This window comes from Lethenteron reissneri, chromosome 67, assembly GCF_015708825.2.
Source record: "Lethenteron reissneri isolate LAM-NWPU_2019-01 chromosome 67, ASM1570882v1, whole genome shotgun sequence".
Classification (NCBI taxonomy): Eukaryota; Metazoa; Chordata; class Hyperoartia; order Petromyzontiformes; family Petromyzontidae; genus Lethenteron; species Lethenteron reissneri.
Genome location: NC_083845.1, coordinates 6,697,416 through 6,963,074, shown reverse-complemented (window position 1 = coordinate 6,963,074; position 265,659 = coordinate 6,697,416). Strand labels below are relative to the sequence as shown.

Here is a 265,659-nt window from a genome sequence, read left to right as displayed (position 1 = left end):
GCCTGGTTGGCATGTTAGTCTACGGATCTCTGTGTGAGTCTATGGGTCTCAGCCACATTGCCTGGTTGGCATGTTAGTCTACGGATCTCTGTGTAAGTCTATGGGTCTCAGGCACATTGCCTGGTTGGCATGTTAGTCTACGGATCTCTGTGTGAGTCTATGGGTCTCAGCCACTTTGCCTGGTTGGAATTAAGAACCGGGCAGCATCTTCCTTTAAACGTCTGCGTGGAGATTGAAACTAATCATCTGTCCGCCGCTCCTCCTCCTTACACCCCCCCCCCCCCCGCGATTACCAAACTCCTTCACGGTACCACTGGGTCTGCAACGTGGGCCAACACCGTGGCTCTTAACCTCGGCTAAACCCTCACACAGTTCCCACCCCCACCCCCGTGCGCGCCAACGGTTTCGGCAGCGACGGTGGCCGTGTCAGTCGTGTGCCCTTGCACTCCCGCCCCACCCCCCCCCCCCCCCCCCCCGTGGCCTCCTCTTGCTTCCACGACGACCGCGGCAGAAACGGAACGCCGCCTGCTCTCGCCGTCCCGCTCGCTGTACCGCCCAGAGGGTGCTCGGCGGGGAAGCGGCGGCGGTGGTGGTGGGAATCGTGGGGGATTTGCGAGCGGGCGACGTTTGCCCGGTTGGGCCCTGCTGTGGCGTTAGGAGCGAACCGGCGTCCCCCACCGGTTGCTAGCCGTGGCCGGGAGTTGAACTCGCGTCTGCGCTGTTCTTGGTAGCTCGGCGCGCGAAACCGCTACGCCGCACTGCTCCACCCCCGCAGGAAGCGGTGCTCGTTTTGCCGTCCTCACACGGAGTGGGCGAATGAATGGAGAGGCCGATTCGAACTCTGACCACGAATTTTGGAGCTCGTGGTCTTCCCACGCGGCGGACGTGCTCGTGAACCGGGGCCGCCGCCCGTCCGAACGCCAACAGCCGCTTTTCCCCTGGCGCATCCGAGCCGAGCCGGCGCAGAGCCCCGGATGGTTTCCCACCGGCCATTTGCCGAGCTGACCCGGTAGCGAAGCGTTCGTACGCCGGCCTCGTAGGGCAATTCGAATCTGGCCCGGGGCCCAGGCCTGACTGAAAAAAAAGGAATTTTAAAAAGTTGTCTCTGTTCTAATTCTAGATTTGAAGCTTTCGTGACTGCAAGGATTCCTACTCTTAGTTCTTTCGGTAAAGTCACGTAGGTAAAAAATGTAATTCAAATTAATAAATAAAATAATAAATCACGACGTTTCGGAGGCAACACAAGTCTCCGTCATCAGGTGGGACCGTCACAGCCAGATTTGCTGCATCAAGTGAGGCAGCGATTCAAGATGCAAGCTCTTAAATACAAGTTGTCTCTGTGTCCCCTGCAGTTCCCCCGCCACTCCGCTGTCGGGGGTGACCAGCCCGGCGGCCGGCGCCGTCACCATCGAGGGAGCGCTCAAGAGGAAGACCCTGCTCAAGGATGGGCGCAAGCCGGCGGTAAGACCGCTCCCCGCCCTCCTTCGTCAGCCCAGCGTGGCCCTGCTTGCTGCGTGCGATGGACGGCTGTGGACCGCGTGTGGAGTCTATGGACAGTGTTGAGTCTATGGGCAGTGTTGAGTCTATGGGCAGTGTTGAGTCTATGGGTAGTGTTGAGTCTATGGGCAGTGTTGAGTCTATGGGTAGAGTTGAGTCTATGGGCAGTGTTGAGTCTATGGGCAGTGTTGAGTCTATGGGCAGTGTTGAGTCTATGGGTAGTGTTGAGTCTATGGGCAGTGTTGAGTCTATGGGCAGTGTTGAGTCTATGGGCAGTGTTGAGTCTATGGGCAGTGTTGAGTCTATGGGCAGTGTTGAGTCTATGGGCAGTGTTGAGTCTATGGGCAGTGTTGAGTCTATGGGCAGTGTTGAGTCTATGGGCAGTGTTGAGTCTATGGGCAGTGTTGAGTCTATGGGCAGTGTTGAGTCTATGGGCAGTGTTGAGTCTATGGGCAGTGTTGAGTCTATGGGCAGTGTTGAGTCTATGGGCAGTGTTGAGTCTATGGGCAGTGTTGAGTCTATGGGCAGTGTTGAGTCTATGGGCAGTGTTGAGTCTATGGGCAGTGTTGAGTCTATGGGCAGTGTTGAGTCTATGGGCAGTGTTAGCTATGGGCAGTGTTGAGTCTATGGCAGTGTTGAGGTCTATGGGCAGTGTGAGTCTATGGGCAGTGTTGAGTCTATGGGCAGTGTTGAGTCTATGGGCAGTGTTGAGTCTATGGGCAGTGTTGAGTCCTATGGGCAGTGTTGAGTCTATGGGCAGTGTTGAGTCTATGGGTAGTGTTGAGTCTATGGGCAGTGTTGAGTCTATGGGCAGTGTTGAGTCTATGGGCAGTGTTGAGTCTATGGGTAGTGTTGAGTCTATGGGTAGTGTTGAGTCTATGGGCAGTGTTGAGTCTATGGGCGGTGTTGAGTCTATGGGTAGTGTTGAGTCTATGGGCAGTGTTGAGTTTATGGGTAGTGTTGAGTCTATGGGTAGTGTTGAGTCTAAGGGCAGTGTTGAGTCGATGGGTAGTGTTGAGTCTATGGGCAGTGTTGAGTCTATGGGCGGTGTTGAGTCTATGGGCGGTGTTGAGTCTATGGGCAGTGTTGAGTTTATGGGTAGTGTTGAGTCTATGGGTAGTGTTGAGTCTATGGGCAGTGTTGAGTCGATGGGTAGTGTTGAGTCTATGGGCAGTGTTGAGTCGATGGGTAGTGTTGAGTCTATGGGCAGTGTTGAGTCTATGGGCAGTGTTGAGTCTATGGGCAGTGTTGAGTCTATGGTAGTGTTGAGTCTATGGGCAGTGTTGAGTCTATGGCAGTGTTGAGTCTATGGGTAGTGTTGAGTCTATGGGCAGTGTTGAGTCTATGGGCAGTGTTGAGTCTATGGGCAGTGTTGAGTCTATGGGCACTGTTGAGTCTATGAGCAGTGTTGAGTCTATGGGCAGTGTTGAGTCTATGGGCAGTGTTGAGTCCATGGGTAGTGTTGAGTCTATGGGTAGTGTTGAGTCTATGGGCAGTGTTGAGTCTATGGGCAGTGTTGGGTCTATGGGCAGTGTTGAGTCTATGGGCAGTGTTGAGTCTATGGGCAGTGTTGAGTCTATGGGCAGTGTTGAGTCTATGGGCAGTGTTGAGTCTATGGGCAGTGTTGAGTCTATGTGCAGTGTGTATGTGCGTATGTTGAACTTCATTCACATCGTACGTAGCCGCCGGGCGTGGCGCTGCCCACCCGCTCCCTTCGTGCGCAGTGCCGGCCTTCGTAGGCGCCGCCACTTGCCCCAACAGTGTGTTGAAGGCTATGCCGGGTGGGGGGGGATCTTTGTCTGTGTGTAGCTGTCATCATGGACGCGGTTCTGGGTGGCCCTCAGCGGCTCGCTGCTCATCTACTACCCCTCCAAGGCTCTCAAGGCCACCGAGAGGAAGCACGTACGTTACCCCCCCCCACCACCCACCTCACCACCACCCTCACCTACCTACTCCCCCTAGCTGTGACCCCGTACTCAAACCCAACACCTCGGCAGCATCCGGCTCAATGTGTGTTCAACATACACACAACCCATAGACTCAACACTACCCATAGACTCAACACTACCCATAGACTCAACACTACCCATAGACTCAACACAACCCATAGACTCAACACTACCCATAGACTCAACACCGCCCATAGACTCAACACTACCCATAGACTCAACACCGCCCATAGACTCAACACTACCCATAGACTCAACACCGCCCATAGACTCAACACTACCCATAGACTCAACACCGCCCATAGACTCAACACTGCCCATAGACTCAACACTGCCCATAGATTCAACACTACCCATAGACTCAACACTGCCCATAGACTCAACACTGCCCATAGACTCAACACTGCCCATAGACTCAACACTGCCCATAGACTCAACACTGCCCATAGACTCAACACTGCCCATAGACTCAACACTACCCATAGACTCAACACTGCCCATAGACTCAACACTGCCCATAGACTCAACACTGCCCATAGACTCAACACTGCCCATAGACTCAACACTGCCCATAGACTCAACACTGCCCATAGACTCAACACTGCTCATAGCCTCAACACTGCCCATAGACTCAACACTGCCCATAGACTCACTGCCCATAGACTCAACACTGCTCATAGACTCAACACTGCCCATAGACTCAACACTGCCCATAGACTCAACACTACCCATAGACCCAACACTACCCATAGACCCAACACCAGTGGCGATTATCTGAACCAGTCCTGGGCCTCTCCTAGGTTGACTCAAACTTAAATGAGTTCCTGGTGCGGTGTGTAAACATCGCCACTGGGGAGACGAAGGCGGCCGGGCGCGGTGCTGGCCACCCACCGTCACGTGTGCCGTGCCGGCCTTCATAGGTACTACTCGCTAACAGCACTTGCCCCAGCAGTCTGTTAAGGCTACACAGGGGAACTTTGTCTTCGTATAAACGCGGGAGCGGCAGGGTTGCGGGTCGCGCCCTACGCTACGAACCCAGGCGACCCGAGCAACCGGCATCGAAATATTTGTACCGGGACGTGGGCTTCCCCGAGGTCGACTCAGCCTTAAGCGCGTTACCTGTCACGGCGAGTACCTTCGTAGGCGCCGCTTGCTCCCAACGGAGTCTGTTGTTCGAGGCTGTCGGACGGGATCTTTGTCCTCGTTATTTATGAATGTGTCGTAACCCTCCACCACCCAACACAGCCAATCAGTAAAAAAGTGTCACGTTGACAAAAGACAAAATAGTTCACTGCTTTAGCCCACCGGTGTGTTGAAGCGTGAAACCACAACATTTACAATTTGAGTACGACGTTTCGCTGGTAATTGCATCCAGCATCATCGGGCAAATTCGTTGGCCATGTTTGTTGTAGTACAGAGTTAGACTGATGGCCTTAATCTAAGTTGTCTTGTGGTTGTTGTTGTTGTTTGACTTGCATCCCACTGGGATTTTTGCACACAGCGTTGGTGTACGGTGCTTTTTCGGCAATGTTTTGCTGTCTATTCGTGGATTTTCTGTTTGCGCATAGTCACTTGGCCACTTTAAGATGTTTTCTGGTTCATGTTTTTGTTTGTTGCGGTTGCACCCGATTCAAGAGCCGAATGGCTCACAGGGCTACACAAAATAAATGAACTTGAACTTGATCTAGGCCTTAAATAGAGCAGCAGCAGCAGCAGGGTGACGTCATCATTAACTAATTAACTCATCAGGTGTCTTCGTGCCACCCGTGCAGTTTAAGTCGGTGCCGTGCAAGGTGGTCTCCGTGCTGGGCTGGATGTCGGTTTTGCCCGACCTTCCCGAGCACCCGGACGTCTTCCAACTCACCGACTCGGAGCGAGGTGAGCGGCAGCGGCCGCAGCAACGCTCGCATCGCATCCCCCCCGGGACGGCCAGAGCCGAAGATCGAACTCGGGCGCGCGGGGTGTGTGTCTCTGGCTCACAAGACGACGGGAAGCCCAGACCACGGGCGCTCGAACCCGGGTTCTCGGCGTCGCTGGCTCGCAAGCAAGGCACCCATCCACAGGGGTCGAACCCAGACTCGCAGTGATTCGTGGCTATTATGAGCCGTCAAAGATGGCCAGGCCCAGGGTTTGAAGCTTGGTTCTCAGGTGTGCCGGCCGAGTGTCTCCAAGGACCAAAACGCTCGGATGTGGAACATCGGCATCGCTCTCAATAGCCGTTAGGGTCTTCAAAGTGGCACCGAGTCCCAAGGCTTGAACCTAGCCGTACCACCTTAGGGGGGTGTGTTCCCTCATGATCCCAACATGGCGATTATATGTGAGCCCATTTTTATTTTTTGTCGAGACACTTAAAGACTCGGGGGCACGAATGACCCCCCGGGACCTCGGGTGATGTTCTCATTCACTCTGACGAACGTCCATTGCACTATGAGACATCTCCTTTACCAGTGGCAAAATATAGTAATAGGTTTTTACCCTTTAAACTGGTACAAAACTGACACCTTTATACAATTTTTCGATTTAAAGCTTTCGTGACTGCAGGAATTCATCTTCTTGGTTCTTTCGGTAAAGTCACGTAGAAGGGAAGTAATAAAAACCTTTATACAAGGCATCATGTTTGCAATAACCACAACACAAGCAGTCAAAATGCAAACAGAGTTGTTTCTTTTTGTTTGCATTTTGACTACTTGTGTTGTGGTTATTGCAAACATGATGCCTTGTATAAAGGTGTCAGTTTTGTACCAGTTTAAAGGGTAAAAACCTACTACTAAACATCCATTGATGAACTCCGTGGGAGGAGAGGCACTTAATCTGCGGTGGTCTGACCCCAGATGCTTTCTCGATGTTCTTGGCACGGCCATTGCGAGCTCTTTCCCTCGAGATAGCCGAGGTCGTAGGGTCAAAGCCCCCGGGGCTTTGACCCTACGACCTCGTCGCAGCCGTCGGGATGTGTTCCGTGGGTAGACGGTGGGCCAAAACTCGGCACAGAAGGAACCGTTGAATGCCAGAGCAGCGGGCGGTTTTGACGATGCACGGCAAGCCAAGCCGCTGCGGTGATCAGCACGCCCGGGGAATCGCGATCCGGAGATCCCCCCCCCCACTCCCCCCCACACACACATCCACCCACTTTTCATCCAACCCACCCCTATCTACCCACCTACTATCCATCCACCCCTACCCACCCACCCATCCACCATAATCAACCACCCACCCCTACCGTCCCCACCCTAACCATCTACCCACCCATTCCTACCCAACTCCATCCACCCACCTCTACCCACCCACCCACCCACACCTACCCATCCACCCTAACCCCTACCCATCGACCCCTAGCCATCCAAGCACTCACCCCTAACAAACCCCACCCACCCTCACCCACCCCCACCCACCCATCCACCTACTCACCTCTTACCCATCCACCTGCCCACCCCTAACCAACTCCACCTACCCACTCCTCCAACCCACCCCTATCCACCCACCCACCCATCCACCCATTCACCATAATCCCTACCTACCCACCCACCCCTACCCACCCCCACCCACCCCTACCCATCCACCCACCCACCCCTACCCATCCACCAACCCAACCCCACCCACCCCCAACCAACCATCCACCTACTCACCTCTTACACCCACCCACCCCTAACCAACTCCACCTACCCACCCACCCACCCCTACCCATCCACCAACCCAACCCCACCCACCCACACCTACCCATCCACCCTAACCCCTACCCATCGACCCCTACCTATCCACCCACTCACCCCTAACCAACCCCACCCACCCCTACCCACTCCTCCTACCCACTCCTACCTACCCACCAACCCCCCCATGGGTGTGCACCGCGGTGAAGTCGATGGGCAGGGTCACCGCGTGCGGCGAGGTGAAACGTGTGGGTAGTGCCACCCGTTGTTCAAGAGGGAGGTGTGCTGGCCAGCGTGGGAGAGAAGGCCGGCTAGCCCTGGGGAGAGGTGCTCTCTCATTCCCTCTAGTTAGAGGTGCCACCGTGCCCCCCTCACCGCCGTGCCCCCCATGGCCCCCCCTCACCGCTCTGTCTCTTCCCGCTGTGGCGTCATCGTCGTCGTCGTCGTCGCTGTCATCCCCTGCAGGCAACTCGTACAAGTTCCAGGCGGGGACGAGGCTCAACGCTCACCTCTGGCACAGGCACCTGGACAGCTCCTGCAAGAGCAACCGTCCGCAGGTGAACTCCACCGCCCGGTTCAACACCCGGTCCACCGCTCGGTCCACCGCTCAGTCCACCACTCATTTCACTGCCCGGTCGACCACTCGTTTCACCGCTCGGTCCACCGCTCATTTCACCGCTCGGTCCACCGCTCAGTCCACCGCCCAGTCCACCACTCGTTTCACCGCTCGGTCCTCCGCTCATTTCACCGCCCAGTCCACCGCTCGGTCCACCGCCCAGTCCACCGCGCTGCTGCAGTGGCGGCCGTCCTGGTTAATCCGGCAGCGGGGGGAGCGTTGACGGTAAACGCCGGGCGTAGAAAGGCCGCAGCGTGCGTCGGCGTCACGGCCACCGATTTGACCGAGATGCGACGGGTCGCACCGAAACCTACTCGTTTGGGAAAAGCCTTGCGGCAACGTCGCCCCCACCCCCCACCCCCCTCCTCTACGCGCGTTCGTATTGAGCTGCACAGTGGCAGCCGCCCACCGGTGCGCGTGGGGCGGTAACCCCTGGGCTAGAGACGCGGTGAGACGCGGTGAGATGCGGTGAGATGCGGTGAGATGCGGTGAGATGCGGTGAGATGCGGTGAGATGCGGTGAGATGCGGTGAGACAACTGGATTCGTCGCGTCCGCTGCGTGCAAATCTTTGCCTTGTCCCGATCGTCGTCGCTCGTTGCTTTCACCCAGCCGATCGGAGGAACGTGAAAATCGTCGAGGCCTCTCGGCGTGCCGCTTGTTCGGGCGGTGGCGGGTGGGGCGTGGCTCGTGGTGGGGGGGGGGGGGGGGGTCCTACCTTCGGGAGAGGCAGGGTCTATGGGTAGTGTTGAGTCTATGGGCAGTGTTGAGTCTATGGGTAGTGTTGAGTCTATGGGCAGTGTTGAGTCTATGGGCAGTGTTGAGTCTATGGGTAGTGTTGAGTCTATGGGTAGTGTTGAGTCTATGGGCAGTGTTGAGTCTATGGGCAGTGTTGAGTCTATGGGTAGTGTTGAGTCTATGGGCAGTGTTGAGTCTATGGGCAGTGTTGAGTCTATGGGCAGTGTTGAGTCTATGGGTAGTGTTGAGTCTATGGGTAGTGTTGAGTCTATGGGCAGTGTTGAGTCTATGGGCAGTGTTGAGTCTATGGGCTAGTGTTGAGTCTATGGGCAGTGGTGAGTCTATGGGCTAGTGTTGAGTCTATGGGTAGTGTTGAGTCTATGGGCAGTGTTGAGTCTATGGGCAGTGTTGAGTCTATGGGCAGTGTTGAGTCTATGGGCAGTGTTGAGTCTATGGGCAGTGTTGAGTCTATGGGCAGTGTTGAGTCTATGGGCAGTGTTGAGTCTATGGGCAGTGTTGAGTCTATGGGCAGTGTTGAGTCTATGGGTAGTGTTGAGTCTATGGGCAGTGTTGAGTCTATGGGCAGTGTTGAGTCTATGGGTAGTGTTGAGTCTATGGGTAGTGTTGAGTCTATGGGTAGTGTTGAGTCTATGGGCAGTGTTGAGTCTATGGGCAGTGTTGAGTCTATGGGCAGTGTTGAGTCTATGGGCAGTGTTGAGTCTATGGGCAGTGTTGAGTCTATGGGCAGTGTTGAGTCTATGGGCAGTGTTGAGTCTATGGGCAGTGTTGAGTCTATGGGCAGTGTTGAGTCTATGGCAGTGTTGAGTCTATGGGCAGTGTTGAGTCTATGGGCAGTGTTGAGTATATGGGCAGTGTTGAGTCTATGGGCAGTGTTGAGTATATGGGCAGTGTTGAGTCTATGGGCAGTGTTGAGTATATGGGCAGTGTTGAGTCTATGGGCAGTGTTGAGTATAAGGGCAGTGTTGAGTCTATGGGCAGTGTTGAGTCTATGGGCAATATGTGTGCATGTTGAACTTCTTTTGCATTGTACGTAGCCAACCAGGCTAATCAGAGGTGCCGGACTGATTATGGGCCAATGATGCCGTGCAGGGCAATTAACAGAGGTTCATAAGGAACGTTCAATGCTCTGTCAGCTCACAGACCTTTACATCAGCCTTTGCATGCAAAGGCACACACGCACACGCACGCACACGCCTGTGTGTACAGTATTGCACATGTTCATTGGTGTGGACTCGCGTATGTATGCCGTGTTCATACGTTTCACCATTCACTTGTGCCGGGTGACGGTTAGACAACTGGCGTCACCGACCGTTGGTTCCCGGCTGAGTGACGGCTGAGTGACCGAGTGTTTTTTTTTTCTGCGACGCTTTGCAGGTGCCGGCAAACCTCATGTCGTTCGAGTGAAGCCGACTGCAACGATCCGGTTGGGGGAACGGCAGCGCGATGGAGAATGCCATTTACCTGGGGATAGCACGTGATCAACAACACATGGGTATCACGTGATCAACAACACATGGGTATCACGTGGTCAACAACACATGGGTATCACGTGGTCAACAACACATGGGTAACACGTGATCAACAACACATGGGTATCACGTGATCAACAACACATGGGTATCACGTGGTCAACAACACATGGGTATCACGTGGTCAACAACACATGGGTAACACGTGATCAACAACACATGGGTATCACGTGATCAACAACACATGGGTATCACGTGGTCAACAACACATGGGTAACACGTGGTCAACAACACATGGGTAACACGTGGTCAACAACACATGGGTATCACGTGGTCAACAACACATGGGTAACACGTGATCAACAACACATGGGTATCACGTGGTCAACAACACATGGGTATCACGTGGTCAACAACACATGGGTATCACGTGGGCAACAACACATGGGTAACACGTGATCAACAACACATGGATAGCACGTGGTCAACAACACATGGGTAACACTTGGGAGGCAACACATGGAAGACACGTGGAAGACGACACATGGAAGACAGCAACACATGGTACACAACACATGGATAACATATGGAAAACATGATTAACACGTGGAAGACGACACGTGGATGATAACGCACGGAAGCATGAAACCCAAGCCCCCGAGACGTCCTGGTCAATGGGGGGGGGAGACCTAGAAAAAAAAACACCGACAAAAGATTTCAACTGCAAACGTGCAACTCGGACGCGTGGCGACGACCCACCGTGTCCTTCCGGAATCGAGCGGGCGACATTTTGCGTGCGAAGCCGTCGGGGGGGCGACGGACCGGCACTCCGTCTCCCCCGTCGTCGGATGGTCGGGGAAAAGCCTCACGGATCCCTCTCTGGACACCGCAAAGCGATTCGCCACCGCCGAGTCAAATCGGCCGGGTCACGCGGAACGACGGGGCGTGGCGCGGAGTGGCGTGGGTAAACCTGCACCTCTTCGGAGATCGTCTGGGAACTGCGCGGAAGAGGTGGGGGAAGAGAATCAGAATCGCGTTATTTGTCCTGGGAGAAATCTGGTGAGCTGTGAAGATTTTTTTTGTTTCTTTTTTTTTGCCTCTCACAGATGTCCAGTAGTAGACCACGCACACGCGCGACGGGCTCTCCCAGAGCGAACCTTCGGCCAGCGTCGGAGCCGGCAATTGCAGGGCCGCGCCTTTACCTCCCGTGCAAATTGTCGGAAAATCTTAAGAAGTTGTTACCGTGTTCTCCGGATCGTGAGATGCTGCACGTTTCCCTCCCCCCCACGCCAGAGGTCACAAATGGGTTTTGATTCCTTACCCGTACCCGGCCGCACCAGGGTCGCAAATGGGTACCCGTACCCGTACCCGGCGGGGTATGGGTAGCCGTTCCCTACCTGTACCCTTACCCGTAATGAGTGACAAACGGCTACTCACCAGTGACTCACGGCCTACCCGTAGCCGGCCGCACCAGGGTCGCAAACGGCTACCCGGCTACCCGTACCCGGCTGGGTACGGGTAGCCGGGTATCGGATCGGGTACGGGTATCGGGTACCTGATTGCGACCTCTGCCCCACCCCCCACCCCCCACCACCACCACCCGATATTTTAAAGTAAAAGTTGGGCGTGCGACTTAACAACTCGGCAATTGCGTGCGTGCGCGCAAGAGCGTGGAGTGGGGGGGAGCGGTGGCGCAGCGGTTAGCGCGCTGCGCTCCGAATCCCGGCAAGCCCGAGTTCCAATTCCCGCTTGCGGCCAACGCCCAACACCGGTTTACGATCATCTAAGCCGGTCCTGGGCCTCTCCTAGATTGATTCGGCCTCAAACGAGTCGACTCCCCCCCCGCCCGCCCACCCCGGCGTGTCAACACGGTGCCATTGTCGCATCGCGAGCGGGTTTCCCTTCTTCGTTGCGAAGCGTCTCTTGCGAGATAGCTGACTCGGGAGACGCGGCACCCCACTTCCCTGTCGATTGTTGTTGTCGTTATCAATTTGTTAGTTTTTTCGGTAAAGTCACGTAGGTCAAAAATTAAATTTAAATTAATAAAAATAAAATAATAAAAAATCACGACGTTTCTTCGGAGGCAACACAAGTCTCCGTCATCAGGTGGGACCGTCACAGCCAGATTTGCTGACCATCTGCCATCATCCTTTATATCAATCGATGCAGCAAATCTGGCTGTGACGGTCCCACCTGATGACGGAGACTTGTGTTGCCTCCGAAGAAACGTCGTGATTTTTATTATTTTATTCTTATTAATTTAAATTTCATTTTTTTTTACCCACGTCACTTTACCGAGTACGAATCCTTGCAGTCACGAAAGCTTCAAATCTAGAATCGTTATCATTTCTCGTCTGACGCCACCACCGCGCCGGTCAGCAAGCACGGCGGATAGAGCGGGGTGGTGGGGGGGGAGCGGCCGGTCGGATGGCGCAGAATCTCTCCGTCACGTACGCGGAGGGGGGCTTGTGACCGTAGTCGGGGGTCATGGCCACAGGCCGCTCGCTCGCCCCCTCGCTCGCCCCCTTGCTCGCCCCCTCGCTCGCCCCCTCGCTCGCCCCCTCGCTCGCCCCCTCGCTCGCCCCACTCTCATCCCTCGCTCGCCCCCTCGCTCGCACGTGCGGTGAGCTTCAAGTGCGGGTGGCGGTCAACCCACCGAGCCCGTTCCCACCCTCCACACCGCCCGCCACCGTCTTCCGGGAGGCGTTGGAAGAGTTGACGAGGAGGAGGAGGAGGACGCCCTCCAGAGCGACGTTCTCACGGGAGAGGCCCTTCCTCTAGCGGCCGGTCAGGGGGGCGGGGGGGGGCGGCGATTGCAGCTGCTGCTCGTGCGGCCCCCCCCCCTTACCCCCTTAACTTTCCTTGTTTCTTTTTTTACCTTTTTGCCGATTTTCGTTCCGCTTTATTTAGCCCATGTTGGGTTTATGTTTTTTGAAATTGTTTGATCCGTCAGTGTTAACCTTGAGGCCTGTTTGTGGTTTGTCGTTGAATTCGCCGACTTAGCCCGTTTTGCGTTTTGGTAACCCATTCTGTTTTTCGCGTTAACTTTTATTCATCGCTCTGTTCTCCGCATTGTAATTTTTTTTTTTCTTCTAAATTAGCGTTCGTTAAAGTTTAATTTATTTCTTCGATTTGTTTATTGGGATGAAACCACTTTCCCTCACGGGGAAACTAGCTACGTTTTTTGCTGCCTAACCTATGGGGGGGAAAAAACGCATGGACCTATACACACACACACGTGCACACGCACACACGCACACACACGCACACACACACATACATACACAAAGATCCCCCGTATAGCCTTAACAGGCTGTAGGGGCAAGTGCTGTTAGCGAGCACCTACGAAGGCCGGAACGGTACACGAGGGGGTGGGTGGCCAGCACCACGCCCAACCGCCTTTGTCTCCCCAGTGGCGATGTTTACACACCACACCAGGTACTCATTTGAGGCCGAGTCGACCTAGAGGAGGCCCAGGACCGGTTCAGATGATCGTAACCGGTGTTGGCCGTGAGCGGGAATCGAACCTTGGTCACCTCACACACACGTACACACGTATACACACACATACACACACATACACGTACACACATAATACACAGCACATACACACAAACACACGTACACATACACACGTACACACGTACACACATATACACACGTACACACACGTATACACACACGTATACACACACGTACACACACAATACACAGCACATACATACACACATACACATCTACACACGTACACAGACATACACAAACGCATAAGCATGCAAGCACACACACAAACACTAACACGTACACACTTGTACACATAAGCGGGCAAACACAGAAACACACAATGCTCGTATCACGTGTGTGCAGGGTGATCAGAAAAGTATCTGGGCTGTCTTGGAGCGGTGAATCCGCTCGTTCTTTGGATGAGTTCCCATTCAGAGTCCCACCGTTGTTCAGACATTTGATCAAATGTCATGGGAGTAGATGAACGCTCGTTATTTTTCTGGCACGTGCTTGAGCTCGCCTTGCCCTGCACACGACTCGCAGAGAGAGACTCAGCCCTGGCTACCAGCGACTCAGAGACTCACAGAGAGAGACTCACAGAGAGACTCACACAGAGACTCAGAGAGAGACTCACAGAGACTCACACAGAGAGACTCAGAGACTCACACAGAGAGACTCAGAGACTCACACAGAGAGACTCACGCAGAGAGATTCACAGAGAGACTCACAGACTCACAGAGAGAGACTCATAGAGAGAGACTCAGCTGAGCAGTGTTGAGCCTATGGGCAGTGTTGAGTCTATGGGTAGTGTTGAGTCTTTGGGCAGTGTTGAGTCTATGGGTACTGTTGAGTCTAAGGGCATATGGGTACTGTTGAGTCTAAGGGCAGTGTTGAGTCTATGGGCAGTGCTGAGTCTATGGGTAGTGTTGAGTCTATGGGTAGTGCTGAGTCTATGGGTAGTGTTGAGTCTATGGGCAGTGCTGAGTCTATGGGCAGTGTTGAGTCTATGGGCAGTGTTGAATCTATGGGCAGTATGTGTGCATATTGAACTTCTTTTGCACCGTACGTAGCCAACCGGGCTAATCAGAGGTACCGGACTGATGATGGCGATGATAGGGCAATGATGCCGTGCAGGGTAATGAACAGAGGTTCATCAGGAACGTCCACTGCTCTGTCAGCTCACAGACCTTTACATCAGCCCTCGCACGCAAAGACACGCACATGCACGCGCGCACGCACCTGTGTGTACAGTATTGCACACGTGCATTGGTGTGGACTTGCGTACGTATGCCGTGTTCATACGTTTCACCATTCACCTGTGCATGTGGAGTGTGTGCGCATGCACGCGTGCGTGTGTAAATGTATGCCGAGATATATTCGAGTTGAAACCGTTTGATGATTTATTTTGCAGTTTGAAGCCGGCTGGACTAATTGGGTGATAAAACAAGACGTGTAAATGTGTCCCCGTATTTCCACGCGAATGCAACATGCTAATTCAATCCATGGGCATAGTAGTTGCCTTCCACACTTAGGTAAACCATCGGTACAGAACCCTCGGCTCATCCCATACAGAACCCTCGTCTCATCCCATACAGAAAACCCTCGTCTAATCCTATACAGTAAACCCCTTGCCCGATGCAGAATCAGAATCTCTATTTATCCTGGAGAAATCCGATGAGTTATGAAGCGCTATTTCACAGACGGTCCAGTAGGGGACACGGGGTCAGAAAGTTCGTGACAGAACCCTCGTCTTCGACACAGCTCATTCACGGTGCCTTGGCCCGACTTGTTATTTGCGGGAGAAATCCTGATAAATTTCGATTTAAAGCTTTCGTGACTGCAGGGATTCATCTTCTTGGTTCTTTCGGTAAAGTCACGTGGAATGGAAACACTAAAATAATAAAAATAAAACGTAATATGTTTTATTTTAAAATAATAAAAATAAAACGTAATATGATGTTTTCTTTTTATTATTTTATTGTTTCCATTCTACAAATAAAACAATATTATGTTTTATTTTAAAATAATAAAAATAAAACATAATATTTTTTATTTTTTTATTTTATTGTTTCCATTCTACGTGACTTTACCGAAAGAACCAAGAAGATAAATCCCGCTAAATTATAAAAAAAAAATCAGAGTAAATCTGCGAGTCTTTGATGGCACCACCCCCACCCCACCCACCAAACTCCATTCTCTGCCGTGATAATGTCGAGATGCGGACCGCTCGTTGGGTTCTGGGATGCGTGACGAAACGTCGGAGAGAGAAGCTTGTGTCCACATTCTTGAGAGAGAGAGAAAGCGAGCGAGAGAGAAAGAGAGCGAGAGAGGGAAGCTCTACAGGCATCAACATGTGGCCGGGACCCGGGTGAGGGTCAGACCCTTCGTAGCTGTAACTCCTAGCTGGGTGGCTACCACCCGAGGCTGTATCTGGTGAAGTGGCAGTTACCCCTTTAGGTTGCGTGTTGATGTTACAAATAAATGTGTTGCCTCTAAAAAAAAAGAGAGAGAGCGAGCGAGCGTGTTACAACCGATTCCTCGTGGGATCTAAAGGTAGCTTTCCTCATCCACCCAAGTTTGTCTCCCTGAGGGCCCCCCGTGCCCCCGACACCCAAGCAACATGATCGGGGCTTGCCTTGGCCAGACCGCGGGGGTGAGGAGCGGGCAACTCGGCCACGCCGCTCTTCCGATGCGTCTGGGCCGCCGTGGAAGAGTAGGCCGATAAACAAACAAAAAAACAGCCTCTGTAGATATTGTTAGGTTTTTTCGGTAAAGTCACGTAGGTAAAAAAATTACAATTAAAATTAATAAAAGTAAAATAAAATAAAAATCACGACGTTTCGGAGGCAACACGGAAGCTTGTGTTGCCTCCGAAACGTCGTGATTTTTATTTTATTTTACTTTGATTAATTTTAATTTTTTACCTACGTGACTTTACCGAAAAAAACCTAAGAATATGAATCCTTGCAGTCACGAAAGCTTCAAATCTAGAACCCTCTGTAGAGATGGCGTCTAACTCGTGGAGCCATTCAACCCTTTGGTAGTGGGGGGGGGGGGAAGCCCTTCCATCAGCGGTGGCGTGAGAAGGCCGTTGCAGGGCTGCGCTTTTGACTCGCGGCTTCACAAAATCTCTTCGAAACCTCGGTGTTTTTATTTTTCCGCAAACTGATTGAATGCTTCCTCTGTAGCGGGCGAGGGATGAGTGCAGGAGGACCCGTTTACAGCCCTACCTGTCAACCCGCCATCAGCGCCCGACCTTATCACAGAACAAATTCAGACCGTGTTGGTCACCCCGTGGCCCTGGTAAATCTCAACGTTCATCTCACAAAGGTCCCCATCGCAAGGGAGGAACACAAACAAATGGACAAACATGTGCCCCTATTGCAAACGGCCGTACGCCCCGGTATGGACCTGAAATCTCAATTTCCCTGCGACAAGAATAAGCCGTGATGGGTTGACAGCTATGAGAGCTATCGCTTTCATGTCGGCCCCAGCCTGAGGTGGTACGAACTGCCCCCTTCCTCCTAGGTTGGCTCAGCCTGAAATGAGAATGTCAAGACGTCGATGAATATGTTGGTTCTTAAGTTCGCGAGCGCGTCGCGTCAAATCGCGTATTTGGTGAATCGACGAAAAAAAGTCGTGCGATTTCCACCCCCCTGCGTCATTTCTCCGGGTTATCGTGACCTCGCCCCTACCTTGCAGCCACTGGAGGCCGATATAAACCCCCACAGTGTTATATACAACAACAACAATATATAGAATCGATTATTGGATTCGATAGAATCGCGAAAATTTTATCGCCCCTCCCCCGGGTGGGGTGGAGTTGGTGTGGTTCTCCTCTGGGTGGACTCGGACTGAAATTCATCTCTCATTGAGATCTGGGAGCAGAGGAGGTCGGGTTTCTGTGGACAGAGCTAACCTCGGGGTTGCCACCTTTGCTACCACCCTCCGTACATTTCAAGTCGGCACTGGGGTCTTTCGCCAGAACTGTGTGCAGTTGACCAACCCAAACTCAGGCGAACACATTCCTAGACTGTCCCGGTAAAACCTGGACGGGTGGCAACCCCCCCCCCCCCCCCCGTTATTAAACCTGGCGCTGGAGAGAGATTGAAGTTGCGATTGTGGTTATTCATCTTCTTGGTTCTTTCGGTAAAGTCACGTAGAAGGGAAGTAATAAAATAATAAAAATAAAACATAATAAAATAATTTGCACGACGTTTCGGCCACAACGCAAGCAGCCGTCCTCGGGTGAAGAATGATAATTATTGTGAGAATGATTTTATTATGTTTTATTTTTATTCTTTTATTACTTCCATTCTACGTGACTTTACCGAAAGAACCAAGAAGATGATTCCCTGCAGTCTCGAAAGCTTTAAATCGAAATTGTGGTTATTGTTGTTGGGTTTCGTCACACGTTAACATCTAAGACAAGTTTTACGGTCGTGAGGTTTTTAGATTCGGAACTCTGCTTTTCCGCGGTGATCTGGTGGTGGGTGGAGCCCAAATATGGGTCGTGGCGTTGGCAAGGAGATGTTGACTACCTCGCCTGGTGTGCAGGATGTTGTGGGTTCGAACCCAACTGATGATGATGCCTGTTGCGTATTTGGAGTTTGCGTGTCTCTCTCTCTCATCATCATCACGGTGGCTAGGAGATGTTGACTACCTCGCCTGGTGTGCAGGATGTTGTGGGTTCGAACCCAACTGATGATGATGCCTGTTGCGTATTTGGAGTTTGCGTGTCTCTCTCTCTCATCATCATCACGGTGGCTAGGAGATGTTAACTCCCTCGTCTGGTGTACATGAGGTCGTGGGTTCCATCCAGACTCTGACGTCTGCTGCTGCTGTATATTTGGAGTTTGCGTGTCTCTCACTATCATCATCACGGTGGCTAGGAGATGTTAACTCCCTCGCCTGGTGTGCAGGAGGTTGTGGGTTCGAACCCAACTCTGATTATGCCTGTTGCGTATTTGGAGTTTGCGTGTCTCTCTCTCTCCGCGTGGTCGTGGGGATTTTTTCTCCGGGTCCTCAGGTTTTTATCCCCCTCCTCCCACATTTAGAATCGACATCACCACGCGTTTCGATTATTTGGCCTTACCTGGCAAATAAAAAAAAATACATTTCAAGGGTCCTATTTATCCGTAGGTTTGTCTGCCACGATTTTACTCCGCTGATCCGCGCATGAAAAAAAATTAATGAGAACAAAAAATCGGACGCGGCGTTTGACGACGTGGATCGTTTACATCGCGGGGTCGTGGGTGACGGCTGCGGTTGCAGCTTCCGGAATCTCTCTTCAGGCCGCTGGAGGAATCCGCTGAGCTTCAAAGCTTCTTTTTCGCTTGCGTGGGAAGCCTTCATCCAGCAGTGGATTGATCGTGGCTGGTGATGGGCGAGGGGGGGCTACAGCAGTGGGTGATCGAGAGCGACTGTGGACCCCATCGACTCCGATGCGGATAATAGGGGGGGGGGGTTCATCTTCTTGGTTCTCTCGGTAAAGTCACGTAGAAGGGAAATAATAAAATAATAAAAATAAAACATAATAAAATAATTCTAACGGCGTTTCGGCCACAACGCAAGCAGCCGTCCTCAGGTGAAGAACAGGTCTGTCGGAAAGACAGCGTCTGAATTCTGAAAGAACAGGTCTGTCGGAAAGACAGCGTCTGAATTCTGAAAGAACAGGTCTGTCGGAAAGACGGCGTCTGAATTCAGACGCCGTCTTTCCGACAGCCCTGTTCTTCACCCGAGGACGGCTGCTTGCGTTGTGGCCGAAAAGTCGTGAGAATTGTATTTTATTATAGTTGTAATTTTATTATTTTATTATTTCCCTTCTACGTGACTTTACCGAAAGAACCAAGAAGATGAATCCCTGCAGTCACGAAAGCTTTAAATCGAAATAAGGGGGGGGGGGGGGGTTGCGGATAAGAGGAGTTCTATGAATGACAGTAAAGATACTAACGAAACAAAATGCCGCGGCGTTTAAAATGTTCCTTCATTTCCATCGCGAATGCGCACTGCTTGGCTTGAAAAGTTTTTTTGTTTAAAAAAAATAATAAAATGTATAAAAAATAAATATGCTTGTAATGTTTTCATTGTGTTTTTGTGTGTGTACCAAGGACGTATTTATAATATATATTTGGGGGGACACATCCAATATTAAAATATTCTCAAAATATCCCACCCCCCAATATAATGCTATAAAATAGATTTCTGTGTATATGATTGTGGTTATGGTTATACTTTATTAAGCCCTAATCTTTGTCATTACATACAATGAAACAAGAAAAGGTCAACAAAAAGAAAATGCAGAGCAATGTAATACAATACACTATTATACATTATTGTAAAAAATAAATAAAAAGTCCATCCCATGTGTTAGTGAGTTTTTTAATATTTTAGGCAGGAAATTAGTTTTCAAATTGAGATTTTTTTTTTTTTCTGGGGGAGACCCCCAGACACCCTGGAAGATTTGCCCCCCCCCCCCAATGTTGACTCCATGGCTACGGTCTTGGTGTGTACACGTATATTAATCCATTGGAAGTGTTTGATAAATATTAAAAGTAACACATAATTTCTGTCACTTTCGCCCCTGTTTGGTTCGATCCCGACCCTAACGCCTGCTGTATATTTGGTAATTGAGTTCAGTTAAAACACATTCCTGCGGAGGGAGCTGGTAGAAACGTCGGGTTGCTCGGTCAATGGCCTGCAGGGTCCATGGCGGCGTGGTGTATTCCGCAAAGAACCAAGAAGATGAATCCCTGCAGTCACGAAAGCTTTAAATCGAAACAAAATCACTGTGTTGTAGTTAATGCAGTAACTTGATTCCTTGAAAAATAAATCTATTTGGTGTTTGAACATTGCCAGAAAGGGGGGGGGGGGGGGGGGGAGAGTCAATGACTATTCTTGTTTTTCATGAGAAATAACAATTTAAAAAACACATTTTGGAGCAGGATGGGAAACACTGGTGGTTCCTTTGGCAACGTTGCTTGTACGTCCGCAGGCGACGTTGAGCGGTGAAGTCATGCTCCCCCCCCGTCACACGTGGTTTGTGTATCGTGCTGTTTGTGGCGAACACAAGGGAAGCAGATTGAAGGCGTCTCTCTCTCTCGTGACCACGGGATGATGATGATGCTGTTGTTTATGAAGGCTGTAAAGTTGTAAAAAACACGAAATTATTGACACGGCGGCAAGGCAGAGGAGGTGTCACATGTCGGTCACGATGTCGTAGAGCTCGAGACACCAGATGAGTTCATGATGTATTAAACATTTTTTAAAAGTTTCCATTTGTTCCTAACAGCTTATTTTTGTGATGTGTGTGAGTGGGGGAGCGGTGGTGTAGCGGTTAGCGCGCTGCGCTATGAACACGGCCAACACCAGTGACGATTATCTGAACCGGTCCCGGGCCTCCCCTAGGTCGACTCAGCCTCAAATGAGTACCTGGTGCGATGTGTAAACATCGTCGCTAGGGAGACAAAGGCGGCCGGGCGTGGTGCTGGCCACCCACCCCCTCGTGTGCCGTGCCGGCCTTCATAGGTGCTACTCGCTAACAGCACTTGCCCCTACAGTCTGTTACAGGCTACACGGGGGATCTTTGTCTTTAGTGTTGCTCATTCACGAAACACGTGGCAAGGAGCTATTTTAACACCGTTCGGACTTAAGGAGAAATCTTCATCGGAAAACCCTCGCCATTCGCGAGTTCTGGATTCGCGCGTCTTTCATATTCGCGGGTTTTCAGATGCGCTTCTGCGGCCGTCTGGAATGCTCTTCAAGATATTAGGAAGCCACTGGAATTGTAATGTAACCACACTCAACACTGCCCATAGACTCAACACTACCCATAGACTCAACACTGCCCATAGACTCAACACTGCCCATAGACTCAACACTGCCCATAGACTCAACACTGCCCATAGACTCAACACTGCCCATAGACTCAACACTGCCCATAGACTAATACTGCCCATAGACTCAACACTGCCCATAGACTCAACACTGCCCATAGACTCAACACTACCCATAGACTAACACTGCCCATAGACTCAACACTGCCCATAGACTCAACACTACCGATAGACTCAGCACTGCCCATAGACTCAACACTGCCCATAGACTCAACACTACCCATAGACTCAACACTACCCATAGACTCAACACTGCCCATAGACTCAACACTGCCCATAGACTCAACACTGCCCATAGACTCAACACTACCCATAGACTAACACTACCCACCCACACACCACCCACACACATCACCCACGCACCACCCACCCACACCACCCACACACACACCACCCACACACACACCACCCACACACACCACCCACACACACCACCCACACACACCACCCACACACACCACCCACACACACACACCCACACACACACCACCCACACACACCACTCACACACACCACTCACACACACCACCCACACACACACCACCCACACACACACCACCCACACACACCACTCACAAATTGTCGTCACTTTTGAAACTGCCCGCGAAGTTGTGGCACGCCGTCTGTGCAACCCGCGCGGTGACGTCATCACGCACGCAGGGGCCACCTGCGCGGTGACGTCATCACGCACGCAGGGGCCACCCGCGCGGTGACGTAATCACGCACGCAGGGGCTACCCGCGCGGTGACGTAATCACGCACGAGGCGGCTAATTTGTTTACATCCTCCCTCCCCTTAAAGCGGCGTTGTGAGGGATGAACCGACTCCGCCTCAGACGATAAGAAAATAAAGTTTAATATTTACTTATTTTCGGGACTCCTCCTGCCTCAAAAGGGGGGGAGGGCCGCGTCAAGTTCGCCGTTCTTCAGCGACTCGCGCGCGCCGCCGCCTCCGATGCTGCCAAGGCCGATTTCGTGAGGGCCTCGGTAAGCCTGCGGCCTTGCCTGACGCGCCCTGCCCGCGAGAGGCGCTCGCCGCCTGGTTCGGAGGGGTGTTGGGGGAGGGTGGCGACCGGAGAATTTCGTGAGGGCCTCAGTAAGCCTACGGGCTTGCCTGACGCGCCCTGCCCGCGAGAGGCGCTCGCCGCCTGGTTCGGAGGGGTGTTGAGGGAGGGTGGCGACCGGAGAATTTCGTGAGGGCCTCAGTAAGCCTACGGGCTTGCCTGACGCGCCCTGCCCGCCAGAGGCGCTCGCCGCCTGGTTCGGAGGGGTGTTGGGGGAGGGTGGCGACCGACGAATTTCGTGAAGGCCTCGGGAAGCCTGCGGGCTTGCCTGACGCGCCCTGCCCGCGAGAGGCGCTCGCCGCCTGGTTCAGAGGGGTGTTGGGGGAGGGTGGCGACCGGAGAATTTCGTGAAGGCCTCGGTAAGCCTGCGGGCTTGCCTGACGCGCCCTGCCCGCCAGAGGCGCTCGCCGCCTGGTTCAGAGGGGTGTTGGGGGAGGGTGGCGACCGACGAATTTCGTGAAGGCCTCGGGAAGCCTGCGGGCTTGCCTGACGCGCCCTGCCCGCGAGAGGCGCTCGCCGCCTGGTTCAGAGGGGTGTTGGGGGAGGGTGGCGACCGAAGATCGTCAATGACAGTTTTTGGTTGGGTGGGCAGCCGGAACCGGCCAGTGGAATGTGGAATTTCCACTCTGGCACTTCGACTGGCTGGCGGCTACCTTATTTCCTCTTCATTATGGCTATCGTCATAATCTATAGTGCCGCTAAGGTAAAGTCTCTCATAGCTGTCAACCCACCACGGTTTACTCCGTATTCTTGTACAGGGAAACAAAATGTGTCTTATTTGTTTGTGTTTCTCCCTTGTGATGGGACTTTGTAGGATGAACGTTGAGATTTATAAACGGCACGGGGTGACCGATACGTTCTGAATTGATCTGTGATAAGGTAAGGGCACTGATAAGGGGTTGACAGGTATGGGACCTAATCTTGTTTTGAAGCTTTCGTTACTGCAGCAATCCATACTCTGTGGTTCTTTAGGTAAAGTCCCCCCGTTCTTACCAATATAACCTCTTGCCACGGCTGCTTTCACCATTTTCTTGCTGTGGTTGTTCCACCTGATGAAGATTGCTTGTGTTGCGATCGAAACGTCGTGATTTGTTTTATTTTATTTCTGCCTACGTGACTTTACCGAATGAACCAATGAGTATGTGTTGTACCCACCGTTGGTAGTACATGTTGTTTATGCCATTTATTGTGAAAATTCCGTCACAGTTCCTATGATCACCGTTTCATTGCTTTCATGGCTTTATTTTGGTGCTTTCGAAAAGTGTATTGGTTCTTGCCATGTTTGTTTGTTGTAGTACAGAGTTAGACTGATGGCCCTAATCTAAGTTGTCTTGTGGTTGTTGTTGTTGTTTGTTGTAGTACAGAGTTAGACTGATGGCCCTAATCTAAGTTGTCTTGTGGTTGTTGGTTGTTTGACTTGCATCCCACTGGGATTTTTGCACACAGCGTTGGTGTACGGTGATTTTTTTTCTGCAATATTTTGCTGTCTTTTCTTGGATTTCTGTTTGCACTTAGTCACATAGTCACTTTAAGATGTTTTCTTGTTCATGTTTTTGTTTTTAAATCCTTTATATTAAGTTCGCTTGCTTGCGTGCTTACGACCGTGCACATCTTTCGGTCGTTTTTTAACCCACTTCCCGTGATCCAATCGAGCTGACATTTTGCACACAGACTCGTTGTGTGTGACAATTAATGTTCGTGAAAAAACATTTCCAAAATTTTACACTGTTTAGGGAAAGCAAATTAAATATTTAATTACCAATTGTTTAATACTGCAGACAATCATCTGACCCATAGGTGGCAACCATCTCAAGCCAGAGGACGAGAGGACTCTAGCCGCCACGCATACAAAGGATTTAGAGTGAAAAACTTTGTTTTTACGGGTTCTACTTATTTGTTTGTTGCGGTTGCACCCGATTCAAGAGCCGAATGGCTCACAGGGCTATACCACCGAGACGCTTTAATTAATATTCTCTTCATCCAGACTTTATCCGTCAAAGGTAAGGATATCCTGGCCTCCGTCATAGTAACGTAGAATGTATACTGCTTGCCCCAGTGCTGCCTATACATACGAGTACTGTTCGCCGGTGGGTTTTTAAACAGCTATTTAAATTTACTCTTTAAAAACTGATACAATCAATACGTTGTGATGATTGTTTTAAGGTCTATTAAAATTACTTAATTGATCATAACGGCCCAACATTGCCACCCACTGCTGTATGAATGTGTCCCTACTACTCATAAAAAAATATTTTATTGTAAAAAAATTATCCGACAGTGTTTATTGTGTGTATGTACGGTATGTTGAACTTATTTTGTACCGTAGCCAACCGTGCGAATCGAAGGTACAGTGTTGAGTCTATGGGCAGTGTTGAGTCTATGGGCAGTGTTGAGTCTGTGGGCAGTGTTGAGTCTGTGGGCAGTGTTGAGTCTGTGGGCAGTGTTGAGTCTGTGGGAAGTGTTGAGTCTGTGGGCAGTGTTGAGTCTATGGGCAGTGTTGAGTCTATGGGCAGTGTTGAGTCTATGGGCAGTGTTGAGTCTATGGGCAGTGTTGAGTCTGTGGGCAGTGTTGAGTCTGTGGGCAGTGTTGAGTCTATGGGCAGTGTTGAGTCTATGGGCAGTGTTGAGTCTATGGGCAGTGTTGAGTCTATGGGCAGTGTTGAGTCTATGGGCAGTGTTGAGTCTATGGGCAGTGTTGAGTCTATGGGCAGTGTTGAGTCTATGGGCAGTGTTGAGTCTATGGGCAGTGTTGAGTCTATGGGCAGTGTTGAGTATGGGCAGTGTTGAGTCTATGGGCAGTGTTGAGTCTGTGGGCAGTGTTGAGTCTGTGGGCAGTGTTGAGTCTGTGGGCAGTGTTGAGTCTGTGGGCAGTGTTGTGTCTGTGGGCAGTGTTGAGTCTGTGGGCAGTGTTGAGTCTGTGGGCAGTGTTAGTCTATGGGCAGTGTTGAGTCTATGGGCAGTGTTGAGTCTATGGGCAGTGTTGACTCTATGGGCAGTGTTGAGTCTATGGGCAGTGTTGAGTCTATGGGCAGTGTTGACTCTATGGGCAGTGTTGAGTCTATGGGCAGTGTTGAGTCTATGGGCAGTGTTGAGTCTATGGGCAGTGTTGAGTATATGGGCAGTGTTGAGTCTATGGGCAGTGTTGAGTCTGTGGGCAGTGTTGAGTCTGTGGGCAGTGTTGTGTCTGTGGGCAGTGTTGAGTCTGTGGGCAGTGTTGAGTCTGTGGGCAGTGTTGAGTCTGTGGGCAGTGTTGAGTCTGTGGGCAGTGTTGAGTCTGTGGGCAGTGTTGAGTCTGTGGGAAGTGTTGAGTCTGTGGGCAGTGTTGAGTCTATGGGCAGTGTTGAGTCTATGGGCAGTGTTGAGTCTATGGGCAGTGTTGAGTCCTATGGGCAGTGTTGAGTCTGTGGGCAGTGTTGAGTCTGTGGGCAGTGTTAGTCTATGGGCAGTGTTGAGTCTATGGGCAGTGTTGAGTCTATGGGCAGTGTTGAGTCTATGGGCAGTGTTGAGTCTATGGGCAGTGTTGAGTCTATGGGCAGTGTTGACTCTATGGGCAGTGTTGAGTCTATGGGCAGTGTTGAGTCTATGGGCAGTGTTGAGTCTATGGGCAGTGTTGAGTATATGGGCAGTGTTGAGTCTATGGGCAGTGTTGAGTCTGTGGGCAGTGTTGAGTCTGTGGGCAGTGTTGTGTCTGTGGGCAGTGTTGAGTCTGTGGGCAGTGTTAGTCTATGGGCAGTGTTGAGTCTATGGGCAGTGTTGAGTCTATGGGCAGTGTTGACTCTATGGGCAGTGTTGAGTCTATGGGCAGTGTTGAGTCTATGGGCAGTGTTGACTCTATGGGCAGTGTTGAGTCTATGGGCAGTGTTGAGTCTATGGGCAGTGTTGAGTCTATGGGCAGTGTTGAGTATATGGGCAGTGTTGAGTCTATGGGCAGTGTTGAGTCTGTGGGCAGTGTTGAGTCTGTGGGCAGTGTTGAGTCTGTGGGCAGTGTTGAGTCTGTGGGCAGTGTTGAGTCTGTGGGCAGTGTTGAGTCTGTGGGCAGTGTTGAGTCTGTGGGCAGTGTTGAGTCTGGGCAGTGTTAGTCTATGGGCAGTGTTGAGTCTGTAGGCAGTGTTGAGTCTGTGGGCAGTGTTGAGTCTGTGGGCAGTGTTGAGTCTGTGGGCAGTGTTGAGTCTATGGGCAGTGTTGAGTCTATGGGCAGTGTTGAGTCTATGGGCAGTGTTGAGTCTATGGGCAGTGTGAGTCTGTGGGCAGTGTTGAGTCTGTGGGCAGTGTTGAGTCTGTGGGCAGTGTTGAGTCTGTGGGCAGTGTTGAGTCTGTGGGCAGTGTTAGTCTATGGGCAGTGTTGAGTCTATGGGCAGTGTTGAGTCTGTGGGCAGTGTTGAGTCTGTGGGCAGTGTTGAGTCCATGGGCAATATGTCTGTTGCACTTCTTTCGCACCATGTGTAGCCAACCGAGCTAATCGGAGGTGCAGGGTCTAATCGGAGGGATGCCTTCGAGCAGTGGGCTGATACTGGTAGAAACGAAGTGAACCAGCCTACAATAAATTTCGATTTAAAGCTTTCGTGACTGCAGGGATCCATCTTCTTGGTTCTTTGGGTAAAGTCACGTAGAAGGGAAGTAATAAAATAATAAAAATAAAACATAATAAAATAATTCTCACGACGTTTCGGCTACAACGCAAGCAGCCAGTCTTCAGGTGAAGAATGAGACACTGCCAAGCTAGGAGCTTCCAACCCAGCGTATATATAAGCTCCTAGCTTGGTAGTGTCTCATTCTTCACCTGAAGACGGCTGCTTGCGTTGTAGCCGAAACGTCGTGAGAATTATTTTATTTTATTATGTTTTATTTTTATTATTTTATTACTTCCCTTCTACGTGACTTTACCCAAAGAACCAAGAAGACAGCCTACAATAGATTATACCGTCCGTCCGATGTCCGATTAGGTGTAGCAACATCGCCCCCTACTGCAAACACTTGGCAGGACCCTACAAAAACCTTTCGACTCAGTGAGGCTTTCCTGGCTAAACAAGTGTAACATTCCCTTATAATTCCCTGAGATAGTTTTTAATTAAAACATTTAAATTAAAAATTAACTCACAGCGGCCTAAAGCCTACAGCTAGGCCTAAAGCCTAGAACTAGGCCTCAAACTCTCCCTTCGTATCGTACCCCCGCGTGTGTGAAAGGGAGTTAATGTTTAACAGTGTTACATTCCCTGATGTTTTTAAATAGAAACATTTAAATTTAAAGCTTTTACATTAATAATTAAAACATTTTAATTAAAAATTAACTCAAAGCGGCCTAAAGCCTACAGCTAGGCCTAAAGCCTAGAACTAGGCCTCAAACTCTCCCTTCGTATCGTATTTGTTCGTTCCTACCAGCCCACCCCGCAGGGACCTGTTAATAATCTTGATTTGAAGTTTTCGTGACTGCAGGAATCCATACTCTTTGGTTCTTTCGGTAAAGTCACGTTTCGATCGCCACACATCCTCAGGACGATCCCTTGTGTGGCGATTGAAACGTCGTGATATAGTATTATTTTTCTACGTGATTTTACCGAAAGAACCAGTATGGATTGTTAATGGCTGATGTTTTTATATTTGTAAGTCATTGGTAACTCAATTCTGCTACACTTGCCAACCCGGTTTAAATCACGGGCGGACGAAACTTGTTTTCGAACTCATGATCTCAGCGATGCCAGCTCGGCTTTCTGAACTCGGCGCCACCATGTGTTTGTGGTTTAGTTTGTTGGTGCGGGAGGGACGGAGGGAGCCGAGAGATGGAGGGGAGGGGTGGAGTCATCGGAGCAGCAGCAGGAGAAGCGAGCGACTCCATGAAAGAGCCGCTTCTGGGCTCACGTGGTGGTGGTGGTGGCGGCGGTGGTGGACGGCTGGAAGAGCGAGGTGGTGACTACGAGGAGGATGAGGAGGGAGAAGGGGAGTTGGATCCGCATGTGGTGGAGCAATACTACAGGTGCGACGTCGCATGCGCACACAACGCGTACGTGTGTGTGTTGAACTTCTTTCGCAGGTGAGTAGGTAGGTGAGTGAATGAATGATTGAGTGGAGCGGGTAGGCACGCGGATGAGAGTTGAGTTGCCGAGCAGGCGAGTAGGTAGGTATATGCACGTTGAACTTCTTTCGCGCCGTACATAGCCAACCGTGCTCATTGGAGGCGCGGGGGAAGGACAACAAACCAAACACAAGAAGCAGCTGTAAAATACGACACTCCACTGCCGATGTACGATACTCTGCAGTGCCAATTGGACAAACGGGCTTTTTCAACTGCGGGCTACATATGACCCATGAGCTACTTTGAGGTTGGGAATAGGAGAGAAGGAAGAGGTGGTGATGGGTGGGACGCGTGGTGTGCAGGGTGAAGAAGGGCAGGTTCAGAATATCTATTCGTGATGGAGGAATCCGATGATCTATGAAGCACTTTTTCACAGGTGTCCAGTTGGGGCACGGGGTAAGACCGTTACAACAACAAACAATACAAAATGATAATAGTGCAAAATACAAGATAGGTAAACGGATCGCCCAAATCTTCTTGGTTCTTTCGGTAAAGTCACGTAGAAGGGAAGTAATAAAATAATGAAAATAAAACATTTTATTACTTCCCTTCCTCGTGACTTTACCGAAAGAACCAAGAAGATGAAACCCTGCAGTCACGAAAGCTTTAAATCGAAAGATCACCCAAAGACATACAAATAATACTAAACCATCCCCATCCTACCAGGCAAAGCCCACTGAGGTATTAACTTGTGTTTCAGAAGCGACCTGGCCACCACAAATGACAGCTCAACAAAGTGGCACCATCATTTGGACATTTGTAGCAGCCAAAATAATAAAAAATCAACGCAATGCGTGTTTCTAAATGTGGAGGGAAAAACCAGCCATGGCTTTGTCACCCATTCCAATTTTTGTTAAAAGTAATTTCGATGGACGTCTTAGGTTTCCTGGATTTGACAATGGGGTTAAGGAATTAGCTAAGTGCAGATTTGACATTTAAAGCAGCTCAAGGGGTGCGGTAATTGGTCAGGTGGGCCCCCCCCCTCCCCAATATTTTATTTGCGGAAGCCAAAACGTTACCGCTCTAGTTAAATGAATAAAAACGTGGAACGTAAATGAAATAATTTTTTATAAAAATACAATTTAAACCGCGTTTGAAATAAGTTTGATGCTGTTTTTACACTGTTTTTGAAAACAAATCTCGGTGGCTTGGACATGTTTTCTCCCTCGCCTGATAAACAGGAGGTCGTGGGTTTGCTCCTGACCCTGACACGAGATGTTATCTCCCTCGCCTGATAAACAGGAGGGTGTGGGTTCCATCCCGACCTTGACACGCTGTGGCTATGAGATGTTTACTACCTCGCCTGGTATCAAGGAGGTCATGCAAACTCCAAATACACGCCTGCTGTATATTTGGAGTTTCCACGTCTCTCTCTCCCCGTGGTCACGTGGATTTTTCTCCAGGCCCTCGGGTGTTTTTTTAGCTCGTTACGCTACTGACAATCGCTGTTGTGTTGGCTGTGACGAACCTGCTGACCTCGGCCGAAAAGCACCGCTCGGCAAAAGAAGTCACATGTGCACACGGCGTTCTCAAATTCTGTACGTGACGAGAGAGAGAGAGAGAGAGGAAAAACAACAAGGCTTACAGAATAATAGCGCCGGCCGGAAGAAAAAAAAAACCTGAGTTTCAAACAACTTTGCACGGAACCACGTAAATAGCAAACCGGTGCATGATCTGAAAGAAAAAAACATGCGGAAGGAGTTCCACGGTTCTTTTGTCTGGTCACCTGCTCCACCCCACCCCTCCCCTACCCCCCTTCCTCCCCTCCCACTCTCCTCACCCCTGACCTCACCTCCCCTTCCCATTGCATCTCTCCCAACCGCAGCAAGGTGCAGAACGGGCGCCTGTACTTGGCTGTGCTGAGCACGGCTCTGGGGCCGCTGAGCCTGGGACTGACGCTGGGGTACAGCTCCCCGGCCATCCCCGACCTCGAGCTCAGCCCCGAGGCCCAGCTCAGGCTGAGCCCTGCGCAGGTGTCGTGGTTCGGGGTGAGTGGCCACTGTGTGGGAGCCACGGTGGCTAGGAGATGTTAACTACCTCGCCTGGTGTGCAGGAGGTCGTGGGTTCGATCCCGACCCTGACGCCTGCTGCTGTATATTTGGAGTTTGCGTGTCTCTCTCTCTCTCTCATCATCATCATCACGGTGGCTAGGAGATGTTAACTACCTCGCCTTGTGTGCAGGAGGTCGTGGGTTCGATCCCGACCCTGACACCTGCTGTATATTTGGAGTTTGCGTGTCTCTCTCTCTCATCATCATCACGGTGGCTAGGAGATGTTAACTACCTCACCTGGTATACAGGGGGTCGTGGGTTCCATCCCGATCCTGACACCTGCTGTATATTTGGAGTTTGCGTGTCTCTTTCTCTCATCATCATCACGGTGGCTAGGAGATGTTAACTACCTCGCCTGGTATACAGGAGGTCGTGGGTTCCATCCCGACCCTGACACCTGCTGTATATTTGGAGTTTGCGTGTCTCTCTCTCTCATCATCATCACGGTGGCTAGGAGATGTTAACTACCTCGCCTGGTATACAGGAGGTCATGGGTTCCATCCCGATCCTGACACCTGCTGTATATTTGGAGTTTGCGTGTCTCTTTCTCTCATCATCATCACGGTGGCTAGGAGATGTTAACTACCTCGCCTGGTATACAGGAGGTCGTGGGTTCCATCCCGACCCTGACACCTGCTGTATATTTGGAGTTTGCGTGTCTCTCTCTCTCATCATCATCACGGTGGCTAGGAGATGTTAAGTACCTCGCCTGGTGTGCAGGAGGTCGTGGGTTCGATCCCGACCCTGACACCTGCTGTATATTTGGAGTTTGCGTGTCTCTCTCTCTCATCATCATCACGGTGGCTAGGAGATGTTAACTACCTCACCTGGTATACAGGAGGTCGTGGGTTCCATCCCGATCCTGACACCTGCTGTATATTTGGAGTTTGCGTGTCTCTCTCTCTCATCATCATCACGGTGGCTAGGAGATGTTAAGTACCTCGCCTGGTGTGCAGGAGGTCGTGGGTTCGATCCCGACCCTGACACCTGCTGTATATTTGGAGTTTGCGTGTCTCTCTCTCTCATCATCATCACGGTGGCTAGGAGATGTTAACTACCTCACCTGGTATACAGGAGGTCGTGGGTTCCATCCCGATCCTGACACCTGCTGTATATTTGGAGTTTGCGTGTTTCTTTCTCTCATCATCATCACGGTGGCTAGGAGATGTTAACTACCTCGCCTTGTGTGCAGGAGGTCGTGGGTTCGATCCCGACCCTGACACCTGCTGTATATTTGGAGTTTGCGTGTCTCTCTCTCTCATCATCATCACGGTGGCTAGGAGATGTTAACTACCTCGCCTGGTATACAGGAGGTCATGGGTTCCATCCCGATCCTGACACCTGCTGTATATTTGGAGTTTGCGTGTCTCTTTCTCTCATCATCATCACGGTGGCTAGGAGATGTTAACTACCTCGCCTGGTATACAGGAGGTCGTGGGTTCCATCCCGACCCTGACACCTGCTGTATATTTGGAGTTTGCGTGTCTCTCTCTCTCATCATCATCACGTTGGCTAGGAGATGTTAACTACCTCGCCTTGTGTGCAGGAGGTCGTGGGTTCGATCCCGACCCTGACACCTGCTGTATATTTGGAGTTTGCGTCTCTTTCTCTCATCATCATCACGGTGACTAGGAGATGTTAACTACCTCGCCTGGTATACAGGAGGTCGTGGGTTCCATCCCGATCCTGACACCTGCTGCTGTATATTTGGAGTTTGCGTGTCTCTCTCTCTCATCATCATCACGGTGGCTAGGAGATGTGTCTGTTGAACTTGTATCTCACCGTACACAGCCAACCACTCTAATCGGAGGTCCGGGATTTCACAACGGCATTAGAACCATCGGCGGCGAGTGACACGCGTGTTAACGCGCGCGTGACGTCCGCACCCCCGTCCCCTGTCCTCCCAGTCGCTGGTGACGATCGGCGCGGTGCTGGCGGGGCCGCTGGCGGGGCTGCTGGTGGAGCGCCTGGGCAGGAAGCCGACGCTGATGCTGAGCTCCGTGCCGTTCGTGTTCGGCTGGCTGCTGCTGATGACGGCGCAGAGCCCCGGGGCGCTGTACGCGGGCCGCACCCTCACGGGGCTAGCGGGGGGCACCGCGTCGCTCGTCGTACCCGTGAGTGGACACGGTGGCCCCCCCCCCCCCCCCCCCCCCCCCCCCCCCCCCCCCCCCACACGCGCGAGTCTGCGTACAGATGTAGTGACATATGACGTCACTACTGTGTCGGCCTGTACGAGGGCTGGGGGCTCTAAGGGGGTGCCTGGGGGGTCACGTGGTGGAGGGACCCAGACCTCCCGGTAGGCGTGGCCTGGGCAGGGAGGCGTGGCCTGGGCAGGGAGGCGTGGCCTGGGCAGGGAGGCGTGGCCTGGGCAGAGCCGGCCATGCCAGAGCAGATATAAGCATGGTGTGAACGCAGAGCGAGGCTGTTGAACTCCGCAGTGAAGACGACATCATCGCTCCTCAAGTCCCGGGTCGTCGTCCTGGGCCAGGCAGCCCGCAGCCTGCCTGGTCCACTCTGTGTCGTGTCCCAGAGTGTTAGTGAGTTGAGGAAGGTGGTCACCACCTCATGTACGGTGTTATATTACTTACCGTTTAATACATAGTGTTGCCTCCAAGCTGTGTGTGTGTGTGTGCACCTAATTCGAACCCACTACACAAAGACAACGTCCTTGTCTTTGTGGCAGTACGCAGCACCGATCTTCCACTTCACGATACATTTTTCAGATGCAGATTCACACGCGCCCCCCACTCATGGGCACGGTGCCCCCCCCCTGCCGCCCCCTACCCTACCCCCAAACCCTCCCTAACCCCCCACCCCACCCCCCAGGTGTACATCTCAGAGGTCTCTCACCCAGCGGTGCGCGGAGCCCTCGGCTCCTGCATGCAGCTCATGGTGGTGCTGGGCATCTTCACGGCCTACGCCGCCGGTGAGAGTCGCGGCACACTCGCCACGGCAATGCTCACCGTGGTGATGTTCAGTACCGTGGCACTCACCGCCAGACTCGCCGTGATACTCAGTACCGTGGCACTCACCGCCAGACTCGCCGTGATACTCAGTACCGTGGCACTCGCCACGGCGATGCTCACCGTGGTGAGCTCCTGCGGCCGTCTGGAACGCTGTTCCGATATTAGGAAGCCGCTGGAGGGAGCAATGCACTTTTAAATAATCTCCGTTGAAAACGAATTCCTTTAGAACTGCTTGTTGTTGTGTTTATATTCTTAGGTTTTTTCTCAACCAGTATATACACGGGGTAGTATCCCTTGGAATCTCTCATTTACTTGATACAGCTATCGTGCTGTGACGGTTCCACCTGAAGACGGAAGCTTGTGTTGTCTCCGAAACGTCGTGATTTTTATTTTTAATTTTTAATTATTTTATTTTACTTTTATTAATTTTAATTTTTTACCTACGTGACTTTACCGAAAAAACCTAAGAATATGAATCCTTGCCGTCACGAAAGCTTCAGATCTAGAATTGTTGTCTTCTTGGTTCTTTCGGTAAAGTCACGTAGAATGGAAATAATAAAATAATAAAAATAAAACATAATAAAATAATTCTCACGACGTTTCGGCCACAACGCAAGCAGCCGTCCTCAGGTGAAGACCAGGTCTGTCGGGGAGACAGCGTTTTATTTTTATTATTTTATTACTTCCCTTCTACGTGACTTTACCGAAAGAACCAAGAAGATGAATCCCTGCAGTCACGAAAGCTTTAAATCGAAATTTTGTCTTTGGTTCTTTCGGCAAAGTGGTGGAACAACCACAGCGCATGATGACGGACGCTTGTGTGTTGCGCCCGAAACGTCGTGATTTAATTAATTTGTTTGAAACACACGTGACTTTACCGAAAGAACCAAGAAGATGAATCCCTGCAGTCACGAAAGCTTTACATCGAAATTACAATTGTTGTGTTTAATTTGCAGTCCATCCCCCGCACCTACGATTAGCGCGGCTGACTACTTAGAAGTTCAACGTACACCCCCCCCCTGCCCGCCCCCCCCTCTCCGCTGATGAGGCTTGATCCTCGGCTGGCGCTGGCTGGCCGTACTGTGCGCCGTGCCACCCACGCTGATGCTGCTGCTGCTCGTTGCCGTCGTGCCGGAGTCTCCGCGGTTCCTGCTGAGCCGTCCCCGGCGCCGAGCTGAGGCCGTGGCAGGCGCTGACGGTGCTGCGGGGAGACGCCGTGGACGTCCGCACCGAGATCCGGCTCATCCGGCAAGGGCAGCAGCAGCAGCAGCAGGTCGTGAACCTTTCCCTCATCTGACTAGGACTACAAATCCCTTCGTGGTCTTGCCACACCGTCGGAGGTCGCAAACGGGTTTTGATTCATCTTCTTGGTTCTTTCGGTAAAGTCACGTAGAATGGAAGTAATAAAATAATAAAAATTAAAACTTGATAAAACACAACGCAAGCAGCCGTCCTCAGGTGGAGAACAGGTCTGTCGAGAAGACAGAGTCTGAATGATTTATTTTATTATTTCCATTCTACGTGACTTTACCGAAAGAACCAAGAAGATGAATCCCTGCAGTCACGAAAGCTTTAAATCGGGTTTTGATTCCTTACCCGTACCCGTACCCGGCCGCACCAAGGTCGCAAACGGGTACCCGTACCCGTACCGGCCGGGTACGGGTAGCCGGGTATCGGGTAGGCTACGGTGATGATGCTGCTGCTTATGATGACAATGCTGATGCTTATGATGACGACGACGCTGCTGATGATGATGATGCTGATGATGTCCCCCCCCCTCCGTGCAGGAGCGGCTGAGCTGGTGGGAGCTGCGCATGCCCATCCTGTACAAGCCGCTGGCCGTCACCGTGCTGCTGCTGATGCTGATGATGATGCTGATGATACTGATTATGATGCTGATGATGCTGATGATGCTGATGATGATGACGTCCTTCACCGTGCAGGAGCGGCTGAGCTGGCGGGAGCTGCGCATGCCCGTCCTCTACAAGCCGCTGGCCGTCACCGTGCTGCTGATGACGCTGCAGCAGTTCTCGGGGATCAACGCGGTGATGCTGTACGCAGAGTCCATCTTCAGGGCGGCGAACATCCAGGTGGCGAGCACACGGAACGGCGGCGATGACGCGGACAAAGTCTTCTTGGTTCTTTCGGTAAAGTCACGTAGAAGGGAAATAATAAAGTTATAAAAATAAAACACAATAATATACAATTCTCACGACGTTTCGGCCACAACGCAAGCAGCCGTCCTTCAGGTGAAGAACAGGTCTGTCGGAAAGGCAGCGTCTGAATGAACACCACCAGGCTTGGAAGCGTATATTTAAGCTGGGTTGAAGGGGGAAGAGCGCCTTGACCCAGCTTAAATATACGCTGCCAAGCCTGGCGGTGTTTCATTCAGACGCTGTCTTCCCGACAGACCTGTTCTTCACCTGAGGACGGCTGCTTGCGTCGTGGCCGAAACGTCGTGAGAATAATTTTATTATGTTTTGTTTTTATTATTTTATTATTTCCCTTCTACGTGACTTTACCGAAAGAACCAAGAAGATGAATCGCTGCAGTCACGAAAGAAGCTTTAACGCGGACAAAGTCGTTTATGACGAGCGGCTCCGGGCCTACCCCGGGTCGACTCGGCCTCAAATGAGCACCTGGCGAAGCGTGTCTAGAACATCGCCACTGGGGAGACGATGGCGGCCCTTCCGGTTCGCCAGAGGTCGCAACCGTGTACCCGATACCCGTACCCTACCCGATACCCGGCTACCCGTACCCGGCCGGGTACGGGTAGCCGTTTGTGACCCTGGTGCGGCCGGGTACGGGTACGAGTAGGCCGTGAGTCACTGGTGAGTCACCGTTTGTCACTCATTTCCCAACGTCTTGTCTCTTCTCACAATTCAAGTTCCTAGAATCAACCCACCCGCGCCTGCAACATGGCTTCATCCCAGAGGTCGCAATCGGGTACCCGATACCCGTACCCTACCCGTACCCGGCCGGGTACGGGTACGGTCGGGTACAGGTACGGGTACCTGTTTGCGACCCTGCTGCGGCCAGGTACGGGTACGGGTATGGAATCAAAACCCGTTTGCGACCTCTGACGTTCGCGTGCCGTGCCGGCCTTCATGGGTGCTCTAACAGCGCCTGCCCCGACAGTCCCTTCAGGCTATGCGGGCGATCTTTTGTCCTTGTGTGTTGAATTTCTTTCGCGCAGTACGTAGCCAGCCGCGCTAATCGGAGGTGCGGGATTAGAAATCGCGTTCGGTGGCGAGTGACGTGTGTATGTATGTATGTGTGTACGTGTGTAACGTGTGTGTATGTGTATGTGTGTGTGTGTACGTATATGTTCGTGTGTGTATGTATGTGTAACTTGTATACGTGTGTGTATGTGTCTGTACGTGTGTAACGTGTGTGTAACGTGTACGTGTGTGTGTGTGTGTAACGTGTATGTGTGTACTTGTGTGTTTGTGTATAACGTGTGTACGTGTGTGTATGTGTGTGTACGTGTGTACGTGTGTAACGTGTGTACGTGTGTACGTGTGTGTACGTGTGTGTACGTGTGTGTAACGTGTGTACGTGTGTGTCACGTGTGTGTCACGTGTGTGCAGAACAGTGCGGAGGCGCCCGTGATGATCGCCGCGGTGCAGGTTGTCGTCACGCTCCTCTCCGGGTTCCTCATGGACCGTGCCGGACGCAAGCTGCTGCTGTGCCTCTCTGGTTCGTCTCACTCACTCACTCACCCACACACTCACTCTCTTACTCACTCACACTCACTCACACACTCACTCACTCACACACTCACTCACTCTCTCACTCACACACTCACACACTCATTCACTCACTCACTCACACACTCACACACTCACACACTCATTCACTCACTCACTCACACACTCACACACTCACTCACTCACACTCACTCACTCACACACTCACACACTCACACACTCATTCACTCACTCACTCACACACTCATTCACTCACTCACTCACACACTCACACACTCACTCACTCACACACTCACACACTCACTCACTCACACTCACTCACTCACACTCACTCACACACTCACTCACACACTCACTCACACACTCACTCACACACTCACTCTCTTACTCACTCACACACTCACTCACACACTCACACACACTCACTCACACACTCACTCTCTCACTCACTCACACACTCACTCACACACTCACTCACACACTCACTCACACACTCACTCACACACTCACTCACACACTCACTCTCTTACTCACTCACACACTCACCCACACACTCACACTCACTCACTCACACACTCACTCTCTTACTCACTCACTCACACACTCATTCACTCACTCACTCACTCACACACTCACACTCACTCACTCACACACTCACTCTCTTACTCACACACTCACTCACACACTCACTCACACACTCACTCACCCACACACTCACACTCACTCACTCACACACTCACACACTCACTCACTCACACTCACTCACACACTCACTCTCTTACTCACTCACACTCACTCACACACTCACTCACACACTCACTCATTCACTGACTCACTCACTCAGACATTCACTCAATCACTCACACACTCATTCACTGACTCACTCACTCACACACTCACTCTCTTACTCACTCACTCACACACTCACACTCACTCACACTCACTCATTCACTCATGGACCGTGCCGGCCGCAAGCTCCTGCTGTGCCTCTCTGGTTCGTCTCACTCACTCACTCACCCACACACTCACACTCACTCACTCACACACTCACTCTCTTACTCACTCACTCACACACTCACTCTCTTACTCACTCACACTCACTCACACACTCGCTCACTCACTCACACACTCACTCACTCACACACTCACTCACTCATTCACTCACACTCACTCACTCACACACTCACTCTCTTACTCACTCACACTCACTCACACACTCACTCATTCACTCACTCACTCACACACTCATTCACTCACTCACTCACTCACTCACTCACACACTCACTCACTCACTCACCCACTCACTCATTCACACACTCACTCATTCACTCATTCACTCACTCACACACTCACTCATTCACTCACTCACTCACTCACTCACACACTCACTCACTCACTCACTCATTCACTCACTCACTCACTCACTCATTCACTCACTCACTCACACACTCATTCATTCACTCACACACTCACACACACTCACACACTCACTCACTCACACACTCACTCACACACTCACTCTCTTACTCACTCACACACTCACTCACACACTCACACACACTCACTCACACACTCACTCTCTTACTCACTCACACACTCACTCACACACTCACTCACACACTCACTCACACACTCACTCACACACTCACTCACACACTCACTCTCTTACTCACTCACACACTCACCCACACACTCACACTCACTCACTCACACACTCACTCTCTTACTCACTCACTCACACACTCATTCACTGACTCACTCACTCACACACTCACACTCACTCACTCACACACTCACTCTCTTACTCACACACTCACTCACACACTCACTCACACACTCACTCACCCACACACTCACACTCACTCACTCACACACTCACACACTCACTCACTCACACTCACTCACACACTCACTCTCTTACTCACTCACACTCACTCACACACTCACTCACACATTCACTCATTCACTGACTCACTCACTCAGACATTCACTCAATCACTCACACACTCATTCACTGACTCACTCACTCACACACTCACTCTCTTACTCACTCACTCACACACTCACACTCACTCACACTCACTCATTCACTCATGGACCGTGCCGGCCGCAAGCTCCTGCTGTGCCTCTCTGGTTCGTCTCACTCACTCACTCACCCACACACTCACACTCACTCACTCACACACTCACTCTCTTACTCACTCACTCACACACTCACTCTCTTACTCACTCACACTCACTCACACACTCGCTCACTCACTCACACACTCACTCACTCACACACTCACTCACTCACACACTCACACTCACTCACTCACACACTCACTCTCTTACTCACTCACACTCACTCACACACTCACTCATTCACTCACTCACTCACACACTCATTCACTCACTCACTCACACACTCACTCACACACTCACTCACTCACTCACACACTCACTCATTCACACACTCACTCATTCACTCACTCATTCACTCACTCACTCACTCACTCACTCATTCACTCACTCATTCACTCACTCACACACTCACTCACTCACACACTCATTCACTCACTCACTCACACACTCATTCACTCACTCACTCACACACTCATTCATTCACTCACTCACTGACACACACTCACACACTCACTCACTCACACACTCACTCACACACTCACTCACTCACACACTCACTCACACACTCACTCACACACTCACTCACTCACTCACACACTCACTCACACACTCACACACTCACTCACTCACACACTCACACACTCACTCACTCACACACTCACTCACTCACTCACACACTCACTCACACACTCACACACACTCACTCACACACTCACACACTCACACACTCACTCACACACACACTCACTCACACACTCACTCACACACTCACACACACACTCACTCACACACTCACACACACACTCACTCACACACTCACTCACTCACTCACACACTCACTCACACACTCACTCACACACTCACACACTCACTCACACACTCACTCACACACTCACTCACACACTCACACTCTCTCACTCACACACTCACTCACTCACTCTCTCACTCACACACACTCACTCACACACTCACACTCACTCACTCACACACTCACACTCACTCACACACACTCACTCACACACTCACACACTCACTCAATCACTCACTCACACACTCTCACACTCACTCACACACTCACTCACACACTCACACACTCTCCCACACACACTCACACACTCACTCACACACTCACTCACTCATTCACTCACTCACTCACACACTCACTCACACACACTCACACACACTCACACACTCACTCACACTCACTCACTCACACACTCACACATTCACTCATTCACTCATTCACTCACTCACTCACACACTCACACACACTCACTCACACACTCACTCACACACTCACACACACACACTCACACACTCACACACACACACTCACTCACTCACTCACACACTCACTCACTCACACTCACCCACTCACACTCACCCACCCACTCACTCACACACTCACTCACACACTCACACTCACTCACTCATGGACCGTGCCGGCCGCAAGCTCCTGCTCTGTCTCTCCGGTTCGTCGCTACCCCCGGCGCTCCGGGACTCATTCACTCACTCACTCTCTTACTCACTCGCACACACACTCACACACACACTCACACACTCACACTCACTCTCTTACTCACTCGCACACACACTCACACACTCACACTCACTCTCTTACTCACTGACTCATTCACTCACTCACTCTCTTACTCACTCACTCGCACACACACTCACACACTCACACTCGCTCTCTTACTCACTGACTCTCTCACTCACTCACTCTCTTACTCACACACTCACTCACACACTCACACTCACTCACCAACTCACTCACTCTCTTACTCACTCTCTTACTCACACACTCACTCACACACTCACACTCACTCACCAACTCACTCACTCTCTTACTCACTCTCTCACTCACACACTCACACTCACTCGCACTCACTCATTCACTCACACTCACTCACCAACTCACTCACTCTCTTACTCACTCTCTTACTCACACGCTCACACACACTCACTCGCACTCACACATTCACTCACACACTCACACACTCACTCACACTCACTCATTCACTCACACTCACTCACACTCACTCACTCACACTCACTCACTCACACTCACTCTCTTACTCACTCTCACTCACTCACACTCACTCTCTTACTCACTCACACTTACTCACTCACTCACACACTCACTCACTTTCTTACTCACACACACTCACACACACTCACACACACTCACACACACTTACTCATTCACTCACTCACTTTCTTACTCACACTCACTTTCTCACTCACTCACTCACACCTACTCACACTCACTCTCACTCACTGTTTTACTTACACTCACTCACTCACACACTCACTCACTCTCATTCACTCACTCACTCTCATTCACTCACTCACTCACTCACCCTCTCACTCCGCCGACTCGCACTACAGCGCTCACGTGACAGCCCCAGCAACAACAAACAACGACAGCCGCTGTCCGCCACTCGGTGACGTCACCACGGGGCCTGCGCCCGGCCTGCTTGGCCAGACAAACGGGGTGGTGGTGGGGGGGGTGTCCAGAACTGGTGCTGACGAAGCTGCCGATGCTTCGGGCACGCACAGCGAAACGTCGGACATCGCTCCGAACAACACCCGATCACACGTTTGATCTGTTTGACACGGAGGGGGCTTTCGCGACCAATATTATTCGCAATAAAGTGTTTTTTTTTCTTGGGGTTAGATCGCGTCAATATAAACGCGTCGTGAACCGACCCACCACCCGACACGGCCAAATTAGCGAGGTTATCTCGCGTAAACAAAACGCGCCAATTAGTTAACGACTTCAGCACTCACCGGCCTTGTGTTGGAGAGTTAAACCCACAACAACATTTACAATTTGTGTAGCGCAACGTCTCTCTGGGCGATTACAACAACGACGACGACAACAACAACAACAACGACATAAACAAATGGTCTCATCGGGCGAAATTTTCCACGGTTGTGATCTGTTGTGGGGCCTTCCGCCAACGCAACTGTGAGAACGATAGCACTGGGCACCACGGTGGCTAGGAGATGTTAACTACCTCGCCTGGTATGCAGGAGGTCGTGGGTTCGATCCTGACCCTGACGCCTGCTGCTGTGTATTTGGAGTTTGCGTGTCTCTCTCTCTCATCATCACCACGGTGGCTAGGAGATGTTAACTACCTCGCCTGGTATGCAGGAGGTCGTGGGTTAGATTCTTACCCTGACGCTTGCTGCTGGTTCTTTCGGTAAAGTCACGTAGAGGGGAAATAATAAAATAATACAAATATTACATTATAAAATATAATTATTTTTATTAATAATAATAAAATAATAAGATTCAAATATTTTGTTATGTTTTATTTTATTTATCTTATTTATTTTATTACTTCCCTTCTACGTGACTTTACCGAAAGAACCAACAATATGAATCCCTGCAGTCACGAAAGCTTTAAATCGAAAAATAAAAAAAAGTTTAGTTTTTGAGTTTCATTTCTCTCCCCCCACCCTGCCCCACCCGCCCCACCCACCCCGCCCGCCAGGGGTCATCATGGCCGCCAGCGCCGCGACCTTTGGAGCCTACTTCAAGCTGACGGGGTCGGGCGGCAACGGGACGCTGGGCGCCCTGGACCTTGCATTGCCGTACGCCGGCGGGGCCCCGGACCATGAGTTGGCGATGGAGGGGGCGGCGAGCACGGGCTCGCTCGGCTGGCTGGCGCTCGCCAGCATGCTCCTCTACATCGTAGGTGCGGGCGCACGCAAAGACAAAGGTCCCCCGCGCAGCCTTCTGACAGGCTCGTCGGGGGGGCAAGTGCCGATAGCGAGCGGCACCTGATGAAGTCCGGAACGGGCCCGACCGCCTTTGTCTCCGCAATGGCGATACTTGCACACGCACACACAAAGACACGCACACACAAGGACAACATCTCCTGCATCGTGATATCCCCTTGCATTGTCTCCCCGTGTCCCACCTGGTGCAGGCTTCTCGCTGGGCTGGGGTCCCATCCCCTGGATCGTGATGTCCGAGGTGTTCCCTGTGCGCTGGAGGGGGGTCGCGAGCGGCGTGTGCGTCGCCGTCAACTGGACCTCGGCGTTCGTCGTCACCAAGGAGTTCCACGACTTCAGCGTGAGAAGCGGAACGCGCGGAAGCAGCAGCAGCGTCATCGTCAGCATCAGCGTCATCGTCAGCATCAGCAGCAGCAGCATCATCAGCAGCAGCAGCATCATCAGCATCAGCAGCGTCAGCGGCAGCAGCATCATCACCAGCATCGTTGTCATTAGCGTCATCATCATCATCAGCAGCAGCAGCATCATCAGCATCAGCAGCGGCAGCAGCATCATCACCAGCATCGTTGTCATTAGCGTCATCATCAGCATCAGCAGCATCATCAGCATCAGCAGCGTCAGCGGCAGCAGCATCATCACCAGCATCGTTGTCATTAGCGTCATCATCAGCATCAGCACCAGTAGCAGGATCAGCCACATCATCATCAGCATCATTGTCATTAGCATCATCACCAGCAGCAGCATCATCATCAGCGGCATCAAGATTATTCACCCACACCTCCCGTTTTCCCGCACCTCCGATTTCGCGCGGTTGGCTTCGTATGGTGCGAAAGACTTTAGTACGTACGTACAGCACCATCATCACCATCATCATCACCATCATCACCACCATCATCACCATCATCATCACCATCATCACCGTCAACACCATCATCACCGTCATCATCACCGTCAACACCATCATCATCACCGTCAACACCACCATCATCACCATCACCACCATCACCACCACCATCGCCAGCACCGTCAACATCATGGGCATCGCGATCGCGTCGTCAGCAGCAGCGGCAGCAGCGCCGCCGTTACTATTTGCAGCACCGACGACATCGTCGGCACCGTCAAAAACACCAAGATTACCGCCGCCATCATTACTCTCACTCGCAACATCCCCTATATCAGCATCACTACAGACATTTTCAGCAATAACAGCGCCAACCAATACCACCACCACAACCACCGTCACCAACACTACTACCATCACCACTTGCACCAGCACCACCACTCATACCTACAGCACCACAACCACTGTCACTACCACCATCACCACTTGCACCAGCACCACCACTCATACCAACAGCACCATCACCAACACCACCACCTCTATAGCATTCTCAGCTGTAACACGACTCGTCACCAGTACCACCACCAACACCACCAGGGCTGTAATCCCATACTCATACTATGGATTCCCTCCCCCCGTGACCCCACTGTGACCTCCCCTTTGTGCCCCACTACCCCCTTCCTTGTGCAGGAGTGGTTGGGTTTCCCCGGCGCGTTCTGGTTCTTCGCCAGCGTGTGCGCGGCCGGGTTCGTGCTGACGATCGTCGCCCTTCCCGAAACCAAAGGGCGATCCCTCGAGCAGATCCAGGCGCACTTCGAGGGGCGACCATCGCCCCTCTCTCCTCCACCGCCACCACTCGCTGCTTCCTCAACCCCTGCTGCAGCAGCAGCAGCAGGTTCACTTGGCCAAGCTGCTGTGACTGGGGCAGGGGATGAACTCTCGGTGCAAGAACCCTGAGGCTTGAGGGTGGTGGAGTTTTTGGTGGTGGTGTTGGTTGGGGTGGTAGTGGTGGTGTGAAAGTTGGGAGGTGGTTGTGATGGTGGTAGCAGTGGTGATGATGTTGGCAGTGAGAGTTGGAGGTAGTGATGGTGGTTGTGGTGGAGGAGTTGGTGGTCATGACGGAGGAGTTTGTGGTGATCGAGACGACTTGGAGTTATTTTGTTTCATTGAAATATTTTGCCTGGAAACTCGCTTGAGATGGAACCAATCCCGATCGCAAGGGCCATCTCTGGTTGTCGATTGGCACCTTACAGAGCAAACACACACGACCGCACGTGTACAAACATTCTAAATCTATATCTTAGACTTACAGAAGGACTCGCCGAATATTGATTCTATGAATCACTACGATTTAGCATCAGTGATCGATATTTTTTATCGTAGTTATCCAATCGCTGCGACGTTCACTCGTCGCCGTGAGAACATATTTTCTCGGAGTAAAAAACAAAAAAAGCGAATGGGTTTTAATCACAAATGTTTCGAAGTGATCGTACGTGATTCCATTTAAAATAATCGAATCGTGATTTGATTTTTTTTGTACCAGATGCGCGCATCGATGCGCGTTATCGTGAGCGGTGGCACAGCGGTTAACAGCCTCGGTTTATCATCCTGGCAAAGGCTAACGCCGTTGGCGAAGTGGTATCTGAACCTTGAAACCAGCTGTATGTATGTAATCTGAACTTCTTTCGCACCCTATGTAGTCAACCGCGTTAATCGGAGGTGCAGTGTTGAGTCTATGGGCAGTGTTGAGTCTATGGGTGGTGTTGAGTCTATGGGCGGTGTTGAGTCTATGGGCGGTGTTGAGTCTATGGGCAGTGTTGAGTCTATGGGTAGTGTTGAGTCTATGGGTAGTGTTGAGTCTATGGGCAGTGTTGAGTCTATGGGTAGTGTTGAGTCTATGGGTAGTGTTGAGTCTATGGGTAGTGTTGAGTCTATGGGCAGTGTTGAGTCTATGGGTAGTGTTGAGTCTATGGGTAGTGTTGAGTCTATGGGCAGTGTTGAGTCTATGGGCGGTGTTGAGTCTATGGGCAGTGTTGAGTCTATGGGTAGTGTTGAGTCTATGGGTAGTGTTGAGTCTATGGGCAGTGTTGAGTCTATGGGCAGTGTTGAGTCTATGGGCAGTGTTGAGTCTATGGGTAGTGTTGAGTCTATGGGCAGTGTTGAGTCTATGGGCAGTGTTGAGTCTATGGGCAGTGCAGAGTCTATGGGTAGTGTTGAGTCTATGGGCAGTGTTGAGTCTGGGCGGTATGTATGTTAAACTTATTTCACACTGTACACAACCAACCATGCTAATCGGAGGGGCAGTGTTGAGTCTGGGCGGTGTTGAGTGTGGTTAGTATGTACGGTGAACTTCTTTCGCACCGTACGTTGCCAACCGTGCTAATCGGATGTGCAATTGTGAGTTTCTCCCCTCGGCACCAGTCAACAGAGGTCGCAAACGGGTTTTGATTCCTTACCCGTACCCGGCCGCACCAGGGTCGCAAACGGGTACCCGTACCCGGCCGGGCACGGGTAGCCGGGTATCGGGTAAGGTACGGGTATCGGGTACCCGGTTGCGACTTCTGCACCAGTCAAACACGCACTGCCAGGCGTGGTGAAGTATGGTCAAACAGCCACCGTCATCAAACACATCCAGCGGTGGATTTGCAAAAGTTGCCGAGCTGGTGATAACGGAGCAGCCGACTTGCAAAGACAGTGTGTCGAATACCGCGTGTGGAATACCAGCGTGTGGAATACCACGTGTCGAAGGGAGAAACTAACCACGTCTTTTTAAGCGTAAATATATCGTGGGCCATTTGGCTAGAATGTGTGAAAGTGCAATACTTCTTGTGGTTACCTGAGGAGGGTCTTCGAACCTGTGAGTGCGATGTCCCCCAGCCTCACACCACGGCAGCATCCCCAGGTGCCGCCATCAGAGGGCAACTCTGTAACAGGATCTTTATTGTAGATTTGAAGTTTTCGTGGCTGCAAGGATCCATACTCGTGGTTGTTTCGGTAAAGTCACGTAGATTTCGATTTAAAGCTTTCGTGACTGCAGGGATTCATCTTCTTGGTTCTTTCGGTAAAGTCACGTAGAAGGGAAATAATAAAATAAAATAAATATTTTAGTATGTTTAAATTTTTTTCTTTTATTATTTCCCTTCTACGTGACTTTACCGAAAGAACCAAGAAGAAGAAAATTCACGTAGGTTAAGAAAATAAAAGATAAATCAATTAAATCACGACGTTTCGATTGCAACACAAGCAATCATCATCAGATGTGACAACCACGGCAAGAACATTTTCTTGCCGTGCTTGTGTTGCAATCGAAACGTCGCGATTTAATTATTTTTTTTATCTTTTTTATTTTCTTTACCTATGTGACTTTACCGAAAGAACCAGGATCTTTATCTTGGGGAAATTCGATGAGTTGTGAAACTCTTTTTGGGTTTTTTTTTCTCCCCACAGATGATCCAGTAGGGGGCACGGGCAACAATCAATACCAAAAAATCGAGCGCTAATTTCAAATAGATCAAGTGTGTATCAGTTAAAATTGCATAAAAACATCGATGCAAGCGTCTTAAACCACAACTCCGCCTCTGTCTGCCCAGCGGTTTAAATGGGTTCACGTTTTGGTGGGGTCGAGTGTGGGTCACACTTTTTTTTCTCTCACCCCAAACGCTGTTGATAAGTTTGCACTCCCAGAATGCCGTGTGGGCCGATGGGCTAAAGTCCTTGCGTATTTTGTTTGTTGCTACGTGAAGACACGAACATGGGATGGAGGCAGCGTGTTGTGTGCCGATTTATTTTCGCGAATTATCCCGGCAAATCGGAGGGTGCCGTCGTGTATTTGTCGGCGTGTCCCAGTGGTTTTTTGTTGTTGTTGGTTCCAGCCAGGGGATTGCCAACATGTCACGATTGTTTACAGCGAGGAGACTGGCCTGTGATGGTGCATGTGGCGGCAGGTTTCGCCCGTGCTCCGAATCATCATCAGCAGCAGCAGCAGCAGCGTGGTATCAATGGGGCGCTTTAGCCAAGCGCAGTGCAGAGCCGGGGTCTGAAACCAAAGCAAGAACAGCCCTTTTTTTACGTGGTAAAAAAATGAGCCATTTTTTTTGTTTCAAATCTGGAGCAGAGGTGGAGTTTGCTCCCGCGCAGAAGGGAATTAATAAAATAATAAAACAATTAAATTCTCACGACGTTTCGATTACAACACGAGCAATAATCATCGGGTGTGAAAACCACAGCAAGAAAATGTTTGGGGGAAAAAATCGTCGTGAGAATTTTATCGTTTTATTTTTATTATTTTATTGTTTCCCTTCTACGTGACTTTACGAAAAATAAAAAAATAGTTTCGTTTTTAGGTTTCATTTCTCTCCCCTCCCCCCATGGCATGGCCACTTGGGGCGGTCTCCCACTTGCCGGCGAGATGGAAACGTATCGACGCATACCCAGAGTGGACACTTCCACCACGGAGAGAGACATCAGCTGTCAATGTTCCCAGCGAGACGAGAAACACAGAACACGCGGACGCCACTGCGCTGCTGGAATATTTGTTTTTATTGTTCGTTAAATCTCGTCGTGCGCTAATTTGAATAAAAGCACCATCCATGGGCAAAGCAGTGGGGGGGGGGGGGTGGTTAGGAGGCGGGGGTTCCCCCTTGCACACGGAACAAACCCAGAATGCAATTGCATCGTGCACAGGTGCGGGGGCGATGGGTGGGATAGCGGTCTTCTCACTCGCACTGCCGTTCCGCTGACAGGAATCCCCATTAGCTGTGAACAATCCACGTCCTTACCAAGGCAGAAGCAAAACAATACAAGTTGATGGCACTAACACCTTGTTGTATAGTAGTGTGCGTACGTGTGTGTGTGCGTACGTGTGTGCGTGTGTGTGTGTGTGTACGTGTGTGCGTGCGTACGTGTGTGCGTACGTGTGTGTGTGCGTACGTGTGTGTGTGTGTGCGTACGTGTGTGTGTGCGTACGTGTGTGTGTGTGTGCGTACGTGTGTGTGTGCGTAGTATACCACGTGATGTTCTTTATTCAACCAAGAGAAAGGCCGCCGCTGATATTTAACAGTTTTGGGGTCTCTTTGTGATGGAGGCCTGTGGTCACATGGGAAGTTAAAGCGCGTGTTTCTGGGTTGTGCCGCCGTTTGTTGCCCAACACACGATGTCCGACGTTTTGCTGCGAGCGGTGGTAGCTTCTTCAGTTCCTGAAGAACATGGTCATGAAGAAGCTCCCAGCGCATGGAGCGAAACGTCGGACGCTGTGCCAAACAAACACTTAGCAGCACAAACAAATAAGCCCGCATCAGCAGTGGTGGTGGTTTAACAACTGGTCTCAAGCTGCCTGGAGGAAGCACACAGAGGATGCTTATAAATTAATTGTTTGATACTCGCTGGTTCTTTCGGTAAAGTCGCGTAGCTATAAAATAAGATGACGGACGCTTGTGTTGCGCTCGAAACGTCGTGATTTATTCGATTTTAATTTATACCTACGTGAGTTTACCGAAAGAACCAAAGAGTATGGATTCCTGTAGTCAAATCAAGATTCATTGTTTTAGTTTCCGTGTCATATCCACCCAAATGTGACGGGTTCTCTGGGTACCGATTAGATTTTTCCCTTTGCCGTGTTCAAATAAGTGGCCACAAGATTGCCAAACCAGGAACCCCCACCTCCTCTCACTCGGCGAGGCCATTTTGGTTGAATAAAAACATGAGGTGATGGCCACGTTTTTGAGTGTGCGTCAGAAACTCGTGAAACTAACAAGGCTACAGGAATCATCATTATTGCAGGGCGAGTTGAAACACGAGCGCAGTCGTAAGAGACAGAAAAAAAACCACAACCAAAAACCCCGAACTAAAAAACACTTTACACACAAGCGTTATTGTTACACCACTCAGAATCTGCTACATTATTGGCACCGTGACTGAGAGCGGTGCGAGGAATTGTGCGCAGAGAATGGCTTCGCGATAAGTCTGCAAACACGAATCCTCTGAGAGCAGTTATTTTGGGGGGTGGGATTAACAAGAAATCACAAACATATAAACGGCGCAGATGGATCACCGTGCGTGCCACGTTGACATCTCAATTCGCCAAATAGACTCCGTTCTTATCGACGACGTAGATTTAAGACTTGGGTTTGCTTCAGAAGTTACGTCTTTCCAGAGTGAAAACAAATGATCTTGGTGGCAACTCTGCCGCAGCGATGGCGATAGCGCGAAAAGCACAAAACAACAATCAAACACTTGTCAATAACACCGTGGCCTTGAAAAAACAATGCGTAACAGGGCAGCACGTAGGCCAGAGGTTGGTGGGATGTTAAGGCCCATTACCTGAAATGTCACCTCCTCTGTACTTTTCTCAAGGCCACAGTATTATTGAGTGCGAGTTTGTTTTCGTTGTGGCTTTTTTTTTGGAGTGGAATTTAAGTGGCTGTCAACCCGCCGCAAATTTTAAATGTTATTATCTGCACCATTATGTAAAATGATCCAACACCCTTCATGATTCATTGACCTTGTACAGTTTAGGGTAATAATTACATTTTTTTTCTGCATAGTGGCCTAAACAATACATTGTAGTTCTGTTGAGCTGGTGGTCTAGACAGGGCTGAGAGCTACATCATGGGGCCTCCTTTGCCAGTACCAAAATATGAGAAGAGGTTTTCCCCTTTTCACAAACTTTGTGGTTAATGCAGACATGATTCCTTGTAAAAGGTTTCAGTTTGGGTGTTTTAACATCTTAACACAGCTGTTTTGTTGCTAGAAAAATGGGGAAAACCTATTGTCACAGGGCTGAAAGCATTGCACATGCGATGGTGGGAGCCGCAAGGCATTCATGCTGCAGTGCTTTGCAGAATTGGGGTATGAGTTCATAGAGGGCACATTCCTCAATAGCACGGTGGCATTAAAAAGAATATTACAGGTCACATGACAGGCACAAATCATCGCTTTGAATCCATAATTTATATCAATGATGATGTAGGTGTTATTGTATAGTTCACTTTGAAGGCTACGGTGTTATCGACACGGAACACGTTTCGTGTTTTTGTGCACCACACTGCTCAAGCGTATCACCAAACAATTCGTTTACACTACTGGAGCACGTTTAAGTGGGCTAACATGTGGAACCAACCAGTTCTTTACACCATTGGAACCTCATTTGCCAGTAAAAAATTATAATTGGTTTTTTACCCTTCTATCTGGCAACAAAACTGACACCTTTTTTACAAGGAGTCATGTTTGCATAGACCACAATACCTGCAGTCATAATGCAAACAAAAAACACAACTCTGATAATGTATGCATTGATAATTGGTTTTTTACCCTTCTATCTGGCAACAAAACTGACACCTTTTTTTACAAGGAGTCATGTTTGCAATACCTGCAGTCGTAATGCAAACAAAAACACAACTCTGATAATGTATGCACTGTCCTTGAAGTTGATTGGTCCTCACCCGAGACAGCTTTCCTTAGAGCCTTTTGGCGTCATCTGGTCCAACCCATGTGAGACTCGGCTGTAAGGAAAGCTGTCTCGGGTGTGAACCAATCAACTTCAAGGACAGTGCATACATTATCAGAGTTGTGTTTTTTGTTTGCATTATGGCTGCAGGTATTGTGGTCTATGAAAACATGACTCCTTGTGAAAAAGGTGTCAGTTTTGTTGCCAGATAGAAGGGTAAAAAACCAATTATCAGTTCTTTACACCTCACAATTCCACGCGTGCGAGTGTGTCAACAGGTTGCGCATTGAGTCGTCGTATTTTAACGCTCGTGACTTTTCCTTGAATGAAAACGCGAGTGACGCGTTGAATCGGAACGGCTATTGACGGCGTTTGTCACTTACCCACAGGCAAGGTGATCGCATGTTAGCGAACCAGGTAGCAACGCCGCCGCCGCCGCCGCCGCCACACGCAGTAGCCAACTTTTACATGGAGTGATGCCTTTGCAGGTTCTTTAAAAGTCTCCGCACACCACTTTTCATTCAGAAGACAGCAGGAATGGGCAATGCCTTGGTGTAGGATCTGACCTGGTGACTACCGCAGCAGGAATGGATCTGTCTTATTCTTAGGTTTTTTCGGTAAAGTCACGTAGGTAAAAAATTAAAATTGATAAAAGTAAAATAAAAATCACGACGTTTCGGAGGCAACACAAGCTTCCGTCTTCAGGTGGAACCGTCACAGCACGACTGCTGCATCACTTGATGTGATTTTATTTTTATTTTACTTTTATTAATTTTAATTTTTTATCTACGTGACTTTACCGAAAAAACCTAAGAATATGAATCCTTGCAGTCACGAAAGCTTCAAATCTAGAATGAATGGATCTGTCAAGCTGGGGAGGGCACCACGATGGCTATTGGCACCATCGTTTTACTGGCACTGTCCCTCTTCTGATGTTTAACAGGACGACAGAAAAAAACATTCATCTGTGGCGAGTCGCACACCAACGCTGCGTGTCCCCTGCGCTGTCCGAACACACGAGTTTGAAGCAGAGGTCGCAAACGGGTTTTGATTCCTTACCCGTACCCGGCCGCACCAGGGTCGCAAACGGGTACCGTACCCGGCCGTACCCGTACCCTACCCGTACCCAGCCGGGTATCGGGTACCCGATTGCGACCTCTGGGATGGGTTGATTCTAGGAACTTGAATTGTGAGAAGAGACAAGACGTTGGGAAATGAGTGACAAACAGGTTACTCACCAGTTGTACTCACGGTCTACCCGTACCCGGCCACACCAGGGTTGCAAACGGCTACCCGGCCGGGTACCGGGTAGGGTACGGGTATCGGGTACCCGGTTGCGACCTCTGGTTTGAAGCTTCCTGTAACGAGGAAGAACGCTTAAAACACTCGGGTCCAGACGTGCTGCATTCTCATGGGACAACGTCTGGTCTCGGTACGAATGTCTGTCAAGATCGGTGTCTTTTGGATTGCAGTCTTCCGTTATTTTATGAATGAAAATTGGAAATTTTGGGACTGGAATATCCACTTTTTAAAAAAAACATTTGCGACAATGAAAAGAAATGAAACTGCCCTTCAATGCTGCACACGATAAACACTTGTCATTGGCGACACAAAGACCGGAGCAGAGTTTAAGCGAGAATACAAATCTGACAAAAATAAAATTGTCGATGCCGTCACAGGATACGAGTCTGTTTGTATATATATATATAGAATAATTGGTTGACGATAACGCTGCAATATTTTATTTTCATATTCTGATTTAAATTCACGGACAGGAACTTTCACAGTTAAGTTTAGTAATTCTCAGTAGAACACATTCATCTGAGGTTATGGCGTTGCAAGAAAAACAACTATAATAATACTTAGTAAGGTTAGCAAAGTAAAACTTAACAGATGTTTGAGACAATGTCTTATATATTCATCATCTGCACACGGCTTTTTATTGAGCATTTAAAATTCGGTCACCAAAGGATAAATGACTGACTACCAAATAAATTGTAAAAATGTTTCCTGTGACACATTAATTTTTGACTAGTTCCCACACGCATGGAAGATAACCTCGACGTTAGATATGACAGGTCAATTACTCAAGTTGAATCACTGTCATGCCCTCCGTTCATTAAGGGGCCTTGCACTTTAAGTCCATTGGGCACAGAGCCCGATTTATTTACACGCCTAGAAGAGCGAATTACATGATACTGTAGCTCCATTGATTTTAAAATGGGTATTGCAATAATCTTATCCGATATTGGCCACTCAAAGTATTGTAACGGGTAATGTGATTTCCCAAACAAAGACACCCCGTGTAGCCTTAAGACTATTGGGGCAAGTGCTGCGAGTGAGTGGCACCGACAAAGGCTGGATCGGCACACGAGAGGGTAGGTGGCCAGCACCACGCCCGGCCGCCTTTGTCTCCCCAGTGGCGATGTTTACACACCGCACCAGGTACTCATGATGCCAAATAGGCCTCAGCGAGGCCCAGGACCGGTTCAGATAATCGTCACCTGGTGTTGGCCGTGAGAAAGAATCGAACCCGGATCGCCGGGTTCGTAGCGCTCCCCACGATGTGATGCCAACTTCAGGTGGTACAGCTACAAGTGATGTCTGGGCTAATGGACTACTTCTTCAACCTCGGCTATGACTACAAGGGTTCTCGACTGCCTCCGACACAGACGTTTTACAGGTCACAGCTGAGGAGTTTAACCGGGCTGAAGACAATAAACGTGAGGCTTTGAGTACGATACACAGCCGCCTATCCGACCCGTCACGTATCTGCCCCCATCACTTAAACCCATGCGCAAAAACCCAGTGCAGTATTTGAGCCCTGGGTGTGTTACCCTACAGACGTTTCACAAATCCGACCGTTTTCACACGTGAATATATTCTTCATCTCACTTCACGTTTTGCTCACCCCTTAAGCACAGTGAAGCATTTCCCAGTGTTTGAACCAGTTTGCCATATTTTTCTTAGTCCCGTCACCAATTTTGCGCTAAATGACGCTGCCACTTTACATTTTCCACGGACGTTCAAACGTCCACAGACACATCAGTCCAACCAGCGGAATTTGAGTACGTGACGTACTGCGCCGCATTTCACTCGTAAGGAATGTCTGCGACCGGACTCCCGACCGACTGCTAAACCCCCGCCGCGCTTGACAGCTGACGGCAGTGTTAACCCCCAAGGAAGTGGCAGGCAATTTGTTCCATCACCATTCAAATTTCAGGTGCTCTTGAGATGCCTGACCCCGGGTGTTTTGCTGCAGCCATCAATTCGGTGACAGTGGCAGACCCCAGGGTTACTGGCTTACTGGTTCAGCCAGTGCTCAATGTATGTAGCCAACCGTGCTAACCTAACCCGAATGCAACACCCATTTAAGCTCACTCTTCCCACCCCACAGATGAGGAAGCACGGGTTTTGCTTTTCCACTGCACGAGGAAGACCCGTGCCAGTACCATAGATGCCCGTCGAGAACGCGGTGACGTGGTGTTTCGCGTCCTACTGACCGCAACACATCAGCATTCCTGGCCCAGCTTGCCCCCCCCCCCTACCTCCAAGCTAGATTCGGATGTCTTGTCAGGCCAGAGTATCACAGATTGGTTTCAGCTCGGCCAACGGCAAATATCCAGCGGAAAATTCCGCGTTGGCTCCATGATCGCACGGCACGGATGTGCGTGTTCATTTTCTGCTCCGGGTCCTGTTCCGGTTGTTTTCCCCTCCACATTTAGAATCGACATCATGGCTTTAGAGTAATTTGGCTGCTATCAATTTCCACGTGATAATCCACTTCATTGAGCTATCGTTCGTGGCCAGGTCGCTTATGAAAAAGAGCTCCATATCTCAGTGGGCCCTTGCTTGGTAAGAAACAAAAAATATCGTAAAACAGCAATAGTACACGTGTGTGTGATCGGCAATGTGTGGTAATAGATTGCGCACTCAACTGCAATCTCCATTATGAGATCTCTTTTACCAGTGGCAAAATATAGTAGGAGGTTTTTACCCTTTTAAACTGGTACAAAACTGACACCTTTATACAAGGCATCTAAAGAAAGCCGTCTCTCAGGTGTGGACCAATCAACTTCAAGGACAGTGCATATTATTATCATTATCAGAGTTGCTTCTTTTTGTTTGCATTTTTGACTAGTTGTGTTGTGGTTATTGCAAACATGATGCCTTGTATAAAGGTGTCAGTTTTGTACCAGTTTAAAAGGGTCATAACCTACTACTACAATGCGATCTCCACGTTACCCAGATTGCCCCTGACCACCGCGTGTATTACGAGTAGTAACTGGCACCTTACCTGGTTCTTACAAGCTCATCTCGGCCTAAAATGCATAATACTTGACAGGGCAGCATTAATCATGGGCATCAACACTGGCAAGACGATGGACACTTAAAAAAAATTAACCCGTAAAAACAAAGTTTTTCACTATCAATCCTTTATATGTGTGGCATCGGTTTTATTTTATTATTCATTTCTGTTTTTCTTGAGTAAGAGTTTCATTTTGATCACGTTGGTATTTTAAATTAAATGACTTTTTTTTCCTAAAAAGTGGAAAATTTTGGAAAAATTTTTTCACGAAAATAAATTGTCACGCACAACGAGTCTGTGTGCAAAATGTCAGCTCAATTGGATCACGGGAAGTGGGTTAAAAAACGACCGAAAGGTTTGCACGGTCGTAAGCACGCAAGCAAGCACGCAAGCGAACTTAATATAAAGGATTTAATAAAATGTCCTGAGAGACACCCAGGGCCTGTGCTGGGCTCAGTGTCCCGACACTGGAATTCTAGACCAATCGGAATGACAGAAGCCATTCGAAACCTATGCATGCACGATTCGGATCGGAAAATCAGATTGTTAAATACTCACAACAGATTCACATGTTCACAAGTTAAATTATCTGCAATCACGCCCCCAAAAACATTGTTTCCCAGAGTTTGTAGCCTGCTATGGGTGTGCCCAAGTTCGTGGGGTGTGTGGCGCTGATGTGCGTTGTGTATTTTAATACACATGCGACGGTTTTTTCAGCGATCCTAGCCTAAAAAGGGACAAGATTTCACCCCCGAGAGCACAGAAACGCTTTCAATCAATTGCAGAATTCTCCTTCGGATATCAGAAGACCCCGGGGGGGGGGGGCAGCCCAGGATACGCTGGCGGGACGATGTCGCTTAGCTGGCCTGGGAAACCCTCCTGGAAATTCCCCAGGAATCGCTAGGAGTCTCGCCAGGGTGAGGGAGGTCTGGATATCCTTACCCAGGACAAGTGGACTGAGAAACGAGCGAATATCAGAACCCATATTTTCATTTACATATCACAGGCGATTGCCAAACATCATTTGCGGGCTTCTCTTACCAAAACCACGCATTTGTCGTCTGCCAAACTGACCAGAATTATCCACAGAAGTAATCTCGGAGAGGTAGTTTTGTGACATCTGCTTCTGTGGATCTCGCTTTGCCGTCAGGAGATCAGGAACAGATTCCGTCGTTTCAGGACGTGACACCGATGGGCACGTTCTGGATCAGAACTTGGGAGATAAAAATTACAATAACTAAATCCCGACCTCGGCTAGTACCGGTTCAGCGTATCTAACTTGGCTATTATCCATCGTGGTGGGTGTCGAGACTCTAAAATACCTATTAAGCAGATGCTCAAAAGATAATACCATCATGCTGGGAGTCGGCTTGACACGTAGTAGGCTTATTCGCGACCAATATCCACAAGGCTTTTTTTGGGTTAGATCGCATAAATACGTGTCGTTAAACCCGCCATCAACCGACACGGTGCTTTGTCTGGAAGATTTAGCGTTTTTTTTCCTGGATTTTTCTGTTTGCGCATAGTCACATAGTCACTTTAAGATCTTCTTGGTTCTTTTGGTAAAGTCACGTAGAAGGGAAGTAATAAAATAATAAAAATAAAACATAATAAAATAATTCTCACGACGTTTCAGCCACAACGCAAGCAGCCGTCCTCAGGTGAAGACCAGGTCTGTCGGAAAGATGTTTTCTTGTACATTTTTTTTTTTGCGGTTGCACCCGATTCAAGATCCGAATGGCTCACGGGGCTATACCAAATAAATAAAACTGAAAACAGCCAGAACCCAGCTTAAATATACGCTCCAGGCTTGGTGGTGTCTCATTCTTCACCTGAGGACGGCTGCTTGCGTTGTGGCCAAAACGTCGTGAGAATTATTTTATTATGTTTTATTTTTATTATTTTATTACTTCCCTTCTACGTGACTTCACCGAAAGAACCAAGAAGATGAAAACAGCCAATTAGTAAGGTTCGTCACGTAAATAAAACGTGCCAATTCGTTACTGGTGTAGCACACCGACGTGGTGGAGAGCAAATCGACAACACTTACAATTCGAGTACCAGTGACGTTTCGCCTGCAATAACAACCAGCCTCAGCAGGGCGACAACCAGAGTTGTTCTGGACGCTACACGAGCATTTACTGGAGCTGCGATTGGTCAATTTAAGGGTCTGTTAATTGTTCATCTTCTTGGGTCTTTCGGTAAAGTCACGTAGAAGGGAAGTAATAAAAAAATAAAACATAACAAAATAATTCTCACAACGTTTCGGCCACAACGCAAGCAGCCGTCTTCAGGTGGAAAACAGGGTTTGGCCGCAACACTACTTGCGTTGTGGCCGAAACGTCGTGAGAATTATTCTATTATATTTAATTTTTATTATTTTATTATTTTCCTTCTACGTGACTTTACCGAAAGAACCAAGAAGATGAATCCCTGCGGTCACGAAAGCTTTAAATCGAAATTTACGGTTAATTGTTGTTTTAACAAGAATTACAAATCGGCTTAACACGTTGTTTACGTGACAACCTTTACTGGCTGTGTCGGGTGGTGGCGGAGGGTTACGGCACAAATACTTACGCCAAAAACTTGTTATCACGAATTATAAAATCCTTTTTTTTTCGTGGGCGATTACTCGGCGCTCCCTTTAAAAACACGTCGCCCCCCCCCCCCACCCCCCCCAGGAGGCCACACGCAGCGTGACGGTGGGCTGACGATGCCGATGACGTCGCCAAGCCCCGCCCCCCCTCATCACATTCCCGTCCAGCGGCACACACTGGAGCAGAGGCGAAATTAATTTAACTTTTTTGGGCTCCCCTAACTGGTATTACGTGATCCGATGGGAGCTGCTTCATGCAACTGATAATCGATATGTAAATCCAGCTGCTCAATATATTGCGCTTCCGATCAAATCGGTTGGCTCACGGAAAGCATTTGGGGCTGCGGTGTGTTTTCTGGGTCTTGGGAGAAATTTCTGCCGATATCGGAACGATGCCCGGCAACACCACAGACGGATAAACGCCGATGAATTGTGATGGTACGGTGGGACCCACCGTCGTGCCACGTTGCATATCCGACCGTCGCATAAATCTCACTCATTAACCGACTCACACCCCACCCCCCCGCTGCTGTATTTGTGCATGATGGTATAACCGTCGTGTTCTATAAACCTTCACGTATTTGACCCTTTCACCCACATCCACCGATTCTCCAGTCCCCAGCGAGGCGGGCGTGCGACGTTGCAGCATCTTCAGCGTCACGCAGCGCCGAGTGCCATCGGAGCCGCACGAGGCTGCTTGGTCGGTTAGAAGTGGCCGTTGTGGTTGCGTCGTGTTTAATGAGCCTTCATCGCTGGTGCCTCGTGATCAACTCTGACATCAAGGTGGGGGGGGGGGGGGTTAGGGGCAACTGGGGACGAGCATTGTGGGCGTACGAAGGAGCGTGCGGCGATTGTGTGCGAGCGTACGAGAGCGCCGTGCTCGTGTGAGACTTTGCAAACCGCGCGCGTGCGTGCGGGACACTGCGTGCGTGTACGCGTAACATTGCGTGTGTGATCGTGCACGTGCGTGCGTGAGCGAGCGAGCGTGGTTGACCGCGATCGGTGAGGAGGGAGGGAGGGAGGGGGCCAGGCGGGGTGACGTCACAGTTGGTGGCGCTTGTTGATGAGCACCGAGCAGCACGTGAGGGCGCCGTTCACCTTCGCCAGTTCCGTGTTGGACACCGGGATGAGGGCGTAATCCTTCAGCTTTTCAAACGCCTGCCACCATGCGGAGATATTGGAGGTGAGAGAGAGAGGGGGGGGGGGGAGTGTGTTTTACGCAAGTCAGAGTGAGTGTGTGTGTGTGAGAGTAGGGAGCGGTGGTGCAGCGGTTAGCGCGCTGCGTTATGAACCCGGCGACCCGCATTCGATTCCCGCTCACAGCCAACATCGGTGACGATTATCTGAACTGGTCCTAGGCCTCCCCTAGGTCGATTCAGACTGAAATTAGTACCTGGTGCGGTGTGTAAACATCGCCACTGGGGAGACAAAGGCGGTCGGGCGTGGTTGCTGGCCACCTACCCCCTCGTGTACCGTTCCGGCCTTCACAGGTGCTCGCTAACAGCACTTGCCCCTACAGTCTGTCAAGGCTACACGGGGGATCTTTGTGTGAGAGTAGGGAGTGGTAGGGTAGCGGTCAGCGCGCTGCGCTATGAACCCGGCCACCCACCCCCTCGTGTACCGTTCCGGCCTTCATAGGTGCTCGCTAACAGCACTTGCCCCAAGTCTGTTACAGGCTATACGGGGGATCTTTTGTCTTTGTGTGAACATTCGTGAGAGTCGGCTAAATTGTGAGAGCGAGCTCTAGTGTGAAGGTGTCAAGTAAAGCAGTGTATGAATGAGCGAGCGAGTTTGTGTGCGAGTGAGTTACCGGGTGGGTGGTTCAGTGAGTGAGCGAGTGATCAAAATCGTGAGTGCCCAAGTGGGTGAATGAATGAATGAGAAAATGGGTGCAGTGATGAGAGTTTAGCTGGCGAGCGAGAATGGATGTGGGGGCGAGTGCGTGAAAGAGCACAAGTGAGCAAGTTGGGTGACAACTTTTATAAATTAATAAGTGGGTGGGCGAGTTGAATGAACCGAGTGGCTAGGTACTGGCAAATGAGGTACCAATGGTGTAAATGCTTCACCCCGAGCTCTCATACTCTGATGGTGCATTGTCTTTGAGTTGTGCGCGTTTTGGCGTCATCTGGTCCAACCCATGTGAGACTGGGCTCTAAGGAAAGCTGTCTCGGGTGTGGACCAATCAACTTCAAGGACAGTGCATATATGTTATGTTTCTTGTTTGTATTATGGCTGCAGGTAGTGGTCTATGCAAACATGACTCCTTATAAAAAAGGTGTCAGTTTTGTTGCCAGATAGAAGGGTAAAAGAACAATTATCATATTTTTTACTGGCAAATGAGGTTCCAATGGTGTAAGTATATGGCAGTTGGTGAGTAGGTAGGTGAATGAATGAATGAGTGGAGTGTGTTGGCAAGCGAATGAGAGTTGAGTTGCGTAAATCAGCGACATGGCAATTAAAAGGAGACGAACGAGCGAGCGGGCGGGCGAGCGGGGGTCACCTTGGCAGACTCGGGGAAGTCCTCGGCGGACGCGTGTAAGAGCGCGTGCCCCTTGTTGCCGAGCCGTGCGTACACGCAGTTGGCGGCGCCAGTCGTCCGGCACGGTGAGTTTGTCGTAGTGGTGGTCGGTGAGCTGCTGCATGGTCTAACTCGCCACGCGCGCACGCACACAAACACACACGGCGGCGTCAGCGAGCATCACGTACGAAGACAACACCACGCCCGGTCGCCTTTGTCTCCCCAGTGGCGATGTTTACTACACACCGCACCAGGTACTCGTTTGACGCCGAGTCGACCTACGGGAAGGCCCAGGACCGGTTCAGATAATCGTCACCGGTGTTGGCCGTGAGCGGGAATTGAACTCGGGTTGCTAGGTTCGTAGCGCAGCGTAGCGCTAACCGCTGCACCACCGCTCCTCACGCACAGACACACATGTAACAACAATGGCCACTCTTTGCCAATAAGTGACGGTGATGTCACATAAGCAATTGTGCCAGGCTAGGTGCACTTTTCAGCAAGTGCACACGTACACACACGTACACCCAGATATGCGTCATGTGTGCACACAAAGACAAATATCCCCTGTATAGCCTTTAACAGACTGTTGGGACAAGTGCTGTTAGCGAGTAGCACCTACGAAGGCCGGCACGGCACACGAGGGGGGGTGGGTAGCCAACACCACGCCCGGCCGCCTTTGTCTCCCTAGCGGCGATGTTTACACATCGCACCAGGTACTGGTGCGTTTGAGGCTGAGTCGACCTAGGGAACGCCCGGGACCGGTTCAGATGATCGTCACCGGTGTTGGCCGTGAGCGGGAATCGAACCCGGGTCGCCAGGTTCGTAGCGCAGCGTAGCGCTAACCACTACACCAGCGCTCCCCACACAACAACACACAACAACAATCGCCACTAAGTGGCGGTGACGTCACCACGACGCTTGTGCCAGGCCAAGTGCACCTTGAGACCACGTGAAGTGTCGAACGCCCGCTGGCAGGAGGTCACTGGGCAGACCTAGCAGGTGCCACGGGTCGACTGACCGAGATGACCGAGATGACTGGCTGATGCACCACCTGTGCCCCCTACTGTACCAACTCGCTGTGCTTTAGCCACCCGGCGCTCCGCTCGTTGTTGTGAGCGTCGCTCCTCCGCCCTCCGTTGTTGTTGGAGGGCCACTGCCTCCAACTGCCCAGTAGCGTCCTTCACGAGCCACACACGTGCACCCACAGACAACCACAGACACACACAAGTGCGTGCGCTCCCCCCTCACCCGTAGCGCACGCTGTGCGTTTTCGCTGCTGCCGATGACGAGCAGGTCAGGTCCTCCCATGCTGCAGAAGCTCTTGAGGTGCAGAGCTCCACTCACAGGCACGGTGGACACAGCATAGTCCTGAACGCATGCAGACAAAGATCCCCCGTATAGCATTAACAGACTGTTGGGGCAAGTGCTGTTAGCGAGCACCTATGAAGGGCCAGCACCACGCCCGGCCGCCTCTGTCTCCCTAGTGGCGACACAAATCACACCAGGTACTCCATACGACGCCGAGTCGACGGAGGGGAGGCCCAGGACCGGTTCAGATAATGAATCGTCACTGGTGTTGGCTGTGAGCGAGAATCGAACCCGGGTCACCAGGCTCGTAGCGCAGCGTGCCAACCGCTACACTACCGCTCCCCCACTGAATGCACGCACACACACACAAAGTGAAATATAAATAAACGAGCTTGACTACCCGGCTTCGCCCGGGACTTGGATTCTTGTCTTGGACTAATACACGGCTACGCGGAGGGTTGGGGGGGGGGGGGTGCGTGACGTCAGCAGGCGCGCTGCGTGACGTCATCAGGCGCACTGCGTGACGTCATCAGGCGCACTGCGTGACGTCATCAGGCGCACTGCGTGACGTCATCAGGCGCACTGCGTGACGTCATCAGGCGCACTGCGTGACGCTGCCGCATGCGGGTGACATCACAGATGTGACGGCACCGCTCACTTGCCGTGCAAAATATATCCATTATTGCGCCCCCCCCCCCCCAAAAATAGAAAAGTCTATTTTTATACTTTCTGCATTGTGTACACTCTGGAAGCTACCCACGTGCCAAATTTCAAGTTTGTTGCATGTCGGGAAGTACGCTACACATTTCGAACGGACACACATTCACAAATTTCCCTTTTATATAATATAGATTTACAACACTGGTTCTTCACGTTCTGTAGATGTAGATGCCACTGGTTCTTCACATTCAGCAGATGTAGATGCCACTGGTTCTTCACGTTCAGCAGATGTAGATGCCACTGGTTCTTCACGTTCTGCAGATGTTGATGCCACTGGTTCTTCACGTTCTGTAGATGTTGATGCCACTGGTTCTTCACGTTCAGCAGATGTAGATGCCACTGGTTCTTCACGTTCTGCAGATGTTGATGCCACTGGTTCTTCACGTTCTGCAGATGTTGATGCCACTGGTTCTTCACGTTCTGTAGATGTAGATGCCACTGGTTCTTCATGTTCTACAGATGAAGATGCCACCACCGCCATCTATTGCACGGCGGTTGAACTTACGATTCTTGGTCCCAACAGGCAACTGGACATACGGACAGCTTCGTTCGTATCTCTGAAAGTTCGTAAGTCGAATGTTCACAAGAAAAGGAGTCCCTGTACACGAGTGCTGTACGTGTAATGCTTGCATATGCAGACACAGCACCCGTGTTATTTACACACATGTTCACACACGACACACGGTGCTATGGGACGAAACTCTTACCCTGAACGTGTCCGCCAGAATTTCGGCTCCTCGCTGATTGGTGCGCTTGGACAGACCCACAAAAAACTCCCGTCCTGCGGCAAATAACACAGACACGCACGGAGACTTTTCTTTTTACACATATCTACATTGTAAATGTCTACAGTGAACAAAGACAAAGATCCCCCGTATAGCCCTTAACAGACTGTAGGGGCAAGTGCTGTTAGCGAACACCTATGAAGGCCGGAACGGTACACGAGGGGGTGGGTGGCCAGCACCACGCCCGACCGCCTTTGTCTCCCCAGTGGCGATGTTTACACACCACACCAGGTACCTATTTCAGGCTGAGTCGACCTAGAGGAGGCCCGGGACCGGTTCAGATAATCGTCACTGGGTGTTGGCCGTGAGCGGGAATCGAACTCGGGTCGCCGGGTTCATAGCGCAGCGCGCTAACCGCTGCACCACCGCTCCCCATTGTGAACAGAGCACACACACACGCACGCGTAGTGCATGTACAGCCCTTTTGTCAATCCAGATGAGGGCCTCGCCGGGTCGTGTGGGTCGTGGGGGTTCGTTTGACCATACTTCACCATGATCGTCAATGTGGGATGGTGAAGGCATAGGAGCATTGTGTTTGTAGTGAGGATGCGGCTGCTTCTGCTACCAATGATGCATTTTGATGTTTTCATTTAATAATGATGACGAGTTATTATTTTCACGGCTGATGTTTGCCACGGAGATTTAACGATTCAACCGAATGAGTCTGATGAACCGAGTGGGCCCCCTTCTCGTCTGTAATCTTTCTTACGTTTGTAGGATGCCGGAGAATGACACTTATGACGGGAAGACGAGATTGACGATGGTAATGACGATGACGCCAATGCGATATTTATTGACGACGCCGTCGAGTGACGTCGATAACATTGACGCGGCGAGACCGAGTCAGCCCCGGACAGCCGATTTCAGCCCACGCACATCTCTAGTGGAGCTCTCCAAACCCCCCAAAAAAAAAACAAAGCGCCGCCCTGTAACATCACCGCCGCTGTATTAATTATCGCGCAGACTGCGGCGCTCAGAGGTGACGCAAGCGAGGCATTTTTTAAATCCTTTATATTAAGTTCACTTGCTTGCTTGCTTGTGTGCTTACGACCGTGCAAATTTCTCGGTCGTTTTTTAACCCACTTCCCGTGATCCAATCGAGCTGACATTTTGCACACAGACTCGTTGTGCGTGACAACTTCCAAAATTTTCCACTTTTTAGGAAAAATGTTTTTTTCATATTTAATTTAAAATACCAATGTGATAAAAATGAACCTCTTACTCAAGAAAAACAGAAATGAATACTAAAATAAAACCGATGCCACGCATATAAAAGATTTATAGTGAAAAACTTTGTTTTTACGGGTTAATTTTTGTTGTTTACCGAGCGCGGCGAAGGGGGGCGGAAGGTGGAGTGAGGTGGGGTGGGGGGGTCGGTGGTATCGAGGTGTGACGCGGGCCCGCAGGGCGAGATACCGGTGAGAGAGCGCGCGGGTGAGGAATGATTGTCTGCATGCACGCGATGCAACCGACATTTCACGCAACTTTTTTTTATATAATCGGGTGGTCCCTGGGTTTAAGTTTCTCGCTCCGGGGAGACCCCACCGCAGACCTTTTAGAAACGCGTGTGTGGTGTGTGCGTGCGTACGTGTGTGTGTGTGCGTGTGTGCGCGAGATTGTGTGCGCTTGGAGGGGAGCGGTAGCACAGTGGTCGGCGCACTGCGTTACGAAGCGAGTCTTACGCCCGCTCACTGGCCAATGTCGTTTGGCGAACATTTCAACCGGTTTTAAGCCTTCCCCTAGGTCGACTCAGCCTTGCCAGCATCAACTCGCCCGTAATAAACTAAACACCTGGTGTGGCGTGAAAACGTAAGAAAGGTTAGAAATACGAGGGGCCCATTTGGTCCATCTAGCTCGTTCGGTTGCGAGTATCAGATCGATGCTAGAACCGCACCGAGGCGTTTCCCAGCGGATCTGCTTCCACGTGATCGCTGGGGGAGACAAAGGTGCCCAGGGGTGGTGCTGGCTACCTACTCCCTCATGTGCTGTAGCAGCCTTAACATACGTGCTTGATAACAGCACTTGCCCCATCAGTCTGTTGAGGGTCGTATCATGGGGGAGCTTCGTCTTTGTGGGTTCCCCTACCCCCTCCTTACAGTGGCCAGCACTATAAAAGTTGTAAAACGGTAACAGTTAAAAAAAAACAACACGTTTATTTACAATCGAGCAAAGTCGTAAGAACCTGGAAAATTTTGAGACGATAAATGACGGGGAGGAACTCAAAGGCAGGGCGACGTAAGAAGCGGAAAGAGAAGCCCTGTGACCTGCGGTGCAGCGAGCGGGTTGGCGAGTGGGCGAGTGAGTGACTCAGTGGGTGGGTTGGCGAGTGAATGAGCGAGCGAGCAAGCGCTGTAGTTGCGACATGGAGTGTGGGCGAGTGGGCGAGTGAGCAAATCAGTGGGCGAGTCGGTGCGTTGTTACAACCTGCAGTGTGCCGTGTGAACAGTGTGGAGGAGGCGATACAGTCGGCTTGATCAGACCGAGTTTTCAACATGTGTGGCGGATACACCGATTGAAGTGCACAGGGACAGCCACCGCAGCAGTAGCGATACAGGAGTGACGGAGCCAACAACCGACCGCTCGCGAGCTGCTGGAGATGACGAGTGGCAACTTGACCTCTGGGAAATTTCACCCGCGACCGTTCCGATTGCCGAGTTGAAGCATTCCTGGCCACAGCGACACCCGGGCGGCTGAAAAGGAGGGGCTGCTTTTAACACAAAAAAAATAAAGTAAAATGAAGTGCTCTATGAGAGCACCCCCGGGGCCAGTAGGTGTGAAGTTTTTTTTTTTAGCTGCCACTGCAAACGCCGGCCCAATTCACACGATCCCGCAAATCCAGGGATGTTTCAAATAGCTGCCCTTTAACGTGCGCGTGTTTTTGTGTGCGTGTGTGTGACTACGGGCACATTTGCATTCAAAAGACGCATTTTTTTATAACTACAGCATAAAAAAAGTGTTCCATTTCACGTGATTATTTTCTTCTTCTCAAAGTGACTGACGCGCCTCGGTCGATGCTTCATCATCATAATCCTCATGATTTCGTCATGATTTATCCACTGCTCGATGAAAGCCTCCAACTCGTAGCCCCCACTGGATGTGTGACAGAGAGCTTCAATCACATTCCAGTCATACATCGATATTCTGATTCTGACCTCTCACAATCCCGAAACTTAACAATCCATATTGGTCTTCTTGGTTCTTTCGGTAAAGTCACGTAGAAGGGAAGTAATAAAATAATAAAAATAAAACATAATAAAATAAAATAATTCTCACGACGTTTCGGCTACAACGCAAGCAGCCGTCTTCAGGTGAAGAATGAGACACTGCCAAGCTAGGAGCTTATATATACGCTGGGTTGGAGGTGCAAGAAGAGCGCCTTAACAAAAAGAATGTGCATATCAAGAGGAATTTAGCATATTCATGGGAAATGCGTAGGAGGTGGGCGGGGGGGGTTTCAAAGTCATATTATGCGAAAGCTTTAAATCGAAATCCATATTGGCTCCCATGCACAAGCCGATTATGTCGCCCCGTCTCCATTAAAGCTCACGACCATCGGCCACCAACATCTTCAGCCCCGCTAACCCTTCATGAAGTCAAAATGTTTGCCGAATCCACGTGTTCTTCTTCCCACCTCCCAAGTGCGATTCCAAGCGTGCTCGGGCATGCAGCTGATGGTTTGCTGAAGTCAAAACGGAATCTATACCTTGGCTCCAGCAGGTGTGGTGAACCAAAAACCTTAACCACTGCGGTCAAGATAATAGTTTTTTTACCCTTCTATCTGGCAACAAAACTGACACCTTTTTTACAAGGAGTCATGTTTGCATAGACCACAATACCTGCAGCCATAATGCAAACAAAAAACATAACTCTGATAATATATGCACTGTCTTTGAAGTTGATTGGTCCACACCCAAGACAGCTTTCCTTAGAGCCTAGCCCCACATGGGTATATATTATCAGAGTTATGTTTTTTGTTTGCATTATGGCTGCAGGTATTGTGGTCTATGCAAACATGACTCCTTGTAAAAAAGGTGTCAGTTTTGTTGCCAGATAGAAGGATAAAAAAACTATTATCATATTTTTAACTGGCAAATGAGGTTCCAATGGTGTAAACACTGTGGTCATTTAAAGTAAAAAAAGATCTCCCTGCTCAAACGAAGATCAACCTCCCCTCGGTTGGGGATTCTAAATTCATACGGTACAGGGGATTAGTCCATTCCATAAGACATCTACTGTTGATGTCCTACAAAGTGGTACTCACCCTTCACCGATGCAGGAGGAATGATAATAAAGGTTTTTGGGTTTAGATCGCGTTATTTATAAATGTGTCGTAACCCTCCACCACCCGACATGGCCAATCAGCAAAAAAGTGTCACGTTGACAAAAGACAAAATAATTAACTTCTTTAGCCCACCGGTGTGTTGAAGAGCGAATCAACATAATTTAAAATTTGAGTCCGACGTTTCGCTGATAATTACATACAGCTTCAAATCGGGCGATGTTGATTATTTTGTCCTTTGTAAACGTGACACACATTTTACTGTTTGGCCGTGTCGGGTGGTGGAGGGTTACGACCAAATTTATAAATAACTCGATCTAACCCAAAAACCTTTATTACGAATAATATTGGTCGCGCAAGCCTGCTACGTGTTCAACTGAGGAGGAATGATGATGGCCTGAATCAACCACCGAGTGGAAGTTTAACGATAATCACCTGGCGCTGAGTCTTGATCGAGATCGAGATTCTGACACGCAGTGGCATCGTGTCGTCTGTGCTCAAGGAGGAGGTGTTGGCTTCTGTATTAGGCAGGGCAGGAATGTGTGCGCACACACACTCGCACGCTCTATCTAATAGCAAAGCGACCTAAAAATAGAATGCAGAGTTTCAAAATTTCTCGACGGCTTGCCAACGAAATGAAATCCGATAGCACCTTGCACACGTTAGAAGGATCGTAAATTGGTGGGTCGCAGATTAAAGCGCTGTACAGACAGAAGCCACTCAAACTGGGAGGTTTAGGGCGAGCGATTTGCGAGCTTATATTTTAACAACGCGAAAGAATTGGCGAGAAAGGTCATGGAGATTTTTCGAAGGCTTCATTTGACGGGTCCAAAAAAAAAAAAGGAAAATACCACCACACCCCACCCCCCCCCCCCCCACGAAAACGTGCTCTTGATCGCGATGCTTTTTCTCTGAAGCTTTGTGTGCGGTCGTGTTCTTACAGAAGTCTCGGCACATTTGCAATGTAATTTGCCATTCTTTAGTTCTTCAAAGTTTGGGGGTACTCGATTGGTTAACTCTCAAAAAGTCAACTGAGCATTCAGGCTGTGCTCATCTCAGATTTACAGCCCTCGGCCCTCGGTGAAGATTCCACATTCCGATGGTGGGGGGAGATTCTGTGCATAGGACAACCACACTCTCGACCTCATTAAGTGTTATTATTTTATTGATCAAAGATGGATCATGGGCCGCGTCAACCGCCATCAGGATGTGAACTCAACATTCGGATTGAAAGCCACTGAGCTAGACATCAATTTTCCCCCCAGTCAATTTAAACATCGAGTTGACGTCTTCTTGGTTCTTTCGGTAAATTCTAGATTTGAAGCTTTCGTGACTGCAAGGATTCATATTCTTAGGTTTTTTCGGTAAAGTCACGTAGGTAAAACATTAAAATTAATGAAAGTAAAATAAAATAAAAATCACGACGTTTCGGAGGCAACACAAGTCTCCGTCATCAGGTGGGACCGTCACAGGCAGATTCGGTAAAGTCACGTAGGTCTGTCTCCCCGACAGACCTGGTCTTCACCTGAGGACGGCTGCTTGCGTTGTGGCCGAAACGTCATGAGAATTATTTTATGATGTTTTATTTTATTATTTCCATTCTACGTGACTCTACCGAAAGAACCAAGAAGATGAATCCCTGCAGTCACGAAAGCTTTAAATCGAAAATTGAGTTGACGATCATAATCCCCCGCTGAAGATGCTAGGAAAAGCGTTCTTTTATTTCGGGCAGAAGACTCAAAAATGGGTATTTCTATGAAGGATAATGCGATGATGAAGGAAGCGCCGGAAACAATATACGTACAAATAATCAAGACTACCAAGTCAGGCCTAGTACAGAAAACCGTCAATACTGCCGACATGCGACACAAAAACTGGTGGACCGGCTGCCAGAGCGTGATCATGGAGAGAACGCTGGGGGGAGCTGCATGGGGAAAAGATGAAGACCACGATCCGAGTGGGCGTCAGGCGTCAAAACACTGGACGTGACGGTGTCGGTGACGGACAGCGACGAGGGGAGAAAGTACGGCGATTAGACTGGCAGCGAAAAAAAAACGGATCGGGCCGGAAAAAGGGACCCGGAATAAGATTATTTGGGATGTAACGATTCTCTCCCTTCGCCGATATTTGACGACGACGCAATCTTGATCAAAATAAATTGAAAATATAAAGTTGTGCTCTTATGATGAATGTAGAACCTAGAGTGGCCGCAGGGTGTCCGTGAACCCCTGACGTACAGCGTATACGAATTGCATGCCTCATAAAACGTAAGGACTGGTTTTGATCAATACAACTTTACATTCTTGAAATACTGCCTGGGTCGTTCCTGCACAACAAAGAGCTCAATAGGCATCATGATGGGTGGGTGGGGGGAGGGGTACAAATGTGTCCGATTAAATTTCGATTTAAAGCTTTCGTGACTGCAGGGATTCATCTTCTTGGTTCTTTCGGTAAAGTCACGTAGAAGGGAAGTAATAAAATAATAAAAATAAAACATAATAAAATAATTCTCACGACGTTTCGGCTGCTTGCGTTGTAGCCGAAACGTCGCGAGAATTATTTTATTTTTATTATTTTAATTATTTCATTACTTCCCTTCTACGTGACTTTACCGAAAGCACCAAGAAGATGTGTCCGATTAGCACGTTTGGCTACGTACAGTGCGAAAGAAGTTCAACATACGTACGTATGTCAGAGCACGAAAGCGGCATCCCCGCTTAGATTCTGAATTCAGATCCAGAGCAAGTTAATTGCAGGCCTGCGCCCTCACCTTCTATCCGGAGCTCACACTCCCCCACCCCGCCCCCCCAAAAATTCAAGTCCAAATGCACGCTTCACCTTTTCTGCTCCGCTTATGGGTAATCACCGCCGACGCCTAACATTAAACGCCCTGCGTCTAAATTCCTAAATGTGCAATAGACTTTAATTTTCTACCTGCGCATGCCACTGCTGTTATTTTACACACGCCCGTGTATACAGTTTTGCTTGGAAACTGTGCAGAATGTAGCATCAAACCAGTTTTAGACTATTTTAAGTTGAATTGCATCATCGCAATCAAATGTGTAATGTATACAAGTAATAATGTCCTGCATTTTATTGAAGTAATAAAGCAGTGGGTAGTGTGTGTGTGTCCGTTTGTCTTTACACACGCAGAGCAGTAGTGTAGCGGTTCGCGCGCTGCGCTACGAACCCGGTGACCCGAGTTTGATTACCACTCACGGCCAACACCAGTGACTATTATTTGGGCCTCCCCTAGGTCGACTCAGCCTCAAATTAGTACCTGGTGCGCTGTGTAAACATCGCCACTGGGGAGACACATGGTGCTGGCCACCCACCCCCTCGTGTGCCGTGCCGGCCTTCATAGGTGCTCGCTAACTGCACTTGCCCCTACAGTCTGTTACAGGCTATACGGCAGATCTTTGTCTTTGTCTACATATAAATCTGTGTTTTAGTTGGGAGCGCAGGTGCTGCATCTGCCAGTCATCTCAAGTCAATTATCTCATAACACCTGGGGTCTCTGTTCCTTGACCTTCTTCTGCCAGACAGCCAGCCTGCCTTCGACAAAAAAAATGTACGCGGCCTCTTAAGGTGTACACCTAGCCTGGCACGGTGAACGATTAGCGGAAAGTGACAATTTCACCAGGCCTGGAAACCCCTTTCTTTGATTAAGCAGCACTGGGCAACGTGGTGCAGTAACGTCAAATAATCACCCACGACCTCACGTGAAGTGGATCAGCCCTCATCCAGCAGTGGATTGAACAAGGTCTGCACTTGGACTTGTACCCCTGTTTGTATGAATGTTTCTAAGAATGCAATGCCGATGTGTACATGCTACATATATCATGGCATTCAATGACGTCACACTTGCTGTGATGTAACATTTAGATAAATCCAAAATGTTAAATAAACTGTTTTTGTATCATAAAATGTGGTATCTAGGCCCAATAATTTGATTTTAAAAATGGGAATAACGTGGGCGTTGCTGACAAAATGGAAATAAACGAAACAGTTTATTTTACCAGGCAATGCCCACTAAGCTACATAGCTGCATTTCAGAAGCGACCTGGCCACAACAGCTCAATAAAGCGGCTTATCACTTCGAAATTTGTCGCAGACAAATACTCTAAACGCATGTGTTTGTTTTGTTATGCAGAGGTAAAATTCTGAAGCACCTGGGAGAAAAATCCACGCGACCACAAGGAGAACACGAAAACTCCAAATATACAGCAGCAGACATCAGGGTTGGGATCGAACCCACGACCTCCTGTATACCAGGCGAGGTAGTTAACATCTCCTAGCCACTGTGATGATGAGACAGAGAGACACGCAAACTCCAAATATATAGCGGGCAGGCATCAGGGTCGGGATCGAACCCACGACCTCCTGTAGACCAGGCGAGGTAGTTAACATCTCCTAGCCACCGTGATGATGATGAGAGAGAGACGCAAACTCCAAATATACAGCAGCAGACGTCAGGGTTGGGATCGAACCCATGACCTCCTGCATACCAGGCGAGGTAGTTAACATCTCCTAGCCAGCGTGATGATGATGAGAGAGAGAGAGACGCAAACTCCAAATATACAGCAGCAGGCGTCAGGGTCGGGATCGAACCCATGACCTCCTGTATACCAGGCGAGGTAGTCAACATCTCCTGGCCGTGATGATGATGAGAGAGAGAGAGACACGCAAATTCCAAATATACAGCGGGCAAGCGTCAGGTTCGGGATCGAACACACGCTCTCCTGTACACCAGGCGAGGTAGTTAACATCTCCTAGCCGCCGTGGTGCCCCACCCCATCCCAGTGCATTGACGACAGTGAAGTGGTTACCGGTGAAGAGGACATCTCCTCCGTCGAGACAAGCGCTCTCGTCCGTCATCTCCACGATGCGCATCTTCAGCTCTTCCACAACGCCCTTCACGGCCTCCACCTACACAGAGACAAAGACAAAGATCCCCTGCCATGTAGCCTTCACAGATTGCTGAGGCAAGTATCGTTAGCGAGCACCTATGAAGGCCGGCGCAGCACGTGAGAGGGGGTGGGTGGCCAGCACCACGCCCGGCCGCCTTTGTCTCCCACCGTGGCAATGTTTTTACACATCGCACCAAATACTCCTTTGAGGCCGAGTTGACCTAGGGGAGGCCCAGGATCGGTTCAGATAACCGTCACTGGTGTTGGCCACGAGCGGGAATCGAACAATTCGAGTCGTTGGGTTTGTAGCGCAGCACGCTATCCACTACACTACCGCTCCCCACACACACTACACTCAATGCACACACAACCATGCACGTATACACACACACGAGCACCTCCGCTACTTTCACATACACACACACCCACTCCCCCCTGCTTCTCTCTTCATTTGAATTCATGCCCATGTCTGAAACACTGAATTTACACAGACTCCAGCCATAATTTTCGTTTAATGCCACAGTCAGTGCCTGTGCCCTGTAACTTGGGGCTCATTTCTGCGGCTACGTTTATACGCAGAGGCAGTTCAATTCTTGGGAATTTCTGTGAATGAATAATTATCTAACCAGTTCAGTATTACTATGGAGCTGCTGTAGTGTAACAATTATTAGCACAAGCAACTTGCAAGCTAAAGGTTGCAAAAGTTCAAATCCGTGTTCCTGGCACAGCCGTTGAAACAACGGTGCATATTTCTTCAATTCCACACCAAATTGGCTGATTGGCGGGTAGCAATTTGTTGAGATAAAGCGTGGGTACATACATTTATTCCAACAAATATGGCCAATAGAATCACAAGTATGCCGGGTTGAATTCCCCAGGCAGCTTTTTCTTTTTTAGATTAACCCAGATTCATCTTCTTGGTTCTATCGGTAAAGTCACGTAGAAGGGAAATAATAAAATAATAAAAATAAAACTTAATAAAATTATTCTCACGACATTTCGGCCACAACACAAGCAGCCGTCCTCAGGTGAAGAACAGGTCTGTCGAGAAGACAGCGTCTGAATGAAACACCACCAGGCTTGGAGCGTATATTTAAGCTGCTGGGTTGGAGGGAGAAGAGCGCCTTGACAAAATAATTTGCATATCAAGAGGAATTTAGCATATTTATGGGAAATGCAGATATGGGATTAGTCACTACTTGTGAAATGCGTAGGAGGTGGGCAGGGGGTTTTCAAAGTCATATTATGCCCGTGCATTATGCAGGATTAGCAGCATCAAAGGGAGGGGATAGGGGTAGCATTAATAAAGGGAAGGAATCGTATCATCAGTATACTAAATATACTCTCCAATAAGCTGAGCTACTAACACTAAGCAATACATTACAATTCTATTAAATCGAAATTTAACCCAGATTATTATTGCCCGCAGCGAATCGACATTTCTCAGCCCGGTCACCGATGCAAATGGCACTGCAATATTCATCGGAAGGTCAGTGCCGATTTACAGTGGAGTCTGAGGCTGATATGGAAAGTGGCTTGCCCGTTTCCTACCACACATTGTTTTTACCGGACATGCTGGAAAGCCACAAACATTTCCATCAACATGGGTAGGAGGAGAGGGTGGGTGGGTGGGTGGGCGCAGTGGTAACACTCGTGCCTTGCAACAACAATTGCCTGGGTTTGATTCCAGACTCGGGTGCCAATTCTGTGTGGAGTTTGTATGTTCTCCCCCCTGTTCTGCATGGGGCTTCCTCCGATAGCTACAAATATATACATTAAAACCTTGCATTGCGAGCATAATTCGTTCCGGAAAAGTGTTTGTAATCCAAAGCACTCGTATATCAGTTGTGATCACGTGACGCTCGGCAGACAAAGCGTATACACGTACTACTCGTATTGCAAGGCCTCGCTCGTTTATCAAATTAATATTTCTTTAAAAATGTTGCTCCTCTTGCAAAACACTCGCAGATCAAGTTACTCGCTATCCAAGGTTTTACTGTATATACCATGTAACTGGTATTAGTGCCAAATATCCCAATGCTGAAAGTTACCTGCAAATTCTTCAAAGTCATAGTTTCCATGCTCAAGTAAATATGGGTTAGTTAAGCTTTTACGAGTGGTACCAAACCAGTTGTATAAATTATACATTCCTACTGCAGCGTGGTGAAGTATGGTGAAACAGCCATCATGACCCACATGGTGTGGGGGCTCTCATTTGATCAGCATGGTTGGCTACGTACGGTATAAAAGAAGTTCAACCAACATACACACTGCCCATAGACTAACACTCCCCATAGACGAGACTCAACACTACCGGCAGACTCAACACTGCCCATAGACTCAACACTGCCCATAGACTAACACTGCCCATAGACTAACACTGCCCATAGACTCAACACTGCCCATAGACTCAACACTACCCACAGACTCAACACTGCCCATAGACTCAACACTGCCCATAGACTCAACACTGCCCATAGACTCAACACTGCCCATAGACTCAACACTGCCCACAGACTCAACACTGCCCATAGACTCAACACTACCCATACTCAACACTGCCCATAGACTCAACACTACCCATAGACTCAACACTGCCCACAGACTCAACACTGCCCATAGACTCAACACTACCCATAGACTCTACACTACCCATACTCAACACTGCCCATAGACTCAACACTGCCCATAGACTCAACACTGCCCACAGACTCAACACTGCCCACAGACTCAACACTACCCATACTCAACACTGCCCATAGACTCAACACTACCCACAGACTCAACACTGCCCATAGACTCAACACTACCCATACTCAACACTGCCCATAGACTCAACACTGCCCACAGACTCAACACTACCCATACTCAACACTGCCCATAGACTCAACACTGCCCATAGACTCAACACTACCCATAGACTCAACACTGCCCATAGACTCAACACTACCCACAGACTCAACACTGCCCATACTCAACACTGCCCATAGACTCAACACTACCCATAGACTCAACACTACCCATACTCAACACTACCCATAGACTCAACACTGCCCATAGACTCAACACTACCCATAGACTCAACACTACCCATAGACTCAGCACTACCCATAGACTCAACACTGCCCATAGACTCAACACTGCCCATAGACTAACACTACCCATAGACTCAACACTACCCATAGACTCAACACTACCCATACTCAACACTGCCCATAGACTCACACTACCGGCAGACTCAACACTGCCCACAGACTCAACACTGCCCATAGACTCAACACTACCGGCAGACTCAACACTGCCCATAGACTCAACACGGCCCATAGACTCAACACTGCCCATAGACTCAACACTGCCCATAGACTCAACACTGCCCATAGACTCAACACTGCCCATAGACTCAACACTACCCACAGACTCAACACTACCCACAGACTCAACACTGCCCATAGACTCAACACTGCCCATAGACTCAACACTACCCATAGACTCAACACTGCCCACAGACTCAACACTGCCCATAGACTCAACACTACCCATACTCAACACTGCCCATAGACTCAACACTACCCACAGACTCAACACTGCCCATAGACTCAACACTGCCCACAGACTCAACACTGCCCACAGACTCAACACTGCCCATAGACTCAACACTACCCATACTCAACACTGCCCATAGACTCAACACTACCCACAGACTCAACACTGCACCTCTGATTAGCACGGTTGGCTACGTATGGTGCGAAAGAAGTTCAACATACACACATGCATACATCCAGCAAAAAGGGTTGTACATATCATGAAGATTTCCTGATTAAAAGTCCAAGCGTATCCGAGCTCAAACAAGAGCAGGCAGAATGTGTTGGCAGCCTTAATCAGTGGTGGAAATTCCACATTGCTATGGTAGGGTCAGTTATGAATCCTGTAGGGGTGGAATGCTAGGTTAACCGTGGTGCCGTGCCAAGACATCATCGAGAGCACAGCAAACGAAATAAAAACAAAAGGAGAAAACTTTGCAGCAAAAACAGGAACTGAAGATTGAGGTTAAAATTAAACATTTAAATTAAAAACACATGGGACTGAAAAGTGGAAATCAAACGTTCAAAGACGAAAAACTAAGCCGAGGAAGAAGATTAAATCAATACAGCAGCACTGTATTGTATGTACGGTGCAAAAGAAGTTCAACATACAGTACATGCAGTACTGTGCATAGGAATTGGAACGTATCAAATATGCATCCCCAAAGTATAAACATTAACGTAAGAAAAATGCAATTCAAACGCCGATACTGTATTCCCAATGTCCCAATGAAGAACCTCGCAAAATACTCGTAATTAATCTGCACAGGAAATGGGTTTTTATAATTTGGCGTTTCGATAGCGACTCGCCTCCAGGAGGCCAGATTTGAAGCCACTTTTCCAAGACAAAATGAGAATCAATACGGGACTGAAACGAACACATTTTTTTAAAAATTATGCTCTCTTGCGTAACCACACTTTTTTAAAAATGCCGACAACACAATTATTTTGTTATTTATTAATTCCCCCCCCCCCGCTTCCTCGTTTCCTCCTCATCTATCTGGCCCGGTCCCTCTCTCTCTCCTCACATAACCTCTAACATTTCTCCTCCCTCCCTTCCCCCTTCCCCACCTCTCGAATTATATTCATTTCGCTCTCGTTCTCAATCGCTCAATCTACCTCGCACAAGCACACCAAACGCTCCTCGAACCACACACACGCACCAAATACAAAAGACCCCCGGTGTAGCTTACACAGACCATTGGGTCAAGTGCTGTTAGCAAGCACCTATGAAGACGAGCACGGCACACAGCGTGAGTGTGGTGTGGCCACCACCATGCCCAGCCGCCTTTGTCTCCCCAGTGCTGATGGTTATGCACTAAACCGATACTCCGTTACGGCCAAGTCATCCTCGGAGAGGCAGAGGATCGGATTCTATTTTATATCTGAGCGGAAATTGAACTCGGGTAGCAGGCGGTGGTGGGTGTTTTAGTGCAATGCATTTAACCACTGCACTTACGTTTATATATTTATGTGTAAAATATATGAGTGGGACACATCTCCCCCAATATTCAAATATGCTCAAGATGTCCCCCCCAATATATTGCTATAAAATAGATTTCTGTTTTTGTTTATTGTGGTTAAACAAGAAAAGGTAAAAAAGAACAGCAATGTAATACAATACACTATTAGACATTATTGTAAAATATGAATAAAAAGTCCATCCTACGTGTTAGTGAATTTTTTTATATTTTAGGCAGGAAATTCGTTTTCAAATTTAGTTTTTTTTTTTCTGAGGGGGGGACCCCCAGACCCTCTGGAAGATTTGGTCCCCCCCAATGTTGACTCTATGGCTACGACCTTGATATGTACTGTATATTTTTTCCCATTTATAAAAGTAAATATCAAAAAACATAACAAGATGTAAATGGGCAAACACGTTAGGTCGTCATGTAAATAACGGGGTTCCGTTAAGAAAACTGATAAACCAGGGCACCCAATCCCTCAATTAGCCAGGTATTTGAAGGGCATACTGTATAAACAAAGACAAAGATGCCCCCGTATAGCCTTAACAGACTGTAGGGGCAAGTGCTGTTAGCGAGCACCTACGAAGGCCGGAACGGCACACGAGGGGGTGGTGGGAATTGGCCAGCACCACGTCCAGCCTCCTTCATCTCCCTAGTGGCGATGTTTACACACAGCACCAGGTACTCATTTGAGGCAGAGTCGACCTAGGGGTGGCCCAGGACCGGTTCAGATAATCGTCGCTGGCGTTATCCGTGAGAGGGAATCGAACTCGGGACTCCAGGTTTCAGTGTGTGGCGCGCTAACCGCTACACAACACTGTAGACAAACACACAAGACTCATACTTTAACGAGCACGCCATTGTGTACTGCTGCATATTTGCCACAAAAAAAACCTGAAAATTACTCGATTGGGATTACATTCATCAACATCGCCACCTACTGGTACATTAACGTGAAACTTGCAGGTCAGGTGCAGAGCCACACAGTAACAGCTGCCACTGGGGGTGCCCTTGAGATGTGGATGCAAGTTGCTTATCGCGTGCGAAGCACTCGGAGGTTCCCCGGCGTAAAGATTGCGGCTCTCAAAAACAAAGAATTACGAGTAGCTGCTCCGAATCTTGTCGGCCGAGGAAATCCCGAGTCTCGTATAATTCTTCTTGGTTCTTTCGGTAAAGTCACGTAGAAGGGAAGTAATAAAATAATAAAAATAAAACATAATAAAATAAAAAAATATTATATTATTATATTATTTTATTATATTATTTTATTATGTTTTATTTTTATTATTTTATTACTTCCCTTCTACGTGACTTTACCGAAAGAACCAAGAAGATGAATCCCTGCAGTCACGAAAGCTTTATCTCGTATAATTATTTATTAGATTCACTTTCAATAAAGAAACGTCAAACTTAAAGCGAATTTGCGAAAAAAATATTTCCGTTCGACCTACTTCTGCGCGAGTGTAAAAATCCACCCGCTCATGAATATTCATGACGGGGGGTGCGGAATGTGGAGTGACGTCACGCGCGTTACACACAAACAGACATTCTTGGCTAATTATAGTAGTAATGGGCATAATGTCTAATTTTGGTATTCTAAAAACAAAAAGTCAACACAAAATAAAAATGTATCGCTGACGTTTCGGGCTATGGTCCTTCTTCGTAGCGTAGGTGCCTTCATCAATTTATCAAATACAAGTGGAACTCCATAATGGATCTCTACATATTACATTAAATGCACGTGTTTGAATCATTTAACCTATTGGATGGTCCAGACCAATACTACCCAGAAACGTTTGTTTAAGCAAAAAATCTGTGCACTCGGTTTTGACCTCCTGGGTCTCATCACGTAGGTAAAAAATTAAATTAATATATAAAATAAAAATACATTGATTTTTTATTAATAAATATATTTTTATTTTCTTATTTCTTTCGCTCTTTTCTTTTTATCTTTCTTTTCTTTTCTTTATTTTTTACCTACAAGACTTTACCGAAAAAACCAAAGAGTATGGACCCTTGCAGTCACGAAAGCTTCAAATCTAGATTCAGATGTATTAAACGCTGCCGAGTTACTTGTGACAACACCTAGGTCTATGTTGGAGCTTGTGCATGACGATAAAATTCACAACATCTCAATGCGTGCGATATCCTAACAGAAACACTTTAAACACAAAATAATTTCGGCAGTGTCATGCACCTCAATTAGAGCGAGTCACAGGAGGTATAATTACGCTAAGGAAACAATTAAAATAAAACAGGATATTCAACAAGTCTACAATCATCCGTGTCATAGGCGCTTTTGTTAGAATTTAATAACGGCGGAGGCACTGTACCACTCCCATCAATTAGGCAGGTGAGAGCCAAAGATAATCGTCATCTCGCCAGCGTTAATGCCCATGATTAATACCACTCCATCAAGTATTATGCATTTTAGGCCAAGTTTACCTAAGAGAACCAGGCAAAGCACGGGTGCCAGTTGCCACTCGTAATACACACGGTGGTCAGAGACAATCTGGGTATTCATAATAAAGGTTTTTAGGTAAAATCACGTGGGTTAAAAAAGAAAACAAATAAATTAAATCACGACGTTTCGGAGGCAACACAAGCTTCCGTCTTCAGGTGGGACCATCACGGCAAAATTACTGCATCAAGCGAAGAGAGCTCTAAGGAACACGACCTTTTGATGGTTCCATCTGAAGACGGAAGCTTGTGTTGCCTCCGAAACGTCGTGATTTAATTTATTTGTTTTCTTTTTTAACCTACGTGACTTTACCGAAAAAACCCAAAGAGTATGGATCCTTGCATTCACGAAAACTTCAAATCTAGAAAGGTTTTTAGGTTAGATCGCGTAATTTATAAATGTGTCGCAAACCCTCCCACCACCCGACACGGCTAATCAGTAAAAAAAGTGTCACGTTGACAAAAGACAAATAGTTCACTGCTTTAGCCCACCGGGGTGTTGAAGAGTGGATCCATAACATTGTCAATTTTGGGTACGACGTTTCGCTGAAAATTACATCCAGCATCTTTTTTTTACCGATTGGCCGTGCCGGGTGGTGGAGCATTGCGACACATTTATAAATAGCGCGATCTAACCCAAAAACCCGAAGAGGCTGCGCCGTGGCCAGAATAACGCCTGGCTTTCTATGTCTCCACAGGCTTGAGGTTTGCTGTGCACCACTAATTTAAGAATGAGTGGACCTTGTGGAATAAACCGGGTGTTACCGATGGTTGGCGAGTTCGTATTGCAACAACCACCGGCCCCGCTAACCGCTACAACAACCACCGTTCCCGCTAACTGTGACAACAACCACCGTCCCCGCTAACCGCTACAACAACCACCGTTCCCGCTAACTGAGACAACAACCACCGTTCCCGCACCTTCCATTATAGCACGGTTGGCTACGTACGGTGCGAAAGAAGTTCAACATACATACACACCCAGACTCACGCTTGTTCACATACACCTCCAAAAGCCTTTAACACGACTGTTGGGGCAAGTGCTGTTAGCACACCTATGAAGATCCGCACGGCACACGAGGGGTTTGGGTGGCCAACATTATGCGCGACCGCCTTTGTCTCCCCAGTGGTGATGTTTATACATCGCACCAGAGTCGACCTAGGGGAGGCCCAAGACCGGTTCGGATAATCGTCATTGAGTGTTGGTGGCCGTGAGCGGGAATCGAACCCATGTGGCCGGGTTCGTAATGCAGCGCGCTAACCGCTACACCCCCCCCCCCCCCACACACATTAAACCATGTCATCATAACAAACTCGCAAATGGAAGTGGCAATTTATCCGGAACTGCACAGGTCTTAAAATAAAACGGAAAAGCAGAACATTTTTTTTTAAAGAAATAAAGCTATGATGCATCATCATTATTCGAGCATCACCGCATGCATGACAGTGGTTATTACCCAGGGCTTCAACTTTACGATTAGTAACCCACTTTAGTGCCACAATGACTCGCTTTACGATTGCAGAAACCATTTCCCTGTATTGCAAAACCACGGAACGTTTTCTAGATTAGTTTTAAAAGGTTCTGAGTACGTTTGACACGTAGGCTTTCGCGACGGGTATTATATTCGTAATAAAATGTGTTCTAACGACACATTTACAAATCTTGATTTGAAGCTTTCGTGATTGCAGGGATCCATACTCGTTGGTTCTTTATTTTATACCTACGTGACTTTACCGAAAGAACCAAAGAATATGGACACATTTACACTTACGCGATCTAGCCAAAAATAACCACCTTTATTTTTCGATTTAAAGCTTTCGTGACTGCAGGGATTCATCTTCTTGGATCTTTCGGTAAAGTCACGTAGAAGGGAAGTAATAAAATAATAAAAATAAAACATAATAAAACAATTCTCACGACGTTTCGGCCATAACGCAAGCAGCCGTCCTCAGGTGAAGAACAGGTCTGTCGAGAAGACAGCGTCTGAATGCCTCCTCGACAGACCTGTTCTTCACCTGAGGACGGCTGCTTGCGTTGTGGCCGAAACGTCGTGAGAATTATTTTATTATGTTTTATGTTTATTATTTTATTACTTCCATTCTATGTGACTTTACCTAAAGAACCAACAAGAAGAACCACCTTTATTATGAATGTTTGAGCATGTTGTAGGACCAGACAAAGGTGCACACCTGCAATTACTTGTGCACGACACCGCTGGCTGTAAAGCCTCCACGAGGAAATGTTGGCCTATTTGTCCACGGGGCCATCCATAAATGACGTCACGCGATTTTGGAAGATTTTTGACCCCCCCCCCCCTCGTCACACGGCGTCACAAAAAGTCAGACCCCCCACCCCTCAAATATGACGTCACAAAGCTCTGCCCACCCCCCCCGAAACCATATTTTCATTTGGAAAATAAAACATTCTTTAAATCGCTTTAAACTATCGTCATCGTAGTGCGTATTTAATGTGGCGCTGCATTCTGATGCTGTAGGAGACAACATTTATTACAAAGTCTATTTAATTAAGCAGAACGTGTTGTCTATATTTATTTAAAGTTGCGTATTTTCACGTGACGTCACATTTCTCAAACCCCCCCCCCCCCCCTCGTCACACATCGTCACAAATGTCTGACCCCCCCCCCCCCCAGGTGCGTGACGTCATTTATGGACGGACCCCACACTGGCCAGTACGTTTTGGAAAAGATGGCAACACCCATACTTCCCCCTCCACACACAACAAGCGACCTGGCTGATCTAATTGCACCCAAACACATTCCTGCGGAGGGAGCTGGTAGGAACGTCGGGTTGCTCGGTCAATGGCCTGCAGGGTCAACGGCGGCGTGGTGTATTCCGCAAATATGCCCGACTGTGAGGGCGGGCACAAGCCGGCGTGAGTAGGTTAAACGTTGAGTTTTATAAGGGCACCACGGGGTGACCAGCCCCTCTCCACCCAGCCCCTCCCCCCCAGCCCCACCCTCCCCACCCAACCCCTCCCTGCACGACGGACACAAGAATCCCCTGTGGGCTGGTGTAACCAGGAGGTTCCTACCAGTATTATGTTTGTGTGTAGAACTTACTTCGCACCGTACGTAGCCAACCGTGGTAAATCGGGAGGGGCGGTACTGAAACGCAGAGCTTTTTTATAGGACGCTGCACAAATAAAAAAACACTCCACGTGACCTCTGGTGAAAAACAATTATAATCATAGTAAAACGTTTATTAGTTTTTTTAACAAAGGTGGGCGGGGGGGGGGGGAATTTAAGACAGTTGCCAATTGCAGTTTCAACTGGCTCCTCATGAGGTATTTAATGATTAACTTTGTAATTCATTGATGCTTTACGATTATAGTTCTTAAGTGTCACAATGCCGACTTTATCGAGCCATTACTTTTTTTTCTTTGACGAGTACAATCCCGTTGGCGTCATCCTGCTTATCACGATAGTTTACTCTCGCCCAGAGGTCGCAACCGGGTACCCGATACCCGTACCCTACCCGGCTACCCGTACCCTACCCGGCTACCCGTTTGCGACCCTGGTGCGGCCGGGTACGGGTAGGCCGTGAGTCACTGGTGAATAACTGTCACTCATTTCCCAACGTCTTGTCTCTTCTCACAATTCAAGTTCCTAGAATCAACCCACCCGCGCCTGCAACATGGCTTCATCCCAGAGGTCGCAATCAGGTACCCGATACCCGTACCCTACCCGTACCCGACCGGGTACGGGTAGGGTACGGGTACGGTCGGGTATGGGTAAGGGTACCCGTTTGCGACCCTGGTGCGGCCGGGTACGGGTAAGGAATCAAAACCCGTTTGCGACCTCTGCTCTTGCCTCGTTTTCTCTCATTCGAAACGTAACGTTTGCATGTGGTGCGACTCAAACCTAAATAATGACAATACGGCTGTAACTCTCAATTGTCTGTGGGACGAGAAACCGGATTCCTGGCGGGTTTCGGGATGCATCGTCGGTACTTGTGAAAGACATAACCGACCTGATTATTACATAAAATGTGCATTTAAAGCGATTGTGTTGATGTTCAGAATTTTGCTTGAAAATAAGTAATATTGTAAAAAAACTTTTTTTTAAACACGCTTTTATAAAATGTGCCCTACTAGTAATGGCAGAACTCGACGACTCCAGGAAGTGGCCCCGAAGCTTGCCATAACGTAAGGGGCCGTGGCCAATTACAGCCAATGTCAGTTGAGCGTGGACAATTAGACCCAAGCCGAAACATAACACAAAAAAAATTATGTAAAAAAATATAGATTTTTTTAAATGATAAAATGTAGTATTGTCATCAGTATGACATACGTATACCGAGTTTGCAGTCGATATAACATTGGGAAGTGGGCTAAAATTGAGTTACAAGTATTGAGGATACGACAACAGACAGTGAGTTAAATAAAAGCGTGTAAAATGTTTAAAAATATATATTTAATTTGTTTTATGATAGAATATAGTCTTGTCATCAATATGACATACGTATACCAAGTTTGCAGTCGATAGCACATTTGGAAGTGGGTAAAAACTGAGTTACAATCTTTTTTTAAGGATACGACAACAGACGGAGTGAGTTAAACAAAAGCTTGTAATAAAAAGGGTGACTTGTGGATGATGATGGTATTTTTTTTCCCACCGAGAGCAAATCAGATAGGCGAGTGATATTGCTTAATGGTTATTGTTTAGTAGGAAGAAGCAACAGCACAAAGTAACCGTAAAGATGTCATCTTATGAATTGGTAATGATAAAAAAATACTTAAAATCATTGGTTAGGGAGTTCAGTCTTGCACGCAGTGTATTAAGGCCACTGCATTGGTGATGCAGTCCAAGTGATATCACGACGGCTACCGATGCATGCGACTGATAATTTCGTTTTCACCCCCTCCCCCCTCATAAATGAAGAATCAAAGTTGCGTTGGGATAGCTTTCAGAAAGCACCAAGATCATGAAACTCTGCAATAGTCGATAATTGTTTTTTTACCCTTCTATCTGGCAACAAAACTGACACCTTTTTTACAAGGAGTCATGTTTGCATAGACCACAATACCTGCAGTCATAATGCAAACATACATTATCAGAGTTATGTTTTTTGTTTGCATTATGACTGCAGGTATTGTGGTCTATGCAAACATGACTCCTTGTAAAAAAGGTGTCAGTTTTTGTTGCCAGACAGAAGGGTAAAAAACCAATTATCATATTTTGCTACTGGCAAATGAGGTTCCAATGGTCTGCAATAATTGTTTAGCTTTTTGAGTTGCATTTCCATTGAAACATCACAGACAGGCGTAAGGCTTATCTGTTCCAGAACTAACAAACCCCATGCCCCCCCCCACAGTAAAATGGTTCGATCCTTGCATTGATTAGGTGGATGGGTGACCCTAAAGGGGCAAAGCACTTAACGACACTTGGTCGTTTGTAAAGACTTGAGGGGGTTCGATTCCTCCTACAGTCGCACGGCAATTTCTGCAGATTACCAAAAATGTGCCATCCGCTCCGATGAGGAACGTTGAAAATGTTCTCCGTATTTTTGCGGAAGGTTGTTGATATTGGGTCTTGGGTGACGACGAGATAAAGGACTCGTTCAGAACTCTCGTAGACCAGTAACAACCCCTTCGTGTTAGAGAGCAGCCCACAGAGAACCCTTCGTGTATCATCCGGTCCTCCGACAGCACGTTCCCATTCACCCTGCCACTGATCGTAATGTTGAGTAGGCAAAAGAAGACTCCAAGGTGATCTTTTTTTAAATCCTTTATATTAAGTTCGCTTGCTTGCTTGCGTGCTTACGACCGTGCAAACCTTTCGGTCGTTTTTTAACCCACTTCCCGTGATCCAATCGAGCTGACATTTTGCACACAGACTCGTTGTGCGAGACAATTAATGTTCGTGAAATTTTTTTCCAAAATTTTACACTGTTTAGGGAAAACAAATTAAATATTTAATTACCAATTGCTTAATACTGGCAGACAATCATCTGACCCATAGGTGGCAGCCATCTCAAGCCAGAGGACGAGAGGACTCTAGCCGCCACGCATATAAAGGATTTATAGTGAAAAACTTTGTTTTTACGGGTTATACTTATTAATCATCGGAGCTGGAACTTTGATCAATTATGCGCGGTGCCAAATTGTATGCAAATTTTTGTTAATGCAGTCGCAGACACTTGAGAATAATTTTCAATCACAGTCGGGAGGTTAACACTAGTTTGTGCATGTCTACGACGGGTAAAGTAATATAATGTTTAATTTCCACGTAGGACTCAGGGCTGTAAAGTCGTCACAATCAGCCATGATATATCCACTGCCTGATCATGGCTTCCCCAAGCCGTGTCCGATGACGGTGGTTGTTTCACCATACTTCACCACGCCGGTCAATTTCTCAGCGGTTTTTTTTTTAACCACACTTCACCACGCTGGCCAGTATGGGTCAGTGAAGGGAAGGCATGGGGTGATGGGGGGTGGGGATGGGCCCATGACCGGTTCAGGACCGATATCGTTCATCGTGGCTAGAAATACAACTCAGGACGCCCGGTTAAATCGTGCAATGCGCTAACCAATGCACGGCCACTCAACCCCCGGGCTGAAACTAAGAGATGAAATAAATGGCACTGCTTCACATCAGTTTAAGCAAGATCTAATTGAGATAATGCCCTCTGACCTGTTAAATAAGGGACAATTAATTCAAATGTAGCATAATGCATGCCTACTGTGTCCTTAGATAAACTATACATTTTCCATTAAATATAGGCAGCTATTGATTATCTGGGGTACTGGGGGGCATGGTGGCCCAGATAAAACCAACATGCCAATAACACAAAACACTTTTAAAACTAAACTATTTATATTTTACTAGTAAGGCCCATTGAGCTAGTCCGCTCTTTTTAAATCCTTTATATTAAGTTCACTTGCTTGCTTACGACCGTGCAAATCTTTCGGTCGTTTTTTAACCCACTTCCCGTGATCCAATCGAGCTGACATTTTGCACACAGACTCGTTGTGCGTGACAATTAGTTTTCGTGAAATTTTTTCCAAAATTTTACACTGTTTAGGGAATTTTTTAAAATATTTAATTACCAATTGCTTAATGGTGGCAGACAATCATCTGACCCATAGGTGGCAGCCATCTCAAGCCAGAGGACGAGAGGACTCTAGCCGCCACGCATATAAAGGATTTATAGTGAAAAACTTTGTTTTTACGGGTTAAATTTTTCACAAGCGACCCGGCGAGAAATGACAGCTCAACGAAGTGGCTTGTGTGGAAATTTAAAGCAGCCACATTACTCTAAACGTGTGACATTAATTCCTAAACGTGAAGGGGAAAGAACCGGATGACCCGGGAGAAAAATCCACGCGACCACGGGGAGAAAGACACAAAGAAATAAGCACGTGTCACGACATTTTCTTTTAGAAAGTAATAATCGCAAGCCACGGTTAATCCGCAACCCGTTCAATTCGCCTGCGGGCTAACGGAGAGTTAAGTAAAAAACTATTCAAGCTGTTCAATATGCAAATTTCAAAACAGTCTTCAGGGTCAACAGTCTTCAACAATTTCCAGGGTTTCCAAAGAACAACATTTTAAAGGTGTGCTCTCCAGAAATAATTCGGTTAATATCTTAGCTCTCCCCAACCTTAAGCCGGTCATTCTCCCAGCCATCCTTCTTTACTCTGAAGAGCGACTGCCCGACATGCTCGCATGTGAAAGATTTGTTTCTAAAATAAGACCGTGATAACCATGACGGCGGTATGAGGTTTTTGTGTGTGTGTTTATATACAAAAAATACACACCGTTCTAAAGTAACAAGTTACTCAGACACATCTTGTCAATAAGATAATACTCTTAGATGGGTTCAACCGAATGGTTAAATAAAGGAGTCAATTACAATAGTTAATTAATCTCCACGGGCACTCAACCGATGGAATAAAGGCTGCCAGACGCAAGCGATTCAATCTCAGTAGCCTTTCACCTGGTTAAACAAGGGACAATGGGACTTTTACCTCACGTGACAGGCAGCAAAAAAAAGCCATGCCGCATTTTTCAGGGTGTGGCTGATAGTGCACACGCACGCGCACTCCCCACCCTCCTCAACCCTCCACTCCTGGGAAATGGTACAGCCAACAATTAATGCAAGCAACATCCCTGCCAGAGGAAACGGTCTTTATGGATCTGTATTGATCTGTGGCGCTAATGGCGGGAATGCACCATGTCTTCGCCGGGGGTGGGGTGGAGATGTATTACTTAATGAGTCGTAAAACCCCACCCAGCTGCAAACAATGGTGCGTGCTGCATTGCAATGGGTACATGGTATGTTTGACTTGCACCCACCATGAAAATAGAGACGAGTTGAAATGCATTTTATCGGTGGCTACGGCTGCAGTGAGAGCGTATTGGATGTCTGCAAGAACGTCTGCATTGCAGACTGTTTGAGCGATAGGCTTTTAAATCCACAACGACGCCTCTGTGCTTTGAAACTTACATTTTAGGAGATCAGCTCCAAACAAAAATGAGAGATGAGTGACTTAATTCAATAATAAACCAGACATTTATGCTTATTCATCCCCGAAAACCCTGGAGACCGATTCCAAGACACTCATCCTGAATTGGTTCTCTCGGGACAAAGTACCAACACTCCGATCCTGATACCCGGTCTACTGGAGCCGAGTCTCCAGACATTGATCCTGAAACCACGTCTCCCGTCTCAAGATTCTAAACCTGAAACCCGGCCTCTCCTGGAGCCAAATCTCAAGACTCAGATCCTGAACCCGGTATTCCCAGAGCCGAGTCTCAACCAGGTCACAGATCCTTAAATATTGCCGTTACGTTTCTAAAATACCCAACAAGTTCATCAATAACATTGCCTTTAAAAAGTACGTGTCATTCATAGGTGACGTTTTGGGGAATTGGCCCTTCATCACAGCGAGAGGCCAGCAAGGTGGAGTGGATAAGATTTGGAGACGACACTTTAATAAATACTTATATACCATGGGGTGGGTCTCATAAGTATTCAATAATAAATGTTTCCCGATTACCAGTGTTTACATAATTCACACTTCGGGATGCATTCATGGCCACAATTCTAATTTTAATAGGATTTGAAGGAGTGTAATGCATTTAGGTGACAATTCTCTGGGCTCAATTCAGCTTTTAATAGGATTAATTAGCATAGTGCACTTGTAGATGTTATTGCCGTACTCAATTCTCATTTCAATATGATTAGAGAAGCTATCTAAGAAGGGATTAGAAATTATTTTCAATTTCCTGAACCTTTCAAGCATCTTTCGATTTAAAGCTTTCGTGACTGCAGGGATTCATCTTATTGGTTCTTTCGGTAAAGTCACGTAGAATTGAAATAATAAAATAATAAAACATAATAAAATAATTTTCACGACGTTTCGGCCACAACGCAAGTAGCCGTCCTCAGGTGGAGAACAGGTCTCTGTCTCCTCGACAGACCCTCCTCGACAGACCTGTTCTCCACCTGAGGACGGCTGCTTGCGTTGTGGCCGAAACATCGTGAGAATTATTTTATTATGTTTTATTTTTATTATTTTATTATTTCAATTCTACGTGACTTTACCGAAAGAACCAAGAAGACTTTCAGGCATCGTGCAAGAATCCGGCTTTACGTTTGCCCTTGCTGTCCCAAGTTGACCGAAAATTAAAATGTATTACGTAAACAAATGTGGGTTCCAACCGGTGTTAACGCCACATACAAAAACTGAAAAACTCATAATGTTTTCTGGCAACAAAACTGAAACCTTTTTACAAGGATTCATGTCTGCATTAACCACAATACTTGCAGTCAAAATGCAAACAACAAACATACTCTGATAACACTGGTCAAGAAAAAAAACATTTTTTTCTGGCCTGGACTTTTGCAGCTGACTAATTTCAGCTGACTAATTTCAGGGTGCTGATTCCAAATCTGATCTCAGATTTGCTCTATCACATCATTTTTATGCTATCGGCATACCCCATTTTCATTGATTTTACCCGAAATTAACTGTCACTTATGATTGCAAGTTGTTGCGAGTCAGTGACTGCTTTAGTGTTAAAATATGGTGCTGTATTTTTAGGATAGTGTGTTTATAATATAATTTTATGTAGATATCCACATTTATTAAATATTTTTCTTCTGCAGTTTTTATTGAAAATGCAAAATTTAATATCTCAAAAACCTGATGTGATAGACAAAAACTAATGCCAGATTTGGAATCAGCACCCCAAAATAACCTTAAACCCGTTGGAATACCTTATGCCAGAAAAAGTGTGTTGACCAGTGTACTATATGCATTGTCCTTGAAACTGATTGGTCCACACCAAGGAACGGCTTTCTTTTCAGCCTCGACCCAATTGGTGCTCGACCAGAGGACGCCAAAAGGTGTACAGCTCAAAGACAATGCACTATCAAAGTAATGAGGGCTCGGGGTGAGCATCTACATCATTTCGATTTAAAGCTTTCGTGACTGCAGGGATTCATCATCTTGGTTCTTTCGGTAATGTCACGTAGAAGGGAAATAATAAAATAATAAAAATAAAACATAAAAAATGCATTTTCACGACATTTCAGCCACAACGCAAGCAGCCATCCTCAGGTGAAGAACAAGTCTGTTTATTTTTATTATTTTATTATTTCCCTTCTACGTGACTTTACCGAAAGAACCAAAATGATCTACATCATTGTAAAAAGGTTTCAGTTTTGTTGCCAGAAAAAAGGGGAAAAACCCTATTATTATGTTGGTACTTGCAAAGGAGGTCTAATGATGGAGAAAGTTCGTCGAGGATTTAACAATGCAATTGTTTTAAGCGAAGGCGAGACAATCATTCAGTTTGAATGCGAGGCGGCCTTTATTAAATCCTTTATATTAAGTTCACTTGCTTGCTTGCGCGCTTACGACCGTGCAAATCTTTCGGTCGTTTTTTAACCCATTTCCCGTGATCCAATCGAGCTGACATTTTGCACACAGACTCGTTGTGCGTGACAATTTCTTTTCGTGAAAACATGTTTCCAAAATTTTACACTTTTTAGGATTTTTTAAAAAATATTTAATTACCAATTGCTTAATGGTGGCAGGCAATCATCTGACCCATAGGTGGCAGCCATCTCAAGCCAAAGGACGAGAGGACTCTAGCCGCCACGCATATAAAGGATTTATAGTGAAAAACTTTGTTTTTACGGGTTAATTTTTTATAATCTCATTGCCACTAGAAATTCAATACAAGGCCACGTACCCGCATGTACCACCACTCTTAGCCACTGGCTTGGATAAATCTGGCTGGCAAGGTGCCAGAAAACGTCGGGCAAATGTAAATCACCTAGACATTTACTGGTTTCTCCAATGTAGCGGAAGGCCACACAGTGCTTTGTTTGAATGCGATGCAATAATACTCATAAACCAGATTGGTTGAGGTGCATGGGGACATGGCTCTCGGTACGCATCAGAGGTACGGTGCTCCTGAATTACACAGACACTCGAAATATTTGTCATGCAATGGCTATGTGTCACAAATGATGCTGCGGGTGTTTTGATGCATGCATTGGGATCATAAATCATTAGCTTCTGAAAGTTGCGTGGACCAGACATAATGGGTAATTCATTAAACTTGCCACTTTCATGTCTGGCTCCCACCAGTAATCCAGAAAAGTTTTTTTGCAGGCAAGCAGTCTGCATAACACGTCTGATATTTGAACTCTGTAAGCCGATGTTGCTGACATCTCATCTCCAAGTGAGCAGAAATAAACATGGCTCTGTTTAGTAAATGAACAGCAGGATTAATTTACTCGGCAGTGGAGAGGTCATCACGGGTCACTGTCTATGCTAAGAAGGTAAAGATGCAACACTACAATGGCATGGTCATGCCAATGCAGACTGACGGGCCTCCTCAAGCGGGCATGCTCGACAGCCTGGCTGGAGGATAGTCGACTGACCACCCCTGCCTTTTTTTTACTAAAGCCTCACACTTTAACTGCAATGTTACATTGAAATACCACACGAAAACTTTGGTCTTACAAACCCCAAAAATTGTAAATGAGAAACTTGGAATTTCATATTGATTAAAAAAGCGTAATTTGTATTGAAAAAAAAACACTTAAGGCTTTGTAAAGCACTGTAGTTTAGCAGTACACATTACTGTACCTGTTGTAGCGGGTAGTTTGTGAGCTATTGCGTAACAAACGACACCTCAGGGCGTTACGACCCTGCCATGCGCGTGTCCCACTGGAGCAGTTGAGCCACCACGGCTCAACTGCTCCAGTGGGTGCTTGTAGCTCGTGGTTTATCACCAAACAAGTAGGCTGCTGCAACACCCCCACCCGACAAAAGCAAGACAAAAGTAAAGAAGGTACCAGCCCTTCAAAATGTAATGCACGCACAATGTGTCCTGGCCTCTCCGAAGATCTATTGCAGATTGAGGACATCCGCAAGACTGCATTTATCGACAGGGCCCCTGCTAGACTCCCATGTGGATCTTGCAGCACGGCAGGTGAGACCCGGTTTGCTAACAGTGACTCACTACGAGAGAGACTATATTTTTCGATTTAAAGCTTTCGTGACTGCAGGGATTCATCTTCTTGGTTCTTTCTTTACCAAAAGAACCAAGAAGATGACTATATTTATACCTGGCAAGGCAAACAAGCGAATAAACCAAGGCAATATGGTGTTGGATTCGCCGTCAAAAACACACTCCTTGAGATGATCGAACCACCAACTGCAGACTTCAAGCAGATTCTGCTCATGAGACTGCTCAACGCTTCTGGCCATGTAAACGTCCTGAGCGTCTTGTGCCCCAACACTACTCACCTCTGGAGATGCATGACCAGTTCTACGAGGAGCTTCACAACATCATACAGCAAAATCCCCGGCTCGGAGCACGTGTTTCTGTTGGGAGCCTTCAACGCAAGGGTTGGGGGCTGACCATGACACGTGGCCCGCTTGCCTTGGCGTCCGAAAAAACTGAACGCCAGCGGCCAAAGGCTACTGGAGCTTTGCTAATACCACAAATCTCGGTATCGCAAACTCATTCTTTCTCACAAAACTCCGCCATAAAGTGTCACGAAGCCATCCAAGGTCCCTCAATTGGCACCGACTGGACTTTGCAATCACCAGACGAGCCTTCCTCAGCTCAGTACTCATCTCACGCAGCCACCACCGTGCAGTCTGCGACACCGATCACTCACCGGTATCCAGCAACGCCAGACTGCACCCCAAAAAGATACACCTCAATCAAAAGCGCTACCCACACATCAACTCTGCCAAGACCTCCCTCCCAGAGCTCACTTAAGCATTCCAACACAACCTTGAGCGGTCTCTACATGACACACCAGATGGAACCGTGGAGACAAAATTGGGCGTACATCAGAGACGCCATCTTCAATGTAGCCATCAACACCTTTGGCAAGCAGACAAAGCAGAACACACTGGTTTGAGGAACCCCTGGATTCATTGGAACCCAGCCAAGCAGACGATGCTCCTGAAATACGAGCACGCCCCAAATGCAGGATCATCAAGGGCTCTGAAAGTTGCCCGCAGTGCAGCTCAAACGACCGCCAGACGCTGGGCCAACAACTACTGGCTGAATCTCAGCAGTAGGATCCCACGCGCCTCTGACACTGGCAATATCCGTGCCATCTACAAAGGCATCGAGACAGCCTTTGGTCCAAACATCAGGAGGACTGCCCCCCTGAAATCCAGAAGAGGGGCTACCATCACTGATAAACTAGAGCAAATGGCCAGGTGGGTGAAACACTGGCATGTGAACTCAATGTGTGCACATTTATATGGCAATGCCGGGTTGGCAGTGGCGCACAAGCACAATTAACAATAACACCGCGGCCTGAAAAGAAAAAATATGTAGACAGCGCTTTAGGCAATGGTCCTTCTTCATCGCACATGAGCGGAGCAACACATTTGCTAAATGCACAAAATGCCAGGTTGTCTACATCATTTGTAGTTCGTTGCTGCTATCAAGAGAGTGAGTATGCTAGTTGATGTATTGTTATGCACAGAAAATATTAGGTTTGTCCGCCTAACCACCTGTCCATCATTGGACACTTAATCGCTTCCACAAAACACAACATGTATTAATTCTAGATTAGAAGTTTTCGTGACTGCGAGGATTCATACTCTTTGGTTTTTTTCGGTAAAGCCACGTAGGTAAAAAATTAAAATAAATTAAATCACGACGTTTTGGGCGCAACACAAGCGTCCTTCTTCAGGTGGGCACAACTTAGCGAAAGCACACCACTTAAGTGTGTCGTGATTTAATTAATTTAAATTTTTTACCTACGTGACTTTACCGAAAAAAACAAAGAGTACAACATGTTTTGATTTAAATCTTTCGCGACTGCAGGGATTCATATTCTTGGTTCTTTCGGTAAAGTCACGTAGAAGAGAAATAATAAAATAATATAGATATAAAACAATAAAAATTCTCACGACGTTTCGACTGCAACACAAGCAATCATCATCAGGTGTGAAATCCACATCAAGAAAATTTGAAAAAAGTGGCGGTTTTTCCTAACGTCAGCACCACAGACAGCGATTTGGCAGTTGGCCACCATGAGAGGTTCGTTCATGAGACTATTCACATATACAAACACAGAGACAATTTCAACCAAGAATATGGATTCTGGCTTAGCAATCATTGGAAGGATTTCTAGAATTGAAGCTTTCGTGACTGCAAGGATTCATATTCTTAGGTTTTTTTTCGGTAAAGTCACGTAGGTAAAAATTTTAAATTAATAAAAGTAAAATAAAACAAAATTTAAAAAAACGTGATTTTTTAATTTTTTTTATTTTACTTTTATTAATTTAAATGTTTTACCTACGTGACTTACCGAAAAAAAACCTAAGAATATTGGAAGGATTTGATAAACCATTTCGGGTCTTAATTGATTGTGTTCATTTTCTGCTCCCCCCCCCCCCCCCTCTTTTCCGAACATAGATGGACTCGTCTATGTTATCAACCAACGCGCCTCGACTTCGCACCAAATATCTCCGATAGGAATTAACTACGGGACATCTGTGAAAAGGAGCTGTTGTAGCTAATCGGATTCCTCCGGTATAAATAACGATTCCCGAACTCTTCCAAGCGTTCGTTTGTGTGGCTCAGCGAGTTTGTAACAGCGATGTCAGACATAATTTGTACCGTTGCGATCCAGTCTTCAAATCGACGTTTAAACCACCCGTCATTACAAGATGGTTCAGAAGTTTAGCGAGTTAATGGTCCGAGAGACTGGTCACCAACGTGATTGCGTAAAATAATCATGTACAATTCGTCATAGTCTAAACATTTTTACTTAAAGACGCAACAACTTATTTCGTCCGTCAGATGAAAGGCCAATGCAAAATCTAAAGGCCGACATACTCGCCGGCACGATGACATATCTGCACAAGCGTTGAAAACGCAGCTAAAGACGACGGCATTTCTTTGCGCGCTAACCATTACACAATTGCACCAATCTCCCCGCCGTGTATACATTATATTGTAAACGAGCCAGATTACATTATCTAAAGTTCCATCGCGTTTTGTGAGAATACATTCTGAAGGGGAGACACATCAAATTACATCATCCCCCCGCCTACACGCAGAAACGCCAGGCACTCTGTCTTTGTTAGACTGGGCGTGGCTCACTCTTGGCCCTCTCTTGGGAGGACACCAATTTAATGCGTTTAAAACCGTCTGTCGAAGAAGAAGATTTCTGAAAATACCCCACTCTTCCGGCCCCACGGCACCGCATATTTCACCGGGCATCCCTTGGTTAGACGCTCCTGGTATAATCACGCCAAAATGAAGCAAATTAGAAAATTACTTAAACGCACGTGCCAGTATGCAAAGAGCTTAAGATTGCTGGAAAATGTAAATAGGCGTGTTTAAATTACTGTCAATTCTGTTTTATTACATGCCTTTCCAGTTCCCTCTCCCTCCCCCGTCCCGTGCCCCTCCAACATTTTATGTTAGTCATCTTCCCCCTTATCTTTAACCCTCCCATATAAACTCACTTGTTAAAACGGATTTAATTTTATTTCACCAGGTTGTCAGGCCCACTCTTTATTTTTCACAAGCACCCTGGCCACAACTGATAAGCTCAACGTAGTGCCTTGTCATCATTGTGTGGAAATGTACAGCAGCCAAATGAGGTCGTGGGTTCGATGCCGACCCTGACACCAATTAAATTGTAACAATTCTGGTCACACACACAGGAACATACTTGTAACCTTTGCTTTAAAATAAGGGGGGGGGGGGGGAGATGCATCTTATAATTCAGAGAATAAAGATACACAGTAGTAGCAATCTATCCATCCGGTGCTATGGTTTGAAAGTAACGTATGCTCGTAGTCGGGTCACGAGTTGATATATTATGATATTCTTCACCCATCATCTCTTGGAGCCAATGTGGTCTATCGAGTGTTCATCCTATAGAACCACCGGCCCATACCATGACAACTTGGAATTTCCTGCATTGGCTGAGAGTCGGCAACGATTGTAAATACAACTCTATGTTGTTTGAACATGGAATGCTGTTGGAACCAAGTTGACTCTGCCAGACATTATTTATTTATAGGGACATGCAGCCATTGTTACATCGCTTGAATAAAAATAAACTCTTACGCTCAGGATGCACGCATTGGCTCCTATGTGCCAGAATAATTGTTTGTACGATTCGTACAAATTATATGGAAATGTTACAGTAACGGAAAATGAGTAGGTGTTAACAATAACCAGTAAAACAAATATGGTGGTAATAAACGACAAAAGAAACGGATTATTCAACGTGACAGTTCGTTGAATTGCGGTGCGGTGTTGAATTATAAATGTTCATTCTCTGGAGACGAGTTCCAATCTTTGGCTTTCACCCCCATTCTTCTTGACCATCGGCCATAATCCCTTCTAGCCAGGACACTGCCTGCCCAAGACCACTAATATGTTTCTGTTATTAGCAGTCTCTACAATGACGCATATTGATTATATTGTCTATGTTATTGCATGTATGGGTTTGTATAACACTACAACCAGTGTCTTCTTGGTTCTTTCGGTAAAGTCACGTAGAATGGAAACAAAAAAAATAATAAAATAAAAATAATACAATAATTCTCGCGACGTTTCGGCCACAACGCAAGCAGCCGCGGTCTCCCCGACAGACCTGGTCTTCACCTGATGACGGCTGCTTGCGTTGTGAATCCCTGCAGTCACGAAAGCTTTAAATCGAAATACAACCAGTGTATTAGAGAGGGCCGCCTCTTGCCTATAAACCATCATTAGTTCAAAAACCGGACCCGAGTTCGTCTGTGTTGAAATATCACTGTCGATCAGACACTCCCCAAAACAGCCTCGTGGTTGGCAAAAAAAAAGGGACCCAAAATATGGAATGGAGGGCGCAATGTTCGAATTAAACCATTAATTATTACAGGCACGAAAAATATTTTCACATTCCTGTAATCGCTTGATCGCGCAACTGCGGTAGGAATCAAACCGTGAACTGCGCATGACCTGGTTCAGTGGTCATAGTGCCCTTGCCAGAATCTTCAACTCTACCGGCAAGCTAAAATGTGCTTCCTCATGCAGCTGACCATGGAGGGAAGTTAACACGTTAAATAAATAAGTGAGTTGCGCAAACAAAAAAAAACGTCCGTTCTGCTGATGCCTCAAAAACAGATGTTTCAAGTTGCCAAATAAGGTTCTAAGATACGCCGAGTCGGGTGTTTAAGGCCACGAATTGCAAATCGCCAACATCGTGAAATGCAGATCGAGCTGTGGGGTTGCAGTATTGCCTCCCGCACGACACCCAAAGCTTACGCAGACAGCATTGTCCATTCGCCCCCACCACCCCTTACTCGTGCCGAGCTCTTTGCGTTAAGGAAACCACACGATGCAATTACCTGTTCGTTAAATGGATTACAGAGTAATGGGCGGGTTGTGTTGCTGCTCAAATTGTGTACACGTTGCATTATTACCACACTTGTTCACTCAGGAAAGCCTCACAGAGTCTCAATATATATTTCAGGAGGGTACATTTTTGCGGCGGGGGCGGGTAGGCACTGTTGCTTTGCGTAATCCCAAAGGAGTTATTTGCAGGTATTTTTTTGTTAGGATTGGAATGTGTATTCAATACCAGTTAGATTGTTTATGGTTTTTTAGCTGTGGGAGGAAACTGCAGCAACCCAGAGGAAAAACCATGCATAAGAGGGAGGAGAAAATAGACAAACTCCACGTAGGAAGGGAAACCCCAAAATCGGGAATAGAAATCGAACCCATGAGCATTTTTGCTGTGATACATTAAATGCATCCGTGTTAATCATTGTACACGTACAGCCCTTTTGTAAACACTGCTGGATGAGGGCCTCCCCATATCGCTGTGGTTGCTAGGAGATGTTACCTAACTCGCATGGTATACAGGAGGTTGTAAGGTTCGATCGCGACCCTGACGCCTGTATATTTTAAGTTTCCATGTTCTCCCTGTGGTCGCGTGGATTTTCTCCAGTTCCTTCAGTTTTTCCCTCCACATTAAAAAAAAATGCGTTTTGAGTATTTGGCTGCTATAAATGCCCAACATGATAAGCCACTTCGTTGAAACTTTCATTTGTGGCCAGGTGACCTCTTAATAAAAAAAAAGTGCGATACAGCTCAGTGTGCCTTACCCAGTCAAATAAAAAAAATATTTTTATAATATAGTTTTAAAATAGACCATGATTTACCCGTGCTGGTCAGAGCGGGTTGGTGAAGGCGGGAAGCAGAGATGTGGAAGCGTCGAATCACGGTGCAACAATGGATTTCGCTGCACCGCAATCCGTTGCCAACCACACAAGCTCTGCAGACGATAACAATCTAATTACCGGCGAAACGTGATACTCTAATTATAAATGTTGTAGTGGGTTTACTCTCCAACATACAGGTGTGCTGAACGAGTAACGAATTGGCATGGTTTGTTTGTGACAAACATTACTATAAGTCACGTAGAAGGGAAATAATAAAATAATAAAAATAAAACATAATAAAATAATTCTCACGACGTTTCGGCCACAACGCAAGCAGCCGTCCTCAGGTGAAGAACAGGTCTGTCGGAAAGACATTCAGACGCTCACGACGTTTCGGCCACAACGCAAGCAGCCGTCCTCAGGTGAAGAACAGGTCTGTCGGAAAGACATTCAGACGCTGTCTTTCCGACAGACCTGTTCTTCACCTGAGGACGGCTGCTTGCGTTGTGGCCGAAACGTCGTGAGAATTATTTTATTATGTTTTATTTTTATTATTTTATTATTTCCCTTCTACGTGACTTTACCGAAAGAACCAAGAAGATGAATCCCTGCAGTCACGAAAGCTTTAAATCGAAATTATAATTGTACTCTTTGGTTCTTTCGGTAAAGTCACGTACTGTAGGTTGAAAATAATTATAGATCACGACGTTTCGATCGCAACACAAGCAATCGTCATCAAGTGGTTGTCCCAAAGAGTAGGGATTCCTGCAGTCACGAAAGCTTCAAATCACGATTACTATAATAGGCCGTTTCGGGTGGTGGCGGGTTTAACGACACATTTATATTTTACGCGATCTAACCCAAAAACCTCTGTTATGGATAGTATTGGTCGTGAAAAACCTTCGTGTTAAACTATAACAACCTTTGGAACCTCATTTGCCAGTCAAAATTCTGATAATTGTTTTTTTACCCTTCTATCTGGCAACAAAACTGACACCTTTTTTACAAGGAGTCATGTTTGCATAGACCACAATACCTGCAGCCACAATGCAAACAAAAATCATAACTCTGAAAATATATGCACTGTCCTTGAAGTTGATTGGTTTTGTTGCCAGATCGAAGGGTAAAAAACCAATTATCATAATTTTCACTGGCAAATGAGGTTCTAATGGTGTAAATGCTTACCCCGAGCTCTCATACTCTGATGGTGCATTGTCTTTGAGTTGTGCGCCTTTTGGCGTCATCTGGTCCAACCCATGTGAGACTAGGCTCTAAGGAAATCTGTCTCGGGTGTGGACCAATCAACTTCAAGGACAGTGCATATATTATCAGAGTTATGTTTTTTGTTTGCATTATGGCTGCAGGTATTGTGGTCTATGCAAACATGACTCCTTGTAAAAAAAAAGGTGTCAGTTTTGTTGCCAGATAGAAGGGTAAAAAACTAATTACTATAACAACCTGTTATGCAACGGTGGTCACTCGTCCAAGCACTATCCCAGGCACAAATCTGCTTAGCAGAGATCCAATGAGATCAGATGCATTCAAGGAGACTTTGTTAAAAGGCTGCCTATCACTGTGTAACATTTCATAAACACGCCTGTCAATGCATTTATTTTCACAAGCAAAGTGTGAATCCTGATTGTCTCTGGTGTTAATAATGCACGTACAATTATCATGCACACGCAGTGCTGTGGATTGTATTTGTCATTATGGTGACAAATACTGTACATAATGTGTTTCTAATGAATTATTAATAAGTGTATCGATAGCGTAATACAGACGTGAATTAACAAGTAAATTAATGCTGCATTAGTCTAAGACACTGCTGATTATACAGATTATGAAGTTAAAATCTCAACAAGGTCAGCACAAAATATATCATCCTCACTGCCAATGTCACTTTCGGCATCATCATTACCATCACCTTCATCAGTTACATCTATCACCAACATAACCATTGCCTATGATATCTTTAACACCCTCTAGATCACAATCACCACTCCTCAACCTGATCATCATTCCACCAATAATACCCTCGTCATCACTATCCACATCTTTTGCAATCGATTCGGGGAAGTACACCAGCGGTTGCACTTTGCATAGAAATTCATTGACGCAGTAATGTGGAATTTCCAACGATTGTAACCCTACCACTGCCTCAGGATCACTTTTCAGAGATGAACACCCACCCAACACTCATTTGAGTGCAGAGACAGCAGACTTGGACAACCCTTCTGTCAATACACTGCTGAATGAGGACCTCCCAACACACCATGCGGGTCTGGGGTGATTATGTGACTATATTCTTGGTTCTTTCGGCAAAGTCACGTAGAAGGAAAATAATCAAATAAACAAATAAACATAATTTATTATGTTTTAATTTTCTTAGAAGGGAAATAATAAAATAATATTGATAAAACATAAGACTTTTTAATGTTTATTTTATTATTTCGCTTCTAAGAAAAATAAAACATAATAAATTATGTTTTATTAATAATAAAAATAAAACATAATTATTTATTACGTTTTATTTTTCTTATTTTATTATTTCCCTTCTACGTGACTTTACCGAAAGAACCAAGAATATGAATCCCCGCAGTCACGAAAGCTTTAAATCGAAAAATATGTGACTATACTTCACCACACTGGTGAGAGTGTGGGTTGGTGAAGCTGAGCAGTGCAAGTCAGTAGACGTTGGGAGAAAAGAAGTACGGTACAAATTATTTGATTATGCTGCACTGAAATTTCGATTTAAAGCTTTGGTGACTGCAGGGATTCATCTTCTTGGTTCTTTCGGTAAAGTCACGTAGAAGGGAAGTAATAAAATACTAAAAATAAAACATAATAAAATAATTCTCACGACGTTTCGGCCACAACGCAAGCAGCCGTCCTCAGGTTAAGAATGAAACACCACCAAGCTTGGAAGCTCGAAGCTCCAAGCTTGGTGGGGTTTCATTCTTCACCTGAGGACGGCTGCTTGCATTGTGGCCGAAACGTCGTGAGAATTATTTTATTATGTTTTATTTTTATTATTTTATGCTGCACTACTTCTACCGTCTGCAACGAAGCCCCTCGGCAGTCTAACAATATGCGGCGAGGGTGCATGTTGTGGTCATCCATATCATGCGCCGAACAAGCTCAACTCTGCGTAGCGTCCAGTCGCATTCCAAGAGCTTTGCTTCGCAGGCACTTTGACAAATTTGATTAAGGATAAAAAGGTGGACCGTCACGTTGCCATATTAGGTTCATGTAATTGCACACGTTGATGGTAGTATTGCAGAATTCGGTAATTAATCACACCACTTAAGTTACACGCATGAGCTGTCCCTGCAGCAGAACGGCTTTCACAATAAGATGCTATATCGTCCTTATCTGTTAACACAAGCACAATTTGCAACACTCACGGTTGGGAAATCGTTTGCATTTGAGATGAATAGTGTTCTTATAAGCATCTGATAAATCGCAGATGCGTAAGATATATATATAAACTTTGCGGGGTGGGGGATGGGTGTGCGATCACCCCACATACATCAACCCTCTCCACGAAATTGATTTTTCTAAGATGAAGGCACTCTGCAAACCTACTGGCTATCAACAAAGATTCGTTCATGAAGCCATCCAGATATATAAAACACAGACACAATTTCAACCGAGAAGATGGGTACAAACTGAGCAATCATTGGAAGGACGTTATGAACCAGTTGAATTCATAACTGGCTCTGATGTTTCCATCCTACCTGCCGATGTGAGCAGTTATTTCCGACTCTCTGAGTTGCATTGCCAGGTTGGAGGTCTTTGCATTGACAGGCTGTACTGTATGTCTTACTAGCACAGTCACCGATGCGGCGGTGGCTCTCGTTAATTCACGATACAATGACCACCCCCACAGCCTCAGGGCACCCTCCGAGCTTAACATTTACATGCAAACACCATCTCTAACCCCACCCACTTACCACCCTTGGGCTGTACCCATCTCAGGCCTATATAACATCCTGTTTCAGCAGCTCTCTCACTGTATTTTTTCACCCTGAGGACGATTGCTTGTGTTGCAATCGAAATGTCGTGAATTTTGTTCTTATTTTTCTATCTACGTGACTTTACCAAAAGACCCAAAGAGTATGAATTCCTGCAGTCACGAAAGCTTCAAGTCAAGATTTAAAACACATTACTGCGGAGGGAGCTGGTAGGAACGTTGGGTTGCTCGGTCAATGGCCTACAGGGTCAACGGCGGCGTGATGTATTCCGCAAATATGCCCGACTGTGAGGGCGGGCCACAAGCCGGCGTGAGTAGGTTAAACGTTGAGTTTTATAAGGGCGCCACGGGGTGACCAGCCCCTCCCCACCCCTTCCACCCCCACCCAGCCCCTCCCCACCCCCCACCCAGCCCCTCCCCACCCCTCCCCTCCCCACCCTCCCCTCTCCACCCAGCCCCTCCCATTTTTGGATGCACGACGGACGAACACAATAATCCCCTGTGGGCTGGTGGAACCAGGTGGTTCCTACCAGTATAATTACCATACTTCACCACACTGGTCAATGAACATTGATATAGCAAAGGGCTTAAGAGACCAGTTCAGACATCAAATATCCGCGGTGGGGAGGGAATTAAAATCAGGTACGTAGCACAGAGCACTAAATATTGCACCACCCTATACCGGCTTCGGTGGTGGCAGTTATCGAGCGCTATGGTGGCTAGGAGATGGAACCTACCTCGCCTGGTATACAGGAGGTCATAGGTTCGATCGCGACCCTGACGCCTGTATATTTGAAGTTTCCATGTTCTCCCTGTGGTCGCGTGGATTTTCTCCAGTTCCTTCAGTTTTTCCCTCCACATTAAAAAAAAAATGCGTTTTGAGTATTCGGCTGCTATAAATGTCCAGCGTGATAAGCCACTTCGTTGAAACTTTCATTTGTGGCCAGGTGACCTCTTAACAAAAAAAAAGAGCGATATGGCTCAGTGTGCCTTACCCGGTAAAATATAAAAATATTTAAATAGTATACTTTTAAAATAGACGATGATTTACCGTGCTGGTCAGTGCGGTCTGGTGAAGGCGGGAAGCAGAGACGTGGAAGCATCGAATCACGGTACAATGGATTTTGCTGCACTAAATATTGCACCACCACTCTCCGCTAACATATCTGCGCATATAAAAGACGCACAACTTGGGTCAGACTTAAGTGCACCGACGCCACACATATATACGAAGACAGATACTGTACAAAGACATACGTATTACACAGATTGCAAGGTTCATAGCACAGTGCATAAACCTCCGCACCACCACCATCCTCCCCTCAAGTAGAAAAAAATCCCATTGATAATAATTGTATTATGCGAAGAATATATTTTTGGCAAAGATATGTATAGCCGCCCGAGTCAAATGCGATGGAGAAGTATTTCTATATATATATTTTAATACAAATATAATTGGCACGTGGAACAAAGCCGTGAATGAAAAGCTACTGTTACAGCAAGGTCGCAATATGCAGCAAATTTGACACGGCCAAAGAAAAAGCAGAAATGACAACGTATTTGGTGGATTATCGGGACGCGCATACGACGATGTGGAGATTGTAAAGGGTGGGGTCGTGGGGGGGGACATTCAAAGCGAGATTACTACACAACTGCGGCAAAATGGGTCACCGTGGTGGGGTGTGGCGCTTTTCGCATGCTGGCGTTGTTATATTTATGGATCTGATTTCGCCAGACAAAGGGGGGCGGGGGGTGGGGGGATGTGAAAAAACTAATAAGAAAATGGGTTTACCCTTTCTGGTAATAAAACAGGTGTAGGATCTTGACTTAGAGCTTTCGTGACTGCAGGAATTCATATTCTTGGGTCTTTCGGTAAAGTGACGAATAGGTGTTTATATGTTCGAACACCAAATAGAAACCTTTTGCAAGGCAAGGCCGTAGCCATGGAGTCAAGACGTGACGTCATATCTAATAGTGTATTGTATTACATTGCTCTGGTTTTTTTCTTTTTTACCTTTTCTTGTTTCATTGTATGTAATGGCAGAGATTAGGGATTCATAAAGTACAACCATTACCACAATCATATAAACAGAAATCTATTTTATAGCAATATATTGGGGGGGGGGTAATTTTGAGCATATTTTAATATGGGGGGGGGTGTGTGTGTGTGTGTCCCAATATATATAATAATTACGGCCTTGTTGCAAGGTATCAAGTACTGTACTGTATTATATGGCATTGTCTTTGAAACTGATTGGTCTACACCAGTTGGGAGGGGTGGATGCCGACGAAATAACGCACCCACTCACCCCCCCCCCCGGTACTTTTGCATAGGGCTGAACGATTAATCGATTTCAAATCGAGATAGCAAATCGCAAAGGCTGCGATTTTTTGCGATTTGAAAAGTCCTGTTACTTTGTTATTGGTATAGTTTTTTTCTTATTATTATCATCACTTAATTGATTTAACGTAACAATTGCTCTATGTAGTAGTAGGTTTTTACCCTTTCAACTGGTACAAAAACTGACACCTTTATACAAGGAATCTTGTTTGCAATAACCACAACACAAGCAGTCAAAATGCAAACAAAAAGAAACAACTCTGATGATGGTAATGATATGCACTGTCCTTGAAGTTGATTGGTCCACACCCGAGACAGCTTTCCTTAGAGCCTAGTCTCCATTGGTGTTGGACCAGATGACGCCAAAAGGCGTACTACTATGTCTTCTCGACAGACCTGTTCTTCACCTGAGGACGGCTGCTTGTTCTTCACCTGAGGACGGCTGCTTGCGTTGTGGCCGAAACGTCGTGAGAATTATTTTATTATGTTTTATTTTTATTATTTTATTATTTCCCTTCTACGTGACTTTACCGAAAGAACCAAGAAGATGAATCCCTGCAGTCACGAAAGCTTCAAATCAAGATTACTATAATTGGCCATTTCGCGTGGTGGCGGGTTTAACGACACATTAATATTTTACGCGATCTAACCCAAAAACCTCTGTTATGGATAGTATTGGTCGTGAAAAACCTTCGTGTTAAACTATAACAACCTTTGGAACCTCATTTACCAGTAAAAATTATAATTGTTTTTTTACCCTTCTATCTGGCAACAAAACTGACACCTTTTTTTACAAGGAGTCATAACTTTGGAGCTTTCGTGACTGCAGGAATTATTCTTGTTAATAATGCACGTACAATTATCATGCATACGCAGTGTTGTGGATTGTATTTGTCATTATGGTGACAAATACTGTACGTAATGTGTTTCTAATGAATTATTAATACGTGTATCGATAGTGTAATACAGACGTGAATTAACAAGTAAATTAATGCTGCATTAGAGTCTAAGACACTGCTGATTATTCAGATTATGATGTTAAAATCTCAACAAGGTCAGCACAAAATATATCATCCTCACTGCCAATGTCACTTTCAGCATCATCATTACCATCACCTTAATCAGTTACATATATCACCAACATAACCATTGCCTATGATATCTTTAACACCCTCTCTAGATCACAATCACCACTGCTCAACTTGATCATCATTTAATTTTTATTATTTTATTATTTCCATTCTACATGACTTTACCGAAAGAACCAAGAAGAAGCTTTCAATTCGTGTCGACCTAACGTAGTTTTTAATCGCGATTTTTCTGACAGATATTGCGATTGCGATTTGATATGCGCTTAACATTTTTTAAGTCAAACGCAGGAAGACTAATTTGTAAATTAACGTACTTACACCACGTTGTTTTCTTTTCGTATTAAAAAGGCCCCCCATCGTTAATGTCACGTGTTTAACGAACACGAGTCTAACCGATCAGACTCGGGAAAATCGAAACCAGTCCCAGAAGTTTGCTTTCTTAAGCAAATATTGACGGATAATCTTTGTCTGAACGCAAAGCCAATATAGGCTGACGGACTAAAACATCGTATTGTTTTAGTTTATAATGGTGAATATGCCAGTCACAGTAACCGGTAGTGCAGCGCTATAGTTTCGTTTTACTGCAGGTGCAAAGGTGCAGCTCTGCAATTGCTTTCTCAAACCACTGCTGGGTGAAAGGGCCTCCACTAGGAATGAGCTCTGAAGCAGAGGTCGCAAACGGGTTTTGATTCCTTACCCGTACCCGAACCCGGCCGCACCAGGGTCGCAATCGGGTAGGGTACAGGTACGGGTATCGGGTACCCGATTGCGACCTCTGGGATGAAGCCATGTTGCAGGCGCGGGTGGGTTGATTCTACGATCTTGAATTGTGAGAAGAGACAAGACGTTAGGAAATGAGTGACAAACGGTGACTCACCAGTGACTCACGGCCTACTCGTACCCGGCCGCACCAGGGTCGCAAACGGGTACCCGTACCCGGCCGAGTACGGGTAGCCGGGTATCGGGTAGGGTACGGGTATCGGGTACCCGGTTGCGACCTCTGCTCTCAAGTCCCGTCTAGAGTGTACTTGGCCTACGTTTCCACGCTGTTCAGACGTCTTAAAAGGTGTGGGAGTTATCCACACTCTACCCCACCACATGCAACACGCCGACCCGACTGCGGCGTTACGGTATTTATACTGCTGGCTGGAGGATGGAGGTTGCAGAGCGATTCAACAAACTTCCCCCATTGGTTCTAGATTTGAAGCTTTCGTGACTGCAAGTATTCATATGCTTAGGTTTTTTTCGGTAACGTCACGTAGGTAAAAAATTAAATTAATAAAAGTAAAATTAAATAAAAATTAAATAAAAATTTAATAAAAATCACGACGTTTCGGAGGCAACACAAGCTTCCGTCTTCAGGTGTAACCGTCACAGCACGCTTGCTGTATCAAGTAAAGAAGAGATTCCAAGAGATACTACCCCGTATATATACACTACGTGACTTTACCGAAAAAAACCTAAGAATAATTCCCCCATTGGTTACACTTTCCGCGCTGGGAGATGGAATCGAACCAGCGACCTCTGGCTGTTTGGTCCAAGCCGCTCACCATTACACTACGGGAATTGCTCTCGAGTCTTAGTTAAATATTCTTAAAACACGCCACAGCCATACAACAACTATGCCACCAATCAGACGGTGGCAATACTTCCTCTGTGCCAATCTGATTAAAAAAAACGACCTTGACAACAAAATAGGGCTGCATCCGATTACAGTCGCCGTGCTCCGACATGGCCATTGTCAACCTGCTAAGACAATCACCATCAAGGGCAGGGTAACCAGCAACTCAGAAGGTTTTTTAAATCCTTTATATTAAGTTCGCTTGCTTGCGTGCTTGCGTGCTTGCGTGCTTGCTTACGACCGTGCAAATCTTTCGGTCGTTTTTTAACCCACTTCCCGTGATCCAATCGAGCTGACATTTTGCACACAGACTCGTTGTGCGAGACAATTAATGTTCGTGAAATTTTTTTTCCAAAATTTTACACTGTTTAGGGAAAACAAATTAAATATTTAATTACCAATTGCTTAATACTGGCAGACAATCATCTGACCCATAGATGGCAGCCATCTCAAGCCAGAGGACGAGAGGACTCTAGCCGCCACGCATATAAAGGATTTATAGTGAAAAACTTTGTTTTTACGGGTTAATTTTTTATAATCTCATTGCCACTAGAAATTCAAGACAAGGCCACGTACCCGCATGTCACTGGAGCTACGACCACCACTCTTAGCCACTGGCTTGGATAAATCTGGCTGGCAAGGTGCCAGAAAACGTCGGGCAAATGTAAATCACCTAGACATTTACTGGTTTCTCCAATGTAGCGGAAGGCCACACAGTGCTTTGTTTGCATGCGATGCAATAATACTTGTTCGAGCTGTACCTGCTTGAATATGGCAATAATGAGCCTACCGAGGGAGGCAGCGGATGATCTCGGCCATAGAAAATGAATTTAACGCAGTGCTGATACAAGACAGTACACTGCTGCCTGCTACTTTGCTGCAGTACTGCTGCCGTGTATGCTGCTGCTGGTATAATGATTCTTCTGCTGCTGCTATAATGCTGCTGCTATAATGCTGCTGCTGTTATAATGCTGCTGCTATTATAATGCTGCTGCTATTATAATGCTGCTGCTGTTATAATGCTGCTGCTGTTATAATGCTGCTGCTGCTGCTATAATGCTGCTGCTGTTATAATGCTGCTGCTACTGTTATAATGCTGCTGCTGCTGCTATAATGCTGCTGCTGTTATAATGCTGCTGCTGCTATAATGCTGCTGCTGTTATAATGCTGCTGCTGTTATAATGCTGCTGCTGGTATAATGCTGCTGCTGGTATAATGCTGCTGCTGGTATAATGCTGCTGCTGTTATAATACTGCTGCTGTTATAATGCTGCTGCTGTTATAATGCTGCTGCTGGTATAATGCTGCTGCTGTTATAATGCTGCTGCTGCTATAATGCTGCTGCTGTTATAATGCTGCTGCTGTTATAATGCTGCTGCTGTTATAATGCTGCTGCTGCTATAATGCTGCTGCTGTTATAATGCTGCTGCTGCTATAATGCTGCTGCTGCTATAATGCTGCTGCTGGTATAATGCTGCTGCTGCTTCCCCAAATGCTTCAGATGCGTCTGTATTTGCTGCTTCAAACCCCGAGCTTTCAATGCTTCTTGCTGCTTATTCTAATTCTACAGCTGCCTTCACTTATGCTCCATCTGCTTCTAATGCTTCCCCATGCTTCCCAGTTCGTTGCCACACCCACCACCGATGCTACTAATGTATCGTAATTAATTGCTTCCACCACCGCTTCCAATGCGTATTGTTTTATCTGCTCCTGCACCCATCATACATGCCTTCACGAATCCCTCCCATTGCAAACCTCCACAATCTCCACCAACGCGATTGCGATCACCACCACCAGATCACCGCAACTTCCATAAACACCATTGCCACCAACAGCACAATTCGCCATGAGCAACACTCGCCCCAGTTACAACCCTTACTAGCAGAACCATATATACTGTACTATCATCAATACCAATACGCAAATTCGCCACTAAGTGACGGTGACGTCTCTACGGTGCCTGTGCCAGGCTAGGTGCACTTTGAGGTCACGTGAAGTGTCGAAGGCTCGCTGATGACAGGTCTCGGGACAGACCCAGCAGGTGCCCTGGGTCGGCTGAGTGAGATGACCGGTAGATGCATCACCAGCTGTACCCCCTACTGTGCCAGGCTAGGTGCAGGAGGTCTCGGGACAGACCCAGCAGGTGCCATGGGTTGGCTGACCGAGATGACCGGTAGATGCACCACCAGCTGTACCCCCCTACTGTGCCAGGCTAGGTGCATGAGGTCTCGGGACAGACCCAGCAGGTGCCATGGGTTGGCTGACCGAGATGACCGGTAGATGCACCACCAGCTGTACCCCCCTACTGTGCCAGGCTAGGTACATGAGGTCTCGGGACAAACCCAGCAGGTGCCATGGGTCGGCTGACTGAGATGACCGGTAGATGCACCACCAGCTGTACCCCCCTACTGTGCCAGGCTAGGTGCAGGAGGTCTCGGGACAGACCCAGCAGGTGCCATGGGTTGGCTGACCGAGATGACCGGTAGATGCACCACCAGCTGTACCCCCCTACTGTGCCAGGCTAGGTGCATGAGGTCTCGGGACAGACCCAGCAGGTGCCATGGGTTGGCTGACCGAGATGACCGGTAGATGCACCACCAGCTGTACCCCCCTACTGTGCCAGGCTAGGTACATGAGGTCTCGGGACAAACCCAGCAGGTGCCATGGGTCGGCTGACTGAGATGACCGGTAGATGCACCACCAGCTGTACCCCCCTACTGTGCCAGGCTAGGTACATGAGGTCTCGGGACAAACCCAGCAGGTGCCATGGGTCGGCTGACTGAGATGACCGGTAGATGCACCACCAGCTGTACCCCCTACTGTGCCAGGCTAGGTGCATGAGGTCTCGGGACAGAACCAGCAGGTGCCATGGGTCGGCTGACTGAGATGACCGGTAGATGCACCACCAGCTGTACCCCCCTACTGTGCCAGGCTAGGTGCAGGAGGTCTCGGGACAGACCCAGCAGGTGCCATGGGTCGGCTGACTGAGATGACCGGTAGATGCACCACCAGCTGTACCCCCTACTGTGCCAGGCTAGGTGCATGAGGTCTCGGGACAGACCCAGCAGGTGCCATGGGTCGGCTAACCGAGATGACCGGTAGATGCACCACCAGCTGTACCATCCACCACCATCACCTCCACAACCATTACCAACACCACCGACTGCACATCCACCATCATAACCTTTACGATCAGAACAAATGTCATGCCCATTTAACCCTCACCTCTTGTCACCTAACCAAATCCTCAAACGCGACATCGCCACAAGATATCTCTACAATTACCGGTAATCATTACATTCAGGACCCTATCACCGCCATCCTGTCATTTATTCCAATTTAGAAATGTAAGGCCCACTGGGCTGTGTACTGTAGCTTTTTTTCAGAAGCGACCTGGCCGCAAATGACAGCTCAACGAAGTGGTGGCTTATGTTGAAATTCACAGCAGACAAATACTTTTAACGCACGTTGTATAAAATGTAGAGGGGAAAATCCACGACCCCCTGTACACCAGGCGAGGTAGTTAACATCTCGCCACCGCGGCGCCATCATCACCGACACTTTTGCTTTGCTGCAGTATCAGAACAACCTAAAACGCCACCATCCCTCATCACCCTCATGACTACCACTACTACAATCCTTACCTAGTACTCCACCTCAACTACCATCACCTTCCCGAATCAACCCCCGCTCGTCTCTACCATCACACTCACACCACCAGCCAGCCCTTCGCCATCAGCGCCGCCACCCACATCACCCTCACGCCTCCGCCAACCTTATCCATTACCCACCACAATCACAACCTGGAGCGCCATCACCAGCCTCTCATACACCATCATCATCATCACCACCACCACCGTAACCATCACAACACTCATCCACCATAACCTCTACCACCATCATCACCACCACTGTAACCATCACAACCCTCATCTACAATAACCTCTACCACCACCACCATCACCCACTGTAACCATCACAACCCTCATCCACCATAACCTCTACCACCACCACCATCATCACCATCACCACCAACATCACCACCACCACCACCGTAACCATCACAACACTCATCCACCATAACCTCTACCACCATCATCACCACCACTGTAACCATCACAACCCTCATCTAGAATAACCTCTACCACCACCACCATCACCACCATCACCCACTGTAACCATCACAACCCTCATCCACCATAACCTCTACCACCACCACCATCATCACCATCACCACCACCACAGTAACCATCACAACCCTCATCCACCATAACCTCTACCACTACCACCATCATCATCACCACCATCATCACAACCCTCATCTACAATAACCTCTACTACCAACCTTCATTATTACCACCATCATCATCACCACCACCACCACCGTAACCATCACAACCATCACCCACCATAACCTCTACCACCATCATCACCACCACTGTAACCATCACAACCCTCATCCACAATAACCTCTACCACCACCATCCATCACCATCATAACCACCGTAACCATCACCCACCATAACCACCACCACCCAACCACCATAACCTCTACCACCACCTTCATCACCACCACCACCACACTCACTCACCATTACACCTCCACTACCACAACCACCAAACCACCACGATCCTCACCCACCACCATCACCACCACCCCACTGACCTCTGGCCGCCGTGACGGCGCCCCGGGCCGCGTGATGAGCGCCGTGTCCCCACACACCACCACCATCACCACCACCACCTTCACTCACCACCACCATCACAACAACCACCACCACCACCCCACTAACCTCTGGCCGCCGTGAAGGCGCTCCAGGCCGCGTGATGAGCGCCGTGTCCCCACACACCACCACCATCACCACCACCACCTTCACTCACCACCACCATCACAACAACCACCACCACCACCCCACTAACCTCTGGCCGCCGTGAAGGCGCTCCAGGCCGCGTGATGAGCGCCGTGTCCCCACACACCACCATCACCACCACCACCATCACCACCACCACAACCACCACCACACTGACCTCTGGCCGCCGTGACGGCGCCCCGGGCCTCGTGATGAGCGCCGTGTCCCCACACACCACCACCACCACCACCACCATCACCACCACCACAACCACCACACACTGACCTCTGGCCGCCGTGACGGCGCCCCGGGCCTCGTGATGAGCGCCGTGTCCCCACACACCACCATCACCACCACCACCATCACCACCACCACAACCACCACCACACTGACCTCTGGCCGCCGTGACGGGGCTCCAGGCCTCGTGATGAGCGCCGTGTCCCCACACACGACGGCGGCGTCCTCGACGAACACGGAGTCTGGCAGCGCCTCGTCTGCCGGCATCACGACCACCTGCAGCCCGAGCTTCTGCCGCAGGGCGCCCACGTACACCCCGTGTTGCCGCAACGCCTTCGCCATGTCCACCACCGCCGTCGTCGTCTCCGTCTCTCGTCCTTCGTAGTCGTCCGCCGTCGCCTCGCCGCCCTCGCATCCTGCGTGGTGCCGGAGGGCGCCAGCAGCCAGAGACGCGGGCAGCTCCCTCACCACGGCGTGGGTGAACTTGCCGAAGGAAGCCGTCGCCATGTCGCTGTCTTGTCTCGTTCTGTGTGTCTGTGTGTGTGGTGAGGGTGGTGGTTGGTTGTGGTGGTTGTGATGGTAGTGGTGATAGTGGTGGTTGTGGTGGTGGTGGTGGTGATGGAGGTGGTGATGGTGTGTTTGGGTGGCAAAGTACAATGCACAATGTAAGGTGATGGTGGTGGTGGTGTGTTTGGGTGCGGAGTACAATGCGCAATTTAAGGTGATGGTGGTGATGGTGGTGGTGATGGTGGTTGTGGTGATGGTGGTTGCGGTGATGGTGGTGGTGTGTTTGGGTGCGGAGTACAATGCACAATGTAAGGTGATGGTGGGTTGTGGGTGACTGGTGCTTTTTAAAAAATATATTAGATATTTGCAATTTAAAAATATTAATTTTATGTTTGATTAATTTTATTAAGATTTGTTTTACCTCACGTTTTTTTTTTACTTTTTAGTGGCACTTTTCACAAGGTCGAAAATCCACCCTCGCCTCACCAACCTACTGCTATCGATTTATCGTAGATTGATGGGAAAAAATATCTTTAATTTTACCAATTTTATTGTTAAAACGTATATATAATTTTCCCGCCAAAATTACGATAAAGCGTTCAGTCCTTCCACGCCTCTCTCTCTCTCTCCCTTTCGCGCTCTTTTCTCTCCTCTCTCCGTTCTTCTGCACCGATCGGCGTGCTCACTATCTCTCTCTTATCTCTCTCCTGTATATCTCTCTCCTGTATATCTCTCTCCTGTATCTCTCTCTCACCCTCCTACTGCCGCTGCACCGCGCGTCCGTGGCGCTCTCGCTCCACGCAGCCCGTTATGTAGCTCGTGAGGGGAGGGGCTCTCTCGCCATGCACGGGGGGTGGGGGGCACGCTGCTATCAGCCCCGCCCCTCAAGCTCATAACCCCCCCACTAACCCCCCCCACTAACCCCCCCACTAACCCCCCCCCCCACTAAGAACTCCCCCCCACCAAATGAGCGCGCGCGGTTTTTTTTCTTCTCCCCCCCCCCACCACCAACCCCCCCCCACTAACCCTAACCCCCCCCCACTAACCCCCCCACTAACCCCCCCCACTAACCCCCCCCCACTAACCCCCTCCCCACTAACCCCCCCCTACCCAATGAGCGCGCGCGATTTTTTTTCTCCCCCCCCACCAACCCCCCCCCACTAACCCCCCCCCCCCACTAATCCCCTCCACTTACCCCCCCCCCCACTAACCCCCCCCCACTAACCCCCCCCCCACTAACCCCCCCACTAACCCCCTCCACACTAACCCCCCCTACCCAATGAGCGCGCGCGATTTTTTTTCTCCCCCCCCACCAACCCCCCCCCACTAATCCCCTCCACTTACCCCCCCCACTAACCCCCCCCACTAACCCCCCCCCCCACTAACCCCCCCCACTAACCCCCCCCCCCCACTAACCCCCCCACTAACCCCCTCCACACTAACCTCCCCCCCACTTACCCCCCACTAACCCCCTCCCCACTAACCCCCCCTACCCAATGAGCGCGCGCGGTTTTTTTTCTCCCCCCCACCGCCTCCGCCCCTCATCCCACAGCCCCTCCCCCCACATCCCCCTCCCTCCCTCCATTTAAAACCCCAAGCCCCGCCCCTCAGCCCCCACCAACCCCTCCCCCCTCCATTTAAAACCCCAAGCCCCGCCCCTCACCCCCCACCAACCCCTCCCCCCCTCCATTTAAAACCCCAAGCCCCGCCCCTCAGCCCCCACCAACCCCTCCCCCCTCCATTTAAAACCCCAAGCCCCGCCCCTCACCCCCCACCAACCCCTCCCCCCCTCCATTTAAAACCCCAAGCCCCGCCCCTCAGCCCCCACCAACCCCTCCCCCCCTCCATTTAAAACCCCAAGCCCCGCCCCTCAGCCCCCACCAACCCCTCCCCCCCTCCATTTAAAACCCCAAGCCCCGCCCCTCAGCCCCCACCAACCCCTCCCCCCTTCCATTTAAAACCCCAAGCCCCGCCCCTCAGCCCCCACCAACCCCTCCCCCCCTCCATTTAAAACCCCAAGCCCCGCCCCTCAGCCCCCACCAACCCCTCCCCCTCACCCCGATGACATCTGCTTTCCAGGAAATTGCTAATTGTATAACGACGAGATGATTTTCATTTGGAGCTTTCGTGACTGCAGGAATTATTCTTTGGTTCTTTCGGTAAAGTCACGTATAGAGAGAAAATAATAAATTAAGTACTAGCGTACGACGTTTCGATTGCAACACAAGCAATCATCATCAGGTATAAGGCCTCGACACAGAGACGTGGCTTTCTCTGTGTGTCTATGTTTGTGTCTCTCTCTATGTATCTCTGTGATATCTGTCTGCTTATATGTCTGTCTATATGTCTCTGGTTCTGTGCTTTATCTCGCTCTCAAATGTAACATTCTCAGGAAGAACGTAATCAACCAGGTAGGGTGTTGACTGTTATGTTATCCGACTCTCTCTGTTGTATTACATTACATTTATAAGTATACTAGATTTGTGTTTCTATTTCATTTGTACCTGATGATGATTGCTTGTGTTACAATCGAAACGTCGTATGCTAGTATTTAATTTATTATTTTATCTTTATACGTGACTTTACCGAAAGAACCAAAGAGACGAGATGATTATTGATTGATGCAATTATACGAATCGATTCTTACAATAACGATGCAGGCTCGGAATTCATCGCATCGGAATCGATTCGTTTCGATTCCTTATTGGGGTATCGCATGCCTATCAATCTCTTTATCACCTATACATCTCAATGTTCATCCTCCAAAGTTCCATCACAAGGGAGAAACACAAACAAATAGACAAAATTTCGATTTGAAGCTTTCGTGACTGCAGGGATTCATCTTCTTGGTTCTTTCGGTAAAGTCACGTAGAATGGAAATAATAAAATAATAAAAATAAAACAGAAAAAAATAATGTTTTATTTATTATTTTATTATTTCCATTCTACGTGACTTTACCGAAAGAACCAAGAAAATAGACAAAAGTTATGTTACGAAACAAAAACTCTTTTATGTATTAAGTTTGATACTTGGTGTCAGTGACGCTACTTATCATGCTACTCGTGTCTGTGATCTTGCATGCTGATACTGCTGCCTGCTTGATATGTGGATGCACAAACTCACAAACCAGTCAACCCCTTATCAGTGCACGACCTTATCGCAGACCAATACAGAACATATTGGCCACCCCGTGCCGCTTATAAATCTCAACGTTCATCCTACAAAGGGGCCGTCCATAAATGACGTCACGCGATTTTGGACGATTTTTTACCCCCCAAAAAAGTCAGACCCCCCCCTCAAAGATGACGTCACAAAGCTCTGCCCCCCCTACCCCACCCAAAAATAAAACATGCTTCAAATCGCTTTCAACTATTGTCATTGTAGTGCGTATTTAATGTAGCGCTGCACTCTGATGTTGTAGGAGAAAACATTAATTAAAAAGTCTATTTAATTAAGTAGAACGTGTTGTCTATATTTATTTAAAGTTACGCATTTTGATGTGACGTCACATTTCTCAACCCCCCCCCCCCCCACCCCTTGTCACACATCGTCACAAATTTCTGACCCCCCCCCTAGGTGCGTGACGTCATTTATGCACCACCGCTCCCCACAGACAGTCCAACATTAAGCCGTGGTCTTTCAACTGCTGGATGAACGCCTTCTGAAGACGTCGAAATCCCTCCCACAGCCGAGCGACGCAATCCATCTCGCTCCTGCGCACAGAATATAAAATCTTGATTCATCTTCTTGGTTCTTTCGGTAAAGTCATCACGTAGAAGGGAAGTAATAAAATAATATAATAAAACAATAAAATAATTCTCACGACGTTTCGGCCACAACACAAGCAGCCGTCCTCAGGTGAAGAGCAGGTCTGTCGAGGCGACAGCGTCTAAATGAAACCTTACTTCCCTTCTACGTGACTTTACCGAAAGAACCAAGAAGATGAATCCCTGCAGTCACGAAAGCTTTAAATCGAAATCTTGCTTCATGCTGGAGGAATCCGATGAGCTATGAAGCTCTTGCCCTCCCCCCAACAGACTTCCAGTCGGGGGCACTGCGATCAGACAGTTACAACGACACGAGCTGATGACGTCGCTCCCATCAAGTCCCAGGTTTATATATCCGGCGAACACAGTATTTGTTCCAGTGAGGAAAGGTGGGAGATTGCGTTACAAGGCGGAGAGTACACTTATTCATTCAGCCGCTGTAGGGGGCAACTCACCTGGGTTGGGAGAGTGAGGTCACGTTGGCTGACCTTGCCAGGATGTTCAGATGCCAGCCCACCTGTGGTTCGAGTTCTACAACTCACCTGCGTTGGGAGAGTGAGGTCACGTTGGCTGACCTTGCCAGGGTGTTCAGATGCCAGCTCACCTGTGGTTCGATTTCAACAACTCACTTGCGTTGGTAGATTGAGGTCACGTTGGCTCACCTTGCCAGGGTGTTCAGATGCCAGCTCACCTCTGGTTCAAGTTCAACAACTCACCTGCGTTGGGAGAGTGAGGCCACGTTGGCTTACCTTGCCAGGGTGTTCAGATGCCAGCTCACCTGTGGTTCAAGTTCAACAACTCACCTGCGTTGGGAGATTGAGGTCACGTTGGCTGACCTTGCCAGGGTGTTCAGATGCCAGCTCAACTGTGGTTCAAGTTTAACATCTCACCTGCGTTGGGAGAGTGAGGTCACGTTGGGTGACCTTGCCAGGGTGTTCAGATCTCAGCTCACCTGTGGTTCGAGTTCTACAACTCACCTGCGTTGGGACAGTGAGGTCACGTTGGCTCACCTTGCCAGGGTGTTCAGATGCCAGCTCACCTGTGGTTCAAGTTCAACAACTCACCTGCGTCGCGAGATTGAGGTCACGTTGGCTGACCTTGCCAGGGTGTTCAGATGTCAGCTCACCTGTGGTTCGATTTCAACAACTCACCTGCGTTGGGAGATTGAGGTCACGTTGGCTCACCTTGCCAGGGTGTTCAGATGCCAGCTCACCTGTGGTTCAAGTTCTACAACTCACCTGCGTTGGGAGAGTGAGGCAACGCGTCTCACCCTACAGCAACATGTACAGTTAATGAATGTAATGTTTGCAGGTGGTTGTTGTGAGTCGATGTTTAATATCTTGTTGATAAAGTTGCGAATCTTTCTGTGGTGAGTGGGGGCTTTTCTCGCGTGCGGCCGGCTGAGTTGCCAGGGCCGAGCAGAGGTCGCAAACGGGTTTTGATTCCTTACCCGTACCCGTACCCGGCCGCACCAGGGTCGCAAATGGCTACCCGTACCCGGCCGGGTACGGGTACCCGTTCCCTACCCGTACCCGTACCCTACCCGAAATGAGTGACAAACGGTTACTCATCCAGTGACTCACGGCCTACCCGTACCCGTACCCGGCCGCACCAGGGTCGCAAATGGGTACCGGTTCCCTACCCGTACCCTACCCGAAATGAGTGACAAACGGTTACTCATCAGTGACTCACGGCCTACTCGTACCCGGCCGCACCAGGGTTGCAAACGGCTACCCGTACCCGGCCGGGTATCGGGTAGGGTACGGGTATCGGGTTCCTGGTTGCGACCTCTGGGGCCGAGTGAGCGGACGGGAGCCACGGGGCTAGACTTTCAAAACGGACCGTCCTTTACAATTCCAAGCGCCCATATTCTCCACCTTGGTTCCGCTGTTTTGGTTGTCAACGACAATCTCGCTGCGTGAAGTTGTCCCAGTAAAATTGGACGAAATTTCTCTCTCTCTTTCGCCCCGTGTCCCTTGGCAACGCGTTCTCATGGCACCGTGTGTGTGTGCTGGCCACTTCACCTTTGCTTAACCTCTCGATATAAGCAAGCTCTGCCACACAATGGGGGTGACGATTCAACTCGCTCGGCTTGCAATCCAGAGGAGCGCCGGTTGGATTCTATTTCTAGGCGCACGGCAATCGACAAACCACGGCACCTCCCGCCCCCCACCGACCCGCCTTGATGCATCTTCTTGGTTCTTTCGGTAAAGTCACGTAGAAGGGAAATAAGAACAGGTCTGTCAGACGCTGTCTCCCCGACAGACCTGGTATTCACCTGAGGACGGCTGCTTGCGTTGTGGCCGAAACGTCGTGAGAATTATTTTATTATGTTTTATTTTTATTATTTTATTATTTCCCTTCTACGTGACTTTACCGAAAGAACCAAGAAGAGGTTCGCACTACACTACCACACGTGTGCTGCTACCCTTTTGGGGCCGTCCATAAATGACGTCACGCACCTGGGGGGGGGGGGGTCAGACATTTGTGACGAGGCGGGGGGGGGGTGAGAAATGTGACGTCACATCAAAATGCACAACTTTAAATAAATAAAGACAGCACGTTCTACTTAATTAAATAGACTTTTTATTAAATGTTTCCTCCTACAACATCGGAGTGCAGCGCCACATTAAATACGCACTACAATGATAATAGTTTAAAGCGATTTGAGGCATGTTTTATTTTTTTTGGGGGGGGGGGGGGCAGAGCTTTGTGACGTCATATTTGAGGGTGGGGGGTCTGACTTTTTGTGACGCCGTGTGACGAGGGGGTGGGGGTCAAAAATCGTCCAAAATCGCGTGACGTCATTTATGGACGGCCCCTAGGGGGCAAATAAAACATTGTCTATTTGTTTGTGTTTCTCCCTTGCGATGGGACTTTGTAGGATGAACGTTGATATTTATAAGGGACACGGGGTGACCAGTACGGTCTGAATTGGTCTGTGATAAGGTAGGGCACTGATAAGGGGTTGAAAGATATGATTATGGACAGAGACCCATAGTGATCCATAGAGACCCATAGAGATAGATAGAGACCCAACAGAGATTAATTGGTCTGTGATAAGGTAGGGCACTGATAAGGGGTTGAAAGATATGATTATGGACAGAGACCCATAGTGATCCATAGAGACCCATAGAGATAGATAGAGACCCAACAGAGATTAATTGGTCTGTGATAAGGTAGGGCACTGATAAGGGGTTGAAAGATATGATTATGGACAGAGACCCATAGTGATCCATAGAGACCCATAGAGATAGATAGAGACCCAACAGAGATTAATTGGTCTGTGATAAGGTAGGGCACTGATAAGGGGTTGAAAGATATGATTATGGACAGAGACCCATAGTGATCCATAGAGACCCATAGAGATAGATAGAGACCCAACAGAGATTAATTGGTCTGTGATAAGGTAGGGCACTGATAAGGGGTTGAAAGATATGATTATGGACAGAGACCCATAGTGATCCATAGAGACCCATAGAGATAGATAGAGACCCAACAGATACATAGAAACCCATAGAGATTATCAGATAGAGACCCAACAGATACATAGAGACCCATAGATATACATATAGACCCATATAGATAGATATACACCCAACAGAGATACATAGAGACCCATAGAGATATCTAGATATAGCATATCTGCCAACCCATACGGTTTAATCATATTCTTGTCCAGAGAAATCGAGTCAAAAATAATGTTTCTCGATGTGTTTGTGCGATGAGACTTTGTGCGACGAACGCTGAGATCAACAAGGGCCACGGGGTTGACCAATAACGTCTGAATCGATCTCTAATAAGGTAAGAAATAACTGATAATGGGGGGGGGGGGTTGGCAGCTTTGTGACGTCACCCGCGGATTTGTCCATCGGGCACGCGGTCCAGACACCGACGATGCGCGGGGCGGGGCTCTTGGGCGCGTGACGTCACGGCGAGGGCGTGGCTTGCGGCCTCGCCTATAACAGCGCCGGGAAATGTGATGGAAAAGTGGCTATCAGGTGTGACTTTACCTGTGCGAGCTTTTAGCTGCAAGCTTGCAAGTCGCGTTGTGCGTCGCGTATGTGTGTGCGGTGTGTGGTGTAGCTGATTTATCGACTATCACGACGTCAAACTGAATTAAAGATTGTTTAAAAAACGCGTGTTTTTCGCCGTGACCGTGGAATATTGTTCATCGTTAGACTTCGGTGCGGAGCGAGGCTACACACGCAATGCTGCCGAACTGGACGGGGACCTTCAAGCTTTTAATTTTCTTGACGTGTCTAATCATGAAGGTAAGTCCGCACTGCATGCACGCAGACACGGGACACTACGGTGCGAAATAAGTTCAACTTATATATATACTGCCCATAGACTCAACACTGCCCATAGACTCAACACTGCCCATAGATTCAACACTACCCATAGACTCAACACTGCCCATAGATTCAACACTGCCCATAGATTCAACACTGCCCATAGATTCACACGGCCCATAGACTCAACACTGCCCATAGATTCAACCTACCATAGGACTCAACCTGCCCATAGACTCAACCACTGCCCATAGAATTCACACTACCCATAGACTCAACACTGCCCATAGACTCAACACTACCCATAGACTCACACTGCCCATAGACTCACACTGCCCATAGATTCAACACTACCCATAGACTAAACACTGCCCATAGAGCTCAACACTTGCCACATAGATTCAACACTACCCTAGACTCAACACCTCGCCATAGACTCCACACTACCATAGACTCAACACTGCACCATAGACTCAACACCTGCCATAGATTCAACACTACCCATAGACTCAACACTGCCCTAGACTCCACATGCCCATACAACTCAACACTATGCCCAGTTGATTCATAAACCAAGACCAACATCAACCACTGGCCCATAGACTCAACACTGCACCATAGCACTCAACACTGCCCAATGAAGACTCAACATGCCCATTAGGACTTCAACACTACCCATAGACTCAACCTGCACATACACTCACACTGCCCATAGACTCAAACACTGACCCATAGACATCAAGCACTGCCCCATACACTCAACACTGCCCTAGACTCAACACTACCCATCAGACTCAACACTTGCCCATACAACTCCAACACTGCCCATAGACTCAACACTGACCATAGACTCAACACTAGACTCAACACTGCCCATAGACTCAACACTGCCCATAGACTCAACACTGCCCATAGACTCAACACTGCCCATAGACTCAACACTACCCATAGACTCAACACTGCCCATACTCAACACTGCCCATAGACTCAACACTGCCCATAGACTCAACACTGCCCATAGACTCAACACTGCCCATAGACTCAACACTACCCATAGACTCAACACTGCCCATAGACTCACACTGCCCATAGACTCAACACTGCCCATAGACTCAACACTGCCCATAGACTCAACACTGCCCATAGACTCAACACTGCCCATAGACTCAACTACCCATAGACTCAACACTGCCCATAGACTCAACACTGCCCATAGACTCAACACTGCCCATAGACTCAACACTGCCCATAGACTCAACACTGCCCATAGACTCAACACTACCATAGACTCAACACTGCCCATAGACTCAACACTGCCCATAGACTCAACACTACCCATAGACTCAACACTGCCCATAGACTCAACACTGCCCATAGACTCCACTACCCATAGACTCAACACTGCCCATAGACTCAACACTGCCCATAGACTCAACACTACCCATAGACTCAACACTGCCCATAGACTCAACACTGCCCATAGACTCAACACTGCCCATAGACTCAACACTGCCCATAGACTCAACACTGCCCATAGACTCAACACTGCCCATAGACTCAACACTGCCCATAGACTCAACACTGCCCATAGACTCAACACTGCCCATAGACTCAACACTGCCCATAGACTCAACACTACCCATAGACTCAACACTACCCATAGACTCAACACTGCCCATAGACTCAACACTGCCCATAGACTCAACACTGCCCATAGACTCAACACTGCCCATAGACTCAACACTGCCCATAGACTCAACACTGCCCATAGACTCAACACTGCCCATAGACTCAACACTGACCCATACTCAACCTGCCCATAGACTCAACACTGCCCATAGACTCAACACTGCCCATAGACTCAACACTGCCCATAGACTCAACACTGCCCATAGACTCAACACTGCCCATAGACTCAACACTGCCCATAGACTCAACACTGCCCATAGACTCAACACTGCCCATAGACTCAACACTGCCCATAGACTCAACTGCCCATAGACTCAACACTGCCCATAGACTCAACACTGCCCATAGACTCAACACTGCCCATAGACTCAACACTGCCCATAGACTCAACTACCCATAGACTCACACTGCCCATAGACTCAACACTGCCCATAGACTCAACACTGCCCATAGACTCAACACTGCCCATAGACTCAACACTGCCCATAGACTCAACACTGCCCATAGACTCAACACTGCCCATAGACTCAACACTACCCATAGACTCACACTGCCCATAGACTCAACACTGCCCATAGACTCAACACTGCCATAGACTCACACCCCATAGACTCAACACTGCCCATAGACTCAACACTGCCCATAGACTCAACACTGCCCATAGACTCACACTGCCCATAGACTCAACACTACCCATAGACTCACACTGCCATAGACTCAACACTGCCCATAGACTCAACACTGCCCATAGATTCAACACCCATAGACTCAACACTGCCCATATACTCAACACTGCCCATAGACTCAACACTGCCCATAGACTCAACACTGCCCATAGACTCAACACTGCCCATAGACTCAACACTGCCCATAGACTCAACACTGCCCATAGACTCAACACTGCCCATAGACTCAACACTGCCCATAGACTCAACACTGCCCATAGACTCAACACTGCCCATAGACTCAACACTGCCCATAGACTCAACACTGCCCATAGACTCAACACTGCCCATAGACTCAACACTGCCCATAGACTCAACACTACCCATAGACTCAACACTGCCCATAGACTCAACACTGCCCATAGACTCAACACTGCCCATAGACTCAACACTGCCCATAGACTCAACACTGCCCATAGACTCAACACTGCCCATAGACAACACTACCCATAGACTCAACACTACCATAGACTCAACACTACCCATAGACTCAACACTGCCCATAGACTCAACACTGCCCATAGACTCAACACTGCCCATAGACTCAACACTGCCCATAGACTCACTGCCCATAGACTCAACCTAGACTCAACACTGCCCATAGACTCAACACTGCCCATAGACTCAACACTGCCCATAGACTCAACACTGCCCATAGACTCACACTGCCCATAGACTCAACACTACCCATAGACTCAACACTGCCCATAGACTCAACACTGCCCATAGACTCACACTGCCCATAGACTCAACACTGCCCATAGACTCAACACTGCCCATAGACTCAACACTGCCCATAGACTCAACACTGCCCATAGACTCAACACTGCCCATAGACTCAACACTGCCCATAGACTCAACACTGCACCATAGACTCAACACTGCCCATAGACTCAACACTGCCCATAGACTCAACACTGCCCATAGACTCAACACTGCCCATAGACTCACACTGCCCATAGACTCAACACTGCCCATAGACTCAACACTACCCATAGACTCAACACTGCCCATAGACTCAACCTACCCATAGACTCAACACTGCCCATAGACTCAACACTGCCCATAGACTCAACACTGCCCATAGACTCAACACTGCCCATAGACTCAACACTGCCCATAGACTCAACACTGCCCATAGACTCAACACTACCCATAGACTCAACACTGCCCATAGACTCAACACTGCCCATAGACTCAACACTACCCATAGACTCAACACTGCCCATAGACTCAACACTGCCCATAGACTCAACACTACCCATAGACTCAACACTGCCCATAGACTCAACACTGCCCAAAGACTCAACACTACCCATAGACTCAACACTGCCCTAGACTCAACACTGCCCATACTCACACTACCCATAGACTCAACACTGCCCATAGACTCAACACTACCCATAGACTCAACACTGCCCATAGACTCAACACTGCCCATAGACTCAACACTACCCATAGACTCAACACTGCCCATAGACTCAACACTACTAGACTCAACACTGCCCATAGACTCAACACTACCCATAGACTCAACTACCCATAGACTCAACACTGCCCATAGACTCAACACTGCCCATAGACTCAACACTGCCCATAGACTCACACTGCATAGACTCAACACTGCCCATAGACTCAACACTGCCCATAGACTCAACTGCCCATAGACTCAACACTGCCCATAGACTCAACACTGCACCATAGACTCAACACTACGCCCATAGACTCAACACTGCCCATAGACTCAACACTACCCATAGACTCAACACTGCCCATAGACTCAACACTGCCATAGACTCAACACTACCCATACTCAACACTACCCATAGACTCAACACTACCCATAGACTCAACACTGCCCATAGACTCAACACTACCCATAGACTCAACACTACCCATAGACTCAACACTGCCCATAGACTCAACACTGCCCATAGACTCAACACTGCCCATAGACTCAACACTGCCCATAGACTCAACACTACCCATAGACTCAACACTGCGCATACTCAACACTACCCATAGACTCAACACTGCCCATAGACTCAACACTACCCATAGACTCAACACTGCCCATAGACTCAACACTACCCATAGACTCAACACTGCCCATAGACTCAACACTACCCATAGACTCAACACTACCCATAGACTGTTGAATCAATGCTGCTGATAAGATGCACTCGAGAAGGCTGTGTAGCTGATGGGATGTGTTAACAAATCCCTACGTTTAAACTTTGGTTTTATTTGTAGAGACAAATAGAGACTTGGAGGCGAATTGTCTCATTTTGACGATAGACACCAATTCCGTGGGCTCTGTGGCCCCCTAGTGGCTCTATACTACGAAACACGTCGTACGCTGTAAATTCAATAGAACTTTGTAAATAAGTAATATTTAAAAACACTTTTTTTTTAAACACGCTTTTATGAAATGTACGAGTAATGGCAGAACTCCAGGAAGTGGGCCCGAAGCTTGCCATAACGTCAGTTGAGCGTGGACAATTAGACCCAAGCCGAAACATAACATATACAAAATAATGTTTAAAAAAATTTTTATGATAGAATATAGTATTGTCATCAGTATGACATAAGTATACCAAGTTTGCAGTCGGTACCACATTGGGAAGTGGGTTAAAATTGAGTTACAAGATTTGAGGATACAACAACAACAGACAGAGTGAGTTAATAGAAAGCGTGTAATAATACAAATAAAATCCCACTGAATACAATGAATGTATGTTGAACTTCTTTCGCGCCGTACGTAGACGACCGCGCTAATCGGAGGTGCGGGGGGAGGAACATCAACGAAACACGAAAAGTAGCTCTTCTAAAGAAATGCGTTTTCAGTCTGGATGATATAAAAGTGCATCACAGATACCACTGGCTTCCTGATATTGGCTAGAAGAGCGTTCCAGACGGCCGCAGAAGCGCATCTGAAAGCGTGCGACGACTTATACCATCATCTGTAGGTCTATGTGTGAGTCTATGGGTCTCTGTGTGAGTCTGTGGGTATCCGTGCGAGTCTATGGGTCTCTGTGCGAGTCTGTGGATCTATGTGTGAGTCTGTGGATCTCCGTGTGAGTATGTGGGTTTTCATGTGAGTCTGTGGGTATCCGTGCGAGTCTATGGGTCTCTGTGCGAGTCTGTGGATCTGCGTGTGAATCTGTGGGTCTCCGTGTGAGTCTGTGGGTCTCTGCGTGAGTCTGTGGATCTCCGTGTGAGTCTATGGGTCTCTGTGTGAGTCTATGGGTCTCCGTGTGAGTCTGTGGGTCTCTGTGTGAGTCTATGGGTCTCTGTGTGAGTCTGTGGATCTCCGTGTGAGTCTATGGGTCTCTGTGTGAGTCTATGGGTCTCTGTGTGAGTCTATGGGTCTCTATGTGAGTCTGTGGGTCTCTGTATGAGTCTGTGGGTCTCTGTATGAGTCTGTGGATCTCCGTGTGAGTCTATGGGTCTCTGTGTGAGTCTATGGGTCTCTGTGTGAGTCTATGGGTCTCTATGTGAGTCTGTGGGTCTCCGTGTGAGTCTGTGGATCTCTGTGTGAGTCTGTGGGTCTCTGTGTGAGTCTATGGGTCTCTGTGTGAGTCTATGGGTCTCTGTGTGAGTCTGTGGATCTCCGTGTGAGTCTGTGGGTCTCTGTGTGAGTCTGTGGGTCTCTGTGTGAGTCTGTGGGTCTCTGTGTGAGTCTGTGGATCTCTGTGTGAGTCTGTGGATCTCTGTGTGAGTCTGTGGGTCTCCGTGTGAGTCTGTGGGTCTATGTGTGAGTCTGTGGGTCTGTGTGTGAGTCTGTGGGTCTCCGTGCGAGTCCGTGGGTCTCCGTGCGAGTCTGTGTGTCTCTGTGTGAGTCTGTGGGTCTCTGTGTGAGTCTGTGGGTCTCCGTGTGAGTCTGTGGGTATCCGTGTGAGTCTGTGGGTCTCGGTGTGAGTCTATGGGTCTCTGTGTGAGTCTGTGGGTCTCTGTGTGAGTCTGTGGGTCTCCGTGTGAAACTGTGGGTCTCTGTGTGAGTCTGTGGGTCTCCGTGTGAGTCTGTGGGTATCCGTGTGAGTCTGTGGGTCTCGGTGTGAGTCTATGGGTCTCTGTGTGAGTCTGTGGGTCTCTGTGTGAGTCTGTGGGTCTCCGTGTGAAACTGTGGGTCTCTGTGTGAGTCTGTGGGTCTCTGTGTGAGTCTATGGGTCTCTGTGTGAGTCTGTGGGTCTCTGTGTGAGTCTGTGTGTCTCGTGCGAGTCTATGGGTCTCCGTGTGAGTCTGTGGATCTCCGTGTGAGTCTCTGTGTGAGTCTGTGGGTCTCTGTGTGAGTCTGTGGGTCTCTGTGTGAGTCTGTGGGGGTCTCCGTGTTTATTAGAGAGGCAGTCAGCAGTCAGAGGAGAAGATGAAGGGGTTTTTTAGTTTGCACCTGCATAGATTCGAAAATAAATCAATAGATTTATATAATCTACAAGAGAGGGTGAATGTTAAGTAAACAAATACATCTTTAAGAATCCATGCGTGTGCAAGATTCTTATTCATTGTTTACATTCGTGCCCCCCACTCCCCCCCCCCCCGTGTGTACATGTCCCCAGAGCCCCCCCCCCTCCCCACACACCGTGCCGCTTACTTTCAGAACTTTCCTCTGTAGCTTTTACAGGCTACACGGGTGACCTTTAACTTTGTAATTTGTATGAATATGTGCCACCCCCATCCTCCTGCCACCCATCTCTCCATCCCCCCCACCCACCCACTACCCCCCATCTCCCCCCACCCACCCATCCACCCCCCCCACTCCCCACCCCCATTACCCCCCACCACTCCCCACCCCCCTCACCCACCACCCCCTCATCTCCCCCCACTCCCCACCCATCACCCCCCACCACCCCCATCCCCCCCACTCCCCACCCCACCTACCACCTCCCATCTCCCTCTCCCCACCACCCCCCCATCTCCCCCCTTCACCACCCCCATCTCCCCCCCCACACATCCCCCCATTCCCCCCACCCACCACCCCTCCATCTCCCCCCACCCACCATCCCCATCTCCCCCCCCCACATCCCCCCATTCCCCCCACCCACCATCCCCCCATCCCCCCACTCCCCCCCCCGATTACCAACCCCCATCTCCCCCCACCCACCACCCCCCCATCTCCCTCCACCCACCACCCCCCATCCATCACCCCCCACCTACCACCCCCCACCCACCACCACCCACCACCCACCACCTACCACCCCCCACCCACCACCACCCACCACCCCCACCATCACCCCCACCCACCACCCCTCCATCTCCCCCCACCCACCACCCCCATCTCCCCCCACCCACCACCCTTCATTTCCCCCCACCCACCACCCCCCATCCATCACCCCCCACCACCCCTCCCACCCACCACCTACCACCCCCCACCTACCACCACCCATCTCCCCACCCACCACCCCCACCCACCACCACCCATCTCCCCCCCCATCACCCCCCCCCACCACCCACCCCCCACCCCCCAGGCGCGCATCGTCTCCTCCTCGTGCCCCTCCGCGTGCCCCTCGTGCCCCGCGGTTCCCCCCGAGGCTCCGTGCCGCCCCGGGGTGCCCCTCGTGTGGGACGCGTGCGGCTGTTGCCGCGTTTGCGCGCAGCTCTTCAACGAGGACTGCGACTCGCAGAGGCCCTGCGACTCGCTCCGCGGACTCACGTGCGACGCGGGGGGCCGGCCCCCCACCAGTGCAGCGCCAGGAGTCTGCAGAGGTGCGCGAACCCCCCTCTCCCCACTACACACAAACAAACACATCGGTTCACAAGTTATGGGACGCTGCGGTGGCTAGGAGATGTTGGCTACCTCGCCTGGTGTACAGGAGGTCGTGGGTTTGAACATGACCCTGACGCCTGCTGCTGTATATTTGGAGTTTGCGTGTCTCTTTCTCTCATCATCATCATCATCACGGTGGCTAGGAGATGTTAACTATCCTCACCTGGTGTACAGGAGGTCGTGGGTTTGATCCAGACCATGATGCCTGCTGCTGTATATTTGGAGTTTGCGTGTCTCTCTCTCATCATCATCATCACGGTGGCTAGGATATGTTAACTACCTCGCCTGGTGTGCAGGAGGTCGTGGGTTTGATCCAGACCATGATGCCTGCTGCTGTATATTTGGAGTTTGCCGTGTCTCTCTCTCTCATCATCATCATCACGGTGGCTAGGAGATGTTGACTACCTCGCCTGGTGTACAGGAGGTCGTGGGTTCGAACCAGACCCTGACGCCTGCTGCTGTATATTTGGAGTTTGCGTGTCTTCTCTCTCATCATCATCACGGTGGCTAGGAGATGTTGGCTACCTCGCCTGGTGTGCAGGAGGTCCTGGGTTCGAACCAAACCCTGACGCCTACTGCTGTATATTTGGAGTTTGCGGTGTCTCTCTCTCTCATCATCATCATCACGGTGGCTAGGAGATGTTGACTACCTCGCCTGGTGTGCAGGAGGTCGTGGGTTCGATCCAGACCCCGACGCCTGCTGCTGTATATTTGGAGTTTGCGGTGTCTCTCTCTCTCATCATCATCATCACGGTGGCTAGGAGATGTTGACTACCTCGCTTGGTGTGCAGGAGGTCGTGGGTTTGAACCTGACCCTGATGACTGCTGCTGTATATTTGGAGTTTGCGTGTCTCTCTCTCTCATCATCATCATCACGGTGGCTAGGAGATGTTGACTACCTCGCCTGGTGTACAGGAGGTCGTGGGTTTGAACCTGACCCTGATGACTGCTGCTGTATATTTGGAGTTTGCGGTGTCTCTCTCTCTCATCATCATCATCACGGTGGCTAGGAGATGTTGACTACCTCGCCTGGTGTACAGGAGGTCGTGGGTTCGATCCAGACCATGATGCCTGCTGCTGTATATTTGGAGTTTGCGGTGTCTCTCTCATCATCACGGTGGCTAGGAGATGTTAACTATCTCGCCTGGTGTACAGGAGGTCGTGGGTTCGATCCAGACCATGATGCCTGCTGCTGTATATTTGGAGTTTGCGGTGTCTCTCTCATCATCACGGTGGCTAGGAGATGTTAACTATCTCGCCTGGTGTACAGGAGGTCGTGGGTTCGATCCAGACCATGATACCTGCTGCTGTATATTTGGAGTTTGCGGTGTCTCTCTCTCTCATCATCATCATCACGGTGGCTAGGAGATGTTGACTACCTCGCCTGGTGTACAGGAGGTCGTGGGTTCGATCCAGACCATGATGCCTGCTGCTGTATATTTGGAGTTTGCGGTGTCTCTCTCTCTCATCATCACGGTGGCTAGGAGATGTTAACTACCTCGCCTGGTGTACAGGAGGTCGTGGGTTCGATCCAGACCATGATGCCTGCTGCTGTATATTTGGAGTTTGCGGTGTCTCTCTCTCTCTCATCATCATCACGGTGGCTAGGAGATGTTGACTACCTCGCCTGGTGTACAGGGGGTCGTGGGTTTGAACCTGACCCTGATGACTGCTGCTGTATATTTGGAGTTTGCGGTGTCTCTCTCTCTCATCATCATCATCATCACGGTGGCTAGGAGATGTTGACTACCTCGCCTGGTGTACAGGAGGTCGTGGGTTCGATCCAGACCATGATGCCTGCTGCTGTATATTTGGAGTTTGCGGTGTCTCTCTCTCTCATCATCATCATCACGGTGGCTAGGAGATGTTGACTAACTTGCCTGGTGTGCAGGAGGTCGTGGGTTCGATCCAGACCATGATGCCTGCTGCTGTATATTTGGAGTTTGCGGTGTCTCTCTCTCTCATCATCATCATCACCGGTAGCTAGGAGATGTTAACTACCTCGCCTGGTGTACAGGAGGTCGTGGGTTCCATCCCGACCCTGACGCCTGCTGCTGTATATTTGGAGTCTGCGTGTCTCTCTCTCTCATCATCACAGCGGCTAGGAGATGTTGACTACCTCGCCTGGTGTGCAGGAGGTTGTGGGTTCGATCCAGACCATGATGCCTGCTGCTGTATATTTGGAGTTTGCGTGTCTCTCTCTCTCATCATCATCACGGTGGCTAGGAGATGTTAACTACCTCGCCTGGTGTACAGGAAGTCGTGGGTTCCATCCCGACCCTGACGCCTGCTGCTGTATATTTGGAGTTTGCGTGTCTCTCTCACCGTGGTCGAGTGGATTTTTCTCTGGGTCCTCCGGTTATTTACCCTCCACATTTAGAATTAACGTCACTGTTGAGAGTATTTGGTTGCTATAAATGTCCACTTGATGATAATGATGATAAGCCACTTGGTTGAGATATAATTTTTGATGGCCAAGTCGCTTCTGAAAAAGAACTACATAGCTCAGTTGGGGCCTTAGCTGGTAAAATAAAAAAACACAGTTTCGTTTTCCTTTATATTTGTACCATTTGGTTTCTTGGTTAGTTAGTTTGTGAGTTTGTACGTTGATAATCTCATTCGTCGCTTGCTTGCTTGGTCATTTAGTCGTTTGGTTAGTTAGTGGATTCGTTATTTTAGTGAAGTGGTTGGCTGGATAGTTCGTTTGATGATTAGTTGATTAAATCGTTTGGTGAGCAAAGTGTGTTTTGGTTACTACTGGGTTGGATAGTTGATTTAGTTCGTTAGTTAGTTTGTTACTTAGTTGCATAGTCTGTGAGTAGGTTAGTGAGTTCGTTACGTGTGTGTGTCTACCTGTGTGTGGTGCACATAGCCTGGCACAAGCGTCGTGGTGACGTCACCGCCACTTAGAGGCTAATGGCGGTTGTTGTTGTTGTTGTGGTGCAGAGGGTTAGCGCTACGCTGCGCTACGAACCTGGCGACCCGGGTTCTATTCCCACTCACGGCCAACACCGGTGACGATTATCTGAACCGGTCAGGGTTGCGATTTCCGCATGGAAAATGCGGAAGGAGGGTTCAAATTTTCCCGCATTTTTGCTAAAGTCAACCGCAAACGGTGGAAAGACTACTCCTATGACCGCGCGCTTTTAACAACACGTTAATGCGTTCTATTGGAAAGGATACATCATGTACATGTGCTCGTAATCACGGCTCCGCATTTGAATAAAGTATGTGGTTCTTGTGCGGAAATGCGGAAATCATATATTCATTCCAATCAGTAACTCAAAGCCCTACGTGACGCTGGGCCTTGCATGTATCCTTTCCAATAGAACGCATTAACGTGTTGTTAAAAGCGCGCGGTCATAGGAGTAGTCTTTCCACCGTTTGCGGTTGACTTTGGCAAAAATGCGGGAAAATTTGAACCCTCCTTCCGCATTTTCCATGCGGAAATCGCAACCCTGAACCGGTCCTGGGCCTCCCCTAGGTCGACTCAAATGAGTATCTGGTGCGGTGTGTAAGCATCGCCTCTGGGGAGACAAAGGCGGCCTTTATTTAACCAGGCTAGATTGTGTGAGGAGCTCACAAATCCTTGAAAGATCTGGACAAAGTCCCATCCGTGAGCTCCTCCGGCAGGCAAGGCTGCGTTGGCTGGGTCATGTAGCCCGCATGCCCAGCCACCGCATGCCTAAACAGCTTCTGTTTGGCCGGATCGAGGGGGCTAAACGGGCGCAGCACGGGCTAGAGGGGAGATGGAGTGATGTGGTACAGGAGGACGTGGAGCTGAGTGGACTTGCCGATGACTGGTACCAGCGGTGTCAAGATCGGCCTCAGTGGAGGAGGCTCGTGAAGGACGCTACTGGGCAGTTGGAGGCAGTCGCCCTCCAGCAACAACGGAGGGCGGAGGAGCGACGCTCACAACAACGAGCGGAGCGCCGGGTGGCTAAAGCACAGCAAGTTGGTACAGTAGGGGGCACAGGTGGTGCATCAGCCAGTCATCTCGGTCATCTCGGTCAGTTGACCCGTGGCACCTGCTGGGTCTGCCCCGTGACCTCCTGCCAGCTGGGCGTTCGACACTTCACGTGGCCTCAAGGTGCACTTGGCCTGGCACAAGCGTCGTGGTGACGTCACCGCCACTTAGTGGCGAATGGCGGTTGTTGTTGTTGTACCTGTGTGTGTGTACCTGTGTGTGTGTGTACCTGTGTGTGTGTACCTGTGTACCTGTGTGTGTACCTGTGTATGTACCTGTGTGTACCTGTGTGTGTGTACCTGTGTGTGTGTACCTGTGTGTGAATCTGTGTATGTACCTGTGTGTGTGTGTACCTGTGTGTGTACCTGTGTGTGAATCTGTGTATGTACCTGTGTGTGTGTACCTGTGTGTGTGTGAACCTGTGTGTGTGAACCTGTGTGTGTGAACATGTGTGTGTGTACCTGTGTGTGTGTGTGTACCTGTGTGTACCCACAGCGCTCCAGGAGGGCCGCTCGTGCGAGCTGGCAGGCCGCGTGTACCTGTGTGTGTGTGTACCTGTGTATGTGTGTGTACCTGTGTATGTGTGTGTACCTGTGTATGTGTGTGTACCTGTGTGTGTACCTGTGTGTGTGTGTACCTGTGTGTGTACCTGTGTGTGTGTGTACCTGTGTGTGTACCTGTGTACCTGTGTGTGTACCTGTGTGTGTGTGTACCTGTGTGTGTACCTGTGTACCTGTGTGTGTGTACCTGTGTACCTGTGTGTGTGTGTATGAACCTGTGTACCTGTGTGTGTGTGTGTACCTGTGTGTGTACCTGTGTGTGTGTACCTGTGTGTGTGTACCTGTGTGTGTGTACCTGTGTATGAACCTGTGTACCTGTGTGTATGTACCTGTGTATGTGTGTACCTGTGTGTGTGTGTACCTGTGTGTGTGTACCTGTGTGTGTGTACGTGTGTGTGTGTGTACCTGTGTACTCACAGCGCTCCAGGAGGGGCGCTCGTGCGAGCTGGCAGGCCGCGTGTACCTGTGTATGTACCTGTGTGTGTGTGTACCTGTGTGTGTGTACCTGTGTGTGTGTGTATGTACCTGTGTACCTGTGTGTGTGTGTGTACCTGTGTACCTGTGTGTGTGTACCTGTGTGTGTACCTGTGTATGTACCTGTGTGTGTATGTACCTGTGTACCTGTGTGTGTGTACCTGTGTGTCTACCTGTGTGTACCCACAGCGCTCCAGGAGGGGCGCTCGTGCGAGCTGGCAGGCCACGTGTACCTGTGTGTGTACCTGTGTGTGTGTACCTGTGTGTACCTGTGTGTGTGTACCTGTGTGTGTGTACCTGTGTACCTGTGTGTGTGTATGAACCTGTGTACCTGTGTGTGTGTGTGTACCTGTGTGTGTGTACCTGTGTCTGTGTACCTGTGTGTACATGTGTGTATGTGTACCTGTGTATGAACCTGTGTACCTGTGTGTACTCACAGCGCTCCAGGAGGGCCGCTCGTGCGAGCTGGCAGGCCGCGTGTACCAGGACTGTGTGTGTGTGTGTACCTGTGTGTGTACCTGTGTGTGTACCTGTGTGTGTGTACCTGTGTGTGTGTGTGCCTGTGTGTGTACCTGTGTGTATGTACCTGTGTGTGTGTACCTGTGTGTGTACCTGTGTGTGTGTACCTGTGTATGAACCTGTGTAGCTGTGTGTGTGTACCTGTGTGTGTGTGTACCTGTGTGTACCCACAGCGCTCCAGGAGGGCCGCTCGTGCGAGCTGGCAGGCCGCGTGTACCAGCACGGGGAGTCGTTCTCTGTGAGCTGCACCCACCGCTGCTCGTGTGTGGACGGCGCCGCGGGCTGCGCCCCGCTGTGCCCGCGGCCACGGCCGCCGCTGCCGCCGCTCCACGCGTGTCCACGGCCCCTGCTGAGACGCGCGCCAGGTGAGCTACGCGGGGGAAGAAACGGCGATGATTCCAAAGAACACAGGATGAGATTTCGATTTAAAGCTTTCGTGACTGCAGGGATTCATCTTCTTGGTTCTTTCGGTAAAGTCACGTAGAAGGGAAGGAATACAATAATAAAAATAAAACATAATAAAATAATATTATATTATTTTATAATATTATTTTATTTTATTATGTTTTATTTTTATTATTTCATTACTTCCCTTCTACGTGACTTTACCGAAAGAACCAAGAAGAAGAACACAGGATGAGATGTTACTATCCTTTGTGCAAGCAACTTCCAAGAGTTCATGAACAGAGAGCCTGGTGAAATTTGGTGAGCGCATCGTCAGTAGTGAACCTTTGGTTCCTAGGGTGTTTCGGCCTTTCACACGATACACCCTCCCCAAAGGCGGCCAGCGACAGGGTGATCAATCCTACGCTTGCGTCCCATTCCCAATTAGTCGTAGGAGTTGCCTTGTTGTTGATAGCCAACATCCCGTGATAATGATGATGAATAATAATGGGTAATGATAGTGATTGATAAATAATAATGATCAATAATAGTGAGTAATAACGGTGATTAATAAATAATAATAATTATCAATAATAGTGATTAATAATAGTGATTAATAAATAAAAATGATTAATAATAGTGATTAATAAATAATAATGATTAATAATAATGATTAATAATAGTGATTAATAATAGTGATTAATAAATGTGATTAATAAATAATAATGATTAATAATAGTGATTAATAAATGTGATTAATAAATGTGATTAATAAATAATAATGATTAATAATAGTGATTAATAATAATGATTAATAAATATGATTAATAAATAATAATGATTAATAATGATTAATAATAGTGATTAATAAATGTGATTAATAAATAATAATGATTAATAATAGTGATTAATAATAATGATTAATAAATATGATTAATAAATAATAATGATTAATAATGATTAATAATAGTGATTAATACATGTGATTAATAAATAATAATGATTAATAATAGTGATTAATAATAATGATTAATAAATGTGATTAATAAATAATAATGATTAATAATAGTGATTAATAAATGTGAGTAATAAATAATAATGATGAGAATGGTCGGTGATCTTCGCGTGCCTCTCCGTCCCCCCTCGCTAGGCACTAACGCCTGCTGCCTCGAGTGGGACTGTGGACCGTCGTCTGCACACGGCCTGGAGAGTGGTGGAGGAGGAGGAGTAGGAGGCAGTGATGAGGTGGTGGCAGATGCAGCAGGGGATATCCTAAAGGAGGGCTTCAAAGGAGTGAAAACATTGGCAGGTGTGTGCTTTTTACTTTCTTTCGCACTCTACGTAGCCTATTGTGCTAATCGGAGGTGCAGTGTTGAGTCTATGGGCAGTGTTGAGTCTATAGGCATTTCTGAATCTATGGTCAGTTCTGAGTCTATGGGCAGTGCTGAGTGTATGGACAGTGTTGAGTCTATGGGCAGTGCTGAGTGTATGGACAGTGTTGAGTCTATAGGTAGTGTTGACTCTATGGGCAGTGTTGAGTCTACGGACAGTGTTGAGTCTATGGGCAGTGTTGAGTCTATGGGCAGTGTTGAGTCTATGGTGCAGTGTTGAGTCTATGGGCAGTGTTGAGTCTATAGGCATTTCTGAATCTATGGTCAGTTCTGAGTCTATGGGCAGTGCTGAGTCTATGGACAGTTCTGAGTCTATAGGCAGTGCTGAGTCTACGGGCAGTGTTGAGCCTATGGGCAGTGTTGAGTCTATGGGCAGTGTTGAGTCTATGGGCAGTGTTGAGTCTATGGGCAGTGTTGAGTCTATAGGTAGTGTTGAGTCTATGGGCAGTGTTGAGTCTATAGGTAGTGTGAGTCTATGGGCAGTGTTGAGTCTATGGTGCAGTGTTGAGTCTATGGGCGGTGTTGAGTCTATGGGTAGTGTGAGTCTATGGGCGGTGTTGAGTCTATGGGTAGTGTTGAGTCTATGGGTAGTGTTGAGTCTATGGGCAGTGTTGAGTCTATAGGTAGTGTTGAGTCTATGGGCAGTGTTGAGTCTATGGGCAGTGTTGAGTCTATGGGCAGTGTTGAGTCTATGGGCAGTGTTGAGTCTATGAGTAGTGTTGAGTCTATGGACAGTTCTGAGTCTATAGGCAGTGCTGAGTCTACGGGCAGTGTTGAGCCTATGGGCAGTGTTGAGTCTATGGGCAGTGTTGAGTCTATGGGCAGTGTTGAGTCTATGGGCAGTGTTGAGTCTATAGGTAGTGTTGAGTCTATGGGCAGTGTTGAGTCTATAGGTAGTGTGAGTCTATGGGCAGTGTTGAGTCTATGGTACAGTGTTGAGTCTATAGGTAGTGTGAGTCTATGGGCAGTGTTGAGTCTATAGGTAGTGTGAGTCTATGGGCAGTGTTGAGTCTATGGGCAGTTTCGATTTAAAGCTTTCGTGACTGCAGGGATTCATCTTCTTGGTTCTTTCGGTAAAGTCACGTAGAAGGGAAGTAATAAAATAATAAAAATAAAACATAATAATTATGTTTTATTTTTATTATTTTATTACTTCCCTTCTACGTGACTTTACCGAAAGAACCAAGAAGATCTATGGGCAGTGTTGAGTCTATACGTAGTGTGAGTCTATGGGCAGTGTTGAGTCTATGGTGCAGTGTTGAGTCTATAGGTAGTGTGAGTCTATGGGCAGTGTTGACTCTATGGGCAGTGTTGAGTCTACGGGCAGTGTTGAGTCTATGGGCAGTGTTGAGTCTATGGGCAGTGTTGAGTCTATGGGCAGTGTTGAGTCTATGGGCGGTGTTGAGTCTATGGGTAGTGTGAGTCTATGGGCAGTGTTGAGTCTATGGGTAGTGTTGAGTCTATGGGCAGTGTTGAGTCTATAGGTAGTGTTGAGTCTATGGGCAGTGTTGAGTCTATGGGCAGTGTTGAGTCTATGGGCAGTGTTGAGTCTATGGGCAGTGTTGAGTCTATGAGTAGTGTTGAGTCTATGGACAGTTCTGAGTCTATAGGCAGTGCTGAGTCTACGGGCAGTGTTGAGCCTATGGGCAGTGTTGAGTCTATGGGCAGTGTTGAGTCTATGGGCAGTGTTGAGTCTATGGGCAGTGTTGAGTCTATGGTGCAGTGTTGAGTCTATGGGCAGTGTTGAGTCTATGGGCAGTGTTGAGTCTATGGTGCAGTGTTGAGTCTATGGGCGGTGTTGAGTCTATGGGTAGTGTGAGTCTATGGGCAGTGTTGAGTCTATGGGCAGTGTTGAGTCTATGGGTAGTGTTGAGTCTATGGGTAGTGTTGAGTCTATGGGCAGTGTTGAGTCTATGGGCAGTGTTGAGTCTATGGGCAGTGTTGAGTCTATGGGCAGTGTTGAGTCTATGAGTAGTGTTGAGTCTATGGACAGTTCTGAGTCTATAGGCAGTGCTGAGTCTACGGGCAGTGTTGAGCCTATGGGCAGTGTTGAGTCTATGGGCAGTGTTGAGTCTATGGGCAGTGTTGAGTCTATAGGTAGTGTTGAGTCTATGGGCAGTGTTGAGTCTATAGGTAGTGTGAGTCTATGGGCAGTGTTGAGTCTATGGTACAGTGTTGAGTCTATAGGTAGTGTGAGTCTATGGGCAGTGTTGAGTCTATAGGTAGTGTGAGTCTATGGGCAGTGTTGAGTCTATGGGCAGTGTTGAGTCTATAGGTAGTGTGAGTCTATGGGCAGTGTTGAGTCTATGGTGCAGTGTTGAGTCTATAGGTAGTGTGAGTCTATGGGCAGTGTTGAGTCTATAGGTAGTGTGAGTCTATGGGCAGTGTTGAGTCTATGGGCAGTGTTGAGTCTATAGGTAGTGTGAGTCTATGGGCAGTGTTGAGTCTATAGGTGGTGTGAGTCTATGGGCAGTGTTGAGTCTATAGGTAGTGTGAGTCTATGGGCAGTGTTGAGTCTATAGGTAGTGTGAGTCTATGGGCAGTGTTGAGTCTCTAGGTAGTGTGAGTATATGGGCAGTGTTGAATCTATAGGTAGTGTGAGTCTATGGGCAGTGTTGAGTCTATGGGTAGTGTGAGTCTATGGGCAGTGTTGAGTCTATGGTGCAGTGTTGAGTCTATGGGCAGTGTTGAGTCTATAGGTAGTGTGAGTCTATGGGCAGTGTTGAGTCTATGGGCAGTGTTGAGTCTATAGGTAGTGTGAGTCTATGGGCAGTGTTGAGTCTATGGGCAGTGTTGAGTCTATAGGTAGTGTGAGTCTATGGGTAGTGTTGAGTCTATGGGCAGTGTTGAGTCTATGGGCAGTGTTGAGTCTATGGGCAGTGTTGAGTCTTTGGGCAGTGTTGAGTCTTTGGGCAGTGTTGAGTCTATGGGTAGTGTTGAGTCTATAGGCAGTGTGAGTCTATGGGCAGTGTTGAGTCTATGGGCAGTGTGAGTCTATGGGCAGTGTTGAGTCTATAGGTAGTGTGAGTCTATGGGCAGTGTTGAGTCTATAGGTAGTGTGAGTCTATGGGCAGTGTTGAGTCTATGGGCAGTGTTGAGTCTATGGGCAGTGTGAGTCTATAGGTAGTGTGAGTCTATGGGCAGTGTTGAGTCTATGGGCAGTGTGAGTCTATAGGTAGTGTTGAGTCTATGGGCAGTGTTGAGTCTATGGGCAGTGTTGAGTCTATGGGCAGTGTTGAGTCTATGGGCAGTGTGAGTCTATGGGCAGTGTTGAGTCTATGGGCAGTGTGAGTCTATAGGTAGTGTGAGTCTATGGGCAGTGTTGAGTCTATAGGTAGTGTGAGTCTATGGGCAGTGTTGAGTCTATAGGTAGTGTGAGTCTATGGGCAGTGTGAGTCTATAGGTAGTGTGAGTCTATGGGCAGTGTTGAGTCTATAGGTAGTGTGAGTCTATGGGTAGTGTTGAGTCTATAGGTAGTGTGAGTCTATGGGCAGTGTTGAGTCTATAGGTAGTGTGAGTCTATGGGCAGTGTTGAGTCTATAGGTAGTGTGAGTCTATGGGCAGTGTTGAGTCTATAGGTAGTGTGAGTCTATGGGCAGTGTTGAGTCTATAGGTAGTGTGAGTCTATGGGCAGTGTGAGTCTATGGGTAGTGTGAGTCTATGGGCAGTGTGAGTCTATGGGTAGTGTGAGTCTATGGGCAGTGTTGAGTCTATGGGCAGTGTGAGTCTATGGGTAGTGTGAGTCTATGGGCAGTGTTGAGTCTATGGGCAGTGTGAGTCTATGGGTAGTGTGAGTCTATGGGTAGTGTGAGTCTATGGGCAGTGTGAGTCTATAGGTAGTGTGAGTCTATGGGCAGTGTGCATGTATGTTAAACTTCTTTCGCACCGTGCGTAGCCCCACGAGACCGATCGTGGCTCCGCGTCACGGACGCGACGGTGCGGATCGCGTCCCCCGCAGCGGATCGAACCAACCCCCGGGTTGCCCCCGCGCCGTCTCACCCCTCCCGCAGCTTTCCGCGGTTCCGACGCCTCCCGCCTCCTCCCTCCCGCTGCCCCGCCGGCGGCGGCCGAGACGCTTGGCGCGTGTCGGGGCGAGCCGTCGCCCGGCTGGTCTCCCTGCTCCGCGTCGTGCGGCCGGGGTCGTTCCACTCGTCTGGCCGGGCACGTCGGGGTCGGGTGCCGGTCGGTCCGCCGCACGAGAGCCTGTCTTGTGAGGCCGTGCGGATCGTCTCCACGTCAAATGCGCCGTCACCGTGGCGATCGCGGCGTCACCAAGGTACCTGAGCCGCATGTATGTTGAACTTCTTTTGCACCCTACAAAGCCAAACACGTGGGAATTGGAGGAGCCTGGGCGATGCGATGCTTGCAACTTGGTTCATTTGGTTGCGTGCAAATGAATCGGCTAGGTTTGACACGTGGCAGTAGTAGTAGTGGTGTAGTGACATAAGAAGGGAGGGGCTGCTGGGGGCTCTGGGTTCCCAGGTGGGTCCAGACGCTTAAGCCTCTGGGCGCCAGGCGTTGGGTTCCCAGGCGCTTAAGCCTTTTTGGCGCCGCCAACGGGGGGGGGGGGGCCGTGTGTGCTCTGTGGGATGTCTGGTGGCGCACACGGCCCCACCCCTCGTTAGACCAGGCATAAAAGGAGAGCTCCCTGGACGATCAGGGCCCAGTTGTAACTCAAGACCCAAGACCCACGACCAGCCATCTGAAGACCCTGGGATGCTGTGAGAGCCAGCGCTGGGACTCTGGAACTCCCGACTCTACGACCTTGTGAGGGCGAGTCCAGAGCGTAGCCAGAGTAGAGTATCTAGGCTGTGTAGCTAGGCTGTGTACCTAGGCTGTAACAGAGTATCAGGACTGTTGGAGTACTGTTGGAGTGTTGTATTGTAATAAAGAAGTACATCTACAAGTGTCTCCGGAACCCGTTACAGTGGTATGGCTTTCACGACCAATAATATGATGCTGCTGCTGCTGCTGGTGGTTGTTGTTGTTGCAATGACTCTCGGAATGTCACGCTACTCGCGAATTGTAAATGTTGTCTCGTGGGTTTTAACTCTCAAACACACACAACCCGTTTAGTTGCTGTGCCAGGTAACGAATTGGCCACGTTCTATTTACGTGACACGACTTTACTAATTGGCCGTGTCGGGTGGTGGCGGCGGCGGATTGAACGACACAACGTTGAAATTGACGCGATCAAACCCCCAAAAAACACCGTATCATGGATAACGCTCTCCTACCCCGGCACCTACCCCCCGCCCTCAACCAGGACCACCACCGCAGCCACCGCCATCGGCACCACCACCACCACCGCCGCCGCCAGCGCCAGCAGCAGCACCATCGCCGCGACGGCGACGGCGGCGGCTGCCTCGTGCGCCCGTCGCTCCCGGCGCTGCGTGCCTGCCGTGGTGGAGGGCGACTGCGTGAGTCTCCGACCTCTCCGCGTCCCACGCTGCCCCGCGGGCTGCGAGCCGCAGACCCGCTCCACCGCCACCACCGCCACCACCGCCACCGCCACCACCGCCACCACCGCTGAGCGCCGGATTCCGTTCCGCTGTGGCGCTGGCTACTCCGGCTCCTCCGGTTCTGGCCGCGTGGCGGCAGTGGCCGTGCCGTGGCCGCGTCTGTGCCGCTGCCGGGACGGCTGTTCCCGCGGGGGGGCGGGAGGGGAGGGGAGGGGCGCTGTGGACGAGGGGGGGCGGCAAGATGGCCGCCCGGCGTTGTCTCCGGCGAGTGCGGGCGGTGTTCGTCACGTCGACTAAATGTTTTTTTTTTTTACTCGTCTGTTATAATAATAATTGTTACAATTTATTTTTCGACGTAAACTATTTCTTTGGATGTGCTGCTACTGCGTTAGCGCCGTCAGTATCGCTGTGGCTTTAAAAGCCGACCGTGCTAACCTCCGATTATGCGCGGTTGGCTACGTACGGTGTGAAAGAAGTTCAACATACATAAACACTGCCTATAGACTCAACACTGCCCATAGACTCAACACTACCCATAGACTCAACACTACCCATAGACTCAACACTGCCCATAGACTCAACACTACCCATAGACTCAACACTACCCATAGACTCAACACTACCCATAGACTCAACACTGCCTATAGACTCAACACTGCCTATAGACTCAACACTGCCCATAGACTCAACACTACCCATAGACTCAACACTACCCATAGACTCAACACTGCCTATAGACTCAACACTGCCCATAGACTCAACACTGCCCATAGACTCAACACTACCCATAGACTCAACACTACCCATAGACTCAACACTACCCATAGACTCAACACTGCCCATAGACTCAACACTACCCATAGACTCAACACTACCCATAGACTCAACACTACCCATAGACTCAACACTGCCTATAGACTCAACACTGCCCATAGACTCAACACTACCCATAGACTCAACACTACCCATAGACTCAACACTACCCATAGACTCAACACTACCCATAGACTCAACACTGCCCATAGACTCAACACTACCCATAGACTCAACACTGCCCATAGACTCAACACTGCCTATAGAGACTCAACACTACCAATAGACTCAACACTACCCATAGACTCAACACTACCCATAGACTCAACACTGCCCATAGACTCAACACTACCCATAGACTCAACACTGCCCATAGACTCAACACTACCCATAGACTCAACACTTCTCATAGACTCAACACTGCCCATAGACTCAACACTACCCATAGACTCAACACTTCCCACAGACTCAACACTTCTCATAGACTCAACACTGCCCATAGACTCAACACTACCCATAGACTCAACACTTCCCACAGACTCAACACTGCCCATAGACTCAACTCTACACCTCGTATTAGCACTGTCGGATACGTACGGTGCGAAAAGACGTTCAACATACATACGTGCAACATACAAACCTACAGTGCTGGATTCCAGACGTTTGCTCCCATTGCCAGGTGACATCAACGACAATATCACATGGGGCTGGCAATGCTGCAGTGCCTCCTGTCATGTTGAACTATGATCGTTCTTAGCCACAGTAAATCCTTCGAATGGATTTTTACAACAACAAAAATATTTTACTCAACTTGCACTTATTTAAAAAAATATATATATAAATTAACAGGTAAGGAAAGGTGCGATTAATAACTACTTAATTTATTTTGAGCGATGAGACGAGAGTTCTGTATGGGATGAGGGTTCTGTATAGGATGAGGGTTCTGTATGGCCTCATTGCCTGGAGAAATGTATCTTGAACTGACTAATTTAATTTCCGTTAACTTATGAACGTACTCTTTTCTGTAGCAACACTGTGCCCGTGAAAACTCAAACACATTCGCCAACAGGACTGTGGTCTGAAAATCGAAAACAAATATACAAGAGGTGCCGTATTCTTAGGTTGTTTCGGTAAAGTCACGTAGAAGGGAAGTAATAAAATAATAAAAATAAAACATAATTAAATAAAATAATTCTCACGACGTTTCGGCTACAACGCAAGCAGCCGTCTTCAGGCGAAGAATGAGACACTGCCAAGCTAGGAGCTTATATATACGCTGGGTTGGAGGTGCAAGAAGAGCGCCTTAACAACAAGAATGTGCATATCAAGAGGAATTTAGCATACCCACCCACCTCCTACGCATTTCCCATGAATATGCTAAATTCCTCTTCATATGCACATTATTTTTGTTAAGGCGCTCTTCCACCTCCAACGCAGCTTCAACCTCCAACCCAGCTTATATATAAGCTCCTAGCTTGGTAGTGTCTCATTCTTCACCTGAAGACGGCTGCTTGCGTTGTAGCCGAAACGTCGTGAGAATTATTTTATTTTATTATGTTTTATTTTTATTATTTTATTACTTCCCTTCTACGTGACTTTACCGAAAGAACCAAGAAGATAATAAAAGTAAAATAAAATAAAAAAATCCACCTGAAGACGGAAGCTTGTGTTGCTTCCGAAACGTCGTGATTTTTATTTTATTTTACTTTTATTAATTTTAATGTTTTACCTACGTGACTTTACCGAAAAAACCTAAGAATATGAATCCTTGCAGTCACGAAAGCTTCAAATCTAGAAAGAGGTGCCGTGTCGACGGGAGATGTCCCGTCTTCGCAACACGTCAAGACCTATAACGATGGGGGTTTGCTTGGTGGCAAACAACCTGAAGTAAAAATAAAAAAACGTGTTGTTGTAACTAGACGATGTTGACGCAGTCATAAATTAAGTTCGCGGTTTGCACGCATTTATTTACACGACCGACTGACAAAAGTGAAAAAGTGATTTATAGAATTTCGAGACACTGGATTTCAGATGCACCGTTGGAGTGGCTAGAAGATTTTGACTACCTCGCCTGGTGTACAGGGGGTCGTGGGTTCGTTCCCGACCCTGAAGCCTGCTGCTGTATATTTGGAGTTTGCGTGTCTCTCTCTCTCATCATCATCACGGTGGCTAGGAGATGTTAAATCCCTTGCCTGGTGTACAGGGGGTCGTGGGTTCGATCCCGACCCTGACGCCTGTTGTATATTTGGAGTTTGCGTGTCTCTCTCTCTCCCCGTGGCAAACTGTTAACTCCCTTGCCTGGTATGCAAGAGGCCGTGGGTTCGATCACTACCCTGACGCCTTCTGTATAATTGGAGTTTGCATGTTCTCCCTGTGGTCGCGTGGATTTTTCTCCGGCTTTTCCGGTTTTCCCCTCCACATTTAGAAACACGCGTTTAGAGTATTTGTCCGCTTCTACAAATTCCACTTCGTTGAGCTATCGTTTGTGGCCAGGTGGCGTCTGATAAAGAGTCACGTGTAGCCTCAGTGGGGCCTTACCTGGTCAAATAAAAACAAGAGTTTATATTCTTAGGTTTTTTTCGGTAAAGTTACGTAGGTAAAAAAATTAAATTTAAATTATTACAAATAAAATAAAAATCACGACGTTTCGGAGGCAACACAAGCTTCTGTCTTCAGGTGGAACCGTCACAGCACGACTGCTGTATCAAGTGAGAGAAATTCCCAGAAAACAGTCCTTGTATATATACTGGTTGAGGGTGGGAGGAGCCAAGGTAGGCTCTGAATATTATTTTCGTGAGGTTCGGTGCGGCTGAAGCACGCTGTTAGGAATGAGCCTTTGTTGTGTAGATTGGTTGAACTCGGAGGTTCCAAGAGTTGTTAAGGTGCGGCTGAAACCGCTGCCAGGAATGAGTCTTTGTTGTGTAGACTGGTTGAACTGAATATGAATCCTTGCAGTCACTAAAGCTTCAAATCTAGAACAAGAGTTTATTTTCTCTTTCTGGAAGACTTCGATTTCACACGCGGCGTCGTGAGACTAGGTGAGACCAGGATGGAGAGTTGAGAATCATATAGACATTCTAGATTTGAAGCTTTCGTGACTAGCAATGATTCATATTCTTAGGTTTTTTCGGTAAAGTCACGTAGGTAAAACATCAAAATTAATAAAAATAAAATAAAACGTCGTGATTTTTGTTTTATTTTATTTTGATTAATTTTGATGTTTTACCTACGTGACTTTACCGAAAAAACCTAAGAATATAATCATCAGACACTGTGGGTTTCACGATCAAGTGCCTTGATTGAGACTCCAAGCATCAACTACCATCAGCATCATCAGGCGATGGCCAGGATTTAATTGTAAATGTTGTTGTGGGTTTAACTCGATGCACAACAACAACCGGTTTAGTGCTGAACTCCGGCAACTCTTCGACTGACCACGACGTTATTTTTTACGACGTTATTTTTTACGACGTTATTTTTTACGACGTTATTCATCACCAATAAAACGTACGCCGTCAGAAGAAACTTTCCATCTTCATTCTCCCGGGTCTCGCGTGCTGTTCACGCTCGGCAAGAGCTTTTTTAAAACAAAAATAAGTATACCCGTAAAAACAAAGTTTTTCACTATAAATCCTTTATATGCGTGGCGGCTAGAGTCTTCTCGTCCTCTGGCTTGAGATGGCTGCCACCTATGGGTCAGATGATTGTATGCCAGTATTAAGCAATTGGTAATTAAATATTTAATTTGTTTTCCCTAAACAGTGTAAAATTTCACGAACATTAATTGTCTCGCACAACGAGTCTGTGTGCAAAATGTCAGCTCGATTGGATGACGGGAAGTGGGTTAAAAACGACCGAAAGATTTGCACGGTCGTAAGCAAGCAAGCAAGCGAACTTAATATAAAGGATTTAAAAAGCGAGGATTTTCAAAGCAACGTCTGCAGTTCTGCAAATAAATATTTATATTGTCCAACGGTAAACCGTGGTCTGAAGTGGTTCCTGTAAACTGCTATGTGTGTACTCTTTGGTTTTTTGGGTAAAGTCACGTGGGTATAAAATAAAATAGGTCGCGACGTTTCGGGCGCAACACAAGTTTCAAGTTCATTGATTAGGTACAGCCCTGTGAGCCATTCGGCTCTTGAATCGGGTGCAACCGCAACAAACAAAAAAACATGAACATGAACAAGAAAACATCTTAAAGTGAATATGTGCAAACAGAAAATCCAAGAAAAGACAGCAAAATGTTGCAGAAAAAGCACCGCACACCAACGCTGTGTGCAAAAATCCCAGTGGGATGCAAGTCAAACAAAAACAACCACAAGACAACTTAGATTAAGGCCATCAGTCTAACTCTGTACTACAACAAACAAACATGGCCAAACGAATACACTTTTCAAAAATCACCAAAATAAAGCCATGAAAGCAATGAAACAGTGCAGATCATAGGAACCGTGACCGAATTTTCACAATAAACGACGTAAACAACATGTACTACCAAACCCTGCAGCCATAGCTGTCTGCATGAGTCACTCCACAATAGCAGGAGCATCAGTCGGAGCGTCATCTGGTGGGAAAGCATAGTCTGCTGCTGAGGAAGACTGTTTTAAAAGGTTTGAAATGGGTGTCGCTCAAGGGTTATAAAGAAGTGGTCAGGGCTAGTGATGTTAAGGACGTCACCTCCACCATTGGAACCTCATTTGCCAGTAGCAAAATATGATAATTGGTTTTTTTACCCTTTTATCTGGCAACAAAACTGACACCTTTTTTACAAGGAGTCCTGTTTGCATAGACCACAATACCTGCAGCCATAATGCAAACAAAAAACACAACTCTGATAATGTATGCACTGTCCTTGAAATTGATTGGTCCACACCCGAGACAGCTTTCCTTAGAGCCTAGTCTCACATGGTGTTGGACCAGATGACGCCAAAAAGCGCACAACTCAAAGACAATGCACCATCAGAGTATGAGAGCTCGGGGTAAGCATTTACACCATTGGAACCTCCTTTTCCAGTAGCAAAATATGATAAAGAAAATGACGTAATAACCAATCGAAGATGTCACCGCCACTGAAAATGACGTCATCGCCAATATAAGATATCGCCACTCAAAATGACGTCATCGCCATTGAAATGAGGTCTTTTCCCACCGAAATGACGTCACCGGCACTGAAAATTACGTCATCGCCCTTGCATGACGAGAAGCGTTGGCCGCAGCAGTCGAGAGGAAACATGACATCATCGCCAAAAGATATCGCCAATGAAAATGACGTAATCATCAATTTCAGATATCGACACTGAAAATTGACGTCATCGCCACTGAAACGACGTATTTTCCCAGCGAAATGACGTCACCGGCGCTGAAAATGACGTCATCGCGTTTTCATCGGACGGAAGTGACGACAATATGAGCCCGCCGAGTATAAACGTCCCAGCGGAAGTGACGTCTCTCCCTTTCCGACGAGAAGCGAGGCAGCAGCAGCAGTCGAGAGAGACAGCAGGGAGGGCGCATCCGTCTCGGTCGACCTGAATCCAGGCTCATCCGACGCCATCCCTAGTCCTCTAGCCGCGCAGCTTCGCTCAAACACCTTCCGCCATGGCCCCCAAGTTCGACCCGAACGAAATTAAGATCGGTGAGGGGTCGGCGGCGGCGATGGCGGATCGAGCGCGCGGGTGGGCGGTGTGTGGGGAGGTGTTTTGCTCTAAATGCGGCCTAGTTGAGGCTTTCTCTTTCTCTCTCGGGCCTTGTTTGCTTGGCGGTTGTCAAAAGTGCGCGGAGCGATAAACTTCTTCGGGGGCGGTGTTGGTACGGCGCGGAGATGGAGCGAGTTGAGGATGAAATGCCTGGTGGCTAGCGAGCGATTGTGAGAAAATAAACTCTAAAGACGGGTTCGCCGGATCCGCTGATGAAGAGGGTTGGTGGGGTGGGGGGTATTATCTCTAGGAGCCGCGTGTGTAGTAGTAACACGTGGCCTCAAGGTGCACATGGCCTGGCACAAGCGTCGTGGTGACGTCACCGCCACTTAGTGGCGAATGGCGGTTGTGTGTGTTGGTGTGCACGTGTGTTGGTGTGCACGTGTGTGTGTGTGTTGGTGTGCACGTGTGTGTGTGTTGGTGTGCACGTGTGTGTGTGTTGGTGTGCACGTGTGTGTGTGTTGGTGTGCGCGTGTGTGTGTGTTGGTGTGCAGGTGTGTGTGTGTTGGTGTGCACGTGTGTGTTGGTGTGTGTGTGTTGGTGTGCACGTGTGTTGGTGTGTGTTGGTGTGCACGTGTGTTGGTGTGCGCGTATGTGTGTGTGCGTGTGTGTGTGTTGTGGTGCACGTGTGTGTGTGTTGGTGTGCACGTGTGTGTGTTGGTGTGCACGTGTGTGTGTGTTGTGCACGTGTGTGTGTTGGTGTGCACGTGTGTGTGTGTTGGTGTGCACGTGTGTGTGTTGGTGTGCACGTGTGTGTGTGTTGGTGTGCACGTGTGTGTTGGTGTGCACGTGTGTGTGTGTTGGTGTGCACGTGTGTGTGTGTTGGTGTGCACGTGTTGTGTGTTGGTGTGCACGTGTGTGTGTGTTGGTGTGCACGTGTGTTTGGTGTGCACGTGTGTGTGTGTTGGTGTGCACGTGTGTGTGTGTTGGTGTGCACGTGTGTGTGTGTGGTGTGCACGTGTGTGTGTGTTGGTGTGCACGTGTGTTGTGTTGGTGTGCACGTGTGTGTGTTGGTGTGCACGTGTGTGTGTGGTTGGGTGCACGTGTGTGTGTTGGTGTGCACGTGTTGGGGTGCACGTGTGGTGGGTGTGGTGTGCACGTGGTGTGGTGTGTTGGTGTGCACGTATGTGTTGTGTTTGGTGTGCAGCGGTGTGGTGGTGTGGTTGGTGTGCACGTGTGGTGTGTGTTGGTGTGCACGTGTGTGTGTGTTGGTGTGCACGTGTGTGTGTGTGGTGTGCAAGTGTGTGTGTGTTGGTGTGCACGTGTGTGTGTGTTGGTGTGCACGTGTGTGTGTGTTGGTGTGCACGTGTGTGTGTGTTGGTGTGCACGTGTGTGTGTGTTGGTGTGCACGTGTGTGTGTGTTGGTGTGCACGTGTGTGTGTTTGGTGTGCACGTGTGTGTGTTGGTGTGGGGGAGCGGTGGTGTAGTGGTTAGCGCGCTGCGCTATGAACCTGGTTGACCCGGGTTCGATTCCCGCTCACGGCCAACACCGGTGACGATTATTTGAACCTGTCCTGGGCCGGCCTCCCCTAGGTCGACTCAGCCTGAAATGAGTACCTGGTGCGGTGTGTAAACATCGCCACTGGGGAGACAAAGGCGGCCGGGCGTAATGCTGGCCACCTACCCCCTCGTGTACCGTTCTGGCCTTCGTAGGTGCTCGCTAACAGCACTTGCCCCTACAGTCTGTTAAGGCTATACGGGGGATCTTTGTGTTGGTGTGCACGTGTGTGTGTTGGTGTGCACGTGTGTGTGTTGGTGTGCACGTGTGTGTGTTGGTGTGCACGTGTGTGTGTTGGTGTGCACGTGTGTGTGTTGGTGTATGTGTCAGGATATGAGTCTGGGGGAGCGGTAGTTTAGCGGTTAAGCGCTACGCTGCGCTACGAAACCGGCGATCACGCTCACGGCCTGGGCCTCCCCTAGGTCCACTCGGCCTCAAATCCGCGGGCCATACAAAATGATCAACTTAAAAATTAGCCCGTTGTATTTGGTCAAACATTTAATTAACTCACCCCTAATGCGATGGGCTGGAACTGCTTCTCTCTGGCGAGGCATGTGATGTTAGCTGGTGTTGATGATGTTGCTGCTGCTACTCGCAACTGCTTTGCCAGGTTTTCTCCTAGATTTATTGAATTTCTAGTCCCGCCTGCGGTTGCCTTGGTAGGGCCAAGACCAAATGATTTCGCTGGCCTTGTACCGCCCGCGGGCCGGACGTTCTGTATTAAAGGATGGGGGGAGGGGGGTGTCGTTGCCCGAAACGTCTGTTTTGTGTTTTTTTTAATGCCACGGTGTTTATGGGGAATGATTGTTTTTGTTTCGATGCAAGTGACAACACTTTACGGGTTTAGTCGATTACACTGAAGGGAATGGTTGACACCACGACCCACACACACTCGGCTAAAACGCCGCAAAAGTAATCTGTAATAAAATATATAAAACTAAACTTTTTTAAAACACGCTTTATTGGAATGTATTAAAAGTTAAAGAACTCCACGACTCCAGGAAGTGGCCCCGAAGCTTGCCACAACGTAAGGGGACCGTGGGTAATTGCAGCCAACGTCAGTTGAGTGGACAATTAGACCCAAGCCGAAACATAACATGTAAAAAAAATGTATATTTTTTATGATAGAATATAGTATTGTCATCAGTATGACATAAGTATACCATGTTTGCAGTCGGTACCACATTGGGAAGTGAGTTTAAAATTAAGTTACAAGATTTGAGGATACAACGACAACAGAGTGAGTTAAATAAAAGCGTGTAAGAACTCCCCCTCGTTTCAGACTGAGAGGAATAGTGACAATGAAGTCCACATGCTGCACGGGCTTTAATCGATCAGGTTAAGGAATCGATTAACTAAAGTAAAACATGCCGACAAAGGTGTAGCACTTGTCCGTTATCGAGCGATTGATCCATCGCTGTGTGGGTTTAGCAACCGCTCCCCACGGAACGTGTCAACTACTGTAGAGTGGCACAACTACTGTGAGGGTTGCACAACTACTCTGGGAGTGGCACAACTGTTGTGGCGTGTAGTGGCACAACTGTTGTGGAGGGTGGCACAACTGTTGTGTAGTGGCACAACTACTCTCGGAGTGGCACAACTACTGTGAGAGTGGCACAACTGTTATGGAGGGTGGCACAACTACTCTGGGAGTGGCACAACTACTGTGAGGGTGGCACAACTTTTGTGGAGTGGCACATGCACCGTGGTTGATCCCCGTGTTCTATTCTCTGTGTCGCCCTCAGTGTGCTTGCGATGCACAGGCGGGGAAGTCGGTGCCACATCAGCGCTGGCTCCCAAGATCGGACCCCTGGGTCTGGTACGTGATTACCCCCCCCCCCCCCCCGTGCATTCCATTACATTCTCTGTGGCGAGATGCTAACTACATCGGCTGAATATTTGGAGTTTGCGTGTGTGTCTCTCTCCCAGTGGTCGCGTGGATTTTGCTCCGGCGTCCCTCCGGTTTTTCCCCTACACATTTACAATCGGCATCGCGCGTTTTTCGGGTATTTGACCACGAGAAATATCCACGCGTTGATACGGCCACTTCTCGCTTACAGCTCAGTGGGCCCTCCTTACCTGGTACAATTAAAAAAATAGTAATGGAAAACTTTGGCAGGAAAATTAGTCGTGGGACCTTGGTAAAACTTGGTCCATCAACATTCTGTTGCCGCTGCTGCTGCAGCCGTTGCTGCTGCTGCAGCCGTAGCTGCTGCTGCAGCCGTAGCTGCTGCTGCAGCCGTAGCTGCTGCTGCAGCCGTAGCTGCTGCTGCAGCCGTAGCTGCTGCTGCAGCCGTAGCTGCTGCTGCAGCCGTAGCTGCTGCTGCAGCCGTAGCTGCTGCTGCAGCCGTTGCTGCTGCTGCAGCCGTTGCTGCTGCTGCAGCCGTAGCTGCTGCTGCAGCCGTAGCTGCTGCTGCAGCCGTAGCTGCTGATGCAGCCGTTGCTGCTGCTGCAGCCTTTGCTGCTGCTGCTTCTACTGCTGACGAGGCGACGCGCGTGCGCGACTTTTTGTCTCCCCGACAGTCGCCCAAGAAGGTGGGCGATGACATCGCCAAGGCGACGGGGGACTGGAAGGGCCTGCGCATCACCGTGCGCCTCACCATCCAGAACCGTCAGGCCGCCGTGAGTTAACGGAAGGTCGCCGACTTACCACGCCTAATGCGTACGCACAAATACTCGGACAGGGATCGCCCCCCAGCCATCGAACAAAGACATTGTCGTGCGGCCGTCTGGAACGCTCTTTTCTACCGATATTACGAAGCCATTGGGAGCTATGCAACTTATGAAATCATCATCGAGGTTGATAAACTAATTTCCCTGGAACTGCTTGTTGTGTGTTTAGTTTGTTGGCCCCCCCCCCGCACCTCCGATTAGAGCGATCGGCTACGTACGGTGCGAAAGAAGTTCAACATGTACAGTACGTTTAGTGGTCTACATAAACTGATGGGGAAAGTGCCCTTCTATCTGGCAACAAAACTGACACTTTTTTTACAAGGAGTCATGTTTACATAGACCACAATACCTGCAGTCGTAATGCAAACAAAAAACGTAACTCTGATAATGTGCCAAAAGGCGTCATCTGGTCCAACCCATGTGAGACTAGGCTCTAAGGAAAGCTGTCTCGGGTGTGGACCAATCAACTTCAAGGACAGTGCATACATTATCAGAGTTGTGTTTTTTGTTTGCATTATGGCTGCAGGTATTGTGGTCTATGCAAACATGACTCCTTGTAAAAAAGGTGTCAGTTTTGTTGCCAGATAGAAGGGTAAAAAACCAATTATATTTTTTACTGGCAAATGAGGTTCCAATGGGGGAAAGTGCCGTTTGTGAGCGCGTATTAACGCCGGCTTAAACCTATGACGCTATCGTGATTTGTAACTTTTATCCTGTGCATCAAGGTTAGTTCCTTTTAATGATATTCAGGGAATCTGTTGTCTTGTTGTGGTCTGGGATTGTTTTTGTTGCTGCCCTGCCTCAAGCTTGCATTTGGTGTTGATACATCGGCAGGAATTGAAGTACATGTGGAACTTTTACTTCCATTATTTATATTTCATTATTTTCACCGGCCACCCAACCCCCTCGTGCGCCGTGCCGGCCTTGATAGCCGCTACTCGTAAACAGCACTTGCCCCAACAGTCTGTTAAGGCTATACGGGGTGGGGGGGATCTTTGTCTTTGACAGATTGAGGTGGTGCCCTCGGCGTCGGCCCTGATCATCAAGGCCCTGAAGGAGCCTCCTCGCGATCGCAAGAAGCAGAAGAACAGTGAGACGCACACAACGACCCGTCATTACAGACGCGACCCCTACACCCGCCACGCGTCGCCTCTCCCTGCCTACCCCCCCCCCTCACGTCATGTCCACTTGGCCTCTCCCATCCTACCCCCCCCCCCCCCGTTATGTCCACTTGGCCTCTCCCATCCTACCCCCCCCCCTTCCCACGTAATGTCCACTTGGCCTCTCCCATCCTACCCCCCCCCCCCCGTTATGTCCACTTGGCCTCTCCCATCCTACCCCCCCCCCTTCCCACGTATGTCCACTTGGCCTCTCCCATCCTACCCCCCCCTTCCCACGTAATGTCCACTTGGCCTCTCCCATCCTACCCCCCCCTTCCCACGTAATGTCCACTTGGCCTCTCCCATCCTACCCCCCCCCCCCCCTCACGTAATGTCACTTGGCCTCTCCCATTCTACCCCCCCCCCCTTCCCACGTAATGTCCACTTGGCCTCTCCCATCCTACCCCCCCCCCCCCCCTCACGTAATGTCCACTTGGCCTCTCCCATCCTACCCCCCCCCCTTCCCACGTTATGTCCACTTGGCCTCTCCTACCCCCACCCCTCACGTAATGTCCACTTGGCCTCTCCCATCCTACCCCCCCCCCCCTCACGTCATGTCCACTTGGCCTCTCCCATCCTACCCCCCCCCCCCCCCCCCCTCACGTTATGTCCACTTGGACATTCCCATCCTACCCCCCCCCCCCCCTCACGTTAGGTCCACTTGGCCTCTCCCATCCTACCCCCCCCCCCCCCCCCCTCACGTCATGTCCACTTGGCCTCTCCCATCCTACCTCCCCCCCCCCCCCCCCTCACGTTAGGTCCACTTGGCCTCTCCCATCCTACCCCCCCCCCCCCCCCCTCACGTTAGGTCCACTTGGCCTCTCCCATCCTACCCCCCCCCCCCCCCCCTCACGTTAGGTCCACTTGGCCTCTCCCATCCTACCCCCCCCCCCCCCCCCCCCACGTTATGTCCACTTGGCCTCTCCCATCCTAACCCCCCCCCCCCCCCCCTCACGTTAGGTCCACTTGGCCTCTCCCATCCTACCCCCCCCCCCCCCCTCACGTCATGTCCACTTGGCCTCTCCCATCCTACCTCCCCCCCCCCCCCCCTCACGTAGGTCCACTTGGCCTCTCCCATCCTACCCCCCCCCCCCCCCCCCTCACGTTAGGTCCACTTGGCCTCTCCCATCCTACCCCCCCCCCCCCCCCCCCCTCACGTTAGGTCCACTTGGCCTCTCCCATCCTACCCCCCCCCCCCCCCCCCCCACGTTATGTCCACTTGGCCTCTCCCATCCTACCCCCCCCCCACGTTATGTCCACTTGGCCTCTCCCATCCTACCCCCCCCCCCCCCCCCCTCACGTTATGTCCACTTGGCCTCTCCCATCCTACCCCCCCCCCCCCCCCTCACGTTATGTCCACTTGGCCTCTCCCATCCTACCCCCCCCCCCCCCCCACGTTATGTCCATTTGGTCTCTCCTATCCTACCCCCCCCCCCACGTTATGTCCACTTGGTCTCTCCCATCCTACCCCCCCCCCCCCCCCTCACGTTATGTCCACTTGGTCCTCTCCCATCCTACCCCCCCACGTTATGTCCACTTGGCCTCTCCCATCCTACCCCCCCTCACGTTATGTCCACTTGGTCTCTCCCATCCTACCCCCCCCCACGTTATGTCCACTTGGTCTCTCCCATCCTACCCCCCCCCCCCACGTTATGTCCACTTGGTCTCTCCCATCCTACCCCCCCCCACGTTATGTCCACTTGGTCTCTCCCATCCTACCCCCCCCCCCCCCCACGTTATGTCCAAAAAATCTGTATCAAGTGTTTTTTTTTGCTGTGACAGTTTCACCTGAAGACGGAAGCTTGTGTTGCCTCCGAAACGTCGTGATTTTATTCTTTTTATTTTTTATTAATTTTAATTTCATTTTTTACCTACGTGACTTTACCGAAAGAACTAAGAGTATGTGTCTGATCTCTGTAACCCATCTTGTCTCTGTAACATGTCTGATCTCCGTGTAACCCGTCTGCTCTCCGTGTAACATGACTCGTCTCCGTATGTAACCCATCTTGTCTCTGTAACATGTCTGCTCTCCGTGTAACATGTCTCGTCTCCGTATGTAACCCATCTTGTCTCTGTGCGTTACCTATGCCGTCCGCAGTCAAGCACACGGGAAACCTGGGTCTGGATGAGATCATCAACATCGCCCGCCAGATGAGACCCAGATCCCTGGCTCGTGAACTCAAGGGTGAGTGACGCGCGTGCGTGGGAGAGGGGTCTCGTAGCGTAGGGGTCCCCAACCCCCAGGCCGGTACCGGTCCGTGGCCTGTTAGCAACCGGGCTGCACAGCAGCAGGAGGTGAGAGCGGTGAGCAGAGGTCGCAACCGGGTACCCGATACCCGTACCCTACCTGATACCCGGCTACCCGTACCCGGCCGGGTACAGGTAGGCGTTTGCGACCCTGGTGCGGCCGGGTACGGGTAGGCCGTGACTCACTGGTGAGTCACCGTTTGTCACTCATTTCCCAACGTCTTGTCTCTTCTCACAATTCAAGTTGCTAGAATCAACCCACCCGCGCCTGCAACATGGCTTCATCCCAGAGGTCGCAATCGGGTACCCGATACCCGTACCCTACCCGGCCGGGTAGGGGTAGCCGGGTATCGGGTAGGGTACCCGTTTGCAACCCTGGTGCGGCCGGGTACGGTAAGGAATCGAAACCCGTTTGCGACGTCTGGCGGTGAGTCCGCGCGTGGAACCCGCCCCCATTATTTTATTGACCACTTCCATCCACGCCTCTTCCCCGCACTGTGCACTTGTCACAGTTTTGGCGAGTCCACAAGCTGCTAACCCCTAGCCAACATAAGTACAAAACAAACGTCGCTGGAGAGCTTCTTTGAAAAGGGGGAAAGATCTTTTTGGTTCTTTCGGTAAAGTCACGTAGAATGGAAATAATAAAATAAAAGAAACATTTATTATGTTGTCTTTTTTTATTTTATTATTTCCATTCTACGTGACTTTACCGAAAGAACCAAGAAGATGAATCCCTGCAGTCACGAAAGCTTTACATCGAAGGGGGAAAGACCCAATGATGAAACCCTCCTCCCCGGTCCGTGAAAAAATTGTCTCCCACAAAACCGGTCCCTGGTGCCACAAGGTTGGGGACCGCTGGACAGTAGCGGTTAGCAAGCTGCACTACGAACCTACAGAACCCAGTTCGATACCCGGACTGGGGTCTGCAGGTTGGCGAGTAGCTGCTGCTGTGGTGTGTAAACATCGCCGCCACTCGGGAGAGACGAAGGGCACGGCGCTGGCCGCCCCCCACTCCCTCGTGTGCCGTTCCGGCCTTTATAGGTGCTCGATAACAGCACTTGCCCCTACAGTCTGTCAAGGCTGGGGGAGCAGTCGTGTCGCGGTTATGGTGCCGCGCTTTGAACCCGGCGACTCGAATTCCATTCCCGTTCACGGGCCAACGCCTTGTTGACCTTCCCCTGCACCTCCGATGAGCTCGGTTGGCTACGTACGGTGCGAAAGAAGTTCAACATACATACAGCTCGTCTTCTTGGTTCTTTCTGTAAAGTCACGTAGAAGGGAAATAATAAAATAATGAAAATATAACATAATAAAATACAATTCTCACGACGTTTCGGCCACAACGCAAGCAGCCGTCCTCAGGTGAAGAACAGGTCTTTCCGACAGAAGGTGAAGAACAGGTCTTTCCGACAGACCTGTTCTTCACCTGAGGACGGCTGCTTGCGTTGTGGCCGAAACGTCGTGAGAATTGTATTTTATAATGTTATATTTTCATTATTTTATTATTTCCCTTCTACGTGACTTTACAGAAAGAACCAAGAAGATGAATCCCTGCAGTCACGAAAGCTTTAAATCGAAATTTAATACGTACAGCCTTTGCCCCAACAGTCTGCTAAAGTTAACGCTGGCGGGGGGGATGTTTGTGTTAGGCACGGTGAAGGAGATCCTGGGCACGGCCCAGTCGGTGGGCTGCACCGTGGACGGGAAACACCCTCACGACGTCATCGACGAGATCAACAACGGGGAGACCGAGATCCCCTCGGTGAGTTTGTCGCCCCCGCAGACACGTGACGCACGGAGAGGTACAGGACTAAAGAGATACACAGACACATGGCGCACGGAGAGATACAGGAATCAGGTGATACACAGATACATGACGCACAGAGAGATACAGGACTCAGGAGATACACAGATACTCAGAAGGGAAACACCTCAATGTTGAAAATCCCCCTGGTGAGTTCTTGTCCAGACAGTACACCGAGAGATGCAGAACTCCGAGATATGCAGTGGACACTACTACTAGAGGTACACGCACATACACTCAAATCTAAACAATGTCTTTATTTTACAAGTAAGGCCCATTGAGCTATAAGCACTTTTTCAGAAGCCCACACAGAGAAGGGAAACACCCAAATGCAGATCCCCTCCATGAGCTTCTTGCCCAGAGAGAGACGCTGCACGCAGAGATGCAGAACTCGTGTAGATGCAGAGAGACGCACTCTCCACTCGGATTGACTCAGAAGGGAAACACCCAGACACCCAAGAGACGGAGGTCCGCTCCGTGAGAAATGGCACATGGAGATACGTAGAGTACTGCATGCTACACGGATACACACAGGTACACACACACACGTGTGCAGATACCGCCACAACTTTGATTACGTTTGGCGATCTGTATCCCAACCGAGTGATTCGCAGGTTATTTTCCAATGTGGCAAATTTGGACCCTGACACTGATGCATGACCTCTCAAAAATACATCGGACGGGGGTGGGGGTCAGATCTTTAAACGTCCGCCGTGAAACAGGGCATCGTCGTGTGTGCGATTATGGCTGTCGCACGCCGGCAGTGTTAATCAGGGCGGCTGCTGGGTTAGAACCGTGAAGCTTTTGACGACGGCGCTGCCGCTGCTGGGCTCCCACACGGTCGTCACCCCCACGGCGATTGTCAATCTGTGTGGAGTGTGCGGAGGTTGTGTTAACACGGGTGTTGTGCGTGTTGTGTTGCAGGATTAAAAGAACACCAGCTCCGAAGTGATTGTGGGAAACGAAGCATCGAATTTAAATAAAAACTAAAAAAAATCCAAGGTTCTTTTTGTCGATGTGGTTTTTAAAAAAAAAGTACCATTAAAATGATTTTGAGTTTTTTTTTGGACAGTGTTGAGTCTATGGACAGTGTTGAGTCTATGGGCAGTGTTGAGTCTATGGGCAGTGTTGAGTCTATGGGCAGTGTTGAGTCTATGGGCAGTGTTGAGTCTATGGGCAGTGTTGAGTCTATGGGCAGTGTTGAGTCTATGGGCAGTGTTGAGTCTATGGGTAGTGTTGAGTCTATGGACAGTGTTGAGTCTATGGGCAGTGTTGAGTCTATGGGCAGTGTTGAGTCTATGGGCAGTGTTGAGTCTATGGGCAGTGTTGAGTCTATGGGCAGTGTTGAGTCTATGGGCAGTGTTGAGTCTATGGGCAGTGTTGAGTCTATGGGCAGTGTTGAGTCTATGGGCAGTGTTGAGTCTATGGGTAGTGTTGAGTCTATGGGCAGTGTGAGTCTATGGGTAGTGTTGAGTCTATGGGCAGTGTTGAGTCTATGGGTAGTGTTGAGTCTATGGGCAGTGTTGAGTCTATGGGCAGTGTTGAGTCTATGGGCAGTGTTGAGTCTATGGGCAGTGTTGAGTCTATGGGCAGTGTTGAGTCTATGGGCAGTGTTGAGTCTATGGGCAGTGTTGAGTCTATGGGCAGTGTTGAGGTCTATGGGCAGTGTTGATGTCTATTGGGCAGTGTTGAGTCTATGGGCCGTGTTGAGTCTATGGGCAGTGTTGAGTCTATGGGCAGTGTTGAGTCTATGGGCAGTGTTGAGTCTATGGGCAGTGTTGAGTCTATGGGCAGTGTTGAGTCTATGGGCAGTGTTGGTCTATGGGCAGTGTTGAGTCTATGGGCAGTGTTGAGTCTATGGGCAGTGTTGAGTCTATGGGTAAGTGTTGAGTCTATGGGCTAGTGGTTGAGTCTATGGGTAGTGTTGAGCTATGGGCAGTGTTGAGTCTATGGGCAGTGTTGAGTCTATGGGCAGTGTTGAGTCTATGGGCCAGTGTTGAGTCTAGGGGCAGTGTAGTCTAATGGGCAGTGTTGAGTCTATGGGCAGTGTTGAGTCATGGGCAGTGTGGAGTCTATGGCAGTGTTGAGTCTATGGCAGTGTTGAGTCTATGGTGCAGTGTTGAGTCTATGGGCAGTGTTAGTCTATGGGCAGTGTTGAGTCTATGGGCCGGGGTGGGGCCATGGGGAGGGGTGAGTCTATGGGCAGTGTTGAGTCTGTGGGCAGTGTGAGTCTATGGGCAGTGTTGAGTCTATGGGCAGTGTTGAGTCTATGGGCAGTGTTGAGTCTATGGGCAGTGTTGAGTCTATGGGCAGTGTTGAGTCTATGGGCAGTGTTGAGTCTATGGGCAGTGTTAGTCTATGGGCAGTGTGAGTCTATGGGCAGTGTGAGTATATGGGCAGTGTGAGTCTATGGGCAGTGTTGAGTCTATGGGCAGTGTTGAGTCTATGGGCAGTGTTGAGTCTATGGGCAGTGTTGAGTCTATGGGCAGTGTTGAGTCTATGGGCAGTGTTGAGTCTATGGGCAGTGTTGAGTCTATGGGCAGTGTTGAGTCTATGGGCAGTGTTGAGTCTATGGGCAGTGTTGAGTCTATGGGCAGTGTTGAGTCTATGGGCAGTGTTGAGTCTATGGGCAGTGTTGATTCTATGGGCAGTGTTGAGTCTATGGGCAGTGTTGAGTCTATGGGCAGTGTTGAGTCTATGGGTCGTGTTGAGTCTATGGGCAGTGTTGAGTCTATGGGTAGTGTTAGTCTATGGGCAGTGTTGAGTCTATGGGCAGTGTTGAGTCTATGGGCAGTGTTGAGTCTATGGGCAGTGTTGAGTCTATGGGCAGTGTTGAGTCTATGGGCAGTGTTGAGTCTATGGGCAGTGTTGAGTCTATGGGCAGTGTTGAGTCTATGGGCAGTGTTGAGTCTATGGGCAGTGTTGAGTCTATGGGCAGTATGTAATGTACCTCCCGATTAGCCAACGGTGCTAATCGGAGGATGCAAATTTTCTTCCCACAAGCCACCTGTGCTGTCGACTCAATGCCTCTTCTCTGCCTATTGATGACTCCCTCTAACAGACCCAAATCCTCCCATAAACACAACAAGAGACCCGGACTGGCACAGGAACTCAGTGACTTTTCCGATACACGATATACGCCCACTGTTTCTGTACAGTCTTGAGATAAGGTCACAATTTAGATAGTATGTAAATCCACATTGTAAGATGTAGATGCAAGTCTTATCGATCTTCCACATGTTTGGGCTCTATCAAGTCCAGGCTCAACTTTGTTTCCCCTCTGCCGAGTAGATTCGGTCACATTTAAACAATAAATCCACCATATGTTTAAACTTCTTTTGCACCATACGTAACCAACCGCTCTAATCGGAGGTGTGGTGGAAGGGTAACAAACTAAACACTGCAGCTCTAAAAAACGGCATCTGAATATTCTTGTTTCTTTTGGTAAAGTTACGTAGAAAGGAAATAATACAAATATAATTCTCACGACGTTTCGGCCACAACGCAAGCAGCCGTCCTCAGGTGAAGAACAGGTCTGTTGGAAAGACTGCGTCTTAATGAACACTGCTCAGCTTGGCAGCGTATTTTAAGCTGGGTGGGAGGAGAGCACCTTGACAAAGGAGTTGACATCCACCCAGCTTAAAATACGCTGCCAAGCTTGGTGTTCATTAGGACGCCGTCTTTCCAACAGCAGTTTTTTCACCCGAGGACGGCTGCTTGCGTTGTGGCCGAAACGTGATAATTTTATTGTTTTATTTGTATTTGATTATTTCCCTTCTACGTGACTTTACCGAAAGAACCAAGAATATGAATCCCTGCAGTCGCGAAAGCTTTAAATCGACATCTGAATAATCCATGGGTCTTCGTGTAACCATCTGTTTATCATGTCCAAGCCAATCGTTCATCCACTGCTGGATTTTGGCATCCCCACATTGCCACCACTTCTCAATGACAAGCATGGAGGGGGGTGGGTGAGTGCAGGGCATGGATTGCTGAACGCAGATCGCAGCGAAAAGTGCACAATGATGCCGTCATCAAAACAGAGGGGCTGATGCGCAGTGGCCGAGACGAACCAAAGGAGGGAACCCCCAAGTGGACATCTTTGTTTTTTTCGGTAAAGTCACGTAGGTGATAAATAAAATGAAAACTAAATTAAATCGCGACGTTTCGGGTGCAACACAAGTATCCGTCACCAGGCGGGAAAGCGTGGCCTGCTGCTGATGCCCAAAACGTGATTTAATTTAGTTCAGTTATTTTATTTTTTACCCACGTGACTTTACCGAAAAAACCAAAGAGCATGAATCCTTGTAGTCCCGAGAAAGCTTCAAATCTCGAACCCAAGAGGGACATCCACAAGAAATCATTCCATACGCACTGCCAAATAAGGTGGCATTAAGGGGGTTAAACTCTTAAATTTCGATTTAAAGCTTTCGTGACTGCAGGGATTCATCTTCTTGGTTCTTTCGGTAAAGTCACGTAGAAGGGAAATAATAAAATAATAAAAATAAAACCTTAAAATACTATTCTCACGACGTTTTGGCCACAACGCAAGCACCAGTCCTCAGGTGAAGAACAGGTCTGTCGGAAAGACAGCGTCTGAATGAACACCACCAAGCTTTATTTTTCGATTTAAAGCTTTCGTGACTGCAGGGATTCATCTTCTTGGTTCCTTCGGTAAAGTCACGTAGAATGGAAACAATAAAACAATCAAAACAAAACGAAGAGGGTTCAACTCTTGTTAAAAAAAGCACATTTATTACCGAAAACAAAACGACTTCCATTTTAAGTTAAATCCACGAGTGGGTGAACACGATTCCCTCTCACCCCACCCACCCCCCTCCAACATTCGGGGGGGGGGGGGGGGTCTGCTCAGTCTCCCTCATCCACTGCGGCCTCATCAGCTGCTCCCTCATCAGCAGCTCCCTCGTCCCCGACAGAGTCATCGGCGGGTCCCGTGTCCCCCTCGTCGCCGGCTTCTCTCCGCGGCGTCTCCTTGTCCTTCCTGCGCTGCTCCGAGGCCTCCTTGCGCCCCTTGAGGTCGCGTCTGTACGCTGCCCGTTGTGACGGAGAGAGCGACAGAGCAGAAGGACGGGGTGAAGGCCCGCGGCGAGAACAAAAACGAGAGTCGGGGGACGCAAGTTCACGTAGGTGAAAAATAAAACAACTAAATTAAATCGCGACGTCTTCTTGGTTCTTTCGGTAAAGTCACGTAGAAGGGAAATAATAAAAATTAAACATACAATTCTCACGACGTTTTGGCCAACAACGCAAGCAGCCGTCCTCGGGTGAAGAACAGGTCTGTCGGAAATACAGCGTCTGAAAGAACAGGTCTGTCGGAAAGACAGCGTCTGAATTCTGAAAGAACAGGTCTGTTGGAAAGACAGCGTCTGAATTCTGAAAGAACAGGTCTGTCGGAAAGACAGCGTCTGAATTCTGAAAGAACAGGTCTGTTGGAAAGACAGCGTCTGAATTCTGAAAGAACAGGTCTGTTGGAAAGACAGCGTCTGAATTCTGAAAGAACAGGTCTGTCGGAAAGACAGCGTCTGAATTCTGAAAGAACAGGTCTGTCGGAAAGACAGCGTCTGAATTCTGAAAGAACAGGTCTGTTGGAAAGACAGCGTCTGAATTCTGAAAGAACAGGTCTGTTGGAAAGACAGCGTCTGAATTCTGAAAGAACAGGTCTGTCGGAAAGACAGCGTCTGAATTCTGAAAGAACAGGTCTGTCGGAAAGACACCGTCTGAATTCTGAAAGAACAGGTCTGTTGGAAAGACAGCGTCTGAATTCTGAAAGAACAGGTCTGTTGGAAAGACAGCGTCTGAATTCTGAAAGAACAGGTCTGTTGGAAAGACAGCGTCTGAATTCTGAAAGAACAGGTCTGTTGGAAAGACAGCGTCTGAATTCTGAAAGAACAGGTCTGTTGGAAAGACAGCGTCTGAATTCTGAAAGAACAGGTCTGTTGGAAAGACAGCGTCTGAATTCTGAAAGAACAGGTCTGTTGGAAAGACAGCGTCTGAATTCTGAAAGAACAGGTCTGTTGGAAAGACAGCGTCTGAATTCTGAAAGAACAGGTCTGTCGGAAAGACAGCGTCTGAATTCTGAAAGAACAGGTCTGTTGGAAAGACAGCGTCTGAATTCTGAAAGAACAGGTCTGTCGGAAAGACAGCGTCTGAATTCTGAAAGAACAGGTCTGTCGGAAAGACACCGTCTGAATTCTGAAAGAACAGGTCTGTTGGAAAGACAGCGTCTGAATTCTGAAAGAACAGGTCTGTTGGAAAGACAGCGTCTGAATTCTGAAAGAACAGGTCTGTTGGAAAGACAGCGTCTGAATTCTGAAAGAACAGGTCTGTTGGAAAGACAGCGTCTGAATTCTGAAAGAACAGGTCTGTTGGAAAGACAGCGTCTGAATTCTGAAAGAACAGGTCTGTTGGAAAGACAGCGTCTGAATTCTGAAAGAACAGGTCTGTTGGAAAGACAGCGTCTGAATTCTGAAAGAACAGGTCTGTCGGAAAGACAGCGTCTGAATTCTGAAAGAACAGGTCTGTCGGAAAGACATCGTCTGAATTCTGAAAGAACAGGTCTGTCGGAAAGACAGCGTCTGAATTCTGAAAGAACAGGTCTGTTGGAAAGACAGCGTCTGAATTCTGAAAGAACAGGTCTGTTGGAAAGACAGCGTCTGAATTCTGAAAGAACAGGTCTGTTGGAAAGACAGCGTCTGAATTCTGAAAGAACAGGTCTGTTGGAAAGACAGCGTCTGAATTCTGAAAGAACAGGTCTGTTGGAAAGACAGCGTCTGAATTCTGAAAGAACAGGTCTGTTGGAAAGACAGCGTCTGAATTCTGAAAGAACAGGTCTGTCGGAAAGACAGCGTCTGAATTCTGAAAGAACAGGTCTGTCGGAAAGACACCGTCTGAATTCTGAAAGAACAGGTCTGTTGGAAAGACAGCGTCTGAATTCTGAAAGAACAGGTCTGTTGGAAAGACAGCGTCTGAATTTTGAAAGAACAGGTCTGTTGGAAAGACAGCGTCTGAATTCTGAAAGAACAGGTCTGTTGGAAAGACAGCGTCTGAATTCTGAAAGAACAGGTCTGTTGGAAAGACAGCGTCTGAATTCTGAAAGAACAGGTCTGTCGGAAAGACAGCGTCTGAATTCTGAAAGAACAGGTCTGTCGGAAAGACAGCGTCTGAATTCTGAAAGAACAGGTCTGTCGGAAAGACAGCGTCTGAATTCTGAAAGAACAGGTCTGTTGGAAAGACAGCGTCTGAATTCTGAAAGAACAGGTCTGTCGGAAAGACAGCGTCTGAATTCTGAAAGAACAGGTCTGTCGGAAAGACACCGTCTGAATTCTGAAAGAACAGGTCTGTTGGAAAGACAGCGTCTGAATTCTGAAAGAACAGGTCTGTTGGAAAGACAGCGTCTGAATTCTGAAAGAACAGGTCTGTTGGAAAGACAGCGTCTGAATTCTGAAAGAACAGGTCTGTTGGAAAGACAGCGTCTGAATTCTGAAAGAACAGGTCTGTTGGAAAGACAGCGTCTGAATTCTGAAAGAACAGGTCTGTTGGAAAGACAGCGTCTGAATTCTGAAAGAACAGGTCTGTTGGAAAGACAGCGTCTGAATTCTGAAGAACAGGTCTGTTGGAAAGACAGCGTCTGAATTCTGAAAGAACAGGTCTGTCGGAAAGACAGCGTCTGAATTCTGAAAGAACAGGTCTGTCGGAAAGACACCGTCTGAATTCTGAAAGAACAGGTCTGTTGGAAAGACAGCGTCTGAATTCTGAAAGAACAGGTCTGTTGGAAAGACAGCGTCTGAATTCTGAAAGAACAGGTCTGTCGGAAAGACAGCGTCTGAATTCTGAAAGAACAGGTCTGTCGGAAAGACAGCGTCTGAATTCTGAAAGAACAGGTCTGTCGGAAAGACAGCGTCTGAATTCTGAAAGAACAGGTCTGTTGGAAAGACAGCGTCTGAATTCTGAAAGAACAGGTCTGTTGGAAAGACAGCGTCTGAATTCTGAAAGAACAGGTCTGTTGGAAAGACAGCGTCTGAATTCTGAAAGAACAGGTCTGTCGGAAAGACAGCGTCTGAATTCTGAAAGAACAGGTCTGTCGGAAAGACACCGTCTGAATTCTGAAAGAACAGGTCTGTTGGAAAGACAGCGTCTGAATTCTGAAAGAACAGGTCTGTTGGAAAGACAGCGTCTGAATTCTGAAAGAACAGGTCTGTCGGAAAGACAGCGTCTGAATTCTGAAAGAACAGGTCTGTCGGAAAGACAGCGTCTGAATTCTGAAAGAACAGGTCTGTCGGAAAGACAGCGTCTGAATTCTGAAAGAACAGGTCTGTTGGAAAGACAGCGTCTGAATTCTGAAAGAACAGGTCTGTTGGAAAGACAGCGTCTGAATTCTGAAAGAACAGGTCTGTTGGAAAGACAGCGTCTGAATTCTGAAAGAACAGGTCTGTTGGAAAGACAGCGTCTGAATTCTGAAAGAACAGGTCTGTTGGAAAGACAGCGTCTGAATTCTGAAAGAACAGGTCTGTTGGAAAGACAGCGTCTGAATTCTGAAAGAACAGGTCTGTTGGAAAGACAGCGTCTGAATTCTGAAAGAACAGGTCTGTCGGAAAGAGAGCGTCTGAATTCTGAAAGAACAGGTCTGTTGGAAAGACAGCGTCTGAATTCTGAAAGAACAGGTCTGTTGGAAAGACAGCGTCTGAATTCTGAAAGAACAGGTCTGTTGGAAAGACAGCGTCTGAATTCTGAAAGAACAGGTCTGTTGGAAAGACAGCGTCTGAATTCTGAAAGAACAGGTCTGTCGGAAAGACATCGTCTGAATTCTGAAAGAACAGGTCTGTCGGAAAGACATCGTCTGAATTCTGAAAGAACAGGTCTGTTGGAAAGACAGCGTCTGAATTCTGAAAGAACAGGTCTGTTGGAAAGACAGCGTCTGAATTCTGAAAGAACAGGTCTGTTGGAAAGACAGCGTCTGAATTCTGAAAGAACAGGTCTGTTGGAAAGACAGCGTCTGAATTCTGAAAGAACAGGTCTGTTGGAAAGACAGCGTCTGAATTCTGAAAGAACAGGTCTGTCGGAAAGACAGCGTCTGAATTCTGAAAGAACAGGTCTGTTGGAAAGACAGCGTCTGAATTCTGAAAGAACAGGTCTGTTGGAAAGACAGCATCTGAATTCTGAAAGAACAGGTCTGTTGGAAAGACAGCGTCTGAATTCTGAAAGAACAGGTCTGTCGGAAAGACACCGTCTGAATTCTGAAAGAACAGGTCTGTCGGAAAGACAGCGTCTGAATTCTGAAAGAACAGGTCTGTCGGAAAGACATCGTCTGAATTCTGAAAGAACAGGTCTGTCGGAAAGACATCGTCTGAATTCTGAAAGAACAGGTCTGTTGGAAAGACAGCGTCTGAATTCTGAAAGAACAGGTCTGTTGGAAAGACAGCGTCTGAATTCTGAAAGAACAGGTCTGTTGGAAAGACAGCGTCTGAATTCTGAAAGAACAGGTCTGTCGGAAAGACAGCGTCTGAATTCTGAAAGAACAGGTCTGTTGGAAAGACAGCGTCTGAATTCTGAAAGAACAGGTCTGTTGGAAAGACAGCGTCTGAATTCTGAAAGAACAGGTCTGTTGGAAAGACATCGTCTGAATTCTGAAAGAACAGGTCTGTCGGAAAGACAGCGTCTGAATTCTGAAAGAACAGGTCTGTTGGAAAGACAGCGTCTGAATTCTGAAAGAACAGGTCTGTTGGAAAGACAGCGTCTGAATTCTGAAAGAACAGGTCTGTTGGAAAGACAGCGTCTGAATTCTGAAAGAACAGGTCTGTTGGAAAGACAGCGTCTGAATTCTGAAAGAACAGGTCTGTTGGAAAGACAGCGTCTGAATTCTGAAAGAACAGGTCTGTTGGAAAGACAGCGTCTGAATTCTGAAAGAACAGGTCTGTTGGAAAGACAGCGTCTGAATTCTGAAAGAACAGGTCTGTTGGAAAGACAGCGTCTGAATTCTGAAAGAACAGGTCTGTTGGAAAGACAGCGTCTGAATTCTGAAAGAACAGGTCTGTTGGAAAGACAGCGTCTGAATTCTGAAAGAACAGGTCTGTCGGAAAGACAGCGTCTGAATTCTGAAAGAACAGGTCTGTCGGAAAGACAGCGTCTGAATTCCGAAAGAACAGGTCTGTTGGAAAGACAGCGTCTGAATTCTGAAAGAACAGGTCTGTCGGAAAGACAGCGTCTGAATTCTGAAAGAACAGGTCTGTCGGAAAGACAGCGTCTGAATTCTGAAAGAACAGGTCTGTCGGAAAGACAGCGTCTGAATTCCGAAAGAACAGGTCTGTCGGAAAGACAGCGTCTGAATTTTGAATTCAGACCGCTGTCTTTCCGACTGCAGCCACGAAAGCTTTAAATCGAAATTTAAATCACGACGTTTCGGGCACAACACAAGCATCCGTCATCAGGTGGGAAAGTGTGGCCTTCCGCTAAGCCCACGGGGTCCCTGCTTTTTGTGTTTAGTTTGCCGTTCTTACCCCCGCACGCTCCGATTAGCGCGGTTAAAACGAAAAACTAAACTTTGTTTTAGCAGGCAAGACCCATCGATCTTCGCAGCTCTTTCAGAAGTGACTTGGCCACAAATGATCGCTCAACCACGCGGCTTATCGTTTGGAAATGTACACGAGCCAAACAAAAACTCTCCTAGCCACCGTGATGATGATGAGAGACGCAAACTCCAAATATACAGCAGCAGGCGTCCGGGTCGGGATGGAACCTACGACCTCCTGTACACCAGGCGAGGTAGTTAACATCTCCTAGCCACCGTGATGATGATGAGAGAGAGACACGCAAACTCCAAATATACAGCGGCAGGCGTCAGGGTCGGGATGGAACCCACGACCTCCTGTACACCAGGCGAGGTAGTTAACATCTCCTAGCCACCGTGATGATGATGAGAGAGAGAGACACGCAAACTCCAAAAATACAGCAGGCATCAGGATTGGGATCGAACCCACGACCTCCTGTACACCAGGCGAGGTAGTTAACATCTAGCCACCGTGATGATGAGAGACACAAACTCCAAATATATAGCAGCAGCAGGCGTCAGGGTCGCGATCGAACCCACGACCTGTTAACATCTCGCCACCGCAGTTGTCTACGTACGCGCGAAAGTTCGACACACAGAGACACGCGTACGTAAACAGGTTACACTTCACAAGACTTCAAAAGCATTCCACAATTACAGATTTTAAAAACCGATCGCTGTTACGTTAAAAATCAATTGCGTTGTAAAACCAATCGTGTGAAATCGCGTTGCGTGCCATCGCTCCGATCCTCACCGTCCAGGCTCTCACGGAGCGGCCCGAGGAGCTGTTGAAACTCCATCTCCTCCACGGCGGAGAGAACATCGTTGCCGCTCAGCGTTTTCCGCTTACTCTTCACAGCAAAGTTGTTGGCACTGTTGCCGAGAGTGAGAGAGTGAGAGGTCGGAGGGGAGATACGATATTAATCTTGAATTTCGATTTAAAGCTTTCGTGACTGCAGGGATTCATCTTCTTGGTTCTTTCGGTAAAGTCGCGTAGAAGAGAAATAATAAAAAATAATTTTATAAATAATAAAATTTTTTTTTTAAAATAATAAAAAGAATTAACTTTTTTTTATTTTATTATTTCCCTTCTACGTGACTTTACCGAAAGAACCAAGAAGATGAATATTAATCTTGATTCGAAGCTTTCGTGACTGCAGGAATCCATACTCTTTGGTAAAGTCACGTAGGTAGGAATAAAATAAAACAAATCACGACGATTCGATCGCAACACAAGTGAGCGAGCGGTTTGAGAGCAAATGGCGAGCGAGCGGTTTGAGAGCGAGTGGCGTGCAAGGTGGTGAGCGAGCAGTTTGTGAGTGGTGAGCGAGCGGTTTGAGAGGGAGTGGGGAGCAAGTGGGGAGTGAGGGGTTTGTGAGTGAGTGGCGAGCGAGCGGTTTGAGAGCAAATGGCGTGCAAGGTGGTGAGCGAGCGGTTTGTTTGTGAGTGGCGAGCAAGTGGTGAGCGAGTGCTGAGTGAGTGGTTTGTGAGCGAGTGCTGAGTGAGTGGTTTGTGAGCGAGTGCTGAGTGAGTGGTTTGTGAGTGGTGAGCGAGCGGTTCGAGAATGAATGGTGAGCGAGTGGCGAACGATTTGAGAGCAAGTGGTGAGCGAGCGGTTTGTGAGCGAGCGGTTTGTGAGTTGTGAGCGAGTGGCGAGCGAGCAGTTTGTGAGCGAGCGGTTTGTGAGCGAGTGTCGAGCGAGCGGTTTGTGAGTTGTGAGCGAGTGGCGAGCGAGCGGTTTGTGAGCGAGCGGTTTGTGAGCGAGTGTCGAGCGAGCTGGTTTGTGAGTTGTGAGCGAGTGGCGAGCGAGCGGTTTGTGAGTGAGCGGTTTGTGAGCGAGTGTCGAGCGAGCGGTTTGTGAGTTGTGAGCGAGTGGCGAGCGAGCGGTTTGTGAGCGAGCGGTTTGTGAGCGAGTGTCGAGCGAGCTGGTTTGTGAGTTGTGAGCGAGCGAGCGGTTTGTGAGCGAGCGGTTTGTGAGCGAGTGTCGAGCGAGCGGTTTGTGAGTTGTGAGCGAGTGGCGAGCGAGCGGTTTGTGAGCGAGCGGTTTGTGAGCGAGCGGTTTGTGAGGGCGCGGTTTGCGAGCGGTTTGTGAGCGAGCGGTTTGCGAGCGAGCGGTTTGTGAGCGAGCGGCGAGCGAGTGAGTGCTGAGCGGCGGTGCACCAGGACGTGGCGTAGAGCACGAAGACGCTGGCGGCGCGGGAGATGGCGCTGCGCGCCTCCTTGGACACGTTCACGCCCTCGGGCAGCTGTGCACACCCAGGGCCCAATAACAACAACAGCAGCAGTAGCTGGCACTCGTCACTACGTGGTGGTGACATCACCAAGTAGTTATATACAATGACTCCTCGACTTATGGACACTCGACTTACGAACTTTCAGAGACACGAACAAAGCTGTCCGTATGTCCAGTAGCTCGATCTGACCCAGAGTCGTAAGTTAAATCGCCGTGCAATGGATGGCGGTGGTGGCATCTACATCTGCAGAACGTGAAGAACCAGTGGCATCTACATCTGCAGAACGTGAAGAACCAGTGGCATCTACATCTGCAGAACGTGAAGAACCAGTGGCATCTACATCTACAGAAAGTGAAGGACCAGTGGCATCTACATCTGCAGAACGTGAAGAACCAGTGACATCTACATCTGCAGAACGTGAAGAACCAGTGGCATCTACATCTGCAGAACGTGAAGAACCAGTGGCATCTACATCTACAGAAAGTGAAGGACCAGTGGCATCTACATCTGCAGAACGTGAAGAACCAGTGGCATCTACATCTACAGAACGTTAAGAACCAGTGGCATCTACATCTGCAGAACGTGAAGAACCAGTGGCATCTACATCTGCAGAACGTTAAGAACCAGTGGCATCTACATCTGCAGAACGTTAAGAACCAGTGGCATCTACATCTACAGGACGTGAAGAACCAGTGGCATCTACATCTGCAGAACGTGAAGAACCAGTGACATCTACATCTGCAGGACGTGAAGAACCAGTGGCATCTACATCTACAGAAAGTGAAGGACCAGTGGCATCTACATCTGCAGAACGTGAACCAGTGGTATCTACATTTGCAGAACGTGAAGAACCAGTGGCATCTACATCTGCAGAACGTGAAGAACCAAACGTGAAGAACCATTGGCATCCACATCTGCAGAACATGAAGAACCAGTGGCATCTACATCTGCAGAACGTGAAGAACCAGTGGCATCTACATCTGCAGAACGTGAAGAACCAGTGGCATCTACATCTGCAGAACGTGAATAACCAGTGGCATCTACATCTGCAGAACGTGAATAACCAGTGGCATCTACATCTGCAGAACGTGAAGAACCACTGGCATCTACATCTGCAGAACGTGAAGAACCAGTGGCATCTACATCTGCAGAACGAATAGCCAGTGGCATCTACATCTGCAGAACGTGAAGAACCAGTGGTATCTACATCTGCAGAACGTGAAGAACCAGTGGCATCTACATCTGCAGGACATGAAGAACCAGTGGCATCTACATCTGCAGAACGTGAAGAACCAGTGGCATCTACATCTGCAGAACGTGAACAACCAGTGGTATCTACATCTGCAGAACATGAAGAACCAGTGGCATCTACATCTGCAGAACGTGAAGAATCAGTGGCATCTACATCTGCAGGACGTGAAGAACAAGTGGCATCCACATCTGCAGAACGTGAAGAACCAGTGGCATCTACATCTGCAGAACATGAAGAACCAGTGGCATCTACATCTGCAGAACGTGAAGAACCAGTGGCATCTACATCTGCAGAACATGAAGAACCAGTGGCATCTACATCTGCAGAACGTGAAGAACCAGTGGCATCTACATCTGCAGAACATGAAGAACCAGTGGCATCTACATCTGCAGAACGTGAAGAACCAGTGGCATCTACATCTGCAGAACGTGAAGAACCAGTGGCATCTACATCTGCAGAACGTGAAGAACCAGTGGCATCTACATCTGCAGAACATGAAGAACCAGTGGCATCTGCACAGAACGTGAAGAAATAGTTACATGATAATTGTTTTTTTACCCTTTTATCTGGCAACAAAACTGACACCTTTTTTACGAGGAGTCATGTTTGCATAGACCACAATACCTGCAGTCATAATGCAAACAAAAAACATAACTCTGATAATGTATGCACTGTCCTTGAAGTTGATTGGTCCACACCCGAGACAGCTTTCCTTAGAGCCTAGTCTCACATGGGTTGGACCATGGGTTGGTACGGGTACCCGTACCCGTACCGGGCCGGGTACGGTTACCCGTTCCCTACCCGTACCCTACTCGAAATGAGTGACAAACGGTTACTCACCAGTGACTCACGGTCTACCCGTACCCGGCCGCACCAGGGACGCAAACGGGTACCCCGTACCCGGCCTGGTACGGGTAGCCGGGTATCGGGTAGGGTACGGGTATCGGGTACCCGGTTGCGACCTCTGGTGCACCTGAAAGCGCCGTGCGATGCGACGGCGACATCGCGACCCAGGGTTCAAACGCCGCCAATAAAACAGGCCCAAGTGGACGGCGTGTTTCTCACCGCGTCCTTGATGATCCGTGTGATGACCGCATTTGGCAAGTTCAGGTCCTCAGGTCTCTCTGCCATGCTGGGATCCTGCGAGCGTACACACAGCGACAAAAGACCCCCCCCGTGTAGCGTTAACAGGCTGCCGGGGCAATTTAAGGGCTTGCATCTTGAATCCTTGCCTCACTTGATGCAGCAAATCTGGCTGTGACGGTCCCACCTGATGACGGAGACTTGCGTTGCCTCCGAAACGTCGTGATTTTATTGTTCTATTTTTATTAATTTTAATTTCATTTTTTACCTACGTGACTTTACCGAAAGAACTAAGAGTATGAGGCAAGTGTTGTTGGCGAGCAGCACCTGCGAAGGTCAGCACGGTACACGAGGGGGTGGTTGACCGACGTCACGCCCGGCCGCCTTTGTCTCCCCGGTGGTGATGTGTACTACACACCGCACCAGGTACTCATTTTAGGCTGAGTCGACACAGATACACACACAGACAGGTATACACACACACAGGTATACACACACACAGGTATACACACACACAGGTACACACACACACAGGTACACACACACACAGGTACACAAACACACAGGTACACACACACAGGTACACACACACAGGTACACACACACAGGTACACACACACACACGCAGGTACACACACACACACAGGTACACACACACGCAGGTACACACACACAGGTACACACACACACACAGGTACACACACACGTGTACACACACAGCTATATACAAACACACAGGTACACGCACATGCAAAGATCCCCCGTATAGCCTTGACAAGAATGTTGGGGAAAGTGCTGTTAGCGAGCACCTATGAAGGCCGGGACGGTACACTAGGGAGTGGGTGGCCAACACCACGCCCGGCCGCCTTTGTCTCCCCAGTGGCGATGTTTACTACACACCGCACCGGGTACTCAGGCGAGGTAGTTAACATCTCCTAGCCACCGTGATGAGAGAGAGAGACACGCAAACTCCAAATATACAGCAGCAGTAGGCGTCAGAGTAGCGATCGAACCCACGACCTCCTGTACACCAGGCGAGGTAGTTAACATCTCACCACCATGATGATGATGAGAGAGAGACACGCAAACTCCAAATACACAGCAGCAGGCATCAGGGTCGGGATCGAACCCACGACCTCCTGCACACCAGGCGAGGTAGTTAACATCTCCTAGCCACCGTGATGATGATGAGAGAGAGACACACACAAACTCCAAATATACAGCAGCAGGCGTCAGAGTTGCGAGCAAACCCATCGCTGCAGCGCTCTCACCGCGAATGGCGACAGCGATGTCCGTTTCAGTCGTGGGAATAGTTACGAGGTTAGTGGGGTGGGGGGTAAGAAAGTTAAATGGATTTAAACGAAAACTAAAATTCACTCCGCATCGATTCACGTCACTGAACGCGCGGGAAAACCACACGTGGGTGACCCCTGACCCCCCCCTCTACTTCCGGTTTACAAAAGTTATAGATTTCGTAAAATAATAATGTTTTGCGTTTTGCGAGGCTTTGTTCGATGTTTTTAATGGAGATTAGGTCACCAAGAATCGGTCAACAAATATTAAAATAAAAAATGTTTTAATGATTGACTCGTTTCTATTGTTAGCGCCTAAGCAAGCGTTCGACGTATACGCACTACGGTTTACAATCTGGAAACGAACAAGAAATAGAATTCATGCATCGCATTGGCATGCGAGCGCCTCGCGTGATTGGTTAAAGTAAAGTCACGTGGGATTGATTCTACATCTTCCAGAAGTGGTAGATGTCAACGTAACTTATACCATCTTCCGGAAGATATCTATGTCTTCTGGAAGATTGCTACTTCGGAATAATTTGTATTATTTACCGGAAAAATCTGCTTCTCTGGGAGATTACTACTGGCTCGGTATAATTTGTATCATCTTCTTGAAAGCCTACATCTTCCGGAAGATTACGAATTACTCCGGGGAGATTAAAATAATATTTTGGAAGATATCTCCTCTTCCGGAAGATTGCTACCAATCACGGGATGATTCGTCGCAACTTCCGGAAGAGGTAGATGTCAATACTCTTCGGTTTTTTCGGTAAAGTCACGTAGGTAAAAAAAAATAGAAATAATAAAATAAATAAAAATTATTCATTATGAAATAATAATAGAAATAAACTAAATTAATAATAAAAAATAGTGAAAATGATAGAAATAAAATATGTAAATATTAAAAATATTTTAAATTATACTAGAAATAAAATACTCTTAGTTCTTTCGGTAAAGTCACGTAAGTAAAAAAATGAAATTAAAATTAATAAAACAAAAAATATCGATTTTAAGCTTTCGTGACTGTAGGGATTCATCTTCTTGGTTCTTTCGGTAAAGTCACGTAGAAGGAAAATAATAAAATAACAAAAATAAAACATAATAAAATAATATCATTAGTTTATTATGTTTTATTATTTTATTATTTCCTTCTACGTGACTACGTACCGAAAGAACCAAGAAGAAAAATAAAATAATAAATCACGACATAATAACATACGCTCATTATTTATTTTTTACCTATGTGACTTTACCTAAAAAACCTATGAGTATGAATCAACAGTCACGAAAGATTCAAATGTAGCCGTCAATATTCCAATCGAACCTGTCTACCTCTTCCGGCAGACAACGAACAACAAAAAAAACGATAAAATGTTTCGGTAGAAACTTCCGGAAGCCAAACCCACGTGCGCATGCGCACTGGAGCCCTAACGAACCCCCCCCCCCCACCCGGTTACTATAGGGAGGTGAGTTGGTGCGTTCGGCTTTCGCGTTTAGGGTTTTTTTTTTAATATTTACGCAAAATATTAAACTAAAAATACTTTCGCCGTCTCATCGTCGCGTTTCGTGTGCGTCGAGACGAACTGGCGGTCGCGTTTCCGAACGTAAATCATTTCACCCCTCAACCCCGTCGACGCAGCCGCTAGGAAAAGCCTGCGATAGGCCTCAGGCGCTATAATAAAAAAATATATATTTTTAAAGATTTTCTTTAAAACAATTCTCTCTCTCTTTCTTTCTCTTTCTTTCTCTCGCTCGCCAAATGACGATATTCGAGTGTACAACGGCGCACAAGCGTCACCGTCTCACGATCAACAACGCTTGACGTCGCAGGCTCGTGGTGGTGGTGGTGGTGGAGGCCTTAATCCAGCAGTGGATTAGATCACGACTGACGATTAACAACAACGTTTAAAGCCGGGGTGGGATAAAATTAAGTACCGGTTTGCGGACTGTAGATAATGGTTACACTCTGGATGGACTGCCCCCCACCATAGTAACGTGGAATTTACACGAGTTACATCGTTGTTAACACAATACTGGAATCGTGTAAATGAATACGATTATTTTAGCTCTTGATTTCGTAACTTACGGGTCCTTCTTGTCGATCCAGTGCCGAATGAAAACCTTCCAAGTGCCGTGTCGGTTATGGGGGTTGAATGGCCATACTTCACCACTTTGGTCAGTGGAGGTGGGGGGAGAGTTAGGGACAGGTTCAGATGCCACCAGCCGAACGTAGGTCCAATGGGTTTGTAGCGTAGTGCGCTAATCACCCCCCCCCTCACCTACATAATACTGTACCATGTGAATGTGTGACTATGCACACACTACACTGAATTACGGTTGTAATGTACATTACGTTGTGCAAGACACACACACACACACACGAGACATTTGCCTGTTCACATTATCACCTACCCATCAGCTTGCTCACGCGTTCACCCAATTGCTAACACGCACAAACTATAAGAACCTTAATAATACATTAGTTTAGCTCTGAGCGTATGTTATTACACCTGGGTGTCGTATTTGTGACACCTGTGATAACATGTGCACTTGTGTGCCGTATTTGTGTTTACTTGTGTTTGTACATTTGTATACTGTGTGTATATCTTAATTTTGGAGCTTTCGTGACTGCAGGAATTATTCTTTGGTTCTTTCGGTAAAGTCACGTATAAAGAGAAAATAATAAATTAAATAAATGCATACGACGTTTCGATTGCAACACAAGACAATCATCAGGTATGTCGCTATTTCATAATACCTGATGATGATTGTGTGTATGTATTTGTGTATATCTATAAAAAGTGTGTCTCTAATTGTATACGGGCGCCACGGTGGCGAGATGTTAAATACCTCGCCTGGTATACAGGGGGTCGTGGCTTCGAGTTTGCATGTTCTCCCCGTGGTCGCGTGGATTTTTCTCCACGTCCCCCGGTTCTTGACTGCTGTACATTTCCACGCTTTGACCACGACAAGCCCACTTCATTGAGCTATCATTTGTGATATAGCCAGGGTCGCTTCTGAAAAAATAGCTGCACGGCAACTCAAGTGGGGGCATTCCCTTGTAAAATACAACTGTTTTTGAGTTGTACGCCTTTTGGCGTCATCTGGTCCAACACCAATGGAGACTAGGCTCTAAGGAAAGCTGTCTCGGGTGTGGACCAATCAACTTCAAGGACAGTGCATATCATTATCATCATCAGAGTTGTTTCTTTTTGTTTGAATTTTGACTGCTTGTGTTGCGGTTATTGCAAACATGATGCCTTGTATAAAGGTGTCAGTTTTGTACCAGTTTAAAGGGTAAAAACCTACTACTAAAATACAACTAATTTGTATATCTGTGTGTGCGTGCGGTTATGCAGGCAAAATGAGTAGCTCTGAAGAAGTGTCGTGGATCTCCTGGTTCTGTGGGCTGCGAGGAAATGAGTTTTTCTGCGAGGTAATACCGACGCCACGTGAGGGTCACACGCGGGTTATTTGACCGCACTACGCCCTGCTCGGCGCGGGTTTGCTGAAGGCGTGGGACGGACGCGCGGGAGCGTAGATGTGCAGTACGATTGAACGGGGGTTTTGATGTTAAGTGTTCGTTGCTGGGGCCGAGTGTGTGCGGAGAAGTTCAACAAACGTACATACGTTCTGAAAAAGAGTTTTAGCTCTGTACGCTTTATTGGTAAGATAAAACATAATTTAGTTTTCGTTGAGATTTTTTTAAAGTGATTTCTTTACATTTCCCATACTTTGCACTGCTGTCGTGGTTTTATATTGTTCGTTGTTACATTCTTTCAGTTTCATTTATTTGGTATAGCCCTGTGAGCCATTCGGCTATTGAATCTTCTGACCCCTGCACATCCATTCTGACCCCTGCACACCTTACCGGGCATCTGTGAAAAATACCTTCACAACTCATCATATTCCTCCTGCAGTAGAAAGAAATACAGTGGTACCTCGGTATACGTCGTTAATTCGTTCCAGAAGGGGTAGGACTTATACCAAAAATGACGTAGACACCAAACGAATTTTTCTCCCATAAGAAATAAAGGTAAAGGAAATAATCCGTTGCAGAGTATAAGAAATGATATTTTATATGGCATATTATACATTAATGGGGTTGTATAAAATAATTTAGACACTGCTTATTACTAAAATGCATGCATAAATTAAAATAAATGCATAAATCAATTAAAATAAATTGAAATGAAAATTAAATGTAACGTCAATTTACCTTGCTGAGAGGAGTTGATAGCCTACGAGGATGGTGGTGAGGAAGGGGAGGAGGAGGAGATGCTATTTTTTGGAAGGAGAGTCCCCTCCATTACAACTACTGCACAGGCAGACTGAGGAGCGGCGCTTTGTTTCGGTCGTGAACGGGGTATTCGCGGGTACGCGGTGACTCATTCCGACCCATATAAGTTCTAGCAAGACGTCGTATCCCTAGCAAGACGTCGTATCCCAAGCAAGGCGTCGTATCCCTAGCAAGACGTCGTATCCCAAGCAAGACGTCGTATCTCAAGCAAGACATCGTATCCCTAGCAAGACGTCGTATCCCAAGCAAGGCGTCGTATCCCTAGCAAGACGTCGTATCCCAAGCAAGACGTCGTATCCCAAGCAAGACGTCGTATCTCAAGCAAGACATCGTATCCCTAGCAAGACGTCGTATCCCAAGCAAGACGTCGTATCCCAAGCGAGACGTCGTATCCCTAGCAAGACGTCGTATCCCAAGCAAGACGTCGTATTCCAAGCAAGACATCGTATCCCAAGAAAGACGTCGTATCCCTAGCAAGACGTCGTATCCCAAGCAAGGCGTCGTATCCCTAGCAAGACGTCGTATCCCAAGCAAGACGTCGTATCCCAAGCAAGACGTCGTATCTCAAGCAAGACATCGTATCCCTAGCAAGACGTCGTATCCCAAGCAAGACGTCGTATCCCAAGCGAGACGTCGTATCCCTAGCAAGACGTCGTATCCCAAGCAAGACATCGTATCCCTAGCAAGACGTCGTATCCCAAGCAAGACGTCGTATCCCAAGCAAGACATCGTATCCCTAGCAAGACGTCGTATCCCAAGCAAGACGTCGTATCCCAAGCAAGACGTCGTATCCCAAGCAAGACGTCGTATCCCAAGCAAGACATCGTATCCCTAGCAAGACGTCGTATCCCAAGCAAGACGTCGTATCCCAAGCGAGACGTCGTATCCCTAGCAAGACGTCGTATCCCAAGCGAGACGTCGTATCCCAAGCGAGACGTCGTATCCCAAGCGAGACGTCGTATCCCTAGCAAGACGTCGTATCCCAAGCAAGACGTCGTATCCCAAGCAAGACGTCGTATCCCAAGCGAGTTGTCGTATCCCAAGCAAGACGTCGTATCCCAAGCAACACGTCGTATCCCAAGCGAGACGTCGTATCCCTAGCAAGACGTCGTATCCCAAGCAAGGCGTCGTATCCCAAGCGAGACGTCGTATCCCAAGCGAGACGTCGTATCCCAAGCAAGACGTCGTATCCCAAGCAAGGCGTCGTATCCCAAGCGAGACGTCGTATCCCAAGCAAGACGTCGTATCCCAAGCGAGACGTCGTATCCCTAGCAAGACGTCGTATCCCTAGCAAGACGTCGTATCCCAAGCAAGACGTCGTATCCCAAGCAAGACATCGTATCCCAAGAAAGACGTCGTATCCCTAGCAAGACGTCGTATCCCAAGCAAGGCGTCGTATCCCTAGCAAGACGTCGTATCCCAAGCAAGACGTCGTATCCCAAGCAAGACGTCGTATCTCAAGCAAGACATCGTATCCCTAGCAAGACGTCGTATCCCAAGCAAGACGTCGTATCCCAAGCGAGACGTCGTATCCCTAGCAAGACGTCGTATCCCAAGCAAGACGTCGTATCCCAAGCAAGACATCGTTTCCCTAGCAAGACGTCGTATCCCAAGCAAGACGTCGTATCCCAAGCAAGACATCGTATCCCTAGCAAGACGTCGTATCCCAAGCAAGACGTCGTATCCCAAGCAAGACGTCGTATCCCAAGCAAGACGTCGTATCCCAAGCGAGATGTCGTATCCCAAGCAAGACGTCGTATCCCAAGCGAGACGTCGTATCCCTAGCAAGACGTCGTATCCCTAGCAAGACGTCGTATCCCAAGCAAGGCGTCGTATCCCAAGCGAGACGTCGTATCCCAAGCGAGACGTCGTATCCCAAGCAAGACGTCGTATCCCAAGCAAGACGTCGTATCCCAAGCAACACGTCGTATCCCAAGCGAGACGTCGTATCCCAAGCAAGACGTCGTATCCCTAGCAAGACGTCGTATCCCAAGCAAGGCGTCGTATCCCAAGCGAGACGTCGTATCCTAAGCGAGACGTCGTATCCCAAGCGAGACGTCGTATCCCAAGCAAGACGTCGTATCCCAAGCGAGACGTCGTATCCCAAGCAAGACGTCGTATCCCAAGCAAGGCGTCGTATCCCAAGCAAGACGTCGTATCCCAAGCAAGACGTCGTATCCCTAGCAAGACGTCGTATCCCAAGCAAGGCGTCGTATCCCAAGCGAGACGTCGTATCCCAACCAAGGCGTCGTATCCCAAGCAAGACGTCGTATCCCAAGCAAGACGTCGTATCCCAAGCAAGACGTCGTATCCCAAGCAAGGCGTCGTATCCCAAGCAAGACGTCGTATCCCAAGCAAGACGTCGTATCCCAAGCAAGACGTCGTATCCCAAGCAAGACGTCGTATCCCAAGCAAGGCGTCGTATCCCAAGCGAGACGTCGTTTCCCTAGCAAGACGTCGTATCCCAAGCAAGGCGTCGTATCCCAAGCGAGACGTCGTATCCCAAGCAAGACGTCGTATCCCAAGCAAGGCGTCGTATCCCAAGCGAGACGTCGTATCCCTAGCAAGGCGTCGTATCCCTAGCAAGACGTCGTATCCCAAGCAAGGCGTCGTATCCCAAGCGAGACGTCGTATCCCAAGCAAGACGTCGTATCCCAAGCAAGGCGTCGTATCCCAAGCGAGACGTCGTATCCCTAGCAAGGCGTCGTATCCCAAGCAAGACGTCGTTATCCCAAGCGAGACGTCGTATCCTAAGCGAGACGTCGTATCCCAAGCAAGGCGTCGTATCCCAAGCGAGACGTCGTATCCCTAGCAAGGCGTCGTATCCCAAGCAAGGCGTCGTATCCCAAGCAAGACGTCGTATCCCAAGCAAGGCGTCGTATCCCAAGCAAGACGTCGTATCCCAAGCAAGGCGTCGTATCCCAAGCGAGACGTCGTATCCCTAGCAAGACGTCGTATCCCAAGCAAGGCGTCGTATCCCAAGCGAGACGTCGTATCCCAAGCGAGACGTCGTATCCCAAGCGAGACGTCGTATCCCAAGCAAGGCGTCGTATCCCAAGCAAGACGTTGTATCCCAAGCAAGACGTCGTATCCCAAGCAAGGCGTCGTATCCCAAGCAAGACGTCGTATCCCAAGCAAGACGTCGTATCCCAAGCAAGACGTCGTATCCCAAGCAAGGCGTCGTATCCCAAGCGAGGCGTCGTATCCCAAGCGAGACGTCGTATCCCAAGCAAGGCGTCGTATCCCAAGCAAGACGTCGTATCCCAAGCAAGACATCGTATCCCAAGCAAGGCGTCGTATCCCAAGCGAGACGTCGTATCCCTAGCGAGACGTCGTATCCCAAGCAAGGCGTCGTATCCCAAGCGAGACGTCGTATCCCAAGCAAGACGTCGTATCCCAAGCAAGGCGTCGTATCCCAAGCGAGATGTTGTATCCCTAGCAAGGCGTCGTATCCCAAGCAAGACGTCGTTATCCCAAGCGAGACGTCGTATCCTAAGCGAGACGTCGTATCCTAAGCGAGACGTCGTATCCCAAGCAAGGCGTCGTATCCCAAGCGAGACGTCTTATCCCTAGCAAGGCGTCGTATCCCAAGCAAGGCGTCGTATCCCAAGCAAGACGTCGTATCCCAAGCAAGACGTCGTATCCCAAGCAAGGCGTCGTATCCCAAGCGAGACGTCGTATCCCTAGCAAGACGTCGTATCCCAAGCAAGGCGTCGTATCCCAAGCGAGACGTCGTATCCCAAGCGAGACGTCGTATCCCAAGCGAGACGTCGTATCCCAAGCAAGACGTCGTATCCCAAGCAAGATGTCGTATCCCAAGAAAGACGTCGTATCCCAAGCGAGACGTCGTATCCCAAGCGAGACGTCGTATCCCAAGCAAGACATCGTATCCCAAGAAAGACATCGTATCCCAAGAAAGACATCGTATCCCAAGCAAGACGTCGTATCCCAAGCAAGACGTCGTATCCCAAGCAAGACGTCGTATCCCAAGCAAGACGTCGTATCCCAAGCAAGACGTCGTATCCCAAGCAAGACGTCGTATCCCAAGCAAGGCGTCGTATCCCAAGACATTTTTTCTCTCGTCAAAACACGACGTATACCAAATTCGACGTATTCCAAAGCGCTCGTATACCGAGGTATGACTGTATTCTGATATTCTGACGAGTTCCCCCTCCCTCCCTCCCTCTCTCCGCCCACAGGTAGACGAAGACTACATCCAGGACAAGTTCAACCTGACGGGTCTGAACGAGCAGGTTCCTCACTACCGCCAAGCGCTCGACATGATCCTTGACCTGGAGCCAGGTGAGGCTTACGGCCGCCGTGATGCGTTTCGACCGCACACGGCAGGATGGCCGTGCTCGCCGCTTTCCCATGCGAGTCCGGGCGTGCTCGTTCATCAGCTCTGTCCGTCGCTCTGTAAACGCGGAGCGTCGCACGAGGCGTTTAGAATGCCCGTCGTGATTTTCTTACAGTGCGCTAGCGATGTCCGTTTCATCATTAGACCTTCTTTGCCAGTATCAAAATATAATAATAGAGTTTTTCCCTTTTTTTTGGCAACAAAACGGAAACCTTTTTACAAGGATTCATGTCTGCATTAAAGTGACTGCAAGTATTGTGGTTCATGCAGACATGAATCCTTGTAAAAAGATTTCAGTTTTGTTGCCTCCCCGACAGACCTGGTCTTCACCTGAGGACGGCTGCTTGCGTTGTGGCCGAAACGTCGTGAGAATTATTTTATTATGTTTTATTTTTATTATTTTATTACTTCCCTTCTATGTGACTTTACCGAAAGAACCAAGCCAAGAAGAAAAAAACCCTATTGTTATATGTCCGTCTCCTCACGCATTTCAACTGAGGTTGAAAGTGATTGAGAGTTTTTTTCGCATCGATGTGCGTGTGTGTGTTTTCTCGCGGCGTGTCTACGTGTGTGCACGCGCGTATATGTGTTTGTGTGTGTGCACGCATGAACGTATTGTGGCGGAATTGTGGGCGTGCATGTGGCTGTCTGCGTGAGTTGTTGTGCACGTTTGTGTACGCGCGTGTGAATGATTACGCGTGCGTGTTGATGTGTTGTGCGCGTGTGTGGGGAACGTTAGTGCAGCGGTGAGCGCCTTGCGCTATGAACCCGGTGACCTGAGTTCGATTCCCGCTCATGGTCAACACACGGTGACAGCGATCTGAACTAGTCTTGCGCCACGAGGCCGATCGGGCCTCAAATGGGTACCTGGCGTGGTGTGTAAACATCGGCCTTCATAGGCGCTACTCGCTAACAGCACTTGCCCCGACAGTCTGTTGAAGCTATACGGGGGATCTTTGTGCGTGTGTGTCACAGACGATGAGCTGGAGGACAACCCTAATCAGAGCGACCTCATCGAGCAGGCTGCGGAGATGCTGTACGGCCTCATCCACGCCCGCTACATCCTCACCAACCGCGGCATCGCACAGATGGTAACCGCTCACCACGCTCACACTCACCGTGTGGGAGATCCTGCTCAAGAGGGGTTAAGGGGTGTTCAGCCTCCTCTCATCTCACTCTACTCCCCTCCACGCTCTCTCCTGCCTATCTCTCTCCTCTCATCTCACTCCACTCCCCTCCACGCACTCTCCTGCCTCTCATCTCACTCCACTCCCCTCCACGCACTCTCCTGCCTCTCCCCTCTCATCTCACTCTACTCCCCTCCACGCACTCTCCTACCTCTCCCCTCTCATCTCACTCCACTCCCCTCCACGCACTCTCCTACCTCTCCCCTCTCATCTCACTCCACTCCCCTCCACGCACTCTCCTACCTCTCCCCTCTCATCTCACTCCACTCCCCTCAACGTACTCTCCTACCTCTCCCCTCTCATCTCACTCTACTCCCCTCCACACACTCTCCTGCCTCTCCCCTCTCATGTTACTCTACTCCTCTCCACGCACTCCCCTACCTCTCCACTCTCATCTCACTCTACTCCCCTCCACGCACTCTCCTGCCTCTCCCCTCTCATCTCACTCTACTCCCCTCTACGCTTTCTCCTACCTCTCACCTCTCATCTCACCCGCTTCCCTCTCATCTCACTCCACTCCCCTCCACGCTCTCTCCTACTTCTCCCCTCTCAACTCACTCCACTCCCCTCTAATCTCACTCCACTCCCCTCCACGCTCTCTCCTACCTCTCCCCTCTCATGTTACTCTACTCCCCTCCACACACTCTCCTACCTCTCCCCTCTCATCTCACTCTACTCCCCTCCACGCACTCTCCTACCTCTGCCCTCTCATCTCACTCCACTCCCCTCCACGCACTCTCCTGCCTCTCCCCTCTCATCTCGCTCCACTCCCCTCCACGCTCTCTCCTACCACTCCCCTCTCATCTCACACCACTCTAATCACATTTAGATGCTACTTAAATCCACATCCACATTGCGTTATATGGACTCGCACAGACATCTGCAGACTCGCATAGATACCCACAGACACCCGTAGACTCACATAGACTCGTATAGAGATCCACAGACTCGCACCGACCCATGGACTCAGATTGACATCTATCGACTCACAAAGAGACCCGCATTCTCACATAGAGACCTATAACTCCTTCTCTCTATAGCAGTGTCCTTCACTTATTTTCAGAGCGGGTGGCAACTTTCGCCGATAAGACCTCATCAGTGTGAGGAGGGCCGTCACACCATTTGAAACCATTGAGGGTTTGACAGCAGCACGATGCCGGTCGACGATGATGATGATGGGGGGGGGGGGGTGTTCTCACACTCTGTGTATCGTCATGAGGGGCTGCACTAAAGGCCACCAGGCGGCTGCTAGTGGCCCGCCGGGGCCTTGCGATGAAGAAAGCCGCTCTCTGTGAAGTCAACACGTCCACTGTATACCAGAGGTCGCAAACGGGTTTTGATTCCTTACCTGTACCCGGCCGCACCAGGGTCGCAAACGGGTACCCGTACCCTACCCGTACCCGGCCGGGTACGGGTATCGGGTACCCGATTGCGACCTCTGGGGTGAAGCCATGTTGCATGCACGGGTGGGTTGATTCTAGGAACTTGAATTGTGAGAAGAGACAAGACGTTGGGAAATGAGTGACAAACAGTTACTCACCAGTGACTCAGGGTCTACCCGTACCCGGCCGCACCAGGGTCGCAAACGGGTACCCGTACCCGTACCTGGCCGGGTACGGGTAGCCGGATTTCGGGTAGGGTACGGGTATCGGGTACCCGATTGCGACCTCTGCTGTACACGGCCTCTTGAGATTTGGCCGCGTTTTCTCGCTGTACACAACCACTCTGTGTTGTCCTGCCCCCTCTCGTCTTTCTGTCTTTAGTTTGTTGTCCTTCCCCCGCACCTCCGATTGGTGCGGTTGGTTACGTATGGTGTGGAAGAAGTTCAACATACATACAGACTGCCCATAGACTAACATTGCACATAGACTCAACACTACCCATAGACTCAACACTGCCCATCGACTAACACTGCCCATAGACTCAACAATACCCATAAACTCAACACTACACATAGACTCAACACTGTCCACAGACTCAACACTGCACCATAGACTTAACACTGCCCATAGACTCAACACTGCCCATAGACTCAACACTACCTGTAGAGACTCAACACTGCCCGTAGACTCAACACTGCCCATAGACTCAACACTGCCCATTGACTCAACACTGCACCTCCGATTCGCACGGTTGGCTACGTACGGTACGAAAGAGATTCAACGTACACACATACATACTGACCCCTTGTTGCGCCTGTGTTGTTTTGTGCGTCTGCGTAGCTCGAGAAATACCAGCAGGGCGACTTTGGCCACTGCCCCCGCGTTTACTGCGAGAACCAGCCGATGCTGCCCATTGGTGAGACAGACGCATGCGCACACACGTGCACACACGCACGCGCACACACATGTGCAGACACACGTGCACACACACGTGCACACACACACGCGCACGTGCACGCACACACGTGCACGCACGCCTGCACACGCGCACGCACGCCCGCCGCACACGCGCGCTCGCAACGGCAGCAGCCACTGTTCGCCACTAAATGGCGGTGACGTCACCACGGCGCTCGTGCCAGGCTAGGTGCACTTTCAGGCCACGTGATGAGTCGATGGGCTCGCTGATAGGAGGTCACGGGACAGAACCCAGGTGCCACGAGTTGACTGAGACGACTGCCCAAAGCACCACCAGCTCTGCTCCCCACTCTGCCAAATCGCTGATGTTTTAGCCGCCCGGCAGTTCGCTCCTTCCCCCTACGTTGTTGCTGGAGGGCGACTGTGGCTACCTAATAATGGAAGGAAGAGCGTTCCAGACGGCCACATAATAAATGTGTAAATGTTGTGGATTCACTCTTCAACACACCGGTGGACTAAAGCGGTGAACTATTTTGTCTTTTTGTCAACGTGACGCTTTTTTGCTGATTGGCCGTGTCGGGTGGTGGAGGGTTACTACACATTTGTAAATAACGCGATCTGACCCAAACACCTTTATTATGGATAATATTGGTCGCGAAAGCCTGCTACGTGTTAAACTAAATGAACAACTTTGTTTAACTCACGGTCGAGGAGTACGTCAATGGCGTCTGCGTTTTGTCCGAGCCGATTCCACAGTTTAGGGACCGCGACGTTTTTGACCTACACACAAATATATAAATAATAAGGTGTCCATACAAAATGTAAATTGTTTTAAAGTATGATAATTGTTTTTTTTACCCTTTTATCTGGCCAACAAAACTGACACCTTTTTTTACAAGGAGTCATGTTTGCATTGAGCACAATACCTGCGTTCGGAATGCAAACAAAAAACACAACTCTGATAATGTATGCACTGTCCTTGAAGTTGATTGGTCCACACCTGAGACAGCTTTTCTTAGAGCCTAGTCTCACATGTGTTGGACCAGATGACGCCAAAAGGCGCACAACTCAAAGACAATTCACCATCAGAGTATGAGAGCTCGGGGTGAAGCATTTACACCATTGGAACCTCATTTGCCAGTAAAAATATGATAATTGGTTTTTTACCCTTTTATCTGGCAACAAAACTGACACTTTTTTTACAAGGAGTCATGTTTGCATTGACCACAATACCTGCGGTCGGAATGCAAACAAAAAACACAACTCTGATGAGATGTATGCAGTGTCCTTGAAATTGATTGGTCCACACCCGAGACAGCTTTTCTTAGAGCCTAGTTTCACATGGTGTTGGACCAGATGACGCCAAAGGAGGTTCCAATGGTGCTTTCAAGTAGCGAATTAATTGATTAATTGATGCCGATTTTGATAGAGGCACGCATTGTCACCGGATCTTGAGCACGTGTGTGCAACGTGTGGAATTGATTTGATAACGGGAAGTGGAGGAAGTTTTAATTACAAGATTCGACCACGACAAACAGAGGAATCAAGTTCAGTAAAAACCGTTGAATAACACTGTTCAACAAAAACAAAATTCTGGCCTGGACTTTTGCAGCTGTTCTAGACTAATTCAGGGTGCTGATTCCAAATCTGTTCTCAGATTTGCTCTATCACATCTAATTTGTATGCTATCGGCATACCCCATTTTCATTGATTTTACCCGAAATGAACTCTGTCACATGATTGCAAGTTGTTGCGAGTCAATGACTGCTTTAGTGTTAAAATACGGTGCTGTATTTTTAGGATAGTGTGTTTATAATATCATTTAATGTAGATATCCACATTTATTTAATATTTTTCTTCCGCAGTTTTTATTGAAATTGCAATATTTGATATCTCAAAAACCTGATGTGATAGACAAAAACAGATGCCAGATTTGGAATCGGCACCCCAAAATTACATTAAAACCGTTGGAATACCTTATGCCAGAAAAAGTGTGTTGACCAGCGTTAGCGCGGTTAAAACTAAAAACTAAACTTTTTGTTTACCAGGCAAGGCCCACCGACCTTCACAGCTCTTTCAGAAGTGACTTGGCCACAAATGATCGCTCATAGAGAAGCGGCTTATCGTTTGGAAATGTACACGAGCCGGAAATATGCCAGAAAAGTAAACCCGTAAAAGCAAAGTTTTTCAATATAAATCCTTTATATGCGTAGCATCGGGGCGGCTAGAGTCCTCTCGTCCTCTGGCTTGAGATGGCTGCCACCTATGGGTCAGATGATTGTCTGGCAGCATTAAACAAGAGGCAATTAAATATTTATTTATTTTCCCCTAAACAGTGTAAAATTTTGGGAACAATTTTTCACGAAAATGCATTGTCACGCACAACGAGTCTGTGTGCAAAATGTCAGCTCGATTGGATCACGGGAAGTGGGTTAAAAAACGACCGAAAGATTTGCACGGTCCTAAGCAAGCAAGCAAGCAAGTGAACTTAATATAAAGGATTTAAAAAGTGTGTTGACCAGTGTTATCGTGCCTCGCCCAACCGCGAACCAGGTCTGTCGGATGTCCCGGGCGAGGCGATGGTGAAGCTCTACTGCCCCAAGTGCATGGACGTGTACACACCCAAGTCGTCGCGTCACCACCATACCGACGGAGCCTACTTTGGCACCGGATTCCCGCACATGCTTTTCATGGTGCACCCCGAGTATCGGCCCAAGCGCCCGGCGAACCAGTTCGTGCCGCGGTGAGTGGCTGCCCTCGCTAAGCTATTTTTATTTTGCCAGGTAATTACATTAAAACAACATTGAGCTATCGGGATTATTTTTCAGCAACGACCTGACCATCAACGAGAAGTGGCTTATCATCATCGTTGTGTGGAAATTAATATCAGTTAAATACTCTAAATACTATCTTCATTTGGAGCTTTCGTGACTGCAGGAATTACTCTTTGGTTCTTTCTGTGAAGTCACGTATAAAGATAAAATAATAAATTAAATACTAGCATACAACGTTTCGATTGCAACACAAGCAATCATCAGGTATAAATGAAATAGAAACACAAATCTAGTATACTCAGAAATGGAATGTAATACAACAGAGAGTCGGATAACATAACAGTCAACACCCTACCTGGTTGATTACGTTCTTCCTGAGAATGCTAAATTTGACTTACTCTAAATACTATTTGACTACTCTATTTTACCAGGTAAGGCCCCCCCCCCCCAAACAACATTGAGCTATAGGGATTGTTTTTCAGCAACGACCTGACCCATCAACGAAGTGGCTTATCATTATCATCATCATCATCGTTGTGTGGAAATTAATAGCAGATAAATACTCTAAATACTATCGTAATTTGGAGCTTTTGTGACTGCAGGAATTACTCTTTGGTTCTTTCTGTGAAGTCACGTATAAAGATAAAATAATAAATTAAATACTAGCATACAACGTTTCGATTGCAACACAAGCAATCATCAGGTATAAATGAAATAGAAACACAAATCTAGTATACTCAGAAATGGAATGTAATACAACAGAGAGTCGGATAACATAACAGTCAACACCCTACCTGGTTGATTACATTCTTCCTGAGAATGCTAAATTTGACTTACTCTAAATACTATTTGACTACTTTATTTATTTTACCAGGTAAGGCCCACTGAGCTATGTAGAAGCCCCTTTTCAGTAGTGACCTGCGCATCACAAATGATAGGTCATTTATAGCAGCCAGATAAGCTAAATGCATGACGTTGATTATGAATGCGGGGGGGAAAACCGCTGGGAGAAAAATCCACGCAAACACGGGGAGAGAGAGAGAGACACGCACACTCCAAATATACCCACGGACTCCTGCACACCAGGCGAGGTAGTTAGCATCTCCTAGCCACCGTGATGATGATGAGAGAGAGACACGCAAACTCCAAATATACCCACGGACTCCTGTACACCAGGCGAGGTAGTTAACATCTCCTAGTCACCGTGGCTTGACCAATCGGGGAGTGGCGGGGAGGGAGGGATTCTTTGGCGTTACCGGAAACCGAATGATTCCCTTTTCCTGCCGCCGTTCCTTCTCTCTCCCTCTCTTTAACACGTTGTCCTGCTGCTGCGGAGGGAGCTGGTAGGAACGTTGGGTTGCTCGGTCAATGGCCTGCAGGGTCAACGGCGGCGTGGTGTATTCCGCAAATATGGCCGACTGTGAGGGCGGGCACAAGCCGGCGTGAGTAGGTTAAGCGTTGAGTTTTATAAGGGCACCACGGGATGACCAGCCCCTCCCCACCCAGCCCCTCCCCACCCAGCCCCACCCCTCCCACCCCCCACTCAGCCCCACCCACCCCACCCAGCCCCTGACCACCCTCTCCACCCAGCCCATCCCCACCCAGCCCTTCCCTCCCCACCCAGCCCCTCCCTGACGGACGGACACAATAATCCCCTGTGGGCTAGTGTGTAACCAGGAGGTTCCTACCAGTATCATCCTCTCATCGCGAGACGTTTATTATTCATAGATACTATTGATAGGTCGTTCTACCATCTACGTCCATGCTCCTTCGCTAGAGCCGCTTGCGGCTGATTTAAAGTACTGCACGTGGTGTATTAAAGATCCTCGTGCGGCTCGGGAGAGACCAGTTGACCACCACTGGCGTGGATGTCTTTTGTGCGGAGAGCGGCGGGTTGACGTGAACGCTTAACCGGTGCGTTCTTTTCGCTTGCAGCCTCTACGGATTCAAGATCCACCCCATGGCCTACCAACTGCAGCTGCAGGCCGCCGCCAACTTCAAAAGCCCAGTGAAGGCGCTGCGCTAAAATCGCTGGCGCGGAGAAGACTCGACCGTGTACACACACGCACGTACACACACGCACGTACACGCACGTACACGCACGTACACGCACGTACACGCACGTACACGTACACCACCACACCTGTGTCCACGCACACATGGCTACGTGTGTGTGTGGACACACGCGCTTATGCGTGCGTGTATACATTCAGGCATACGTTGATAAACACCTACACACACGAGTATAGATATACACGACTGCACACACAGACACAGGGATGCATGTATGGGTACGCGCGTGTGTGTATGCAACTCTGATGTGTGCACGCACAAACGTGCGTATGGAGGGAAACGTGCACACGCGCGCGCACGTATGCATACACGCGTATGCACGTGCACAATCACCACCCACCACACACACACAGACAGCTGTGACTCCCAAAGTCCCCATTAGTTCGTTAACATTAAATCGTGAATGTTAAGGAGCTCTGCCAGAAACGTCGATGGGCAGTGTTGTGAGTCTTGCCCTTTGGTGACCCCCCTCCCCCCACGCAGATGAACACAGTTTGAGTTTGGCGACCGATTGCACAAGAAAAAAAAATGATGATGATAATCCACACTCCCAGCGAACGCTTCGGTGTTTTCATTACGTGCGTCTCTCGCGGGGGCAAACGCATCGATTTCCACCCCGACGGTAGTCGTGGGTCCGAATCGTCCCGGGAGCCTTTTGTGTAAACAACTCAGGGGGGGGGGGGCGGTTACCGGGGGGGGGGGGGTGGTGGTGGTGGTGGGGGGCCTTGGCGTTTCTCTGGCGTGAATTTGATCCTTTGAAATCGGTAAATGTGTTTCCTCGTCAGTCGTTAACCACCCACACCCTCCCCCCCCCTTCGTGTTGAGTTACCGGCCCGCGGAAGTGGATAATGCGGAGCCACTCGCGAGGTCTTTCCCCACGTGACACGCCGCTGGTCTTGGAGGGGGGGGGTGGGGGGCAGCTATCCCGCCCGCGCATTTAATTTCGGGAGCCGGAGGCTGTGAATGTAGGCGAATTAAAATGCGGGGAGCTGGGACCCCGGCTCTCAACGGGGGTCTGACTCGTCATCTCTCACCTCTAAGCCATCAACCCGCACCACAAAAACAACAAAGATCCCCCGTGTAGCCTTTGCAGACTTGGCGCAAGTGCTGTTAGCGAGCACGCATGAAGGCCGGCATGGCACGCGAGGGGAGTTGGTGGTCAATGCCACGCCCGACCGCGTTTGTCTCCCCAGTGGCGGTGTTTCAACTGCACCAGGTATTCATTTGAGGCTGAGTCGACCTAGGGGAGGCCCAGATAATTGTCGCTGGTGTTGGCCGTGAGCGGGAATTGAACTCGGGTCTCACAGGTTCATAGCAGAGTGCGCTAACCGCTACACCACCCCACCACACACTAATTTAAGATAAAATTAATACTTAGAAGAAATAACAATGACATTGGCTCTTCACTTATCAGGCACAAAAAAATTAGAGAATAAGTACGTCTATAGAAAGTTTAAGTTAACATTTTAATACAAAAAAAGCAAATGTGACGCGCTGAAGATTGCTGTTGCGAACGCACGGCGTATTCCAAGAAGGTTAATTCGTTTTTATTTTGCGGATGTTTTGTGTTTGTGAAATAAAATTCTTCCCAACAGCATCGATTGCTGGATGCCCCCGATTGCTGTTATCTAAAATGGGATGTTATACCTGGCCCTTTACAAATAATACTGGTAGGAACCTCCTGGTTACACCAGCCCACGGGGGATTATTGTGTCCGTCCGTCCGTCATGCGGGGAGGGGCTGGGGTGGGAGGGGTGGGGCTGGGTGGGGGGTGGGGCTGGGTGGGGAGGGGCTGATCACGCCCTGGTACCCTTATAAAACTCAACGTTTAACCTACTCACGCCGGCTTGTGCCCGCCCTCACAGTCGGGCATATTTGCGGAATACACCACGCCGCCGTTGACCCTGCAGGCCATTGACCGAGCAACCCAACCGTTCCTACCAGCTCCCTCCGCAGGAATGTGTTTTTCACACCTACGTGACTTTACCGATATAACCAAAGAGTATTGATCCTTGCAGTCACGAAAACTTCAAATCAATAACAGCAATTTTCTGTACTTTTGAGGTATAAGCAATTGGAAAATAACACTACCCAGAGACAATATTTTTGTTACAGTGTAATCACGCTCTCGTATGCGTACCAATTAATAATGACTCGTATGCGTATTAATGAATTACTCGTTTGCGTATCAATTAATTAATACTTCTCGTATGCGTAACAATAAATAACTCGTATGCGTAACGAAAAAAAAAATCAGGAATCGTTCTGTTTAGAACACGAATTTATTAGTAGCGCGTAAGAAACAAAAAACCCGCGTGTGATTTTGTAACAAAACGCTTTTTAAAAACGGAGCGGGGAGGGGAGGGGGTGTGGGGAAGGAGTCGTTGGAACGACGAACGAAAAACGAAGGAACAATGGAACGCGCGTGGAGGGGCAGGGGGCGTGAAAAAGTCGCGTTTTTTTGCGAGCGACGGGGGAGAGCCACAAAACGAAGTAAAGAGTTTGGCGAAAACGTTGAACTAACAAGGAAGAAAATACAATTAAAACATTCAATTTTTTGTTAATACAAACAAAGCGACGCACAAAAACAATTAACACATCAAAAATGCCTTTAAAAAATGTTTTAAAAATGTCAAAAGTATTAATTTTTTTTTACAAAAAGAATTTGTAGACTTTGTCACGAAAGAATGTCAACAAAAGAAAGAAAATGTCAAAAATTTCAAGCAATGTATAAAATGTCGAAAATTGTCACAAAAAATGTCAAAGTCAATGAAAGAAATAAAGTTAAAAGAAAAGTTAAATAATACGTAAACATTTAAAAATAAAAAAAAACATTCGTCAAAAAAAGTCTAACAAAACAAATATGTAAAAAAAAGAAATTGAAACATTAGTAAAAAAATGTTTTTTGCAACAAACAAAAAGTTTCAAATTTCCCTTTTTTAAATCGGCCGTAACACTTTTTTTCCTCCCTTCGGGGGTTGTCAATCCACGACGCCGCCGCCGACGGGTCAAAGGTGCAGCCCCTGCAATGGACGCAGCCAGAGAGGGTGCCACGCTTCTCCCGGCAACTTTACAAAGGCAAAAAAAAACGTCAAGTGCAACAACTAGAAAGGACTTCTAAATCGGTCTGTGCGGTCTCGACTCCAAAAAAAACGTGAGCGATTAAAACGTCTTCTTGGTTCTTTCGGTAAAGTCACGTAGAAGGGAACTAATAAAATAATAAAAAGAAAACAAAATTACGTTTTATTTTAATTAAAATTTTTTTTAATGAAATTTGTTTATTCAGAATTTTCCCCCCATTTTTAGTTATTAATAAAAAGAAAACAAAAGAGTTAAATGCTTATTATTTTATTATTTTAAGATAATAAGCAAACAATTTTTTTTTATTTTAATTAATAAAAAAAATTATGAAATGTTTGTTTATTCATATTTTTTATTAACAATTTTATTTATTAATAAAAATAAAACATAATAAAACAAAATTGTAAATTATTATTTCCCTTCTACGTGACTTTACCGAAAGAACCAAGAAAATGAATCCCTGCGGTCACGAAAGCTTTAAATCGAAGATTAAAACTTAGTATATATAAAAAAAACAGCAACATCAACTTCGTAGCGAAAATGTTATTACATTTTTAGTCTATTGACCGGCAACAGCAGCAGGCCTTCTCAAACGATTATTTAAAAACTTCAAACAAAACAATTCGCGAGCGGCATTCAAACAATAAGCCAGGGGTGAAGGTAAAGGAGCAGCCCCTGCAATTGCGAGTTCTCGGTGGCAGTGCGCGCTGTTTGTTACACAAATCTTAAATAAATTTAATAAAAGTAAAATAAAATAATACAAAATAAAAGAATTTTCTTTTTCTTTTACTTTCATTAATTTATATTTTTTACCTACGTGACTTTACCAAAAAAAACCTAAGAATATGAATCCTTGCAGTCACGAAAGCTTCAAATCTAGCACGCGGGGACCCCCCCCCCACGCCGGTGGCGGTCGGCTGCGGAGAATAAACAAACTCACGGCGTCAACAACAACAAGAACAACAACAACAAGAACAACAACAACAAGGAAGAACAACAACAAGAACAACAAGAACGAAGAACGCGACCGCCACTGCGTAGGCGAGCGCGGTTGCGGTGAAAGCGGTTGCGGTGAAAGCGGTTGCGGTGAACTTTTTATGGTGAACGCGTTCGTGGTGTACAGGGTTGTGGTGTACAGGGTTGTGGGGTACAGGGTTGCGGTGAAAGCGGTTGTGGTGAACTTTTTATGGTGAACGCGGTCGTGGTGTGCAGGGTTGTGGTGTACAGGGTTGTGGGGTGCAGGGTTGTGGTGTGCATGGTTGTGGGGTGCAGGGTTGTGGGGTGCAGGGTTGTGGTGTACAGGGTTGTGGTGTGCAGGGTTGTGGTGTGCAGAGTTGTGGGGTACAGGGTTGTGGGGTACAGGGTTGTGGTGTGCAGGGTTGTGGTGTGCAGGGTTGTGGGGTACAGGGTTGTGGGGTGCAGGGTTGTGGTGTGCAGGGTTGTGGTGTGCAGGGTTGTGGTGTGCAGGGTTGTGGTGTGCAGGGTTGTGGTGTACAGGGTTGTGGGGTACAGGGTTGTGGGGTACAGGGTTGTGGTGTGCAGGGTTGTGGTGTACAGGGTTGTGGGGTACAGGGTTGTTGTGTACGCGGTTGTGGGGTACAGGGTTGTGGTGTGCAGAGTTGTGGGGTACAGGGTTGTGGGGTACAGGGTTGTGGGGTACAGGGTTGTGGGGTACAGGGTTGTGGTGGACAGGGTTGTGGTGGACAGGGTTGTGGGGTACAGGGTTGTGGGGTACAGGGTTGTGGTGGACAGGGTTGTGGTGGACAGGGTTGTGGGGTACAGGGTTGTGGGGTACAGGGTTGTGGGGTACAACAGGGTTGTGGTGTGCAGGGTTGTGAGGTACAGGGTTGCGGTGTGCAGAGTTGTGGGGTACAGGGTTGTGGGGTACAGGGTTGTTGTGTACGCGGTTGTGGGGTACAGGGTTGTGGTGTGCAGGGTTGTGGTGTGCAGGGTTGTGGGGTACAGGGTTGTGGGGTACAGGGTTGTGGTGTGCAGGGTTGTGGGGTACAGGGTTGTGGGGTACAACAGGGTTGTGGGGTACAACAGGGTTGTGGGGTACAACAGGGTTGTGGTGTGCAGGGTTGTGGTGTGCAGGGTTGTGGTGTGCAGGGTTGTGGTGTGCAGGGTTGTGGTGAACGTGGTTGTGGTGAACGCATTTACGGTGGAGCGGGGTTTGTGGTGGTGAACGCGGTCGTGGTGGTCCGACGTTTCGGGATATGCGCTGGGAGCTTCTTCAGGAAATGAATGTGGAATCCTAAAGCCGTTCCCCCCTTTCAAACTCCCCCCCCCCCCAGCCAAACTGTTCAGATGTGAACACAGATCCACTCTCACCCCTCTCACCCCCCTACTCAGAAGCGACTTGGTATTTCTCGTACTGTTGAAACGAGCAAAGCGCCGCAATTCAACCGATTTCTCTTGAGCATTATTCATTTAAAAAAACAATAATCACACCGTTAAAATTTCAGTCTCATAGATGCTGTTGTTCAAATTGACAAGGTTTCAACGAACACACAAAATTAAGAGGATCGATGCCACGCAGGAAAAAGCTTTTCGTGCCGGCAATTTCAACTCCCCCGCTTCAAAATCAGGAACGCTGCTGAGACCGCCGCTTCGTGTTCCTGAAGGCGGTCGCGGCACAAAACGACGGACACCGCGCGGGCAGGCGACGCCGAATGACCAACATCGAGGCAGCGTCGGACCAAAACGGGATGGATATGCGACCACTCTGCGTGGGACGTCACGGCCGCGTTGGCTCAACACATCGCAAAGACACACAAACTCACAAACTCAAAAATACACAAACACACACACAAACAAACACACACACACAAACACAAACAAACACACACAAACAAACACACAAACTCACAAACTCAAAAATACACAAACACACACACACACACACAAACAAACACACACACAAACAAACTCAAATAAACAAACAAACTCACAAACAAACAAAAACTCACAAACTCAAAAATACACAAACACACAAAGACACACGTACACACACACAAACAAACTCAAATAAACAAACACACGCACACACACACAAACAAACACACAAACAAACACACGCACACACACACACAAACAAACACACAAACAAACACACGCACACACACACAAACAAACACACGCACACACACACAAACAAACACACGCACACACACACAAACAAACACACAAACAAACACACGCACACACAAACACAAACAAACACACAAACAACACACGCACACAAACGCACACACACAAACGCACACAAACGCACAAACACAAACACACAAACAAACACAAACACACACAAACACACGCAAACAAACACAAACAAACACAAACAAACACACACGCGCAAACACACACACAAACACACACACACAAACAAACACAAACACACACACACACACACAAACAAACACACACACAAACAAACACACACACAAACACAACACAACACAAACAAACACAAACAAACACAAACAACACAAACACAACACACACACACACAACACACACACACACACACACAAACAAACACACACACAAAACAAACACAAACAAACACACACAAACACACACACACAAACAAACACAAACACACACACACAAACAACACAAACAAACACACACACACACAAACAAACACAAACAAACACAAACACACGCAAACAAACACAAACACACACACACACACACAAACAAACACACACACACAAACAAACACACACAAACAAACACAAACAAACACACAAACACACAAACAAACACACAAACACACACACACAAACACACACACACACACAAAACACAAACACACACACAAACACACCACACACACAAACACACACACACACAAACACACACAAACACACACACAAACAAACACACACACACACACAACACACAACAAACACACACACACAAACACAAACACACACACACACAAACAAACACACACACACACACAAACACACAAACAAACACAAACAACACAACACACGCACACACACACAAACACACACAAACAAACAAACACGCACAAACACACGCACGCACAACACACGCACACACACACACGCACACACACACACGCACGCACACACACAAACACACAAACACACACAAACACACACACACAAACAAACACAAACACACACAAACAAACACAAACACACACGCACAAACACACGCACAAACACACACAAACAAACACACACAAACACAACAAACACACACACAAACACAAACACACACAAACAAACACAAACAAACACAACACACACAAACACACACAAACAAACACAAACACACACAAACACACACGCACAAACACACACAAACAAACACAAACAAACACAAACAAACACAAACACACACAAACAAACACAAACACACACAAACAAACACAAACAAACACACACACAAACACACGCACACACACACGCACACACACAAACAAACACGAGAGAACGCGAAACGACAAAGTGGAGCCGCGCAAAGGGGGCGGCTGGCTACGCGCCACGCGCCACGGCAACATTGAAGCCCCCCGACCAACGCCCCCCCCCCCCCCACGTGTTCTCTCCGTCACACACTGCCCCCCACCCCCCCAAGGCTCGCGAAAATAAATTAAAAGGGGGGGAGAGGAGGGGTGTGGAAATGAGGCGCGGGAAAAAAAAATGTTGTCGCAATAAGTTAAAAAGGGGAAAATCACTTTTGCGGAAGGGCCTCCTCCCCCCCCCACTCGAAGGTGGTGTTTGGCCTACTCTTCCACGACCGGCCAGACGTGGTTTGGAAGAGGTGGGGGGGGGTAGGGGGTGTACCCCCACCTTTACCCCAAGCGGTCCCCCCACCCACCCCCCGTGCCACCGACCGCGGCTGAAAGTCAATAAATAAATACAAAATCGCTCTCGAATGTCACGATCGCGCATTTCGGATTAGCGCGGCTGCGTTATGGTTCAACGATTCCCCCGTGTAGCCTGTAACAGACTGCAGGGGCAAGCCGTGTCAGCGAGTAGTAGCACCTATGAAGGCTGGAACGGCACACGAGGGGGTGGGTGGGCCAGCACCACGCCCGACCGCCTTTGTCTCTCTCCCAGTGGCGATGTTTACCACACACCGCACCGGGACCTCGTTGAGGCCGAGTCGACCTAGGGGAGGGCCCAGGACCGGTTCGAATAATCGTCACCGGCCATTACGGGTACCCATTCCCTACCCGTACCCTACCCGAAATGAGTGACAAACGGTGACTCATCAGTGACTCACGGCCTACCCGTACCCGTACCCGGCTGCACCAGGGTCGCAAACAGGTACCCGTACCCGGCCGAGTACGGGTAGCCGGGTATCGGGTAGGGTACGGGTATCAGGTACCCAGTTGCGACCTCTGGGATGAAGCCATGTTGCAGGCGCGGGTGGGTTCATTCTAGGAACTTGAATTGTGAGAAGAGACAAGACGTTGGGAAATGAGTGACAAACGGTGACTCAACAGTGACTCACGGTCTACCCATACCCGTACCTGGCCCGGTACGGGTAGCCGGGTATCGGGTAGGGTACGTGTATCGGGTACCCGGTTGCGACCTCTGGCCTCGGGTGCCGATAAAGTCATTTCATTTTGCGTTTCTGTCACGGGTTGCGTTACCGACCGTCGTCGCAACGGGCAAGGGCTGAACGCACGACGTTTAAGGCGATCTTCGTGGTGATTCGGAGTCAGGAGATGTTTACACCGGGGGGGGGGGGGGGGGGGGGGGGCAAAGGCCTCGCCCCCCCCCCCCCCCACGTCCGTGGAGGCGTCTTCGGCCGTTTGTGGGGGTCGTTTGACCATACTTCACCCCGGAGGGGAGAGGGAGGGTTTGTCGACGGGTCCGAACACAAACTCGGAAACACGATCGTTTTGCAAGTAGATCAACAAACAAAACAAAAAAAGCCCGAACTGTGTGCGTGTGTCCGACTCAAGTTTCCAGCGGGACGCGTGGAACTGCGTCTTCCCGAATAACAAAAAAAGGCACGAGACGTTTGGACGGCGGCGGATTTGACCGAAGTCGAATTGCAACCTCTACCCCCCGTCCCCGTCCCGATCGGAGCGTGTGGCCACGCGCGGTGCGAAAGGAAGAACTCAACGGGCGGCGACGATGTGCGGAGAGAGAGAGCGGTGCGGTGGGAGCGGTGGGCAACGATTGTGGTGGTGGTAGTGGTGGTAGTGGTGGTAGTGGTGGTGGTAGTGGTGGTAGTGGTAGTGGTGGTGGTAGTGGTATTGTGGTGGTATTGTGGTGGTAGTGGTGGTAGTGGTGGTAGTAGTGGTAGTGTTGGTGGTAATGGTGGTAGTGGTGGTAATGGTGGTAGAGGTGGTAGTGGTGGTGGTGGTAATGGTGGTAGTGGTAGTGGTGGTAGTAATAGTGATGGTAGTGGTGGTAGTGGTGGTGGTGGTGGTAGTAGTGATGGTAGTGGTGGTAGTAGTAGTGGTGGTAGTAGTAGTGGTGGTGGTAGTAGTAGTGGTAGTGGTGGTAGTAGTGGTAGTAGTGGTGGTGGTAGTGATGGTAGTGGTGCTGGTAGTGGTGGTAGTAGTGCTGGTAGTGGTGGTAGTAGTGCTGGTAGTGGTGGTAGTAGTGGTAGTAGTGGTGGTGGTAGTGATGGTAGTGGTGCTGGTAGTGCTGGTAGTGTTGGTAGTAGTGGTGGTGGTAGTGGTGGTGGTAGTGGTGGTAGTGATGGTAGTGGTGGTGGTAGTGGTGGTAGTGATGGTAGTGCCCCCGCCGAGTCAAACCCCCGACTCAGAATCGAACCTACGCAATTTCCGACAACGAGCAAAAACGTTCCGAGCACAGCGTTACAAACAACAACAACAATATTATTGTTGTTGCCATCGTCTGGAAGAGAAATAAATAAATCGCGCCACAACACTCGTGGAACGGATATCTGACCATACTTCACCACACTGGTCAGTGCGGCCCAGTTAAGGTGTGGGGGAGCATAGTACAGCACAATAAATGTTGCGGCACTGCCCTCTAGCGTCTGCTAATGTAACCCCAAAGCCTATAGCACCTGTGATGCTGGGTGGTCACCCATCCAAAGCACTATCAAGACTCTAAAACTAAACGAGACATTTATTTAAATTTTTACCAGGTAAAGCCCCACTGGGCCACGTATCTGGTTATCAGAAGTGACCCCTTGCTATCACAAACGTTAGCTCAACGAAATTGTGGCTTTTCGATTTAAAGCTTTCGTGACTGCAGGGATTCATCTTCTTGGTTCTTTCGGTCAAGTCACGTAGAAGGGAAGTAATAAAATAATAAAACATAATAAAATACAATTCTCACGACGTTTCGGCCACAACGCAAGCAGCCGTCCTCAGGTGAAGAACAAGTCTTTCCAACAGACATGTTCTTCACCTGAGGACGGCTGCTTGCGTTGTGGCCGAAACGTCGTGAGAATTATTCTATTATGTTTTATTTTTCTTATTTTATTACTTCCCTTCTACGTGACTTTACTGAAAGAACCAAGAAGATCAAGTTGTGGTTTTTCATCATCGCCGTCGCGTGGAAATGTAAAGCGGTCGCCAAACACTCCGAACGCGTCAACGTCCATTCTAAAATGTTGGAAAGGAAAAAAAAAAGCCGGAGGACCCGGAGAAAAATCCACGCGACCACGGGGAGAGAGACACGCAAACTCCAAATATACAGCAGCAGGCGTCAAGGGGTCCTGGATCGAACTCACAATCTCAGTGGGCCTTACTTGGAAAAATAAAAGCAGTTCAGTTTTAGTTTAACAGTAAAATTACCGAGCAAAGCTCACTCAACTCACTCACCCCCCCCCCGTCCCTCCTTCCATCAAAAACCACGTACAGTATTTTTGCATAAAACATCATCATCATCATCGCGATAAAAGTAAAACCAAGAACATTTACCAACGTGCGCACGCTGTGGGAGTTTCTTCAGGAAATCAACTGTTGCGTGTGTGTGTGTGAGAATCAGTGTGTGAATCAGTGTGTCAGTGCGAGTGAGTGAGTTGAGTGAGTGACTGGGTGAAATGGTGAATGAGTATGAGAGCACGTGTGTGTGTGAAAGTGTGAGTGAGTGTGCAAGTGAGTGTGTGAATGGTGAGCGAGTGAGTGCGCGCGGCGTGTTTGTGTGTGTGTGAAAGTGTGAGTGATGTGCAAGCGAGTGTGTGAATGGTGAGCGAGTGAGTGTGCAAGCGAGTGTGTGTGTGTGAAAGTGTGAGTGTGTGAATGGTGAGCGAGTGAGTGGCAAGCGAAAGTGTGTGAATGGTTGAGCGGTGAGTGCGGTGTGTGAATGGTGAGCGAGTGAGTGCGCGTGCGTGTTTGTGTGTGTGTGAAAGTGTGAGTGCGTGTGCAAGCGAGTGTGTGAATGGTGAGCGAGTGAGTGCGCATGCGTGTTTGTGTGTGTGTGAAAGTGTGAGTGCGTGTGCAAGCGAGTGTGTGAATGGTGAGCGAGTGAGCGTGCGAGCGTGTTTGTGTGTGTGTGAAAGTGTGAGTGAGTGTGCAAGTGAGTGTGTGAATGGTGAGCGAGTGAGTGCGCGCGCGTGTGCGTGTGTGAGTGAGTGTGCAAGTGAGTGTGTGAATGATGAGCGAGTGAGTGTGTGAGCGTATTTGTGTGTGTGTGAAAGTGTGAATGAGTGTGCAAGTGCGAGTGTGTGAATGGCGAGCGAGTGAGTGCGCGCGCGTGTTTGTGTGAAAGTGTGAGTGAGTGTGTGAAAAAGAGTGGGTGGATTGAGAGAGCGAGCGAGTGTTTTGAGTGAGTGAGTGCGTGTTGAGAGGGAGTGTGTGCGAGTGTGCAGGGGAGTGTTAGACGTGGCTAGCGGGTGTGTCAGTCACTGTAGTGAGTGAACGAGTGAGCGTGAACTGCTAGCGGCTGTATATGGATTCTGTCTTTGCACAGCATTATGGGACGCTACTAACATGACTGACGCTACATCATAAAATGAAAGCATTATTATCATTAACCGATTTCCTGAAGATGCTCCCAGGATGTGCGGTGAAACGTCGGACAAGGCAAGGTGAACGGCACGCGGTAAGATCGGAGGCGGGAAACTTTCCGGCAACCGTGCGGGCGGTGTGGGTCCAGAGACATCCGAAAACTCGCCGCCAATTTGGCAAAAAATTAAATGAAATTAAATGATGCAACCGCGTAAATTCGTCATCGCCGCTTGGCGACGCTATCACAATCACGGAGCCTCGGTTTAGTATCATTACATTTTCTAGTAGTTTTTGTTTTTTACGCTGTCGCGTCAAGGCTTGCGATTAAAATCGGATAAAAAAAAACGAAAATAAAAAACGAAAACGGGCGACACGGATTCGGCAAGCTGGCCGCAGAATCGTTCTGCGCGTGCGAGTGTTCGTCTGCGCGTGCGGTTGTTCGTACGCGCGTCCCATGCGTACGTACGTGCGCCGTGTATGTCCGCGCACGTGCGTTCGTACGCACGCGTGCGCCGTGTAAGTTTGCGCGTACGTGCGCTCGTGCGTCCGTCCGTGCGCGCGATGTGCACGTCCGTTGCGCGCGTCCGTTGCGAGCGAGAGACGCAATCAATTTCAAGGAAGTCAACTTCCCCGATCTTCTCGTTCGACATCTCGTCCCGGGAAGAATTCTCTTGCCGCTTGAAAGCAGCCGACCGGCCGTGGCTCCCACCCACCCCCCCCAAGCCAACAATCGGGCGAAAGGAACGACGGGGGAGTGGAAACGTCGCTGCGCCTGGGATGACGAGGCGGGCGACTTCCTTCTGCTGCGACGAGGCTTCGCCGGCGGGTTTGGTCGGAGGCCGCGTGCCGTCGGCGGGAGTCGTGGGTGACCCTCAGCTGCAGGCTGCAGGCGACTGGGAAACCGCGTTCCGTTCCGTCACGAAGCTGTACTCGTACTGGAGCGGGAGAGCGAGCGAGAGGGAGGGAGCGAGGGACAACGCAGAGAGAGGGAGCGGTGGGATGCGGGGGAAGAGGTGAGATTGTATAAGGGAGATGTGGGTGGCACGGTGAGTGGGGGTGCCACAGTGGGGAGCGGTTTACCACCTCCCCCTGGTATACAGGAGGTCGTGGGTTCATTTCAGATCCTTTCTTGCTGCAACTCGTGAGCATCGCCAAACCGCGCTCGCCCTGAAGCCAACAACAGGGCGGCGTTTTTTTGCTTTTCAACAGCAGGTGGCATCGGTACATCACGAACGTGCTGGGCCAGGCAAGGCGTGTGTGGCCGCGCCATTCTCAGGGGTAAGTTTGTTTTGATTTCGGTGTAAAAAAAAAAATGCATGAAAGTGGTGGTGGGCGCTCGCCAACAGCACTTGCCCCAACAGTCTGTTAAGGCTACACGGGGGATCTTCGTCTTTGTATGGAGCATTGTGGGGAGCGGTGGTGTAGCGGTTAGCGCTACGAACCTGGTGACCCGAGTTCGATTCCCGCACCAGAGGCCAACGGCGGTGACGATTGTCTGAACCGGTCCTGGGCCTTCCCCTAGGTCGACTCAACCTTAAATGAGTACCTGGTGCGGTGTGTAAGATCATCAACGCTAGGGCGTGGTGCTGGCCACCCACCCCTCGTGTTTCGTTCCGCTCTGCATAGGTGCTCGCCAACAGCACTTTCCCCAACAGCCTGATCAGCCTATATGGGGGATCTTTGTCTTTTGAATGTCGAATTCGAATCAACGCTGCTGATATGACCTGCTCCCAGAAGGCTGTGCGGCTGTTGGGTTGCGTAGTTGATGTTCACACAAAAGAAATTGAAACAAAATATTTTTAATTACCACATTGTTTTTTTCTACGTCTATTTTAGAAACACTCACCGAGATTATTGAGATTATACTCTTTGGTTCTTTCGGTAAAGTCATGCTACCACAAGCCATTGCTTGTGGTAGCCAGGTCTAAAAAATAGTCATACTGGTAGGAACCTCCTGGTTACACCAGCCCACAGGGGATTCTTGTGTCCGTCCGTCGTGCAGAGAGGGGCTGGGTGGGGAGTAAACGTACTTCATTCTCGATGTCGATGATGGACTTTATGATGATGGACGATATGTCCATCCCGTGAGCCTGCGACACACACGCACACAAAGACAAAGATCCTCCGTGTAGCCCTAACAGACTGTAGGGGTAAGTGCTGTTAGCGAGCACCTATGAAGGCCAGCACGGCACACGAGGGGGTGGGTGGTCAGCACCACGCCAGATCCGCCTTTGTCTCCCCAGTGGCGATGTTTACACACCGCACCAGGTACTAACTTTGAGGCCGAGTCTACCTAGGGGAGGCCCAGATTATCTGAACCAGGACCGGTTCAGATAATCGTCACTGGTGTTTGCCGTGAGCGGGAATCGAACCAGAGTCCCCGGGTTCGTAGTGCAGCGCGCTAACTGCTACACTACCGCTCCCCACACGCACACACACACACACGCACACACACACGCGTGCGCACACACACACACACACGTACACACGCGTACACGCACACACGCGTACACGCACACACACACGCGTACACGCACACACACACACACACACGCGTACACGCACGCGTACACGCACGCGTACACGCACGCGTACACGCACACGCGCGTACACACACGCACACGCACACGCACACACGTACACGCACACACACACACGCGTACACACGCGCGTACACACACGCACACACACACACGCGCGTACACACACGTACACACACACGTACACGCACACACACACACGCGCACACACACACACACGCACACACACACACGCGTACACACGCGCGTACGCACACACACACACGCGCGTGCACACACGCACGCACACACACACACACACACGCGTACACACACACGCGTACACGCACACGCGTACACACACACGCGTACACACACACGCGTACACGCACACACACAGCCGCGACGTGGATCCACTGCTGGATGAGAGTCTCTCCTCCGTGGTCAAGTCAGCCGTGATGGTCGCAACGCCGGTGGTGGTCGTGGTGGTCGTGGTAGACTGAGCGTTAGACTGAGTGTTAGACTGAGTGTTAGGCTGAGTGTTACGCTGAGCATGAGACTGAGCGTTAGACTGAGTGTTAGGCTGAGCGTTAGACTGAGCGTTAGGCTGAGCGTTAGACTGAGCGTTAGACTGAGCGTTAGACTGAGAGTTAGACTGAGAGTTAGACTGAGCGTTAGACTGAGCGTTAGACTGAGAGTTAGACTGAGAGTTAGACTGAGCGTTAGGCTGAGTGTTAGGCTGAGTGTTAGGCTGAGTGTTAGGCTGAGTGTTAGGCTGAGCGTTAGGCTGAGTGTTAGGCTGAGCGTTAGGCTGAGCGTTAGACTGAGTGTTAGACCGAGCATGAGACTGAGTGTTAGGCTGAGTGTTAGGCTGAGTGTTAGACTGAGTGTTAGGCTGAGCGTTAGGCTGAGTGTTAGGCTGAGCGTTAGACTGAGTGTTAGACCGAGCATGAGACTGAGTGTTAGGCTGAGTGTTAGGCTGAGTGTTAGGCTGAGTGTTAGGCTGAGTGTTAGACCGAGCATGAGACTGAGTGTTAGGCTGAGCATGAGACTGAGTGTTAGACTGAGCGTTAGACTGAGCGTTAGACTGAGCGTTAGGCTGAGCGTTAGGCTGAGTGTTAGACCGAGCATGAGACCGAGTGTTAGGCTGAGCGAGCGAGGGGTTGGGATCCAAGCGAGGGGGGTACTCGTGCATCGACAACCGCTCACGTTTCTGGAGGCTGTGTCGTACTTCTCGCTCAGGACAAACGGGACCCCGTCTATCGCTGCGGGGAGACAGGCACGGACGCACGCGTTAGGGACTGCACTTTCAAGACAGGCAGTTCGCTCGCTCAGAGGTCAGGTGGTCGCTGGGTTACAATACCGGTTCCAGCCACACACCCACCCACGGCTACACCGGGTTCTCACGTGCGGCCCGTAGACTCACACACAGAGACCTACAGACACACACAGAGACCCACAGACACACACAGAGACCCACAGACTCACACAGAGACCCACAGACTCACACAGAGACCCACAGACACACACAGAGACCCACAGACACACACAGAGACCCGTAGACTCGTGCACAGACACAGACTCACACGGAGACCCACTCACATCGAGACCCGTAGACTCACACAGAGACCCACAGACTCACACAGAGACCCACAGACTCACACAGAGACCCACAGACTCACACAGAGACCCACAGACACACACAGAGACCCGTAGACTCACACACAGACCCATAGACTCACACACAGCCCCAATCACATCGAGACCCGTAGACACACACAGAGACCCACACACACACAGACCCGTAGACTCACGCAGAGGCCCACTCACATCGAGACCCACAGACACACACAGAGACCCGTAGACTTACGCACAGACCCACTCACACCGAGACCCATAGACTCACACAGAGACCCACAGACACACACAGAGACCCGTAGACTCGCGCAGAGGCCCACTCACATCGAGACCCACAGACACACACAGAGACCCGTAGACTTACGCACAGACCCACTCACATCGAGACCCGTAGACTCACACAGAGACCCACAGACACACACACAGACCCGTAGACTCGTACACAGACACACACACAGACCCGTAGACTTACACAGAGACCCACAGACACACACAAAGACCCGTAGACTCATGCACAGACCCACTCCCGGAGACTCACACAGAGACCCACAGACACACACAGAGACCCGTAGACTCACGCACAGACCCACTCACATCGAGACCCGTAGACTCACACAGAGACCCACAGACACACACAGAGACCCGTAGACTCACACAGAGACCCACGGACACACACAGAGACCCACAGACACACACAGAGACCCGTAGACTCATGCACAGACCCACTCACATAGACCCAAATAGAAACCCATAAGACTCACACAGAGATCCACTCAAATAAAGACACACAGACTCACAAACATATCCATATACTCGGACCTATAGAGGCTCACATAGATTGGGTTGTGATTAAACTGGGTTCCCAAGTGTGTTAGCTTATTGGGTCTCTTTGAGAGTCTACGGGTCTCTACGTTAATCAACGGTGGCCGGACTGACGTAGAGACCCCATCAACTCGCGTAGAGGCACATGGCTTCACATAGACGCCCCGTGGTTCGTGGTCTGAGACTGGTCAGCAAAAATTTCCCCCCAAAAAATGAAACGCATCATATTCCGTGCATGTGCATGCATAATGTACGTTTATTACCATATAAATAACCCAACCGGCAATGGATACCCATTCTCATTTATATGCATTCATGAATCCCATCCCCCCCCCCACTTTGCTCAAGAAGGGATTCACAAGTGACGTCATCACATCTCTACCCCTTTCGTGACTGCAGGGATTCATCTTCTTGGTTCTTTCGGTAAAGTCACGTAGAAGGGAAATAATAAAATAATAAAACATCATAAAATACAATTCTCACGACGTTTCGGCCACAACGCAAGCAGCCGTCCTCAGGTGAAGAACAGGTCTGTCAGACGCTGTCTTTCCGACAGACCTGAGAATTGTATAACAAAATAAAATTCTCACGACGTTTCGGCCACAACGCAAGCAGCCGTCCTCAGGTGAAGAGCAGGGCTGTCGGAAAGACAGCCGTCCTAATCATTAGGACTGGAGGCGTGGGGCGTCCCGTTCACCGCCGAATCTCGTGAGCGTGCGGGCAGCTGGCCATTAACTCTACTTAGAGCGGCGTAGTGGCGGCAGCGCCGCTGGTCTTTAACCGACGTCGTTACTCGCCGCAGAGAACCGTAACGACACGGCGGCCGCCACCCTCTCTACGACAGCCGGCGCCAAAACGGTTTCAAAACGGTGCCCCCCCCACTCCCCTCCCGCGTGGTCTTGTTCTTCCGATTCTGTACCGATGACGCACGTACGGAAGCAGAAGAAAAACTGACGGCCTAAGCGTATGTACGCGAGCGTCATCCGAATGTGAAAGGGTTCATTGTGGGCCGAAATCCAGCGCCGAGAATTACAACTATCGAGGCGAGTATAAAGGCGCCTCTTCGATGCGCACGGGAGGGTAAGTCTGGCAAACCTTCGTGCGATCTTTAGCGTGAAAAAGGAGAGGCAGATTTGCCCGATAAAATTCGGCGCAAACAGCGTTCTGTGGCGACGGGGACGTAAATTACCGCGGTGGAATTCCCTCCCACCACCCCCACCACCTCCCCCACTCCGCCTCCCAAACTCAAATCACGGCACGGCGTTTCATTAACCTCCCCAGCAACAACAACAACCACATCATCAGCGGCGGCGGCGGCGACAATGCGGCAGCAACAATAATAATGCAGATAAATTTCAACGGCAGAGCGAGAAGGCAAGGAATTAAATCCTCAGCACATTAATGAATAGAATAATGAACAATACCGTCGCAAAACCTTTTCATCAATAATTCCAATTAGCGCGGCGAGGAAGCGATCTGGTTCGTGCGTGCGGCAAAATAAAAGAAATAAAAAAATGCGACGCGGGAGATAAAATTATACCGCGCGTGCCTTGTTTAACTTGCAAAGCACTCTGGGTATATTTTGTACACTCCCAAAGGGATTGTGGGAAGCGGAGGCTGCCTAATTAAGGGAAACGCCGCGCCACCCTTAATTGCGCCGCCGTCCGTTGGAGGCAAGCAGGAAGCAGTGCCGTGTGTGTCGTGCGTGTCGTACGTGTGTGTGTATCGTGCGTGTCGAGCGTGTGTGTGTATCGTGCGTGTCGTACGTGTGTGTGTATCGTGCGTGTCGTACGTGTGTGTGTATCGTGCGTGTCGAGCGTGTGTGTGTATCGTGCGTGTCGAGCGTGTGTGTGTATCGTGCGTGTCGAGCGTGTGTGTGTGTCGTGCGTGTCGAGCGTGTGTGTGTATCGTGCGTGTCGAGCGTGTGTGTGTGTCGTGCGTGTCGTACGTGTGTGTGTGTCGTGCGTGTCGAGCGTGTGTGTGTATCGTGCGTGTCGTACGTGTGTGTGTGTCGTGCGTGTCGAGCGTGTGTGTGTATCGTGCGTGTCGTACGTGTGTGTGTGTCGTGCGTGTCGAGCGTGTGTGTGTATCGTGCGTGTCGTACGTGTGTGTGTATCGTGCGTGTCGTGCGTGTGTGTGTATCGTGCGTGTCGTGCGTGTGTGTATCGTGCGTGTCGTGCGTGTGTGTGTATCGTGCGTGTCGAGCGTGTGTGTGTATCGTGCGTGTCGTACGTGTGTGTGTATCGTGCGTGTCGTACGTGTGTGTGTGTCGTGCGTGTCGAGCGTGTGTGTGTATCGTGCGTGTCGTACGTGTGTGTGTATCGTGCGTGTCGTGCGTGTGTGTGTATCGTGCGTGTCGTGCGTGTGTGTGTATCGTGCGTGTCGTGCGTGTGTGTGTATCGTGCGTGTCGAGCGTGTGTGTGTGTCGTGCGTGTCGTACGTGTGTGTGTGTCGTGCGTGTCGTACGTGTGTGTGTATCGTGCGTGTCGTACGTGTGTGTGTATCGTGCGTGTCGTACGTGTGTGTGTATCGTGCGTGTCGTACGTGTGTGTGTGTCGTGCGTGTCGTACGTGTGTGTGTGTCGTGCGTGTCGAGCGTGTGTGTGTATCGTGCGTGTCGAGCGTGTGTGTGTATCGTGCGTGTCGTACGTGTGTGTGTATCGTGCGTGTCGAGCGTGTGTGTGTATCGTGCGTGTCGTACGTGTGTGTGTATCGTGCGTGTCGAGCGTGTGTGTGTATCGTGCGTGTCGTACGTGTGTGTGTATCGTGCGTGTCGAGCGTGTGTGTCGTGCGTGTCGTACGTGTGTGTGTATCGTGCGTGTTGTACGTGTGTGTGTATCGTGCGTGTCGTACGTGTGTGTGTATCGTGCGTGTCGAGCGTGTGTGTGTATCGTGCGTGTCGAGCGTGTGTGTGTATCGTGCGTGTCGAGCGTGTGTGTGTATCGTGCGTGTCGAGCGTATGTGTGTATCGTGCGTGTCGAGCGTGTGTGTGTGTCGTGCGTGTCGTACGTGTGTGTGTCGTGCGTGTCGTACGTGTGTGTATCGTGCGTGTCGTACGTGTGTGTGTATCGTGCGTGTCGTACGTGTGTGTGTGTCGTGCGTGTCGTACGTGTGTGTGTGTCGTGCGTGTCGTACGTGTGTGTGTATCGTGCGTGTCGAGCGTGTGTGTGTATCGTGCGTGTCGAGCGTGTGTGTGTGTCGTGCGTGTCGTGCGTGTGTGTGTGTCGTGCGTGTCGAGCGTGTGTGTGTGTCGTGCGTGTCGTGCGTGTGTGTGTATCGTGCGTGTCGAGCGTGTGTGTGTGTCGTGCGTGTCGTACGTGTGTGTGTATCGTGCGTGTCGTACGTGTGTGTGTATCGTGCGTGTCGAGCGTGTGTGTGTATCGTGCGTGTCGAGCGTGTGTGTGTATCGTGCGTGTCGTACGTGTGTGTGTATCGTGCGTGTCGAGCGTGTGTGTGTGTCGTGCGTGTCGTACGTGTGTGTGTGTCGTGCGTGTCGAGCGTGTGTGTGTATCGTGCGTGTCGTACGTGTGTGTGTATCGTGCGTGTCGAGCGTGTGTGTGTATCGTGCGTGTCGAGCGTGTGTGTGTGTCGTGCGTGTCGAGCGTGTGTGTGTGTCGTGCGTGTCGTGCGTGTGTGTGTATCGTGCGTGTCGTACGTGTGTGTGTATCGTGCGTGTCGTACGTGTGTGTGTATCGTGCGTGTCGTACGTGTGTGTGTATCGTGCGTGTCGTACGTGTGTGTGTATCGTGCGTGTCGTACGTGTGTGTGTATCGTGCGTGTCGAGCGTGTGTGTGTATCGTGCGTGTCGTGCGTGTGTGTGTATCGTGCGTGTCGTACGTGTGTTGTGTATCGTGCGTGTCGTACGTGTGTGTGTATCGTGCGTGTCGTACGTGTGTGTGTATCGTGCGTGTCGTACGTGTGTGTGTATCGTGCGTGTCGTACGTGTGTGTGTATCGTGCGTGTCGTACGTGTGTGTGTATCGTGCGTGTCGTACGTGTGTGTGTATCGTGCGTGTCGTACGTTGTGTGTTGTATCGTGCGTGTCGTACGTGTGTGTGTATCGTGCGTGTCGAGCGTGTGTGTGTATCGTGCGTGTCGTACGTGTGTGTGTATCGTGCGTGTCGTACGTGTGTGTGTATCGTGCGTGTCGTACGTGTGTGTGTATCGTGCGTGTCGAGCGTGTGTGTGTATCGTGCGTGTCGTACGTGTGTGTGTATCGTGCGTGTCGGCGTGTGTGTGTATCGTGCGTGTCGTACGTGTGTGTGTATCGTGCGTGTCGTACGTGTGTGTGTATCGTGCGTGTCGAGCGTGTGTGTGTATCGTGCGTGTCGTACGTGTGTGTGTATCGTGCGTGTCGTACGTGTGTGTGTATCGTGCGTGTCGTACGTGTGTGTGTATCGTGCGTGTCGAGCGTGTGTGTGTATCGTGCGTGTCGTACGTGTGTGTGTATCGTGCGTGTCGTACGTGTGTGTGTATCGTGCGTGTCGTACGTGTGTGTGTATCGTGCGTGTCGTACGTGTGTGTGTATCGTGCGTGTCGTACGTGTGTGTGTATCGTGCGTGTCGAGCGTGTGTGTGTATCGTGCGTGTCGAGCGTGTGTGTGTATCGTGCGTGTCGTACGTGTGTGTGTGTCGTGCGTGTCGTACGTGTGTGTGTATCGTGCGTGTCGAGCGTGTGTGTGTATCGTGCGTGTTGTACGTGTGTGTGTATCGTGCGTGTCGTACGTGTGTGTGTATCGTGCGTGTCGTACGTGTGTGTGTATCGTGCGTGTCGTACGTGTGTGTGTATCGTGCGTGTCGTACGTGTGTGTGTATCGTGCGTGTCGAGCGTGTGTGTGTATCGTGCGTGTCGTACGTGTGTGTGTATCGTGCGTGTCGAGCGTGTGTGTGTATCGTGCGTGTCGAGCGTGTGTGTGTATCGTGCGTGTCGTACGTGTGTGTGTATCGTGCGTGTCGAGCGTGTGTGTGTGTGTCGTGCGTGTCGTACGTGTGTGTGTATCGTGCGTGTCGAGCGTGTGTGTGTATCGTGCGTGTCGAGCGTGTGTGTGTATCGTGCGTGTCGAGCGTGTGTGTGTATCGTGCGTGTCGAGCGTGTGTGTGTATCGTGCGTGTCGAGCGTGTGTGTGTATCGTGCGTGTCGTACGTGTGTGTGTATCGTGCGTGTCGAGCGTGTGTGTGTATCGTGCGTGTCGAGCGTGTGTGTGTATCGTGCGTGTCGAGCGTGTGTGTGTATCGTGCGTGTCGAGCGTGTGTGTGTATCGTGCGTGTCGAGCGTGTGTGTGTATCGTGCGTGTCGAGCGTGTGTGTGTATCGTGCGTGTCGAGCGTGTGTGTGTATCGTGCGTGTCGTACGTGTGTGTATCGTGCGTGTCGAGCGTGTGTGTGTGTCGTGCGTGTCGAGCGTGTGTGTGTGTATCGTGCGTGTCGAGCGTGTGTGTGTATCGTGCGTGTCGAGCGTGTGTGTGTATCGTGCGTGTCGAGCGTGTGTGTGTGTATCGTGCGTGTCGAGCGTGTGTGTGTATCGTGCGTGTCGAGCGTGTGTGTGTATCGTGCGTGTCGTACGTGTGTGTATCGTGCGTGTCGAGCGTGTGTGTGTGTCGTGCGTGTCGAGCGTGTGTGTGTGTGTCGTGCGTGTCGAGCGTGTGTGTGTATCGTGCGTGTCGAGCGTGTGTGCCGTGCGCGTCTTGCAGTCGAAGGACACGTCGAGGAGGGACCACGTCTCACCCCGGTGGGCCCCACGCCGCCGACGGGGACGGGCGACGCCGTTAATTTGCGCCGTTTTATTTAAACCATTAACCCCTTTCCCCGCTCAACCCCCCCCCCCCCTCCAGTTATCGAAATGTCTGCAAGTTGTAGGGTGTGGGGATCTCTCGGAACGCCGCGAGCGGTTCGCCCGTTAGTTTTTTTATTTAGAGGAGGCGGAGTAGCGCCGTTGTTTTTATTTAAAAAGACGTCGTATTCGCAGGAGGGAACCGCAATGCTGCGAAACCAAACTGTGGCAGACGCCCCTCCCGCACGGCCTTGATAGGAGCCTCGGTACCGATAAAGTTAATTTTATTTTATACACAAGAGGTTTTTTTTATTTTTTGTTTATTTTTGTTGTTCTTGACGTACATTACGTCATCGAAACGGGGGAGGGTTAAGCGCGAACAAACAAAAACATTTCGAGCACGTAAACGTTCCGTCCGACATGCTTTTACATTTTATTTTACTGGTAGGAACCTCCTGGTTACACCAGCCCACAGGGGATTATTGTGTCCGTCGAGCTGGGTGGGGAGGGTGGGGATGGTGAAGAGGGGAGGGTGGGGAGGGTGGGGAGAGGCTGGGTGGGGAGGGTGGGGAGGGGCTGGATGGGGAGGGGAGGGGCTGGGTGGGGAGGGGCTGGTCACCCCGTGGTGCCCTTATAAAACTCAACGTTTAACCTACTCACGCCGGCTTGTGCCCGCCCTCACAGTCGGGCATATTTGCGGAATACACCACGCCTTGGCCGTTGACCCTGGCCATTGACCGAGCAACCCAACGTTCCTACCAGCTCCCTCCGCAGCAGGAATGTGTTACTATTCATTCCACGCATTTGTTACGTTTTACAAGCGAGACCGAAAGCGTTGGTGCATTATCGTATGCGTTTGTATACTGGGGTGTACGTTGAACTTCCTTCGCACCGTACGTAGCCAATCGCCCTCATCGGAGGGGCGGGGGGTAGGACAACGAACCGCTCGTGCAAGAGAACGCATTAAACGCGTTCTCTGCAATTCCCACGTAGGTCTGTCTCGCTCTCTCGGCGAAGAAAAAAAATACGTGGCAGGACCGTGGCAATTACGCACGAGATGGTTTCTTATCGTGCGGGGAGCCCGGACCAGGGATCACGGCGGCTCATTATTTAATCCACATTAATTCGCAAAATGAGAGTGCGGAATAATGCGTTTGCATATCCCTCCCCCCCCCACACACAAACCCCACCAGCCCAACCCCCCCCCCCCCCTCTCTCTCTCTCACCGGCCTTTCTCCAGAGGTCGTGATGGGTGTGGGGGGAGAGAGGGGTGGAAAAAAAAAAGTGCCAATCTGTGCTTTCAAGCCCACTCCCTTTCATCGCTTTGTTCCGAGATTTAATTAGCTTTCGAACGTTAACGTTCTCGCGTTTCGACGTGGAGGCTTTTATTCAGATTTTTTAATAATATACATTTTTGTAATTTTTGTAATTTTTTTCCCAGAGACCCCTACCGCGTTGAGCGAGGAATCGCGTGCCGCGATCAAGGCCAAGCGTCGACTGCGCACGTGCATGGCTCGGGTAAAAGCGAGTGTGGTTTTTGGGTTCAAAACGGAGAAAGAATTTTACATATAAAACACACTTTGTATATATTCTTGGTTCTTTCGGTAAAGTCACGTAGAAGGGAAATAATAAAATAATAAAAATAAAACTTTATAAAAATCTCACGACGTTTCGGCCACAACGCAAGCAGCCATCCCTCAGATAAAGAAACAGGTGTGTCGGAAGGACAGTGCTCCAATTAACACTGCTAAGCTTGGCAGCGTATTTTAAGCTGGGTCGGAGAAGGAGAGAGTCACTGGTGAGTTACCGTTTGTCACTCATTTCGGGTAGGGTACGGGTACGGGTAGGGAACGGCTACCCGTACCCGGCCGGGTACGGGTACGGGTACCCGTTTGCGACCCTGGTGCGGCCGGGTACGACTACGGGTAGGCCGTGAGTCACTGATGAGTCACCATTTGTCACTCATTTCCCAACGTCTTGTCTCTTCTCACAATTCAAGTTCCTAGAATCAACCCACCCGCGCCTGCAACATGGCTTCATCCCAGAGGTCGCAATCGGCTACCCGATACCCGTACCCTACCCGTACTCAGCCGGGTACGGGTAGCCGGGTATCGGGTAGGGTACGGGTACCCAATTGCGACCCTGGTGCGGCCGGGTACGGGTACGGGTAAGGAATCAAAACCCGTTTGCGACCTCTGCTCACTGCTCACCGGTTATGCCGTAGATGTTGTCCGCACCGTTGCGCTGAGTGTGCCCCATGGACAGGGGGAGACCCTTCTTGAAACTCGACGGCAGGGTCAGAGACTTTTGACTGCAGGCAATCAACGGAGCGGGGCGGGGGGAGGGTGGGGAGCACGGAATGAACGAATTAATGAAATCGCATCACGGCCCGGGCTTACGATCCGTAAAACTCGTGAATGGCATCTCTTACGAAAGACCCAAAGCGGAAGATCCCCCTCTGGGAGTTTGACTTTCAACGAGGCTGCCCACGGTCCACTCTAAAACGCACCCACTGCGCAAACCGTGGCGGCAGCAGTAGATGCGGGCGATGCCTGATGCACAAACGGAACATTTAAAACTCTCCAGCAGCAGTAGTGATGGTGCGACCGTGGTCATCCAGAACAGAGAGCGGAGTACAACAACGAGCGACGATGCAATGCCCGCAAACACGAAGGAGACATCACGGCGGCGATGATGACGACGATGATGACGATGATGATGATGATGATGATACGACTACTCCGCTGGCTCCTAACGTGGTTGTCTGGCTTGACCCACACGAATGCGAAACTGTTGGCTCTGCATCTGTGTCAGCAGTGGTACGAAAGAAGACTAAGAATTGCCAAAGAGGTCACCGACACCAACCTGAGGGCGAGCGAGCGAGCGCTTGGGTCGCGCAATTCCCCATTTCACGTGGCAGTAGCCGCGTTTCTGTCAAAGGTTCTACGTTTAAGCGATTAATTACAGCACACCAACCTCCGTACGCATACTGGGCGTCTGTGATACAGAGCTTCAGTGCTCATCGGATTCTTTCCTGCAGTTGAAATAAAGATTCCGATTCTGACTGTGCATGCATTACTGCGCCCCGAGTTCGATTCCCGCTCACGGCCAACACCAGTGACGATTATCTGAACCGGTCCTGGGCCCTCCCCTAGGTCGACTCGGCCTCAAATGAGTACCTGGTGCGGTGTGTGACCATTGCCGCTAGGAAGACAAAGACGCCCGGGCGTGGTGCTGGCCACCCACCCCCTCGTGCGCCGTGCCGGCCTTCTTAGGTGCTACTCGCTAACAGCACTTGCCCCTACAGTCTGTTAAGGCAATGCGGTGGATCTTTGTCTTTGTGCCGAGGCAGGCAGTACGTACTGTGACAAGCTGGGTCAGTACGTTCTGTGTCAGTCAGCGCTGTGTGTGTGTGTGCTCAGGCAGTACGTACTGTGACAAGCTGCTCAGTACGTACTGTGACAAGCTGGGTCAGTAAGTACTGTGTCAGTCAGCGCTGTGTGTGTGCTCAGGCAGGCAGTACGTACTGTGACAGTAAGCGCTGTGTGTGTGTGTGCTCAGGCAGGCAGTACGTACTGTGACAGCGTTGTGTGTATGTGCGCTCAGGCAGTACGTACTCTGACAAGCTGCTCAGTACGTACTGTGGCAGTCAGCGCTGTGTGTGTGTGTGCCGAGGCAGGCAGTACGTACTGTGGCAGTAAGCGCTGTGTGTGTGCGCTCAGGCAGTACGTACTGTGACAAGCTGCTCAGTACGTACTGTGGCAGGTTGGGGTGAGGTGTCGACTGCTGTTGGAGTGCCGCCGATGCCGTCGCCGCTGCGCCGTCGATCGTCGTCCCCATGGCCGCCTCCTTCCTCGCGGGAGCCGGGACGACCTTGGGAACCCGGCCCATGCGGTACCAGATCCGCATTCCGTTGGTCTCCCTGGGCAACGGAGGACGCGGGGTCATCGTCGTCAGCGTCAACGTTCAAATCGTTGTCATCGTCACGATTATCATGACCGCCATCATCATCATCATCACGTAAATGAAACTAAACTATTGTTTATTTTAGCAGGTAAGGCTCCACTGCAGAAGCGACGTGGCCATCACCAATGATAGCTCAACGAAGTGACTTGTCACGTCTGATGATGGCGACGATGATGACGGTTTGGATGACGGTTTGGATGACGGTTTGGATGACGCTTTGGATGACGCTTTGGATGACGCTTTGGATGACGGTTTGGATGACGGTTTGGATGACGCTTTGGATGACGCTTTGGATGACGCTTTGGATGACGGTTTGGATGACGGTTTGGATGATGACGGTTTGGATGATGACGGTCGGGATGGCGGTTTGGATGACGACGGTTTGGATGACGACGGTTTGGATGACGACGGTTTGGATGATGACGGTTTGGATGATGACGGTTTGGATGATGACGGTTTGGATGACGACGGTTTGGATGACGACGGTTTGGATGACAATGGTTTGGATGATGGCGACGATGATGGCGCCACTCACCCGATGAAGGTGTACTGTGACGGGATCTGCTTGGGCTTGCCGCTAACGATGATGTCCGTGATGGCCGCCTCCGTGGACTCGCGAGGGATGAGCTGGACGCACAGTCGCTTCTTCTTCAGCGCCGGCTCATCTGTCGCACAAAGACAAAGGTCCCTCGGCCGTGTAGCCTTTAACAGACCCTAGGAGCAAGTGCTGCTAGCGAGTAGCGAGCGCCTATGAAGGCCGGCACGGCGGACGAGGGGGTGGGAGGCCGGCACCACGCCAGGTCGCCTTTGTCTCACTACTACACACTACACTATACACTACACCACACCACACACCACACACCACACACTACACCACACACCACCACACACACGACACACACTACACCACACCACACACCACACCACACACACGACAAACACTACACACTATACCACACCACACACCACACCACACACTACACCACACACACTACCCCACACACGACACACACTACACACTATATCACACACTACACCACACCACACACTACACCACACCACACACACTACCCCACACAACACCACACACACCACACCAGGAGGCCCCAACCCCCGGGTCGCGGACCGGTACCGATCAAAGGCGGCCGGGCGTGGTGCTGGCCACCCAGCCCCTCATGTGCCGTGCTGCCCTTCATTGAGGCGCTCGCTAACAGCACTTGCCCCAACAGTCTGTTAAGGCTATAAGGAGGATCTTTACATTAACCACAAAAACTTGTGGTGAACATGCAAAAAAAAACATCCTCCGATATCATTATATGCATTGTCTTTGAAACTGCAGACACGATTCCTTGCAAAAGGTTTTAGTTGTTTTAACATCTTAACACCCGTGTTATTGCGGTAAAACCTATTTTTATATCTTGATAATGGCAAGGGGGGTCCCATGATCCACACACGATGGGTATAAACCTTACCGTGCGTTCCATAAACACGCGGCCTGTGTACATATCAACCTGTTCCGTGGATGTTTCGGATCACATTCGGTTTGTTTGCTAAACAACATTCTGTTGTCAAACGTACTAGCAACGTGCCCTTCTTCAACTACGCGTCTTTTTTTCCTCCCATTAAACAGCTGCCGTTGCGAGCTTGCTATCAAAACATCTAATTCACGATCTGAAAGAGATACAGTGATCCCTCGCCACTTCGCGGTTAAAGTTTCGCGGCCTCAGTGCATTGCGGATTTTTCAAACTGATTTAAAGGCCTCATTATACCTGTGCAGTAACACCATCATCATCATTCATCATCAGATTCATCGAACTGCACAGGTCTGTCATCGTCGTCATTGTCATCGTCATTGTCATCGTCGTCGTCATTACTGGTGAGTGTAGAACACCATAATACGTATCGTATGAGAGAGAGAGAGAGAATGAATGTATAATATTAAGGTTTTATAATTAAATAGATTTAAGTAAAATATATATATAAAGTATAAATATACATATTTTAAACATTCTGGTACCCACACACACATATACGGAAATTCCTAGGGGACCAATCCTACTTCGCGGATTTTCACCTATCCCGAGGGGTTCCGGTCCCCATTAACCGCGATAAACGAGGGATCACTGTAGATTTGTTTTTTTTTAAACTCTCCGCGAAGAATTGACACAGCCAATTAGTAAGGTTTGTCACGTGATGTGCCTACCCGTTACTAGTGTAGCACACACTTGTGAGTTGGAGAGTAGATCCACAACATTTACAACATTTACAATTTGAGTACGACTAGCGACAGACAGATTTGTGGTTTAACGACACATTTATTTTTAAGCGATCTAACCGAAAAATGGATATTGGTCGCGAAAGCTTACGTGTTAAACTACATTTTAATATTTCGATTTAAAGCTTTCGTGACTGCAGGGATTCATATTCTTGGGTATTTGGGTAAAGTCACCAAGGTGAAAATAAAAACTAAATCACGACGTTTCGGAGGCAACACAAGCCTCCGTCATCAGGTGGAACACAACCCCAGCAACATTTTTTTTACCGTAGTAGTTAATTTTATTTTCACCTACGTGACTTTACCGAAAGAACCAAAGAGTGTGGTGATCATTGCATTCAGGAAAACTTCACATCTAGAAGAAGATCACCTTCTTGGTTCTTTCCGTAAAGTCACGTAGAAGGGAAGTAATAAAATAATAAAAATAAAACATAATAAAACAATTCTCACGACGTTTCGGCCACAACGCAAGCAGCCGTCCTCAGGTGAAAACCAGGTCTGTCGAGGCGACAGCGTCTCTAATTCAGACGTCTCTAATTCAGACGCTGTCGCCTCGACAGACCTGGTTTTCACCCGAGGACGGCTGCTTGCGTTGTGGCCGAAACGTCGTGAGAATTATTTTATTATGTTTCATTTTTATCATTTTATTATTCCCTTCTACGTGACTTTACCGAAAGAACCAAGAAGATGAATCCCTGCAGTCACGAAAGCTTTAAATCGGAAGAAAATCACCGTTTAGCGATCTGCCAAACGTGGGTGGAACCGATGTCTCGTGCACACGACGGCTTCGCTCACTCACTTGTATCCAGCGTCTCGGACAAGGCAAAGAATCCTTGGGGCAGCGTCTCCTTCTCTCCGAGGAGCTTCAGATCGGCCAGCACGTTACTTGGGTAACCCTGACGACGACGACGACGACGAAATTAAAGGTGCACACAAAGATAAAGATCCCCCGTATAGCCTTGACAGACTGTAGGGGCAAGTGCTGTTAGCGAGTAGCACCTATGAAGGCCGGCACGGTACACGGACGAGTGGGTGTGTGGCCAGCACCACGCCCGACCGCCTTTGTCTCCCCAGTGGCGATGTGTACACACCGCACCAGGTACTCATTTAAGGCTGAGTCGACCTAGGGGAGGCCCAGGATCGGTTCAAATAATCGCACACTGGTGTTAGCCGTGAGCGGCTATAGCGCAGCGCGCTAACCGCTGCACTACCGCTCCCCATAAGGTGCACACAGACACGCACTCAGACACACACACACACACACAGACACACACGTACGTGGACTCAGAGGTGGATCGGGTGGCACGCTACGGACAAAAACGCGAAAGAACGAAATCGAGAAAGAAAAAAACCTCACAAGCCCGGTGGATAGAGGGCGCGTGGGACGGGGTTTTGGTAAGCGGCGTTCGCCAAACAATAAGCGGGAACACCGGTGGGTAGCAGCAAGAAGAGTTGACGCGATCGCCATCGCAAGAGGCCGCACGTTTTTTGCGCCAACGGTCCTCCGCTGACTGCGCGTGATGAACGAATGAGTTCACACGCACGTACGCCAGAGGTCGCAAACGGGTTTTGATTCCTTACCCGTACCCGGCCGCACCAGGGTCGCAAACGGGTACCCGTACCCTACCCGTACCCTACCCGAAATGAGTGACAAACGGTTACTCACCAGTGACTCACGGCCTACCCGTACCCGTACCCGGCTGCACCAGGGTCGCAAACGGCTACCCGTACCCAGCCGGGTACGGGTAGCCGGGTATCGGGTAAGGTACGGGTATCGGGTACCCGGTTGCGACCTCTGGCGTACGCATGCACGCTACCGTAATTAGCGTCATCATCACCACCATCATTGTCATCACCACCACCATGTTACGTAAGACGGATGAAATCGGCAGTGCCACCTAAAATGGACAAATTCTACTGTTAATGTTAATCATGGATTCACTCCTTTGGAACCTCCTTTTGCCAGTAGCAAAATATGATAATTGGTTTTTACCCTTTTATCTGGCAACAAAACTTACACCTTTTTTACGAGGAGTCATGTTTGCATTGACCACAATACCTGCGGTCGGAATGCATGTGAAACTAGGCTCTAAGAAAAGCTGTCTCGGGTGTAGACCAATCAATTTCAAGGACACTGCATACATTATCAGAGTTTTGTTTTTTGTTTGTATTCCGACCGCATGTATTGTGGTCAATGCAAACATGACTCCTTGTAAAAAAAGGTGTCAGTTTTGTCGCCAGATAAAAGGGTGAAAAACCAATTATCAATGTATTCACTCTCAAGAGAGAGAGAATGACTCCGAGAGGTAGGTATGTATGTTGAGCTTCTTTCGCACCGTACCTAAGCAAAACGGGCTAATCGGGCATGCATGGACTAAGGAACGCACAATTATGTTTAAAAATAATGAAGTTGCATGGTAATTTCGCTAATCAACTGCTGGAATGGTAAACTACGTCCACAGCCACATTTTGTGCCATTGTCTTTTTTATGGTGTGTGTGCTGTCATCAGTGGTGACTGGGCCTCTGTGCGAGTCTACGGGCCTCTGTGCGAGTCTACGGGCCTCTGTGCGAGTCTACGGGCCTCTGTGCGAGTCTACGGGCCTCTGTGCGAGTCTACGGGCCTCTGTGCGAGTCTACGGGTCTCTGTGCGAGTCTACGGGTCTCTGTGCGAGTCTACGGGTCTCTGTGCGAGTCTACGGGTCTCTGTGCGAGTCTACGGGTCTCTGTGCGAGTCTACGGGTCTCTGTGCGAGTCTACGGGTCTCTGTGCGAGTCTACGGGTCTCTGTGCGAGTCTACGGGTCTCTGTGCGAGTCTACGGGTCTCTGTGCGAGTCTACGGGTCTCTGTGCGAGTCTACGGGTCTCTGTGCGAGTCTACGGGTCTCTGTGCGAGTCTACGGGTCTCTGTGCGAGTCTACGGGTCTCCGTGCGAGTCTACGGGTCTCCGTGCGAGTCTACGGGTCTCCGTGCGAGTCTACGGGTCTCCGTGCGAGTCTACGGGTCTCCGTGCGAGTAAGTCATTGGTGACTGGCTGACTCCAGGATTCGAACCACGGTGGCTAGGAGATGTTAACTACCTCGCCTGGTATACATGAGGTCGTGGGTTCGATCTCGACCCTGATGCCTGCTGCTGTGTATTTGGAGTTTGAATGTTCTCCCCGTGGTCCCGTAGATCTTTCTCCGGGTCCTCCGGTTTTTCTCCTCCACATTTAGAATAAACGTCGCGAGTTCATCGGAATATTTGGCTGCTGCTCTACATTTCCACGATGCCGATGATAAGCCCCCCCCCCACTTCGTTGAGCCATCATTCGCGATATAGCCGTGTCGGTTAGCGGGGCCCTATCCGATAAAATAAAAAAATAGTTAAAAATCTTTATCTTCTTGGTTCTTTCGGTCAAGCCACGTAGAAGGGAAGTAATAAAATAATAAAAATAAAACATAATAAAACAATTCTCACGACGTTTCGGCTACAACGCAAGCAGCCGTCTTCAGGTGAAGAATGAGACACTGCCAAGCTTGGAGCTTATATATAAGCTGGGTTGGAGGTGGAAGAAGAAGAGCGCCTTAACAAAAGAATGTGCATATGAAGAGGAATTTAGCATATTCATGGGAAATGCGTAGGAGGTGGGCGGGGGGGTTTCAAGGCGCTCTTCCACCTCCAACCCAGCTTATATATAAGCTCCTAGCTTGGCAGTGTCTCATTCTTCACCTGAAGACAGCTGCTTGCGTTGTAGCCGAAACGTCGTGAGAATTGTTTTATTATGTTTTATTTTTATAATTTTATTACTTCCCTTCTACGTGATGACTTTACCGAAAAAACCAAGAAGATGAATCTTTACTTCGTTATTTAGAAACCCAGGATTTCAGCGGCACGGCCTCAGCGACTCCAGACCTCCGATACGCCCGGCCACCTCGGGGTTGGGCCTCTTGTACGCCATTACGAGGTTCTGGCGATTGAAGGGAAGCCGTTGTTCTCAGGGTCAGGAGGAGGGGGGGGGAGGGAGGCAAGCCTCATCCCGACGCTGACACCAGAGGTCTCAGATTCTCACCGTGACGTCACGCATGCGTGAGGACGACCGAACACGAGCGGAGGTGCACAGCCAAGATGAACGCCTCGGGGTGACGACAAGTCGATCATTTTTTGTACTTTCACACACGCAGGCCTTTTCACGGCCCAAAATTACGGTTTGTAATTTGCGTTGCTTTCCGGGTTAATTCGGCGTGTGAATAAATGCGTTGCTGTAAATCCCTCCGGCACGGCCAATTAATAAAGGAGGTGTCACGTGAAAAACTAAAGTATTTAAACACATTTTTTTTATATGACCAGGTCACAGGCCCGCTATCACGAATGATAGCTCAACGAAGTGGCTGATAATCGTCACGTGGAAATTTGTAGCGGCCCAACACTCTGGACGAGTGATGTTGATCCTAAATGCGGAGAAAAATCCACACGACCCCGGGGAGAGAGAGAGAGACACGCAAACTCCAAATAAACAGATGTTAGTGTTGGAATCAAACCCACGACCTCCTGTGTACCAGGCGAGGTAGTGTGTGGGTTTCCTCCCACCTCTTCTTCCGTGATGTGGCATGGAAGAGTAGGCCAAATGCCCTCCACAGGGAGCTCTCACCTTGAGCTCCCCCTCGACTGGCGGAGGCCTCTTCTGCCAGCGGTGGTGCGAGTAAGAAATTGCAGGGGCTGTGCCTTTGTCTTTAAATGTTTATAATTTTTTTAAAATTCTTATATTTTTATTTTCTTATTATTTTTACTTCACGACCGATGAAGGCGGTCGCGGCTGTGACGCGTCTCCGATTTCTGGTCTCTTCTCCCGCAAGATTATTTATTGAAAGCGCCCGAAACATTATCCTGCTCAGAGACACCAAGTCCACGCTTTTGAAACGGCCAATTGTTTCTGCAGTGACGCCCTTCACTCACTCACACGCCACACACACGCACACGCGGTTGTCCGACACAGGGTGTGATTATAGAGCACCATCCGTATGCGTGTTGTGTGCGTGTGTGAACACACACGGGGGGGGAGTGGTGGTGCAGCGGTTAGCGCGCTGCGCTACGAACCCGGCGGCCCGAGTTCGATTCCCGTTCATGGCGAATACCACCGATGACAATTACCTGAACCGGTTCTGGGCCTCCCCTAGGTCGACTCGGACTCAAATGAGTACATGGCGTGGTGTGTAAACCTCACCGCTGGGGAGACAGTCGGCCGGGCGTGGCGCTGGCCACCCACCCCCTCGTGTGCCGTTGCCGGCCTTAACAGGTGCTCGCTAACAGCACTTGCCCCAACAGTCTGTTACAGGCTATGGCGGGGGAGGTTGTTGTCTTTGCGTGCGAGTGCTCACATTGTTGTGAGGGCGGAGGCGCGTGTAGCACAGGTAACGGCTCGTCTTTGCCCGGAACAGTCCGTCCTTCCACAGATCCGCATCAGAGCCTTCCATCGTGCGAGCGATCTAAGCACAAGGCGGGAGGGTAAAAATCACACGCGCGCACAACGCAATGGACAGACACGTTAACACGTGTGTGTGTGTGTGACAAATACATCGTCCCCGATGCACGGCATACACAGGGCTCAATTTCAAATCTGCAAATGACGACCAAGCTCATCGCAATAGAAAAATGAGTGCAGGCTGGACAACGGAAAACGATTTAACAACGCACAGAGATAAGGACGATGGCTTTTTTTTTACATGCTACGCTCATCTGCGCGTTCTTCAATCTACCTGCACAAACATCTTTGTCTCCCTCCCCGTGTCGACATTGACACCACATCGCGCCAAGGGATTCATTTATTAATGTGGAGTCTACCTCGGGGAGAGCCCAGGATCGGTTCGGATATTGGCCGTGAGCGGCGATCGAACGCGGGTCAGCGGGTTCGTAGCAGAGGTCGCAAACGGGTTTTGATTCCTTACCCGTACCCGTACCCGGCCGCACCAGGGTCGCAAACGGGTACCCGTACACGTACCCGATACCCGGCTACCCGTACCCGGGATACAGTAATTTTGCTGTGACGGTTCCACGTGAAGACGGAGGCTTGTGTTGCCTCCGAAACGTCGTGATTTAATTGAGATGTTTTTCTTTTTAAACTAGGTTACATTTAAATTTCGATTTAAAGCTTTCGTGACTGCAGGGATTCGTCTTCTTGGTTCTTTCGGTAAAGTCATCACGTAGAAGGGAAATAATAAAGTAATAAAAATAAAACAAAATAAAATAATTCTCACGACGTTTCGGCCACAACGCAAGCAGCCGTCCCTCGGGTGAAGAACAGCTCTGTCGGGAAGACAGCGTCTGAATGGGCACCACCACGCTAGGTTACATTTGTCCCGCGCGTGTCGAGTGACGAACAAATCACTTCAACAAACAAAAAAAGTGATCAAAATTAATTACCTTCAAAAGTGTCGATCCAGCTCGTACTGGGATCGTTTTCGACTGGCGAGATAATTTTTGTTCCTTTCAAATTTGTACAACGCGCGACATGAAATCAGCCCGCCAGCCCGCCCGCCCGCACGCCCCGGCATTTGGAGCGTAACAACCAGCGCGTGGCCCAGTCTTTAAATAAAATTAACCCGTAAAAACAAAGTTTTTCATTATAAATCCTTTATATGCGTGGCGGCTAGAGTCCTCTCGTCCTCTGGCTTGAGATGGCTGCCACCTATGGGTCAGATGATTGTGTGCCAGCATTAACCAATTGGTAAATAAATATAAAAAAAATTTTCCCTAAACAGTGTAAAATTTTTGAAAATTTTTTTCATGAAAATTCATTGTCACGCACAACGAGACTGTGTGCAAAATGTCAGCTCGATTGGATCACGGGAAGTGGGTTAAAAAACGACCGAAAGATTTGCACGGTCGTAAGCAAGCAAGCAAGCGAACTTAATATAAAGGATTTAAAAAATAAACAATCGCTTTTAGTTCTGAACGGACAACGACGCTGGTCTCATTTTCACCTCGTTCCGTTGAGTGTTTAATGGAATCAGCAGGAGCCAACCCACAGACGCCTTTCTTCCGTTCCGATGGGCCGCCCGTAACAACGAACGATAACACCATTGGAACCTCATTTGCCAGTAAAAAATATGATAATTGTTTTTTTACCCTTCCATCTGGCAACAAAACTAACACCTTTTTTACAAGGAGTCATGTTTGCATTGACCACAATACCTGCAGTCATAATGCAAACAAAAAACATAACTCTGATAATGTGCACTGTCCTTGAAGTTGATTGGTCCACACCCGAGACAGCTTTCCTTAGAGCCTAGTCTCACATGGTGTTGGATCAGATGACGCCAAAAGGCGCACAACTCAAAGACAATGCACCATCAGAGTATGAGAGCTCGGGGTAAGCATTTACACCATTGGAACCTCATTTGCCAGTAAAAAATATGATAATTGGTTTTTTATCCTTCTATCTGGCAACAAAACTGACACCTTTTTTACAAGGAGTCATGTTTGTCAGTAAAAAAACAATTATCAACGAACGATAATTAGTACAAGTTAATCTTTTTTTTGCGCTTTCGCACGCGACCCGATATCGCGGTCCGTAATTTGCGTTTCTTTTCGGTGAGTTTATGCCGCGTAAACAAACGCCTGTTGTGAACCCCTCCCTCCCTGCCACCCCGATAAAGCCCAATTAATAAAGGTGTCACGCGAATTGGACGTGCAAAATGAATCGCTGCTTCAGCGGCAACCCCCACCGGTGCCCGTTTATATCTGCGGGACCCTTTCTGTCGGTATCCAGATGATGAAAGAAAACAAAAACTGAAAATTAGGCTTCATTACGCCTTTCCGGCAAGGAATACGGAAGGTGTTAAGATGTTCAAACTCCAAATAAACACCCACTGCACGTTTGGCACCTCCGATTAGCACGCTCAGAAAGAGGTTCAACATACATACGTACATAGCAAGGCATCGGAGTCTGCGCTAACCACACGGCATGCCTGTTGTAAAGGATGCAAAACAAGCGTGCGCTTTGATAACACTGGTCAACACACTTTTTCTGGCATAAGGTATTCCAACGGTTTTAATGTAATTTTGGGGTGCCGATTCCAAATCTGGCATCAGTTTTTGTCTATCACATCAGGTTTTTGAGATATCAAATATTGCATTTTAAAAAAAAACTGCGGAAGAAAAATATTAAATAAATGTGGATATCTACATAAAATGATATTATAAACGCACTATCCTAAAAATACAGCACCGTATTTTAACACTAAAGCAGTCACTGACTCGCAACAACTTGCAATCATAAGTGACAGAGTTAACTTCGGGTAAAATCAATGAAAATGGGGTATGCCGATAGCATAATAAGTATAACCCGTAAAAACAAAGTTTTTCACTCTAAATCCTTTATATGCATGGCGGCTAGAGTCCTCTCGTCCTCTGGCTTGAGATGGCTGCCACCTATGGGTCAGATGATTGCCTGCCACCATTAAGCAATTGGTAAATAAATATAAAAAAAAATCCTACAAAGTGTAAACATTTGGAGACACCACGGTCGTAAGTGCGCAAGCAAGCAAGCGAACTTAATATAAAGGATTTAAAAATGAGATGTGATAGAGCAAATCTGAGATCAGATTTGGAATCAGCACCCTGAAATGTGTCAAACAGCTGCAAAAGTCCAGGACAGAAAAAAAAATGTTTTGTTTTTGTTGACCAGTGTAATCATTGTCCCTGAAAATGATTGGCCTAAACCAGAGTCACATGCCCATTCATGTGATTGTCTCACCGTGTTAGGTAAGAGAACGCCAAAGGGCGAAAAGCGTCAAGGCAAAGCAAATATCAAACAATCAAGAGCTTGGGTTGAGCTATTACGTACCGTGCAAAAGAAGTTCAATACACACATAAATACGTACACAGAGATACATAGAGAACAATTGAGATACACAGTTATAACTGTGTAAGAAACATATTTTGCTACTGGCAAAGGAGGTTCCAATGGTGTAAATGCTTACCCCGAGCTCTCATACTCTGATGGTGCATTGACTTTGAGTTGTGCCCCTTTTTCGCGTCATCTGGTCCAACACCATGTAAGACTAGGCTTTGAGGAAAGCTGTCTCGGGTGTGGATCAATCAACTTCAAGGACAGTGCATACATTATCAGAGTTGTGTTTTTGTTTGCATTCTGACCGCAGGTATTGTGGTCTATGCAAACATGACTCCTTGTAAAAAAAGGTATCAGTTTAGTTGCCAGATAAAAGGGTAAAACAATTAATTATCACAGTTATAACTGTTCAACCTGGGCTATTCATGCCTTTGACACTTCACATGGCCTAAAAGCGCACCTAACCTGGCACAAGCCCCGATTCGGCCTCAAATGAGTACCCGGTGCAGTATTTAAACATCGCCACTGGGGAGACAAAGGCGGCCGGGCGTGGTGCTGGCCACCCACCGCCTCCCGTACCGTGCCAGGCCTTCATAGGTGCTCGCTAACAGCACTTGCCCCAAGTCTATTTAGGTTATAAGGGGGATCATTGTATTTGTTGTCTTGGTAAATATGAGTGTGTGTGTGTGGGTGAGTGATTCTATTTATGTGTAGCTGCACATATACAGTATAAGTATATCGGTTTCCAAGCGTGTGTGTGTTGTGTAAGAATGTGTGTACGCGTGTGCGTGTGGGGAGCGGTAGTGCGGGGAGCGGTAGTGTAGTGGTTAGCGCGACCCTGGGAGTTCGATTCCCGCTCACGGCCAACGCCAGTGACTGTTATCTGAACCGGTCCTATGCCTCCCCTAAGTCGACTCAGCCTCAAACGAGTACGATGTGTGAACATCACCACGAGGGAGACAAAGGCGGCCGGGCGTGGTGCTGGCCACCCACCCCCTCTCGCGTGCCGTGCCGGCCTTCATAGGTGCTCGCTAACAGCACTTGCCCCAAACGCCGATCGAGGCTACACGGGGGATCTTTGTGAACACGTGTTTATTGAACAAACTCCCCCGACTGGGTGTGGTGAAAACGCTCTCGGCTAATGTGACTGGAACAGGCGCAGACTTGTTCTTTAGTGCGGTACAAAACCCGCAGGCGGTGGTGGTGGCGGTGGTGGCATCGGCACAATCGTCTATAGTCTACGCACTGGCTCCTCCGTTCACTACGCTGCTCAACGATCGGCCCGTGGAGAGATGTTGACTACCTCGCCTGGTGTACAGGAGGTCGTGGGTTCGATCCCGACCCTGACGCCTGCTGCTGTATATTTGGAGTTTGCGTGTCTCTCTCTCTCATCATCATCACGGTGGCTAGGAGATGTTGACTACCTCGCCTGGTGTACAGGAGGTCGTGAGTTCCATCCCGACCCTGACGCCTGCTGCTGTATATTTGGAGTTTGTGTGTCTCTCTCTCTCGTCATCATCATCACGGTGGCTATGAGATGTTGACTACCTCGCCTGGTATACAGGAGGTCGTGGGTTCGATCCCGACCCTGACGCCTGCTGCTGTATATTTGGAGTTTGCGTGTCTCTCTCTCTCTCATCATCATCACGGTGGCTAGGAGATGTTAACTACCTCGCCTGGTGTACAGGAGGTCGTGGGTTCGATCCCGACCCTGACGCCTGCTGCTGTATAAGTGCATGTTCTTCCCGTGATCGTGTTAATTTTTGTCAAGGGTGTTCTGGTTCAATCAACGTGCGTTCAGAGTATTTAAAGCATTTGGCTACTGCGATGGTGATAAACCACTTCGTTGAGCTTTCGTTTGTGATGGACGCGTCGCTTCTGAAACAATAAGCTAATAGCTCGGTCGGCTTCACCTCGTCAAATGAAAGAGTTTAGTTGTATTTGCATATATATTTTAATCGATTTTATTGACATTTCTTGTACTTTCTGCATTCCAATCGTGTTTGTTTGTGTACTGTTTGCTGTTATAACGTTCTGACCCCGTGCCCCTACTGGAAACAAAGAGCTTCATAAAAAATGAAAACATTAAACAATTCTCATGACGTTTCGGCCACAACGCAAGCAGCCGTCCTCAGGTGAAGACCAGGTCTGTCGGGGAGACAGCGTCTGAATTTATTATTTTATTACTTCCCTTATACGTGACTTTACCTAAAGAACCAAGAAGATAAATCCTTGCAGTCACGAAAGCTTTAAATCGAAAAGAGCTTTATATTTCATCGGATTCACCCTGCAGAATAAATACAATATTCTAATTCCGATTCACCTTGCAGGCCAAGACGATTACGCCATCACTTGTGACGCCACCTCCTTGTGCTGCTTGAAGCGTGACGCGTCTTGAAAAGCGTTACGCAATGCTCGAAAACACCCAATGCTCATCATCGTCTTCGCCGCTTGTTATTTAGCCGTTGTAAATTTCCCGCAAATTAAATGATAATTAAATTCCAATCGAAGGTTCATGGGCACCACGTGGTATCACGTGTGCAGCCCCCTGGGTCTCCATCCAACGACGAACGAAGGCCCACTTGTGGTGGCGGAGGTGACGCGGGTTGCCCCGCAGCTTGCAGAGGAAAAAAATTAACCCGTAAAAACAAAGTTTTTCACTATAAATCCTTTATATGCGTGGCATCGGTTTTATTTGATTATTCATTTCTGTTTTTCCTGAGTAAGAGTTTCATTTTTATCACATTGGTATTTTTAATTAAATATGAAATTTATTTTTTCCTAAAAAGTGTAAAATTTAGAATAAAAAATTTTCACGAAAATAAATTGTCACGCACAACGAGTCTGTGTGCAAAATGTCAGCTCGATTGGATCACGGGAAGTGGGTTAAAAAACGACCGAAAATTTGCACGGTCGTAAGCGCGCAAGCAAGCAAGCGAACTTAATATAAAGGATTTAAAAACCCACAGCGTTTGGTCGCACGCAATACGACAACAAACACGACAAAGCTCTCCCGTGTAGCCTACACAGGCAACGGGGGGGGGGGGGGTGGGGGGAAGTGTTGTTAAGGAGCAGGGCGTATGTAGGCCGGAGCGAAATACGGGTGGTCAGTGCCATGCCCGGCCGCCTTTGTCTCCCCGGTGGAGATGTTTTTTTTTTCTTTCTTTTACACACCGCACCGGGTACTCATTTACGGCCGAGTCGACCTAGGGGAGGCTCAGGACCGGTTCAGATAATCGTCACTGGTTTTAGCCGTGAGCGGGGATCGAACTCGGGTCGCCAGGTTCGTAGTGCAGCACGCTAACTGCTGCACTACCGCTCCCCACACCACACACACACCCCACCCACATACACACATCACACACACCCCACACAATCCCCCCACACAGCACACCACATACACACTACACACACACACCCCACACACATCCACACACACCATTCACACACACCCCCACCCACCATTCACACACACCCCCACCCACACCCCACACACCCCACACACACCCCCCCACACACCACACACTCCACACACACCACATACTACACACACCCCACACACACACACCACCCACCACACACACCCCCACACCCCACACACACACCACACACACCACATACTACACACCCCCCACCACACACACACCCCACACACACCCCCCACCCCACCACACACACCCCCCCCACCCCACCACACACACATCGCTCAGCCACCCAGACGCCCATGATGATGATGATGTCACTGCACATTAACGCAGCTCCAAGCCGGTTTCCGATTCGGAGCCAAAGGAAATTCTCTTTGTTTTTTTCCTTCTTTCTTTCAACTCTTTGTTTTACGTCGAGGAAGGGAGGAAGGGTGGGAGGTGGGGGATAGGGGGGGTGAAGTGAAGTGAAGGGGTCGGCGAGGAGCGGTGGCGCAGCGGTTAGCGCCACGCTGGGCTACGAACCCGGCGACCAGAGTTCGATTTCCCGCTCACGGCCAACACCATCACCAGTGGCGATTATCCGAAACAGCCCTGAGCCTCCGCCTAGGGTCAACACTCAGCCTCAATCGAGTACCCGGTACGGTGTGAGAAACATCGCTACTGGGGGGGAGACAAAGGCGGCCGGGCGTAGTGCTGGTCAGGTGCTGCTGCTGCTGCTGCTGCCGCTCGCTAGCAGCACTTGCCCCAACAGTCGTCTGGGGGACCTTTGCCTTTGGGTGTCGGTGAAGGTGACAGGCTTAGCACTGCCAAGACACTGGAGGTGGTCACCACAGAGGGGTAAACAAAACCGAGCCGACAATGAGAAACCAACACACAGTGGCTGCCGGCCAGACAGAGCAGGTGGCGGTGACGTTGACGGTGGTGGTCGTGCCGTTTTACCAGTCGCAGCATTACGAAACAGAGCGTACGAACGTCCGGAATTTGCCTTTGATGATAGCGCACAACAGAGGTCGCAAACGGGTTTTGATTCCTTACCCGTACCCGGCCGCACCAGGGTCGCAAACGGGTAGCCGTACCCGGCCGTACCCGTACCGGGTACCCGATTGCGACCTCTGGGATGAGGCCATGTTGCAGGCGCGGGTGGGTTGATTCTAGGAACTTGAATTGTGAGAAGAGACAAGACGTTGGGAAATGAGTGACAAACGGTGACTCACCAGTGACTCACGGCCTACCCGTACCCGTACCCGGCCGCACCAGGGTCGCAAACGGCTACCCGTACACGTACCCGTACCCTACCCGATACCCGGCTACCCGTACCCGGCTGGGTAGGGTATGGGTAGCCGGGTATCGGGTAGGGTACGGGTATCGTGTACCCGGTTGCGACCTCTGGCGCACACAGTGCATGGTAAGAATGCAACACGGGAGATTCGTGTTAGTCCCAATGATCGACGTCAAGGTCGAAGTCACGTCTGGACTTGAATGAAACAGCGAGAGGGGCTGGGGGAGTCAACAGGACGCACGTTCTGAGTGCAGAATGATGAGAATGGCGATAATGGATGTTTAGTTTTATACACAGGATTACCTCGTTATTCATTTGGGAACTGTACACGACTGCAGAGAGAGAGACAAAGTGATGAGAGATCAAGTGATGAGGACAAAGCAATGACACAAAGCGATACCCGGAAAAAAATACACGCGACCACGGAAAGACACGCAAACTGCAAATATACAGCAGCAGACTTCAAGGGTCGTGTTCGAACCCACGACCTCCTGCACACCAGGCGAGGTAGTTGACATCTCCTAGCCACCGTGATGATGAGAGAGAGAGACACGCAAACTCCAAATATACAGCAGCAGGCGTCAGGGTCGGGATCGAACCCACGACCTCCTGTACACCAGGCGAGATAGTTAATTCTAGATTTGAAGCTTTCGTGACTGCAAGGATTCATACTCGTAGGTTTTTGCGGTAAAGTCACGTGGGGTAAAAAATAAAAAATTCTAAAAATAATAATAATAATAGAAATAAAATAACAAATCACGACGTTTCGGAGGCAACACAAGTCTCCGTCATCAGGTGGGATCTCCTAGCCACCCGTGCCGGCAACCCCAACGCATCGGAGGGGGCCTGCCGTTGTGCTCACCGTGCCCCCCCCCACCCCGCCACCCCCCCACCCCCCCACCCCCCCACCCCCCCACCCCCCCACCCCCCCACCCCGCCACCCCGCCACTCACCACGCTGTAGCCGAGTGGCACACTCGATGGGCAGGAGATGACGCCAAGCGCTGCGATGGGCTCCTCGCTTTCGCCGGGGAGGGCGTCCATGATGTCCCGTACCTCCGGCATGCTCCTGCGTGGCACGCGCGCAATATCGACGGTGATTAAACCGCGGCGACGCGATTTCGACGCCGGGTCGACGACACCAGGGCGGTCGTGACGGTGAGCGAGAACGGAAGGGAACACGCCGTTCAAGTGCGATTTCGCGGACGCGGCGGGTGAAACGGCGGCGAGAGTTTCTGTAAACGAAATTTTTTTTTCTCGTTTCTTTCGGTAAAGTCACGTAGAATGGAAATAATGAAATAAAAAAAACATTGTGTTTTATTTTTATTATTTTATTATTCAGAAGCGATTTGGCTACAAAGCATGGGCTCAACAAAAGTGGCTTAATAATGACGTGGACATTTACAGCAGCGAAGTTATCTAAATTGTCTAAATACATTTCGATTTAAAGCTTTCGTGACTGCAGGGATTCATCTTCTTGGTTCTTTCGGTAAAGTCACCGTTTGCGACCCTGGTGCGGCCGGGTACGGCTACGGGTAGGCCGTGAGTCACTGGTGAGTAACCGTTTGTCACTCATTTCGGGTAGGGTACGGGTAGGGTACGGGTACCCGTACCCGGCTGGGTACGGGTACCCGTACCCGGCTGGGTACGGGTACGGGTATGGGTACCGGTACCTGTTTGCGACCCTGGTGCGGCCGGGTACGGGTACGGGTAAGGAATCAAAACCCGTTTACGACCTCGGGGGCTCGCTGAGGCCTTTGTCCGCAGCAGTGGACCGATCGTGGCTGCCGATGACGTTTTGAGGCAGACGCAGACGGACACTCGGCACCACCGTGGGGGGGGAGGGGGGGTTGGAGGGGGGTCAACTCAGGGACTGGGAAGTTGCCGAGCCGGCGTCTCTGACTTGAGCCCATTGTGCACAACCCTCGGCTACCCAAATAACTTTGGTGTTTACGTTGCGTCACGTGCGCTCGCATGGTGTGTTGGTAAATACCGCTGCGCGCGTTTCCCGTTTCCACGCACGAGATCGACTAGACAAGCGAGGTCATGTTAGCCGGGTGTTTCGCAATAATATAATTTGCACAGTGCTTACTCAAGCATGTGTTACGTGTCACCAAAAGCCGAGTCACTCAGAAGCGATTTGGCTACAAAGCATGGGCTCAACAAAAGTGGCTTAATAATGACGTGGACATTTACAGCAGCGAAGTTATCTAAATTGTCTAAATACATTTCGACTTAAAGCTTTCGTGACTGCAGGGATTCATCTTCTTGGTTCTTTCGGTAAAGTCACGTAGAAGGGAAATAATAAAATAATAAAAATAAAATATAATAAAATAATTCTTCTTGGTTCTTTCGGTAAAGTCACGTAGAAGGGAAATGATAAAATAATAAAAATAAAACAAAATAATTATTCTTGGTTATTTCGGTAAAGTCACGTAGAATGGAAATAATAAAATAATATATTTTTTAATTCTTTCAATATATTTATTATTTTATTATTTCCATTCTACGTGACTTTACCGAAAGAACCAAGAAGATGAATCCCTGCAGTCACGAAAGCTTTAAATCGAAATAAAATAATTCTCACGACGTTTCGGCCACAACGCAAGCAGCCGTCCTCAGGTGAAGACCAGGTCTGTCGGGGAGACAGCGTCCGAATGAAACACCACCAGGCTTGGAGCGTATATTTAAGCTGGGTTGGAAGGGGGGTAAGGGCGCCTTGACAAAATAATTTGCATATCAAGAGGAATTTAGCATATTTATGGGAAATGCAGGTATGTGATTGTATCTAAATACGCGTTTCCAAAATGTGGTGGGGAGCAGGTCAAATGAAGTGGCAGGTGGTACCTCGTCCGTGAGCCGCACAGCTTCCCTTCCCGTGCTTTGCTGTGACCGTCACGCGGTTATTTGCGTAAGGCACGCAGGTTATGCGGGGATGCTGGGGCCAAAGCGACACCCGAAGCTATGGCACTTTTAAATCATCTAGATTTAAAACTCCTTCCGTTATATCGTGGAAATTTATGGCGGACAAATACTGAGCGCGTGATGTCGATTCGAAATGCGGAGGGAATAAAAAAAAAACGAGAGGACCTGGAGAAAAATCCCACGTGATCATGGAGAGAGAGGGAGCCCTGCAAACTCCAAATATACAGCAGCAGGCGTCAGGGTCAGGATGAGACCCACGACCTCCTGCATTTTAGGCGAGGTAGTTAACATTTCCTAGCCACCGTGATGATGATGAGAGAGACACGCAAACTCCAAATATACAGCAGCAGACGTCAGGGTCTGGATCGAACCCACGACCTCCTGTACACCAGGCGAGGTAGTTAACATCTCCGAGCCACCGTGATGATGAGAGAGAGAGAGAGACACGCAAACTCCAAATATACAGCAGCAGGCGTCAGGATCGGGATCAAACCCACGACCTCCTGTACACCAGGCGAGGTAGTTAACATCTCCTAGCCACAGTGATGATGATGAGAGAGACTCAAACTACAAATTTACAGCAGCAGGCGTCAGGATCGGGATCAAACCCACGACCTCCTGCACACCAGGCGAGGTAGTTAACAACTCGTATGGCGCGCGGGTATGTGGGATGCTGAAGCTAAGCGCCACCTGGAGCATTGGCACTTTTAAATTATCTCCATTGAAAACTAATTTCTTTATAATTGCTTTTTGGTGTTTGGTTTATTGTCCTTCCCATCGCCGCATCTCTGATTAGAACGGTTGGCTACGTACGGTGCAAAAGAAGTTCAACATACATGTACATACGTGGTTTACTTTGGGGGTGCCACGGTGGCTAGGAGATGTTAACTACCTCGCCTGGTGTACAGGAGGTCCAGGGTTCGATCCCGACAGTAACGCCTGCGTATTTGGAGTTTGCGTGGATTTTTCTCCGGGTCCTCCCGGTTTTTCCCTCCACATTTAGAATCAACGGTCACGCGTTTTAGAGTGTTTCACTGCCGCTATAAATTGCCACGTGACAATTCGCTGGGCCGTCATTCGTCAACAGCCAGGTAATTCTTCTTGGTTCTTTCGGCAAAGTCACGTAGAAGGGAAATAATAAAATAATAATAAAACATAATAAAATAATTCTCACGACGTTTCGGCCACAACGCAAGCAGCCGGGCATAAGTAGTACTAATCACATATTTGCATTTCCCATATCCCCTCCCTTTGATGCTGCTAATCCTGCATAATGCACGGGCATAAGAAGTACTAATCACATACCCGCATTTCCATATCCCTTCCCTTTGATGCTGCTAATCCTGCATAATGCACGGGCATAAGAAGTACTAATCACATACCTGCATTTCCCATAAATATGCTAAATTCCTCTTGATATGCAAATTATTTTGTCAAGCCGCCCTTTCCCCCCCTTCCAACCCAGCTTAAACATATGCTCCAAGCACGTGTGCTGTTTCATTCAGACGCTGTCGCCTCGACAGACCTGTTCTTCACCTGAGGACGGCTGCTTGCGTTGTGGCCGAAACGTCGTGAGAATTATTTTATTATGTTTTATTTTTATTATTTTATTATTTCCCTTCTACGTGACTTTACCGAAAGAACCAAGAAGATGAATCCATGCAGTCACGAAAGCTTTAAATCGAAAGCCAGGTAATTGCTGAAAAAAAATCTACAAAGCAGTTTAATGGTGCCTTAACTGGTCAAATTTAAGAGAAACGAAACCCACTGACACATCAACACATGCGCCTCTCTCTCCACACTTCATTGTAACACCCTTTCAGCTGCGGTTACACTTTGCCTCACCGATGCCCGCTGGTTGTCTCCGATCCGTACGTCACAGCGGATTCACCGATGCCAACTTAACGTCGCTTTAGGCACACATTGCTACGTTGTACGTAGCACGCGCGTTACACTTTGGCGGAATTGTAAGGTTCTAGATTTGAAGCTTTCGTGACTGCAAGGATTCATATTCTTAGTTCTTTCGGTAAAGTCACGTGGGTATAAAATGAAAGAAAAATTAATACAAATAAAATAATAAAATCACGACGTTTCGGAGGCAACACAAGTCTTTGTCATCAGGCTGTGACGGTCCCACCTGATGACGGAGACTTGTGTTGCCTCCGAAATGTCGTGCACGATTTTATTATTTTATTTCTATTCATTTTAATTTCATTTTATACCTACGTGACTTTACCGAAAGAACTAAGAGTAGGAATTATAAGGCTTCACACTTCAGCGGCGTTAGCCTTGAGAGCCTGGCATGATAAACAGGTTTGTGTATGCAAATTAAATTCAAATCGTGCGCAAATGTTTTAATCAAATACTGCACAGTAACTACATACGTCTCTCCACGCAAAAGTATTTAAGTGCTACACATCTCATCAGCCGCGGTGCCCCTTGAGCAGCATTGGTTCAACAAAACTTTGAACTGGTTTCAACATTCATTGACCTCATCAGCAAGGTCAGGTTCGCTTGAAACAATTCTGGTGAACTCCCCGATGTTTATAGGCAAGAATTTCATCTTCTTGGTTCTTTCGGTAAAGTCACGTAGAAGGAAAACAATAAAATAATAAAAATAAAACATTATATTATTTTATTATGTTTTATTTTTATTATTTTATTATTTTCCTTCTACGTGACTTTACCGAAAGAACCAAGAAGATGAATCCCTGCAGTCACGAAAGCTTTAAATCGAAAGCCAAGTACTTGTTTTGATGTTCATTGACCTCATCAGCAAGGTCAGGTTCGCTTAAAACAATTCTGGTGAACTACCAGATCTTTGTAGGCAAGGACTGGTTTCGTGTTTCATTGACTCATCAGCAGGGGCAAGTTCGCTTGAAACAATTCTGGTGAACTGCCAGATCTTCTTGGTTCTTTCGGTAAAGTCACGTAGAATGGAAATGATAAAATAATAAAAATATAACATAATAAAATAATTCTCACGACGTTTCGGCCACAACGCAAGCAGCCGTCCTCAGGTGAAGACCAGGTCTGTCGGGGAGACAGCGTCTGACCTGGTCTTCACCTGAGGACAGCTGCTTGCGTTGTGGCCAAAACCTCGTGAGAATTATTTTATTATGTTTTATTTTTATTATTTTATTATTTCCATTCTACGTGACTTTACCGGAAGAACCAAGAAGATGAATCCCTGCAGTCACGAAAGCTTTAAATCGAAATTGAACTGCCAGATATTTGCAGGCAAGGACCCTCCTCTCTTTTAGACGCTTCGGCTCACAGTTTGACGCAAATCCGCGCAAAACACAACCTCGCGGAGGGTTGTGGAGTGCCACCATTGGCTTCTGCTCCTTTTCCGCGGGTTTCGGCCGCGGCTTTGGGTCGCGGCTGTTGTGAATGTGGTCTGCGAAGCCTCTGTTTCCGCAGATCGGAAACACGCGGTCGCGAAATTAAAAACACGGAACAAAAACGGAACACCGCCGCAAACGCCGCATGCTGGTGTTCGTCTCGCTTGACCCCCATTCTCGTTTGTAGCCGTCCCGTTTTGAAACAGAGGCCTGTACGCTTGAAACTAAATATGCAATTAGGCAGTGTAAACTCAAACTCGCACGCGCCGCAGCTCAACGCGCCGATCCGCCATCACGCCCCCGACGCACAGAAACATCGCACCTCCGATTAGCACGGTTGGCTGCGTATTGTGCAAAAGAAGTTCACCACAGTCAAACTAGCGGCTTATGACCGTACGGAATCGCTCGGCACGAACACAGGATCACGGGATCACGGGAACACGGGAACACATGAACACACGGACACGCGAACACGGGAACACGGGATCACGGGAACACACGGGAACACACGAACACACGAACACGGGAATACACGAACACACAAACACACACGCACACACGAACATGGGAACACACGAACACGGGAACACACGCACACACGAACACACGCACACACGAACACACGCACACACGCACGGGAACACGGGAACACGCAAACACACGCACACACGAACACACGGGAACACGCGAACACACGTGCGCAACACTCACAGTTCGGGATTGGGGGGGAGCAACTCCTTCCGAGTCAATCCGTACGGCCGGCAGTCTCGCCGCCCCGGCTGTTGAAACAACTTCAAACTCTCCAAAAACGATCTCTCCTCTCTCGGGGTCTCTCTCGCGGAAGCCGGACTTGTCGCCGGCGACCGGGGAGTGGTGTGCGGAAGAGGGGGAAGAGATTCTCCTGCCGACGTTATCGGCGTGAGCGGTAACGGCGGCGACGACCGCGCAACGACTTCCAAACGCGTCCAAGTCACCCGTCGGTCGCCCACTCGGCTTAAAAGAGCGATCCGAAGCGAGGGGGGAGGTCGTATGGGAGGTCGCAAGGCGGTGACAGACAGGGAGGTGGCAGAGGAGGTGAAGGAGGAGGAGACGCTGAGCTGTGACTGTTACGTCCTGCCAAGTGTGGCTTGCGTCTCAGGTAGAACTGGGAGGGCGAGTTTTTTTTTTGAAGTTAGAGGGCTCGGTGAGACGGTGAGGTTAAGGGGGTGGAGTGATGGAGTGGCTGGCTGGGGGGGGATGACGGGGAGAGAGCGGAAATTTGTAGACTTCACCAGACTTCACCAAACTTCAGAGTGTAGCACCGAAATCCTTTCAGCGCCGAAATCCTTTCAGGGGCGGGTCGAAACGTGTTGTCGTACGTATGCACGTTGAAATTATTTTGCACCGTGATAACCGGCAGGTGCAGTGTTGAGTCTATGGGCAGTGTTGAGTCTATGGGCAGTGTTGAGTCTATGGACAGTGTTGAGTCTATGGGCAGTGTTGAGTCTATGGGCAGTGTTGAGTCTATGGGTAGTGTTGAGTCTATGGGCAGTGTTGAGTCTATGGGCAGTGTTGAGTCTGTGGGCAGTGTTGAGTCTGTGGGCAGTGTTGAGTCTGTGGACAGTGTCGAGTCTATGGGTAGTGTTGAGTCTATGGGCAGTGTTGAGTCTGTGGGCAGTGTTGAGTCTGTGGGCAGTGTTGAGTCTGTGGGCAGTTTCGAGTCTGTGGGCAGTTTCGAGTCTATGGGCAGTGTTGAGTCTATGGGCAGTGTTGAGTCTATGGGCAGTATTGAGTCTATGGGTAGTGTTGAGTCTATGGGTAGTGTTGAGTCTATGGGCAGTGTTGAGTCTATGAGCAGTGTTAGTCTATGGCAGTGTTGAGTCTACGGGTAGTGTTGAATCTACGGGCAGTGTTGAGTCTATGGGCTGTGTTGAGTCTGTGGGCAGTGTTGAATCTATGGGCAGTGTTGAGTCTATGGGCAGTGTTGAGTCTAAGGGCAGTGTTGAGTCTATGGGCAGTGTTGAGTCTATGGGCAGTGTTGAGTCTATGAGCAGTGTTAGTCTATGGGCAGTGTTGAGTCTATGGGCAGTGTTAGTCTATGGGCAGTGTTGAGTCTATGGGCAGTGTTGAGTCTATGGGCAGTGTTAGTCTATGGACAGTGTTGAGTCTACGGGTAGTGTTGAGTCTATGGGCAGTGTTGAGTCTATGGGCAGTGTTGAGTCTATGGGCAGTGTTGAGTCTATGAGCAGTGTTAGTCTATGGGCAGTGTTGAGTCTATGAGGGTGTTAGTCTATGGGCAGTGCTGAGTCTATGGTCAGTGTTGAGTCTATGGGCAGTGTTGAGTCTATGGGCAGTGTTAGTCTATGAGCAGTGTTAGTCTATGGGCAGTGTTGAGTCTATGGGCAGTGTTAGTCTATGGGCAGTGTTAGTCTATGGGCAGTGTCAGTCTATGGGCAGTGTTGAGTCTATGGGCAGTGTTGAGTCTATGGGCAGTGTTGAGTCTATGGGCAGTGTTGAGTCTATGGGCAGCGTTGAGTCTATGGGCAGCGTTGAGTCTATGGGCAGCGTTGAGTCTATGGGCAGCGTTGAGTCTATGGGCAGTGTTGAGTCTATGGGCAGTGTTGAGTCTATGGGCAGTGTTGAGTCTATGGGCAGTGTTGAGTCTATGGGCAGCGTTGAGTCTATGGGCAGCGTTGAGTCTATGGGCAGTGTTGAGTCTATGGGCAGTGTTGAGTCTATGGGCAGTGTTAGTCTATGGGCAGTGTTAGTCTATGGGCAGTGTTAGTCTATGGGCAGTGTTGAGTCTATGGGCAGTGTTGAGTTTATGGGCAGTGTTGAGTTTATGGGCAGTGTTAGTCTATGGGCAGTGTTGAGTCTATGGGCAGTGTTGAGTCTATGGGCAGTGTTAGTCTATGGGCAGTGTTAGTCTATGGGCAGTGTTAGTCTATGGGCAGTGTTAGTCTATGGGCAGTGTTAGTCTATGGGCAGTGTTAGTCTATGGCAGTGTTAGTCTATGGGCAGTGTTGAGTCTATGGGCAGTGTAGGTCTATGGGCAGTGTTAGTCTATGGGCAGTGGAGTCTATGGGCAGGTTGAGTCTATGGGCAGTGTTAGTCTATGGGCAGTGTTAGTCTATGGGCAGTGTTGAGTCTATGGGCAGTGTTAGTCTATGGGCAGTGTTAGTCTATGGGCAGTGTTGAGTCTATGGGCAGTGTTAGTCTATGGGCAGTGTTGAGTCTATGGGTAGCCAGTGTTGTAGTCTATGGGCAGTGTTAGTCTATGGGCAGTGTTAGTCTATGGGCAGTGTTAGTCTATGGCAGTGTAGTCTATGGGCAGTGTGAGTCTATGGGCAGTGTTAATCTATGGGCAGTGTGCGTCTATGGGCAGCTGTGAGTCTATGGGCAGTGTTGGTCTATGGGCAGCGTTGAGGTCTATGGGCAGCGTTGAGTCTATGGGCAGTGTGAGTCTATGGGCCCGTGTTAGTCTATGGGCAGTGTTGAGTCTATGGGCAGTGTTGAGTCTATGGGCAGTGTTGAGTCTATGGGCAGGTTGAGTCTAGGGCAGTGTTGAGTCTATGGGCAGTGTTGAGTCTATGGGCAGTGTTGAGTCTATGGGCAGTGTTAGTCTATGGGCAGTGTTGAGTCTATGGCAGTGTGAGTCTATGGGCAGTGTTGAGTCTATGGGCAGTGTGAGTCTATGGCAGATGTTGAGATCTATGGGCAGTGTGAGTCTATGGGCAGTGTTGAGTCTATGGCAGTGTTGAGTCTATGGGCAGTGTTGAGTCTATGGGCAGTGTTGAGTCTATGGCAGTGTTAGGTCTATGGGCAGTGTTAGTCTATGGGCAGTGTTTAGTCTATGGGCAGTGTTAGTCTATGGGCAGTGTTGAGTCTATGGGCAGTGTTAGTCTATGGGCCAGTGTTGAGGTCTATGGCAGTGTTGAGTCTATGGCATGGTTGAGTCAGGGGCAGTGTTGAGTCTATGGGCAGTGTGAGTCTATGGGCAGTGTTAGTCTATGGGCATTGTTGAGTCTATGGGCAGTGTGAGTCTATGGGCAGTGTGAGTCTATGGGCAGTGTTGAGTCTATGGGCAGTGTTAGTCTATGGGCAGTGTGAGTCTATGGGCATTAGTGTAGTCTATGGGCAGTGTTGAGTCTATGGGCAGTGTGAGTCCTATAGGGCAGTGTTGAGATTCTATGGGCAGTGTGAGGTCTATGAGGCAGTGTTGAGTCTATGGGCAGTGTTGAGGTCTATGAGGCAGTGTTGAGTCTATGGGCGTGTGAGTCTATGGGCAGTGTCCTGAATCTATGGGCAGTGTTGAGTCTAAGTGGCAGTGTTGAGTCTATGGGCGTGTTGAGTCTATGGGGCACGTGTTTGAGTCTAATGGGCAGTGTGAGTCATGGGCAGTGTGAGTCGATGGGCAGCTGTCGAGTCCTATGGGCAGCCTGTTGAGTCTATGGCGCAGTGTGAGGTCTATGGGCCAGTGTTGAGGTCTGGGGCAGTGTGTAGTCTATGGGCAGTGTTGGAGTCTATGGGCCAGTGTTGAGTCTATGGGCAGTGGTTGAGTCCTATGGGCAGTCGTTGAGTCTATGGGCAGCTGTTGAGTCTATGGGTCAGTGTTGAGTCTATTGGCAGTGTTGATCTATGGGCAGTGTTGAGTTCTATGGGCAGTGTTAGTCTATGGGCATGTTATCATGGGCAGTGTTGAGTCTATGGGCAGTGTGGAGCTTATGGCAGTGGTTGATTTTTATGGTCAGTGTTTAGTCTATGGGCGTGTTGACTATGGGCAGTGTTTGAGTCCTATGGGCAGTGTTAGTCTATAGGGCAGGGGCAGTGTTAGTCTATGGGCAGTGTTGAGTCTATGGGCAGTGTTAGTATATGGGCAGTGTTGAGTCTATGGGCAGTGTTGAGTCTATGGGCAGTGTTGAGTCTATGGGCAGTGTTGAGTCTATGGGCAGTGTTGAGTCTATGGGCAGTGTTAGTCTATGGGCAGTGTTGAGTCTATGGGTAGTGTTAGTCTATGGGCAGTGTTGAGTCTATGGGCAGTGTTGAGTCTATGGGCAGTGTTAGTCTATGGGCAGTGTTGAGTCTATGGGCAGTGTTGAGTCTATGGGCAGTGTTGAGTCTATGGGCAGTGTGAGTCTATGGGCAGTGTGAGTCTATGGGCAGTGTGAGTCTATGGGCAGTGTTGAGTCTATGGGCAGTGTTGAGTCTATGGGCAGTGTTGAGTCTATGGGCAGTGTGAGTCTATGGGCAGTGTTGAGTCTATGGGCAGTGCGGTCTAGGGCAGTGTGAGTCTATGGGCAGTGTGAGTCTAGGGCAGTGTGAGTCTATGGGCAGTGTGAGTCTATGGGCAGTGTTGAGTCTATGGGCAGTGTGAGTCTATGGGCAGTGTGAGTCTATGGGCAGTGTGAGTCTATGGGCAGTGTTGAGTCTATGGGCAGTGTGAGTCTATGGGCAGTGTGAGTCTATGGGCAGTGTGAGTCTATGGGCAGTGTTGAGTCTATGGGCAGTGTGAGTCTATGGGCAGTGTTGAGTCTATGGGCAGTGTTGAGTCTATGGGCAGTGTTGAGTCTATGGGCAGTGTTGAGTCTATGGGCAGTGTGAGTCTATGGGCAGTGTTGAGTCTATGGGCAGTGTTGAGTCTATGGGCAGTGTGAGTCTATGGGCAGTGTGAGTCTATGGGCAGTGTTGAGTCTATGGGCAGTGTGAGTCTATGGGCAGTGTGAGTCTATGGGCAGTGTGAGTCTATGGGCAGTGTGAGTCTATGGGCAGTGTTGAGTCTATGGGCAGTGTGAGTCTATGGGCAGTGTTGAGTCTATGGGCAGTGTGAGTCTATGGGCAGTGTTGAGTCTATGGGCAGTGTGGTCTATGGGCAGTGTGAGTCTATGGGCAGTGTGAGTCTATGGGCAGTGTTGAGTCTATGGGCAGTGTGAGTCTATGGGCAGTGTTGAGTCTATGGGCAGTGTGAGTCTATGGGCAGTGTTGAGTCTATGGGCAGTGTGAGTCTATGGGCAGTGTGAGTCTATGGGCAGTGTGAGTCTATGGGCAGTGTTGAGTCTATGGGCAGTGTGAGTCTATGGGCAGTGTGAGTCTATGGGCAGTGTTGAGTCTATGGGCAGTGTGAGTCTATGGGCAGTGTTGAGTCTATGGCAGTGTGAGTCTATGGGCAGTGTGAGTCTATGGGCAGTGTTGAGTCTATGGGCAGTGTGAGTCTATGGGCAGTGTTGAGTCTATGGGCAGTGTGAGTCTATGGGCAGTGTTGAGTCTATGGGCAGTGTGAGTCTATGGGCAGTGTTGAGTCTATGGGCAGTGTGAGTCTATGGGCAGTGTTGAGTCTATGGGCAGTGTTAGTCTATGGGCAGTGTTGAGTCTATGGGCAGTGTTGAGTCTATGGGCAGTGTGAGTCTATGGGCAGTGTTGAGTCTATGGGCAGTGTGAGTCTATGGGCAGTGTTGAGTCTATGGGCAGTGTGAGTCTATGGGCAGTGTTGAGTCTATGGGCAGTGTGAGTCTATGGGCAGTGTGAGTCTATGGGCAGTGTTGAGTCTATGGGCAGTGTGAGTCTATGGGCAGTGTTGAGTCTATGGGCAGTGTGAGTCTATGGGCAGTGTGAGTCTATGGGCAGTGTGAGTCTATGGGCAGTGTGAGTCTATGGGCAGTGTGAGTCTATGGGCAGTGTGAGTCTATGGGCAGTGTGAGTCTATGGGCAGTGTGAGTCTATGGGCAGTGTGAGTCTATGGGCAGTGGTGAGTCTATGGGCAGTGTTGAGTCTATGGGCAGTGTGAGTCTATGGGCAGTGTTGGGTCTATGGGCAGTGTTGAGTCTATGGGCAGTGTGAGTCTATGGGCAGTGTGAGTCTATGGGCAGTGTGAGTCTATGGGCAGTGTGGAGTCTATGGGCAGTGTGAGTCTATGGGCAGTGTGAGTCTATGGGCAGTGTGAGTCTATGGGCAGTGTGAGTCTATGGGCAGGTTGAGTCATGGGCAGTGTGAGTCTATGGGCAGTGTGAGTCTATGGGCAGTGTGAGTCTATGGGCAGTGTGAGTCTATGGGCAGTGTGAGTCTATGGGCAGTGTTGAGTCTATGGGCAGTGTGAAGTCTATGGGCAGTGTGAGTCTATGGGCAGTGTTGAGTCTATGGCGCAGTGTGATCTATGGGCAGTGTGAGTCTATGGGCAGTGTGAGTCTATGGGCAGTGATGAGTCTATGGGGGGACTATGGGCAGGTTGAGTCTATGGGCAGTGTGAGTCTATGGGCAGTGTGAGTCTATGGGCAGTGTGAGTCTATGGGCAGTGTTGAGTCTATGGGCAGTGTGAGTCTATGGGCAGTGTGAGTCTATGGGCAGTGTTGAGTCTATGGGCAGTGTTGAGTCTATGGGCAGGTGTGAGTCTAGGGGCACAGGTGTTGAGTCTATGGGCAGTGTTGAGTCTATGGGCAGTGTTGAGTCTATGGGCAGTGTGAGTCTATGGGCAGGTGTTGAGTCTATGGGCAGTGTGAGTCTATGGGCAGTGTGAGTCTATGGGCAGTTGAGTCTATGGGCAGTGTGAGTCTATGGGCAGTGTTGAGTCTATGGGCAGTGTTGAGTCTATGGGCAGTGTGAGTCTATGGGCAGTGGAGTCTATGGGCAGTGTGAGTCTATGGGCAGTGTGAGTCTATGGGCAGTGGCGTTATGGGCAGTTGTTGAGTCTATGGGCAGTGTAGTCTAGGGCAGTGTGAGTCTATGGGCAGTGTGAGTCTATGGGCAGTGTTGAGTCTATGGGCAGTGTGAGTCTATGGGCAGTGTGAGTCTATGGGCAGTGTGAGTCTATGGGCAGTGTTGAGTCTATGGGCAAGTGTGAGTCTATGGGCAGTGTTGAGCTATGGGCAGTGTGAGTCTATGGCAGTGTGAGTCTATGGGCAGTGTGAGTCTATGGGCAGTGTGAGTCTATGGGCAGTGTGAGTCTATGGGCAGTGTGAGTCTATGGGCAGTGTTGAGTCTATGGGCAGTGTGAGTCTATGGGCAATGTGAGTCTATGGTGTTGAGTCTATGGGCAGTGTGAGTCTATGGGCAGGTGTTGAGTCTATGGCAAGTGTTGAGTCTCATGGGCAGCTAGTTCGAGTCTATGGGCAGTGTTGAGTCTATGGGCAGTGTTGCGTCTTATGGGCAGTTGTGGAGTCTATGGGCCAGTGTGAGTCTAATGGGCGATTTTTTGAGTCTATGGGCAGTGTTGAAGTCTATGGCAGTGGAGTCTATGGGCAGTGGTGAGTCTATGGGCCAGTGTTGAGTCTATGGGCAGTGTTTTTGGAGTCTATGGGCAGTGTGAGTCTATGGGCAGTGTGAGTCTATGGGCAGTGTGAGTCTATGGGCAGTGTTGAGTTATGGGCAGTGTTGAGTCTATGGGCAGTGTGAGTCTATGGGCAGTGTGAGTCTATGGGCAGTTGTGAGTCTATGGGCAGTGTGAGTCTATGGGCAGTGTGAGTCTATGGGCAGTGTGAGTCTATGGGCAGTGTAGTCTATGGGCAGTGTGAGTCTATGGGCAGTGTGAGTCTATGGGCAGTGTTGAGTCTATGGGCAGTGTGAGTCTATGGGCAGTGTGAGTCTATGGGCAGTGTGAGTCTATGGGCAGTGTGAGTCTATGGGCATGTGAGTCTATGGGCAGTGTGCTATGGGCAGTGTGAGTCTATGGGCAGTGTGAGTCTATGGGCAGTGTTGAGTCTATGGGCAGTGTGAGTCTATGGGCAGTGTGAGTCTATGAGCAGTGGTGAGTCTATGGGCAGTGTGAGTCTATGGGCAGTGTGAGTCTATGGGCAGTGTTGAGTCTATGGGCAGTGTGAGTCTATGGGCAGTGTGAGTCTATGGGCAGTGTAGTCTATGGGCAGTGTGAGTCTATGGGCAGTGTGAGTCTATGGGCAGTGTGAGTCTATGGGCAGTGTGAGTCTATGGGCAGTGTGAGTCTCTATGGGCAGTGTGAGTCTATGGGCAGTGTGAGTCTACGGGCAGTGAGAGTCTATGGGCAGTGTGAGTCTATGGGCAGTGTTGAGTCTATGGGCAGTGTGAGTCTATGGGCAGTGTTGAGTCTATGGGCAGTGTTGAGTCTATGGGCAGTGTGAGTCTATGGGCAGTGTGAGTCTATGGGCAGTGTTGAGTCTATGGGCAGTGTGAGTCTATGGGCAGTGTGAGTCTATGGGCAGTGTGAGTCTACGGGCAGTGTGTGTCTATGGGCATGTGAGTTTATGGGCAGTGTTGAGTCTATGGGCAGTGTGAGTCTATGGGCAGTGTTGAGTCTATGGGCAGTGTTGAGTCTATGGGCAGTGTGAGTCTATGGGCAGTGTGAGTCTATGGGCAGTGTTGAGTCTATGGGCAGTGTGAGTCTATGGGCAGTGTGAGTCTATGGGCAGTGTTGAGTCTATGGGCAGTGTGAGTCTATGGGCAGTGTGAGTCTATGGGCAGTGTTGAGTCTATGGGCAGTGTGAGTCTATGGGCAGTGTGAGTCTATGGGGCAGTGGGAGTCTATGGCAGTGTTGAGTCTATGGGCAGTGTGAGTCTATGGGGCAGTGTGAGTCTATGGGCAGTGTGAGTCTATGGCAGTGTTGAGTCTATGGGCAGTGTGAGTCTAGGGCAGTGTTGAGTCTATGGGCAGTGGAGCTATGGGCAGTGTTGAGTCTATGGGCAGTGTTGAGTCTATGGGCAGTGTGAGTCTATGGGCAGTGTGAGTCTATGGGCAGTGTGAGTCTATGGGCAGTGTGAGTCTATGGGCAGTGTGAGTCTATGGGCAGTGTGAGTCTATGGGCAGTGCTGAGTCTATGGGCAGTGTGAGTCTATGGGCAGTGTTGAGTCTATGGGCAGTGTGAGTCTATGGGCAGTGTGAGTCTATGGGCAGTGTGAGTCTATGGGCAGTGTTGAGTCTATGGGCAGTGTGAGTCTATGGGCAGTGTTGAGTCTATGGGCAGTGTTGAGTCTATGGGCAGTGTGAGTCTATGGGCAGTGTGAGTCTATGGGCAGTGTTGAGTCTATGGGCAGTGTGAGTCTATGGGCAGTGTTGAGTCTATGGGCAGTGTTGAGTCTATGGGCAGTGTTGAGTCTATGGGCAGTGTGAGTCTATGGGCAGTGTGAGTCTATGGGCAGTGCGTACGTAGCCAACCGTGATCATTGGGAGGTGCGGAGGCGGGAGGACAAGAACCTAAATATAAAAATCTATTTTCAAGAAACAAGTTTTCAAGCTAATGACTAACACGGGTGGCAAGCCCCCCCCCCCCCCCCGTAACGATCACAGATTCTTCAACATTCGTGCGCAGCGATCAATATCCACCGTAATTAAAACGCGTTTTTTTTTCTTGGTCGTCTAATGAAACCAGGATTTCTATTTCGCTTCACGGCCGTGACCGCGTTTTTACATTTCTATCGGAACCACGGCTTTGTTACATCAAAATATACTAATAGGGGTTTTCCCCTTTTTTCTGGCAACAAAACTGACACCTTTTGCAAGGAATCATGCTCACATTAACCACAATACTTGCAGTCAAATGCAAACAAAACACAATACTCTGATAATTTATGCATTGTCTTTGAAACTGCTGTGGATCAATCAATCAAAATTTTATAATTACTTGTTATTTTTCGATTTAAAGCTTTCGTGACTGCAGGGATTCATCTTCTTGGTTCTTTCGGTAAAGTCACGTAGAAGGGAAGTAATAAAATAATAAAAATAAAACATAATAAAATAATTCTCACGACGTTTCGGCCACAACGCAAGCAGCCGTCCTCAGGTGGAGAACAGGTCTGTCGGAAAGACAGCGTCTGAATGAGTTGTTATAATTATTACGAAGTATTATTAATAATGTCTAGTAATAAAAGTAAGTATTCCGAGTAACAATACTCAGTAGTATTCTTGGTTCTTTCTCTGTTAGCCCCGCCCACCCCCCAACACGTTCCATTCATTGGCTGCCACATTCAGATAAGCCCCTCCCCCCCTCCTCCCCCCTTAAACTTGTATTTAAGAACTTGTATCTTGGAATTTTTGCCTCTCTTGATACAGCAAATCTGGCTGTGACGGTTCCACGAAGACTTGTGTTGCCTCCGAAACGTCGTGATTTTTTATTTTATTTCTATTATTTTTATTGTTTTACCTACGTGACTTTACCGAAAAAAACCTAAGAGTATGAATCCTTGCAGTCACGAAAGCTTCAAATCTAGAATCTTTCGGTAAAGTCACGTAGAAGGGAAATAATAAAATAAAAATAAACATAATAAAATATTGAATTTTTATTATTAATAATAAAATAATAAGCATCAAATATTTTATTATGTTTTATTTTTTTTATTTTATCATTTCCTTTCTACGTGACTTTACCGAAAGAACCAAGAAGATGAATCCCTGCAGTCACGAAAGCTTTAAATCGAAATGTAATAATTACTTGTTATTATTACAAATTATGATTAATGTCTATTAATAATAGTAAGTATTCAGAGTAATACTCAGTAGTATTCTTGGTTCTTTCGGTAAAGTCACGTAGAAGGGAAATAATAAAATTATAAAAATATTACATAATAAAATATTAAATTTGGATTAATAATAATAAAATAAAAATAATACAATATTTTATTATGTTTTATTTTTATTCTTTTATTACTTCCCTTCTACGTGACTTTACCGAAAGAACCAAGAATATGAATCCATGCAGTCACGAAAGCTTTAAATCGAAAATCAATCTTAACACACTTCTTGTATTATTTCCAGAAGGGGGGGGGGGGGGGGTAAAGCGGCCAATTCTTATTTCGCAAGACTCCCCCCCCATTCCACATCTCTGATTCGCACAGTTGGCCTACGTACGGTGCAAACGAAGTTCAACGTACGGTACACGTTTGTCAGTTTCACACGGAGGCTTTCATGACCGATATCATCAATACTGCAGGATTTTTTTTTAATCATTCGTGTTCAGTATCTCATTTCGCATTGACTGTGTCATACGCCCCCAAACCCACCGCACTTACCCCACCAAACCAGAGGTCGCAAACGGGTTTTGATTCCTTACCCGTACCCGGCCGCACCAGGGTCGCAAACGGGTACCTGTACCCGTACGTACCCGTACCCTACCCGTACCCTACCCGTACCCGGCCGGGTGCGGGTGTCGGGTACCTGATTGCGACCTCTGGGATGAAGCCATGTTGCAGGCGCGGGTGGGTTGATTCTAGGAACTTGAATTGGGAGAAGAGACAAGACGTTGGGAAATGAGTGACAACGGTGACTCACCAGTGACTCACGGCCTACCCGTACCCGGCCCTGGCCGCACCAGGGTCGCAAACGACTACCCGTACCTGGCCGGGTACGGGTAGCTGGGTATCGGGTAGGGTACGGGTATTGGGTACCTGATTGCGACCTCTGGGATGAAGCCATGTTGCAGGCGCGGGTGGGTTGATTCTAGGAACTTGAATTGTGAGAAGAGACAAGACGTTGGGAAATGAGTGACAACGGTTACTCACCAGTGACTCACGGCCTACCCGTACCCGGCCCTGGCCGCACCAGGGTTGCAAACGACTACCCGTACCTGGCCGGGTACGGGTAGCCGTGTATCGGGTAGGGTACGGGTATTGGGTGCCTGATTGCGACCTCTGGGATGAAGCCATGTTGCAGGCGCGGGTGGGTTGATTCAAGGAACTTGAATTGTGAGAAGAGACAAGACGTTGGGAAATGAGTGACAACGGTTACTCACCAGTGACTCACGGCCTACCCGTACCCGGCCCTGGCCGCACCAGGGTCGCAAACGACTACCCGTACCTGGCCGGGTACGGGTACCCGTGTATCGGGTAGGGTACGGGTATTGGGTACCTGATTGCGACCTCTGGGATGAAGCCATGTTGCAGGCGCGGGTGGGTTGATTCTAGGAACTTGAATTGTGAGAAGAGACAAGACGTTGGGAAATGAGTGACAACGGTTACTCACCAGTGACTCACGGCCTACCCGTACCCGGCCCTGGCCGCACCAGGGTCGCAAACGACTACCCGTACCCGGCCGGGTACGGGTAGCCGGGTATCGGGTAGGGTACGGGTATCGGGTACCCGGTTGCGACCTCTGCACAAAACCAATACCCCAGGAGTTTTTGTTATGGGTCTCCCCCCCTCATTTTTCAACGAAGGTCACAGTAGGGGGTTGCCGAGCTTACCACGAAGTTCTAAACGTAAACGCGTCCCTCCCCCCTCCATCCACTCCCTGCAGTTGTTCCTTTACCGAGAAGTGATGGGAGAGACGTTGTCAATTATTCGCGACAAATAGGCGGCGTCTCGTCTACGTGAGTCTGTGGGTCTCTGTGCGAGTCTGTGGGTCTCTGTGCGAGTCTGTGGGTCTCTGTGCGAGTCTGTGGGTCTCTGTGCGAGTCTGTGGGTCTCTGTGCGAGTCTGTGGGTCTCTGTGCGAGTCTGTGGGTCTCTGTGCGAGTCTGTGGGTCTCTGTGCGAGTCTGTGGGTCTCTGTGCGAGTCTGTGGGTCTCTGTGCGAGTCTGTGGGTCTCTGTGCGAGTCTGTGGGTCTCTGTGCGAGTCTGTGGGTCTCTGTGCGAGTCTGTGGGTCTCTGTGTGAGTTTGTGGGTCTCTGTGCGAGTCTGTGGGTCTCTGTGCGAGTCTGTGGGTCTCTGTGCGAGTCTGTGGGTCTCTATGCGAGTCTGTGGGTCTCTGTACGAGTCTGTGGGTCTCTGTGTGAGTCTGTGGGTCTCTGCGTGAGTCTGTGGGTCTCTGTGTGAGTCTGTGGGTCTCTGTACGAGTCTGTGGGTCTGTGTGAGTCTGTGGGTCTCTGTGCGAGTCTGTGGGTCTCTGTGTGAGTCTGTGGGTCTCCACGCGAGTCTGTGGGTCTCTGTGCGAGTCTGTGGGTCTCTGCGTGAGTCTGTGGGTCTCTGCGTGAGTCTGTGGGTCTCTGCGTGAGTCTGTGGGTCTCTGCGTGAGTCTGTGGGTCTCTGCGTGAGTCTGTGGGTCTCTGTGTGAGTCTGTGGGTCTCTGTGTGAGTCTGTGGGTCTCTGTGTGAGTCTGTGGGTCTCTGCGTGAGTCTGTGGGTCTCTGTGCGAGTCTGTGGGTCTCTGTGTGAGTCTGTGGGTCTCTGTGTGAGTCTGTGGGTCTCCACGCGAGTCTGTGGGTCTCCACGCGAGTCTGTGGGTCTCCACACGAGTCTGTGGGTCTCCACACGAGTCTGTGGGTCTCCACGCGAGTCTGTGGGTCTCCACGCGAGTCTGTGGGTCTCTGTACGAGTCTGTGGGTCTCTGTACGAGTCTGTGGATCTCTGTGTGAGTCTGTGGGTCTCTGTGTGGGTCTGTGTGAGTCTGTGGGTCTCTGTGCGAGTGTGGGTCTCTGTGTGAGTCTGTGGGTCTCTGTGTGAGTCTGTGGGTCTCTGTGTGAGTCTGTGGGTCTCTGTGTGAGTCTGTGGGTCTCTGTGTGAGTCTGTGGGTCTCTGTGTGAGTCTGTGGGTCTCTGTGTGAGTCTGTGGATCTCTGTGCGAGTCTGTGGGTCTCTGTGCGAGTCTGTGGGTCTCTGTGCGAGTCTGTGGGTCTCTGTGCGAGTCTGTGGGTCTCTGTGCGAGTCTGTGGGTCTCTGTGCGAGTCTGTGGGTCTCTGTGCGAGTCTGTGGGTCTCTGTGCGAGTCTGTGGGTCTCTGTGCGAGTCTGTGGGTCTCTGTGCGAGTCTGTGGGTCTCTGTGCGAGTCTGTGGGTCTCTGTGCGAGTCTGTGGGTCTCTGTGCGAGTCTGTGGGTCTCTGTGCGAGTCTGTGGGTCTCTGAGTCTGTGGGTCTCTGTGCGAGTCTGTGGATCTCTGTGCGAGTCTGTGGATCTCTGTGTGAGTCTGTGGGTCCCTGTGAGTCTGTGGGTCTCTGTGCGAGTCTGTGGGTCTCTGTGCGAGTCTGTGGGTCTCTGTGCGAGTCTGTGGGTCTCTGTGTGAGTCTGTGGATCTCTGTGTGAGTCTGTGGGTCTCTGCGTGAGTCTGTGGGTCTCTGTGTGAGTCTGTGGGTCTCTGTGTGAGTCTGTGGGTCTCTGTGCGAGTCTGTGGGTCTCTGTGTGAGTCTGTGGGTCTCTTTGCGAGTCTGTGGATCTCTGTGTGAGTCTGTGGATCTCTGTGTGAGTCTGTGGGTATCTGTGAGTCTGTGGGTCTCTGTGCGAGTCTGTGGGTCTCTGTGCGAGTCTGTGGGTCTCTGTGCGAGTCTGTGGGTCTCTGTGCGAGTCTGTGGGTCTCTGTGCGAGTCTGTGGGTCTCTGTGTGAGTCTGTGGATCTCTGTGTGAGTCTATGGGTCTCTGTGAGTCTCTATGCTACTCTGTGAGTCTCTAAGAGAGTCACCGTGTGAGCTGGCACTGCACTGCAGAACCCGGGTTTAATCACAGAGCGTGGTTCAAACCCGACTTGGAACACGGGACCTCGGCTGTGCCTCCGACAACCCCTCGCCCCCCCAACTCAGCACAACATTCCAACGAGACATACAGTAGTAGGCGAGCAGGCAACCTATAAAAAGCGCTTGCTTGTTATTTTTCATATCCATAGCTGCTGTACACTGGGCCCAGTCATTTTAAATTCCCTGGCTTGAGAAGAGACAACAACAATTCAATGTGTGGTGGGATTGCAATGCTGAATTTCTCGAATCCCTCCTCTTTCTGCAGCCGTGTGGGTGGGGTCAGGTGCAAGTGGTTCCGACACGGTGATGAGATGTTGACTACCTCGCCTGGTGTACACGAGGTCGTGGGTTCGATCCAAACCCCGACGCCTGCTGCTGTATATTTGGAGTTTGCGTGTCTCTCGCTCTCATCATCATCACGATGGCTAGGAGATGTTAACTCTCTCGCCTGGCGTACACGAGGTCGTGGGTTCGATCCCAACCCCGACGCCTGCTGCTGTATATTTGGAGTTTGCGTGTCTCTCTCTCTCATCATCATCACGTTGGCTAGGAGATGTTGACTACCTCGCCTGGCATACACGAGGTCGTGGGTTCGATCCCAACCCCGACGCCTGCTGCTGTATATTTGGAGTTTGCGTGTCTCTCGCTCTCATCATCATGACGGTGGCTAGGAGATGTTAACTCTCTCGCCTGGCATACAGGAGGTCGTGGGTTCGATCCCAACCCCGACGCCTGCTGCTGTATATTTGGAGTGCGCGTGTCTCTCTCTCTCATCATCATCACGGTGGCTAGGAGATGTTAACTCTCTCGCCTGGCATACACGAGGTCGTGGGTTCGATCCCAACCCCGACGCCTGCTGCTGTATATTTGGAGTTTGCGTGTCTCTCGCTCTCATCATCACGGTGGCTAGGAGATGTTAACTACCTCGCCTGGTATACACGAGGTCGTGGGTTAGATCCCAACCCCGACGCCTGCTGCTGTATATTTGGAGTTTGCGTGTCTCTCGCTCTCATCATCACGGTGGGTAAGGATGTTAACTACCTCGCCTGGTATGCAGGTCGTGGGTTCGATCCTGACCCTGACGCCTGCTGCTGTATATTTGGAGTGCGCGTGTCTCTCTCTCTCTCATCATCATCACGGTGGCTAGGAGATGTTAACTACCTCGCCTGGAGTACAGGAGGTCGTGGGTTCGATCACAACCCTGACACATGCTGCTGTATATTTGCAGTATGCGTGTCTCTCTCTCTCTCATCATCATCATCACGGTGGCCAGGAGATGTTAACTACCTCGCCTGGTATGCAGGAGGTCGTGGGTTCGATCACAATCCTGACACCTGCTGTATATTTGGAGTTTGCGTGTCTCTCTCTCTCATCATCATCATCATGGTGGCTAGGAGATGTTAACTACCTCGCCTGGTATGCAGGATGTCGTGGGTTCGATCCCGACCCCGACGTCTGCTGATGCATATTTGGAGTTTGCGTGTCTCTCACCGTGGTGGCGTGGATGATGGAAAGCCACTTAGATTCGCTATCATTTGTGGCCTGGTCGCTTTTGAAAAATATTTATATACACTCAGTGGGCCTTACCTGGTAAAATAATAATTGTTTACGGTTTAGTTTCAGTCATCTTTATCACGATCATCATCACAGTGATAATTATCAAAATCGTAGGGAGCCATCACCACGATTAGCATTTTTATTCTCACCCATTACCTCTACCATCAGTCATCATACTCGCCATCATCATCATCACTTTCATAATCATCGTCAATATCATCACTAACATAATCATTGCTCCGTCATCACGGTTATCATCATAACTATCAAACATGATCACCGTCACTATCATCATCATCATCGTAACCATTAAAATCACAGTAACCATCAAATTCATCATAGTAATCATCATAGTAATCATGAAAATCATAGTAACCATCATCACGATTATCGTTTTCATTCTCACCCATTGCCTAGATCATCAGTCATCATACCCTCATCATGACTGTCATAATCACCATCAAAATCACCACGATCATAATCATCCCTCCTGTCATCACGGTTATCATAACTCTGGATTTGAAGCTTTCGTGACTGCAAGGATTCATACTCTTTGGTTCTTTCGGTAAAGTCAAGTATAAAGATAAAATAATAAATTCTATGTGCCTATGTTTGAATCTCTCTATGCATCTCTGTGATATCTGTCTACTTATATGTCTGTCTATATGTCTCTGGTTCTGTGTTTTATCTCTCTCTCAAATTTAGCATTCTCAGGAAGAACGTAATCAACCAGGTAGGGTGTTGACTGTTATGTTATCCGACTCTTTGTTGTATTACATTACATTTCTAAGTATACTAGATTTGTATTTCTATTTCATTTATGTGTGTGTCTCTCTATGTATCTCTGTGATATCTGTCTGCTTATATGTCTGTCTATATGTCTCTGGTTCTGTGTTTTATCTCTCTCTCAAATTTAGCATTCTCAGGAATAACGTAATCAACCAGGTAGGGTGTTGACTGTTATGTTATCCGATTCTCTGTTGTATTACATTACATTTCTAAGTATACTAGATTTGTATTTCTATTTCATTTATGTGTGTGTCTCTCTATGCATCTCTGTGATATCTGTCTGCTTATATGTCTGTCTATATGTCTCTGGTTCTGTGTTTTATCTCTCTCTCAAATTTAGCATTCTCAGGAAGAACGTAATCAACCAGGTAGGGTGTTGACTGTTATGTTATCCGACTCTCTGTTGTATTACATTACATTTCTAAGTATACTAGATTTGTGTTTCTATTTCATTTATACCTGATGATGATTGCTTGTGTTGCGCCCGAAACGTCGTGATTTAATTTAGGCGCTCTCTCTCCTCTAACCCAGCTTAAATATACGCTGCCAAGCTTGGTGGTATATTATATTATTTTATTATGTTTAATTTTTATTATTTTATTACTTCCCTTCTACGTGACTTTACCGAAAGAACCAAGAAGATGAATCCCTGCAGTCACGAAAGAAGCTTTAAATCGAAAAAAAAAGCTTGGTCGTGTTCATTCGGACGCCTTCTTTCCGACAGCCCTGTTCTTCACCTGAGGACGGCTGCTTGCGTTGTGGCCGAAACGTCGTGAGCGTCTGAATGTCTTTCCGACAGACCTGTTCTTCACCTGAGGACGGCTGCTTGCGTTGTGGCCGAAACGTCGTGAGCGTCTGAATGTCTTTCCGACAGACCTGGTCTTCACCTGAGGACGGCTGCTTGCGTTGTGGCCGAAACGTCGTGAGAATTATTTTATTATGTTTAATTTTTATTATTTTATTATTTCCCTTCTACGTGACTTTACCGAAAGAGCCAAGAAGATGAATCCCTGCAGTCACGAAAGCTTTAAATCGAAATTTAATTTAGTTGTTTTCACTTATTTAATTTTTTACCTACGTGACTTTACCGTAAAACACAAAGAGTATCATTATAACTATCAAACATCATCACCGCCACCACCACCACCATCATCATCATCCTTACCACCGACACTTCAACAAAAGCAATCATCACCGTTGTTATCATCATCATCGTCAAAGCAACGTCCCTCGTCACTTCCTATCCTTTCTCCACTCCGATTTCTTAGCCGGCCAACACCACGACTCAAGGGACGGAGAGGGAGGGGGGGGGTTTCTTCTGCTTAGCAACTGCGATATAAAAAAGTCACACTCGCACATACAACAAAGACCCCCACCCACCCCCATGTGCGCACCCTTCACAGACGCGTGGGGCAAGTGCAAGAAACTACAAAAGCCAACACGGCACACCGAGGATGTGGGTGGCCAGTACCACGCCCGGCCGCCTTTGTCTCCCCAGTGTTGATGTTTCACACACTACGCACCAGGTTCTCAGGCAATCGTGCTGTGACGGTTCCACCTGAAGACGGAAGCTTGTGTTGCCTCCGAAACGTCGTGATTTATTTTTATTTTATTACACTTTAATTAATTAAAATTTTTAACCTAATTTGTATTTTTTACCTACGTGACTTTACCGAAAAAACCTAAGAATATAAAATCCTTGCATTTACGAAAGCTTCAAATCTAGAATGACAATGCTGTGTCGATTGTCGCGCGTGACGACGCTCCGTGCGATTATTCCGTACGCAATGTGGCCCCCCCACCCCCACAGCGCGGGGAACGGGGCAGTCTACCCGCTTCGCCGTATCCTCAGGGACGGCTCTACGGCCAAACCAGAGAGGCGGAGGGCGGGGCCCCCCCACGGGACTCCATTCTCAACAGCCGTACAATGGAAATGACTGTTCCTCTTACTCGACAGAGGCTGCTGCGAGAGACGGGGGGGGGGGGGGGTGACCCCCAAACATTTTCTGAGACCTCGACCGATGAGAGAAAGCCAAGAATCTGGTTTATCAGCTTCCCCCCCCCGCTCCAAGCTGTGTTCCGATTGGGCCCTTCCGCGTGCTAGGTTTGCGGGATGCACGGCGGATGAGGACACTCATTTCTCGTCCCAACTTTCGTTACAGGTGTAGAGGTGTAATTGTGCATGGGCACGGATGGCTAACAAACACAAGGGGCGTGGTTAGGGCCGTACGCAGAGGAGGTGCTCACACCGACGTCCGCACCTGCATCCCCCACGCCCCCACCCCCCCCGGGGGCCGAGTGCTATAAAAAGTGGTGAGCCGGAGGGCTCGAGGTCGAGTGATATGCAAATTTCTTCTCTGACCCCTCCCTCTCTCCGTTCCCGCCCCCCCTCTCTATATTTAAGGGACCGTCACAGAAACGACCCCTCTCTTTGTGCCGATATGTGTCCTCTCTCTGTGTGTCCTTGTGATGTCTGTCTGCTTGTATGTCTGTCTATAGTTTTCTAGTTAGATTTGTGTTGCTATTTCTTTTATGCCTGATGATGATTGCTTGTGTTGCAATCGAAACGTTGTAATATGCTATTATTTAATTTATTATTTTATCTTTAGACGTGACTTAACCGAAAGAACCAAAGAATAATTCCTGCAGTCACGAAAGCTCCAAAATTAAGATAGGTCGAGTGTTAGCTTAAACCAGCGAAGACTGAAGACCCGCTAGAATAGGCCCCGGAGCTCCCCTGGCTCGCTGGCCTTGTCAGGGCCGACCAGGGCAAGCCGGTGGCGTGGCCCCGAGAGCCCAGACTGACGTTCTTATAAGAGCCGGTCTGGAGACTCAGGGTGCCGGGATCCCAGCTTGACCAGGGCTGGGATAGGTAGCCTCCCCTAGCTCCGTAGTGGAGGACTCGGGCGTAGGTTAGCGGGGTTAGATGTTGTGTCTCCCTGTTAGACAAGTGAAGGGGACGATACCCCCTTAAGTACTGTGTGTACCCGTTACTGTGCACAAGTTGGTGTTAATAAATAAGTGTGCCTCCGACTCCGTCGTCAATCCTCCTGAATACTTACTACACAGGAAAGACATTTCATTGAATAATTGTTCATATTCGCGCGCTGTTATCGGTTTCTTCTGTATATGTGGTCGTCTCCGCTCTGAACTCTATCTGGGTGTATCTGGTATGATGTCTATCTGGATGTCCCTGCTCTGATCTCTATCTGTCTGTCTCTGCTCTGATCTCTGTCTGTCTGTCTCTGCTCTGATCTCTGTCTGTCTGTCTCTGCTCTGATCAATGTCTGTCTGTCTCTGATCTCTATCTGTCTGTCTCTGCTCTGATCTCTGTCTGTCTGTCTCTGCTCTGATCTGATCTATGTCTGTCTGTCTCTGTCTCTGATCTCTATCTGTCTGTCTCTGCTCTGATCTCTGTCTGTCTGTCTCTGATCTCTGTCTGTCTCTGTCTCTGATCTCTATCTGTCTGTCTCTGCTCTGATCTCTGTCTGTCTGTCTCTGATCAATGTCTGTCTGTCTGTCTCTGATCTCTGTCTGTCTGTCTCTGCTCTGATCTCTGTCTGTCTGTCTCTGCTCTGATCTGATCTATGTCTGTCTGTCTCTGTCTCTGATCTCTATCTGTCTGTCTCTGCTCTGATCTCTGTCTGTCTGTCTCTGTCTCTGATCTCTGTCTGTCTCTGATCTCTGTCTGTCTGTCTCTGCTCTGATCTCTGTCTGTCTGTCTCTGCTCTGATCTGATCTATGTCTGTCTGTCTCTGTCTCTGATCTCTATCTGTCTGTCTCTGCTCTGATCTCTATCTGTCTGTCTCTGCTCTGATCTCTGTCTGTCTGTCTCTGTCTCTGATCTCTATCTATCTGTCTCTGTCTGTCTGTCTCTGCTCTGATCTCCATCTGGTTGTCTCTGCTCTGATCTCTGTCTGTCTCTGTCTCTGATCTCTATCTGTCTGTCTCTGATCTGATCTCTATCTGGTGGTCTCTGCTCTGATCTCCATCTGGTTGTCTCTACTCTGATCTCTCTCTGACTGTCTCTGTCGCTGATCTTTATCTGGTTGTCTCTGATCTCTCTCTGGTGGACTCTGCTCTGATCTCCATCTGGTTGTCACCGCTCTGATGTATATCTGTCCGTCTCTGATTTTTTTTATTTGAATGATTTTCCGCCCATTTCTATTTGCTTCATCGTTGACCGCATTTTTTCCCCGCGAGACTTATCCCGGCATCTCGAGCGCTCACCTGAAAGGGATTTCCTGCACAAAGGGGCATTGAGGCGGTGGGTTCACCTCCTCCTGTTCATTGCCCCGAGTCAGTTGAGTCTATCTTTAAGATAAACACTGAAAAGTAGTGCTCTCCGATGGGGCAGTATTTTGAAGCTGTGGATAATGTTTAGGGTAATCGTGAAGCGACTTGACTGTAGCACAGTATTGTCAACAATTTAGTCACGGCTATCAAACACCCGTCAACCCATACGGTCCATGCGGTATATAGCCGTTTCAATACGGGCAAATTAATTATTTGGGTAAAGTCACGTAGGTAAAACATCAAAATTAATGAAAATAAAATAAAATAAAACAAAAATCACGACGTTGCCTCCGAAACGTCGTGATTTTTGTTTTATTTTATTTTATTTTCATTAATTTTGATGTTTTACCTACGTGACTTTACCGAAAAAACCTAAGAATATGAATCCTTGCAGTCACGAAAGCTTTAAATCTAAAATTAATTATTTGCTTGGCTATTTGTGTTTCTCCCTTGTGATGGGACGTTGTAGGATGAACGTTGAGATTTACACGGGCAACGGGGTGACCAATAAGGTCGGAATTGGTCTGTGATAAGGTAGGGCACTGATAACGGGTTGACAGGTACGCGCTAACATCAGTGGCAAGTGATTTTCTTTTAAAAACCACAGTGACCTGCAGTGTGGTGAGTGGGTGAGTGTGTTGTTGTGACCTGCAGTGTGGTGAGTGAGTTGTTGTGACCTGCAGTGTGGTGAGTGAGTGTTGTTGTGACCTGCAGTGCGGTGAGTGAGTGTGTGTGTTGTTGTGACCTGCAATGTGGTGAGTGAGTGTGTTGGTGTGACCTGCAGTGTGGTGAGTGGGTGAGTGTGTTGCTGTGACCTGCAGTGTGGTGAGTGGGTGAGTGTGTTGCTGTGACCTGCAGTGTGGTGAGTGGGTGAGTGTGTTGTGACCTGCAGTGTGGTGAGTGGGTGAGTGTGTTGTTGTGACCTGCAGTGTGGTGAGTGGGTGTGTTGATGTGACCTGCAGTGTGGTGAGTGGGTAAGTGTGTTGCTGTGACCTGCAGTGTGGCGAGTGGGTGAGTGTGTTGTTGTGACATGCAGTGTGGTGAGTGTGTGAGTGTGTTGTTGTGACCTGCAGTGTGGTGAGTGGGTGAGTGTGTTGTTGTGACCTGCAGTGTGGTGAGTGTGTTGTTGTGACCTACAGTGTGGTGTGTGGTTAGTGTGTTGTTGTGACGTGCAGTGTGGTGAGTGGGTGAGTGTGTTGTTGTGACGTGCAGTGTGGTGAGTGGGTGGCAGTGAGTGAGTGACTTAGAGTGAATCAGTAAACGAGTCCAATGGAGTTAATCAGCAAGCACTGGATCACCAATCAACCCGACCGCACATCCGACCGTCACATATCTACATCTCGTGACGGAGAGAGCAGTGTGTCCCTGGCAAGCCGGCAAGTATGCAAGTACAACGGACTTCACTGCCCAAAATATGCTCGCAACATTCCTGCTGCATCTGTCATTCAAGCTGGGCCTTGCCTTAAGCCCTGTGGCAACATTAAAGCCAATGCCTAGGCAACGTCCCATCGTAATCTAGCGTGGAAACCCAATGGAGTTGAAATGATCACAGGTTATACAAACGGTCATTTTGCTCACTCTCTCTGTTGTTCGGCGCCTCGTTCCGCTACGTATTGTCCGGCACGATGTCCGACGTTTTATGCGCCAAGGTGGAGCCGAGTTATGAAGCCTGAAAAAGCTCCAGGCACGTGCAGAGAGACGTCCCATCTGTCACGTGTAGTGTAGCGGGTAGCGCGCCGCGCTACGAACTCGGCGACCCGAGTTCGATTCCCGCTCACGGCCACCACCGGTGACGATTATTTTAACCGCTCCTGGGGCTCCCCTAGGTTGACTCAGCCTCAAACGAGTAAATGATGTGGTGTGTGAACATCACCACTGGGGAGACAAAGGCGGCCGGGCGTGGTGAATCCAAGTCCCGGGCAAAGCCGGGGTAGTACAGCTAGTTAGGTAATAAAAAAACAAGATTTTTAATGCGCACACTTTTTCATTTGCACCCAAAAGTATAAAATACATTATTTTGACCTCAGAATTTATCAAATTTCATGGGCTCAATAAAAGTGCGTGGCTTCCTTGTGATATGTTTATTTTCTTTACGCAGTTACTCGCTAGCTAGGATACCTCACAAAATGGACATTTGGTTAGAATTCTGAAGTTTTTTATTCATACATTTATTTCTCAGAACCATGTTGGGTCATGCATGGGGGTTTAGTACTCTAGAACACAACATCCAACAGGGGGGGGGGGGGGGGGGGGGGTGGGTACAGTGGCCAAGAGAATGAAAGCCACTGCTCTAGAGGTGTGTTCTTGGCCTACTTTTCCACGCTCCCCCGTACGTCTCGGAAGAGATGGAAGTTACCCACAATTTACCCTACCACGTCCATGGGCCTGCCAAATCGACTAACTGTGGTTGAACCCGTTAGTTGCAGGCTGGCTGGCTGGAGAAGGGGCAGTTGGTTGGGGAGTCAAGAGACTTGCAACGTTGGTTCGGCTGCAACCGCTGAGAGATAAAAAAATAAAAAAATGTTTATCTTCTTGGTTCTTTCGGTAAAGTCACGTAGAAGGAAAATAATAAAATAATTAAAATGAAACAAAATAAAATAATTCTCACGACGTTTCGGCCACAACGCAAGCAGCCGTCCTCAGGTGAAGAACAGGTGTGTCATTCAGACTCTGTCTTCTCGACAGACCTGTTCACCACCTGAGGACAGCTGCTTGCGTTGTGGCCGAAACGTCGTGAGAATTATTTTATTATGTTTCATTTTTATTATTTTATTATTTTCCTTCTACGTGACTTTACCGAAAGAACCAAGAAGATGAATCCCTGCAGTCACGAAAGCTTTAAATCGAAAAAAAAATAATGTTTAGTTTCATATGGCGACATACATCATCGTTGGTGGAAGTTGCATCTCTCACAATCACGGACAGGACCACAGACGAACCAGAAGTTCAGCAGCCAGTTGGTGGGTTCACGCCAACAACAATTGCCACAAGCTCTGCAGTTCTCTATACATTAAGATATTTTCCAGCGGTGTA

General features: G+C 49.0%; 8 protein-coding genes and 2 long non-coding RNA genes across 14 annotated transcripts in view; 5 read left to right on the top strand and 5 right to left on the bottom strand.

The window, feature by feature from the left end:
- The window catches only part of LOC133360125 (ras-specific guanine nucleotide-releasing factor RalGPS1-like), an 82,517-nt gene extending 70,536 nt beyond the window's left edge, over positions 1-11,981 (top strand). The window contains exons 10-15 of the mRNA XM_061578710.1: positions 928-1,009; positions 1,318-1,461; positions 3,307-3,399; positions 5,219-5,324; positions 7,556-7,647; positions 9,838-11,981. Of these exons, the coding sequence (XP_061434694.1) occupies positions 928-1,009; positions 1,318-1,461; positions 3,307-3,399; positions 5,219-5,324; positions 7,556-7,647; positions 9,838-9,867 (547 nt within the window). The 3' untranslated portion in view covers positions 9,868-11,981. The remainder of the gene's footprint in view (positions 1-927; positions 1,010-1,317; positions 1,462-3,306; positions 3,400-5,218; positions 5,325-7,555; positions 7,648-9,837) is intronic.
- Positions 11,982-22,089: 10,108 nt separating this feature from the next.
- SLC2A8 (solute carrier family 2 member 8) lies at positions 22,090-48,063 on the top strand. The gene is given in 12 exon segments (XM_061578754.1): positions 22,090-22,316; positions 28,136-28,364; positions 30,289-30,451; positions 32,422-32,628; positions 33,341-33,440; positions 34,529-34,668; positions 34,670-34,753; positions 35,424-35,570; positions 37,071-37,179; positions 42,818-43,021; positions 43,256-43,401; positions 44,593-48,063. Coding segments are annotated over 11 exon segments (1,761 nt in total). The 5' UTR covers positions 22,090-22,316; positions 28,136-28,170; the 3' UTR covers positions 44,860-48,063.
- Positions 37,650-39,119, bottom strand: LOC133360190 (uncharacterized). The gene is made up of 3 exons (XR_009757233.1): positions 39,070-39,119; positions 37,931-37,967; positions 37,650-37,715 (listed from the first exon to the last, which is right to left on the bottom strand). It is a non-coding gene; the product is annotated as an uncharacterized LOC133360190 (long non-coding RNA).
- A 1,352-nt stretch (positions 48,064-49,415) lies between the features above and the next one.
- LOC133360189 (uncharacterized) lies at positions 49,416-52,571 on the bottom strand. Its single transcript, XR_009757232.1, has 2 exons — positions 51,238-52,571; positions 49,416-51,105 (listed from the first exon to the last, which is right to left on the bottom strand). It is a non-coding gene; the product is annotated as an uncharacterized LOC133360189 (long non-coding RNA).
- A 4,999-nt stretch (positions 52,572-57,570) lies between these two features.
- LOC133360171 (N(G),N(G)-dimethylarginine dimethylaminohydrolase 1-like) lies at positions 57,571-114,356 on the bottom strand. The gene is given in 8 exon segments (XM_061578779.1): positions 57,571-59,409; positions 60,752-60,838; positions 60,840-60,896; positions 62,018-62,137; positions 63,505-63,578; positions 72,691-72,790; positions 113,235-113,612; positions 114,007-114,356. Coding segments are annotated over 7 exon segments (906 nt in total). The 5' UTR covers positions 113,586-113,612; positions 114,007-114,356; the 3' UTR covers positions 57,571-59,292.
- Positions 114,357-121,359: 7,003 nt separating this feature from the next.
- Positions 121,360-142,662, top strand: LOC133360163 (CCN family member 1-like). 2 transcript variants are annotated; one of them, XM_061578765.1, is made up of 6 exons: positions 121,360-121,627; positions 129,528-129,765; positions 135,520-135,711; positions 136,881-137,039; positions 141,132-141,397; positions 142,388-142,662. In XM_061578765.1, the coding sequence occupies exons 1-6, from the start codon at positions 121,565-121,567 to the stop codon at positions 142,652-142,654; spliced, it is 1,185 nt and encodes a 394-aa protein (XP_061434749.1). In that variant the 5' UTR covers positions 121,360-121,564; the 3' UTR covers positions 142,655-142,662. The 2 variants fall into 2 exon arrangements, with proteins under 2 accessions (XP_061434749.1, XP_061434748.1); XM_061578764.1 differs by lacking the exons at positions 121,360-121,627; positions 129,528-129,765 and adding an exon at positions 133,311-133,916.
- Positions 142,663-148,840: 6,178 nt separating this feature from the next.
- On the top strand, positions 148,841-159,472 carry RPL12 (ribosomal protein L12). The gene is made up of 7 exons (XM_061578792.1): positions 148,841-149,028; positions 152,333-152,406; positions 153,111-153,209; positions 154,269-154,350; positions 156,519-156,605; positions 158,317-158,429; positions 159,396-159,472. Exons 1-7 carry the CDS (start codon positions 148,992-148,994, stop codon positions 159,399-159,401), a joined length of 498 nt encoding a protein of 165 aa, XP_061434776.1. The 5' UTR covers positions 148,841-148,991; the 3' UTR covers positions 159,402-159,472.
- Positions 159,473-163,217: 3,745 nt separating this feature from the next.
- Positions 163,218-175,037, bottom strand: LOC133360181 (DNA polymerase epsilon subunit 3-like). 2 transcript variants are annotated; one of them, XM_061578794.1, is made up of 6 exons: positions 174,876-175,037; positions 173,932-174,014; positions 173,587-173,661; positions 171,196-171,281; positions 169,790-169,908; positions 163,218-163,522 (listed from the first exon to the last, which is right to left on the bottom strand). In XM_061578794.1, exons 3-6 carry the CDS (start codon positions 173,650-173,652, stop codon positions 163,341-163,343), a joined length of 453 nt encoding a protein of 150 aa, XP_061434778.1. In that variant the 5' UTR covers positions 173,653-173,661; positions 173,932-174,014; positions 174,876-175,037; the 3' UTR covers positions 163,218-163,340. The 2 variants fall into 2 exon arrangements, with proteins under 2 accessions (XP_061434778.1, XP_061434777.1); XM_061578793.1 differs by lacking the exon at positions 173,932-174,014 and having other exon boundaries at positions 163,220-163,522.
- Positions 175,038-176,333: 1,296 nt separating this feature from the next.
- LOC133360179 (casein kinase II subunit beta) lies at positions 176,334-193,479 on the top strand. Its single transcript, XM_061578791.1, has 7 exons — positions 176,334-176,362; positions 178,256-178,332; positions 183,396-183,498; positions 184,529-184,644; positions 186,963-187,038; positions 189,591-189,780; positions 191,747-193,479. Exons 2-7 carry the CDS (start codon positions 178,261-178,263, stop codon positions 191,835-191,837), a joined length of 648 nt encoding a protein of 215 aa, XP_061434775.1. The 5' UTR covers positions 176,334-176,362; positions 178,256-178,260; the 3' UTR covers positions 191,838-193,479.
- Positions 193,480-203,256: 9,777 nt separating this feature from the next.
- The window catches only part of LOC133360170 (multivesicular body subunit 12B-like), a 76,443-nt gene continuing 14,040 nt past the window's right edge, over positions 203,257-265,659 (bottom strand). For 2 of the 3 annotated variants that reach the window (XM_061578776.1, XM_061578775.1), the window contains exons 2-10: positions 235,363-235,477; positions 226,233-226,340; positions 221,678-221,774; positions 219,138-219,267; positions 218,394-218,558; positions 216,847-216,947; positions 207,620-207,675; positions 205,922-205,981; positions 203,257-204,826 (exon numbers count right to left, since the gene is read on the bottom strand). In XM_061578776.1, coding sequence (XP_061434760.1) covers positions 204,764-204,826; positions 205,922-205,981; positions 207,620-207,675; positions 216,847-216,947; positions 218,394-218,558; positions 219,138-219,267; positions 221,678-221,774; positions 226,233-226,340; positions 235,363-235,473 — 891 coding nt within the window. In that variant the 5' untranslated portion in view covers positions 235,474-235,477 and the 3' untranslated portion in view covers positions 203,257-204,763. Of the gene's footprint in view, positions 204,827-205,921; positions 205,982-207,619; positions 207,676-216,846; positions 216,948-218,393; positions 218,559-219,137; positions 219,268-221,677; positions 221,775-226,232; positions 226,341-235,362; positions 235,478-241,388; positions 241,843-265,659 lie in introns of those variants that run through there. The other variant, XM_061578777.1, reaches the window with a different exon arrangement.

Excerpts from the sequence above, each read along its gene's own strand:
- LOC133360163 (XM_061578764.1), top strand. The coding sequence starts at position 133,493 with ATGCCCAGCCACCGCATGCCTAAACAGCTTCTGTTTGGCCGGATCGAG. Across the intron at positions 135,712-136,880 it reads CCTGCTGAGACGCGCGCCAG|GCACTAACGCCTGCTGCCTC; the intron begins GTGAGCTACGCG and ends CCCCCTCGCTAG. Across the intron at positions 141,398-142,387 it reads GCGATCGCGGCGTCACCAAG|GACCACCACCGCAGCCACCG; the intron begins GTACCTGAGCCG and ends GCCCTCAACCAG.
- RPL12 (XM_061578792.1), top strand. The coding sequence starts at position 148,992 with ATGGCCCCCAAGTTCGACCCGAACGAAATTAAGATCG. Across the intron at positions 149,029-152,332 it reads CCCGAACGAAATTAAGATCG|TGTGCTTGCGATGCACAGGC; the intron begins GTGAGGGGTCGG and ends TGTCGCCCTCAG. Across the intron at positions 154,351-156,518 it reads TCGCAAGAAGCAGAAGAACA|TCAAGCACACGGGAAACCTG; the intron begins GTGAGACGCACA and ends TGCCGTCCGCAG.
- LOC133360181 (XM_061578794.1), bottom strand. The coding sequence starts at position 173,652 with ATGGCAGAGAGACCTGAGGACCTGAACTTGCCAAATGCGGTCATCACA. Across the intron at positions 171,282-173,586 it reads CACGGATCATCAAGGACGCG|CTGCCCGAGGGCGTGAACGT; the intron begins GTGAGAAACACG and ends GGGTGTGCACAG. Across the intron at positions 163,523-169,789 it reads GCTCCGTGAGAGCCTGGACG|CGTACAGACGCGACCTCAAG; the intron begins GTGAGGATCGGA and ends CACAACGGGCAG.
- LOC133360179 (XM_061578791.1), top strand. The coding sequence starts at position 178,261 with ATGAGTAGCTCTGAAGAAGTGTCGTGGATCTCCTGGTTCTGTGGGCTG. Across the intron at positions 187,039-189,590 it reads CCAGCCGATGCTGCCCATTG|GTCTGTCGGATGTCCCGGGC; the intron begins GTGAGACAGACG and ends ACCGCGAACCAG. Across the intron at positions 189,781-191,746 it reads GCGAACCAGTTCGTGCCGCG|CCTCTACGGATTCAAGATCC; the intron begins GTGAGTGGCTGC and ends TTTCGCTTGCAG.